Below are 288,358 nucleotides of genomic sequence, written 5' to 3'. Positions count from 1 at the left end.
CTGTTCTCCCCGCCCAACTTTGCCCTTTTCTGCTCTCTCCTCCTCTCTCTTCACCCCTGTCAGCCCCACAGCTTCTTCTGACTCATCTCCCTCCTTTAATGCTGCCTCCCATTTGGCATCAAACACGAAAATATCGGCTGGTTCACTGATCTCTGGAAATACAAAGGGTTGGAAAAAGGAGAATAAGAACTTTCTCTCTTTCCCTTTGTTTTCCCATTTGCCCGCCAGCCTGGTAAAATGCTGAAAGCCTTCCAGTGAAAACTGACATGATGACAAGATTTCCAAAGGCTGAGGTTTCTGAAGTTTTATTTATTTTGAATACTCACTCACTCACTCACTCACTCATTAAATAACACAACTCACACTCGCTCACACACTCAGTCACCAACTCATAAAGTTGGAGGTGGTTTCACCACCAGTAGAAACTGTTACGGTAAGAGCGATAAGGCACGTAAGAAATATATTAAGATATATAGGCAGACAGACAGAGAGAGAGAGAGAGAGAGAGAGAGAGAGAGAGAGAGAGAGAGAGAGAGAGAGAGAGAGAGAGAGAGAGAGAGAGAGAGAGAGAGAGAGAGAGAGAGAGCAAGCAACACCGTTATTGCTTAAGAGCTATTCATGGACTACAAGTTACAGTAAAAAATAAATAAATAAAGTGAAAACCTTAAACATTCAACTCAAAGAGTACAAAGATACACACTGGAGTGTAAAATATTATTTTCCAAGACGACCCACTTCACAACTTATCCCTCACTTTTGAAAGCGTGAACTAATTGTGGCTGAGTTGCCAATTTGGAGGCAGACAAATGCACTGGGATGAGGGAAACCAGCATGTTAGGGATCGTCTGTTTCCGGTCTTTAATTTGGAACAGCTACACCCCAGGGCTTTTTCCCATGACAGCCTTGGGCGGTGAATTGCCACATTTTGCAACTAAAGCGGTAAAAGATGGCTGGCCACATTTTAAAATCACACCCAGTGTTATTTTCGTACAACAATGAAGTGTAATAAAGCTCAGGGATCAATGTAGCTGTCTAATGCATAAAGATGTATAATTCTTCTTTATAGTTTTTCCACATGCATGTAGTTATTTTAGTTTATTGTGCTTTCAGCCTGAGTAGCCTGAAAAAAAGATGCAATTCTCAGCCACGGTACTCAGGTTGACTCCATGTTTTTCATTTAACATCTAACAACGGCCCTCGCTTGAGGAGACCTGTTTAGCTAATAGCTGTTGGACCTAGCTAATCTGACAACAAACCATTATAACCCTGTCTTAAACATATCATCTACATGCCAGCCAGTTCAGCAATGAGCTTCAAATGATATACTATAAATAACAATGCTACGCGCTATGTTAACCCAACCAGCTCAAGAAATGCATAAAATCCTGTCTCTTCTTTCCGATGATGTGCTAAGATGTGCTACAGTTTCTACCACCATGTGTTTTCAGTTTGTTGCATCTGTAGTTTTGTATTGCAAATACCAATGTGAACTGAGGAGACAGCCAGGTTATTGTGCATCCATCATTTGAAGCAACCAAGTTGGCTGCAAACTCCATCTCTTTATAGCTCTTAGGTGGTCCTGCTTTCTGATTTTTACGTTAATCACTGGACCCATGGTTAACATAACATATGTTTATGAGTGTTATTAAGCTGTTTTTCCGTGGTACAGTCACATAGGGCTCGCTATGGCCAAGGCATGTGCTGTATTTAAATTAAAAGTCACATCTGGTTAGAGGGTAAGTAGCCACTTACACTACAGAACTATATCACAGGTGACACATCAGGCCTTTTTCATAAAAAGATGCGTTGAGGCAAAAAGACATAATACTATAATGTGGACAATGAAAACTATCTCTGACTCTTAATGTCCATGCCAACAGAAGCAAGGCTTCTGTTTGAATGACAGAAAATTGCCCTGACTGGACTTCATTGGTCCAAGAACCAAGAGGAGCTGCCAACAAAGGTTGGCACAGCTGATGATCCTGACTTCTGTGCTGATCCTCTGTACTGAGAATGGCAGCTTGTCAGCTGCTGAGTTCACTGTTTCTCTTAGGCTCCTTAATGGACTGCTAGTGACAAGGCTGCATTTAATATAGTGAAGAATTCACAACATTACAATATAGTCAGTCAGGTGAAATACTCACAAGATTACAACAAAACTGGTCCATTTGAGAGGAATCCACACATCCAGATATATTGTGTAGCCACTCTGTCTCTATTGTTGCAAAGATGTGCAAATTAGGAAGCATCTGCCTCCCTTTTATTTGTTTCTCCCTGGAAGACAAAATAATAAAGTAGATGCCTCAAGCTATCTTGATGGTGCCCATTGGCGGCCAGTGTACCCAAGGAGTAGGCACAGTGGTGTGTCCAGAGGAATACATGTATGGGTGGCCATGATACATGGTATTTTCATCATTTGCTCTCAATGTGATCTGATGAATAATTTGGTCAATATTTGAATCCAAATGTTTTTGTATTAATTCAAAAGAAGGCGTGTTCACTGTAAAATATAGTATATCCAATGTACTGAAAGAGCATTTGCATTTCAAAATAAGATCCTTACCTATGAATCATTAAAAGGAAAAGTAAATATGGTTAAAGTTAAAATACAGTTAGGAAGATGGTCTATAATATAATGATCCATGTAAATGACTAAAAATAAAGAGCTCATACAACTAAGATATCCGTCTCCAAAAGTCATTTTTTAAGCAGAATTTACAATCTCATGGGCGCTGCCATTGAAACTTTAACCACTCAGAGAAATCCTCCAGATCGCTTGTGTGAATGCTCTGACATCATGTTGGCTCCTGATACAACAAGACTTGACGCATTGAGATCACAGGCCATTACATCAACTGTTTTTTCCACTGTTTTCGTGCACTAAACAGCACTGTTAGTCTAATTTGTACCTATTGCCTTCCAAGTCACTCTACACAATCTCATCTGTGGAAGTTGACTTCGACTTATTGGTTTTATTCCTTCTGAACTGAAGCGCTATGCTAGTGGAGTTTCTGAGTTTTGAGCCCATATGACGACACATATCCCTCTTCCAGCAGACTGCACGGCGCCTCCTAGTGGCAAAGGATCAGCCATAGAAAAACACTCAACTTTCTGATCGTCAAACAGGCCTGACATTTTTTATTCGGCCTGTCACTACACAAGCTACCAAACCATCTATTTAAATTGCATTTTCTATACCTTTAAATAGTGCTAGACCAAGTTATAGTTGGCGACATTAAAATTGAGTCTGGGCCGCTAAGAGAGTCGTTGCTCATTAGAATCGATTCCATCAACCCATTGATTCCATAGATAGAATCTATTTTAGTTTCGCTGACTTTGGATTAAATCGGTTCAATTATCATTAATTTTCTAAGTCTTGAATTTCTGATTCTGGATCTTCTGGATCTATACCACGGACCGAAGCAGCAGATGTGCTTGGTGGTTGGACCAAAGGGATGCTCAATCGCATGGCATTTTCACCATGACCTGAAACTTCCTTATAACACAACAAAAATGGTTGTAACTGTTTCTGAACACTTTTCTGATTTTGATGTGTGGTGCAGTGTGGCGTGGACCAGCTACCCTGAGTTAGTATGATTAACTCAGGGCACCCCCAAGCAGAGGTCAGATGCTGCCTTCAAATAGGGTCGTGTTTACTGTGTTCCCAAGAAGAGTCCATATGAACGCTCCAGTCTTGTGGTATTCATGACTTCGGAAGTGGACATTTTCTCAAAGCTCCAAGTTCATGAGTTGTGGCGTGTTGATGACCTTTTCAGAAATGGCAGAGGCCATGGAAGTTCATTTTTCAGTGAATGGTAAGTTAGGATACTGTAATTTTAGTCATATGGAGGTTTTCTTAGTAATTTTATATGTCTGAGGAAAATGTTGATATTCCCAATGGCCTCGTCTTTTTCTGCTGTCATCATGCCTTTGCATTTCCTGCATTACGTTACCTGTTCGCTAGCTAGCTAAACTGCTATCCTCAGTGGTTGTAGACACCAACAGTAATTCTAATATTAGCTAATGTAGCGTAATGTAATCTCCATGTTGCCTGGAAGCAGTATTCTCATGACTTAACCACTTGAATGCCAACATATCGTGTACACAACTTCCCATATATCATAACCATGAGCTTACAAGTTCCATTTGATGGCAGCAAGATGTGTGTTTTCAGCTGTTTTAATCCTTACTGTTTTTAAATGTCCTTTCATGAATAAATGGGGTGCCAAGCCTTCAACATCCATCTTTGTCTTTGTCACTGTGCTGGATAACCCTAGTTGTAGCACAGACTTGCCACATACTGATCAAGTACTACATTTCACTGATGGTGTTCATTTTATAGTTGAGAGCTAGAGTCGACATTTAATCACAACCTGATTTTGTTTTGCTGTAGTGGCAAGACTCAAGCTGAAAAGCTTTCTCTAGGAGCGCACCATGTGCAGCATTTGGATTCAGCCAGTGCTTTGATGGAACTGGGAATCTATTCACTGGCTCATTGTATGCATTAATGAGCTGGCGTGGACAACCTCATATGTATATTTACTGCAGTTTACACCCATGCCTCCATTGTTTGTTTCTTCCTGTAGCGTTCGCTTTGTCAGTAGCATGCCACTGGCTAAAGTTACTTTACCTATTGTCAAGGAAATGGATTAAATTTTACTCTGAACACACCTGGAATAAGCAAGAATTTCCACTTTTACAATGAACAGAGTGGAAAGGTTAGACCCACTATTGGCACATTTTGGATGGTCATTACATGGCTATGGCTATGCCCCCCCCCCCACACACACACACTGAAACCATCCATCCTATCCATGAATATCAGGTTGTGTATCAAACTTCACAGCTGCTGCAACACAAGTTGAAGTACTTAAAAACAACTATAAAAACTAATGAATAGGTGAAAGAGCACTCAAGGTAAATACATTTGGTACACTAATGAGCTTGCCTCAGCATTGATGCTTTGCTGCAACAGGGAAATATTTTAGCATGGAAACTGTTCAACTCTCACATAGGGGCATATTTTTTGTCATTTAATCTGAATGTTGACTTGTGTTGGACACTTTGAGTCCATTGCTCTCTTGAGAGCAGGAGACTCAAATGAACCATTTTCACTTCCTTTCGTGCATAACATGTATAATTTTCCAGGTTCTTTTAAAAAAGTTAAATATTTACAACATCTCAGATGTTGTTTTTACTAGCAGTTCCTGGAAGGTATTCAACAGAGTGAAATATTCCCTCAATTACAACCAACCAAGGCTACATTATTCCAAAGTTTATTCACAACATTACAGGTAGTAAAGCAGGTCATTTTCATCTAGAAGGGCATTCATTAATGTGAAATATTTATGAGGTCCTGTTGGCTTATTGTTCGCTAGATGTTTACAGATCATAACATTACTATGGTGTGAGACGGATTACTGACATGTCGGTTTTTCAATGTGTGTGTTGTTTCATGTTTCTGTGTACTTTGCCCCCCCCAATAAACCTGGGTTATAAAAATCATATTTCATCCCTGTATATTGTTGAGAGGCTGCCCTACACCAAAAAAAAAAAAAATCTGTGCCTGCCTCTGTTCTTTGTAATAATAGTGCACCACCTCATGCTTTATTAATGCTGACGTGCCTGGGCCTGCTCCCCTGGCCCAGAAGGTGATGAAGAAAATGGTTGAGAAGATAAGGGTGTGAACTACAGGGGAGCCACAGGAGCTTTTCCTAATCACTGCGTGGTGTTTGCATTTGACCTGTCCTTTTCTAATTTGACAGGAAATGCTATTCTAGTCTACTTGATCATCTTGTATCATAGGTGATGTTTGTTTTTGATATTTGTCTCTGTCGCACAGGTCTGCAGGTATAAAGCAATTATGCTTGCATCATGGAGGTTTTATTACCCCCTTGAGAAAAGAAGAGAAGAGAAGAGAAGAGAAGAGAAGAGAGGAGAAGAGAAGAGAGGAGAAGAGAAGAGAAGAGAAGAGAAGAGAAGAGAAGAGAAGAGAAGAGAAGAGAAGAGAAGAGAAGAGAAGAGAAGAGAAGAGAAGAGAAGAGAAGAGAAGAGAAGAGAAGAGAAGAGAAGAGAAGACTACATCAGTGAACCAGAGGAGGATTGGCTCCAGAAGCCGACGGAAATAACAGTGTTTTTCTTGAGCAGCCATCCATCTCCATGAAGAGCAGAACTGGAGGCTTATTATTGTAAACTGTCTAGTTAATGAGACAGAACACGCAGCTCCTCCCTTTGGTGTGCTGCCATTGCTATATTATGACGAGTGGTGCATCAACATTACATAGACATAGAAATACATATACATATATGTATATATATAGCGTTTTTTTCTGAAACCTTCAATGGTATTGTTAGAAGTGCTCAACTAATGAGGAGTGGAATATCAATACAGATGCAGGAAAAAAAATATCAATACAGATGCATTATTAGCAGCTGATGAGTGCGCGATGCACAAAACAGGCCTGTTTTTCCCCCCTGCATCTGTATTTATACACACACACACACACACACACACACACACACACACACACACACACACACACACACACACACACACATACACACACACACACACACACACACACATACACACACCCACACACACACAAGCTCTGTTCAGATTATGGTTGGAAAACTAGGTTTCCACTTTTTTAGGAACTCACTCTTCACTTTTAGTTCATTTTAGTAGTGCTGTAATATATCAGCACCTCAATTAAGAATTAGATGGTTCATTAGTCAGGTTGCTCTACCCACACAAGGTATTGAACTTGAGTGATAGCCCTAATAACATAAACAAAACATGTGAAAGCAGATCATATATGTCGGCATACGTTGGCAAGGAAGGTAAATGGAATTTTGTGGAATAGCAATTCTCTTGCTATTCAGTGTGCAAACAGGAGGTGTGTTAGTGTAACCAGGATGAGAGATCACATTACCCCAGTTTTAGCATCTTTACGCTGGCTTCCTGTAGCATTGAGGATTGATTTTAAATTTATTTTACTTGTGTTTAAAGCTCTACATGGTTTAGCACCCTCATACTTATCTGACTGCTTATCTGATGATGTTCCGAGCTGCTCTCTTAGATCCTCTGGGGCTGGCCTGCTTTATGTCCCTAGAATGAACTACAACAAGTATGGCGAAGCAGCATTTTGTTTTTATGCACTGGTGGCTTGGAATAGACTCCCCCAACAAATAGGAGAAGCAACGTCCATAGTTTTAAGAATCAACTCAAGACCCATTTTTATGCTCTTGCTTTTAATTAATTCCATTTTATATTTCTTTTACTCTTATTTTTTATCTTGTACTGTGGCTTTATTTCTTGCCTTGTTTTATGTTTTTGCCTAGGTCTGTGTTTTATTACTTTTAACTTATTTTATCTGTATTGTTGTTGAGTTTTATTGTTTCCCTTGTTTTTAATGTAAAGCACTTTGAGCTGCATTTTATGTATGAAAGGTACTATACAAATAAAGTTTATTATTATTATTATTATTGTTATTAGTTGAAATGTAGGCCTATAGAAGGTATTATTGAACATATGGATAGGAAAAAGATGGAAGTTGTTGTTCTCTGAGAAATTAGTCACATAAGAACATTGCAACAGTAATAAATACACCCAGCAGGAACATAGTCAAATCCTGAAAATATTGCCCAGAGTAAGTGTAAAATACAACAAGATGTAGAGCTGCCTGTACCTATACTACTATACTGCAGCAAAACAGTACTTTCAGATAGATTACGATAGAGTTAAGAATTTATGGTGACCAAGGAGAGAAAGTTCATTGATGAGCTTGCCTGTTGGACTTTCAGTCCTAGAGGACCTCAAGGGTGGGTAGGCTGAATCAAATGGTAATCTCCACAATCTAGATGATGCTTTGTCCTGTAAGGTGGCCAGTAGGAGACCCAGCAGAGGATGCACAATGGCTTTCACTTTTTTCAAAGGTCTTTGTGATTCCAGTTGTCAGGATGACAGATCAGTGATCATTAATGTCTTTGAGCCCAGACTATTTGGGGCCAGGCACTCTTGTGGAGCTTTGAAAGCAGGCTGGAGTAGTTCAGAGGTCTGGTTATTGATTAGAAATACCAGTGAAAAGAGGAGCTGAATGGCCAGCTTTAGGATGAATGGAGAGCCAAGTATAGCATTCATAGATTGATTCTGTAAAACCTCTGTATTTACTTTTCCAGGGATACTGGCACTTCACTGTTATAACACCTTCATCTGTTTTCACGAATATTTCAGTGTTGAGCGCATTCAGACATGTTACGATGGTTCTGTAAAAGTAAGTCCGAAAGGACAGTACATCACTGCATGCGATGGGAGATATCTTCATGATGGTTTCTCTGAATAGCATGTGTTTTATGTCACCGGCAGTAGGTGCTTGATACCTGCCTGGGTAGGCCAACCAATTGGCACTTATTTAGGTTAGATCTGGCCCACCTGACATGATTAGGTACTGAAAATATGATTGGTTGAGTAACTACAAGCAAGCCTACCCATGTTACAAAGAAAATCTTCAGGACGGGGGGGGGCATTGAGGACTAGGTGGAGTTACACTTGTATAAAACACAGCTTTATTATGGTGATCCACTGGTTAGCACTGTTGCCTCACGGCAAGAAGGTCCTGGGATCGAACCCCAGGCTGTTCCAGGTCATTTCTGTGTGGAGTTTGCATATTCTCCCCGTGTCTGCGTGGGTTTCCCCCGGGTGCTCCGGTTTCATCCCACCATCACAAAGACATCAAGCAATCAATCAAGGTGCATTTTATATAGCGCTTTTACATGCAAGTTGGGACTTGCGGTTGGGCAATGTAGGAGACGGCCACGCTGAGGAATAGCGCCTGCAATTTCCATAATTCTGTTTGCATCATTAGTATATGTACTTCATTTAATTGCATAAATTTGACAATAACTATACTTGGTTTCCAAATAAGTAGGCCAGCAATGTCTTAACCTCGACATGCAAAAGGAGACTGGGCCGATTTGACCTTTCGCAAAGTACTGCCCCAGAATGGTGCTTGTCCTTAGCAACGGCCCGTCAAGCTTTCAAACACACAACAAAATGATGAAACGTTGTGCCTATGGGATCTGCAAATCGGATACTAGATATCTGAAAAGTTTGGAGAGGGGTGTCATTTTCTTTCCCTTCCCGAAACCCAGAACGCAAGAAGCGCAATGTCGGCAATAGATTTGGCAGTATAGCAGACCCCATGGCCAGCTTAATCCATCCAAAATCAACAAAAATACCTGTCTGCTCCAAGCTAAGCTTGCTACTAGCTATTATTGATAGCTAATACAGCTAACGTATTATTACTGTTACTTTTACCCACACAATGCGCTGATTTCTTCCTTCATGTTTTGGTGTTTTCCGGCTACTTCCTGGATAGTTCTGAAATGCTTGACGGGCATAGCAACAGTAACTAAGGGGGGCGGGACTTTGCGAAAGGTCAATTCAAGCAGCTCCTAAGGCTAAGATGGCAGAACCGCTAACCATTGCTGACCTAGTGAAAGAGCTCGAGAAAAACCATATGAGCCTGGCTACGAAACTCAGACATACCTCTCTACATCTTTGGAGACCTCCTTTTCACCTATACGGACGTCTCTTGGCACCATCAGCGCCGCATTGGACTCACATAATCAAAAGATAACGACCATGGAAAATACACTCGCCAACCACAGTGATGAGCTAGCCGAGCTAACACCGAGACTGAATAACCTTGAAAAGGCTAATGCGGCATTAGCAGCCAAAGCAGAAGACCTTGAAAACCGATCCAGACGACACATTCTAAGAATCGTTGGTTTACCAGAGGGGATTGAATGAAGTTCGCCATGAGAATTCGTCTCACAGTTCATCCACAAAATCATTGAAGGTGAGATTTTCCCGAATCCACCGGAAGTGGACAGAACACAGAACATCCGCCCCAAGGCGAACATCCCCGGGCCATCATCGTAAGATTCAACTGCTTTCAGGACAAGTAGTGTGCGCTTCGTTGGGCCAGGATGCACAAAGAGGACATACAGTTCAACGGCAACAGAATCCTGCTCTTCCCTGACATGTATGAGTACAAACTTGGCGAAGGCCAAACTCCACAAAGCTGGAATCGCTTTCGCCATACACCACCCAGCTCGTCTCTGCATCACCATTGACGGTAACAAACGCCACTTGAATAACCCTGCCACAGCAGAAACATTCTGTGAACAAATAAAAGAAAAATTGGTGGTCAATGTCAATTAGTACAGATGCCTAAAATGTCCTATGGTCTATACTGGTCGAAAAGGTGGTCTTTGATGTTAAAAAGTTTAATGTTTACACTTCTGCTGTGTCTTTAAAGGACCTTATTTGAATAATGACTAAGAACTTAAGAACTTAGCACTTCACCCACAACTGACAAGTTCAGCCACCTGGTTTACGATATGTCAAAGACTGGTTCTGATTGCATATGTTCCTAGAAAATCAATGCCGAATTTTGTGTTTAATAGTTTAAACGTTAACTGTACCGAAATGAGGTGAAATGGTGTACAGTTAATACATGGTTAAACATATGCGGGAGTTCTCCCGCTGCTTGTTAGGGTAAGTCTGACACTGCGTTGTTCATTGGGAGTACGACTGTATAGGAGACCTGCAGCTCGCTTCTAAGGAAGGACGAGCATAGCATTTGGAAGTTTTAGGTTGTTCTCATGCTGCTAAATTTATTCTATTTTAGTTTTTTGTAGGGGGGGGGTTGGGGAGGTCACATGGTCACACTTTTTGATATAAATGTCACACGTGTTTACTGTCATGTACAGCTGGTTTTATATACTAAATATATATTGGGTAAATTATACCTTTCCAGTGATTATATTTAGTAGGATTTATGACTGAGCCTAATAATGATAGCATGCACAAAAAGCTGCATGTGAAAATTATTTCATGGAATGTGAGGTTTAAATGGTCATATCAAAAGGGCGAAAGTCATCCAGCACATTAAGCTTCATAGGGAAAGATATTGTTTTCCTCCAGGAAGCTCGCCTTAAATTAAGTGATCACACAGGCTGAGGTGGTCGTGGGTGGGACAGGTATTCCATTCATTATTTAACTCAAAATCCAGAGGAACAGCTATTTTGATTTATGAAAAGCTTCAGTTTACACCTGGGGTAAAATAGTGCCTGATCATAATGGGCAGACTCTTTCATATACCAGTTATATTAATGTGTGGACATACAATTTTATGATGCAAAATTTATGACTACGCTTCTATCCTCTATCCCAAATATAGCTACACATTATTTGATTCTTGGAGACCTAAATTGTGTTATGGACACCCAGATACATCGCTCGAGTTCCAAGGTTACTCTGTCAAAGATGGCCACGGCACCTAAGTCATTTATGGAGTGTGGAGGCTGTGATCCCTAGAGATTTTTACACCCAGACGCTAGAGCTTACTCATTCTTCTCCCACATAAATCAAACCTACTCAAGGATAGACTGTTTGTGTTTTTTTTTATAGACAAAGCATTACTACCATCTGTGCGCTCCTCTAAATATTCAAAAATAGTCATATCAGATCACTCCCCTTTATTACTTGACCTCAGATTCGATTCTCCATCAGCAGCAAATTCACACTGGAGACTGGATACATCATTACTGTCTGATGATGCATTCTGTAATAATAATAATAGATGAATAAATAATGGATTACATTTATATAGCGCTTTATTTTGACACCCAAAGCGCTTCACAGTGAAGGGGGAAACTCACCTAAAGATGCAGCCAAGAAGCGCATCTACATGAACCTGGTGTAGAACAGCAGAATCGGTTGAAATGAAAGCATTTTAATTGAGATGTGTGACTAAAAACACATCCAGTGTAGACAAGGAGTAAAAGTGACAAGAGATTGGATATGGGTATTACAGAGGTTCCTGTTGATGATTACTGTCGTTTGAATTCTGCCTCATCTCCTCTCACTCTCCAGCGTGGGTCTGAGCCCTAGTGATGGGCATGATCTTCTTATGTTCACCTGTGGTCAGTATGTTTACAGACCACTTTGGCTGTAGGAAGACAGGTGTCAGTGGAGCTACTTTGGCCTTCATAGGACTTCCCAGTACAGGCTTTGCAACATAAGATAAATTCATTAAAGGACTAAAATAGTTAACCACAACCTTAACCTTGTTAACCTTGTCTCAAAATGATACCCTATGTTTTTTCGACACTCTGTTTAATTGAAGTCTATAAAAAATAATCTAGACATATGACAACATTTCCCTGTTTTAACTATTTTTATTCAGTGTGTATTCAAGCTATACATCTGTATAACAGTGCAAATGAGTTATTTTACTGATGATTATATTTCCCATACTTTTAAAATGCTTATTCAGAATGAGTGTTCTTCTATTCAACATTTTTATATCTTTTTCTACAAACCCCTATTCCAATGAAGTTGGGACGTTGTGTAAAACGTAAATAAAAATAGAATACATTGATTTGCAAATCTTTTTCGACCTATATTGAGTTGAATACACTACAAAGACAAGATATTTAATGTTCAAACTGATAAACTTTATTGTTTTTTTGCAAATATTCACTCATTTTGAATTTGATGCCTGCAACACATTCCAAAAAAGCTGGGTCAGGGGCATGTTTACTACTGTGTTACATCACCTTTCCTTTTAACAACACTCAATAAGCATTTGGAAACTGAGGACACTAATTGTTGAAGCTTTGTAGGTGGAATTCTTTCCCATTCTTGCTTGATATACGAGTTCAGTTGCTCAACAGTCCGGGGTCTCCGTTGTTGTATTTTGTGCTTCATAATGCACCACACATTTTCAGTGGGAGACAGGTCTGGACTGCAGGCAGGCCAGTCTAGTACCCGCACTCTTTTACTACGAAGCCACACTGTTGTATCACGTGCAGAATGGGGCTTGGCATTGTCTTGCTGAAATAAGCAGGGACGTCCCTGAAAAAGACGTCGCTTGGATGGCAGCATATGTTGCTCCAAAACCTGTATGTACCTTTCAGCGTTAATGGTGCCTTCACAGATGTGCAAGTTACCCATGCCATGGGCACTAACACACCCCCATACCATCACAGATGCTGGCTTTTGGACTTTGCACTGATAACAGTCTGGATGGTCCTTTTCCTCTTTAGCCCGGAGGACACGACGTCCATGATTTCCAAAAACAATTTGAAATGTGGACTCGTCAGACCCCAGCACACTTTTCCACTTTGCTTCAGTCCATCTCAGATGAGCTCGGGCCCAGAGAAGCCGGCGGTGTTTCTGGGTGTTGTTGATATATGGCTTTCGCTTTGCATGGTAGAGTTTTAACTTGCACTTGTAGATGTAGCGTCAAGCTGTGTTAACTGACAATGGTTTTCCGAAGTGTTGCTGAGCCCACGTGGTAATATCCTTTACAGAGTGATGTTGGTTTTTAATGCAGTGCCGCCTGAGGGATCGAAGGTCACGGGCATTCAATGTTGGTTTTCGGCCTTGCCTTTTACATGCAGAGATTTCTCCGGATTCTCTGAATCTTTTGATGATATTATGGACTGTAGATGATGAAATCCCTAAATTTCTTGCAATTGTACGTTGAGAAATGTTGTTCTTAAACTGTTGGGACTATTTGCTCACGCAGTTGTTCACAAAGTGGTGACCCTCGCCCCAACCTTGCTTGTGAACGACTGAGCCTTCCGGGGATGCTCCTTTTATACCCAATCATGACATTCACCTGTTTCCAATTAACCTGTTCACCTGTGGAATGTTCCAAACAAGTGTTTTTTGAGCATACCTCAACTTTTCCAGTCTTTTGTTGCCCCTGTCTCAGCTTCTTTGGAACGTGTTGCAGGCATCAAATTCAAAATGAGTGAATATTTGCAAAAAACAATAAAATATATCAGTTTGAACATTAAATATCTTGTCTTTGTTGTGTATTCAATTGAATATAGGTGGAAAAGGATTCGCAAATCATTGTATTCTGTTTTTATTCACGTTTTACACAAAGTCCCAACTTCATTGGAATTGGGGTTTGTACTTGCATACACAAAAGAAACGAAATTTCGTTTCACCCAACCCACAGCAGTGCGACACAAAAGATAAAAACGCATCCAAAACTCCCGAAAACGACACCACCAAAAACACAGAAAAACAGAGAACAATGCAAAACAAAAACAACAACACACAAACGGTTAACAACACAGTCCACTCAGTGTAACAGTCCAAAAAAAAAATCACTGTCCAGAGAGCGAATGCCAGCCAGGATGACTGTCAGAACTGCTGGTCTGCATGGGCTAGCAGTTAGCTCAGCCCGCCCTGCTGTTTTAAGTCACACTACTCTAAATGTAATACATCAGAAACCCCAAAAGACTCAAACATGAATAAATAATTACGTAATATCGAAATACCAACTGTTAACAAACAAATGCAAACCAGAGCAGCCAATAACTCTTGGAGGTATATGTGACAGCATCAGGGAAGTAAACAATTGCGAAACATTGGGACCAGATGGGTTTAACAGTTTTTATTAAAAAATATATATATATTCAAAGCAATTAGCTCCATTACTACTAGATCTGTTTAATTATTCCCTTTCCACAGCGACTCTGGCAAAAACTTTAACTGAAGCCTCAATTTCTGTCATTCTTAATTTAAAGATAAGAACCCTGCAGAATGCAACTCCTATAGATCTATTTTACTTTTAAATGTTGATGTTAAAATGCTGGCAAAAGTCTTGGCAAGATCATTAGAAATATGTCTCCCCCCAATAATCTCTGAAGACCAAACGGGTTTCAATAGAGGAAGGCATCTATCCTCAAATATATGGCGTCTGCTTAATATAATTTCTGCTCCATCCACAACGACAAAACCTGAAGTAGTACTCATTGTGGATGCTGAAAAAGCCTTCGACAGGGTCAAATGGGGGTATTTATTTAAATTACTGGAAAAATGTGGGTTTGGTAAGAAATTCATTTCCTGGATCCGTCTTCTTTATTCATCGCCTCAAACCCGTGTTCACGCAAATAGTCAGCACCCAACATACTTCCCACTAACTCGTGGAATCTGTTAAGGCTGTCCACTTTTACCTTTGTTGTTTGCACTAGTCATTGAACCTTTAGCCATAATGCTGAAAACATCAACATGACCTGCAGGGCATACGCCAGGGAAATGTGAAGCAGCGGGTTTCTCTGTATGCAGATGACCTGTTACTGTATATAACGGACCCGGTCAGTTGTGCCGCTAAAATAATTCAAATTCTGGATAATTTTGGAGCACTTTCAGGCTACACAATCAATTTTTATAAAACAGCGTGTTTCATGAAACATTCTTTAGCTAAACAGCTCATACTGGGGCAGATACCCTTTCATCTTCCACCTAAAAGTTTTAGCTATCTGGGGATTAACATTACCCATTCATTTTGGGCGCTACATAAAAACTATGAAAAACTGTTAAAGAAAGTCATAGCAGACCTGCAAAAATGGTCCAAATTGACATTGTCAATGGCCGGTAGTGCACCCTGTCCACTCATTGCTATTTTTGGAGTGCCCTTTAACTACCTAGAATTTACTAAAAAGAAATTAAATGTCCTGTCCTTTGCCTCTCTTATCACCCATAGATGCATCCTATTACACTGGACATCACCTAAAACTCCAGCAGAATGCTCTTGGCAGACTGATCTAATGTCATTCCTAAATTGTAAAAAATAAAATTCTCTCTTAGAGGGTAGACTAAAGAATTTGTACATCACATGGCAACCAGCCCTTTCATATTTTGATCTACAGTTCCCATTGCTTAGAATTGCACTTTCCCATCACATTGTATCCTATTATACTTCTGTAGTGATGTCATGTATTTGAACTTTTGAAGATGCTGAATATGTTTAATTATGTAGATAAGACACTTTATTGTCATTGTGTGCATACAACGAAATTAACTTTGGTGACTCTCAGACCAGCAGCACTAGACAAGGTAAAGGATTAAAAAACAAGATAAAAAGCAAGGACAAACAACATTTAGTATAAATAAGTGAGGTAGTAAAAATAAGTGAGGTAGCAAAAATTATGATGAGACAATAAAAGATAGCAGTGGCTTTTAAAGTTCAAAATAGTGCATGGGATTATTACACATAGTTGTCTATATTGAAGCAGCTTTAGTACCAGTTAGTCCTCCGCAGCTATAGGCAGGTGTGTGTGTGGGGGGGGGGGGGGGGGCTACAGCTCTGGGGAAGAAGCTGTTCCTCAGTCTGTTAGTCTGGGTTTTGATGATGCGGTATCTTTTCCCCGATGGCAAAGGAACAAACAGACAGTGACCTAGGTGTGTTGTGTCTTTGTTGATGTTGCTGGCTTTCCTCTGTAGGCAGCCAGCATACACAGCATCCAGGTCCAGGAGCACACTCCCACAATTCTCTGTGCTGTATTTTCCACCTGCTGTGTAACTGGCATACCATATTGTGACACATTGACAGAGGAGGCTTTCTATTGTACTTCTGTAAAAGTTGACCAGCAGCTGAGAGGGGAGACCAGCTTGTTTACGTTTCCTGAGGAAGAAAAGCCTCTGTTGTGCTAGGTTGCTGAGTTTGGGTATCAGTTTATGGGGGATTATCGTATTGAAAGCGGAGCTGAAGTCAATAAAAAGCATCTTGACATATGTGTATGGAAGCTGTAGGTGGGACAGGGCTGTATGAAGTGTAATTGAGACTGCATCCTCTGTAGATCTGTTCCCCCGATAGGCAAATTGGTGGCTGTCCAGATCTGTGGGGATGATGTCATTGATGTGAGAGACTATAATCCTCTCAAAGCACTTCATAATAACTGGGGTCAGGGCAACTTGGTGATAGTCATTGAGGCAGTTGACTGCTGTCTTCTTGGGTACAGGTACAATGGTGGTGGATTTAAGGCAGGTGGGGACTACAGCCTGTTGTAAGGAGAGCCTGAAGATGTCGGTGAACACCCCTGTTAGTTGATAAGCACATGTCTTCAATGTACGGCCCGACACCCTGTTTGATCCTGCCGCTTTGGAGATACTGATTCTCCTCAGAGTGGATTTCACCTGATGGTGCTGTAAGCTCCTCTGCATGCTCCTCCTTGGGCAGGGTCATTTGGGCCCTTGCTGTTCTGTGTTTCGAAGCATGCAAAAAACTGGTTAAGTATGTCGGGGAGTGTGCTGTCACGGCTGATGTGTGGGGTGCTGCATTTGTAATCTGTTATATTTTTAATACCTCTCCACATGCTCTGGGGGAGGTTGTTGTGTGTGAAGTGCCCCTCAATGCGCTGCTTGTACCTGTGTTTAGCCTCTCTAATGCCCTTCTACAAGTCCCTCCGGACATTTTTGTAGGCCAGCACGTCACCTGTCCTGAAGGCAGCATGTCGAGCCCTGAGCAGAGACCGCACATTCCTGTCCAGCCATGGCATGTATGCTAACTATTGCTAACTATATACTATATATGCTGCGAAAAACTAATTCATCTTGTTAAAAGTAGACCGATGTGGGGGGGGGGGTTAAGTTTATTTAGATAGATAGATAGATAGATAGATAGATAGATAGATAGATAGATAGATAGATAGATAGATAGATAGATAGATAGATAGATAGATAGATAGATAGATAGATAGATAGATAGATATCCATAGTTTTCACGTGACGTCACATTCATATTCGAACGCCCACCTGGTGGGCAAAACACTTCCCAAACAGCAGCATTATTGATCCATCCAGAACTAAAATACATATAACTGTCTGTACTTTTGTAAGCTTTCATCCTGGCAGCAGTGTAAGGGGAGGGATTCTCCACAAGATATATGTAAACATCGCCAAATTGGAGCTCGGTCAGGGACTTCGCTGTTTTTAGAAACTGAAATACTGCGACGGGTGCTGTATATGGATCGCAAGTGCCCAAAAATTGTAGTTTGTTAATATATCTTTGTTTTTCTTCTTTCGTAAGGTGATTCAAATAGTCTTTGCTTGGAACAGCTGGAAAATTGACAGGTCTGTGCTGCTGCTCTACGCAGTTTCCACGGTTGTCCGCCATGCTGGAAATTTGTTTTGCCCACCAGGGCTCCACGACAGTCACGTGACTGAAAACTATGGCTAGATATATAGCAGTTTTTCCCCCCTGAAACCATCAGTGGTGTTGATAAAAGTGTTCAACAAATGAGGAGCAGAATATTAAGATGGATGTAGAAAAATAAATAAATAATGCATTACAGTACAAGCTTGTTTCATGCGTCACGCAGTCATCAGCTGCCAATGTGAACCCGGGTTAAAATAGAATTCGCTACATTTATTTTGGGGGTAGTGTAACGTACACAAATAAGCCGGACCCTTTAGTCGACTGGTTAACGTAGTCACAGAGTAATTCACCTTGTGCTTTAAAACAAGTGCACGTACCTTTGCGGTACAATAATATACCCTCAAGTAAAAACAAAACACAAAATACCTGTTGCTCAATATCACAAATGTAACAATAGTGGTGGGCCCACACACTTTATAACACAATAAAATAACCCCAAAAGCCGAAATAAACAAATTAACGTTGCAGGCCTAGTCGTTGCTTGGGTGTGTGGTGACCCCGTGTACTACTTACAATGGGCCCCTTCATTCAATAGAGCCGAATGAGACTGTACTTACGAATGTCCGCGGGTGGTCGTGTGGGACAAGTAGTGCTGCCTTGTGGCCAGGAGAGCTCTGTACGCGCCCACGTAGCACAGAGCGGGAACGATGATGCCAGGGAAACTCTGTTATTGGCCAGGAGAGCTCTCTACGCGCCTACGTAGCACAGAGCGGGAACGATGATGCCAGGGAAACTCTGTTAGTGGCCAGGAGAGCTCTGTATGCGCCTACGTAGCACAGAGCGGGAACAATGATGCCAGGGAAACTCTGTTAGTGGCCAGGAGAGCTCTGTATGCGCCCACGTAGCACAGAGCGGGAACAATGATGCCAGGGAAACTCTGTTCGTGGCCATGAGAGCTCTGTATGCGCCCACGTAGCACTGAGCGGAAACGATGATGCCAGGGAAACTCTGTTCGTGGCCGGGAGAGCTCTGTATGCGCCCACGTAGCACTGAGCGGGAACGATGATCAAAATTCAACGATGAACTGCTGTATATGAAACTTAATGTGCGGTGCGCATGACCTGGTTGATGTACTGCCGAATACTATGGCTCAGTCTCGCGAGCTACAGGCTCACCGAAACAAGGCAGAGTATAACCGATACAGATAAGCTAACTTGCCAGCATATTTGACTATCAAGACAACCGACCGGTAATGGATACTGTGGTCAGCTAACTTACAGCTAAGCTAACTTGCTAGCATATCTGACTAGCAAGGCACTCGTAAAGAATACTGTGGTCGTACAGAAAATAAAACACGTCTTTCAAACGTGCTATAAAACCGAGTCGACTCCTATATGTTGTCAGTAAAAGACAGTAATTCGAATGACAACTACAGTCATTAAAGTAAAGGTTAGATTAGCTTAACTACCCAAGCTAATAGGGAGCAATCAGCTAACAGTGGGAATTTACGTACACAACCTCAAACTGAATCTAATCTAACTCAACATACCTTGCAATTTACACGTTTGATCAATGCCGAATACAGGATAATGCTGAGGAGATTGAAAGCAGTGGAATGCCACTTGACTTGAAACCTTCACTCACGAAATCTCTAGAACTCTTGTTCTCATTCCCTAAAGTTCTCTCTACTCCCGCCCCCCATCCAATCACAATAAAGATTTGCCCTTATTGACATGTGACATTATTTGACATTAACCAATAAAACCCTCGGGGTCCTCCCTATAGTCCCCGGGTCCTATAGTCCCCGGGTCCTATGTTCCCCGCTTTGTATGAGACCGGGGAATATCGGACCTTTTTGTATACAGAGGGTCCTATATTCCCCACTTTTCCCCAAAAGGGTCCTATGTTCCCCGTTTTGTATGTGCAGGGAAACATGGGACCTTTCTTTATAAAAAGGGTCCTATGTTCCCCTAGGGCACCCGGGGAACATAGGACCCTTTTTATAAAGAAAGGTCCTATGTTCCCCGGTCAGCAGGTTTGATGCTGTTTGGCGCAAAAACTGCATTTTCAATAATGCATTATTTAGGGCAGATTATTAAGAAGACAATGAATCATACGATTTCTATTTTTATATCACAAAAACGAACTCACAAAGTCCAGGTTGGCTAAAGTATGTGGAAACTTTCGACACTAAACTAATTTCAATTTATTAGGCTATAGCCTATATTTGGGCGCATAACCCACCCCGGCAGTTCTCTGATATTTATGCGTGAAATGTGTCACTTATCGAGGAAAATGCGCCTCGCCGAGTAGGTGAGCTGGCTCGTCTGTGTCTGAATGTAATATAGTAAGCCTGTGCTCCTTGGGCAATTGTACCCGGGCATAGCTCAGTCGGTAGAGCTCTCGCCTATGGATCGCAAGGTCGTGAGTTCGATCCCGGGTGCCGCCAACTCAGCGTATGAGTAGCACATTGTGCGAGAAGTGCTGGGAGCTGAGTATAGATGTTGTGTTCCGTCCTCAGCAGTCCATCTCCCAGAGGTCTAGCGCATTGTACCAGGGATAGACTCCTGCGTAAGCTGGCTGATACCGACAATAGGCCAATTCCGACCCACTTCTTCTATGTTCCCTAGAAAGCCGTCGTTCCCATCATAACCACACCAGCTTATTGGGGAAAGCATCTGACAGATATTAGATAGAAAACATCTGCTCAGTAAGGCCCTTTAAGCATCATAATTGTAATGATAATAATAATAACATAATAATAATAATGATAATAGCCTAATAATAATGATGATGATGATGATGATGATGATAATAATAATAATAATAATAATAACAATATAGCCTTATATTAGAAATGCTAAAAATTGGATAATTGAAATATTTATAATTATAAAGTAGGCTAATATAGCATGGTAATAACAATAAAATCATAACAATATCTGCCTGGTCTCTTAAGATTCTAAGATGCTGTATGCTACAGAAATAACGGGACATAGGCCTAGGCTAATGAATACGCCTTTTTGACAAAATATGAATGAAAGGCTAATCAACAACGCTAAAGCTGAATCATAAAACACATATTGCTTGAAAAATAATTTATAAATAGCCAAAGGCACACATGATTTCGAGTTTGGAAATATTTAAAACTTGTCGTGGACGTGTGGTCATCTGCACGCAAGTTTCCTGGCGTTCTAAACCACATGATCAAAATTCACCAATGTCTAAACCGCCCGCTAACTTGCAACAGTTTGCAACAATCGGTTGTTATCGGTGATAACTCGTGGACTCACTGTCATGTGCTTACTAGCCTACAAGAAGACAAACAATGGCGATAGTTATGGATGGTGATCGAGGCGGCAAAGTGTTGGTACATGAGAACTTCAGATATCAGAAGCACCGCACCAATCAAGACACCATTAGATGGAGGTGCTGGAGGTGGAACTGTAGAGTGCCACTGATCACAAATAGATTTGAAGTGGAGGACGTGGATGCTAACATTATTGTGCACGATGTTGGGGAACACGTGCATCCCCCTGACGGAGAAATGGTGCACCGTCCGACAGGGGGTGATTGCAGAAGTTGCGAGGGAGCCAACAGTCCCAATCAGAAGGATCTATAATGCGCAAAGGGTCCTGCAGCGTCGGCAACGTCAAATCCAGGGTTTTAGCCCCTCTTTGTTGAGTAGCCTAATGGACTAGGACTACTCATTTTGCTTTTTTGAAGAAGAAAAAAACCTTAACGTTAGGCTAGTTAGGCCTTGGAGATTTTTGTTTTAGACCATGCCTTTTCTGGGGGGCTTCTGCCATAGACCAACCCTTTTTCAGCCAAGCTTTTACTAGAAGCATTTTGTTATTAATAGCCTATTATCAGTGTTACTATTGATAGTATTATGCCTGTAATTGTTACTTGTTATCAGGCCTCTTTTATAATTAGGCTATTATTATTATTATTATTATTATTATCATTATTATTATTATTAGGCTGTTATTATTATTATTATTTATTATTATTATTATTATTGATATTATTACTATTATTATTATTATTATTAAAGAAGAAAATCAAAGGATGTAAGGTAGCACTCATCAAATGAAAAAAAAAAGACACAATTCTCTATTTTACCATTTCATTGTTTGGCATCAGTCATTAACTTGGCCAGGTGGTCTTCTTCAGAAACGTTAATGACTGATGCCAAACAATAAAATGGTGAAACAGAGGACTGCCTCTGTTATTTTTTTACCATTTGGTGAGTGTTACCTTACATCCTTTGATGTTCGTCTTTGATTCATGTTTTTGGTTTCGCACCTCCACAAGCCTTTAGTTTTTTGAGAAGCACATATTATTATTATTAGGCAATTAGCCTATTGTGTAAGGTAGGCAGCCCCCGTTGATGGATACTTTGTGCTGGTCCTAAATTCCAAGTCCTGGTCTAAGTTCTCTGCCTAAAAAGTTCATCATTAAAGTCTTTTTGAAAGAAAGTCTGCCAAGTGATTTACTATGGAAAACGAACTGCAAAGTAACAAGAAAGTGGCTGAAGTGTCCAGTGCTGTGCAAATTGAACTTTGAGCGAAGGTGGAAATGGCTACTGGTTATACTGGTAGGCGGGCCTACTGCAAGACAAACTTGCGTTGATTGCCGACTGTCCATGCTGAGCCGGAGAGCCAACTAACTAGGCCTACTGCAGTAAATATTGGTAAGAAATAACAATAAAGCAAATTACAGCCTCCTCTAGGCCGAATTTGGATACGCACTCAAGGTGGCCTGCGATATACAACAGCCAACAATGGTAATACGGCCTAATTTCATCAGCGGAGGAATAGATTGTCGTAGCCTACATCTCAGCCATGACCCCAGTTTTTATTATTTTGGACCCGTTAAGGAAATAATTTGCAAAAAGGGTTCTAAGTTCCCCGGTTTGTTCCTCGATTGGCAACAGTGGGGAATATAGGACCCTTTATTTGGAAAAAGGTCCTATGTTCCCCTGGAAACAGCGGGGAATATAGGACCCTTTTTCCAAAAGAGGGTCCTATGTTCCCCGGTGTCTATTGCAACTGGGATTATAGGACCTTTTTAGGGGAAAACGGGGGATATGGGACCCTTTTTTTTTCGAAAGGGTCCCATATTCCCCGATCGGGGAACATAGGACCCGGGGAATATAGGACCCGGGGACTATAGGCACGGCCCCAAAACACTCATATGCCATACAGAATTGGTTGTACACTCGCTATGCCACTTGTATGCCCATGTACATTCCAATCAAACTTGCTTAGTTTCTTTTTTCTTTTTTCTTTTTTAAGGCAGACGGGATTCGAACCTCAGGCATTAGCAAATCCCTAATGACGCAGTAAAACTACATGCATTTAACAACTGTACTAAACCCAGCCTTTTCTCACCCGGGCAACACCCTCCCCCTTTTAGGCGTTTGATGCCCCCATCAAACAAAGTATTATACTCTTGGTATTATTTCATGCTGAGGGAACTGAGAGGGTGTTACACTACAACAATTAGGGCATAGTGCCATGGGGTGGCATCACACAGTGTGGCAGGGGCAACTTCTGGCGTCCCCACAACCTCCACTTCCGATGAACACTCTGCAATGTAGGCCACTCAGGGGTTGATGAGAGGGCTTTCCTAGTTCATCATAGATTAACCGCATGACAGGTCTCTTCTCCCTCCTTGAGCGTTCAGTTGATGGCTCTTCATTATTCACACGTGCTCCAGTGTCATTGACATTTTTTCTCCTCCTCGATCTGGGTCTGGGGCAGTTACTTGGCCAGATTCCGGGACAGGTTCTTTGTTTGCAGCAGTGTTCTGATTTCTTTTTGTAGGGCCTCTTGCACATTCATCAGCACAGCCTACATCGGTGCTAGCATCATATATCCCAGCAGGGAAGTCTGGACGTGTCAGAAGCTCCCTCCACTCCTGAGGTCTATGAAACAATAAAGGGTGAGGGAGGTCGAAGTCTGACTCCTCAGATGATGAATAGGTTGTGTCAGGTTCAGCATTCAGTGTCTCTGACTCAGGACTCTGTTCTGACTGTTTCACAGTCTGCTTGTCTTGTGACTTGGTGACATGTCTCTGTGGTGGTTCTGGTTGGTCAGTGTACACTGGCATTCTCACTAGGTATCCGATGGGCAACAGATGGTTCCAGTGCATGGTTTTGACAGCTCCAGTCCCACTCTCTGGCTTGACCTGATAGACTAACAGGTTGGGCATCTTTCCAACAACAATGTAGGGCACAGGCCTCCACTTATCCTCTAGCTTATGCTTGCCAGTGACACCATAATTTCTCAACAAGACATGGTCTCCTTCCTCTAAGGTCTTTTCCTTGACTAGTTTGTCATGGGCTCTCTTGTTCCAGTGATGGTTCTTACCAGCAGCTTCTGTGGCATGTTGGTAGGCTTTGTGCAGGACGGACCTCAGCTTTGTGACATACTGCTGATGCTTCACCTGCCTCTCGTCCTCAGGAGACATTCCAAAACACAGATCCACGGGTAGCCGGGCTTCTCTACCAAACATTAACAGGTATGGAGAGTAACCTGTAGCCTCGTTGCGCATGCAGTTATAGGCATGTACTAAGTGGCTGATCTTCTGGCTCCACTTCTGTTTCTGCTTGGGATCCAGTGTACCAAGCATTGATAGGAGGGTCGGGTTGAACCTCTCAGGCTGAGGGTCTCTCTGTGGGTGTGGTATGGTGAAGTTGTGGGCTTGCGGATCCCTAGCGTCCTCAGGAGGTCACGAATCAGTTGACTCTCAAAGTCTCACCCCTGATCAGAATGTATACACGCTGGTAATCCATAGTGCACAAAGTACTTTTCACACAGGATCTTTGCTACTGTCGAGCCTTTCTGCTCTTTTGCAGGGAAGGCCTGCACATATCGTGTGAAATGGTCAGTCACAACGAGCATGTTAGCGAGTCCCTGGGAGTCAGGCTCTAATGACAGGAAATCCATGCACACAAGTTCGAGGGGTCCCTTGCTGGTGATTTGGTGCAACAGGGCAGCTGTCTCTGGGGCAGCCTTGCGAACAATGCATTTGCCACAGTGTTTGACATACTGCTCAATCTCTGCGCCCATTTTGGACCAGTAGAAATGGTCTCTAATGAGCTCTGTCGTCTTCTATATTCCACAGTGTCAACACTTGTCATGGAGAGACTTGAGTACCATGGAGACATGTTCTTTGGGCAGGACGAGCTGGTGCACTTTGGTTCCATGAGGCTTCTGTATAAGTCTATGCAGTAGTTCATCTATAATCAGTAGTTTGGGTCCCTCTCTCTTCAGCAGCATGGCCTCCAACTCCTCCCCTTCGGCAAAAGCAGGTAAACGTTGGTACTTTCCAATGTTATGTAATTATGATGTGGTGTCCCAATAAAACAAATTTATTAAAAAAAACATGCATGTTGGGGTTAATACTCATGTCTGTGCCCCTGACCAAGGCAATGGAAAGAACTGGGGTTGATCCCCAAGTGCTGCAGCTGCCTACTGCTCCTATATAATAGCATGGGTTAAATGCAGAGAACAAATTCATTGTAAGAATACAATATCAAATAAAGTGGTTTTCTTTTCCTTTATTCCCACAATAACTATGAATGAGGATCAATGCACCCTCATAGGTTCACCCACGAACCACAGAAACAACACAGAAGAGCAGCCACAGAAGAACAGGTGCTCTTCTGGTGTCCTGTCTCTTAAAGAACCACCAAACCTTTCATGACATTTTGAACGAAATTATTTCAGCCAGCAGTAATTAAGTCTCAGTAAACTTAACGAGACCTTTGTTGCTTTTGCTGAGCGCCATGTCTTGCCAGGGGAGTCAACAGTCCCATTAGCCTCTTTGTTACTGAGACCATTAGTAAGGTTAGATATTATTGTGAGCTAGGTGTAAGACCAAGCATCGTCACAAAGTAGTGCGGCTGTGCTGGAAAGAAAGGATGGGTTTCGGGGCTTCCGGGTAGTGTAGTGGTCCATTCTGTTGCCTACCAACACGGTGATCACTGGTTCGAATCCCCGTGTTACCTCCGGCTTGGTCGGGCGTCCCTGCAGACACAACTGGCTGTGTCTGCGGTAGGGAAGCCGTATGTGGGTATGTGTCCTGGTCGCTGCACTAGCACCTCCTCTGGTCAGTCGGGGCGCCTGTTAGGGGAGGGAGGGGGAACTGGGGGAATAGCGTGAGCCTCTCACGTGCTAAGTCCCCCTGATAAAACTCCTCATTGTCAGGTGAAAAGAAGCGACTGGCGACTCCGCATGTATCGGAGGAGACATGTGGTAGTCTGCAGCCCTTCACTGGTCGGCAGAGGGGGTGGAGCAGCGACTCGGATGGCTCGGAAGAGTTGAGTAACTGGCCGGATACAATCGGGGAGAAAAGGGGGGGGGGAGAAATGATGGGTTTCTGAAAAAGCAAAACGCAAAAAAAAAAAAGAAAAAAAAGAAAAGAAAAAAAGATTGGTGTTGAAAAGCATGCGTAAGGGGGTTTGGGTCTCATACAGTGAAGCCTCTGGAGGTGTCATGGGTTCAGCTCATTTCTACATCTGTGACAGAAAGCAGCCACATGATAACGCTGATGATAACAACTAATCCTCTAATTCCTTGTAACACCCACGCTAGATTTCAGCTCAAGTACACACGATTTGTGAGACCGGGCTCGCACACGACGCTCTCTGTGTGTTGATGAATTTCATTATAGTGACACAACAGTCACATTTCCCCTCAAAATGAATCACGATGCATCACGTGTAGCTGTCAAAGCCAAGGAACAGCAATTTGACAAACGAGGTAAAACCCCGTGATAAAACTCGGCGCACGGCATGGCTTGTCAGGGACTGATTATTGATGAGAGGAGCATAATCATAAAATGCAAGATATGTAAAACCGATAAAAGTAATGAAAGCGTGCGTGTTGATAAAGTGTGAACTTTTATTATGACATCAGTCACACCGACAAGAATTCTGTGATGTGAACTTTACACAGTCCCTGCTGGGCAAAATCCCCAAAGTCACCTTAACCTTTTAACACAGATCAAAAAAAAAGAAAAGCACAAATACCAAGAAAAAGAGTAAAAAGCTTTGGTCTGAGTTCAAAGCACTGATTCCTCTGTGTGTGTGTGTGTGTGTGTGCATGTGCGTGTGTGCGTGTGCGTGTGTGCGTGTGTGTGTGTGTGTGTGTGTGTTTGAAAGAGGAGAGAAAAGACAAAAAAAGACAGGGGAGTGGGAAGGAGGGTGAGAGAGAGTCAATGAGGTGCAACCCTGACTTCAATGACTTCAAACACGTAGAGATTAACCTTACACTCTCCTCACAGCGGCGCATTATTTCTACGAAAAGCTAAACCCCATTAGTGAGTGCAAGCTCTCTTTTACAGGATTGGTTGGGGTGGGGGGTGGGGGGCTACAGCGATGTTGTCTGAATACAAACCTCTGCAAGGAAATCCATCCAAAAACTGAAATCTGCTAATCTTCTAATCTCATATGGCTAAAGCTGGTTTCTGTGCTTGTTTTAAGGCTTGCTCAGAACTCAAAATAGCAAATTGTCCAACAGTATAGCATCAACAAATGGTATAAAAACTGCTGATGTACTGAAAATAATGTGGTTTAGGGTGGTTTTTCACTTTTCAACACTGCAGCCTGACAACAGGTTTAGTACCTGAACATTTGACCTCCATCAGCCTCGGGGGGGGGGGGGGGGGTTATGGCAGGGCGGATGTTTGCATCGGATCCAGTGTGTATGAAACGGATGTATTAAAACACCTTCACTGGCTCCCAGACCAGATATGTGATACATGGGCCTTTTTAAAGACTCTCTTAGACCAGAGAAAGGGCTGATCATACAGTGGATATAAACAGCCTATACACCCCTGTTAAAATGGCAGGTTTTTGTGAAGTAGAAAAATTAAACCAAGATAAATCATGTCACAACTTTCTCCACTTTTTTTTTTTTGTGGAAATTACAACCTATAAAATTCAAGTGGAAAAACAATCAGAAACATTTTAGGGGGAAAAATACAAAACTAAAAATACAATACTTACAATAACCTGGTTGAATTAGTGTGTGTCATGAATGATTTGTCTGCTTGTTTGCAAAAAAACAAACATAAACAATAAATTAAGATAAATTACACAACTTGCAAAAGTCCATTGTGCACAAATACCTATCAGTTTACATTAGAAAACAATTCCAAAAAATATATTTCTAAAATTGAATTATATTGTTCATTGATAATGTGTTTGCATTGTATTCCAAGTAATTAACTTTCATTTATTGTCAGACAGACAGACAGAAGTGATGATCACTTGTTGTCAGGCGACAGGATAAAGACAGTAAAATGTCTTTATGCATGCTCAATAATACAGGTTGAGAAACCCAGAAAAGTAGAATTAGTTCATCTGGACACAACATTTAGAGGGAGAAACGGAAAATTGATTCACTTTCTGGGATAGTAGAATTAATTTTTCAAATTCATTGAAATGCTAAGAAATTGTAAAAAAACAATTGAATGCATTGCATCCTAACTTGAAAACGTGATCAATGTAAAATGTAACATTAAAAACTGATAAATATAAAAAAGTTGCAAGCTGAAAAAAAATCAAAATCTGAGACCTCAAACTCAATTTACTTTCTTCATCTGAACATATAAACTCACCCTATTTTGATGTTTACTCTCCCAATGACTTTCAGCCAAAAACATTTTAGATGCCTTTCCATTTTCATCTGAATACAACCTTGATTTCCTATTAATAATGCATTTAATGGTGCTTTTAAAAAGGACATGTAATGTTTAATACTTTTTAATTACTTGTTTAATATTTGGTAAAGAGTGTGAGATATAGTCTGCTGAAACCCCTCATGCCCTGGGCCAAATCTTCATATGCACCGCTTGCATTTGTTGCTTACTGTGTATTCCTTCTCACACCAAACACACACACACACACACACAATCAAACCGTTGCTTTGCAACCTCTTCCCTTATCAGTGATACTGTGGTCTCTCTCCTTTCACACTCCAAGGAAGGCCACCGTCATTTACCCCAGCTCTGCCCATCTGCACCTGTCACACAGCATCGTGTCTCTGCAGTCAAGCTAGCAGAAAATAGCCCTGGGTGGAGAGAACAATATGGGATCCGAAGGGGGGGGGGGGGGATAAGGCTGAGTGGTCTATGCGTAGACCACTGAAATCTCTTCCAATTGTCCTGCTTCGTACATGCTTTCAGAACAGAAGTTATTTTCATGTGGACCCACATCTTGGTTTGTTTTCTGTGTTAAATATCTTTTTGGCTGTTTAAACAGATGGTTAACTACATGGCATCCAAGTAGACGTGCATTTGTGGCCCAGAGAACAAGGAATTGGCTAAAAACAGTGCTGCAATAAATTGCAAACGGTAACCGTGCGGCATACAAATCATTGCCGTCTTTTCCCCTTGTAGCCTTTCAACTGAAGTACAGTGTAACATCTGCCATTTTAGTTTAATATCTGACAGCCTTTCTATAAAGGGACTGCATTCGAAAATGAGAGAAGTCAAGTCAAGGAGTCAATAGGGGGCTTGCTGTGGTTGGTTTGACCCAGTATTGCAGAATCACAGAGGTCATCAGACCTCTGTATTTCAGACTGGCCTGGTGGTTTGAGAAAGCACTTCAACCAGATAACTTTGGTTGGCAGCAGTCCATCTGCAAGCATCTGCTCTGTTTCAGTGCTCTTGGCAAGATGCAGGATTGTACAATGCAAAAGGAGACTGTTGTGGTGGTTCATATCATCATCATAGTCTTATCTTCTATTGCAGCTGGACAGCAAACAGACTAGTACATACCAGTTGCCGCATGGAACTGATTGAAATAAACAAATCACAGTCCCCCTATAGGATAACCAAGGTTTTTAATAAAGTTAAGCACTTTAGTATCGTCAATAGTCTGGTTATTGTGTCGTCATCCCCATGCAAAACACACACACACACACACACACACTTCCCAAATGACTGAGTCCATTTCATACAAGGATATCAAATTGATCTAAAAGCTGTCATCAATGAAACAGTAAACAATGCAATAAATAGGAAACAAATTTATTTATTAAATCACAACTGCCCAAAAGACATTTCTACCATTTGCTGATGTAGAAAAAAAGGAGCCCAAGCTATGTATTCTCCCACCTCAGACTGCAGCGCATATAATTTCTCTCCTTATGTGAGGCAGGGGGCACATTAATCTAACCAATAATACAAAAACATATCTAAAACATCACATTCATCACAACAGTTCAACATAACAAACATAGAAGGACAATAAAATTGCACTGGCCAACTTTGACATATCAAATAAAAATCTATTGATGAGCTGAACTATTCTAAAAGGGAAACAAGGTAAATTTCCTCATAGCATGTTTCCAAGTTATCAAAACCCCATCTATACTTAAGTGTAAAAGATCTTTAAATTGGCCATGATAACAAAAAACTCTTTTAATGTTTACACCGGCCAGGGAAAAATTTGACATCATATAAACATGGACAGATATGTCAGAGTCAACTGAGCATGGTGGCGGCAGTGTATTGTGTTTAACTTGTGTCTTTCAGCGAGGTAAAGTCTTTCTCAATGTTAATTTTCTGCTGTTAGATAACAAATATGTTTGCGGTCTAAATAAGAATAGACACCAGTTCATTAGTAAAAGACGCAAACAGCAACTGCATAAATATTATTCAATTTTCTTTTTCACAATAATTCAAGTGACAGCCTTGATCTCACTAGCTAAAAAAAAACAACTCAGAAATAAAAGGACAGTTTTATATTAATTAACAGGGTTTTACATAGGGCAGTCAAATCTGACAGCGCAATATAACTTTGCTGTGAGAAAAAATGGTTTGACTCGAACCAGTGAAATCTAGTAGTCCCACACATTATTATTTGGTTGTAAATACTCAGTAGGATTGCAGCTTCCCAACCCAATGAATGTGCTACAGAAGTAAATATTTACATTGCTAATTTTGACTACTGTAAAAAAAGGTTAATTACAGCCTTGGTTAATGGACTCATACAATATGCCTAAAATTATTATAATTGCAACTGGGACCAATTAGTCAGTTTATTTCATATAATTATTTATTTATGCGGTAAAATGGATGCACAATAGTTGCAGTTAGACACTGGCAAAACACACACGTGTGTGTCTGTATTCACTACAAATAAGGGAATAACTTCAAAGCTAGCAGTGTGAAGGAGCAGTACCTTTAAACAATGTTTGATAAATTGCTAATAAAACTATTATTACATCACATAAAACATAGTTTTCAGTGTCAAAAATCTCACTCTGGCATTTGTTCCCAGCACACTACTTTTCCTGGGCACACTTTTGACACTTTCCGTCACCTTTCAAAATGTTCTGTGAGATTTAGAGAGATTCTAGTTGTAACTATATGAAATACAGTATCACTACTGTAGGAGATTTATAATACAAGACAGTATAACAGCACAGTCTAGTGATAACAACACTGGCTGATGCTATTTTGAAATTCCCTTTGGGTTTTGGCAGATGTGACCCTGCAAATAATGTCCTTAAACAACACATAAGAATGCCATTGAGATATTACAGACACGATCAACACTGGTCAAAACAACAAAAAAAAAATCTCAAGTAAAACCTTGCTATCCTTAAATCTCACTTGCTCTCCACAGAAAAGCTACATTGCATACTGTAAAAGTTAAGGGATCAGTGTTTTGACTACCTTGAATACTACAAAAAAAATACAATTTTTTGCTCATAAATATATCTTTTCATCTGAAATTTAATATCTTGTGAAGTGACATTTTGTGCACTTTTATCCTTTCAAAGGTGCATCTTCCATTTATGCATTCATAGCAGCCTATTGCAATTCTCTTCTGTCCCTGTATTTCAAGTCCTTTTTTTTTTACTGCTGACCATTAACAAGTCACAAGTTACTCATCTTCTCTGCTGGGAATGGGGACATCAGTGTGCTTGAGTTATCACACAAAATCCCCATATCTTACCAGACAAATAGGCTTAACCAGCTTCAGCCAGTAGTAATCCTTGATCCACTATACGATTGTCTGGAACAACAACAAACCATGTGTGAAACAGCACAATATATACTGAGGATATCCTGTTTACTAGGTCCTGCACATGAGAACATCAGCAAAAGGTCCAAGGAGGTTCTTGTTAAAGATACACCTCACCCAGACCAGATAGGTGGTAAAGGGTTTGATGTTCTCTGAGAAAGTGTAGTTCTGCTGGGGAAGGATATAAGGCATATAGGTGTTCTCTCCCTGCTCCTGGATCCAAACCTCATACTTCACTTCTCTCACCTTCAGGTATTTCAGATTCCATGGGATCTGCCAAGAGACGGTAAGTTTTGCCTCATTGGTGGCTTGGACTGAAGTCTGGCACTGGGGTTCTCTGACCCGGCCCGGGTGAACTGCACTGGTAGGTTTGGACTTCTTCAAGCTGGGTCTGACCTTTATGCCCTCTTTAAGGACCTCCAGAAATGACGGGATATCCACTAATGTATCCTGGTAGATTCGGAAGAGCCATTCCGGGTTGCGGCAGCATAGATGTCTGGGGACCTCCTTGCTGGCCAGTATACGCTCTCGCTCATCCTTTTCCAAGTGGGCAATTCCCCCTTGGTCCCAGGGTCTGTCTGGGTGAGTGACAGTGTTCTCTTCCTTTGTGTTCCTCCAAGAAACATACTGAAGGTCCATGCCTGGCAAGGAGGCGAGGGTTTTATAAGGCGTGTACTGTTCTGGGTTCACAGTGTAGGGGAACAGCTCCACCACGGCAGCTCCCCGAGGAAGGAAGAGTGAGGTGACAAGCTGTGCTCCATGCATACTCACCAACATGGAGGCCCCGCTGATAACCTGAACAATACTTGGGAAAGATTGTTCCTCCAGGGACACTGTAATCACTCTCATCTGAAACTCCTGGGCCAGTGCCATGATCAGCTCAGGTTCATTCAGAATCAGTCTAGTTGTTGAACGGCTGAATACAACAATGTATTCATCCTTCTTCTCTTTCCCCTTTTCATCTTCGGCACTCCCTCCATCTTTCTCTGAATCTTCTACCCTTGTTATGTTCATCTTCTCCATGATGGCCTTAGTGAACTGCCGGATCTCATTCCCTGAGACCAGAATGTTGGCTTTGGGTCCCTGTGGCTGGACAAAGCCATACTGGTACCAGGTGGTCATTTTAGAAAGGCCAACATATGACTTGGTAAAGCACATTAGCTTGCCAAAGTTTCGAAGTTGTTCTTTGAGCAGCGGCTGTTTGCTGCTGAGGAGCCGGTAGAGGTCAAAGTGTGGGCCCTCACCCCAGCCCTCCATGAAGACTAAACGGGCCTCATCATCCAAGTCTGAATACTGCTTCATAGTATAAAACACAGGGAGCAGGTCATCATGGAACACATGCATCAGGTTGTCCGGGTTAAAGCGGTTTAAAATCAGCGTGACATCCGGTACAAACACTGGCTTGGGCATGAACTTAAGAGCAGCGGCAGGGAGCTCTAAAAAGTTAAAGTACTGTGTATTGTGGTCCTCCACTGAGGACAAGTCCAGTAGGGCTGGCTGGAAACGCCTGGGACCCAAGTTAGGCAACATAACAGAGGAATTGGAATGGAAGAACACGAATTCCTCTGCTTCGGAGCAGTAGCAGAGATAGTCAAAGCGGCAGATGCGGTCGGTGTGCATCTTGCCGGTGCAAACCATGCGGGTGCCATGCTCTTGGAGACTCAGCAGGGCTGCATGATAGTCAATGCGGGCCTGGGAAAGCTCTTGAGACTGCCTAGTCAAGTGGAGCTCCTCTTCCAGCAAGGCAGCATGCTCACTCAGCACAGAATACTTCCAAAGCAGAGCAGCAACCACAGAGACCAGAAGCCCATTGAGCAGTGCCCCCACGCTCATTCTGCAGCCTGTCACTGAACCTCGCATCACTACTGCTGAGGTTTCACCTCCGGACTCCAGATGACCTCCAACCTCAGGGATAGATGGCGAGACATCCGCTGTCATGCAACAACTGGAGAGAAGAGCAGAATGGAACAGAGGGTAGATAGAATGGGACAGAGGGGAAAAGGGGGCAAGAGGACAAGAAAAGAGAATGCAGGCAGAGGCAAAAGTAGAGATGAAGAAAAAAATAGCAGAGGAAAAAGACAGCACAGTGTGGATGAGGAAAAAGGAAAAGCAGAATAAATTAGTGCACACACAAACTTATCAGAGAGCCACTGAAAATACTGAGTGAAAAAAAGTCAATAATGAAGCCTTCAATGTTATGTTAGCCTTAAGCCACAGCCAAAAGAGCAGTCATGACAGAATGCCAAATACATATCTATATAATTTAAAAGCATTGACTGAAAAGACCTGGCACAATATAAACAATACAATTAATCCACATCAAGTAAAGCGCTAGTCTTTTAGGAAAAGCCCTTGCCATTTGGGTTGTTTACTTGGGTGAAAAATTAGACATTTTCTTAACTTTGTATCCTTTTTCCAACCTTCCTGGAAGATCTCATGACAAATTACAATGTGAGGAGGTAGAAAGAAAGGAAAGAGTACTGCCATCAACTCTACTCATCTGCATATTGAGAGGACAAGTGAGTCATGGAGAGACTCTAAATCAAGCCAATAGCTAGTGAACAGCTCATGCCTGCTGGCAATGCTAGGCTACTAGCATGCTAAATATTCATATGATGGCTAACTTAAATGGATGGAAACAAAGGTCTTCTCAAAAAGGGACTGAATGAAATATCACTCTCTATTTCTACTGGCCTATATGCCTTCTGGATGAACACGTTATTGGCTTTTCAAAGCAGTCTGACATACCAAAATAAATAACAAAATAATGGATTGGTACTAGCTATATCATTATGTATATAGCATGTTAGCATATGAACACACACAGACATAAAACCAAGAATAATAGAGGCTGTAATGTAAATTCTATGCATGACCCCCACTTTGCAAAATGTGACTTTAAAATGACTCTCCTTTTTCCTGAAGTTGGCCCCTGTAGCAAAGCTAAATTAAGGTCAGGCCAAACAAAGCTGGAATGCTTTTTCGCTACTTGGTCAGGTTAGGTAAAGCAAATGTACTCCTAACGCTAATATGCTTGTGAAATAACACAAACAGATAGACTTGGCTGGCAGGCTTGATAGTTTAGTTTCCAAATTAATTTTTGGGCACCACAGTTGAGATGCATGCGAGTTAGCTCTGCATATTGAGAGGACAAGTGAGTCATGGAGAGACTCTAAATCAAACCAATAGCTAGTGAACAGCCCATGCCTGCTGGCAATACTAGGCTACTAGCATGCTAAATATTCATATGATGGCTAACTTAAATGGATGGAAACAAAGGCCTTCTCAAAAAGGGACTGAATGAAATATCACTCTCCATTCCTACTGGCCTATATGCCTTCTGGATGAGCACGTTATGGCTTTTCAAAGCAGTCTGACATACTAAAATAAATAACTAAATAATGGATTGGTACTAGCGATATTATTATGTATATAGCATGTTAGCATATGAACACAGTAATAAAACCAAGAATAATAGAGGTTGTAATGTGAATTCTATGCATGATCCCCACTTTGCAAAATGTGATTTTAAAATGACTCTCCTTTTTCCTGAAGTTGGCCCCTGTAGCAAAGCTAAATTAAGGTTAGGCCAAACAAAACTGGAATGCTTTTTTGCTACTTGGGCAGGTTAGGTAGAGCAAATGTACACCTAACACTAATACGCTTGTGAAATTACACAAACAGATACCGACTTGGCTGGCAGGCTTGATAGTTTAGTTTCCAAATTAATTTTTGGGCACCACAGTCGAGATGCATGCGAGTTAGCTCTCCTCGCTCTTTTGAACCAATTCTTTTTCTATTTGTCTGTGTTTTTCCTGAGCTTGGATGAAGCTTAGCTTTTCTTTGAGATCAATATAAATCCTCTACTGGCATTCTTGCCTCACAGGACCTTTCAGTCAAACTTCTGCCCTCCAATGCCATCCTGTTGACTTATGTAATCATCATCGCTTCTGTTCGTAATAGAGAACAAATGAATAGAAAAATCTATATCTGGAATACAACACTGCAGTCTCAAAGCTTTGTTCATCATCTTTGCACCCTCCTTTTTCTCTTACCACTTCTATCACATCAATTTGCTTTCTCTTAATGTTTTGGTTCATTTCCTGTATGGTCTTTGTTCTATATGCAGTGCCCATTCTCTCTACTGTATTTCTGCTTTGATTCCTCCGATTTCTGCTTCTACTTTTTTGTTATGCTATTTTTTTACTCTAACTGGCCTTTTCTCACTATTTTCGTTGTTCAGTTTTCCCTCCTGTACCTCGCTCTGCTCTCCAGAGGCCTCAAAGAGACCCGAGGCTGTTTCTAACTTCCAAACAAGTACAATATGTCACTGGTAGCAGGGTCAATCTCTGCAATGAACAACAGCCAGAAAATAGAAAGTACAAAATACAGTATCACATTAAAATGCTGCAGTTGAAATAGTCCAGAGAGACAATGACACAAGAACTATGGCCTTTCTATCATGAGCTGCACATTAAGATATAATTTAATCATCTGAATATAGTTTAGATGCAACTCCTTTCTTTGATAGTTAAATTATCCTTCCAATATTTTAAAATAGATTTACTGGTAGAATGCTTTGGTGGTATACACAGACTGTGAGACACACAATGGAGAACTGTGCAACTGAACTAAAACACTAAAAATGTGTAAAAGCTGCTATGGGCTTCACAGTGGCCCAGTGGTTAGCACTGTTGCCTCACAGCAAGAAGGTCCTGGGTTCGAACCCCAGGCCATCCCAGGTCCTTTCTGTATGGAGTTTGCATGTTCTCCCCGTGTCTGCATGGGTTTCCTCCGGGTGCTCCGGTTTCCTCCCACCATCAAAAAGACATGCATGTTAGGGTTAATACTCCTGTCTGTGCCCCTGACCAAGGCAATGGAAAGAAGAACTGGAGTTGGTCCCCAGGTGCTGCAGCTACCCACTTCTATAAAATAGGATGGGTTAAATGCAGAGAACAAATTTCATTGTAAGAATACAATTTCAAATAAAGTGGCTTTCATGTCTTTTTGTGCTTATAAAGATGAAATGCTCTGATCTGCTAACTTGGTGCACTGGCATTTTGAGTCCAAGAATATAATAGCAATGGGAGTGAAGAGCGTTAAGACATTCATGCTGTACTTTGTAACCTGTACTTTGAAGTGCTGAGAGCAACATAGAGATTTAATTTAGTTACATGTAGATTAAATATGTCTTCAGTAATGAATGTGCAGTGAATTAGCTTATTGTATGCTGCACACAAAACAATATTACAGAAACAATGCCCCAGCCTATTACAGAACAAACAGTGAGACTGGGAGGATACTGAAGATAGAGACACTATCTTAACACCACCGGTTCCACTGGTGGAATTAAATCACAGTAAATTATTTTGTCAAAGCCATAGGATCCATCACTGAAATAAGGAAAAAGAAAACTTGATGTTAGTCTTTTACTAAAAGTATTCATAGCTCATCCAAATTTGATTCAAATTTAATGTCACAAGAATGAGAAAAATATAGTTACACAAACATTATCTGAAATCTAAATTTAAGCAACTTTTCAAGGTCCATTTAGGTATGGTGCATGTTTAATAGCTTCAGTTAGCTAAATACTTTTTGTATTATTAGCTCACTAAGGTTTTTTGACCCCCCCCTTTTTTTCCCCCAATTGTATCCAGCCAATTACACCACTCTTCTCAGCCATCCCGGTCGTTGCTCCACCCCTCTGCCGATCCAGGGAGGGCTGCAGACTACCACATGCTTCCTCCGATACATGTTGAGTCACCAGCTGCTTCTTTTCACCTGGCAGTGAGGAGTTTCGCCAGGGGGACGTAGCACGTGAGAGGATCATGCTATTCCCCCCAGTTCCCCCTCCCTCCTGAGCAGGCGCCCCGACTGACCAGAGCAGGTGCTAGTGCACCAACCAGGACACACACCCACATCCGGCTTCCCACCCGCAGACACGGCCAATTGCGTTTGTAGGGATGCCCAACCAAGCCGGAGGTAATGCGTGGATTCGAACTGGTGAGCCCCGTGTTGGTAGGCAACAGAATAAACCCCTACGCTACCTGGATGCCCCAAAGCTCACGGAGTTTTAAGATACCATGAGATGGCCTTCGTGTTTCTTTTCGGATATAGGCAGAGGGATAAAAGAGTGCTTTTGGTGTACAGCATAGAATCTGTTACTAAACTCCTTTAACTCACCTTCAAATTCTTTTTAAATTTTCATTTTGTTTGAATTCGTGTTTTGTTTTTTTTTTAATGATAAAAAAACGAATTTTGTGATGTAAGAGACTGGTACCTTGGTGAATCTAATATGGTATTATTGATATTTTTGGGCACTAAATATAGCTCATTGCTTTCTCCAGAGGCTGGAATCTTAAGTGACAGGCAGGCCCTTATATGTTTTCCTTTAATCAACTACATTTGACCAACTGCTGTAAATATGAGACAAAATAGGAATTCTCCTCACGACCGCTGGCAAGACAAAACAGGTGCTTCTAAGGCAGACGAATAAAAAGTTAGAGAGGAAGGAAAAAGACCGGAGCACACTGTTAAAGCCTTTATTGTGCCATCCGACAAACTGATAAATATACGTTCATAAACCTGTGTAAATGTGTATTTGAAAAGGTAAACCCCCCATCGTTTGTGTTCAGCCGGTGTGCCTAGGCTTCCATCGCACCCATTTATAAACTTTTGGGGAGGCGTCCAGGTGGCGTAGTGGTCTATTCCATTGTCTACCAACACGGGGATCGACAATTCAAATTCCCATGTTACCTCTGGCTTGGTCGGGCATCCCTACAGACACAAATGGCCTTTACTGCGGGTGGGAACCTGGATGTGGGTATGTGTCCTGGTTGCTACAGTAGCGCCTGCTCTGGTCGGTTGGGGTGCCTGTTCGGGGGGGAGGGGGAACTGGGGGGAATAGCATGATCCTCCCACACGCTATGTCCCCTTGGCGAAACTCCTCACTGTCAGGTGAAAAGAAGCGACTGGCGACTCCGCATGTATCGGAGGAGGCATGTGGTAGTCTGCAGCCTTCTCCAGATCGGCAGAGGGGGTGGAGCAGTAACCGGGAACTGCTCGGAAGAGTGGGGTAATTGGCCAAGTATAATTGGGGAGAAAAAGGGGGGAAACCCCCCCCCCCAAAACAAAAAAACTTGTGGGGATGGAGACACTTGTGTGATACATATACTTGGGTACAGAATTTGTTTAGTGTTAGTTGGTCCAAATAAAACAGTTTACATGTTTCCCCCCAAATTTAATAAAAAACTTAAGTTGTCTCTTTCAATTTTGTGTCTCAAAATTTTGCAACTTTTTTGTTCCCCTCCCAATAAAGTGATCTTTTTATTTTTTGCCATGACTACCAGTCGGTTTCAAATGTGTGGTTTTTTGTGTTTTTTTAGATATAAAGCACTTTGGGGCTGCGCGTCCTCCTGAATGTTCTGCAGAGCTTGTATCTGATTATACGTGGTCATGCATGTACCACAAGCATGCATGTACACACCCTGCCATTTTTTCTGGATAGCTGGGACTATATTTTGCTGGTAGTGATTTGATTTGTTTGTCATCAACCAACCGTCTTTAACTGAATGAAGCAAACCCTGCTAAGTATCACCTTTTCCCATATTGGGTTACAAGGCAAAAACCTCTACATCAAACAATATTTCTCCTGCAAAAATGCCACAGAACCCTGTGTTGCTCTCCATTTACACTTGCCAGTGGGTGTGCACTGATATGTGCCAAAGTATCACTACACCCTCACACCCACGGCTCCTCACATCTATAATTTAGCATTTTTTCGGCATAGTGTGGCAGGCGGGCAAATGTTCAAACTGAGAGGTTAAAGGTCTCTTTCAACCCAACCGCAGCTCAAGAAAGGCACAAACGTATGACAGTCCACATACCATTTATTGGTGAATCAGGAAAATAATGAAGCTGTCCATGTTATTCTCTACATGAAAAGTAATAGCGACAACTGTGTTGTAATCAGGACTGAGTTACCATGACCATCTCTACTTTTTTTCTTCATGTTAAAATCCTAAAGATGGTAATTTTTGTTTAATTTACTGACACCTACTGTGATGCACAGTTACTGCAGCAGTGTTTTAGCAGTAGTAATCCATTTGAGAAGAAGTTTGCAGCGTAGTTGTTTCAGCACCTTTGCCATGCCCTGGAATCTGAGTTTTAGCTATCAATTTTGTAGTATCTGTTGGTAATGGTTGTCAACAAGCTCGCTCTGCTGTATCTGCATGCCAGCAACAGAAGGTTCACCTCTTCAAACGCACCCCCACCTGCTTTCTTATGAATCATTTATCACGATAAGGTCCAACCAGACAGTAAGCAACAAAATGAGAAACTACCCAAGTGCTTGTGATTTCTCGAGTTAGCCATTGTCTTAAATTCTGCAGTGATAGAAACTTCAAAAAAAGACATTTGTTTGCATGAAAATCTTCAGGATTTTATCTTTGAGACCGCTTGATGTGCCACGGGCATTTACAAAAGGTTTAAGTAAAAGGTATCAATTCCCTTTGCATGTGTATCAGTGACAGGAGTCTGTAGGAAAACTGACATTCACAACCCATGGACTGTAAACCTTAGTGGCAAATTTATGGCTAGTCAATCAGGGTGAGTAGGAAAAATAATGTGACAGTATGTCAACCAGTTAAGCATATTCCATTTTGGCTCAAGCCTGGGCACAACTTCTTTAGTTTGAATCCAGCTTATGATCTTTGTTGTAAGTAAGAAAAAGTGAGGTCAAATAAAGTATGGAGTGAAGCATGCCAGCAAGACTACCATCAAGCTGACAGTGTATTTTATGCTCCAAATCGACAAGTACATGGACAACACTGGACGCCCAGTGCCGGCGGTGGTGATTAATCCCCCTCACTGAGCACAGGGTCCTACAGGGATGCATGCAAATGTCCAATGCTTCGCTCCTGTACCAAGAAACCACAAGCTTAGAAAATCTCAAAGCTGCTGCATGGAAACTCGCTAGACACCAAAATGTTGTACAATCTTATTTAAAACTATCACAGGTTAGCGGTAGGCTACAAACTACACTGGGTGGCAAGACACAGCAAGTAGGTCCTGGGTTCAAACCCCAGGGTTGTCCAACCTGGGGGTCATCCCAGGTCATCCTCTGTGTGGAGTTTGCATATTCTCCCCGTGTCTGTGGTGGGTTTTCTCTGGGTGCTCCGGTTTCCCCCACCATCAAAAATACATGCATGTTAGGGTTAAAACTCCTGTCTGTGCCCCTGACCGAGGCATGGCAAGACGAACTGGAGTTGGTCCCCAGGTGCTGCACGGCCACTGACCACTGCTCTGAGCTACACAGCTAGGATGGGTTAAAAGCAGAGAGGACTTTCCCCACGGGTATTAACATAATATATCAAAATGAAATAAAATAAAAAAATCATCAAGCTGTGACCTTGACATGCAAGCTACTATCAGCCTGCTTACTTTTAGATAAACAGCAAGATATTAAAAGCAAGAAAGTGTGAAACAGGCTTGGATTGATAGTTATCATGAGTGAGAATGTACAAAGGTATCTTGGCCACAAGCAAAAAGCAAAACAGAAACGAATACAAGTCGTCCTGAATGTATTGCACAGCTAACCTTTGATGGCACGGATGTATTTTGCAGCTAACATTTGACTAACCTTCAAGACAAGTGGCTTTGGAATCTCATTAGCAGTGTGAAGGACTAATCCAAGACATTGCCCGCAAATGAAAAGTCTGAAATTGGAAACACAGCAGTTATGAATATAATCAAATATGAGCCAAGCACAGTCTCTCAGGCTCTCTTGCCACTAGGGAGTATTTTCACATTCATATTCTCTTCCTCTATGTATACATGCTGTTAAGTTACCCATTCATTCTGTCTCCTGCACCCCCCCACCCATTCAGGCTCTTCCTTCATCTGTATTCAGCAAGGCATCCCTGAGCTCCCATCCGTATTGCTTTCCAGAATTCAACCACAACCAATATCTCTGCCACCACATCCAGTTCCACACCACTGGAGCACAGGATCTCTGACACATTGAATATTGGGACTAAGGAAATAAAATAAATAAATGGTGATTTGTCATATATTCCCTAAAAAGAATACCTCACACAAAAAGCCAATGTGCACTAAGGAAAAAAGGGAAACGTGTTTCAATAATGTCTGTGCGATGAACTGGCCAAGGCCTCTGTTAACCTAAGAATACAGCACATCCCCATTCCTCCTTCATAAATATTTAATTTCTTTGGCTTTTACAATAGCAGCCTTTGTCCCCTTAAGTAGAGATGAAAGTAGAAAAAGCCCAAAGTTGAAACAAGTTCAGCTTTAGACCAGTGTGCTTATGAGGGACCTTGTAAGGACCTTGCAGGACCTTGCTCAATGGGCTTCGCTCTTTTTTTACCGAGCTAACCCAGACAAAGTGAAGTCTTCCTTTCCTACATAAAAGGCACAAATACATTTCCTTTCAAAAGCATGAAGGTCTCGTGCGAGCAGTATCACAGATGGGGCATATCTCTATTTGGAAAGTGAAGTCTTCCTTTCCTACATAAAAGGCACAAATACATTTCCTTTCAAAAGCATGAAGGTCTCGTGCGAGCAGTATCACAGATGGGGCATATCTCTATTTGGAATGGACTCATTGAAACTGCTTCATGGATCCTATGCGTGTGCATGTGCAAAGCCATACTGAGTGGCACTAAACTGCAAACAGAAATCCAAATCTATCAACTGTAGCCCATGTTTATGGTTTGACTCTAAATATATTATCTAATTTTGTGATTTGAAAAAAATAAACAGCACTTTTTGCAGATGCCTTTAGCATCCATGTAGCACAGACGTCCTGTTTCATCATCCTTTACAAAACAACGCTGCACATTTGCATTTGTTCAAAATGGAGTCCTTCAACTGTGGCTTTGAAGTCAAAAATCCCTATAAATAAATAAATAAATAAATAAACCCACCTTTTCCCAAAAGATGTTGACAGGTCACTCAATATGTTTAAAGCGACACCAGACAACCAAGTTGCGTTTTTGTTTTTGTCCACAGCATAGAAATAATCTGCATGCATTAATTTATAAGCCATTATTCAAAAGACAATGGCAGAAGAAGAGCAGCCATGTTCACTGATGTGGTAAAATAACATTGTGATACTTATATTTGTTGTAAAGCAGTTCCACTATTTCCCAGGAAGTTTCGTCCCGGTGGCAGACAAAATGTATAGTGAAAACAAGGCCGCCAGGGAGCTGATCTGAATGACAATTTGTGTCATTCTCGCATGGTCATCAAATTATGCAACCGAAATGAATTTAATGATATATCCAAAGCAAAAAGAAGACCTGGTACCGTTTTAAAAACCAAAAACTGCTCTGTCACAAAACCACAGGCCACTGAAGCAAGACTCAGTTCTATAATAAAATGTGCAAAATATGTAGTTGCCTCATCCCTATTAAACTCCCTTAGTGTCACTGAAGTGTGACTGAAGTGCTGCCAATGGAAGAGTGTTTGATAACATCCCAAATAAGGGTAATATTTTTCTGGACTCCAGCCTTGGGAGACAGAGCTATGCATCGCTACAAAATATGGACAAAGGCCCAATTTGTGAAACATGATGTAGGGAGTGTTTTATCCATCAGTGGTTTAGAGCAATGGCATATCACAATTCAGTCTCCTTTCCCCATTTCTTTCTTTATGATCTTAAGAATGACCTCTACCCTCACAAAACCCTCTTACACAAAGAGGTCTCCTTCAGTGCGCCCCTCCTGACTGACACTATGGCTTCAGCTTTGCCGTATTACTGTTTTGCATATCCGTTTTTCCTCTGGAGATGATAAGCACCCCGATGATGTGGGGGAAGGCAGCACAGGGCAGCCTGGAGTTTCAAATGCATTTTAATGAGAATCCTGGAAAGCCAAAGCAGAAGGGAGGGGAGAAGGGGAATCAGTGGCAGTCACCTTTCATCTGTCTCTCTCTCTTTTACTCTCGCTCTCTCTTTTGCTCTCTCTCTCTCTCTCATTGGAGTTCGTCCTTGGCCGGATCTTCTAATGTTTTCATCTCTCTTTCCCTATGACCTCATCTTAATTTGGGATCACCTTGAAAATCCGTGGCACCACTCTTCAAAAGCACGACTGACTTGAATAATTACATATTTTGTTTCATAGCTGTTGCTTCTTTCTCACAGAATGTTCATTTCTCTCCTTTTTTTTTGTTTTGTTTTGTTAGGGACGTCCCAATCCGATCCACGGCATCGGTATCAGGCCAATACTAGCCCAGAATGCTGGATTGGATAACAGAGGGGGGGGTAGATCTGATAGCTATCTGATACAAACCATAGCTTAAACCATTGTCTAAATGCTTGTATTTTACCACTTCCTGTGCTAAGTGACACCCAGTTAAGCAGTGCAGTGTGTCAAATGATAGCAGTAGTAGCCATATGGCGGTTAATTAGTCTCAAAACCTGCACACATAAAAACCAGGTGCATATACGTGATATGAGCGCACAGAACAGTATCCATGTGCAGAAATGCATCCTTGTGAGGGAGCATTTCTGCTTTGCATGCATAAATGCGGCCCCGCAAGCACAGGGCTGTGACGAGCGCGAGCTCGACCCTCCCTTCACACTCATGACTGGCTCAACACTCGCTTGCTCGTCAAGTTGACTTTTGAGACTTTGGAGGCAGGGATGGAATAGACCGTGGCTGACGCCTCCGCTGCTTTTGACTGGTCACTTTGAATACTGACCATGACCTTTGATTGGCTGTTTGGTTGATTACTGACACAGTCGAGGACAGGCAGCTGAGAGAACAACCATTTTCATGGGGCCATCATGTCGGAGCAAGTAAGTCATACACTAAGTTAACATTTTCAGAGAGCTCTCATCATCAGCCGCTTCTCTGGGATCGAGTCGTGGTGGCAGCAAGCTAAGTAGATGTCCCTCCAGATGTCCCTCTCCCCAGCAACGCCCTCCAGCTCCTGCTGGGGGATCCCAAGGCATTCCTAGACCAGAATGGACATGCATTCCGTCCAGCGAGTTCTGGGTCTACCCCGGGGTCGCTGCCCAGTTGGTCCTCCTGGATCAGTCTGCAATGTCGGAAGTCAGCACGCCCCGGTCCCTGCCTTTGCCTGCCACCCAGCCAGAGATCCCATTGTTTGAAGGTATTAATTTCATTTACTGTATGCACTATAATACTCTGTCAAACAATATTAAAATGAGTGGCAGTCTTTCATTGACTAAAGGATGGCAGTCCACAACCAACTGGTGTTGTGGACTATGTACTGGGGAAGTATTTGTTCTCCATTTGAGTTGAAATATTTTTAGGTGGCTAAACGGCCATCATGAGCAAAGTGTTTCATATAATTATTATTTGTTCAAGAGTAAAACAAATATCAGATTGATATCAGTATTGGCAGATAGCCAAAGCTGTGGTATCGGTTTTGAAAATGAAAATGCATTCTCTCTCTCTCTATTAGCAAACTATACAAGGCAAATCTTATAGCATTCTTCCACTTTACATTCTTTCCACAAACTAAGAATAACAGGCAGACAGAGCGATGCAGACTCACATGCTTCACACCACTAAATGCATAGAATGTAGTGCAATCTTGTCTAGGTGTTGTTTTACACCTAAAATAGATTTGCTGCCACATATTAGCAAGCAAAAAAAAAAAAATCTACAACCCCTTCTACACATGTAGCCTAATTCGTATATCTTCTAGTAATTTTACATGTTGTGTCAAGTTTAACCACAAGCCGGCGTTAATATTCCAGAAAAGCTGTACTGCCAATTTGCCAGCTCAAGACCGGTTTACATTTCTGAAAATGCAACAGAATTCTGATAGTTTGCACAAAAGCCATAAAGATTGCTGAGTCAAGCATAAAGACGGTTATGTCAATCTTGTCTGTATATAAGATGCTATTACGAGAGCAAGTGAACCAGTCACAATAAATATTTCATCCTCCACGTGGACTGAAAATAGCTCCTTTATTTCTAGGTTGGTTCAATTTCCAGACATTATGCTCTAACTTTTGCTGGCTTACAAACAAATCTCCCGCCGACCTAGAAATAATTGAGCTATTTTCAGTCTGTGCAGAGGACAGTGACCCACCATCCCTTATGTTCTACACATCTGGACAGTACTGTACACTGCTCTGTGCACACACTCACTTTCTCCCAGGGGGCAGAAACAGAGGATGATGTTGACATTTTGCAAAGTATGTGAGGTAGAGAGTGTGTACGTGCAATTATGTGTGTTGGTATGTCCGTGTCAGACAGAACGGTGGAACTAAGTGAGAAGGACATCCTCCGAAGGTGATGAAGATCAGCATTTTAGCACTACCCAATGAGTACAGGTAAAAATCCACATAAGTACTGACAGAACAGTGAGTGGAGGACACACTAAAGTGTCTGAGCCTGCCTGAATTCCAAAGTTGCTGCTGCCATCAATTATAAGAGGACACCAAAACTGGGGCAAATACTCTCTGTCAAAATCTTATCTCCAGCTATGTGCCTGCCCTAGCACACTTTCTCTTTTGGTTCTCAGTGTAAAATATTAGGGTATGAAATGCAAAGTAGACATAAACCAAATGCTGACACAATAAAGCATTGATTGATATCAGTGATAGTCTCAGGAGGCTCCAAACTGACATGAGATTGATGTGGAGTGCTGTACAGACAATTATTGGAGAGACTGACCTTAAGCATCAGCTTTAAAATAAGGATACTGACAACTTGTGGAAATTTTACAGGCCAATTCAGTGAAATGCATTTTTTTTTTTACTTTTTTTTTTTACAACGCAAACATTGCTGTATCCATCTATCCATCCACTATCTCAACCACTTATCCTGCTCTCAGGGTCGCGGGGATGCTGGAGCCTATCCCAACAGTCATTGGGCAGCAGGCGGGGAGACACCCTGGACAGGCCGCCAGTCCATCACCCAGGGCTGACGCACATACATTCACACCTAGGGACATTGCTGTACACTCACTGGCCACTTTATTAGGTACACCTTGCTAGTACCGGGTTGGACCCCCTTTTGCCTTCAGAACTGCCTTAATCCTTCGTGGCATAGATTCAACAAGGTACTGGAAACATTCCTCAGAGAGTTTGGTCCATATTGACATGATAGCATCACGCAGTTGCTGCAGCTTTGTCGGCTGCACATCCATGATGCGAATCTCCCGGTCCACCACATCCCAAAGGTGCTCTATTGGATTGAGATCTGGTGACTGTGGAGGCCATTTGAGTACAGTGAACTCATTGTCATGTTCAAGAAACCAGTCTGAGATGATTCGAGCTTTATGACATGGCATGTTATCCTGCTGGAAGTAGCCATCAGAAGATGGGAACACTGTGGTCATAAAGGGATGGACATGGTCAGCAACAATACTCAGGTAGGCTGTGGCGTTGACACGATGCTCAATTGGTACTAAGGGGCCCAAAGTGTGCCAAGAAAATATCCCCCACACCATTACACCACCACCACCAGCCTGAACTGTTGATATAAGGCAGGATGGATCCATGCTTTCATGTTGTTGACGCCAAATTCTGACCCTACCATCCGAATGTCGCAGCAGAAATCGAGACTCATCAGACCAGGCAACGTTTTTCCAATCTTCTATTGTCCAATTTTGGTGAGCCTGTGCGAATTGTAGCCTCAGTTTCCTGTTCTTAGCTGACAGGAGTGGCACCCGGTGTGGTCTTCTGCTGCTGTAGCCCATCTGCCTCAAGGTTCAACGTGTTGTGCGTTCAGAGATGCTCTTCTGCATACCTCGGTTGTAATGAGTGGTTATTTGAGTTACTGTTGCCTTTCTATCAGCTCGAACCAGTCTGGCTATTCTCCTCTGACCTCTGGCATCAACAAGGCATTTTCGCCCACAGAACTGCCGCTCACTGGATATTTTCTCTTTTTCGGACCATTCTCTGTAAACCCTAGAGATGGTTGTGCGTGAAAATCCCAGTAGATCAGCAGTTTCTGAAATACTCAGACTAGCCCGTCTGGCACCAACAACCATGCCATGTTCAAAGTCACTTAAATCACCTTTCTTCCCCATTCTGATGCTCAGTTTGAACTGCAGCAGATCGTCTTGACCATGTCTACATGCCTAAATGCATTGAGTTGCTGCCATGTGATTGGCTGATTAGAAATTTGCGTTAACGAGCAGTTGGACAGGTGTGCCTAATAAAGTGGCCGGTGAGTGTATAACTTACCTAAATACTGGCGGCTTTAATGACATAGTTTCTGAATACACAGTATGGATTTTGTATTACGGTAACCGCAAGTACATTTCCCAAGTTGTGGATCATTGAACCTTTACAACAACCTTATCACAACTAAGTTTTCATAAATGTAAATGTGATTTTCTCAACACAAACCCTCTTCCAAGGAACAGTAAACATCATGTGTTTGTCACTCGTTGCTTTTGCAGAATAAAGCCACCAAGGGGCCTGAAAACGCACTAGATCTAGCGAGAAAGCTCATAGAAGGAATAACATGGTTCATGTGAGGGCACCACTGAGTGTCAAATTTTTATGTTATGCTTGAAAACGTCAGCCATTTTTTTTGGCAATATCTTTGCACGTTTTACATTAAGATCCCTGCTATCATTTTTGCTAACTTGCCACCCACCCAGAAGTGGACTTACCTGAATGAATGAGTTCCTTTCCATTAGTTCCTCCATGCCTTAATAGGCATAAAATCTCTGAACCATGTCTACTTTATTCTTTTTTTTCTGAAGTTTCATTTTGAAAATGTGAGACTTGTTTGAAGATGACTGAAACTGGTCTTTCTGAGGTCAGTTCAGTATGTTGCAAAGAACAGTTTTCAACCATTATAAGACAGGAGAAGAAATAAACATGAGCTGTTGCATGACAAGGGTTTTGTGTAGTAGTCTGGTATGGGGTCAAGATATAGATTTCGATTGCAGGAGGATTACATTAACCAAACACTTTCAGTTTTTTTTAGTATTTCTGATTTTATGAGCCTGTAGCATTTTGACAGTTTGCAATATCAAGTTGACTTAAGAGAATGTTTTAGATTTTGAGTCACAAACGGTGTTTAATTTTCTTAAACTTGTCTGCAAAATGGCTTACGGAAGTTTTTAATTGTAAAAAGATAATAGCTTGGTATATTATGGGTACTCCCGCCATTGAAAAAAAACGTTTGGAGAACACTATCCAATACATCACAGAAAGGTGAATCTGCTCATCTGGACACAACGTTTATTGAGAGAAACGTGGTGTCCAGATGAACTGATTCACCTTTCTGTGATTTCCTTACCTGGATTACCCGAGCATGCAAAGATGCTATCCGATAGACCTATTAATATCAGAGGGATATGATCTTCACATAATGATTATACATTAAATGAACTCCACGGACAAAAGCCCACTTCGCCTCTAATCATGGACCACAAATAACATAATTGCTTACACGGCTCACCAGCGAAAATAACCCGAAAAGTTTTTTTTTTGTTTTTTTTAACCACCGGTGTTATGACTTTATTCGAAATATCTCCCCGCTTGACACGACAATTAGAAACAAACGCCAATGTCCCTCGTCCCTGTGACTGCTGGTACCACACGGCGTCACACCGCAGCATCCCAATGTGCACCGTAACACCAGAGTGTGATGAATTGATACGACCTAGCCGGGTACCAGCTTGGCACACGCATTTTCCTCGGTATCCCAACACCTGCGAGGCAAAGCGCCGTGACAGAAAAGTTGAAAGAGTGTGAACAAAACGACGACGCATTTCTACGACAAGTGACCGGATACAACCGAACGTGATTCTTACCGGGTAGACTGATGAAAATGAAGCGCTCGTCTTTGACGGCAATTGAAAGGTTAGCTCAGCCGGGCAGCTTCGGTGCCTTTGAGATGTTGCAGGAGCGATCTCGGACCGCGATGAGCGGCAACTGCGACGGAACGGAGCCGTGCTGGAGACGACAATACCCACCGAAGGATGGTACAGCGGCCAAAAATAACAGCGCATTCATTCATTAGATTTCGGAAAGATGGACGGGGTTTCTGGTATTGTTTACGAGCTAGCCTAGCTGCCAAGAGGCAGATTCGGAGCAGCTGCTTTGATACCCGACTCCACTTGCTCTGGACAGTTAGTCTCCACCTACATGCACTTTGAAATCTCGCAAACAGATCTCGCGATGGTTACTGTAATTCAATTCCAACGATGTTATTTCGGCGTTGTGCAAATGTTGTAAATCATTTTCTTGGGGTACAGGTAATGTATAGATAACGCGATTCACTGAATGCACGATTTACATCTTTATCTCTATTGCCCATGGACATTAGAGTCATACTATGTTTGGCTGTTGTTTTACCGAGGTTTGGATTAATGAAAAACGAATAAAAGAATGATGATCTGTGATAATCTGTCTGTGATGCATTGTTGTGAGTGAGTTTACACATGAATGGCGGGGGTTGTGGTAGATATAGTTTAGTGTCTCGTTGAATCACTGATAATCCTGCCACGCGTCACGACCTCATTTTAGAAGACCTCACTTGGGGTCCTATCAGTAGTTTTACCGGATGGAATAAAATGTAGTTGTGGCTCAGATGTTATAAGATGGTTATATAAAGATAACTATTACTGAACACGGTTTCATAATTCAAACAAACCTGGTTCTGATCTCAAATTATTCACAACGAGTAGCAAAATATAACGCGTATCTAGAGCAGTGCAGAGGTATACAGTGACAGCTCAACCTTAAGAGAACACTGCCATCTTGAGTTTGGAATGACGACGAATTGTGTGTGACATGGTGAAACAAATCAGTGGTATCTAAAAAGGAAAAAAGAACACACGGGGCAAATGTAATTGTCAAAGTAAATCTGGTGTTTTCGATTAAGGCTATCATGTTTCCATCATGTCTCCAACAAATATTAAAATCATTAGCCAATGTTTTGACAAATAAATACCGGTGTGCAAACAATTGGGAAAATGCACGTTTAGAAAACTTGTGCCCAAAAGGGCGTGTATGCAGGAACACTAAAATCAAATATCGTCACAGCAAAAAACGTTAACTAAAAAAAAAAAAATCTCACACACCGCATAATTTAAAATGACATGAGAACATAATGAGTCAGATATGCGAAAGGTTGTCTAGCCGAAGTAAATGAAAGCCAATTCTCTTTTTCTTGGTCTTAAAAAAAGGCCCCGAACTGAGTCGCTCATTGTAGAACGCCAATTGAAGAAAAATGCCGATTATACGCGCCTTAAACTAACGGGTCTCCATATGTCATGAGTATATTTTCATAAAACAGTCGATTCTGCTCCTTGCCATTTTCAAGGGAATAATCTTGCCCAAAGAATCCACTCACTTCCCTCTTGTTACGACCCTCTCCGACCTCTCTGCCCGGTTTGTGACACTTCTGAAAATAAGTATTGATCATCACAGCTTTACGCCATACATTTTTCAAGTAGAGACAATTTGCAGGGGGGAAAAATGGCAGGAAACTACCCGCTGTCTGGTGTATTTTGTTGCTATTGACACTAGATGTCACTTCTTACCCTTTGTAAAAAAAAATCTGAATATTGTAGATCTAACGGACAGCAATAATCGAAAGCTAGTTACTGTATGAAACAGTCACATGTGAGCTTATTTGTGTGTTGTCTTGAAACAACGTTAGATATTTGGCCCCCGAGCATTGGATTATTCATCTTGCTATTCATTTCAAAACACTTTTTTTTTACATTTGTTTCTTTATTAGATAAAATGTATGGTAAAATGTATCCCGCAAAACTGTTGTATTTTTTGAAATCCTTGTGCAGTTAACGCCTTATTTGTTCGGCTGCTTTATCCGGTCCTGAGATCAAAGCCGTGTGTTTGACGTCAGAGCCGAATGCAGTTGATGATGCTCTCCGGTTGGGAGGAGGAGGATACAACGACTCCAATGAGGGCTGCTGCTGACGACGATGCAATGCCTTGTTTCATGGATGAACTGGAGGCTTAGGCACCCCGTGAGTGCCATAGTCACCGCAAAGGGAATTTACCGGTCCTGTCCGCGACGATACTCACTATAAACTTTACAGCGAGGGTTTCGGCAAGGACCCAAGCCAGCCGGCGATGACCAGACCTCTGGCTTGACGCTCAGCGGGGAGAGAAGGTGAGTCCGGCGAGCCGTATTAGTAGTAGTAACCTTAGCTTGCTAGCATGCTACAAGCTAACTACAATTAGCCAGTTGCTAGTTACAGCAGCACCTTTGTTCATTCACCAACGATGTTTATCGAGGTTTAAGATTGTATTTTTGGGGGTGGGTGGGGGGTTATGACATGCAGCTTTGGAGATGTGTGAGACGTTTGTTTCTTTGTTTTCGGAGAACAGAACTGGCTAACTCGTAACTCACGCGTGAGTTAGCTAGTTAGCCGGCGTTTATCCGGTAAAGCGTAACGAAAGCTAGCTTGCGTTCACGCTAACGATAGTTGTGCGTGCTGCCGCTGGGCCCGTAACGCCGCTGACTTCAGTACCAGCCGGCTGAACTCAGCTGCGATAAGCAAAGGCATTTGCTCAACACGTTGGTGCTGAGAGCCGCTTCGTGTTGTTGCCTCCGACACCTCGGAAAACTTTGTCCCGCTCATTGTGTTGTCAATAAACGGCCGTGCATGGTGATGCTAATGCTATGGCTTTATTGCTGGATACCTGTCACAACAAGCCAACGCGTGTTCTGAATGCTCCATGAGTGTTCAGCTTGCAGTGTCTCATACATTACGTTTATCTCGCTTGTCAAAGTGTTAAATGAATCAGGCGTTGTTATAAGACAATTGTATGAATTGTATGGCTTTATTACATGGAAATAATTACCTTTATAATATTCTAGAATATTGTAACGGGCTTTTTTTCATTTAAAGGGGATTTGTTTATATCTCAAGGCCAATTGAAAAGTTTAATTTGTCTCTCACGTTGTGCCTTTAATCTATAGTGCGTGCAACTATGTGTTTGTGTCAACTATCCCCTTTTAACGCTTTCATAATTTTCCAACGGAAATCAATCTACAGTTGTTGAAATTGCCTGTATCTTGTTTCCTCATTGTCCTTCAGGAAGTAGGGGCCATGGGTTTCTCCTACACCCTTCGATGAACGGAAGTAAGCTGGACCCCTATAAATCAAACAACCAGCCCCCCTCCTCAGAGGGGTTTCCACTCTCCCCGTCCCCCTCCTCAGCCATGGCAGGCTTCAAGCGAGGCTATGACGGCAAGATTGCAGGCCTGTATGACCTCGACAAGACGCTGGGCCGTGGTCACTTTGCCGTAGTCAAGCTGGCACGCCATGTCTTCACAGGGGAGAAAGTGGCAGTGAAGGTGATCGACAAGACCAAACTGGACACAGTTGCCACAGGTCACCTTTTTCAGGAAGTCCGCTGTATGAAGTTAGTCCAGCACCCTAATATTGTGCGCCTCTATGAGGTGATAGATACGCAGACTAAGCTCTACCTCATCCTGGAGCTGGGCGATGGAGGGGATATGTTTGACTACATCATGAAGCATGAAGAAGGCCTGAATGAAGAACTTGCCAAGAAATATTTTGCCCAAATTGTCCACGCCATCTCTTATTGCCACCGACTTCATGTGGTACATAGAGACCTGAAGCCAGAAAATGTGGTGTTTTTTGAAAAACAAGGACTAGTAAAGCTCACAGACTTCGGCTTCAGTAACAAGTTTCAACCAGGGAAAAAGTTGACGACCAGCTGTGGATCTCTGGCATACTCTGCCCCGGAGATACTTCTCGGGGATGAGTATGATGCTCCAGCAGTGGGTAAGCAAAACTGTAGTGAGTAGCATGTCAGTGATGAGTGTGGAACTATGCTTCTTAATGCCTGGACATGTATGCTGGTCTGGTACTTTGAGCCAAGCATAGTTGTAACTTAGTCTCATGTCGTCATGGATTATATTGAGTTGGATGGGATTCAGATGTGGTCCACTTAGCTTTCTTTTTTTTTAAGTTTGCTGATTTTCTGTAATGATTATTATTTCAATCATTAGTGCCTTCGTTTGACAGTACAGAGAAGATAGATGGAAAATATAGATTGGACAGAGAGGGGAAGACATGTTATAAAGTCTCGAGTCAATTATAAACCGTGGTTATATGTTTTTTCTGGTAGTTGTTGGAACAGTGAAAACCAAATTTTAACTGAAACCATAATTTCTCCTAATCATATTGACATTGTATTTTAGTCCAATGTACCAAAGTACTTTAAAGCTCTACCTTGGCCTAGTTACTTGACTTTTGGTCAGCTCACTGAGCCTCGACATATGCAAACATCTTGTGTGGGCCACCATGGGCCATTCGTTACAAGGTCAGATCCACTCACATCAATTTCTGTGGGTGTTTCATTGCACTAAATTAACTGGCTCATTGATTTTCTACAAAGGCTGACAAAGTGCAGACAGACAGACAGACAGATTGTTAGAGCTCTGACTGATATGATAGCTTTTCACATCAGGTTGGTCCAATGATGAGAGAACAAAGGGAACGGGTCCATTTATTTAAGTCACACCATGAAACATGCCCAGATATAGTTTGTTTTTCAACCAGTGAGATTCTCATGTTGCTACCCAGGAAGGAGTCTGATCTGTCTTGTGATCTTTGGTAACTTCAGAGAATGTTTTTATTGCCAATAGATGAGATATTATTGGCTTCCACTTTTGTGGTCATAGTTCTCACTACATGAGGGGTGCAGCAACAAACCACAATTAATTTATTTTAGTGCTTCACACACAGGGTAGGCAAATGTAGACATCATCCAAAAGCACACATTTGGTCATGTTCTGAATTTAGTGCAATGTAGTGTTTCTGAAATCAGAAGACAAATTGCCTGTTTTTTCAGAGCCAGTCCTGGATGAGCCTAGACTTCTGGTAGTTGTTTCGTGGGAAGTGTGGAACAAAACCTGGGCTGGTCTGTTGTCTGGTGGTATACTTAGTGGATTGAACTATATTTGACATTACTGTGCAGAGGTAATAGTATTGCCTGCAGTGGCAGTGCAGTTTTAGAATGATCAACAGTAGTGCCTAAGATCAGGGTCTCCACTACATGGAGCTAAACCGTGGATTTTGCTTGTCACACAATTTGGCCAATACAATCCTGTGGATATCCCTGTCTATAGTTTTATAGACTTTCCCACAAGTCCTTTTATGATAAAATAAGATAAGATATAATTTTATTAATCCCCTTGTGGAAATTCATCCTCTGCATTGAACCCAACCTAGCTGTGTAGCTAGGAGCAGTGGGCAGCCGCAGTGCAGTGCCCGGGGACCAACTCCAGTTCTTCTTTTCCTATTGCCTTGGTCAGGGACACAGACAGGAGTATTAGGCTACGGTGACACATGGGTGAATGCAGGCGAATGACCATTGCTTGCTGACCTGAAATTCACATCTTGTCATGCTGAATATGGGCAGTGCAGGATGTGACGCACACGGAAATCAGTTTGCTGGTTTGTAGTCCGTTTGAGTTGTGGCTGTCGGTTACACATGAGCGGCTGTTGGTTTTGCGATGGGAAAATATACTCTGAAGTCCAGAGGAAGATAAAGGTTTTCACTTAATTGTCTCACTTTTACATTTTATCATACAAATACAGAGGAAGAACATTAACTTATCATCATAATCTTCATATATCTTATAATTCCATTATAATTCTGTTATCCTCTTTCAATGTTGTGTTCTTTAAAATGTGTTTTATTCTGTACACACAACATCCATTGCCTCTCTATCCATCTTGGGAGAGAGATCCCTCCTCTTGCTCTCCCTGAGGTTTCTTTCTATTTTTTTCTCCCTGTTAAAGGTTTTAAATTTTTTTTAGGGAGTTGTTCCTTATTCGATGTGAGGGTCTAGGACAGGATATAAAGCCCACTGAGGCAAATTTGTCATTTGTTATATTGGGATATACAAATAAAACTGACTTGACTTGGTTGTCTACCACACTTGATAATTACAAAGAATGCCTGTGAGCTAATAAGATGGCTGACACTACTGGCTTAAAACAGTCCACTCAGCAGGTAAAAAAACTGAGAAATGTGAAATGTACCATATATTAGTGTCCCTTTCACTCATACGGCATTTCCAGTCTGTGTACAAGTTTCTTTTTCTTATTTTCTCCTGAGTTGTTCATAATAGCTTGTCATTCCTGCAGGGTAATGACTATGTAATTATGTATGTATGCAATCTATGTACATAGGGTTAGTGGTTGTGTCAGGAAGGGCGTCCGATGAAAAATTTTGCCAAATCGGTATGTTGATTGACAAGACCATACTAGATCGATTGAGGCCCAGGTTAACAATGGCCGCCATTGGTGCTGTGCCCCCGCAGGGTACCGATGGAAACTGTAAGAGCTGCCTTGGTGACCCCTGAGAAACGGGGAACAAGCCAAAAGAAGAAGAATGACTATGTAACATAACAATAGTTATAGAGTTTTTCTCTCTTACTTGATTAAAAAGTAGTCATATGTGTCTAGTGACTTGCAAAAGGCTTGACCCTCTGCCTGAAAATAACTGGGTTGCTTTGTTGCTGATCAATAATTTTCTCCTAGGCTATGTCACACTTAGTCTCAACCTCCCTTTTCTCCTTGCAAAACCTCCCTCAGCAATGATGCTACCACCAAAGTCTTTCAAAAAGCTAGGGGAAATCCTGATTGTCTTTTACCATTTTTGTTTAGAGGGTGAATTTGAGAGCAAGGTCATGACTCTTGGACTGATCTGCATTACACCCTGTGAGCTTCTCTCATCTGCCTTTTGTTGTCTCTCAATTGGGTAGTTGAATGGTCTCATTCCTGCAGAGTGCTTGTCCATGGATTTGCAGTGTAGCATCATCTGCAGTGACTGTGCTGAAGTGCTAGAATGTAATTTGTTACCCTGTGCTCTGAAGTTATTGATAGACATTGGCCATATGCAACTCACTATACTTGCTGTGCTGTGCAAAACTGTTGAGAAGGACTCACTGGCTGCTGTGGTTGTGCTTGGTGGCTGTTTTGTATTCTTCACTCAGAGCAGTAGATGGTCATTGTGTAGCCAAAACCTAGGCATCCAATATTTTATAGTGGGCAGCGAAGAGCTGTTTATTAGCCTCAGCTGTCTGCTGAGGTTAAAATTAAAGTACTTGGGAGTGTCTATTGTGTAGTTTTACAGCCTTTGTCCTGAGTTGTTTGGTTGGCCAAAGGGTCTGCTGTGGCTATGCTGAGTACTGTCGTGGTTGGATTTGATGCTGAGGTCAGAGCAACTGTTACGACATTAATCAGTCCTTGGTTTGCCTGGGCACAAGCCTAAGTCAGACTGGGTCTTTGGGCTGTCATAGTGCTAATCTGTAGGGATGCTATTTTTCTTTGTCTCCTACTTCCCTCACACTGTAAGTCAACATTCAAAAAATGTTCTTGGTCAAGATCTGTAAAAATTCTTCTTTGGAGTGTTAAAGTTCAGGGTGTAATGTTGCACTTGTTGTGGGGCAGCACTATCATTGCATACTTTAGCAGCCTACAGGATGCGGTATACCAAGGTGGTCATTTCAAAGTTTAGACGTTGCGGCAATGAGGCAACATCACTGCAGACCCATTACACCCTGGTCACAACCTGTTCCAACTCCTCCCCTCTGGTAGGCGCTACAGAGCAGTGTACCCCAAAACAACCAGCTATAAAAATAGTTTCTTTTCGTGGGCTGTCGATCAAACGAATGCTTAACATTGTCAAATAAATCCAACCATTTTGTATGCACTGTACTGTACATTGTACGTATACTGGTATGCTCTGTCATGTCCATCTACCTCAGGCATGTATGTGAGTAACATGCTAATATCTATTTCAGCATCTCTGATATAGCCACTGCACCACTACACTTTATCATCTCTTATTTCGCCTGTATAAGTCAATCCTTGTGTGTATATCTGAAGATTGTTGTGTTGTAGCATTGTTATTCTATGTTAAGTACACTGAGAGAGCCATGAAATCTGAGTCACATTCAATGTATGTGCAAACCTGCATGGCCTATAAGCAGTAAACATGATTCTGATTTTATTTTCTATTTTGATATCAAAGCCCTTTTCGATGAAATAAAATGACAAAGTGTTCCTGATACCTGTTAAGATTGTTCTGAAAACTTTGCTCTGAATTATCCATGGTAAATGGAGCATGTGCGGTTTTTGTTTGTATTGCACAAACCACAACACTGGAAAAATGTTAGGTTATGATTCAGAAAGCACTGGTTAAGCAACCGACATCATTTGACATGCGACGCTACACACTTCAACCAATGGAGAAGTTTAGTGTTATTATCCTGCTTGCTGTTGTTGTTGTTTGTTTTTTTTTTCGATCTCAGTGTGACTTATTTTATGTCAAATTTAAAGCTTACTTAAGGTTAGGCGTTTTTCTGAATGACTATATGAAGTGTATTTATTTGCAGAAACTTTGCTGTAATACTCTGCTCAAAAGAGAATAACTAAGACAATTGTTATTTGTTTAGCCAACCCTTTATATAGGGACAGAAAACATACTGTTTGCAGTTTGCAGCCCCTAAAATGAAATTTTAATTAAATTTAATTAAAGTTGTATAAGTCTGTGTCCCAACCCAGTCTTCAGCACCCCCTGTCCTGCAGATTTTCTCTGAAATCCTGCAGGGGAGGCCTGCTTGTTGTTACTCAACCAATCACTTCTTAAATATGTCACGTTTGGCATACCTGACACAATTCAGGGCTATCATATGATTGGTTGAGTAGTTACAAGCAGGTCGACCCATCAAGAGTAACAAAGAAAATCTGGGGGATAGGGGTTCCATAAGGACTGGATTAGGAAACAGTGGTGTGAGTCACAATTTTTCATGGAAACGTATGTATGCAACCAAAAGAGAGATTTGTGTAAGATGAACAAAGAACTCATGTACCCTGAAGTTGCTGGAAAGTCCTTGACTTGCCATCAACAAAAATGGCCATTGATGGCAGTGATGAGTGTCAAACTGTCTACGTGACTATGTCTGTGCTGTTGTGTGCCGTGCAGAGCTGTTTTGCATGCTTCGGCATCTGTAGTGCATGTGCGTCAGAACCTGGTCTCTAGAGGACAGCTATGGGAGCTGTTAATTGCAGCCGTGGTTACTGTTGTCTGCTGCTTGTGGATGGGAGAAACGGCTTATCTATCCTATTGTTTGGACTGGGCTAATAGATACGAGAAGGAGGCAGGCTGCAGCCATTTCAAAGTCTCATGTTGATACAAACTGCCTAGCCTTTAATTACAACCCATATATCTATTTCCCACCACAGGTCCAAAACATTATCGTGCGTTATCAATACCATTCCAATTTCCACCCTGGGCTAATTTTTGTGATTCTTCCTGCATGTCTTTACCATGACATCATTTATTAAATTTCTTTCCTTAAAAATAAATCAAGTAATTTTCAGCTCATGTTAAAGACATTATAATAACTCCCTGGTTGGCAGTTTACTTCCTTCCGTTGGAGGGTAAACTGCCAACCTGTCAAGCAACACTCCAAGGCACCTGTAGGAAACACCTGGGAAACAAAATGATTTTCACTCGTGTAAATTTATATAATCTAGACTATAAATTGGCAGCATTTCTGTTGCCATTTTACTCAGTGCACTCAGAATTTCCTCTTCACTCAGGTACAACTCAATTTGGGGCTGAAGTTTATCGCTCTGTTGCAAGTGAATGACACATGCATTAGCTAATTTACCACTAATATTTAATATTCATCTGTAAGGTCATGGCTATTTTATTGAAGCAAATAAACATCTAATTAAAGCCTAAGGGATTTCTAAAAAGTTACCTCCAAAAATATATCATAGGCTATGTTTCAGTGCTTGCCATACTAAGCAGCATATGACGACACAGCAGCCAGTATATGTAAATAGGAGCACTGAATAATAGGGCTGCAACTGACATATATTTTGATAAAATATATGGAGAAATACTTGATTTTTAACCATGAGTTAGCATAGACAGCCAGCTGCATTGTAAACTGAATCGAATGTCATGCATAACTGTAGTCCACCGGTTTCTACTGCAGCGGTCATACCAGTTTCCTGTTTGTTGTCGTGTGCTATTGACAGTGAAATGTTTTTTGCAATGCCTGCAAGATTTACCATGGATAAATGTCAACGACATGCACAGAATTGTTGACAAACGTTCACCTGCACCTACCAGCAAACGGGTGAAAAGTTTCAAGTTGTACATATCAAGTTATGTCCACAATTATGAGGATGAGGATTATGAAGATGAGCATCCTCATCCTCATAATGGTGGACATAAGCACAACTTGAAACTTTTCACCCGTTTGCTGGTAGGTGCAGGTGAAAGTTTGTCAACAATTCTGTGCATGTTGTTGACATTTATCGATGGTAAATCTTGCAGGCATTGCAAAAAATATGTCATTGTCAATAGCACACGCCAACAAACAGGAAACTGGTATGACCGCTGCAGTAGAAATCAGAAGTCAGTGGACTACAGTTATGTACAGAGCCGATGTTCACATACTTCTTCAGTGCAATGTAACATAATACAAAGAATCAGAACCGACAAAAAAAAAGAAAAAAAGAAAAAAAAAGTATTAAGATCCATGAGATAAAAACGCAAAAATAGACTTGTTTCCATTTATTTTTGCAGGTTTACACGTCAACTTCTAAAATGGTACTCATCCCACACCAGCTATTCTGACAAGCATATCTGTTGTCATTGTGCTGCGGCAATGACTCATTGTACAGATGTGTGTAATTGCAGGTCTATTGTCTTCAAAACTTTCGGCCCTTGTTGTCTCTGCTGACATGCCTACTACCCTTACTGTTCATATGCGTATTGACTCTTGAGAACGCGTAGCATTATTTTCTGAGGACCAGCACAACCAATGCTCCAAACAGACGCAGGCTACGCAAGGCAGCCATCATGTGCATGTGAACGCATAGTTAAAATCAAGTATTCCGGCCTTACAACTGATTATTTGTCTGACCAACAGCCAAAAAAACCCCCCAAAAACCTTAGTTATTCATTTTATTATTCCACGATTTGGAGAAATGCAAGCAGATCTTAGCATTTGTGAAGCTGTAACCAGCAAGTGGTTGCATTTTTACTTGATATGTGTCTAAAACGATTAATTGATTACCAAAAGTATAATCTATTAATGTTCTGTCATCTGACTAGTAATCAATTAATTGACTAATCCTTTCAGCACTACTGAATAATTGACCAACACCTGCCACCCAATGACTGCTGGGATAGGCTCCAGCATTCCCGCGACCCTGCATAAGGATAAGCGGTTTGGATAATGAATGAATTAATAATTGATCAACACCTATAACCATATGTCATAAACATAATGAATCATGGTCTTTGTAGTTGGCAAATAATTCTGCGCTTGATTGCATTTTTTTTAATATATATAGACAACAGTTTTGTGCATCAGCATGGCGAATTGCCGTACTCAAAATCGAAAACAAAATGAGCTTGGTTAGCTTTCATTTTTATGTGGGTTAGCTGTTTCAGTTATAATAATCATTTGGGAAGCCCTGCATGCTGAGTTGGCCTTAGCCTCAGAAAGCATTTTCATGGAAAACTGTCTTGCTCCTGTTGTCAGAGTGGATCTGTTGGAGATAGAGGATAATATCAAATTTATGTTATCTTATTTAGCGGCTGTGGATCAATGTTTGGCAAAGTATTCCTGTCTAGGATATGTCACATTAGTGCTATCTCATCTGCTGTTAAACTCATTGGTTTTCAGCTCTGTCTTGCATCCTTGTGAATGCACACTAGCAAACACAGCATCACGGAACCGACAGATCCTTAACACGATTTTAACATAATATTTTACACTGTCTCATTTAGCCGACGATTTCATCCAAAGTGACTTACAAAGACATTCACTAAGTTCACAGGAGACAAGAGGGTGTAAAAGGCACAGTTGTTTCTTGCTGAATGGGTGACAAAATGCTTATTGTATTTGGATATCAACGAAGAAAGGAATGTTTCTTTTTCCCTTTCTTCAAAGGGATTTTGGAAGTGCACACAAAACTTGCTGTTCCATCTCATATTGTGAATGCAACACATTCACTTGCTCACCCAACAGTGCCAACTGCCAGTATTTATCTTTCAGCTGCATTTGCTGTTTGCCTGGGGGATTCTATAATCACACACACACACACACACACACACACACACACACACACACACACACATCAGTTGGCAGTCATTTGGAGGTGTCAGAGTGGCCATTAGTGTGAATATCACGAGTTGCATAACCCAGCAGTCACATACTGGCTGATTGAACTGGCTAAGTGGAAACCATGTTCAGACAAACAGGTTCCTCAGGTGGTGCAGTCATGTCACATCTAAGTGAAACCATCATTTAACCTTGGAGACAGTAGAGGGTACACTGTAGTAATAACACCCTAGTGTAACAGCAATATTGATGTCTGGTACCTTTCCTTTTGAAGTAATAAATGTATCTTATGGACACAAACAGGGCAGTACTGCCGCTTAAAAAGGAGCCAAAATGGTTTTGAGAGGTTGTACCTTTCTGATTTTTGTTAATGTTTGTGTATGTCAAGTCAAGGTCTGTGTGTGTATAAATTTAAAGTGTTCAAATTGGGTGGCATGGTGGCCCAGTGATTAGCACTGTTGCCTCACAGCAGAAGGTCCTGGTTTCGAACCCCAGGCCATCCCAGGTCCTTCCTGTGCAGAGTTTGCATGGTCTCCCCATGTCTGCATGGGTTTCCTCCGGGTACTCTGGTCTCCTCCCACCATCAAAAAGACATGTATGTTAGGGTTAGTATTCCTGTCTGTGCTCCTGACCAAGGCAATGGAAAGAAGAACTGGAGTTGGTCCCTGGGTGCTGCAGCAGCTGCAGCTGCCGACTGCTCCTATACAGGATGGGTTAAATGCAGAGAACATATTCATTGTAACCAAACAACTGTACAATGAAAAAATAAAGTTGCTTTCTCAAAGTAGACAAAGAACCTTCAGCTGGCTAACAGTGCACAACACTACAGTACACAATAGTACAGTACACAAACCCTCCCTTCTGGAATGTATGCTGCACTGTTGCTTCCTACCTTCATAAAGGGTAAGTCTGCTGCACGTAGCCTGAATCTCTCACAAATTCTTGCGATGCCAAATTTTTACGATACCAGCAATGCAAAAGATTGCCAGCTGTCAGAGACAACAAAATGTGTACTTTTCCATACAGGGTAGCCATTTGTGTCACTGGCTTTAAGTTTAAATAGATGATAATTATCCAGGTCTTGAAGAATGTTTTGTATGAGACACTCACAAAAGAACTCAGTTAACTTCCCCAGTTTGGGCCTTAGTGTTATGTTCTTAATGACAGTGGCCCTTAACAAGAATATTCCCTACACTTGCGCTGATATTTCCCTTAATTTTTTTTTATTTGAGAATTGCATAAGAGAAATCAATATCAGATTCGTAAAAAAATCTTAAAAAAAATTGTTCTGCCATATACACTCAGTGACCAGAAAAATACAAACCCCTGTTAATTCTGTTCAGTTGGACTCTCTTTGACCCTGATAACAGTTTACTAAACAAGGGTCCTGTAGCGTCCAAGTGTCAAACTTGGCCAAGGTTGATAGGTGGATGCCCCCTTCTGTGGATACGGCATTATGTTCATCCCAGAGGTATTCAGTGGGATTGATATCAAGGAATTGCGAGAGCCAGGTCATTAAAGAATAACTAAAATGTAGATCATTTTAGTTTTTAGCTGACATCTACAGGTTAAAAACCATGTAAAGGTCAAAAACACACCAGGCTGGTCTTGGTACTCTGTGACGTTAGCTTAGCGGGATTAACACAGCTGCGGCTAATAAAATTAATAATAGCTCTGTTTTATTTAGTGCCAGCACACCTATCGCTATTGACATACAGACACATTAACAGTATTCAGTAGTACTGTCAATGCTGGTTCTCTGGCACACTTACATCCAACAGAACTATTATTGCTATTATCTGCAGCTGTGTTTATCCTGCTATGATAACATCAAAGAGTTACCAAGACCAGCTTGGCATGTTTTTAACCTTTACATGGTTTTTAACCTGTAGATATCAGCAAACTCATTTAAATGGTCTAGGCCTAAGGATTGATATCTAAGCTTTTATCTCAGTACATGTAATTTCATATCATGCTAATGGTATATATCACAGTATTGTAATTTTTCTGGAAACTCAGTGATGAAACGGTCTATGTAAAATAACCATATGGTAATGCCTATTTTAGACTGATAGTGAATTGAATACTTGAAAAATGAAATTTACTTCATCACATTTGGTTATTTTGTCTTTATTTGGAGCTTTCATGCAAACTATAAGATGGTCACAAACCAAAAAATTAAATTATTATTTCTCAGATGCATTTTTTTTTACTTTTCGCAGCCCCATGGCTTTGGACCACTGGAACCACATCTTTTGGCTCTTTTAATACTGCTTAGTGTGCTTCATGTTTAGGTGGTAGAAGACACTGTCCATATTACCACCAGCGATGACTGTCGAGCAACACAGTGTGCAGAGTATATTTTTTGCGAGGGGTCAGATTTTCTAAACCTGAACCATGTCATGCCAGTATTTTGGATGTTTGAATTAGGGGTGTAAGAAATTGAACATTTTTTTCTAATCTGATACACATTGGAATTCCTCAACAAGTACCCCCCCCTTCTCCTGCAGTCTGTATAAACCCATCATGACATCTGCCGCACTGCACTGGCGGTTGTCATGACAGACTTCCAACCTCAGCACTAAAATTACTTTCGGTTACTCAGCCAGATTCAGAGTCTCCAATAGCTTATAATGTTGAATATATTTCCCCCTAATTACAATACCCAATACACTATCTAATTCTAATTTTATTTTGTCATGCAAAAGTCATGTGACACTTTGTATAAACGTTTGCGCCTCTTCACATATGGCGGTACATGAAAGTAATTTCTTTCAAACATGTAACAGCAACAAGAAGAGGATAACTTCTACAGCCTGCCCCCCCCCCCCCCCGAGAGGAAAAATAAATTATGAACGATTTGTTAATCTGTATATAGTAATACTGAAAAGATAAAGAGCAACAGTTGAGCATTTCATTTTTGTTAAATATTGTTGTGGGCAAGTAGCCTCCAAGTGACCTAGAACCAACTCCCTCTACTACTCCTGTGATTTCAAGCATGCATGAAAGATAAACAAAAAATAAAAATAAAAAGAATGTTGGTAGGCAGCCTTATCATAAAACAAAACAAAAAAAATAATAGATGGCTAAGAAAAATCAGCCTAAATGAGTGGATTAATTGAACTAAATTGAAAGGATGAAACTAAATGAATAACAGCCAGGGAGTCGAGTCTGGTGAAAATTAAACAGGGATGTGATTTTTCCGGAATTCCAGATTTTCTGACCTGAAAATGTGACCCACATGAATCACGCAGAGCCGTTAAAAATATTATTTTTATTTTTTTTTTTTAACTACTATTACTTTTGGCTGCTCCCATCAGGGGTCAGTCACCGCAATGGATCATCCCTTTCCATCTCTTCTTGTCCTTCCCCTCTCGCTCTCTCTCTCTCTCTCTCTCTCTCTCTCTCTCTCTCTCTCTCTCTCTCTCTCTCTCTCTCTCTCTCTCTCTCTCTCTCTCTCTCTCTCTCTCTCTCTCTCTCTCTCTCTCTATATATATATATGAATATTTATATATGTGTATTATATGTGTGTGTGTGTGTGTGTGTGTGTGTGTGTGTGTGTTTGACTCTCAGAAGTCCTTTGCTTTCTCTGCTGATTTGTTAATTTAAGATGTAGATTTTTCTGCATGGCATACCTTGGCCGGCTTTTCAATTCTTATTCTACCAAAGCAACTCACCAAAGCCATGCAGTCTTGGGGCAGAAATTATGGAACTGAGATAAGTCTTTGGCCTGTATATATTTCCACTCTTCCTGCAACAATCTTATCTATACTTGAAAGTATGATGATGATTATGGTTATTTAGCATTATCATTTTCACTGCTATATTCTTGTTTTGGTCATACTTATTCACTCTAATTCTTTAGTCTCAAGAGAAACGTGGTAAACTGAATTTGTCCATGTTTCACTTATTTGGTTATTTGACCTGCTCTATGTGCTCCTCGAGCATGAGTGAAAAGTGCTGGGTAGACACTGAGTTGACAACTACCTAGGTAAGAACAATTCATGTCATTACCATTTTTTTGTATAAGTTCTTGTGGCCAATCCAACTTGACAATGTTGAAAGTCCAATTTCTAGGACAGCTTCCAAGGATATAGAGTAAATAGAGTTGTGCCTGGGAACAACATATTGCCGAAGTGTACTTTGGTAACAGCAGTGTTCTAGATTGTTAGCTCTGCATCAGCCAACATTGACTTTCAAAAGTAATTAAGCATTACAAACCTTAGCCGGGTCTGGATCCCATTTAACACTGAACGTGTCTGCTAGACAGGTGGTGCAAAGAATCTTGTTTGAGTGGAATTTGAAATGATGATGTTTGCTAATGATAAATTAAATATAATGTCAAAACCTGCAGTATTGATTGTAGTATTTTGTATTATCCTGCTGCAGCCCCTGGTGAAATCACAATGGGTTTTATTCATCAATTGTTTGTACATACAGATTTGTTCCAACACACCTATGGAATTTATTAGCCCTGAAGTTTGTCTCAGATATCCCCTTTAACCAATGTGAACCTAGTTCTAGTTCTGGGGTGGTGCAAGTTCGCAGTTGGTTCAACTTGCAAACCTTCTAAGAACTGGTTTGCTTTTCCATGGGCTAGAGCTGGCTTGACAGCCATGTCATTACGTCACTGTATACATCTCCACTTTCCCAGCAAGATGGGGCAAGAAATCAACTGTGTGGATTTAGATTTTTTTTACAATTTTCATATACAGTTTTTGTATGCTATTTTTGTCATTAAATTCACATCTGAGAATTTTTGAGGTGAGAAATCAACTGTGTAGATTTCAAATATTAGCAGTTTTACAAAAATTAATGGCGAGTCAAAAAAATTTGCTCCAACATTTTCAGAGTTGAGAAGCTGCCCAAAACTGGCGACCAGTTGGCTAGTAATGCTTGTAGACTCCGCTTTGAGCTGGCTGGAGCTCTCTCTAGAGCAGGGGTGGGCAATCTTATCCAGAAAGGGCCGGTGTGGATGCAGGTTTTTGTTCCAACCAAGCAGTTACACACCTGATCCCACTAATCAACCAGTAGAGTCTCTGCTGAGGAACTTGATTAGGAGACACAGGTGTGTAATTGCTTGGTTGGAACAAAAACCTTCACCCACACTGGCTCTTTCTGGATAAGATTGCCCACCCCTGCTCTAGAGACTGGTCTCATAGACGAGAGGCTTTTATTTCCCTGTTGACGAATGGTTTGTTTAAATATCATAACACAAATGTCCATCATAAAATTAACGGCAATTAAAGGCATTATCTGCCTTGTTCTCCCGTGGAGTGATTGGTCTGAAATTTACAAGTTTTTCTTGATAACTCTCAATATTTCTTAGGGCAAACTCTTCAGTGTTTTTTTTGTCATTGTTTTTTAAGCATAGGATTTCAGATTAGGTTATTAAATGCGGAAAAAATAATGTGGAGTTTCAAATTCACTCTGTCAAAGTTGATCAAATAAAGTATGTGCTGATAAAACCATTTAATTCCTCTCAAACTTTGATTTGAAGTGTCATTACTGAATAATAAGGGGTGCATGCATTGGTTCTGTATTAGTCACCAGAACTCATTGTTGCTGCCAAGTAATGCATCCCCTATTGGTCTTGTTGGTAACGATAATCCTGCCCCTAGTCCCTGACGTAAGCGATTCTTTCTTCTAGCCCAGCAAAGAGTTGGTGCCACTCTGGAACCAGTTTTTAAGACGTAATTAAGTCACTTTATTTTGTACAGTTTGGTTCCAATGAATTTTTTTATCTGCATTTAACCCATCCTATTATATAGAAGCAGTGGGCAGCTGCAGTGCCTGAGGACCAACTCCATTCTTTTTCCTATTGCCTTGGTTAGGGGCACAGGCAAGAGTATTAACCCTAACATGCATGTCTTTTTGATGGTGGGAGGAAACCGGAGCACCCGGAGGAAACCTATGCAGACATGGGGAGAACATGCAAACTCCACAGAAAGGACCTGGGATGGCCTGGGGTTCGAACCCAGGACCCTCTTTCTATGAAGCAACAGTGCTAATCACTGGGCCACCGTGCTGCCCAAGAGCCAGTTCTTTGGCTGTCAAATCACAAAGAACTGGTTTGAGATTAAGTACTGGCTCCGAACCGGCCGTCGAATTGCCTTGGTGGAAATGGGGTAAGACAGCAGTTTAATATCTAGGTAACCCCCGAATTTAGATACCAGTTGACTAAAACTGATGTCTTTGCAAGCCTGAGTGATTGCTCGTTGCAAGAGGTAGGCAAAAGGTGTTAAGAGGGGAGGAATTATAAATAGCCATCAGGCTTTGCTTCTGACTGTCACGCAATCTTGAGAGCAAAAAAAAATTCCATGGGTGTGTTAGAAAAAAATTGTACTAATGAACGACTGATGAGGACCAATGTTAGATTGTCATTATTATAGGAGACCTGATGATATTATAGAATGTACAGCTCTGATTTGCTCTCAAAGTCTTGAGAGGTGTGGTGAAAACATACCATCTCCATGTACACAAAGGCATCTTCTCAAAGCATCTCAGGCTTAGGTCTTTCACTTGCATATGTTTGTGAGGGCTGGACCTGATTTAGATTGGATGTCTACTAATGTGGTATCTTTGCAATTGGTTGACTGCTATTTGACACCTCCTGAGTCCTTGACTCTAACCTTTTCTGTCAGAGGCTAGGGATACCCAAGACAGCAGATTGTTGGCTGGTCAGACAGGTTCTGTTACTACCATTTGCTGCAAGCTGTCAGTCAATCTAACTACTGAATTACACAATACACAACCTAAACTACCACCCATATACATTCACAGCACGTTGCTCAGACCCATTCTAACACAATATTCACTGTCAAGTAGAGATAAGGTGCTTTGTGAAGAATCTATTTTGATTCACCCCATATCCGCTTATTCTGGATCATCTCGTCTAACTGATTAACTCATGCTTATGTAGAGCTATAATAAAGCTGTTTAAGGACCAGTTCCCTGGACACAGAATAATCCTAGTCCTGGATTAAACTGAATTTTGAATGGATATTTTCCATACAAAAGACCCCCCCCCCCACTTTGCACTGAATTTTAGCTACCCAAGTAATTTAATCATCAGCCATACCCTCAAATAACTCAATGACATCAAACATAATGGCGTTACTTAATGCATGAGTACTTTCAAACAAGTTTCGTAATCAATTATGTCATATCTTAAAAGGAATTGCATATCATGTTTCTTTGAAACCTGATTACATAGTGACAGTTTGCCTACACTTTTGGAGGTGTGTCCCCCAAACTACAAGTTGTCAGTCAGTCAGGCAAAGCAAAAGAGGGGGTGGAATAGCTGTTATTTTTTTCAAATTAGTTGGGTTGTACTGGGGGTCGTTTTAATATCTTGCCCTTAATCTCGAGGATGGACCAGCAGGGCTTGTCATAGCACTATATAGGCCACCCAGGCAACTAGCTCGGTTTCTCCCAGAATTCTCTTAGATGGCTTCACTCAGGGTTTGTACGGTCATGAAAAACCTGGAAAAGTCATGGAATTTTAAAATGCAATTTCCAGGCCCTGGAAAAGTTATGGAAAATAATATTTTTTCAGAAGTTTTGGAAAAGTCATGGAAATATATTTAAAGTTTCATCAATTAATCCAAACAAAATTGATGTGTCGTAATAAAATGTAAATTGCCACGGACCGTCGTGATATTTTGGTGGTGTGAAAAGTTTATTCAGTCTGGCTCAGTCTGTGTTACTAGGCATGCGGCGTGCAAGCGCCTGGGAGCTGCAGGCACGCCCACTAGCCTGCAGTTGCTTCTGCTAGTAAACGGACGATTTCGACAAAATGCCAGGGAAGTGCAGCGTCAATAATACATGGCTTTTTAAGGGCAAATACCAATTATGGCTGGCAAAAGACACTGACCCAAGGCGTGCTAAATGCAAACTGTGCTGTAAAACATTTGACATTTCGAATATGGGCGAGGCAGCGCTCGTTAGCCACTTGAAGGGGAAAAACACAAGACTGTAGCCGCAGCTGCTAGCAGCGCAATACCCATAGGTGAGTTTATGAATGCGGACGCTGTGAGGACATCCAGCAACACTACTACAGTTTCCACAGCAACAAAGCGGACAACTTTGGACGTTTTTGCAAAAAATGAAGTCCTCAAAGTGGAGATACTGTGGGCACTAAAAATCATGAATTCACACTACTCATTCAAGTCATCCGAGGACTAGACCCGTGTTTTCGCCGCCATGTTCCCGGACAGCCAGATTGCAGCGAAATTTACCTGTGGTGAGAACAAGTGTACCTATGTCTGTACTTTTGGGCTTGCTCCTGACTTTAAAAGACTCTTACTGTCAGAAGTGTCCCAACAAAAGGCATATGTAGTGCTGTTTGACGAAAGCCTAAACGACCATTTGCAGTCCAAACAAATGGATTTACATGTGAGGCTGTGGGATGGAGCAGAAGTAAAGACTAAAGACGACACATTGAGTTCCAGACTTTGCATATTCCGTCTCTAGTTTTAGGAGTGGAAGTTAATTTTGGAAGAGTTATTTAATTTATTTATGTTACGTCTTTTTTTATATTGACAACTCATGTACTGATTACTGAGTAATCAGTAGTTAGCACTGGCATTCCTACCCCAATGCACTATTTCTCTCTGTTTATCTCTGACAGAAAATGTGATGGCATTTTTATCTTTTGAGACATTGACAAAAATGTTAAACCGTTGGAATTAAAATATGAGAAAATGTATCTAAGTGTGCCTGTCTGGTGTTTTTTTTGTTTTAGAGAGGCACCATACATTTCAGATGTAAACCTAATTTTACTTAGTGTTACGATAATTAGTTTTCGGTGGTCCCATTGAGATAAAATAATTTCTTTTGGACATGGAAATTCAGTAAAAGGTTTTGGAGAAGTCATGGAAAATCATTGGTGAAAAAGTGTAAGAACCCTGTTCACTTATTATCACCTGATATGAAATCCATCCATCCATTATCCAAACTGCTTATCCTGCTCTCAGTTTGCGGGGATGCTGGAGCCTATCCCAGCAATCATTGGGCGGCAGCCGGGCAGACACGCTGGACAGGCCGCAAGGCCATCACAGGGCACACACACACACACACACACACACACACACACACACACACACACATACATTCACACCTAGGGACAATTTAGTACGGCTGATTCATCTGACCTACATGTCTTTGGACTGTGGGAGGAAACCGGAGCACCTGGAGTGGAGGAAACCCATGCAGAACGCAGACACGGAGAGAACATGCAAACTCCACACAGAGGACGACCCGGGATGACCCCCAAGTTCGGATTACCCCGGGGCTCAAACTCAGGACCTTCTTGTAGTGAGGCGACCGCGCTAACCACTGCACCACCATGCCGCCCACTGATATGAAATAATGATCTTGCATTTAAATTTACATTTTCCAATTATGTCTGCCAATTTTAGCTCAACATAGAAATTCAAATTCAATAATCCCTTTGCATCCCGCCAGCACCCTCCAAGTCTTTAAATGTAGAGAAATACAGGACATACTGTCATAGAAGTGAAGAATAATATTAAGGAGCTTGTGTGTTGAAACCAATGGGTGCTAAAATACAAAGCCTAACATCTAATATTTAATTAGGTTTAATTAAGTGTTTGATATAGATTGATTTGTTTCTCAATATTGGCGTGTCCAATAACATTGAATAGTAGTTTTCCCTCTCAAAAATAGTACACACGCCACCGCTGGATTATGTTGCGAGTGTTGCATCAAAATCTGTGACTGTTTGAAATTCTGACTTGCACTTGAACCCTCCTGTGTTCCAGAGCAAGTCTGTTTCGAATGAATTGCTGAGATTTACAGTATGAAAACAAACTATTGAAAAAATCAATGATAATCACTTTAATGAACAGTTTGCCTTATAGCACCACAAAAAAAAACTCAAGATCTGATTTTTTTTTTTTTTGGAAACCTGATATCCATCAATACCTATGTAACATTAACCATTTTTATAACCTAATTTCTAACTGTAATTATTTGAAGACCTGTACCTAAATTAAACAACCCGGAGCCTTATCTCTAAAGATAGCATATTTATATTTAAATAAATAAATAAAAACATACCGGCTGTTGTACTCAAACAGTTATTCCGAGGACACCAAATAATGTAATAAAAATGTTTTCCATTTTGGCACACCACAGTTGGACCCTTCTTGTTTCCTGCATTATCACTGGAAGACAGCGATAATGTTAAATTGCCAGGGGAACAGCGTCCTAGTGAGGATTGTGAATTGCAAATGGGAGGCACTATTTCTCCCTTTAGATTTGGATAACTATTTGAATGTTGCCCTCTTTAAAGTGTGACATGATCTTTAATGATAATAATAATAATAATAATGATAATAATCAGAAAAAAATACCTCAGTGAAAGTCACAGAGAAGCTGACCAAGTACAAAGACCTGGAGATTGAAATCAACAGGATGTGGGGAATGAAGACCGAAACAACACCAGTGGTCATCGGAGCTCTAGGACTCATGAAGAAGGGAATGGAAAAGTTCACTAACCGTATCCCAGGCAACATCAACATCTGTGCAGTCGAGAAGATCGCCCTACTCGGAACAGCCCACATATTATGAAGAGTACTGTCAATCAAGTGACATCTGCCGTATAGTGCCTCAGGTCCATAGTTTGGACCCAGCTCTACAGGATGTAAAACAGAAAACATGAAAGAAATAATAATAATAAATCAAACTTATATAGCGCTTGTCTAACACTCAAAGTCACTTTACAATAAATGGCAGTAAAACAAGATAACATAAACAACACAGACATACAGGGGTGGATGGGAAGGGGGCGGGGCTATGAGAGGGAGAAGCAGCAGCCACACACAACGCCAGCAGTACTCACTGACTTAAACAGATACAAAAGGGCAAGAAAAACAAAAAAACAACTGCACTATAGACGTTGATTTTCTGTAGGGGTGTACTCCTGTAGCCTATTCTTCTCCCGAGGTATCCACTAGGCAGTGGCACTATTTCACCCATAGCTGGGGGCTGGTTTGTGGGCATCAGACAATATCCACACACCGGTGGACCTGCGTATCGCACGTCTAGGGGCCAGACCTCCTCCGAGTCCCTTGTAATTCAGCCAAGGTCCAAGGTGTACCCAGTTACCTTGTGTCGCCACAAGGAGGCACTACAGAAAGCTTGTGTGCTCGGCTCTCCTGTTCGCATTTCTGCTAGCCAGCGGTGAAGGTTGAGAGTGAGACGTGACAGGCACACAACACTACACCAACACACTAGATGCTTCACAATAACCTGACTTCTTACAGAAGAATGTCAGACACACATCTTTGAAAATGAAACGTCAAATACCGCCGTTAGAAAGTACGGCATTAGAAGTAGGGTGTCTGGGTAGCGTAGCGGTCTGTTTTATTGCCTACCAAAACAGGGATTGCTGTTTCGAATCCCTGTGTTTTACCTCCGGCTTGGTTGGGTGTCCCTACAGACACAATTGGCCTTGTCTGCAGGTGGGAAGCCGGATTTGGGTATGTGTCCTGGTCGCTGCACTAGCGCCTCCTCTGGTCGGTCAGAGCGCCTGTTCGGGGGGGGACTGGGGGGGAATAGCGGGGTCCTCCCACAGGCTGCGTCCCCCTGGCAAAACCTCTCACTGTCAGGTGAAAAGAAGCAGCTGGCGACTCCACATGTATCGGAGGAGACGTGGTAGTATGTGGTCCTTCATAGATCGGCAGAGGGGGGTGGAGCAGTGACCGGGATGGCTTGGAAGAGTGGGATAATTGGCAAAGCACAGTTGGGGAGAAAAGGGGGAAACCCCCCAAAAAAGAAAGAAAGTACAAATGTAGATACAGTTCTGACATTTCAATCAGAATGAAATAATCATAGTGGGAAGATGGCGGCCTGAATTCATGTTTGCGGTGGCCTCACCCAGTACCGTCCATGCAGTATCTTTTTTCACGTCTGCGTCTAAGTTTGTGTCTTCGTTAGTGTCTTCGTTTGATGGCTGCGAGAGCTGGCGCTGGATCAGCCTGGGAGAGCTTGGTCTGCTGTGTCCTGTGAGCCCAGTGACCATGGCCCTACCTGGAGCTGTGCCTGAAGAGGTAATACCGAGGACGGTCTGATAGGACGTGGAAGCGGGGCTGGCTAAGCTAACTGCAAGCCCATGCAGACCAGCAGTTCCAAAAACACCGAGGGCGGTCTGGCGGCAGCCTCACCGAGCATTGACTGGTTTTAGTGTCGTCGTGTGGTGTGTTGAAGGTATCTGGCTTGGAGAGCTGGTGTTGGGTCGGCTGAGGGAGCCTGCTCTGCTGCGTCTGGTGGGCCCAAGGACCACAGCCCTGCCCGAAGCTGCGCCTGAAGAGGAAACACTGAGGGTGGTCTGACAGGATGTGGAAGCGGGGCAGGCTAAGCTAACTGCTAGCCCATGCAGACTGGCAGTTCGGACAGTCATCCTGGCTGGTGTTCATTCTGTTGGACAGTGATTTTATTGTTTAATTTGGATATATGTGTTTGTTTGGATATATTTGTTCTTGTAGTTCTTGTAGTTTTTGGATATGTGTTTTCATCTTTGTGTTGCACTGCTGTGAGCTGAGGAAAACGGTATTTCATTTCATTTCATGTACTTGCATACATGAAATGAAATGACAAAGTGTTCCTGATTCCCGATCATCATTTTGTCACTTTTATTGTATAACCACTTGAAAAATAAAGCAAGGCAAGTAATTGTTATAGAAATGTCAAATGCCAAACAAACTTAAGTTTATTATTAGTCAGTGTCTAGGAAGCCAGTCCCAAGTGTTAAAAAAACAAACGTTTTTTTAGCTCACTAATTATACAAGGATTTTTTTTTGCCTGTTTCAGAGGCATTGCATTCCTTCATATTTTCATCATATGAGACAGGAGAATTTAAACATAACCCCAGTAAATTTTTGAAAATGCATTTTTTTACTTGATAATTCCATGTGGCACCAAATGGTGTATTTCTTTTTAATACAGCTTCAAAAAGGTAATAGTTAAGTTAATAGTAGGTAATAGTTAAGCCTCTCTTCAACATATTGTTTTTGCTCTGTCTACAAATTGTAAATGTGACTACCCATGCCTGTCTGAATGCCAGAGAATTTAGACATCTTGATCTGCAGCCAGAGTTAGCTGAGAAGCTCAGCATGGTCAATGTTTGCATGAGTATCCAAAAGAGGTGTGTGGCATGTCGTTACCAAGCACTGTGCAAGTATGTATTTTCTTTTTTTCACTGTGAAATGTTCCCACTTTGGCCTGAAGTTTTTGTTTTTTCTGTGCTTGCCTTTGCTTCTCCTCTCCTCTTAGACTTGAAATATTACTCAGGGTGCGATGACAGATGTCTAGTCTGCCCGGACAAGACATCGAACATATCTGCTATTAATATACACAGAGCTGATCAGCTGGACTCTTACACTATTGCTGACTTCTCCCAAAGTTCACGTCCCAGATACCAGCAAGACACTGTCATTCCCAAACCACATCTGTATGTATTTGCACTAATTCTACAGGCTGTTGAGGTTTTTTGGGTGTTGCACTACCACCCACATTGTTTATTAGCTGAACATTTGTCTCACAAGGACGTGGCCTATTTCAGTGTTTTGCTGTTGCAAGTGTGATTGAGAGGCAAACCTTCCCCTCGTGTTGACTTGGTTCTAAGGTTAACTGCTCCTCTAATCCTACTCTTTTACCTGCCTGTGAAATTTAACTCTGTCCTCATCAACATTGTTCTTGCTGGCAGACAAGACAAGGGGGATAACGAAGGTGAGAGGAGATGAGAAAAGGGGATAATGTTGGTGTTGATGAGAAATAACCAGAACCATAGAGGAATACTTGGCTAGCTGAATTAACCATGCTCTAGGGATGGGAAGGCTATTGTTTGGATTTAATTCAGTCCAGTTATCATTGAATCCCAATTCTGACTCTCATAACTTGAGAAAGACGCCAACATTTCTCAAAAGAAAAATACATTATCTACGTACAGTGGTAACCACTTAGTGATTGCATCCATCTAGGCTGATATTAATCGCTATAAGTTGTTGATCACTTTAAGCGAAGTTATTAGTTTTTGTTGTTTTTGTTGTTCATTTTGCTTTGTTTTTTGTTTGTTTTTTTAGATGACCATCTAATTTGCATGTAAACTATATAAATAAATCTAATGAGACAGATAACTTCTATTTAATGAATTTAATTGGCTGAAAGACAGTAGCCTACTGTCAGCAAATGTATTGTAATAAACATTCTTATTCATATGCTTCAAACAGGAATTTAAAAGTAAAGTATATGCTACAGTAAAGTCTGAAAATTTGGCACATTGAAAAATAAATATGACCTCACACCATTTAAGTTAAGTTTACACACCAACTCAGAAAACGTCATGAATATTAGGAGCAGTTTTGATTTTCTGTGCTTTTTTTTTGCATCCGTCCAAGGAACCTCACAGCGCATTGCATATTTTTTCTGATGGCATAACAATGTATGTGCATGTCTCTACCACAGACATACTGGCAGCTGCTGGTCATGATCAATTGGATTGCAGCAATTGGTCTTCTTCTTTTTAATGTGTTGTTCAAACAACACAACAAACTGGGACACTGACATCCTGAAGTAGCCTACATTTTGAAACGATCAGAATAGTTTGTGGCTTCGGCTTTTTGGAGCAGAGGTGGTGCTTTCAGTATCACAGGAGAAAGTGAAAAAATAAACATTATTACATTACATTTCGTGTTTGACAGACTCATAATGATCACTGTTTCAAACAAACTGTTTCACAGTGACCGGATTATTTAAAGTGATAATCTTGAACTTTTTCATATATATCACAGAAAGTTGAAACAGTTCATCTGGAGACACTCTGCCAGATGAACTGATTCAACGTTCTGTTATTTCCTTATCTGAATTATTGAGCATGCATCAAGACACTTTGTCACATATATGAATGTCCATTTTATTACTATTTATCACTGACTGTGGCAAAACAGCGTTTTGAGCACTTTGATTGCTTTGTCCAAGCAAACGGCATTGCAAGAGATTAGCTTGTGCTGACATTTTTGAGTGTAGTAGGTCCAAAGACAATGCCTCCCAATGGCTCCAGCATCCCCCATGACCCTGAGAGCAGGATAAGCAGTTTGGATAATGGCTGGATGGATATGGCAAAACTAATGATTCAACTCATTCTCAATTAATAAAAGCCTTAGCCTCTGAAAGCACTTGCATTTTAAAGAACGGTGTAGGTATGCCAATTCTTACAAACAAAAAAAAACGTAAAAAAAATCTCAAAAGTTATGCAATACCATTATACGAACTGACTGATGTTTTACTTCAGTCATACTGTGGTTGGTCCACCAGAGAGGACAGGCAGAACTTCCTCTCTGATGGACCAACCAGAGAGAAGTTCTGCTTGGTCCAGCAAAGATAATAAATTAACACAAGATAGTAATGGACATTATTTAGTTAGTGAGCAGTGATTGGCCCACCCGAGAGAATAAGGCAGAACTTTTTCTCTGGTGGACTAATCAGAGAGAATCATCAAAGATAGTCAACAAGCGAAAGGTAGTCATCTAGCTGACAGTGGAAATCTTCGAGATTATCACTTTAAACAGCGTTATGTAGCAATGATTTTGTGTGGCAACTTTTGATCAGTATAAGCAGTTGATCACTATAACTGTGATCATGAAAAGTAGGTTCCTCTGTATAGTATTTGGTCACTTGAACATTGAATATCTCCCTGCATTATTACACCCAAATTACTACACCTTGATACTATCATTACTTTGAATTTTAGCTGACTTAACTACCGTAAAATAGCTAGACATTTGTAAATATTTTGTAAATAGGATATCAGTCGTGTTTTGCTTATCTAAATGGAGACTCAACAGTTTCAAAGAATGTAACCCCTTCACGACAAATGTTGTCACTGCTTAGTGACATTCTTCTTATTTAATTCAGCGCTTTGAGTGGCTGTTGCAGCTAGAAAAGTGCTATGAAAATGCAACTTGAACTTGAACTTGAACTCCCCAGAATCATCTGTCCCCACAATGCAACAATGAATGGAGTTTTTCTACCAGGAGCTCTCTTTGGCTAAACCAAAGGGGAGGGGTCATTCTGCTGTGTCAACTCCGATCTGAGAGAAATATAGAATACAGATAGTTCTACAAATCAGGCGACCCAAAGGAATACTCAATTTACCGGACCATAGCTCTTATTAGCCACACAAGCAAAATTTTACTTAACATCATTTTAAACAGACTGAAGAGCAAAATAGAGACTGAAATTGCAGAAGAACAAGCTGGTTTCAGAGCCGGAAGAGGAACAGCTGATATGATATGCGCATTACAAGTCATCATTGAGAAGATTAACGAATACAATGAAAAAAGAGGGGTACATAATTTTCATAGACTACAGTAAGGCTTTTGATAATGTAAGTCATGCAAAACTCTTTGACACAATGGAGAATATGGGCTTTCCACCTCACCTCATATCACTCATAGCACCGCTATACAAAGACCAAGAAGCTGTTATCCGTTGGAACAACAATCACACAAGCCCCTTCAAAATTCAAAAAGGTGTTCATCAAGGATGCATCCTCTCTCCTCATCTCTTCAGTATCTACACTGAACAGATCATGAGAGAAACAGAAGTTGAGAATTCAGGGATCAAAGTCGGAGGCAGGAAAATATCAAACCTGAGATACGCAGACGACACGGCTCTCTGTGGAAACAACCACCAAGAAATAACAAACCTCCTCGACAAAGTAAACCACAAAGGCCAGCTAAAGATTATGAAATTAAACACAAAAAAGACCAAAATAATGCACATTGGGAAAGGCACATACCAACCCATCAAAATAGAAGACGAAGAACTTGAAAGAGTTGAGCACTTCAAATACCTGGGCTCCTTAAAATCTCATGATGGCTACTGTTCCAAAGATATCCAAACATGTATTGCCATTGCAAAAACAAAAATGATCGAACTGAAAAATATCTGGAAAGACAAAGACCTATCCAACAAACTAAAAATAAAACAACTAAAGGCAATAATATGGCCTACTGTGACAGATGGGGCAGAAGGCTGGACATTGAGACAAAAAGATAAAGAGAGAATATAATCTGCTGAAACGTGGTTCTACCGAAGACTCTTAAACATCAACTGGTGAGAGAAAAGAACCAATCAAAGTATCCTGCAACAACTTGGTGTCAAACAACAACTATATGGTGCCATTGTTAAAAGAAAGATGAGCTTCTTTGGGCATTCTAGCCGTAACAAAAAGTGCTTTCTCACAAGAGACATCATACAAGGGAAGATGGAGGGTAAACGAAGACGTGGCCACCCCAGGATGAAGTATATGTACAATCTAAAGGAATGGACAGGGCACTCTATGGCTGAAACTTTCAGTGCCATAAGAGACAGGGACAGATGGGGCAACATCATCAGGCAGGCAGCATGAGCAGCTAACACCCACAAGGACGACGCTGGATGAGTGAGTGAGTGAGTGAGTGAGTGAGTGAGTGAGTGAGTGAGTGAGTAGTATATGATTCACCATCTTGGAGGTGCTACCTCTCTTGCATGAAATTCTTACTTCAGTAACTGCAGTTTGCCATCCATCCATCCGTCCATCCACTTTTGTGTGTTTTGTAGTGAAAGTAAGCCACAGTTAAGCACATTTACTCCAGTCAGCTGTATCTCAAACAAATGTTTTCTTGATACTTGGCATAACTAATGGCACATGCGACCAAAACTGTTAAGTGTGACTAAACATTTTCCATTGGTCACGCCAGTGCGCCTGAAATTTAGCAGGTGTGTGTGTTTGTGTGTGTGTGTGTGTGGGGGGGGGTTTCCTCCCACCTGCATTCTGTGGAGACATTCCTACTTTATCCTACTCTGCCTCTGATTGGCTCTCTGACCCTGATATTCTTACAAATATACAAATAAAATTGACTTGACCCTAATCATCTCACTCTTCATGCCTAAATCTAACCAACAAAGGCAACGAGTAATAGCCAATCAGAGGCAGAGTAGGGCAGGGTTTTTTTTTTCGGAATGCGGGTGGGAAGAAATAACGTGTGTATATGTGTGAGACTGTGACCTGTACTCCTCCTTGAGCGACAATACAACCTTAAAACATACCAGTAATTCAAACTGAAGAGAACGGTTGATTATTTTTTTCTCAAAAAATGTTTTGGGTGCACCTAAATTATGGAGACACTCTGCCATTGTATAAACATACAGTGAGATTCCGTCCATTATCCAAGCCGCTTATCCCAATCGGAGTTGCAGGATGCTGGAGCCTATCCCAGCAGTCATTGGGCGGCAGGTGGGGAGACACCCTGGACAGGCCGCCAGGCCATCACAGGACTGACACATGGTCCTTCCCATGTGCCAATGCCACATAATAAGGAAACAAACACTTAGGTATGCAAGGACATTTGTCCTCAGACTGCCGTACGTTATTACATAATGTACATCCAGCCCTTTTCCAGGCTGGTCTCAAATTCATTATCTGCATTTAACCCATCCTATGCTAGGAGGCATGGGCAGTCACAGTGCAGCGCCTGGGGACCAACTCCAGTTCTTCTTTCCATTGCCTTGGTCAGGGGCACAGGCAGAAGTATTAACCCAAACATGCATGTCTTTTTGATGGTGGGAGGAAACCAGAGCACCCGGAGGAAACACACGCAGACATGGGGAGAACATGCAAACTCCACACTGAAAAGACCTGGGATGGCCTGGGGTTCGAACCCAGGACCTTCTTGCTGTGAGGCAACAGTGCTAACCATTGGGCTACCGTGATGGTGCACCTAAATGAAAAAGTTAGGCACACCAGTGCAACCAATGTAAAAAGTTAGTCTGGAGCCATATAATTGTTTAAAACATTAAGGTAGTAGGTCCTGGCAGTTGAATAAAACTTCTCAGTGGACTTTTTTTTTTCAAGATTCAATGCATTTCTGTTGTTTCATGGATGTGACTGATAATTCACTTTTAGTATTTGATACATTTGAAACTCATGTTTGTTAATGAATACCTGGTCCCTGGAAATTTTTTTCAAGCCAGAACCATTTGTCAAGACCAAGCAACTTCACACTTTGATTACAATACACTAGGCAGGGGAGCAAGGAAGCAAGCAGGCAGACAGACCAACAGACAGGCTGTCGGGCAGGCCAGCAAGCAAGTAGACTGGAAGGCAGAGATGCGTGATAAAGGGTAATCATTCCTTTCGCTGCTCTGTGAGACGTGAGATGTGGTGCTACTGTGTGAAAATGAGTCCCATCACTTTTGATCTTTACATGCTGCCTGGTTGCTGGCTGCTCTGCAGTCTCACTGGCTGGTTTTCGTGTTCACTTACACAGGTTGACTTGCTGGTTGTTTAGTTGGCTGGTTGACTGCCCTGATTTTTTTCATTCAGGGCATGGTTCCTGAAATTGGCCCATAGATGAGCCCATGTTAATTAGTGACTCTGGAGTGATGGGGAAATAGCTCTCGTTATCGCAGAGCCAGTAATGCTTTCTTGGTTATATAATGTTATGAGGCTTTGCAGATGCAAGATATTTTGGTTTTGTTTAGAGACAGTTTGGTTGATCTATTACTCACCCAAACAGGAGTACTTCCTTCCTATCCTTTTTGGCAGATTGAAGGTTTAACAGTCTAAACAAAAGTTTTTAACAGGGTGTGTTATAGAAGTCTGTTTTGGACATGTTGCAGATCCCAATATTTGTGTGCGGCTTGGGAACTGAAACATTATTAGAAAGAGTGGTGCATGCTCCTCAGTGCCAATTTGCTTCAGACCACTCAAAAGACTCCCCTGTTACCGGTATTGTGGCTTTTGTCATTGCATGCTGCTTGGAGATTTACCAGAGCAAAACGGAGAAGTACAGAAGAGGAAAGGAAAACATGCCAAGAGACAAATCTCACAATCACTAATTAAAGCACCGCGTCAGTGCTGTTCGATGGAGAGGAGGAGCAGAGGAACTTAAGGGGAAGACAGGAAAGAGGGAAGAGATTTAGAGGAGAGTGGAGAATGGGCAGGATGAAAAGAGGACACGATAAGTGGAGCACGGTGCTGTGAGCACCAACACCAAGGAGGCATCTGCGTCGGAGGAAGTTGGGGAAGGAAAGGAGGAAGGCAGTAAATTGAAAGGATTGCCAGGACAAGGGGGCCAATGGGCAAGAGAAAGAAGTGTAGTACTGTGATCTCATTGCTGAGAAATGTAGAATTTTTGGGGGGGATGTCAAGTGGTGGTTGTCAATGCAGGGTCCGAGGGGATAAATAGAAAAAAGGCTATTTTTAGTAGTTCTTGAGTGAATGCCCTATTTGTGCAGGCATTTTTCACATGTTATTGTTTGCTTGTAAATTTATGTACATGAGTGCAAATGTATTCTTCTTGTTAGTTACTTCAGATGAAATATTACCAAAATGTATATTAATGTATAATGCCTTAAATGTATAATGTAATTATGTGTCGGTAGTCTTCACTGCCAATCTGTTAGGTGAGGGAGAGAGAGAGATTGTAGACAAACATGGACCTATGAAGTTGCCATCATGCATGCGTGTAGTGTGTGTAGTGTCAGTTTTGCCAGAGGACCCTGTCAGAAGCAAGTGTAATTCAGTAATTCAAGACAGGCAGCAAGTGTTGCTATGGAAACAAGCACCGCACAATCGGGTGGGCCAGGTGTGAGGCGCTGGTTGCGTGCCTGTGGTCCCTGGTGGTCAGTCACTATCTCTTTCTCTCTCGCTTGCTTGCCAGCTTGTGCACACACATACATAGGCACGTAAACATTTGCAGACCCATGTAAGCCTCCATATGCATCTGTGTAATAGTGTTTATGTATACCTAAAATCAGGTGAATATAAAACTGGGGAACAACAAAAGAGCTTGTGGTAAAAACCGAATTTACTAGGGGTGGGGGGAAAAATCGATTCTTAGATGCATCAAGATTCTCTCATAAAAGATTATGTCTCGATGCACAAAACTCAATAATCGGAAATTTAAAGCTCAGTTCTTGACTGCTGCTGCTGCTGAACCAACTGGATGGTGAAACGTAACGGACGTAAAGTGTGCGTCGTGTTTACGTTCTAAGCTAGGCTACTTCTTCAGTTTTGGTGAGGATGGCTGAGCACAAGCAACCGAAGTTGGACAGAATCTGACCGGCACCATATGCTGGCTTAAAAGCCAGCATATGGAAACATTTTGGTCTCTATGAAGTTGAAGGGAAAAGGGACCCGGACAAGAACCACACTGTATGCAAGTTGTGTTTAACTAAAATAAGATATTTTGGGAACACAACAAACATGGGAAACCATATTTCATGTTTTCACCCACAGTTAGAGGAAAAACAGTGAGTTGTAGTTGCTGCCAACCAGAGAACAATTGAACAAAGTTTCCAATGAACTCGGAAAGGGTTAAGCGAATCACAATATCGATCACAACTTTTATTGCCAACGATTTGCGCCCCTACTCAGTCATTGAGAACCAGGGCTTTCGCGCTATGCAGCACACTTTTGAGCCGAGATGCAACATCCCATCTTCGTTTTTTCACCGACACAGCGATACCCACACTCTACAACGAAACCAAAACCAAAGTCATGAGGGGCGTCCAGGTAGCACAGGGGATCACCAGTTCGAATCCTCATGTTACCACCGGCTTGGTCGGGCATCCCTACAGATATAACTGGCTGTGTCTGCGGGTGAGAGGCTGGATGTGGGTATGTGTCCTGGTCGCTGCACTAGCGCTTTCTTTGGTTTTTATATTGCAGTTTCTACCGACACACGAAGAGGTCAATTTGTCATAGTTTAGATCAATGAAGTACCTAATTTTGTGGATTAAAACACCTCATTTTGTGGATTAAAATTTGAATAACTTCCATTGCTTCCAATGCCTATGTGATGAAAGCAACCCAATACCGATGTATGACCTCACTACATTACATCACATCACAATTACAATGACCTCGAATAAAAGGAGCACTTTCGCTATAAATGGCCATCATGTAATTCACTTGCGTAATCTTCTTCCAGCATTTCTCTGAAAAATTCTTACCCTACTCAACCTATCCCCAGGCATTTTCTCCTCGGTTTTGAAAGAATCTTGAGGACCATCTTTTGACAAGAGTGGGGGGGGGGGCAAATGCTCCCCAATCCCCCCCGTGGCCACGCCACTGACCAACTCCTGTTCTTACACAAAAACTTACATATTCCAGTATTCACCAGCTAAGCACATTGGCTATGTTGCACTCCCATGCATTTCCATGATTTCATTGTGGCCTATTATTTTTATTTTCTCCATTATTTATTGTTTTACCACATATTCCACAGACAGTTAGTTTTGTATGAGAGCTGGTGCAGAATTCTGTTTTGTTTTTGTATGAAAGCTGTTTTGGATGTTAATATACAGCAGAATGTTTAGTTTTTTGTTTGTTTGTTTGTTTTTGTTTTTTGTCTTTTTTCTGAGGGATTCTGTGCTCATTGCCCATAACAGCATGATTTCGGTTGAAGTCCTTATTATTTATTCATGAAGAGGGCAGCTTTTTATGTTGTCAAGTGATTGCTGAAGTCTTGCTGAAACCCGTGTTAATTTACAACAAGGATGCTGCTACAGGCACACTTTTGTTTCTTTTCTTGTTGGTTCTTTGCAATGCTGGGAAACGTGACCTTTCAGATGATACATCTCTTCTATTTGTTACTGTATTAATAAAAGATAATGGAAGTAAATTCATCTCTTTATTTTGATTATGGATCATGACAAATATGCTGTTTTAAAAGTAGCAATTAATCACACAGTGAGAAAAAATAAATCATGTATAGAAATAAAAAATGTTGATGCATCACGATGCACCAATAATCGTTTTATAATCGCATCGTAGCCCTCTGAATAGGAATTGAATCAAATTGTGAGGTGCCTAGAGATTCCCATCCCTAGAATTTACTACTTGAGTAGTTGTTGTACTTGAATAGTTGTTGTAATGGTAAACATCAAGCTCAGACAAGGTAAGAGGAAGACAAATTGTCTCTTTGTGTGTGGGACATGTATACATGCACATGTGTGAGTTGAGGGGTTGTAATCTTTCAGGTAATGGGCGGCACGGTGGCCCAGTGGTTAACGCTGTTGCCTCACAGCAAGAAGATCCTAGGTTCGAACCTTGGGGTTGTCCAACCTTGGGGGTCATCCCAGGTCATCCTCTGTGTGGCGTTTGCATGTTCTCCCCGTGTCTGCGGTGGGTTTTCTCCGGGTGCTGCAGTTTCCCCCACCATCAAAAAAGGCATGTATGTTAGGGTTAATACTCCTGTCTGTGCCCTTGACCGAGGCATGGCAAGACGAACTGCAGTTGGTCCCCAGATGCTTCACGGGTGCTGCCCACTGCTTCTAGCTACACAGCTAGGATGGGTTAAATGCAGAGCGTAATTTCCCTACCGCGATCAATAGAGTACATCCATCCATCCATTATCCAAACCGCTTATCCTACTCTCAGGGTCGCAGGGATGCTGGAGCCTATCCCAGCAGTCATAGGGAGGCAGGTGGGGAGACACCCTGGACAAGGCCACCAGGCTGTCACAGGGCTCAATAGAGTATATCAAAATCAAAAAAAAAAAAGGTCCTTCAAAAGTCATAATCGCTGACCTACTTCTGACCCCAGTATAGTTTGCCCCAGACCTGAGGCAAATTTGTCATTTGTTATATTGGGCTATACAAATAAAACTGACTTGACTTAATTTGACATTGGCAACTGAGTGCCATGGAGTCCCAGAGTATGCAGGTTTTTCTCCCAACCAGTCACAAAACCAGCTGTTTTCACTGCATAGTGCACCTTCAGCCTAATCACCTGGTGTGATGACGGGTTGGAAGGAAAACCTGCACACTCTTAGTCCTCCATGGGACACAGTTGCCCAGTTCTTATCCGCAGCACTATGGTTTGTGCATTAGTTTCATAACTGTCCTTTCCATAGCAGAACTGGGGCTGAATTAAACATGTTTATAAGATCAAACATATTTAGTTGATTTAAATTTTTACACTGTATGCTGACCTTTTTTTTTTTTTTGTTCTGGAGAGGATGAAAAAAAGATAAAAAGATGGAAAAATCACAAACAGTTTCGCTCTGGGTAACACTGTGACACAAGTGCTTTAAATTAAACCCCGGTAAGGCTCTTTTTGAACTTGGAGCAAATATCAAACCGACAGGACCACAAATTTTTACAAGTTCATGTTTGCCAATTCCTACTACTACTGATTCCTTTATTTGAATCAGACCGGGTTCATTATTTTTGTCAGCTGGGAGGCATGGACAAAAGCACGAGTAATTGTGTGCAGTTCTCTTAATTAAAATACAACGGAGATATGAAATGGATCTCTGCTGTTTGCTTTATGTTTACCAGTTATGTCTGCCTTTGGTAACTTGGTAAAACATTTTATGTTCACAATACAGGCCTTAATGGCCAATTCCGATTTTTTTTTTTTTTTTTTTTTGCCCTGATCTGATCTTTGCACTTGGTTGTATCTGACATTAGTGTGAACAGATAGCGGCCCTAAAACACCCTGCATCTGTGTTCACAACAAATAACATAATCTGCCTGGGTGTATCAACAACACCAAAAAAACGTCATAATTGGGAGACCAGTAAGACATGAATGTTTTTTTGGTGTTGTTGATACACCCTGCATTATCAGTTATTGCTGATAGTCATTTACAAGTTTGAGTGATGTCACATGAATTCTTATCTGCCAGGTCAAACTCAGGTCACATTTACACAATCGGACATCTGTTGGATTCTATTACCACATATGAAAGTGGCCTAAATTTGATTAGAAAAAATCTTATTTTTGTGTCCAAACTGCTCTGAAAAAAATCAGATCAGTGTCACGCGGCCAACAAATTGGATTTGGGCCACATCTTGCTTGCAATGTGAACGTAGTGTCATTAGCAGGAAATAGTGGTGGTCAGCAAACGGTTTAAAACATTAAGAAAAATTTGGTCTTACCATATCATTTTTACAATGGTTGAGAAAGAAAATAGTTGTACACTGCACTAGAGCATGCGGTGACGCTATTATTCACTACTTCAAAACCTATCAAATATTCTGCTTGCCAGGTTTTCCACTATACTGCTAGTCAGTTTCTGGTGTACCTGGTTTACAGTATGCAATTAGCAAACACTAGCTTGTTTGATAATTGGGCGACACGGTGGCCCAGTGGTTAGCACCGTCACCTCACAACAAGAAGGTCCTGGGTTCGAACCCCGGGGTTGTCCAACCTTGGGGGTCATCCCAGGTCATCCTCTGTGTGGAGTTTGCATGTTCTCCCTGTGTCTGTGATGGGTTTTCTCTGGGTGCTCTGGTTTCTCCCACCATCAAAAGAAACATGCATGTTAGGGAAAGCAATGGGAAAAGAACTGGAGTTGGTCCTCAGGCGCAGCATCAAGGTAACAGCCCACTGCTCCTAGCTACACAGATCACAGCTAGGATGGGTTAATTTGCAGTAACTGAATTTCCCCAAGGGGATAATAAAGGAAACTTAATTAATAAAAGCACAGCTAGCTTAAACATAGTCCATATCTGTCATGTCATATCTGACATTTAGCTCCCTTAAGTGTTAATATTTATTGTTTGTGATATTTGTTTGTTTGTATTTATGTTACTGGGTTTTGTGTACAACAAGCTGCTCCAAACAGATTGCCCCTTGTGGGATTGATAAAGTTGTTTCTATTGTATTGTGTTGCCATTGTACAATACCTTGTTGTCCACCTGCCGCAAAAGTGAGTGTACTAAAACAAACAAATCAAATATCTCAAAAAGGAACATTTACGATATATTTGGGCATCTTTTCGTGAGTGTAAAGGGAGGTCTTTTTAAGAAAACATCAGACTACACCGTTTCAGCAATTCATGCAATGCACATTTCTACAGTGATTTCACGCCAATATTTTCTTTATAACTCAGGAGCGGTCCAGTAATGTGAAGTTGATTTACACTACCCTTTGCTCAGTCAATGAATTGGTTTTGAATCCTGCATATCTTATGCTATACTGTGTTCCTTTATCAAACAAGCATTAGCACTGAACCCAAATCTTAATCAAGCTGATAGGGCTGTGCAGTGAGATCTATTTTTTTTTTAAACCAACATACTGTTGCTAGATAGTTCAGGACAATTATAGAATTTGCAGTGTTTACAGTTTACACATGTTTCTCCTCTCAAAGGTCAGCCATCTAAAGACAGACATTTAGACACTTCTTGAGAGCAAAGCAAGCGTTAAACTGTTGGCACACAAAAACTTTTCAGCAACATTTAGAATTTACATTTTATTGAGCACTGAAGATGTTTCCCCAACAATTTAGAATGAACTTTAAACACCGCATTGGGTTTGGCTTTGTTTGCATTTTTCAAGTTGCAGTTCAAGAAAAAATGACTGGTGTCCAGGTAACATAGTGGTCTATTCCATTGCCTACCAACACGGGGATCTCCGATTCAAATCCCCGTGTTACCTCCAACTTGGTCGGGCGTCCCTACAGACACAATTGGCCGTGTCTGCGGGTGGGAAGCCGGATGTGGGTATGTGTCCTGGTCGCTGCATTAGCGCCTCCTCTGGTTGGTTGGGGTGCCTGTTCGGGGGGGAGGGGGAACGGGGGGGAATAGTGGGATCCTCCCACATGCTATATCCCCCAGCAAAACTCCTCACTGTCAGGTGAAAAGAAGCGGCTGGCGACTCCACATATGTCGGAGGAGGTATGTGGTAGTCTGCAGCCTGGAGCAGTGACTGGGATGGCTCGGAGAGCGGGATGATTGGCCAGGTACAATTGGGGAGAAAAAAGGGGGGGAGAGGAAAAATGACTACTCTGTGATGTTACCATCCCAATTTTTGAAAATAGTGTTGGCTGGTAATTACCTTTTTTTTTATAATTGGTAAAAACTCTCAAAATCCAGCAAAAGATCATCTGCCCAGCCATGATGTCTGGCAATAATTCCACCCAAAGGATGGGAAGTTTTATGAAAATAAAAAATTTCAATAGTCTCTTCTATCAAAAATGTAGATCTTCAGAAATAGGTATGTAGGCCTGTATTAGTAGGCACTTGGGTGATTTTCTTTAATCAAACTGCCATGTCGAGTACAGCTGTGGAAGAAAATTGCAAAACAGTCCATGCTTAATCAATATTTTCCAATTTTCCAAATTTTTGCAATGGAGTAGCTGCAAACTGTAAGCAGCGTTCCTTTACATTGCTTTTCTTTTATGTTTTTCTTTTTGGAAATAGGTAACACGTTACCTAATTAAAAAAACAAAAAAATGTCACTGACATTCATTTTTGACTATGCATGCGAGTCAACTGATGTCTTTATTTTGAATATTTTTTTAAATTGCAAAGACTGTTTCATAAAAATAAGTGTTATCTAAAATCAATTCACAGTGATGCTTTGTTCTTCTTGTATAGTACATGCAAGGCACATATAATATGAGCCAAATCTTTCCTGTTTATCCGACATTCTGGTATCTCCCAGAACATTTTGTTTGGCACCAAATTTTCCCATAAACTCTGTGTTAGGCTGTGCGTTGTTATTTAGTTTATTACTCCACTTGGCCACTTTTTTTCTCTATTACTTATGTTGCCCGTCTCAGTGGATCTCAGTGGAATGTTCTGGTATAAATCTCAGTGGTATAAATCTCAATGACAGTTTGTCATTACATTTTGCTGTGTACTATAAGCTAGCCAATTTAGGCCCTGTTCACACTTGGCATTAACATGCATCTTGGGCGAGCCGATCACAAGTCGACAGCTCTAAGTACATCAGTTCACACCTGGCATTAGAATGTGTCCCCACATGCATCTCAAGTGACCACTTGTGGTTGAATCTCACTTCCCTGCTCTATATGCAAATAAACCATACATCATTTCTGTTTATAAAAACGAAATGTGTTGTTTTTAACTGGCGGGAGGCAGCAATGCACTTCCCGTGCCTAGTTTGCCGGAAATTAAAAGACAAATTTAGCAAATGACCTTGGCACATGGGCAAAATCAAAACAACACAGACTGGGTCTGTCCTGACTGGCCCACATAGAAATCAGACTTCATGTTTTGTGTGTACTCAGTCCACAAGAATCCATCATGCCTGTTGTTGTAGCTTCTTGTTGTTTTGCACTTTAATATGATGCCATTAGCATGCGAATGAGTAGAGGACATCACTTGAGTAAGCAGTCCTTCAGTGTGGCCCAGAACACATTCATGTACACACTGCTAAAAGAATGTGGCCATATGCAGCCCGTACCACCTCTAAATGTGGTCTGAACAATCGGATCTCAATACATACTCGATGCATCTTGGGTGTATTCACACCTGTACTTAGAACTGTCCACTTGTGATCAGATCACTCAAGACACATTTTAATGCCAGATGTGAACAGGGCCTTAGAATAGGGGCCTTCTGTCTTTGTTTTTACATAGAAGAGGGCCCTCAGTTATCATGCTAATATGAAGGAACTTTGGACAGGAGATGCCTGGGAGAGAGCTGCACTTTCTACAAGGCTTTGGCTCTCATCCATATTCCACAGCAGCAACTCTGCTCTTTGCTGAGATAGAGCATACATCTCTTCTCCCTCAGGACCTGTATCTCCCTCTCTCTTCTCTCTCTCTCTCTCTCTCTCTCTCTCTCTCTCTCTCTCTCTCTCTCTCTCTCTCTCTCTCTCTCTCTCTCCCCTTCCTTTCTTTTTCTTTTTATCTGATCAGTGATGCTGTGCTGTCTGCATCAATGGGTCATGGCTGCTCCTCTGTGCCATGGTGCTTTCAACATCTGTTACTCTTCATGTCACTCTCAGGATTTGGGAGAAAGAAAGCACGCCCCAGTGCCACTATTAGCATTTTGAATCGCATAGAAAAAAATACTTCACCCCCCCCCCCTTTTAAAAGAAATAAAAATAAAGCAAAAAGTCTCCACTGTCAATTCTCTGCTTGCTTGTGAAGGTCTTTAGAGTGACTGTCGGGGAGTGCAAGGACTGTGTGATGCATTGTACTGAGTGGAGCCTGTGATCTCTGAGACACATGTGACTGTTTAGCCCAACCTTCCCACGAGGCTGGGGTTGCACTGGGTCAGGCGGCAGTGGACAGCTTCTCCAACATGTCTGTGAGGCATCACTCACTCAGTTTTGCAGCTTACAGAGCACTCTTCAGATTAAATGTGGAACCCCCCCCCTCGTTTACATTGGCCCAAGAGGAGCCTTTAAATACCTGGAAAATCGGTCAGTGAAAATGAAAATTGAGGGAAATGGCCTCTAATAGGCTTTAGAAAAATATAATCGAGCAGATTTCAGCCTCAATTTGTTATGCCATCCATTTCTGCTGTGCACTGTGGCACAGCATCTGTTTAGGGATTAATCTGTCACTGTAAGTTTGTTTTTAAAGTTATACTTATTTCTTTAATTTAGATGTAAAGGCGGGCTATACTATCATGTATTTAATATTGATGGAGAATGTCAGAACTTTAGGTTCCATATTTACTGACATAGTGCTGTTGCAGCCACACCTATCAGTTTGCTATGTAGGTAGAGAGAGGAGAGATGCTGAGAGTTGCTTTTTTCTTTACACCTTTTAGAAGAGTGTCATAAGGACGTGAGGAGCAAAGAAGAGAGGATCATGAAACTAGCATCTTTCATGTTTCATCTTTTTTAGCTTTTGAAAGTATCTTAATGCTTCCTGATATGGCAATGGTATGCTCATGATACCAGAGAGAATAAGGAGAGTGTGTGATTGAAACATACAGGAGACTAACGCTGAATACTGATATTTTGTGATACCAAAATGGGGAAGTTAAAAAAATTGTTGAATACTGACAGTCTTATGAATGGATGTCACTAACTGTTTTTTGTCACAATGTGTAACATTTATGTTGCCTTGAATGTAAACTAGTCTTACTTTATTGATCAGTTTGTTACAGTTGAAATTTGTTGTTTTGCTGCCTATATTTTCCAGTCTGGGAGCATCAAAATGTCAGGAACTGAACAGTTGAGGTGAAGTTTCTTGCCCAAGGGCACAATAGGGACACTGGTTGTATGGATCTTGATTAAGGCAACCCCTCATTTGTCAGGCCAGGCAAAACTAGGATTACCCAGCCAGTCCTTGGATAGAACTGTTGACCCACCTGTTACTGGCTCACATCTCTTACCTCTAGGTTCTCTTGCCCCCCCCCCACCTTTTACAAAAAGAAAGCCCTTTGCATTCTGCCAAAAAAATAGCTTTCTTTTGCCATCACGTTTCAAACTACATTAAAAGGTGACGCCGTCTGCGATCTTTTCAGTGTTGTTCAAATGGAAACGCCCACTCAGCCATTAGCAAAAAGCAGTGACGCAGATTAGTGACACTCCCCGCCCTCAACTCCCCACATACACACCACACACACACACAGTTCACTGACTGTACAGATGGAGAATGATGAAAGTGTTAAAGTCAGAAACCTACATCAGGTCACATGGGGAAAATTTTTTAGAAGGGCTTGGGAAAATAGCATTTTGATGCTAAAACATACGTACTTAGACCAAAATTTGAATTTTCGGATTTGACTACATAGGGAACATTATGGGGAAACGACAGAATGATAAAAAAAAAACTCAAAAACGCACAAAAAAATACCCCACCCCACCCCCCCAAGATCATGCCAATAGATATATTTACCAATATAAACACCACTTCAGTTGACAAAAATCAGAAAAATTTCAATCTTTTTGATCGTCTTTCCGTACCTTGTGTAGCATTCAAATATGATAAAAGATCAGACTCATAGTCCATGGGCCAGAGCCCAAAATTTCCTATTTCGGTACACTCAAGGTGGCAAAACTTACTTATAATTTTTGAAAGGATCCATGTCTGTAGATGATATTTTGGTATGATAACCATTCCTGAGTGGCAGCTGTATCACAGTTATCAGCTCATGAAGTTAACCACCCCCTAAAGTAAATTGCATTTTAGACGCTGGTGAATATCCTGGTTTAGCCTCATGGTCAGGACATTTTTCAATGTTCTATAATATTGTCTTTGGTATCATTTTAAAGGGGACCTTCTTAGCTTTCATTCAAGCCCTGTTGTGGATATTTCTCACAAATATAGAGGTCACTTGAGCTCTTCAACCCGTCAATAACACACATCTTTCTGCAATGTTCGCCTAAACTATATACTTTCTTTTAGCCCTGTGGCATCTAGGAATATCAGGGACACAAAACACAAAAACTGGAATACTCACAGGACTGTAAAGATTCAGGAAATGTATAATATACCCATACTATTTCATTGTGTGAGGTGATTGTGAACCTTAAATTAGAAGGGCATTATTACTAAGAAACTAACTAGACCAAAGCCAGTTAGTCCATGGGTCAGACCAGACATCGATATCACCCAAGGTGACACAACTTCACTGGTGCCATTTTATTTGGTACACTAACAGAAGTAAAATAATACATGATAACCTTTCCAAATGAGCAGCTATTTCATTTTTCTTTCGGGAAACCTGTTTCTGTGCCTCTCACGATTGTGTATTCGCCCAGATTTTTACAAATATAGCATTTCAACACCCCTGGTACTGATTAGCCTTGCTTAAACTCTGGGACAGTTCTTAGTTGGCCAACAACCAAGGATAACCAGTACTGTGTACTTCCATTCATTGTGCTAAGCTAGGCTAACGTGCAGCCAGATAGCTTTCTACTAAACACATATAGAGGAAACTGGTATCTATCTTCTTGTCTCACTCTGGAGAAGATTGTAAGCTAATTTCCCATAATGTTAGCATGTTCTTTTAATGTATATGTTAATATGATTAGTTAAAGTGGCTCCGAGGAACTTTCATCTTGTGTTGATTTTAGCGGCCTCATGTGGACAAAATACAGCTGTTGCATAGCAACTAGGTAATGTATCTATTTGTGGCTATGTAAGATAAATAATGGTAATATGACGCTGGTGAAGCAAAGTAAACTTTGTTTTAGTAGTGTTCATACACCTAAGTTACATGTATTTGTTTGTATGTGGCAGGTGAAAACTGACTGAATATGGCCACTGGTGAACAAGCAAGTTTTTACCCAATACCAAAGCGCCCACGGGTGGAGTGCATTATCCACTGTTCTGATGATACAGATAAGCTGGTTTCACTACAAAGTGTCGACTCATGGAGAACTCTGCTCAGGGCAGCTCAGATACGAAATCATGCACCAGTTTTGAAACTGGCAAAAGACATTCCTGAGGGACAGATTCCAGCAATCTACTACCACAGAAAGTGTCGCAGTATCTTCACTATGAAGCAAATTCTTGATGGCCTCCTTGCAAAAGAAAAGAAAAGTTGTGTCTCTGCTGAAGAGAAACAATCTAAGAGAGTAGCTCGACATGCTCCAAGTACATCTAGGACTTATGATGCAGAGTGCATATTTTGTCAGAAAAACAGCAAATATTCCAAGAGACAGAATACGAGAGAAGTACTGGTGCAGTGTCGAGAACTGCGAGCTGATGCAAAGATCAGGAGTGCAGCCACAAAGAAAAGGGACAGCAGAATCCTTGCCATTGTGAGTAGAGACCTTGTAGCAGCTGAAGGGCACTACCACAGGTCATGCTATAGACTTTACACCAAAGAAGAGGTTTCCAAAGGAGAGGTTGCCAGCAATGAAGATGATGATGCTGCAGCCCAGTATGAAGCTGCTGTGAATAAGGCATACAATGAGCTGTTCCTCTTCATCAGGATGGAGCTTTTTGGCAATCCTCAAGTGATGACAATGACTGATCTCTCTTCTAGACTGGTAGCTTCAATGAACTCCCAAGGCATTGCCCAAGTCAAGGAATCAACCAAGAAGCACATAAGGCGAAACCTGGAGAGTGAGTTTGCTGGAGCCTTGCAGATATTCCCTGATGAGAAAGGAAAATTCCTCCTCTATCCCGATAACTTGTCCATGAGGGAACTTGCCAAAGAAAATCAGTCTCTCAAAAGGGAGCTGCAGACCCTGAAAAGTGTCAGTGCACAAGATGTTATAGCCAAAGCAGCCATCAAATTGAGAGCAGACATTAAAAGTCAAGATGTTCCTCAAACCTGGCCGCCTGAAGTCAAACCAGAAGCAGAATGTCCTACCATTCCAGAGCCGCTCATTATCTTCCTGTACTCTCTACTCACAGGCTCAAATGATCCTGATCATGCATCCCAGAGAGTGCAGTGCCTTCTGCAGTCATTTGGCCATGACATAGTATATGCAGTGACATGTGGAAATACCAAGCCTTCCAAGCACATTGTTCTGCCATTCAGTGTCAAATCGTTGACAGGAAATGTAGAGTTGATAAACATCCTCAACCGACTTGGTCACAGTGTGTCCTATTCACAGATGGAAGAGATCAACACTGCCCTGTGTCTCCAGAAACTCTCATCATCAGGGAGTGGCATTGCCCTTCCAGCTTACATCCATCCTGGCATATTCACAACTTTAGCCTGGGACAATATCGACCGTCTTGAAGAAACTGTCAGTGGTGAGGGAACATCTCACAGAGTCAATGGGATTGCTGTGCAAGCAAAGCCAGTCAACCCACTTCCTGTCCAACCCATGCCCACTGTTCCCAAAACAAAGAAGAGAAGCATTGATGGACCCCCACCAATGTTACCAACTTACAATGCTGGACAACGGGTAGGGCCACCACAAAACAAAAAGTCAGATGCCGATACTGCAGCCAATACTAAGCTTGCCAGAGAGAAAAACCTTCTTTGGGTCCTAGCACGCATGTCACAACAAGAAGAACAGTCAGTCAGCAGCTGGACAGGCTTCAACATCCTGACTCGAGGAGAGATGACGGTCATCCCCGACAATATAGGCTATCTGCCTACCATCAATGCTCCCGCGACACAAATGTCTACTGTCAACGAGGTGCTTAACCAGTCACTGAGCATCATGCAGTGCTTAGGCCTGAGGAAGATTGTCTGTGTCTTTGACCAAGCCCTGTATGCGAAGGCTGTCGAGATCACATGGAAACACCATGACAAGTTCCATGATATCATCGTTAGGCTTGGGGTATTCCACACCATCTGCACACTGCTGGCAATAATAGGAAAGCGTTTCCAAGATGCTGGACTCAAAGACCTCTGCATTGAGTCTGGCATGATTGCAGAAGGCTCAATTGCTGGTGTTATGGATGGCCGCAAGTACAACAGGGCAGTGCGACTACACAAGCTCCTGTATGAGGCTCTCATGCGACTGACCTTGAATGGTTTCCTGTCCTGGTTGGAAGAAACTCACAGGAATGACATGGTTCACCTGAATGAGACACTGAAGACCATTGACAGCCTTGGGAAAGAAGTCTCACAACATGCTTTGAAGGAGGTCCTCGAGAACAGCTCTTGTACATGCATCATGGATCTATTTGAAGTCTACCGTGAGTTCCTTAGAGGTGGAAACGGCAGCCTCTCGAACTTCTGGATGTCCTATTTGGACATGGTTGAAATCTTGTTGGGGCTCATCCGAGCATCCAGAGAGGGAGACTGGATGCTACACTTGGCTAGCATTCGAGCAATGATCCCATGGTGCTTTGCTTATGACAGGATGAATTATGCACGCTACCTCCCCTACTACTACGCCCAGATGTCTGAGCTGCCCATCACACACCCAGATGTGTACACAGAATTCATGGAAGGAGGCTTCTCAGTCCAACTGGGCTCCACCAATCCCTTTGGCCGAATCCCTGTTGACCAAGCTATAGAAGAAACGGTGAACAAAGACACCCAAACAGCTGGAGGGACAAAGGGATTCAGCTTGAAGCCAGGAGCTGTGACCAAATATTATCTCACAGCTGAGTATAGAAGCATGTACCTCAGACAGCTGAGAGACCTGACAGGTCAAGGCAGGTGCAAATGGTCTCATCCAGATCTACAGAGTCCAAGGATCAAGAGAGATGAAGCAGATGTCCAGTCTCTCATGGACCTTATGGAGAATAACTGGCTCAATCCTATGTCCCCTGATGAGATTGATTTGGTTAGCCTCTCCACTGGCAACATGGCTCCACCTGATGTGACCATAGATCTCTTGAGAGCTCTTGAGAAAGGAGAAGAGGCCTACCAAGCATTCCAGCAAACAAGGTTAGATGCAGACCCACCACCTGTGAAATTCCACGACAAGATGACCAAGCAAAGTCTGAAAACATTCTCCAATGTCAGCACAAAACAAGCTCATGGAAAGAAAGCACAGGATGTGGTTCTGAAGGCAAATAGAAACCTTTTCAGTCACATGATCCTGGTGGCTGAAAGCAGGAAGGTGTATCTGAAGGATGTCCTTGCCTACCCATTGGGCCCACTACCATGGGCACTGGCAAATGCTGATGGGTCCTTACGAAAAACAAACAAGGCTGCACTTGCCAGAGAGCTTGAAAAGAATGTATCTCCTGCAGAAGACATCCCAATCCCATCTACTTCCATCATTGATGGGATGAGCCTGGTCCAAAAAATGAATGGCAACAACAAAACCTTTGCACAGGTGGCAGAGTCAGCCTTGACCCAGGTCCTCCATGAGGGAGCACAGAGTGGGAGGATTGATGTTGTTTTTGATGTCTATCACCAGACTTCGATCACAGATGCTGAACGACTGAACCGGGGTGGAGACATCACTCTCCAGTACAAGAATCTTGCAGGGGGACACCACGTCCAGCAGTGGAGAAAATTTCTGTGCAGTTCCTCCAACAAGACCAGTCTCATCAAGTTTCTGGTGGAAGAGTGGAAACTCCCACGATACAGAGCTATGCTGCATGGCAAGGTGTTGTACATGACCTGTGAGGAAACCTGCTACAAGTTGACAGAAGATGGGTGTGAGGAAGCAGCAGAACTGCACTCCACACATGAAGAAGCTGACACCCGTCTGCTCCTGCATGCATTGCATGCAGCAAATGCGGGCTCAAAGTCAGTTATCATCACAGCTGAGGACACTGATGTCATGGTGCTTTGTCTTGGCTTCCAGAAGGACATCACCTGTCCCATCTACCAGAAGTGTGGGACTCAGAACCGCACACGGTTTGTCGACATCACCAAACTGGCAAGTTCACTTGGAGACAGCATCTGTGACAGCCTAATTGGCTTACATGCCTTCACAGGCTGCGACACTGTCAGTGCATTCGCTGGTCGAGGGAAGCTGAATGCCCTGAAGATAGTGAGAAAGCACACTTCCTGCCAAGAGACTTTTAGTCAACTGGGACAGACATGGAATGTGAGTGATGAGCTGTTCCAGAAAATTGAGCAGTTCACCTGTCGGATGTATGTTGCTAATAGCAGCACTGCTGAGGTGAACAAACTGCGTTACCAGCTCTTCTGCACCAAAAGGGGAGAGGTTGAGTCCAGCCAGCTGCCACCATGTAGAGACTGTCTCTTTATGCATGTTCAACGAGCCAACTATCAGGCAGCAATATGGAAGTGCTGTCTGCAGGCTAACCCTGTGGTGCCAAGCCCTACTGAGTATGGATGGACAGACGGTGAAGGCAAGCTGGCCATTTACTGGATGCGCTCCCCACCTGCACCAGATGTGGTCTTGGAAATGCTAACATGCAAGTGTGTGCATTCATGCAAAATGCCAAGCTGCATGTGCCTGTCAAATGGACTTCCATGCACAGACATGTGCAGGTTACAGACCTGCAGTAACCAAAAACAGCAGGATGGTCCAGAACTGGACTTTGAACTTGGGGAGTCAGATGATGAGAGAAACGAGCAGTTTGATGAATGACAGTGTGATGATTCTGATGGTATTACTGTGGTAGTAGTCTATTGATGCACAGGATGTTGATTCTGGACTTGGTTACCCAGAGCTTGATAACAATAATGTAACCATATTCACATATACCCATTACCCTACCCATTATCATTACATATACCCACTAATGATATGGGATTACATGTATCATTGACTAAGTATATGTAAATGTCAATGTTGTTTAAAATATTAAAATAGTTCATTACCTCACTATGGTATTCCTTTTTATCATGTATTTTGATTGTGTATTTAAACAAATGTATAGAGACCAGTTTGTGACCTAACTGGCTTTGGTCTAGTTCTCATTTAAGGCTCACAATCACCTCACACAATGAAATAGTATGGGTATATTATACATTTTCTGAATCTTTACAGTCCTGTTAGTATTCCAGTTTTTGTGTTTTGTGTCCCTGATATTCCTAGATGCCACAGGGCTAAAAGAAAGTATATAGTTTAGGCGAACATTGCAGAAAGATGTGTGTTATTGACGGGTTGAAGAGCTCAAGTGACCTCTATATTTGTGAGAAATATCCACAACAGGGCTTGAATGAAAGCTAAGAAGGTCCCCTTTAAAATGATACCAAAGACAATATTATAGAACATTGAAAAATGTCCTGACCATGAGGCTAAACCAGGATATGCACCAGCGTCTAAAATGCAATTTAGTTTAGCGGGTGGTTAACTTCATGAGCTGATAACTGTGATACAGCTGCCACTCAGGAATGGTTATCATACCAAAATATCATCTACAGACATGGATCCTTTCAAAAATTATAAGTAAGTTTTGCCACCTTGAGTGTACCGAAATATCGTCTGGCCCATGGACTATCACGGCCTTGGCTGTTATGAATGCAGTGAGTCCCTCCCCTCCCCCAGCCTCTCACACACACACACACACACACACACACACACACACACTGGGGCTGCATGGTAATGGAAAAAACTCACATTGCATTCTTTTTTTTGCGATATATATTGCGATATGAAAAAGATACAGGAGTTTTCGCCAGGTGACTTGAATTGCTCTATTTGCAAAGAATTAATCATTGTAGAATAAGTGGGGTGATTTTTTTTTTTAAGTGCATCTGTATAGAAAATAAAAATAATAATAACACTAGAAGAATGCACTCAGTAGAGTGCAGATCCCTGCCAGACATATCTGCCCTTCTTTGGTGCTTGGAATTGGCGACAAACCACCCCTTTCTTCGCCTACCGGGAGAAGGGAAAATACGGAAGCACTGCCTGCGTATCTCCCTTCTCCAGTGCTTGGACGTAGGTGAAAAACCAGCTGAGCCGTTAGCACTCAGTTGCAGTATAAAACAGCTTTTTCAAAAGTTTTGACTCACCGCAACCATGAGAGGTCCTTGATCATGCAGGCATAACAGTGCACAAAAATTATTAGGCTGACATGTTCAGCAGTATTTGAGATTAAAAGTGGACAGATACACGCACAGCGCATAAACATGAAAATCTGTGGTTTTTCCTGCCATTATAAGGGTTTTGCGCAGCACCCAAGTCGATTGAACGGGAAATATGGGGGAAAAATGTTTTTAATATACAGCGCACAAGCTAAAAGAGCTACTTCATAAAAATGTCTTGTCTGTCAGTCAGTGGGTACACAGCCTCCTAGGCGGACTCTCACGCGAATCTGACCAACTATAATATAAACTTGCACTTTCCAAAAAAAAGGTTTGCATGCGACCATTTTGGTCTGACCCTAACCCTGTCTTTATTTTCATCATATAATAAAGCTGGGTAAACCGTTTATGCTTGCACATGTGCAACTCACATCTATGGTTGACTCAGATGGGGCAGCGACAGGAATATGCAGCACTTCCTGTTTTGACTGCAACCTAGAGGAAGTTGTTCCTTTATAATTTTCCCATTGTTTTGTATTATCAAAATTTTCAGTGTTTTTCTCCTGTTCCTCGCTCATTTTCAGGTTTTGGTCAATGACTAGCGGGGCCTACTTTGATTGACAACCTGTAATTGTCGAAAGGGGGAGGGGGGCACATTTGTATGTGTGGATCAAGAGCTATTTGTGTGTGGATCTCAAAATAGTGAAAAGAATGTCTCGAAATTATATCATTAGAAAAAGGGATAAATGTATGTACTGGTCGAGCCACAAATACAGATACCACACTTCACATGCAGAGTTGCAGATTTACAAATGACAGTCCATGAGAAATGCACACACAAAATATAAAGTATTTTTACAAATAGACATCTATTTGTACAAATCATAGCACATTTATTTAAATGCCAACTTTCGAGTCACACATAAGGAATTTTGTTTGTGGATAGTAAAACACATTTGTAAATCTCGGAATATTTGTGGACCATGGTATGTGCATTTACAAGTAATTTTGAGACATTTCTCTCTCCATACATGGCTACCTGACAGAACCATGCATTTGTGCACCCTTCCATGTGCCTCACAGTGTGTTTGTGTGTATATACCGGCTCCCTTATAAGAAGTTTTGTAAGTAGGGCAGTAGTAAGCCTGCCTATGACAGAGGGAGATCTTGGCTGGCTCTACAGCTGTCACCCTCAGTGCCCTCTGTCCATCTCAATATGACAAGGCCTGCTGTGTTAAACTATAGAGAGGGTGTGCCTGTGTGTGAAGGTTTAAGGATCTTGAGAATTTGTGTGTATCAGTTGTAGAAGTCAGATTTGAAGTTTGTGTGTGCTTTTTTTTTACTCGACAGCTCAATGCACGTGTCGCTGATAGACATTTGAAGTGTTGTGTACTTTTTGTTGTTGAAGTGTTGTGTATTTGAAGTGTTGTAGTGTGCGTGTGTGTGTGTGTGGAGGGGTTGCATGACTTCAGATTTCTTATTTTTTTTTATAAATTTATTTCTGATTTTTCCCTTTTTTCTCCCAATTTAGTGGCCAATTGATCCCTATTTTAATTCAAACACCCACCCTCGTATTGCATGCGTTCGCCAACTGCATCTCTCCGGCCGGCAGTCTCGAAGGAAAGCGCCTCCCCACTTTTGTGACAAGGCGAATCCAAGCCGAACCACTGTTTTTCCGACACACACAGAGACGCATTCACATGACGAACACAAGCCGACTCCGCCCCCTCCCGAAGACAGCGTTGCCAATGATTGCTGCTTCATCGAGTCCGGCCATAGTCGGATCTGACGAGACCGGGGCGCGAACCCCAGTCCCCAGTTGGCAACTGCATCGACACCAAGCCGATGCTTAGACCGCTACGCCACCGCGGACTGACTTCAGATTTCTTAAAGTCATCTGTTATCGCCCCGATAAAAGTCGAGTCGACCTTGACTAATCGCTGATGATGTCATGAATCAAACCACAGGAGAAGGGACTGCTTTGCAACAATGACAATCTGTATTAGCAAAGCTTAATGTATATGCTGACAACAGACAGCTCATACACATCATTTACATGGAACAGAAACCAGTAGAAACAACAACAGGTTGCAACTTAGCTGCGTCAATGTATGCAACAATATCCATCCATCCATTATCCGAACCGCTTATCCTGCTCTCAGGGTCGCGGGGATGCTGGAGCCTATCCCGGCAGTCATTGGGCGGCAGGTTGGGAGCCACCCTGGGCATACTACAACTCCCATTTAAGTGGGGAAAAAAAAAAGAAAAATTTAAATGTTGGGGGAAAACCCTTGAGGAAGAATACAAAACTCAGGTAAGATCTAGCCCAGGGGTCAGGAACCTTTTTGACTGGGAGAGCCATAAAAGCCAAATATTTCTAAATATATTTCATTGAGAGCCATATAGTATTTTTAACGTATAATAAATTGAATATGTGTTACTTGTAATGCGACTTCTGGTGCTGCATGGTTTTGCTGATGGCCTTGTAGTCTGGTTCATACGTGGTGAGGTTGAGCTTCATGCAGGCGTTGAGGCTTCCATCAGTTAAACGTGAGCGTAGGTTGGTCTTAATGTTCCTCATATGCGAGAATGACTGCTCACATGCATATGTAGAGCCAAACATGGTCAATACGGCAATACTCACACGCTGCATTGTGTGGTATGTCACAGGAAGCTCGTTCCAAGTTTTAAGAATCAGCTGGTCTTCAGGTTGAAGATTTTTCATTTCTGTCCACTTGTGTTCCCTCGCCAGCTCTGCTCGCTGTTGCGCAAGACTTTCCAACTCTCCATTAAGTGACTTGAACTTACTCATCCACATGTCTGATGCCTTCAGGTCAGCAACTTCCAGCTCAAAGTCTCCGATAGAGACCCCGAGGATGCATGTCCGGTCGATTTTGTCTACTGCACACTCATGTGGATGAGTGATGAACTTGAAAAGACCAGTGCGCGCACGAAATTCTCCAAAACGTGCTTTGAATGACTGCAGGAGATTGGACGTAAAGCCAGCTAGCTGCTGGAGATCCAGATGTTGAGTGGAGTCACTTGCTAAGCATGCATCTCTAAATTGTTGCAGTCTTTCAAAGTGCAGAAGACGACCTGTTTCAATGTCCCTGAGAAAGACTTCCAGCTTGCTTTCAAATGCAAACACTGCTTGTTGAAGGGATGAGATTGTATTTCCAATACCTTGCATTTTCACATTGAGCTGGTTCAGATGGCCAGTTATGTCCACGAGATAGTGAAACTGCAGGAGCCAGTCAGTGTTGTCTAGCTCAGGATGCTTGACGCCTTTCATTTCAAGAAAAGTCCGGATTTCCCTCAGGCAAGCCGCAAAACGGCTGAGCACCTTCTCCCTTGACAACCAACGCACGTTTCTGTGTAAAAGCAGACCGGGATAATGATTCCCAACTTCTTCTAACAGAGCTTTAAACTGGCGATCATTTAAAACTCGGGCAACAATAAAGTTGACCACTCGAATGACCAGAGACATCACCTCACCAAGCTCCTGGCCACACGTCTGAGCGCAAAGCGCCTCTTGGTGCAGGATGCAATGAAAACTTAGGATGGCTCTCTTTTCATGTTCACGGAGAAGCGCTACAAATCCTTTGTTCTTCCCCAACATACAGGGTGCACCATCAGTACAGACAGAAATAAGTTTATCCATCGGTAGTTTTTTTTCTTTAGCAAACTTCATGAAAGACGTGAATAAATCCTCTCCTCTTGTTGTCCCTTTCATTGGCAAAACAGCCAAGCTTTCCTCATGCAGTGTGTCACCTGCAGCATACCTGGCAATTATACTGCACTGAGGTAGATGGCTAACGTCTGTTGACTCATCTAACGCGAGAGAAAAGTATGTCCCGGCGTTTATGTCCTTAATTTGTGTTTCCTCGACTTGATTTGCCATCATGATGCTACGATCGTGCACAGTTCTTGCTGACAGGGGCATGTCTTTTATTCGTTTGATTATCTTGTCTTTATTTGGGAAGTCATCAAGCAGTTCATTGGCCACATCAAGCATGAATGTTTTGGCATACTCGCCATCTGTGAATGACTTTCCATTCCTTACTATTGCCAAAGCCCCCGCAAAGCTAGCGGAATTCCCGTCACCTTGCTTGGTCCACACACGTAGTTGCTGCTGACTCGTCTGCACTCTCCGCTGTAGCTCCTCGCATGCCCTTTTCCTGCTGTCCCCCGCTGGATATTTCGATGCAAATGAAGCATGGTGCGTATCGAAGTGCCGCTTTATATTTGACCGTTTCATCGATGCAATTTTATCATTGCATATTAGACATACCGCAGATCCTGCTCTCGCCACAAATGCAAATTCCTCTGTGCACGCAGCCTGGAATGCACGGTAATCATCGTCTTTTTTTCTTTTCGCCATCTTTTCCGTTACAAGGGTTGAAGCGGATAAACTAGTTGGCTATCTGATAAAATTGATTTCTTCACCTTTACAATGACCCGGACATGCTCGCGAGCCATTGGTTCCCGACCTGACCCACGGGTGACCCGTGAAATTCATCTTCAAAACTAATTTGTGTTTACTTTAAAATGACACAGTATTATTAAGAAATATCACAAGTATTTTAAAATCAGTTCCAAACTGATTTTTTTTTTAATTTTTTTTTCAACTCAAAATTGTCTGGGAGCCATATGCCGTCACCGGAAGAGCCATATATGGCTCGCGAGCCATAGGTTCCCGACCACTGATCTAGCCTGTAAGCCTACTCATAGTCATAGTCCTGCTCAGTCACAATTTTTGCTTTTCGATCCTGCCTGTCGTAGTGGTGTTTAACAGTATTTCACAGCATGTAAGGTGGGACATCATAGCCAGGTTCAAAAAATGCAGTAGGTCTATAAAGCCTTATCCATGTACTGCAGCTAAAAGTCTAATATCTTTGACAATGACATTCACCAGCAAATTGGTGATTTGCAGCCATCTTTTCTCTGTTACGACAGGGCATATGGTGAAGTCACCAATTGACTGCTGTCGAGAGGATTTGAATCGTTCCTCAGCAGCTAGAATTAAAGAATGCCTTTTCAGATGAGTGTGCGTGGTATTTGTACTTCTTTTTTTTTGTGGATTTTCTCCCCATTGTACCTGTCCAATTACCCCACTCTTCCGAGCTGTCCCGATCACTGCTCCACCTCCTGTGCTGATCTGGGGAGGGCTGTAGACTACCACATGCCTCTTCTGATACATGTGGAGTCGCCAGCCACTTCTTTTCACCTGACAGTGAGGAGTTTCACCAGGGGGATGTAGCATGTGGGAGGATCATGCTATTTCCCCCAGTGCCCCCTACCCCCTGAAGACGCCCCGACGGACCAGAGGAGGCGCTAGTGCAGCGACTACGACACATACCCACATCCGGCTTCCAACCTGCAGACACGGCCAAATGTGTCTGTAGGGACGCCCAACCAAGCCGGAGATGACACGGGGATTCGAACCTGCGATCCCCATGTTGGTAGGCAATGGATAGACTGCTACGCTACCCGGATGCCCGGCACTTGTACTTTTTTGTTTTTCAGAATGGACTTGCATATTTTGCAAGTGACAGTAGTACGGGTTTCATCTTTAGTGAAGTATTTCCACACACTTGATGTACCACTACTGCAGGGGTCGGCAACCTTTTGCCACTTTACAAAGTAAAAAAAAAAGTCACTGGCCCGAGTGCCAGTTCATTTTCATAATGAGCATTTATCTTATTTATTTACTGCTGCTGCTTGTCTCCCCGTCTAGATTCCTCATGCCAAAAAGAATTGTGCCCTACACGCACACACACACACACACACACACACACACATTTGTGCAAATGTATGAAAATTATTGGGGAACAAAAGAAAATTAGTTTAATCTTAACGACTTAATGCAACCTTTGTTTGCCGCAATATCTGGTGACCACTGCTTGACGGAGAACATCGTTTACATCCGAACTCGTCAAGAGCTACGCTGAATACCGACCGACGCATCTTTCAATGCATGAGTTTGCTGGTGCCTTACGTTTTCAGCCATGTCTGTAATGCGCCTCTACAGTTTTCGCAGAAACGGGCACCTCTTCAATCTTGTTGATGATTGTGTCTTTGTTTGGTAACCCATCAGATATGACCTGCGAACTGCTGAGGAAAGCCTCCTTTATATACTCTCCATCGGAGAACGGCCTCCCATGTTAAGCAATGAACTGTACAACTTCATAGCTGCCCTGTGTAGCTTGGTATTGGGCGGTACATCGGGTCGTAAACATGTTGCTTTGCTTCCCGTACTGGGCCGCTGTCCTCTTGATTGATTCAGCTTTATCAGCCTTATCTTTGATGTTTATCTTGTGCCTTGTTTCAAAATCACGTTTTACAATTGAAGTTCGACACACAACATTTTCACCACAGAGAGTGCACACAGCTTGGTCTGTTTTCTTGTGCTGTCTGTCATCTAACACCACTACCCCATATTGCTTGAGTCTTTATGAGCCTCAGCAACACTATTGCTGGCTTAATCAGGTACGCAAGCCACTTTGTAGGTATTTAAAGAAGATGTAGGAAGAAAAGTTTCTGTGGCAAATTTATGCCATAGCTGGGGTTTTCTGTCGTAGAGAAACGGAAACCAGTAGTAAATATAAGGGTCCAACAGCCTGTTTCTTAAAACTGCAAAGACCAATATTTAAAAACACCAGTGTTAAAAACACTGACAGAAAGACAAAAATTAAATATCTATTAAAAGTCTCTCGTTGAGGACTGAGCTATGCAAGCCTGCAGCGTTCAGCTCTCTCTCCCAGGCTCTGATGTGTGTCTTCATTGGGGTGCAGCAATGTTTAAACCAGTCTCAAGCCGGTTAAGCTGACTTGAGACCGGTATGACTGCACCCTACTTGCCACAGACTCGTAACCACATTAAGGGGCAGGTTAGATGCCCTGTGTTCCAAATGTCTACATACTAATTCTGTTTTGAGAATGTAGGGTAGAAAACTGACAAAATGAATTGTACTTCAAAATTCCAACATGCACACAAAATCTGCTCTGTTGTGCTGTTGTTGGACACTATTGGCCCATAACGCAAACAGACTCTGGGAAATTTTGTGGGGGGGAAAAAAACATGGTGGACAGTGGACCCAAGGCCAAACAGCAAGCCAGCCTTCAAGGGGGTATACATTTTTTGCTTCAAGGCTAAAAAGAACAAGCTGGAACATAATGAGACAGTGTCTTTATGAATGCTCAATAGTCCAGGTAAGAAAATCAAATAAAGTTGAATCAGTTCATCTGGACCCAATGTTTATTGAGAGAAAAATTTCGTCACTCATCTAAGTGACCTCTTCAGTTTCAACTGTGGATACCTGCAGTCAGTTGAGACGGAAAAGGTCCCTTAGATCAAGTCTTCTGCTTACGGTGTGGGAAGATGGTGGCGCGAATGGACATTTGCAGCGGCCTCACCCAGTACCAGTGTGGGAAGACGGCAGTGCGAATTCACATTTGCAGCAGCTTCATCCAGTACCGACCATGCAGTGTCTTTGTCTACGTCCGCGTCCAAGTTTGTGTCTTTGTTTGATGGTTGGGAGAGCTGGTGCTGGATCGGCTGGGAGAGCTTGGTCTGCTGCATCCTGTGGGCCCAAGGACCATGACCGCCCTGCCTGGCGCTGCACCCGAAGAGGAAACACCAAGGGCGGTCTGACAGGACGTGGAAGCGGGGCAGGCTAAGCTAACTGCTAGCCCATGCAGACCGATAGTCATCTTGGCATTCGCTCTTTTGGACAGTGTTTTTTTTTTTTTTTTTTGGATATGTTGGATATACTTGTTTTTGTAGTTTTTGTAGTTTGGATATATGTGTTCTTGTAGTTTGGATATGTGTTTTTGTCTATGTGTTGTGCTGCTGTGAGTTGGGGGAAATTATATTTCCTTTCATTTCATGTGCGCAGGTGCATGAAATGAAATGACAAATACATGTTCCTGATTCCTGATAGATGGGTGATGAAACGTTTCTCTCAATAAACATTGTGTCCAGATGAACTGATTCGGCTTTCTTTGATAATGGGATATTCTCCTTTTTCGCAGTTATGTTGGTGCACGTACTGGATGATTTCCTCTTGGCACAAAGTTGTTAGTACTTTCATTTCTGACCTTCTGTAAAAATAGTATGAGGATTAGTACCTAGTACACACTATGCAGTGTTACTGTATAGTAGAGTTGGGAGACAGTCATGGTCTCCGGTATTCTCTATCTTGGTCTGTCTTCATGATTATATGCATGTGTGAAGGATGTGTGTGTGTGGTTTTTTTAAAATATTATTTGTTCGCTTGAATATTTCGGCTCTGGACCGGCTAAACTGGGTCAGCCACTTCATGGAAACCGATCTTTATTATATAACTTATGTGTGTTTGTATGTGTTTCTGAATGACGGAGTGAGATAAAGAAACGATGTTCTTTGACTGTTATGATAACAACTAAGTGGAAACACTCATCTATACAAAATTTGGTGAGGAGAAATTTTGCCCTGGCAGTCCTGTTGATATACAAAATTTGGTGAAGAGAAATTTTGCCCTGGCAGTCCTGGTGATTATTCAGACTGTTAGACCTGAAAATTAAGCGACAGCAAGACCACCCACGGAGAAATTATATGACCAAAGCGTAGTCAAAACCTTTAAAAAAGTGTGGTCTTTAGTCATATTGAGCCTTAAAGCCATAAACTCAACTAAATGCATGTCTAAAGTGGGGTTGGGCTGATGGCCAAATACATTGGGATTGGGCGATTGTCTAAATCCAATTCTCCAATGATGGATATTTTTTTTTGGCCGATTTAAAGTTCTTTATTTTGATTATTTAAATTTCTGCATCCAAAGCATCAAGCGGGAGGCAAAGAAGCGCATATGCTACGAATACTCACACTTGATCATTGGGATATATAGCCTACTTTGTACAACACAAGCCCCTGCTTATCAATCAAGGTGTGGTCATCTCCACACGGGTGGAAGCTGTGAACAATGTCATGGTTCAGTGCGTTTGCCTTTTTTTTTCTCCCCCAGATTCATCTTAACCTCTGTCAAACCAGTGCAAGAGCATCTATTTTACAATGTCGATGTTAAGCGTCCGATCAGGATATTATGTAAATAATACTATATATCGTCAGCTGCTCAGTTGAAAATGTGCCATCAACACAAAGCTTGCTTCCCATTACAAACTTTACACGATCCTGTATCATTCTGTTCTCAACAAAGTTACACAGCAGGTATGCTTTGCAGCTATTACACTGCATGTCCTTGTTCTCAGTGTTGCTCTCATGAATAGCTTTGCCACAGTTATTGTGGTTATTGGAAGTCTATTCTTATTTATAAGCCTGTTCTCTCTGCTCATCATCAAGGCAGACAGAATGAGCGTCAGGCAAGGGGGGAGAGATGGAGGATCAGTGTGTCAACGACAGGTGGTCACGGTTAATCCTGGCTCAGTTAGGGGCCTTTGGTGGCGCCCAGCATGTGCATTCGATGCTAGCCACTGGGGTCCAAGCCCTTCTCCAATTTTGGCCCCTAAACTCTCATAGGTTTTATGGAGGCTTTGGTTCCAGGCACAAGTACAGTTGTGGTCACTTTATTTCATTTAAAAAGCTTTACTTTATTTGATGGTGTCCTACAACACACAGATAACTTACAGAATACGGAGAATTTACAGGACATGATGAAAAGATAAAATCAAAACACTTGAACATGGTTTGCATATAGGCTATTACAGACTATGGGAAAGCTTTCTAATACATAGCTAAATAGGGAATTATAAATAGGCACTTATAAGTGCATACACATTTGTTAACATTAGCAGCCATTTAAAATTATTAACTGTCTTAGTAATACTTCTTGGATAGTTGTATGTTGTGCATTCTCCCTTTTTTGTGTAAACTTGACTTCTTCCTTTTACCACTTACCGGACCAGATTGTTTAGACCAAAAGATTTACTCCAAACTTAACCATTTATGTGCCTGAACGTAACCCCAAGGTTTAGAAATAATGGTCATTAATACCATATATATCGAGCAGGAGTGAGGAGTGAAGCTGAGCATCAATTATTGCAGATGTCGCATGCAGTGTGCCAGCATTGAACCCTCATATCTATAGCAATATACAAATGAGATTAGCTGGCTAATGGCTATCATTATATTGTATTGATTATGTCAGTGAGGTAAAAGTACTTGCAAGGGACGCACACAAATTAAAATTCTGAAACACTGGGGAGACTGTGTTAAACAACTATATAGATGGGCCCTTGCATCTTCCTCAGCACTGTTTTAGACATCGCTAAAACTTTTGACTTTGGCTTGTAACTGAAGCCCAGCATGATGTTCTTACCAGGTGCTCTCCACTCAAAGTGGTGGTTTGAACCTTCTATATTGGACTCAATATTAACTGATGACTGTCTCATCACTTAGATTCTACTTTATATTTACGGTAGCAAATGGGTGTAGGCAAATTTGATTTAATGACAAACTAATCTTCAAACCATTAGAGCCTTACACATTTACTACTCTGAAGGTCCACAGGCTGTATAGTATACTATGCAAACATTAGGCCACCTCTGTAGAATGGCCAAGGCGGTCATTATGACCGTTTTGGATTTTCAAAGTTTAATAACTTTGTGGGGGGAAAAAAAGATACAGACCTGCTGCTCCCCGAATTCTCCTAAAACTACTTATATTTGCATTAAAATTAGTTTTAGACCAATTGCACAAAAAACGTACGATAAGCTCTACCTAAAACGACCATGAACAGTCATTTTGACTGCCCCTAATTTGCGCATGATCGTGCGTGTCATGCCACTATTTATAACGGGTTTTGGTGGCATCATTTCCTTCATGAACTTCATTGCCCTGTCCTAGAAAAAAAAAACTAGCATTCTCCAGCGTAGAGTAATAGTCTAAATTTGATTTTTGATTATTGCCAACATGTCTGGGTACAGATGGCGTTTCAGACGCACCATGACTACCACTGAGGAGTTGCAGTATTTACAGGCATTGGACAGCAGCCATTTTAAATTGTTTGAAAAATAGTATTAAATTTGTTAAAATGTACATTTTTGATGTCAGTTAGTTTCTTAACAGACATGCTAACATATTGTAACGTGCATGGATAAGTAGACACGTTGGTCCTTTACTAACGGGTCGGACCCTTTAGTCAACTGGTTAACGTTGTCGCTTGTGGAGCGAGAGACACGAGTACGCGTCCCGGCTGTGGCGGTTCCTGGACTGCCCCCTGAATTCGTTACAATATGTAATGCATGAATATCTCAATTGGGTATCTATCTTGACAGAATATAGAGTTTAAAAACCGTGGCAGTCAAAATGACCGCCCACGGTCCTTCAAGTAGTTTTTAACTTCTGGACGTTTGGGATTGTTTCAATATTTATTTTCAGTTCTTTTTTTTACATTTCAGGTTTTATAGGCCTTGTTACGTTTGTTAGATTAGCAGTATGTGTTTTCCGTTTTGTTTTTCAGGTAATATTTTCACTTTTTCAATTTTGCTATTCAAGTTCGATGCTCTCTGATGCTTAAATTGTTTAGAAATAGTGTTAGTTATTATAATGTTATTTTTTGTCGTCAGTTGTGTCCTAACAGATGTACTAACATATGCAATGCATTCATATCTCAATTGGGTATTTATCTTGACAGAATATAGAGTTTAAAAACCGGCGGTCATTTTGACCACCCATGGTCGTTTTAGGTAGAGGTAAAATCCCGGTCGTTCTAGTGTTAAGTAGTTGAACTAAACTCAGATGCTGCCTATTACACACACACAGTTACATACATAAACAATGACCGATGGAGAGATGGACTGCCAAATAGTCACTTTTACATTTGTTACGTCATTGTATGCCTACTGATAGAAGAAATGCACAATGCAGAGAAGAGGATCAAAGTCACCCACATAGGCAGTCCAAAACAAAAAATGAGAGCTTAAACAGTTTTCTATCTCGCATTCAGTGCGTAATGAATACTGTGCCTGTAAGGTTTCTGCAAATCTCTTCATGTCTTCACAACCAACACACACAACTTATACCCTGTCTTCATGCTGTTTTCTTTTTTTCCTCCATGTCTTATTTAGCCCAGGATACAGGTCTATAGCATGGAAAAAAGACTAGATTTAAAAATGAAAGACTGATCTTGACTAAAATAAAAGACTGATCTTGTAAAGATTTGTCCCCTCTGCTGTAACAGCTTTAAGTAAAATGCCCAATAAAGGGGGGGGGGGTCAGTTCTTAAATGCATCGAGATTCTCTCATAAAAGGTTGTGTCGATGCAGAAAACTCAATAATCGGAAATTTAAAGCTCAGTTCTTGTCTGAGCTGTACGCTCCTTACGGCTGCCGCTGAACCAACTGGATGGAGAAACGTAACGGATGTAAAACATGTGCATCGTGTTTACGTTGATTGATTGATTGATTGATTGATTGATTGATTGATTGATTGATTGATTGATTTACGTGCTAAGCTAGGCTACTTCTTCAGTTTTGGTGGGAATGGCGGAGCGCGAGCAACCGAAGTTGGACACAATCCGACCGGCACGCTCTGGTTTAAAAACCAGCGTATGGGAACATTTTGGCTTCTATGAAGTTGAAGGGAAAAGGGACCCGGACAAGAGCCACACTGTATGCAAGTTGTGTGTAACTAAAAGAACATATTTTGGGAACACAACAAACATGGGAAACAATATTTCATGTTTCCACTTGGAGTTGGAGCAAAAACAGCCGGCTGTAGTTGCTGCCAACCAGAGAACAATTGAACAAGTGATATCAAAGTTTCCACCGAACTCGGAAAGGGCGAAGCGAATCACAAAGTCGATCGCAACTTTTGTTGCCAACAATTTGCACCCCTACTCAGTCATTGAGAACCAGGGCTTTCGCGCTATGCGGCACACTTTGGAGCCGAGATACAACACCCCATCTTGACGGGGTTTTTTTTCACCGACACAGCGATACCCACACTCTGCAACGAATAGGATACCAATACCATACGACGCGTGGACATCCACTGCTACAGAATCTTGTCACCATAACTGCGCACTTTATTACTGATGACTGGCAGCTTGTGTCTCACGTGCAGGGGATATACAGTGCATCCGGAAAGTATTCACACCCCTTCACTTTCCCCATATTTTTTTATGTTACAGCCTTATTCCAAAATGGATTAAATTCCTTTTTGTTCTCATCAATCTACATACAATACCCCATAACGACAAAGTGAAAAAGATTTTGTAGAAATTTTTGCAAATTTATTAAAAATAAAAAACTGAAATATTGCATGTACATAAATATTCACACCCTTTGCTATGACACTCAAAATTGAGCTCAGGTTCATCCTGTTTCCATTGATCATCCTTGAGATGTTTCTACATCTTGATTGGAGTCCACTTGTAGTAAATTCAATTGATTGGACATGATTTGGAAAGGCACACACCTGTCTATATAAGGTCCCACTGTTGACAGTGCATGTCAGAGCAGAAACCAAGCCATGAAGTCAAAGAAATTGTCTGTGGACCTCCGAGACAGGATTGTATCGAGGCACAGATCTGGGGAAGGGTACAAAAACTTTCTACAGCTTTGAAGGTCCTGAAGAGCACAGTGGTCTCCATCATTCGTAAATGGAAGAAGTTTGGATCCGCCAGGACTCTTCCTAGAGCTGGCCGCCCAGCCAAACTGAGCAATCGGGGGAGAAGGGCCTTGGTCAGGGAGGGGACCAAGAACCCGATGGTCATTCTGACAGAGCTCCAGTGTTCCTCTGTGGAGATGGGAGAAGCTTCCAGAAGGACAACCATCTCTGCAGCACCCCACCAATCAGGCCTTTATGGTAGAGTGGCCACACGGAAGCCTCTGCTCAGTAAAAGGCACATGACAGCCCGCTTGTAGTTTGCCAGAAAGCTCCTAAAGGACTCTCAGTCCATGAGAAACAAGATTCTCTGGTCTGATGAAACCAAGATCAAACTCTTTGGCCTGAATGCCAAACATCACGTCTGGAGGAGACCAGGCACCTCTCATCACCTTGCTAATACCATCCCTACAGTGAAGCATGATGGTGGCAGCATCATGATGTGGGGATGTTCTTCAGCGGCAGGAACTGGGAGACTAGTCAGGATCGAGGGAAAGCTGAATGGAGCAAAGTACAGAGAGATCCTTGATGAAAACCTGCTCCAGAGCGTTCAGGACCTCAGACTGGGGCGAGGGTTTACCTTTCAACACGACAACGACCCTAAGCACATAGCCAAGACAACAAAGGAGTGGCTTTGGGACAAGTCTGTGAATGTCCTTGAGTGGCCCAGCCACAGCCCAGACTTGAACCCCATTGAACATCTTTGGAAAGACCTGAAAATAGCTGTGCAGCGACGCTCCCCATCTAACCTTACAGAGCTCGAGAGGATCTGCAGAGAAGAATGGGAGAAATACCCCAAATATAGGTGTGCCAAGTTTGTAGCTTCATACCCAAGAAGACATGAGGCGGTAATTGCTGCCAAGGGTGCCTCAACCAAGTACTGAGTAAAGCGTGTGAATACTTATGTACATGCAATATTTCAGTTTCTTATTTTTAATAAATTTACAAAAATTTCTACAAAACCTTTTTCGCTTTGTCATTATGGGGTATTGTATGTAGATTGATGAGAAAAAATTTGGAATAAGGCTGTAACATAACAAAATGTGGGGAAAGTGAAGGGGTTTGAATACTTTCCGGATGCACTGTAGGTACCGCACAGCAGAGCACACTTACACAGGAGCATGTAGACCAACTCCTGTTCTTACACAAAAACTTACACATTCCAGCATTCACCAGCTAAGCACATTTGCCATGTTGCACTTCCATGCATTTCCATGATTTCATTGTGGCCTATTATTTTTATTTTCGATTTTTGATTTTAATATGCAGCAAATTTTGTTTTTTTTTTTGGTTTTTTTTGTCTGAGGGATTCTGTGCTCATTGCCCATAACAGCAGGATTTCAGTTGAAGTCTTCATTATTTATTTGTGAAGAGGGCAGCTTTTTATGTTGTCAAGTGATTTCTGAAGTCTTGCTGAAACCCGTGTTAATTTACAACAAGAATGCTGCTACAGGCACACTTTAGTTTCTTTTCTTGTTGGTTCTTTGCCGTGCTGAGTAACATGACCTTTCAGATGACACATCTCTTCTATTTGTTACTGTATTAATAAAAGATCCATCCATCCATTATCCAAGCCGCTTATCCTGCTCCCAGGGTTGCAGACATGCTGGAGCCTATCCCAGCAGTCATTGGGCAGCAGGGAAGTAAATTCATCTGTTTATTTTAATTATGGATCATTACAAAGTAGCAAGTAGTCACACAGTGAGAAAAAAAAATCATGTATAGAAATCAAAAATGTTGATGCATCAAGATGCATCAATAATCGTTTTATAATTGCATCGTAGCCCTCTGAATCAGAATCGAATCGTGAGGTGCCTAGAGATTCCGAACCCTACGTTTGTATTGCATTTGAACATGTTTGATCTTGTCAGTTCAGTTTCTTATTGGCACGAATTCTGTTTGATAGGATAATACACCTGCTAAAACATGAAATAACCTTCCTTCCAATTTTTCTTCTACACACACACACACACACACACACACACACACACACACACACACACACACACACACACACACACACACACAGGGCCCCAGCATTTCACTTCATAGTGCAAGAGCCGGGGAATGCTTTGATCCTTTGTTTGTCAACATATTGCATAAGTCTAATTGCTACACTGAGTACTGAGCTGCTACAGTGATGATGCCTTGCTGAGTTGACCTTTACTACATACAAGCATGTTGACATTTCAACAGATGAGGAGACAAGAGTGAAAACTGAATGGGGGCTGCGTGGTACAGAGGTATATTCAAATAATTCAGATGTAAAGTAGTATTTTCATAATCTGTTAAAAAGGAAATACATTTATGGTTCCCCACTAAACATTGTACCAACCTATGTCAAACTTAGCCAATGTGGGGATCCGGGTAGCTTAGCAGTCCCGTTGCATACCAACACACGGATCGCCGGTTCGAATCCCCATGTTACCTCCGGCTTGGTCGGGCATTCCTACAGACACAAGGGCAGTGTCTGCAGGTGGGAAGCCGGATGTGGGTGTGTCCTGGTCACTGCACTAGTGCCTCCTCTGGTCAGTCAGGCACCTGTTCAGGGGGGAGGGGGAACTGGGGGGATCCTCCCACGTGCTGCATCCCTCTGGCAAAACTCCTCACTGTCAAGTGAAAAGAAGCGGCTGGTGACTCCACGTGTATCGGAGGAGGCATGTGGTAATCTGCAGCCCTCCCCAGATCGGCAGAGGGGGTGGAGCAGTGAGTAGGACAGCTTTGAAGAGTGGGGTAATTGGCCGGATACAATTAGAGAGAAAAAGGGGGAAAATCCGAAGAAGAAAAAAAAACTTAGCCAATGTGTCTTGATATACAGTTGGTGAGTAGTAACATATTTCTCATTTGGACTGAATCCTGATTTGCCGTATAGTGCTGTTATCGCCAAACCTTAGCATTGGTTCAGCATTGCTAATGAAAACACAACTTTCACCTGGTTCCCAGTTTACCGTCAGGTCCAAACAGTCGTCTGGGTGTAACCCCACTAAAAGTGGCTACCTGTTAACCAGCTTCTCAGCCTACATTTTTGCCTGTTTTGCTGACACTGCTCTCCTTAAATGAGTCAAGAAATGCAATCGGTATCGGTATGTATGCGGGGGAAATGGTATTTGTGATGCCTATTTCACAAGAGTGAGCCTGATTGCACATGACCTAATGGTTCTTGTACGAAAAAAGATAAACATTTCCACGGCACTCTTTCATATCGTAGTTGACGGACAAGATGAGAGAAGCACTTAGAGTTGGAGCAAGGCCCAGGATGTCTGTCTATAGTCAAGGCCCCGGAGCATTGATTCTGAGCAGTGGTGGCAAATCACACTGCACTGGCAGTGTGTGAACCCATGAGTACCACAAGATTTAAAAATGTGGTTATGAAATTAAATGGCAAACAGAGTTGTTACTGTCAGTTCATTGAAATTCATTTTAAAGAAGCTTCTAACCAAACATTTTCCAAAAACGGCAAACAAACAAAAAGAATCTGTTTGCATGTCTTTTTTTATGAAAATACAAGGGTTTAAACATGCAGTTATTCTTTTGCCTGTTATCGATGGAATTAACTGTTAACGATTACTGTGTGAACCTTAGCACATAAACTTTGATTGTTTCTGAAGTGTGTAAAGGTGAGCAACGTGGGCTGGTAGCATTAAACCAAAACTGGTATAACTGCTACAGTACTAGATCCTTAAGCATTTGTTTTAGTCAGCTGGGCTGGATTTATATGCAAGTTGGAAAGCGAGAGGATGCCTGAGGAGTGGAGAAGAAGCATACTGGTACCAATTTTCAAGCACAAGGGCGATGTGCAGGACTGTAACAACTACAGAGGTATAAAGTTGATCAGCCACAGCATGAAGATATGGGAAAGAGTAATTGAAGCTAGGTTAAGAGAAGAGGTGACGGTCAGCGAGCAGCAGTATGGTTTCATGCCACGAAAGAGCACCACAGAAGTGATATTTGCTTTGAGAATGTTGATAGAGAAGTATAGAGAAGGCCAGAAGGAGTTGCATTGTGTCTTTGTAGATTTAGAGAAAGCATACGACAGGGTGCCGAGAGAGGAGGTGTGGTATTGTATGAGGAAGTTGGGAGTTGCAGAGAAGTATGTAGGAGTGGTGCAGGATATGTATGAGGGAAGTGTGACAATGGTGAGGTGTGCGGTTGGAATGACAGATGGGTTCAAGGTGGAGGTCGGATTACATCAAGGATCGGCTCTGAGCCCTTTCTTGTTTGCAATGGTGATGGACAGGTTGACGGACAAGATCAGGCAGGAGTCTCCATGGACTATGATGTTTGCGGATGACATTGTGAACTGTAGCGAGAGTAGGTTGCAGGTAGAGGAGAGCCTGGAGAGGTGGAGTATGCACTGGAGAGAAGAGGAATGAAAGTCAGTAGGAGCAAGATGGAATACCTATGCGTGAATGAGAAGGAGGACAGTGGAATGGTGAGGATGCAAGGAGTAGAGGTGACGAAAGCATATGAGTTTAAATACTTGGGGTCAACCATATAAAGTAACAGGGAGTGAAGAAGAGAGTGCAGGCAGGGTGGAGTGGGTGGAGAAGTGTGTCAGGAGTGATTTGCGACAGAAGGGTTCCAGCAAGAGTTAAAGGGAAGGTTTACAAAATGGTTATGAGACCAGCTATATTTTAAAGTCTGGCGACAATGGCACTGACAAAAAGGCAAGAGGCAGAGCTGGAGGTGGCAGAGTTGAAAATGCTAAGATTTTCATTGGGAGTGACAAAGAAGGACAGGATTAGGAACGAGTATATTAGAGGGACAGCTCAGGTTGGATGGTTTGGAGACAAAGCAAGAGAGACAAGATTGAGATGATTTGGACATATGTGGAGGAGAGATGCTGGGTATATTGGGAGAAGGATGCTTAATATGGAGCTGCCAGGGAAGAGGAAAAGAGGAAGGACAAAGAGGAGGTTTATGGATGTGGTGAGAGAGGACATGCAGGTGGCTGGTGTGACAGGAAGATGCAGAGGACAGGGAGAGATGGAAACGGATGATCCGCTGTGGCAACCCCTAACAGGAACAGCCGAAAGTAGTTGTAATAGTAGTTTTCTGCAAAGAACTTTGTGACAAACCTAAACTTGGTCCATGGATGAGTTTTTTTATAGCCTATGTAATGAAAATGGGAGCATGCTATTTTCTGTCATCCCTGGGCTGAGTAAGTTCATTTTCAAAATCCTTACCCTGCTGTTCTGTCACACTGGTTTCTTCACTCTGGAACACTTTGCTGCATATTGCTGTCACCCTGCCAACCCATCAAGTGTTTAAGGGCATCAGCTTAATTAGAAAGTCACTTAAACTCATCATTGTAATTACGTAAGACCTGCCAATATTTAACATTTCTGATGTCTTTCTTCAGCTGCAGTGAATAAGCTTTGCTTTTCTACTGTGTTAAAGATTGAAAGTGTACATTTTTTCCTAATAATTTCCCAGTCTTTTTTGGTTTGATTTTATGTTGTTGTTTTTTTTTAACTGTTGATGCGACTGTTTCTCATTTTGTAGTTGCAGTAGCGTACTGTGGAGTTTCAGTTAGGGCCTTCCGTAACGAACTGCAACCCCCCCCCACACACACACACACATTTCTCAATATGGGTGCTGATACAGCCAACACAGTCACATACAAAACATACTATCATGCACTATATGCACTACAGCAGTGCAGCATAGCATAGCAGCTATTGCAGCATCACCATCAGATCTTCATTTCTGTCACTCAGCAACCAGATTGCACACGCACGCCTCATTGCACAAAAACAACTTGAAGAGTACACTCAGTAGAGCGCAGATCTCTGCTAGGCGTATCTCCCCTTCTCCGGTGCTCGGACTTGGCGACAAACCAGCCCTTTTTTCACCTGCTGGGAGAGGGAGCCCTTACCTGTTTAAACGTCGCAGTTCTCATGATATAAAATTAATGTAGTCAGATGACTTTCATTCATTCTAAAGCAATAAAGCAATGGTAAGAAAACAACTCGTGTTTTATTGTAGCTACTGAGATGATTTCCAGCCGTGACTGTGATTAATTCTACTCTTAAAATTGTATTGTTATAGCAGTTTTAACATTGGAGTCTATGGCACCTCCGCATCTAATCCCTCTCATGATGTTTGTTAAATAAACATGATGGCGAGGTGAATAAAGCGAATTATTTTTGGTTCATCCAGTGTTCCTTCAATTCTCCTGTGCTGAGATCAGCAGTGAATGATTTGCTGACTTGCGAAATATGATCGATGTCTCATTTACTTTCAACACTCATATCCGAATACAAAATGATCACTGTCTCTACCTGATCTAAATCAACAGTGCGCATGCTTGCAGCGACAGAGTGCAGTTTTGGTTGTGCGAGATGGGGAGTGAATGAAGAGAGGGAGCGGCAATAGCGAGAACAAATGTTTTCCAAAGGTTTTTAATCTGCAACCATGAGAGGTTCTTGATCATACAGTTATAACTATGCACAAAGAATCTTAGGCTGATGGGTCCAGTAGTATGCCGGATTAGCCAGAAACAGACAGAAAAACAAGTTTCCACAGCTGATGTAGTATTCACCACCAGTCACACATGCAATTTCAACAAATTCAATAAAGTACAGCCACAATATTATCAGTGCCACCGTCTTCAATTCAATAAGAAAAGTGTGCATAACCAACCTGGAGTTGAAGTTCCACCTCACTTGAGAGACACTTGGCTGCCTTCTCTCACAAAATTCCTCCAATAATTTAATCTGTTTGGGAGAACGTTTAAAGAAATGCAGACAATCCTACCCGATTCGCAAAAAATACAAAGTAGATTGGATACAAGATTGTCAGTAGCTGTGAATGTGGTGGCCATTTTGCTTAGTTCCCTCACAACTCGCCAAAGGCTCAGACTCAAAAGTTGAAGACGCCATTGGAACCAGCACCGACACATCGCAGGGCCCTGGGGCGTTCTGTCGCTATACATCAAAATTTGATTGGCTGATGATACGGTCAGTCAAAGTTGTAATCAGTTTGCAGCTTCGGGCTTCAACGAAAGGCTAGCAATAGCATTAGTGCTGGTCCAAGGAACTGTGATGCGTTTAGATGACATAGGAAATCCCTGCTCAGCCCCACAGGAAAACAAGTAATTGAATTCAGACACATTTCAGGCACACTTCAGTTTATGAAAAACAAATTATGATTTTGACAGGGTCAGCAGAGAAGGCCCTGACAGCCCACCACTGTGTAGTTATATGATGTTGTATGTATGCATAAGTTGTTTACCTGTATTTTGTGTGTGCTTCATAGATATGGTTTTGTGTGTGTACTGCTACATAAGTATGCTGGAGTTTGTGTATGACAGCAAGAAAGAGAGAGAAGCGTTTCCAAGGTTGTACGCGCTTATACGCAATGACAGGATTGTGTTTACTTTTCTCGCTTTATGCTGGAGGCTGTTTCTCACTCTGCTCCTGCTAGCTCTGTCGCCACAATTCCCACTGCTGGAGACAATTCTATCAGTTTGTATGTGTACTTGTGTGTCGGGGTGAGCATGGTTTGGTGTCTTCATGGTCCAGTGCGTCAGAATGCTGACAGTTTGGCCTCTCATAGTACAGAGTAAGTGCAAATGCGCACGCACATGAAAAGCAGGTGTACAAATGAACTGACACCAACCTTGATTACACTGCAGACACAAACAAATAGGGACAAATGCTGGCTTTTATGCATGCTCACTTAGTCCACAAGTGCATATTCATTTAGTCATGCAGTCACGCAAACACACGCCCACTCTCTCAACTCCCTCTGCACAGAGATTTTGTGCGGGCTCCACCTGCAAGAAGACAGAGCTGACAAAACTAGATTGGGGAAAGTGCCCTGAGACACAGAACATGGGTTTTTACCCAGGTTGTTGTTTTTTTAAATGTGGGGTTTAGGACATCCTTAATGACACACTCCCTTGTGCCTTATCTTCTTCACCGTCTCTCTCAACCCCAATTTTCAATTGTTGTTTGTGTTTTTCTTGCACTAGACCATCATGCACAAAACACCCTACTTCATAAGTTTGATACTCTTTATTTTTTATTTTTTTTTGCCTGATATCAGACAGAATTTTCCACTTTTTAAACTCAATTTCCATCGTCAGTCTGACATTGCCTCCACTTTAACCGATTTCCATGGGAGAGGGGGATTCGATTTTCCCCAACCAATCACTAGAGACCAACGTATCTGCCTTGCTGGCAGAGTGAAGTAAAACCAAGCTACAATGTCGGGCAATATTGAGAAGACATGCCATCTGCAAAATAGATTTGTTAATCAAGGGGGTCATATTAGAATAAATAATAATATTTAGAAGCCCAAACACTAAAGAGAGGCCATTAAAGAGGCCATGTCATGCTCATTCCAGCTCTATATTTTTATTCTGGGGTTCCACTAACTTTGCATGATTCACAATTAAAAGAAAGTCCTTTTTTTATCATATACTGGTCCTTTATGCAGCTCCTCAGTTCATTCTCTGTCTGAAACAGGCCATTTTAACTTGTTTTAGCTGTATTAAGGCCCCCCTCCCTAAAAGCCTACTGCTTTCTTTTGATTGGCCAACTTCCAGAAGCCTGCCAAGGGGTAGCTCTCAGTCCTTCTGAGCACCGCCTCATCCTCTTGCCAGTGTTGAGGGCAGCCCAAACTAGCCGCCAGGCAGGGATTATAAAAATGTGTTACATAGTGACGTAGATAAGTAATGGAATACAATGCTGGCCTAGAAACAAGGTGTTTCAGGTAGTGTTTTGTGTCAGAGAGATTATAACCCCCTTTGGCATCGACTTTGGGCTTTGTAACTCTGCAGACGTTTTACATGCACCTCCAAGCTGTTTAACACACTAAAGAAAAAGGGAAAAAACCCAAAAAGCATAGTATGGCCTCTTTAAGTGAATGTTTCCGAGATGTCAGTGTAATTCTCCCATATTGACAACCATTTGACGACAGTGGTAGTCCTGCCCGTGGCACTGATTGGCTAATCGTTAGTCCCCCCCCCCCACGGCACTCATTGGATAAACGTTTTTTCAACTGAGAAACCGCTGTTTCATGTCATGATGCCAGACCACCAGAATCAGTCAGCTCAGTTGTGTGGGAGGATTCAAAGAACTTGATCCAGGCAAATTATGTTTTATCATCATGTGGTTTTATCAACTCATGGTTGTCTTCCTTGGTGAACAACATTTGAATCAGTTTCTCTCTCTCTCTCTCTCTCTCTCTCTCGCTCTCTCTCTCTCTCTCTCTCTCTCTCTCTCTCTCTCTCTCTCTCTCTCTCTCTCTCTCTCTCTCTCTCTCCCCCCTACCTTCTCTTGCTCAGATATATGGAGTCTAGGTGTAATCCTGTTCATGTTGGTGTGTGGCCAGCCACCCTTCCAGGAAGCCAACGACAGTGAGACCCTCACCATGATCATGGACTGTAAATACACCGTACCAACCCATGTGTCCAATGCCTGTAAAGAGTGAGTGTCTCATTGCAAACACATTGTTGTTACTTTTTCTTTAATTGTATTACTATTTTTTAAAGGTCCTAATTTGTGTCCAACCAGTTAGCTACCTTTGCACACCATATAGTCCATGGGCCAGACGATATTTCGGTACACTCAAGGTGGCAAAACTTACTTATAATTTTTGAAAGGATCCATGTCTGTAGATGATATTTTGGTATGATAACCATTCCTGAGTGGCAGCTGTATCACAGTTATCAGCTCATGAAGTTAACCACCCGCTAAACTAAATTGCATTTTAGACGCTGGTGCATATCCTGGTTTAGCCTCATGGTCAGGACATTTTTCAATGTTCTATAATATTGTCTTTGGTATCATTTTAAAGGGGACCTTCTTAGCTTTCATTCAAGCCCTGTTGTGGATATTTCTCACAAATATAGAGGTCACTTGAGCTCTTCAACCCGTCAATAACACACATCTTTCTGCAATTTTCGCCTAAACTATATACTTTCTTTTAGCCCTGTGGCATCTAGGAATATCAGGGACACAAAACACAAAAACTGGAATACTCACAGGACTGTAAAGATTCAGAAAATGTATAATATACCCATACTATTTCATTGTGTGAGGTGATTGTGAGCCTTAAATGAGAACTAGACCAAAGCCAGTTAGGTCACAAACTGGTCTCTATACATTTGTTTAAATACACAATCAAAATACATGATAAAAAGGAATACCATAGTGAGGTAATGAACTATTTTAATATTTTAAACAACATTGACTTTTACATATACTTAGTCAATGATACATGTAATCCCATATCATTAGTGGATATATGTAATGATAATGGGTAGGGTAATGGGTATATGTGAATATGGTTACATTATTGTTATCAAGCTCTGGGTAACCAAGTCCAGAATAACATCCTGTGCATCAATAGACTACTACCACAGTAATACCATCAGAATCATCACACTGTCATTCATCAAACTGCTCGTTTCTCTCATCATCTGACTCCCCAAGTTCAAAGTCCAGTTCTGGACCATCCTGCTGTTTTTGGTTACTGCAGGCCTGTAACCTGCACATGTCTGTGCATGGAAGTCCATTTGACAGGCACATGCAGCTTGGCATTTTGCATGAATGCACACACTTGCATGTTAGCATTTCCAAGACCACATCTGGTGCAGGTGGGGAGCGCATCCAGTAAATGGCCAGCTTGCCTTCATCGTCTGTCCATCCATACTCAGTAGGGCTTGGCACCACAGGGTTAGCCTGCAGACAGCACTTCCATATTGCTGCCTGATAGTTGGCTCGTTGAACATGCATAAAGAGACAGTCTCTACATGGTGGCAGCTGGCTGGACTCAACCTCTCCCCTTTTGGTGCAGAAGAGCTGGTAACGCAGTTTGTTCACCTCAGCAGTGCTGCTATTAGCAACATACATCCGACAGGTGAACTGCTCAATTTTCTGGAACAGCTCATCACTCACATTCCATGTCTGTCCCAGTTGACTAAAAGTCTCTTGGCAGGAAGTGTGCTTTCTCACTATCTTCAGGGCATTCAGCTTCCCTCGACCAGCGAATGCACTGACAGTGTCGCAGCCTGTGAAGGCATGTAAGCCAATTAGGCTGTCACAGATGCTGTCTCCAAGTGAACTTGCCAGTTTGGTGATGTCGACAAACCGTGTGCGGTTCTGAGTCCCACACTTCTGGTAGATGGGACAGGTGATGTCCTTCTGGAAGCCAAGACAAAGCACCATGACATCAGTGTCCTCAGCTGTGATGATAACTGACTTTGAGCCCGCATTTGCTGCATGCAATGCATGCAGGAGCAGACGGGTGTCAGCTTCTTCATGTGTGGAGTGCAGTTCTGCTGCTTCCTCACACCCATCTTCTGTCAACTTGTAGCAGGTTTCCTCACAGGTCATGTACAACACCTTGCCATGCAGCATAGCTCTGTATCGTGGGAGTTTCCACTCTTCCACCAGAAACTTGATGAGACTGGTCTTGTTGGAGGAACTGCACAGAAATTTTCTCCACTGCTGGACGTGGTGTCCCCCTGCAAGATTCTTGTACTGGAGAGTGATATCTCCACCCCGGTTCAGTCGTTCAGCATCTGTGATCGAAGTCTGGTGATAGACATCAAAAACAACATCAATCCTCCCACTCTGTGCTCCCTCATGGAGGACCTGGGTCAAGGCTGACTCTGCCACCTGTGCAAAGGTTTTGTTGTTGCCATTCATTTTTTGGACCAGGCTCATCCCATCAATGATGGAAGTAGATGGGATTGGGATGTCTTCTGCAGGAGATACATTCTTTTCAAGCTCTCTGGCAAGTGCAGCCTTGTTTGTTTTTCGTAAGGACCCATCAGCATTTGCCAGTGCCCATGGTAGTGGGCCCAATGGGTAGGCAAGGACATCCTTCAGATACACCTTCCTGCTTTCAGCCACCAGGATCATGTGACTGAAAAGGTTTCTATTTGCCTTCAGAACCACATCCTGTGCTTTCTTTCCATGAGCTTGTTTTGTGCTGACATTGGAGAATGTTTTCAGACTTTGCTTGGTCATCTTGTCGTGGAATTTCACAGGTGGTGGGTCTGCATCTAACCTTGTTTGCTGGAATGCTTGGTAGGCCTCTTCTCCTTTCTCAAGAGCTCTCAAGAGATCTATGGTCACATCAGGTGGAGCCATGTTGCCAGTGGAGAGGCTAACCAAATCAATCTCATCAGGGGACATAGGATTGAGCCAGTTATTCTCCATAAGGTCCATGAGAGACTGGACATCTGCTTCATCTCTCTTGATCCTTGGACGCTGTAGATCTGGATGAGACCATTTGCACCTGCCTTGACCTGTCAGGTCTCTCAGCTGTCTGAGGTACATGCTTCTATACTCAGCTGTGAGATAATATTTGGTCACAGCTCCTGGCTTCAAGCTGAATCCCTTTGTCCCTCCAGCTGTTTGGGTGTCTTTGTTCACCGTTTCTTCTATAGCTTGGTCAACAGGGATTCGGCCAAAGGTATTGGTGGAGCCCAGTTGGACTGAGAAGCCTCCTTCCATGAACTCTGTGTACACATCTGGGTGTGTGATGGGCAGCTCAGACATCTGGGCGTAGTAGTAGGGGAGGTAGCGTGCATAATTCATCCTGTCATAAGCAAAGCACCATGGGATCATTGCTCGAATGCTAGCCAAGTGTAGCATCCAGTCTCCCTCTTTGGATGCTCGGATGAGCCCCAACAAGATTTCAGCCATGTCCAAATAGGACATCCAGAAGTTCGAGAGGCTGCCGTTTCCACCTCTAAGGAACTCACGGTAAACTTCAAATAGATCCATGATGCGTGTACAAGAGCTGTTCTCGAGGACCTCCTTCAAAGCATGTTGTGAGACTTCTTTCCCAAGGCTGTCAATGGTCTTCAGTGTCTCATTCAGGTGAACCATGTCATTCCTGTGAGTTTCTTCCAACCAGGACAGGAAACCATTCAAGGTCAGTCGCATGAGAGCCTCATACAGGAGCTTGTGTAGTCGCACTGCCCTGTTGTACTTGCGGCCATCCATAACACCAGCAATTGAGCCTTCTGCAATCATGCCAGACTCAATGCAGAGGTCTTTGAGTCCAGCATCTTGGAAACGCTTACCTATTATTGCCAACAGTGTGCAGATGGTGTGGAATACCCCAAGCCTAACGATGATATCATGGAACTTGTCATGGTGTTTCCATGTGATCTCGACAGCCTTCGCATACAGGGCTTGGTCAAAGACACAGACAATCTTCCTCAGGCCTAAGCACTGCATGATGCTCAGTGACTGGTTAAGCACCTCGTTGACAGTAGACATTTGTGTCGCTGGAGCATTGATGGTAGGCAGATAGCCTATATTGTCGGGGATGACCGTCATCTCTCCTCGAGTCAGGATGTTGAAGCCTGTCCAGCTGCTGACTGACTGTTCTTCTTGTTGTGACATGCGTGCTAGGACCCAAAGAAGGTTTTTCTCTCTGGCAAGCTTAGTATTGGCTGCAGTATCGGCATCTGACTTTTTGCTTTGTGGTGGCCCTACCCGTTGTCCAGCATTGTAAGTTGGTAACATTGGTGGGGGTCCATCAATGCTTCTCCTCTTTGTTTTGGGAACAGTGGGCATGGGTTGGACAGGAAGTGGGTTGACTGGCTTTGCTTGCACAGCAATCCCATTGACTCTGTGAGATGTTCCCTCACCACTGACAGTTTCTTCAAGATGGTCGATATTGTCCCAGGCTAAAGTTGTGAATATGCCAGGATGGATGTTAGCTGGAAGGGCAATGCCACTCCCTGATGATGAGAGTTTCTGGAGACACAGGGCAGTGTTGATCTCTTCCATCTGTGAATAGGACACACTGTGACCAAGTCGGTTGAGTATGTTTATCAACTCTACATTTCCTGTCAACGATTTGACACTGAATGGCAGAACAATGTGCTTGGAAGGCTTGGTATTTCCACATGTCACTGCATATACTATGTCATGGCCAAATGACTGCAGAAGGCACTGCACTCTCTGGGATGCATGATCAGGATCATTTGAGCCTGTGAGTAGAGAGTACAGGAAGATAATGAGCGACTCTGGAATGGTAGGACATTCTGCTTCTGGTTTGACTTCAGGCGGCCAGGTTTGAGGAACATCTTGACTTTTAATGTCTGCTCTCAATTTGATGGCTGCTTTGGCTATAACATCTTGTGCACTGACACTTTTCAGGGTCTGCAGCTCCCTTTTGAGAGACTGATTTTCTTTGGCAAGTTCCCTCATGGACAAGTTATCGGGATAGAGGAGGAATTTTCCTTTCTCATCAGGGAATATCTGCAAGGCTCCAGCAAACTCACTCTCCAGGTTTCGCCTTGTGTGCTTCTTGGTTGATTCCTTGACTTGGGCAATGCCTTGGGAGTTCATTGAAGCTACCAGTCTAGAAGAGAGATCAGTCATTGTCATCACTTGAGGATTGCCAAAAAGCTCCATCCTGATGAAGAGGAACAGCTCATTGTATGCCTTATTCACAGCAGCTTCATACTGGGCTGCAGCATCATCATCTTCATTGCTGGCAACCTCTCCTTTGGAAACCTCTTCTTTGGTGTAAAGTCTATAGCATGACCTGTGGTAGTGCCCTTCAGCTGCTACAAGGTCTCTACTCACAATGGCAAGGATTCTGCTGTCCCTTTTCTTTGTGGCTGCACTCCTGATCTTTGCATCAGCTCGCAGTTCTCGACACTGCACCAGTACTTCTCTCGTATTCTGTCTCTTGGAATATTTGCTGTTTTTCTGACAAAATATGCACTCTGCATCATAAGTCCTAGATGTACTTGGAGCATGTCGAGCTACTCTCTTAGATTGTTTCTCTTCAGCAGAGACACAACTTTTCTTATCTTTTGCAAGGAGGCCATCAAGAATTTGCTTCATAGTGAAGATACTGCGACACTTTCTGTGGTAGTAGATTGCTGGAATCTGTCCCTCAGGAATGTCTTTTGCCAGTTTCAAAACTGGTGCATGATTTCGTATCTGAGCTGCCCTGAGCAGAGTTCTCCATGAGTCGACACTTTGTAGTGAAACCAGCTTATCTGTATCATCAGAACAGTGGATAATGCACTCCACCCGTGGGCGCTTTGGTATTGGGTAAAAACTTGCTTGTTCACCAGTGGCCATATTCAGTCAGTTTTCACCTGCCACATACAAACAAATACATGTAACTTAGGTGTATGAACACTACTAAAACAAAGTTTACTTTGCTTCACCAGCGTCATATTACCATTATTTATCTTACATAGCCACAAATAGATACATTACCTAGTTGCTATGCAACAGCTGTATTTTGTCCACATGAGGCCGCTAAAATCAACACAAGATGAAAGTTCCTCGGAGCCACTTTAACTAATCATATTAACATATACATTAAAAGAACATGCTAACATTATGGGAAATTAGCTTACAATCTTCTCCAGAGTGAGACAAGAAGATAGATACCAGTTTCCTCTATATGTGTTTAGTAGAAAGCTATCTGGCTGCACGTTAGCCTAGCTTAGCACAATCAATGGAAGTACACAGCACTGGTTATCCTTGGTTGTTGGCCAACTAAGAACTGTCCCAGAGTTTAAGCTAGGCTAATCAGTACCAGGGGTGTTGAAATGCTATATTTGTAAAAATCTGGGCGAATACACAATCGTGAGAGGCACAGAAACAGGTTTCCTGAAAGAAAAATGAAATAGCTGCTCATTTGGAAAGGTTATCATGTATTATTTTACTTCTGTTAGTGTACCAAATAAAATGGCACCAGTGAAGTTGTGTCACCTTGGGTGATATCGATATCTGGTCTGACCCATGGACTAACTGGCTTTGGTCTAGTTAGTTTCTTAGTAATAATGCCCTTCTAATTTAAGGTTCACAATCACCTCACACAATGAAATAGTATGGGTATATTATACATTTCCTGAATCTTTACAGTCCTGTGAGTATTCCAGTTTTTGTGTTTTGTGTCCCTGATATTCCTAGATGCCACAGGGCTAAAAGAAAGTATATAGTTTAGGCGAACATTGCAGAAAGATGTGTGTTATTGACGGGTTGAAGAGCTCAAGTGACCTCTATATTTGTGAGAAATATCCACAACAGGGCTTGAATGAAAGCTAAGAAGGTCCCCTTTAAAATGATACCAAAGACAATATTATAGAACATTGAAAAATGTCCTGACCATGAGGCTAAACCAGGATATTCACCAGCGTCTAAAATGCAATTTACTTTAGGGGGTGGTTAACTTCATGAGCTGATAACTGTGATACAGCTGCCACTCAGGAATGGTTATCATACCAAAATATCATCTACAGACATGGATCCTTTCAAAAATTATAAGTAAGTTTTGCCACCTTGAGTGTACCGAAATAGGAAATTTTGGGCTCTGGCCCATGGACTAATAGACCTAGGTCAAATATGCTGCACAGTAGCGATGGCTTTGCTGGGTCCGTTTTGTGTTTCTTTTCTTTTGTTTTATTTTCCTTTTTCCTCTCTTGTCCTCTCTTTTTCTCTCACTCACATGCTTGACACTCCCTCACTAATATGGTTGCATGTATGCTATCTGCATCTCTCCCATTTCCCCCACCCACCCACCACCACCATCTGAGTGCAAGCGCATTTGGCCACTGCTCTGAACCTGTGCATTGGAAACCAGCCAGCCCCGCTAAGCTTACATGGGCTGGAGCAATACACCACACTGTAACTGACAGACACCTGAGCTGAGATTAGTTCGGCAAGATTAGATTGTACTGTGCTGGCTCTACTGCTTCCCCAGCTGTAGAACTACTATTATATATAAGATAATACGATGCAAATGCTCTATGCAAGATATGCTTGCTGTTTCTAAAGAAGTGAAAATAATTTTAAGTGTAACAGAGAACTCTTTTGCTTTAACATATCATAAATTCATTCTGGTCACACAGTGTGATGGCTATGGAAGAGTAACACAATTGCCATTGACATCCGTTCCTAGAAGCCTTGTTTTAAATATGTATTTTGTCTGACACCGGGCACAAAACTTCCCGGGAAAAGTAGGGTTTTTTTTGTTTTTGTTTTTGTTTTTTTGTTTGTTTCTTTTTAACACATAAGTGTAGCAATTTTACTTTACCTCGTCTGTGAACATAGCTCCTCTTCTGCAATAGTCTTGAGCTATGGCGTGTAAATAAATGCACGTCTTGTTGCTATGTAATGAAGGAAAAAAGCCCTTCTGTTGTCTTAGTGACAGTTGACGTAAAAGATATTGCTGGAATCCAAAAAGTTACCCAGTGCTGCCTTAAATATTTTCATAATAAAAAGCTAGGAAGATTTTGCAATTGCAAACATGTTTGCCATTGAAAACAATTGTACAAAACTCTGTCCAGCCATGGCTCTTGATTGCCTTGTTCTGCACCCTCTACATAGGAAGGAATTCACACAGACAAGCGGGGTTGAATTCAACTGCAGACAATCTCACAAATAGCCTACAACTGTTCCACAATGAAATGAGCTTGTCTGTTTGAGCTTTTTAGCTCACTGACTCCATGTTGTTCAGCCAGTGGTTGGTGTGGTGACTGATGTAAGTCATACGGTTTTGTTCAATGTGGTTGTCATGCATCTAACAAATTTCAGCAAGGATTAAAAAGCATTCTATCATTCTTTCACTTTTGCATGCTTATCACATCTGCAGCTCTGATAATCGTGTTTCATGATGTACTCCTAAATTCAGAATGACTCTGGAATCACTTTTATCATTTAAACATACACATCCAAGTTTGATTCACAGACATAATGCAATTAATTTTGGCATGCCCAAAAAAGCTTTTTTTTTTTAAAGCAAAATGCCTTTTAGAACTTCAACTTGCAAAATTTGTTTTTATGAACGATTATACTAATGTGATTACTGCTGCCTATGTTTTTGGCTGGACTGGCCAGCAGGCCAGCCCTACAAATGTGAATGACTGACTGAGTGATCATGTTAGAGGGACTGACTGAGGGATCAGTTTGACTCGTTTGGGCCACTGGATCAGGTGACCAACGACGTCACTGAAGTTACGCAACTGCTCGGCCGAGTGACAACAAGCATGAGGGAGAGCGCACAGTTGAAGCACCCGAATAACAATCTGGCCCCTTTCTATGCAAATGAGCCTCATTGCAAAACACCAGTGCTAATAGCCACACGCAGTTAGAGTGAAGATTATTAGCATCCTCAGAGAGTTGGGGGTAACTGATGCCCAGACTTTCCAGTGATCCTGGCAAGAGTGATTGTAGCCAAGGGAAGGCATCATAATGCCAGGCATGCTTGTGAGCTGATATTTAGCCGGAGAATATTACTTTTTGATTTCACTAAGACCAAAATCATTCGCAGAGACAGGTTGCCAGGTCAAACAATTCTTTATGTACTTGCTGACGTCAAGGATGACATTGAACCTGCCTACTGTGTTCTTGGCGCAAAGCCACCATTTATACTTTGCCACACAGATGATTGCAATCACACGCAAAACAAGGGCAAATTGCACTCAGCTGCAAAACCTTATAGATAGATAGATTATTTTATGAGCCACACGACCAAGGCCGGTGGAATTTGTTTTTGGTACACTTTACACTCTGCAGCACGATACATACATGGACAACAACAGACACTCCACATATCACGAACAATACAGTTACACGATAACAGAAATAAACATTTCAGGCATAGCAGGTGAATGGTGGTTGAATTTGCACTTTAATATGATTAGCACAATATCTTTTGTGAATCAGACCTTGAGACGGGGCAGATAGCGGTTGCAAGTGATGCACAATTCATGGAGCTGTCAGTGGCCGCAATCCATTCTTTGTGAATTCGTCTGTCAATACAGAGTGAGTCTTAGTAAAACAAGAGACATCCACAGATAGAAAGAGAGTAAGGGGGAGTTAACAGATAATCAGGGTAGTTATAATTACAATCAAATTAAATTCTCTTTCAAATCAAACATCCCAAGATATGAGTGGAAAGTATTGTTCTTGCAACTGTATTTATAAACTTTTTTTTTACTCAAGCGTAGCTTAACCATGTCATGTGATATGCTACTTCACTACACTTTAACAACAAATATTACTAGAACCACTACAGAAGATTGCAGATGAACATTTAATATCCACGAATTCACATTATAGACACTACCACTGACTATCCCTGTAACAAATTGGCTACAATTACCAACATTGACCATACACGGTCCAGCTATATACTAGGTTTTGACCTAGTCTTGTTAAAACTTTGTCACCAGTTAGCCCTCCTACATCTAATGGATTAGGATGAATGACTGACGCTAATCTGCACCACTGTCTGACTGTGAAGGATTAAAGAATTCTGGATTGTGACTTCATTAGATTAAGTTGAAACCACATAAAGGCTGTGTTAATGCTGGCCCCAGTCAAACATTTACTGTCCTATATGGGCCAGGAGAGACAAAAGACGGAGGGGGCGGGATTCATGGATTACGTGTGTGCGTGTATGTGTATCACCCTCTCTCTCTCTCTCTCTCTCTCTCTCTCTCTCTCTCTCTCTCTCTCTCTCTCTCTCTCTCTCTCTCTCTCTCTCTCTCTCTCTCTCTCTCTCTCTATATATATATATATATTTTTTTTTTTTTTAACTTTGTTAAAAGAAACACTCAACAGTAGGGAAAGTACTCAACAAATAAGGAGCAAAATAATCCAGTGAGTCAAGTAAATTCTTGTACTAAATTAAAGGCTTGTATTGTCTCGTTAAGAATTTACTTGGCTCACTGGATTTTATTTTATTTTTTTCCTTCAGATAGTAACTATTAAAAAAAATCAAAGAAGCAAGCAGCCTTATTTTGATATTTGAACTGACACGAAAGGTTCTTGGAGTGGGTTCCATGTGCACCAGCAACAGTAGTGGAGCCACTGAACTCAATGTATTTTGAATACTTATTATTTATTTCCGGTGTTCATTATTTTTAGAATCAGGAAATAAACACTTATCTCCTCTCAGTGGGAGATCTCGCTAGATTGATGTGCTACGCGGGGGCAGCTGTGAGCTGTGTGATGGGTTTGAATCCATTAGAGAAAATGTATGTTTCATGGCGAGTCGCTGTGTCATATTTTTTGCCACGTCACTATTTGGTGAATTACGCACCAATATCACAGTTTCAGCTCTCAGCATCTGCTTCCCCTGATACCCTGGAGCTTGGTCACACAATTCCTCAGTGCTGCCAGTTAGAGAAAGATTGCTGAGTTCAACCCTGGCTAAAGTGACAATTTACAAATGCAAAGAGTACAGAAGTGTCACTGCTACATCAGGTGTTTGGGAACAAGGTGAGAGAAATGCAAAGTGGGATGACTGAACAAAAAAATTAAGAATTGATAAAAGCTGTTTAGAAGTGTCATATTTTGCACTTTGCTACTGTGTGTTTTAAGAAAGGCTTAGGTTATGATGTTGGATGTCTGGTGGTATTCTTAGGAGAATGGGGAATTTAAGATTAGCATAACACTGACCAGCACTACGCAAAGATCCTTAGTCACAAGTAAAACTGACCAGCAAGCCTTACATAAAAAGATGCTAAGCATACTGGAAAAAATCATTTTAAGTATTAAGAATTAAAAAAAAAATCCCACGGGGAACCATCAGGTCCTGGGGATTTTCCTGATTGCAAAGAAGAGATAGCTGCAGCAATTTCCTCTTGTGATATAGGCTCCTCTAATCTTGATTTGTTGCCGGGAGAAAGTGTAGGGATGTTTAAACAATTTAAGAAATTTTCAACCAAAGTGTCATCATTTGGGAATTCAGAGGTGTAAAGTTGGGAATAGTAATTCCCGAATGTCTTATTTATCTTTGAGTGATCCGAGGTGATGTTGCCATCAGCCATTTGAATTTTTGTAATGAGCTGTTTTGCTTTAAGTCCTCTCAGCTGTTTGGCTAATAGATTACCAGATTTGTCACCATGGATATAAAATAAACTCTTGCTCTTCAAAAGTTGACATTCAATTGGATGTGTCGAAAGAAGGTCAAACTTAGTTTGGAGTTCCACTCGCTTTTTATAAAGTTCTGGGTTTTTAACTTGAGTATATTGCTGATCTATTTCTTTAATTTGATTGGCTAGTTCTAATCGTTCTTTATGGGCTCTGTTTTTCATATTCACAGTAAAAGAAATTATTTGCCCCCTTAGGTAAGCCTTCAGAGCACCCCAAACAATCAGGTTGGAGGTTTCAGGTAAGGTATTTGTATGAAAAATTAAGATTATCTGCTCCTCCATAAATTTCATGAAATCTAGGGTCGAACTGACTCGCCAGTGTCTTTTTATTTCAGGAAGACCAGGAAGAGTCATAGATAGTACAACAGGGACGTGGTCTGATATGACTATGCTTTGATACTCACAGGAGCAGGCCAATGGGATCCGTTGGTTATCAATAAGAAATGATCAATTCTAGAGAAGGTATGGTGAACATGTGAGAAGGTGTACCCTCTCTTGTTTGGATGGAGAAATTGCCACACACCAGAGACACTGTAGATGAATAAAAAGGATTGAATAAATGAAGCAGACTTACTCATTATACCATGGTTGGTGGACAACCAGTCCAGCACAAGATTCAACCAACAGCTGAAATCCCAAACCAAGTATGAGAGAGTATGAACTCAGATCCAGTAAAGAAGAAAAATAATGTTCAAAAAACTCTACATCGTCTGTGTTGGGGGCATACACATTGGCCAACACTACCATTGTATTGTATAATTTCCCTGAGACAATGATATAATGACCATTTGTGTCTTACACTACATTGTGATGCACAAATGGACTATTTTGTTTAATAAGAATTGAGACCCCCCCCCAGCTTTGGCCTGGAAAGTGGAGTGAAAGTGCTGCCCTGCCCACTGTGACATGAGGTGAGAGTTATCAGAGCCACGAATGTGTGTTTCCTGTAAAGAGGCAATTGCTGTTTTAAATTGTTTAATGTGTATAAACACTTTCCTTCTTTCCTTCTTGAGCTGGAATGTCAAGGGTGATTTAAACTCTTGACGTTCCACCTCAAGAAATTTAGAACACTATCCATTTTCCTTAGCTGAGAGCATAGGTTGGAAAGCACAAATGATATTAACACTCCAGGTATCTGTCTTAGAATGAGGATGTAAAGCAGATAATAGGACAGCGATAAACTGTACATGACCGGGGCTATAGGCTCCTAAAACAACATCGGCATTGAAAGATCCACCCCACCCTCCCATCCCACAACAACAAAAACACAGAGAACCCTAAACCCCATTGCCAGCCTCTCCCCAAACAAGAGGCTGCACCCACCCTCAACCACTCTCCCATCGAAATCTCAAGCTGGTCTCTCCCCAGTTGAGAGACTGAATCCCACCTCCAAAAATACTTGCACCGCAAATTGAACAGATTATAAACCATAAGGAGAGAGCAAACACCTTCTTCCTAATCTTACTAGAAAAAAAAGACTTCCTACTGAAGAAAAAAAATCACTCTAAAAAATAACCCGTCTCTCCCTGCTCTAGCCTGCTAGAATTGAAAAGGTATGAGATAATGTTCTAATCCCTCCAACCGGAATAGGAAAAGGGAAACAAATATGTATAATATAATAATATTGTGATAATTTTAATAAAAATGTTTTACTTCAAAAACAAAACTAAAAAAAATAACTGGATCTAAACAGGAATTATATGCAAAGATGACAACAAAGTAGGATGAATTTGAAATTAATATGGTGTGACATAATTAAAAACATACATTTATGATACAAGAATGAACTGAAAGGCTACATAAATGAAAGTATGATAAGTAAATAACCAACGAAAAAGAGAAGTGAACTGTCTGACCTAGATGAAATTAGAAGAGGGGACAAGGCATGTATAAGTGGTACTGACTCACCAACCGCCGAACATCAGGGTGTGCAGCAGTGAAATAGTACAAATCAAACGCTCCCCTCCAAAAACGCCTTGGCATCTTTTGGGTTTGTAAAAGACTTCTGGACGCTGTTAAGCTTTAAAGAGAGCACTGCAGGAAAGTTCATCTGGAAACGAATGCCTTCCTTGATACTAGCCCTCATAATGGAGATTCCCTTTACGTCTGGCTACAGACAGTATCATGGCGACGTCTCTGGAGGGATGGATCTTGATGATAACAGGGCGGGGGGCGACCATCCGCGGGGGCCCCGGGTCCTCTGTGCGTGATCAATTGTGATGCTTGTGACTGGCAACTCCAGCACTTTGGGGATAAACTCTTCAGAGAATTTAAGGGGCTCACTTCCCTCAACTGACTCCTTGAAGTTTGAAACACTAAGTTTTAAGTGAGTGCTCAAAAGCCTCAACTAGTCCAGATGCCCCCAGGTCCAAAAAAAAATTGATCCAAAGTCTGGACCCACAAGACAGGGTGCCAGGCAAATATATATACTATATACATACACACACACACACACACACACACACACACACACACACACACACACACACACACACACACACACACATATATATGTATGTATGTATGTGCGCCAAAATATAGTGATGTCATATGCTACATTGTTAAAGGGCTGCCTCACAATCCCTTTTGTTTCCCCGCTGTACTTTCTGCCTTTGTTTTCACTGCCTTCCATAGTCCACACAATGTATTCTTTACATACACAATATGTGCAATGTTCAATATACTGCAATTATATTACCATAAATACTTAAATGTCCAGTCTGTTATTTTTTTCACCTTTTTATTCAAATGAATTGGGCTGGGATTACTCAAATATCACTTGTTGAGAACTTGCCGAGTTGTCCTGACATTGTGCATCCGGTGTAGGTAGGGGAGGCTGGGTTTGGACAGGCAGGGAGTGAAAAAGTCTGATATTTTTCATTTGCACATTTTGTTTTCTTGCCAGCTGGCTAACGTTGCTAACTATGTAGTTAGCTACATCCAGGGTTCAAATTACACAGTGGCTTCCGGGGGAAGCCCTATTTTCCAGTGCAGTACTACACATATCACATACACATGCATACATGGATGTATGCGGCTTAATTGCAGGGCTACTGCGAAAAATATTCTACTGTTACTACATACAGTTAATACTGTCAGTAACATTTCACTTCATACAGAGAAAATATAGCCTTGCATGTAACACAAAGAGACAGAAAAACAATTCATCACTTGAGCAACAACAAAACACAACACGCAAATGCCTGCTGCATGGTAAAACATCCTGGAGGCAGTGTCGCTATGATAATACATCATAGTACAGTACCCATCACACTTGTTTAACACCTTGCAAAAATATAATTGAAACACCACAGGCCTAAATGAAATTACAATCAATACCACACCCACATACCACACATTGCCTGTCCTACATCATGCAAGTCAATCTGATAACAAGCACGAAACCATCCAGATCCACAGTGCACCCGCCAAGGGTGTTGTCGACAAAATCGAAGGAAAGGCAGACAGACAGACTCCTTCCATTTTTAGTTAGATCATTGTGTTGCAGTTAGGGAACACAATCACATAACAGTCATAACAAAAACACTAACAGTAAATAGGAATAGGACCATCCCTCACAAATGCACATCTCAAGTGAGTATTTCCCTGATTCTTACCTTAAATCAGAAGCGACCACAGGGGCCTGGGGTCTTGTTCTGACATTTAATTCTGACTACTCATCCATAGACCGTTCAAAAATACCGGGGAAAAAATCACTGTTTAATAAGCACAACATTGGCATATTTTTACTATTATACATTTAGAGGAACCTTTATGTACAGAAAAATAAAAATCTATAACCTGTGACACAATAATGGACATGTTTCAGAGCTCACTTAAATGGAATGTTAAATATTTAATGTATGTTGTATCATTTGTTTGCAGAAGGGCTCTGAAAAATCCCCAAGAAATTGTCATTATTTTTGGTATATTATAGATTAAATGATTAATTGAAAAAATAATAAATGGATTAATTGATAATGAAAACAATTTTTAGTTGCAACCTTACAACAATTACAAAAATTTCTCACAGGAGGCTTTCAGGGGAGCTCATGTCCATTTCAGGGGAGTTGAGCTCCCCTTAGCGCCTCTGTAATTGAACCCGGGCTACATCTGACTTCTAAATACAAACTCATCGAGCTAAATTAAACACCATTCATAAAGTTAACACCGATAAACGTAAAATTAAACTATCGTCAGAGTTCAATACATGTATGACACATGAAAACTTGACCTTCTTTTTTTTTTGCTTGTGGGTACTGGTGGCCACTGGCAACTGTCAGAAGAAAATCGTCACAAAATTCAAGAGTTAGTAGCACTGACAATTACTTTAGTTGCCATCTGGAGCCCTGCAAAAGTTGAGAACAGCTTCACCATAAATCTTCGTACTTGTTGTAGGGATAGGTAAGAGAAATGAGTCTGCAACCCACAGAGCTCTAACGGTAACATAATTTGGTAGCATTTCATTGATATAAACAAAAGCAAGTCAATTGAAGGATTCAAAAATGATCAGAACACCTTAAAATCTACACTGAAACTGACCAATGCAAGGACTTTAAATTGGAATAATTTGGTCAGTTAAAGGTGCGCGATTGAGTTGCCTTGCAGCAACATTCTGTGTAAATTGTTGTAAGGCGGCAATTAAAAATTATTATCATTATCAATTAATATATTGATTATTTTTTCAATTAATCATTTCCTCTATAATATACCAAAAATAATGACAATTTATTTGGGATTTTCAGAGCCCCTCTGCAAACAAATGATACAACATACATTGAATATTTAACATTCCACTCAAGTGTCCATAAAACAGTAGGACCTTTTGGAATGGAAAGCCCTTCCACCACTTGGATTTGCAGGGAAGCTCTCATAGACTTAATGGCTCTACCTGCAGGCCTTTGTCATGTTGCTTTGCTCTCTTGGCACTAGGCTTGTGCAATTGGACAAATATATTGGCAATTATTATTTTTTTTGCGTGATTTTTGTCCTTTTATTTTGCTAACTTAATGGTCTGCCTCCTCAAGAATTCAAATCAATAAATAATTAACCTGTAAAGTGCAATTCAAAGCATGTGCGAATACTAACTAGCAGTTTGAGTTGGGCTATATGCACGTTCTTGTTGCACTGATATCCGATGAGTCTTCCACAAAACAGGGCAGTGACTAAATGACAATTAAGCTATCTTTTTTAGTTGCTGTCTGAATGATGTGTGATGAAAAGCAACATCAATTCATACATCATATTTGAGAACTAGGCCAAAAACTGTATGTGCAGTTGTGCATCCTGGTCATTTTATAGCATAGTTATATTATCCCCTCCTGTTTGTTCATTGGGAGGCTGCAAGCAGAGGTGTCCCTTTTTTTTTTAAAATCATGTCGGACAGCTGTTCAGCCTGTCTTTACAGCTTATTGCTTAGCAAAGATCTCAAGGTGATTTATTTCGTTTAATTGAAGAAGAGTAGCTGTAATATTTCAGTAAAATTATCCCATTAATGCTCATGCAAATTGGTAGTGTTAGAACCTTTTGCCGGCACTATTCGTTTGCAAAGATGGCCAATTACTTAATTTAGGTCCTTCGGCTTGCGGGTTGTGTCTGGTTTAAAACCAAAATAATCACAAATAGGGAATTTTATTTTATTTTTCGCAGCAAGCGCTTCTATGATTGCATTCACTGAAAATGGCTGACACGTGCGGTGGGGGGGGGTATATCGGCAATTGCTGATTGTTCGTCTGAAAATGGCTGGTAGGATAATTTGGACATAGCGCCCAACCCTACTGATCAGTCGTAGCTTTGCTGAGGCAGTGATGGCTAGCTCTGCAAGGATATATTGCCTCTGGTCTGGAGGTTGAATTGACAAACCTTAAATAACATAGAAACAACATCTACCACAATTTGTTCCTCCTAATTTGTAAATATTATGGTGATGGCTGTTGGGACACCTGGGTTGGCATCAGTGAGAGCAGAGCAGTGCCCCGCTAAATCGAGCTGACTGCTGGTTCATGGGTGGGTAGCTACAAGTTAGCTGAGTTGCACTGTCGTGTTAATTGGCTCATTGGGCAGTGCTTGACCTTTTCCTGTATCATAGCCTGGCCTTTGGCTGTGAAGGAAAGGAGAGAGCAAAGAGTCACAGGCAGAGCAACTGACATACACTGCCCAGTGACTCTACCCCAGGAATGTGGATAGGGGGCACAAAGACATAGGAAGGGCAAAGAGAGGAGATGCAGAGCTAGATAATAGCATCAGGAGAAAAAGTGTGGAATAGAGGCAGAGAATTCATGTTTTTGTTTACCTCGGAGTGCATGTTTTTGAATTGTATTCCATTCCCTTTTGAATTCTGACCTGCACCTTAGGGAAACATTCATGCAGGCCTACTAACCTGTAGGCCTGCATGTCTTTGATGACATTTGTTCAATGGTTTTGGTTCCAAACCGACTCAACATTTGACAATCACTTGAAAATCAGTTACTTTCATTCCCTGGCCCAGTGTATTGAAGCCAGTGTGGTTTTGATCTTCGTTGCTGTCTCAGAAGCCCCATACCACGCCTCCACCCCCTCAGTGGGCCCTGCAGTCCTCCCTCCAGATAAGAATTTCCTCTTGGGACAGCAACCTATTCTCCAACTGCTCTGTTTGCCAAGTCAGTGGATTAACACAATCTTGTCATTACAATATTTTCTCTCTCTCTTGCTGTCCATCACTCCAACTATTTCTCTTCCTTTCCCTTGTGTCTGTGTTTGCATACATGCATCTGTTTTTTTCTCCCTCTTTGTCATTCTGCTGTCTTATTCCCCATCCACTTAACCAAAATGCGTTTACATGCCTCAATTAATTATTCACCTGCTTATTATTGCATTCCCCCCCCATTCCTCCTCCTTAGCTTTGATTTTTAGTTTTAAGGATCATACTGTCCCCTTTCCTTTACATTTGTGTCCCGCTTACTGTGTGACGTACAGATGGTGATTATGCAGTCCATATTTTTGAGCCAAAGGAACATTGTGTTCCTCTGGTTTCCTGTCATTACTGTACAACTGCATGAAGCATGTCCTCACCCACCTTCTCTCCCTCTCCATCTTTCTCACTCACTAACTCCCTCTCTCTCTCACGCACCACACTCACAGGGTGTCCTTTGATATCTCTTTTTATGTTCCATGCACACATCATTTATAATCAGATGCATTTGGCACTAGAATTTGGTAAATGCATTGCTTGTTCTCTGCTTTGTCCCTGCCATGTCTTCATACAGGATGTGCAGTATACTTCAGTTGGCGAAAGGCCAATCAGAAGCCAGCCGTTTAAGTGCCGCAGACTTTTCATTGGTGGAACTTTCGAGCACTAAAAATATTTTTTTTTCTTTTGATCTCAATTTTCCTCTCCCACAGATCCTTTCACACATTCACACCACACACACACACACACACACACACACACACACACACACACACACACAAACAAGCAGAGCATAGGTGTCTGAGAGTGGGTACCAGCTGTAGTAGTGCAAGCATGTGTTTTCTGTCATGGGAGAAGATGTAAGAGCAGCAGCATGCCATGTCTAACTATAAATACTGTATATACACCACAGCCTCTTCCTGTCTTTGTCCCCCGGAGAAAACCAAGCAAAGAAGGTGAGAAAAGAAGGGATGTTGCAGGGATTTAGCAAACAGAGGGCCATTTATATAGAGGGGCTGTGATTGTATGAGATGGACACACTAAAGACCTTAATAGATAACAGAAGGCCTGTTCTATGGAAGTGGTATCCTTTACATGTTTGGAGATTATGTATATCGCTGTGCTTCTCCTGAAATAATGCACCCCAATATACATGGTATATGGTGTATGTGTGATAGATGTGGTGATACATATATATATATATATATATATGCGTGTCTGTTGGGCTGTATTAGCACAAGTGTATCGTAATATTAGATGTGTGTTACAAGTTGTGAAATAGGTTGGCAGTGTGGAGCTAGACAAGTTGGTTCTGCTGCCCCTGTCTCCTTACTGCCCCTGCTGGGACTGCGGCTGCTGGTACATAGGGAACCTTTCTGGCTTCGACTAATCCTCAACATGACTGACTGACAAGCTAAACCTGCTCCACTCACTATACCACTGTATAGGGGCTCAAGAGGACCTCATGTCATATCTCATCTCATCTCATCTCATCTCATCTCTCTCTCTCTCTCTCTCTCTCTCTCTCTCTCTCTCTCTCTCTCTCTCTCTCTCTAGCTATCTATCTACCCCCCCACACACACACACTCTCTGAGTGGATGGGGGCATGACTGAGCGAGTGGAGCATGTGAGCATTTGTTGTGATCTCTATGGAGTGAGTGACTTTCAAACTTTTTTATATCTTTATCTTTAGTTGTAAATATTGTAAATGGTGTATTATAGGGGTTGCTTGTTTGTTGTGTATATATGGAGTTTTTAGGGAGTTTGTGTGTGTTTGTAGTCAGCCAGCATTTGCTGGTTGGCGTGCTAAACACTGGTATGGATCTGAGCAAACTGACAAGGAAGCAAAGCATTAAGATCATGCTGGCTTTCTCTTGTTCAGTGGAGGACTACACTCTGGCCGTGGGGCAGGTTGTGGGTTACAACAGCATTAAGTCCACTGCTCGGATGAGCAATACGGAGGTCATCTTTGTAAGCAGCGTTGAAAAAGTGAACGCGGTGATGGAAAATGGGATTTTGGTGACCCATACATTTGTATCTTTTCTGCCCCCCCTTGCCACACTGGCGAAAAAAATGACTTTGTCCAATGTTCTCCCGTGTTGACATGGAATGCAGAGGTGTAAAAACCAGGTCCAGAAAATAAATGTCCAAGCCGTGTATTTGCTCCAACCATGTTACTAAACCAGCTGATTTCAATAAGTAGTTTTCCCTAACTAGTTGAGGAGTGGCATTTACTTGAATCTGCTGGTGTAGTGCATGAGTGGAGCAAATACATGGTTTGGACTTTTACTTTCTGGACCTGGTTTTTACACCTCTACATGGAAGTTATCTCGACATTTATAAATAGTCTCTCAAGTCTGTTCAGGCTGTAAGACTCCTCAGTTTAAACATGTGGTGTCACACAAAAGGCAGCTACACATGATCCTAAGCAACATGAGTGAAGAGCTGAACTTAACCTTCAAACTGAGAGTAGATGACTTTGATTGTATAATTGTTGTTACATCCGGTACGTCAGGACAGAATGGTTCTAACAAGGCACTTGCTGGAAGAGGGGAAACTGATCAACAGAACCAGAATGAGATGGGGACAATGAGACAAGACAGCCAGGAAAGTGGAGGAGAAAGGCAAAGTACAGCAAGACAGTTAGGTGGGTGAGGAAGGACAGGAGGCGACAGGTGAAGTACGACAAGACAGTCAGGTGAGTGAGGGAGGACAAAAGGAGCAGGGTGAGGAAGGCGGTAATAACTCTCTTACCAAAGAAAAAGAATCTACAAGAGATCAAAAACTGGTGTCCTGTGTCTCTTCTCTGTACGGATTATAAAGTCCTATCTATCCAAAGTGCTGGTGAAAAGACTGAGAAAGATGATGGACTCAGTAATTCACTGAGATCAGGCATACTATGTCCCTGGTAGGTCCATTCTAGACATTGTGTTCTTAATTCGAGATATCTTGGAAATCGCTAATTCTTTGGGCTTTGAAACTGGTCTCATTTCTCTAGACCAGGAAAAAGCTTTTGACCAGGTTGAGCACCTTTACCCCTGGAAGACTTTGGAGAATTTTGGTCTCAGCCCATGTCTTATAGTTACGACCAAGGTTTGTACCAGGACATTAAGAGTGTACTGAAAATTAATGGAGGGCTAAGGGCCCCTTTCAAAGTACGTAGGGGAGTGAGATAGGGCTGTTCACTATCAGGGATGTTGTATTCATTGTCTATTGAACCCATGTTATGTAAAGTAAGGGTGTAGCATTGAAGGTCTGTTTTTAATGGATTGGAAATGGATGGAAAATGTCTTCTGTTAACAAGACATATACTTTAACAGTTTATGCCGATTATCATTGTTTTTTCAAAAACCCGGAAGAGATTAAAAAAAACTACGGAATTGTTAAATATTTTGGAACCATATCAACTGCAAAGGTCATTTGGAAAAAGAGTGGAGCACTGGCAGTGGGGAGTTGGAGGGGGTCTACCCAGTCTACCAGTGGGGTTGACATAGAAGAAGGATGGTTTCAAATATCTTGGCATGTACTCATGCAATGAGACCATAATCCAGGAGAACTGAGAGGGCATGGTAGAGAGAGTAGAAGGAAGGTTAAATAAATAGAAATGGCTGAATCCACAAATGTCTTTAGAGGCAGGGTACCTAGTCATTAACAGCATGATAACTTCTGCTCTGTGGCATAGGTTGGCCTGCATGGAGCCACCTAAAGGCCTAATACAAAAAATACAAGCCATTTTACTGGATTATTTCTGGGACAAATTACATTAGATGCCCTGGAGTGTGTTATTCTTACCAAAAGAGGAGGGGGGCAAGGTCTAGTGCACATAGAAAACAGAATAGCTACATTCAGATTAGAGTTTGTACAGATATATCGTACAGGTCTAAAAGATGTTATTTGGAGAGATTTGAGAAGCTGCATCTTGAGAAGGACAGCTGATCTGGGTTTAGACACTGCATTGTTTTTAATGGATTTTAGTTTTTTTAAACTATGTGAATTACCTCCTTTTTATCAAGCACTTTTTTAAGACACGGAATTTATTGAACTGGAATTGACTTGAGCCTACAAGCGCTTTGCACTGACTATTGGAAGAGCCTCTCATTCATGGAGCCAGAATGGATATTCAAGACAACACAACACCACGTCTCACCATTCTATGCGCATGCTATGTGCCATTGGAGTGGTCACTCTGAGGAGAATAGTGGATGAAGCTGGTCCTAGACTGACCAGCACCCAGGCTGTAGCTTCTCCTCTTGGGCAGAGATCTATTCGACAGACCAGGAACATTTTAAGTATGTGGATTGAGAGACTGATGGAGGGGATCTTGATGCTGCAGGAGTACAGTGGTGAAGTGGACACTCCTGATGAAAATGAGCCTTTTCCAGAGCTGTTTTTTTTTTCTAAATCTGGATGGATCCTCAGGACCCTTATTAAATGTGATTGACTAAATATATGGACTTGTACACAGTTAAAGGGAAAACTGTATATAATTGTTGTGTGAAAGCACTGAACAAATGTAAACTGGGTGGAAGAGTAATTACAAGTCCAACTGGGGAGAAAAGGGGGCTGCTCTCTCTCTCTCTCTCTCTCTCTCTCTCTCTCTCTCTCTCTCTCTCTCTCTCTCTCTCTCTCTCTCTCTCTCTCTCTCTCTCTCTTTCTCTTTCTCTTGAGTGCTCACTCTTGGGAACTGGAAAAAGCAGGAAAACTAATGTATTTGAACTGAGAAAAGCTGAAACGTATTTGGCATATTACTGGGTCTTCAGGCTCCTCTAAAGAGGTATATGTGGGTTGGCTAAATGGATCAGTCGGCTACTGGGCTTGGCTGGTCTTAATATTTCTGGGCTATTGGCAGCCCAGTAGCAGTTAGACCAGTTACTTAAAATTATACACCATATGACCCAAAATATATGGAGTTGCATCACACTTGGCGGCGCACTAAAATGCTAGAAATCTTATGATAAGCAGACCTAGCTTTAGTAAAGCTTGTGGACCCATTTTGGATTTAAACTTGTAGTTTGAAGAATGTTGTGATAGAGGATGTCTCACACATGTAGATATAGTTTTGACAGACCATGTTTAGCCAGCCAGACAAGACTATCAGATCTTGCAAAGATCTTCTCCAAGGGTGAATTTTATTTTTCCATAATGGATGGATGGATGGATGGATGGATATTGGATCCTCATCAGGAGAGTTTTGGGGTATCACTACATACTGAGCAACGGATTTGGTGAACATTGATGTTACCACCGTACGGAGGCAGGGAATACATGTGTGTGTGTGGGGGGGGGTGGGGGGTCGGCCCTGTGATGGCCTGGTGGCCTGTCCAGGGTGTCTCCCTGCCTGCCACCCAATGACTGCTGGGATAGGCTCCAGCATCCCCTCGACCCTGAGAGCAGGATAAGCAGTTTGGATAATGGATGGATATTACAGTTTCATTGTCTCACACTGTATTTATTCTGTCCCTTTTTTGGTGTTATCATTTCTAAGAAACAAATTTGGGTCCTCCTCATCTGACTTGTGCAACAAAAAAAAAGAAAAAAGAAGAAGTTTAAAGACAGCCTAGTTTATGATAGTTGATTTTTTTTTAAGTATTAATTTCAGCCTTGATCGCCAGATTTGAATTCAGTCCTAATCCTATTACAGTTTCAGTGGCATCATTCATGGTGGAATTTAAGATGCTAAGCAGTGTATAGCTGTGATACCAAATCCTCACCCGTGTCTGAAGCACCTGTATTTTCCCTCTGTCAATCTATATTGGTTTATTCATTGTGCCTCCATATAAGTTTGGTAAAATGTTACCTTAAAGGCAGCAATATGCAGACCAACTTTTTGGCCTACAGTACTCAAGGATATGACCCTGTCAAGGGTGTAGGATGAAAAGAATGCATATGTTTGCCCCCTGGGCAACCAGTTTCCCAAATCTGGTTGACCAAGATGATCCCAGATGTTGTAGTTCACAGTACAAAAGGGTTACTGGTAAATACACACAAAACAACTCAGTGCTGATTCGAAAATTCATTTCTAAAGCATGCATTTGTTTGTTTCTACAGTTTGTTTTAGTTCTCATCATGTTACTGAGCATACCTGGAGTGCACATAGTCTTTTAAGTAAAGATTTACCAGGTGGGCATCTGGGTAGCGTAGTGGTCAATTCCGTTGCCTACCAACACGGGGATCGCCGGTTCGAATCCCCGTGTTACCTCCGGCTTGGTTGGGCATCCCTACAGACACAATTGGCTGTGTCTGTGAGTGGGAAGCCGTAGGTGGGTATGTGTCCTGGTCGCTGTACTAGCGCCTCCTTTGGTTGATCGGAGTGCCTGTTCACGGGGAGGGGGAACTGGGGGGAATAGCGTGATCATCCCATGCGTTACGTCCCCCTGGTGAAACTCCTCACTGTCAGGTGAAAAGAAGCAGCTAGTGACTCCACATGTATTGGAGGAAGCAATGTGGTAGTCTGCAGCCCTCCCCAGATCGGCAGAGGGGGTGGAGCAGTGACTGGGATGGCTCAGAAGAGTGGAGTAATTGGGGGGGTACAATTGGGGAGAAAAGGGGGGGGCAAAAAATCACCAGCATTTTCACCGCCAGTTTCACAGACATTCCCAAGAGTGCATATCATGTCAAGTTGAAGTCTGCATTAAGTAGATCCCAAACAGTGATGCAAGTAATGAGTAGTAGGTGATCGGAATTACAAATCTGGACATTGTCATGAATCACTACAACAAATCAGTGTGTGTGGGGGGGGGGTGCAGGAGGTGCGCGTCTGTGTTAGAGTTAACGGGAAGAAAGGTATTTAGACCATTCTTATGAGTACTGGAGTATACTGTAGATTGATCAGTTTGACACTGCTGTGAATGATAGATAACCACCTGCAGAGCATAAATCTGTCATTAACTCATTCTTGACCACATGTGTATTTCTTGATCCATTTGCGCTCTCCTTTAAAAGTGACTGCTACAAATGTGGCTGCTTAACACACCTTGACAAACAGAGGAGTCCATGTTATGCTTTATGAAGCTATCTGCCATATTCAGGCTGACTGATGATGACCTTTGAGATGTCTTGGTTTCAGCCATTTCATGCTGTAGCTTGTTCCTTGCAAACTTAGCACACTGAAAATTGTGCCTCTTGAAAAAGCTTTTTTTTTTTGTTCTCTCCTGACATTTGCTTGCCTTAAAGTTGCCAATAACTTCAGATGGACAGGAATAACAGATCAAATCATAATCACATTCCATGTTATGAGTCTGACATGTCCTGACACATACAATCTTAATTATTTGAGATCCATACTAGGCCTGAACAATAGCCTACACATATAGCCTTTGCTGTGTGAACAGGATCAATTTTTCTCCCTCTATTTGATGTTTTACAGAAAAAAAAGTTGATGTTTTATTGAATTTAATGTTGAATAGAAGCATGCAGACTTTTTTGACATTAGTGGAGGCACTAGGGAATTCAGCAGAGGCACTGCAACTTTGGCAATAAACAGTTGTGAGAAAACCTGCTAGTGTATCACTGCTTTAAAGCCATACAGCTATTTCTATCATATCTCTATAGTAATTTCAGTCTCCCTGTCTCTCTCTGATTAGCACGCCTCCAAAGCAGGAACATGACCACTACTGCTTGCAAAACTGTTTGTTACTCAATACCTAACTGTAAGTCCTACTGTTTGTTAAAGGATATTCTGCCTGTGAAGTATGTCTCTTGAACAAACAATCCTGCTGCTTTGTGTAGGAGAGTAGATTGAGGTGAACTAATGACACCACAGAAACACAATGGCTAACAAATTTCCAACTTGTTTGTCTTTCTCTCCAATTTGTTCCTTCTCTGCTCCTCTCTTTTCCTCCTCCTTCCTTTATCTTCTCTCTTTTTTCCTCTCACTTCATCTCTGCCTTCCTGCTGTTACATCTCACTCTCACTTTTCCTCATCCATCATCGCATTCCTGTTCCCCTCTGCCCCACATCCCTGCTCCCTTCCTACACTCCCTCTCCTTCAATTTCTGTTCCTCCGCTCGCTCCTCCATTCCTATACCCAGCTTGATCGATCGTATGCTCCAGAGGGACCCCAAGCGCCGGGCATCCCTGGAGGAGATTGAGAGCCATACATGGCTCCAGGGGGTGGACCCTTCCCCAGCCACCAAGTACAACACGCCATTGGTGTCCCACAAGAACTTGTCCGAAGAAGAGCACAACAGCATCATCCAGCGCATGGTGCTGGGAGACATTGCTGACCGAGAGGCCATAGTGGAGTAAGTACCTACTGCTGAGTCCCACAGTCACTTTGCGGCTTCAGAATATTTTGCTACCTTTGTGCACAAACACACATACGCACCATCCCTTTTTTCGGTGCCAGGTAACATTAAAAAGCAAAGAGGCCATTGTAAAGTTGAGTTAGACATCAATGAACACATTACCACATACTAATGTATACTGGTATTTAAGAGCAACGGTGCATACTAACTGTCATGTAGTGCTATAGGGACTCTCTTGTTCACTAACTAAATATGTATGGTAAATACAATCCTTCGGGGAATGCAAACAGTACACATACTCGCATCAACATTGCTGATTTAGACTCTGTAGCTTGTTACTAATACTGAGATTCCCTGCCTCACACACACACATACAGTCAGGAGTGTGCAGGGTGCTGGATGGATTAATAGTTTTGAGTTCAGTAGCTATGTTAATTAAAGCCCCCCACCCAACTACACACGCGCGCGCGCGCACACACACACACACACAGGTCTGAAAACAGTTGTGTTTCGCCCAGCATATGTGGAGTTGACAGTTGTATTGGAAGCAGGCATGTGTTCATGACAAATCCTTTTAGGATCTTTGCATTCATAAAAAACAAGTAAAACTCAGTCAACCTGTCCCTCTATCTATCCCCCTTCAATGAGGACCTACTCTGAGCCATATTACACACAGCACACACATGAAGCTAAGAATAAGCCTGCAACGTGCTGACAGCCATTTAATGTACAAAAAGCCTCTGGGAACCCGAAGGGATTAGGAGCTCCCGGTGTGCTACTACACCATGAAGAAACAAAACAATTGTGTAACACAAGAATGTAGAAGAAAAAGTGAGAAAAACAGTTGATTTCAAAGTGCTCGCTTGTTCCGTCAACCTTTGTTGCGCGGTTCCCCTTCATCCCATGACTTCTCCTACTGAGCTATAGCAAACCTTCAGTTGTGCTTAAAGATGGAAAAGAGGGCAAACACGTATCTCTGAGCGCGGAAGCCTCTCTCCATTCACACATTTTTCTTCTCTGTTGAGCCGCCTCATTTTCGCTGCGCTTCCAAATCTCACATGTCTGTAGACACTGTGATAATGGCTTGTGTTTGTGTGTATGCCTGACTGCCTGTAGGCCTGTATGTGTGTGACTGTGCATGTGCGCCTCGTGCGTAAACGCTGTCATCATGTGTGCGTAATCCCGTGAGGCGATAGCAGAGAGCTAAACAGTACGTTTGTAGAGAACAGCCGTTAAGAGCCAGGCTCGCTTACTTAACATCAATCATTGATGAGGAGTGTAAGACGAGTTATTTGTTCCATACTCTGCGTGATATGATACTGCTATAGTTGTACTTAACTCTGCTGTCCGTACGCCACCACCTGAACCCCTTCTTCATCTTTTGTCTTTTTTTTTTAAAGCTGTTATTGTTCAGCTGATGGTGTGACAGTATCTGCTGGATAAATAATAGAGTCAAATAGTATCTGAACATGTGATAGTTTTGAATATTCTGTAAGATCGTCTTCAAAGTTCAGAGACTCCCATTTTGTTGACCTAGTGCCAATCAAATATGGCCTTTTTTTCTTCTTTTTTTTTAACCCATATTGATTCATATGACAGTGGACACAGCCTCTCACTGTCAATTGTGATTACAATTAGGGATGAGTGATAAAGGCAAAAAACAATGTCTCTCTATTTTCTTGCATTTTGTCCATAATTTCCCACTTTTCTGGTTGATGACTCAGTAGATGTTGTTATCCCTAGCCATGTGGATAGCCTGGAGGCGTTTGGACACGTGTGTGTGTGTGTGTGTGCGTGTGTGTGTGTGTGCGTGCGTGTCTGCGTGCATGCGTGCATGCATGCTCACACATGGGTGTCTGTCCACAGCTAATATTGCAAACTACTGGACCTATCGGACTAAAAATGTTTATGCACAGTTGTGACTGTATGATCAAGAACCTGTCTGGCTGCAGTGATTAGAAACCTTAGAAAAATGTTTGTTCTCATTATTGCTGCTCCTTCTCTTTATAACGCTAGCTCACTTGACCAACGCTGCTCTCTATCACTGCCTGATCTAAGTCAACATGCACAACTCACATCTACGGTTGACTTGGTTAGCGCAGCGACATGATCATTATGAAAAGAATTTTTATAATCCAAAAAATGCAAAGGTTTTAAAGGAAAAACTTCCAAGTTGCAGTCAAAACAGGAAATGTTGCATATTCTTGTCACTGCCCGATCTGTGTCAACCGTTGAGTGTGTGAGTCGTGCAAGCGTGACAGTTAACATTTTAGTCAGCTTTATCATATTGTGAAAATATAGACAGGGTTAGGGTTAGACCAAAATGTTCACATAGCAAATTTCTTCTGGGCCTGTCAGCCTAATAATTTTTGTACAAAGTTACAACTGTTTGATCAAGGACCTCTCATGGTTGCAGTGATCCAGAACCTTTGAACAACCCATTTTATACTGAAATTGAGTGCTAACCTTTCAGCTGGTTTTTCGCCCAAGTCTGAGCCACAGAGAAGGGGAGATACGTAGGCAGTGCCTCCATATTTTCCCTTCTCACGGTCGGCGAAAAAAGGGATGGTTTGTCGCCAAGTCCAAGCACCGGAGAAGGGGAGATATGCCTGACGGGCATCTGCACTCTCCTAGTTAGAAAAATTTTTCATGCCTGTAGTTTAGGTTTTTGACAGGGGCTAATGACCAGTGAAGCCTTTCATTTCCTATACACTCTTGGCAGTGATTACCTGAATTTTCACTTTGAGCATGTCACAGAACTTAAGTGTTGGCAGAACACTTTCACAGGGCTTTCCTCAGATCAGTTACACCCCTGAGTTGCGAAAGACACATGCTTGAATAACACCACTAAAATCTTTTTAAGGGGGGGCATCCGGGTGGCGTGGCAGTGTTCCATTGCCTACCAACACAGGGATCGCTGGTTCAAATCTCTGTGTTACCTCCGGCTTGGTCTGGCGTCCCTACAGACACAATTGGCCGTGTCTGCGGGTGGGAAGCCGGATTGTGGGTATGTGTCCACTAGCACCTCCTCTGGTCGGTCGGGCGCCTGTTCAGGGGGGAGGAGGAACTGGGGGGAATAGCGTGATCCTCCCACATGCTACATCCCCTTGGCAAAACTCCTCACTGTGAAGAGAGTGGCTGGCAACTCCATATGTATCAGAGGAGGCATGTGGTAGTCTGCAGCCTTCCCCGGATCGGCAGAAGGGGTGGAGCAGCGACTGGGATGGCTCAGAAGAGTGGGGTGGGCAGGTCAGATACAATTGGGGAGAAAAGTCAGGAAAAAAAATATTGGTGAATATCAGGGGTTGCAACCTTGTTATTTGAAATTAGTCACTGAATGCATCCCCATTTTAATCAGCAATTCACGTGCTGATTAACACTTGTTAATATGAGCGCTGCCCACTGTCATTAACATCTTGCTCCAGGACCAGACTCAGCTCAGCAGGAGAGAGCAGAACATATGCCGAGGATTTAGTCCTGACTACCTCTCAATCAGATAATTTAGCTCCCTGTGCACAAGAATGATAGTGACCTTGAGATGATAATGGGACATTCATCCAGCCATCTGCAAACAAGTGAATGAAACTAAACAAAACATTTTTTGAAATGATTTTAAGTTCTCAAAATTGATCTCTTCTCATTGGCAGTGTAGAATGACTTCTTATAGATAGTGTAGAAACATCTACCTGGTGCACAAGCGTACACTTGAAGGCTCAAACTTGTAAAACACAAACAGTACCAATACACTAACACACTTGGTTCACACACACACACACACACACACACACACACACACACACACACACACACACACACACACACACACACACACACAGAAACATGGTCTTGCCATGTATACAGCTGTTGGCAGCAGTCCTAGTGATTTGATTAGTTTACTCATGAATATTTAGAGCCACAGAGTTAATCCCACCAGCTGCTAAGGGAGTGTGGGAAATGTGGTTCTCTCCCTGCAGGTCATATCAGGGTTATACAGTTCAACATGTCACACTTGAAGCTATTACATTTGAATGGGATACCCTGGGATGATACAGACCAATGAAGAATGTTTGGTCAGAGAGATTTTAGTTTTTATTGCAAAAAACAAAACAAAAAAACAAAAAAACACCATCATAGGATAGAAGCCTAGATCTACTATAAAAGTTTGTCACGTTGATAACCTTGGTTCATAAATTGACATGCCAATCCTTGGTTTACAGGAGAGAATTGGTTGACATATTAATTACATTGAGATTACTACTATAAATATATTCCTAACAAAGTAGACGTGAATGTTTATTAAAACATTGGCATTTAGTGATGAGAAATAATATGTTGCTTGGATACAGTGGATATGTGTAATTACCATTCACTTAGGACACATCATCTTCCTGGATTGAAGGCTTACAACGGTGCCGATCCACAGTGTTGTACTCAGTGAAATATTTTGGTAATTAAACATTCACAATATTATCTCACCAGGGTAAGTTGGGGAGTAGCACTTCCAAACCATCATCATCAAGATCATGTTTGATCCTGTCTTTGTGTCACATTATTTCTCTTGAATGTAGATGTGTTGCATCGCCAGTCCATATGTTGTGGCTCAGTAATGAACCACTGACACCTTACAGCCCTGTGTCCAGCATCACAGCCTGCGGGAGAGGCCGTTCCGTTGTCATGATTGGATTACATAGTAGTGTTTTGTCTAATGTCAGTTGGTATGAAATGAATCCACCCACACTCCTGACAGATTGCTCTGCCACATGAGTATGACTTCCAGTTTTCCTTTAATTCCACTGCTGTTGTGACATGTCCTCTGTCATTGCGCTGTGATATTCGCTCGGCTACATTTTTTTTGTCGTTTTTTGTTTCTGAAATTGTTCCTCTTTGGCTCGGCGTATTAAACTATGGATCAGGGCCTAAACTGCATAACCATTTGCTGCTGTCATGTCCTACACCTTGACACAGAAAAAAATCTATTCCAACTAGCTTGGGTCCCAATGTGACAGCTAGGTTTTCTTTTTTGGATCTACTTTTGCAAAGGAAATCTTAAACCCCCTTGTTTCTTTGCTGTAAGAATCTGCTCTTTTCCTCTATATCTGCTTTGCAATATTTTTGGAGCGGCATGGTGGCCCAGTGGTTAGCACTGTTGCCTCACAGCAAGAAGGTCCTGGGTTCAAACCTCAGGCCATCCCGGGTCCTTTCTGTGTGGAGTTTGCATGTTCTCCCCGTGTCTGCGTGGGTTTCCTCCAGGTGCTCCAGTTTCCTCCTACTGTCAAAAAGACATGCATGTTAGGGTTAATTCTCCTGTCTGTGCCCCTGAGCGAGGCAATGGAAAGCAGAACTGGAGTTGGTCCGCGAGCGCTGCAGCTGCCCACTGCTCCGATACAATAGGATGGGTTAAATGCAGAGGAAGAAATCATTGTAAGAGTACAATTTGTTTTAAGAATAAAATGACAAAGTAAAGTGGCGTTATTTCTTCTTATGGCCATGGTACAATGCAGAATATTCTTCTTCTTTAATGTTAGAGAAATAATTGGTTTCCTTTAGTTTCATGGCATCATTGTTATGTGTGGCAGGTTATGTGAACTTTGGACACCACCTAAATATATCTAGATTGCAACTGTAAAACATTTATCTTGTCATTCAGGATTAGGGCCATAATTATTGTGACAGCCAAATGTTTTCTACCCTGACACTCTGGAAACAAAAAAAAAATCTACAACAACCACATCACAGACAGCTCATTTTAAATCTAATTTTGTGTCATTAAGGTAAATTATAATTAGCATATTCAATACATGTTTCCCTTGACAAATTCCACCCCCTCCACATTGCAAGTGTGTGTCAGTTTTTGATATATTCCTATGTAACCCCTTGTTGACAGCTATGGCTACTATTTCAATTTTCCTTAAACAGGATCCTGAGTTCTCAGCGGTTGGTGTTGAGTTGGCTGAATGTAAATGATAAACCTTAGAATAATAGAACGTTCAGGACAAAAATAATAAAGAAATAACATTTATTCTCTGGTAGGCTATTGTTGTTCTTATATCTTACCTTCTCTCGATATGTATCAGAACAGTATTTACTTATCAAACAACCAAATCCCTCTAATGTCAACACATCAATCTACTACTACTACTTTCGGCTGCTCCCGTTAGGGGTCGCCACAGCGGATCATCCGTTTCCATTTCTTCCTGTCATCTGCATCTTCCTTTGTCACACCAGCCACCTGCATGTCTTCCCTCACCACATCCATAAACCTCCTCTTTGGCCTTCCTCTTCTCCTCTTCCCTGGCAGCTCCATATTCAGCATCCTTCTCCCAATATACTCAGCATCTCTCCTCCACACATGTCCAAGCCATCTCAATCTTGCCTCTCTTGCTTTGTCTCCAAACCGTCCAACCCGAGCGGTCCCTCTAATATAATCGTTCCTAATCCTGTCCTTCTTCGTTACTCCCAGTGAAAATCTTAGCATCTTCAACTCTGCCACTTCCAGCTCCACCTCCTGTCTTTTCGTCAGTGCCACTGTCTCCAAACCATATAACATAGCTGGTCTCACAACCATCTTGTAAACTTTCCCTTCAACTCTTGCTGGTACCCTTCTGTCGCAAATCACTCCTGACACACTTCTCCACCCACTCCACCCTGCCTGCACTCTCTTTTTCACCTCTCTACTGCACTCCCCGTTACTTTGGACGGTTGACCCCAAGTATTTAAACTCAAATGCCTTTGTCACTTCCACTCCTTGCATCCTCACCATTCCACTGTCCTCTCTCTCATTCACACATAGGTATTCCGTCTTGCTCCTACTGACTTTCATTCCTCTTCTCTCCAGTGCATACCTCCACCTCTCCAGGCTCTCCTCAACCTGTACCCCACTCTCGCTACAGATCACAATGTCATCCGCGAACATTATCGTCCATGGAGACTCCTGCCTGATCTTGTCCGTCAACCTGTCCATCACCATTGCAAACAAGAAAGGGCTCAGAGCCGATCCTTGATGTAATCCGATCTCCACCTTGAACCCATCTGTCATTCCAACCGCACACCTCACCATTGTCACACTTCCCTCATACGTATCCTGCACCACTCCTACATACTTGTCTGCAACTCCTGACTTCCTCATACAATACCACACCTCCTCTCTCGGCATTCTGTCATAAGCTTTCTCTAAATCTACAAAGACACAATGCAACTCTTTCTGGCCTTCTCTATACTTCTCAATCAACATTCTCAAAGCAAACATCGCATCTGTGGTGCTCTTTCGTGGCATGAAACCATACTGCTGCTCGCTGATCATCACCTCTCCTCTTAACCTAGCCTCTATTACTCTTTCCCAAATCTTCATGCTGTGGCTGATCAACTTTGTACCTCTGTAGTTGTTACAGTTCTGCACATCGCCCTTGTTCTTGAAAATCGGTACCAGTATGCTTCTTCTCCACTCCTCAGGCATCCTCTCACTTTCCAGGATTGTGTTAAACAGTGTAGTTAAAAACTCCGCTGCCATCTCTCCTAAACATCTCCATGCCTCCACAGGTATGTCATCAGGACCAACTGCCTTTCCACTCTTCATCCTCCATAGCTGCCCTCACTTCCTCCTTGTTAATCCACTGAACTTCCTGATTCACTATCCCTACATCATCCAACCTTCTCTCTCTCTCATTTTCTTCATTCATCAGCCCCTCAAAGTATTCCTTCCACCTTCTTAGCACACTCTCCTCGCTTGTCAGCACATTTCCATCTCTATCCTTGATCGCCCTAACTTGCTGCACATCCTTTGCAGCTTGGTCTCTCTGTCCAGCCAATCGGTACAAGTCCTTTTCTCCTTCCTTAGTGTCTAACCTGTCATACAACTCACCATACGCCTTTTCCTTTGCCTTTGCCACCACTCTCTTTGCTTTACGCTGCATCTCCTTGTACTCCTGTCTACTTTCTTACTCTCTTACTATCCCACTTCTTCTTTGCCAACCTTTTCCTCTGTATAATTTGCTGTACTTCCTCATTCCACCACCAAGTCTCCTTGTCTTCCTTCCTCTGTCCTGATGACACACCAAGTACCTTCCTAGCTGTCTCCCTCACTATTTCTGCAGTGGTTGTCCAGCCATCTGGCAACTCTTCACTACCACCCAGTGCCTGTCTTAACTCCTGCCTGAACTCCAGACAACAGTCTTCCTTCTTCAACTTCCACCATTTGATCTTCGGCTGTGTCTTCACTCGCTTCCTCTTCTTGGTCTCCAAAGTCGTCCTACAGACCACCATCCTATGCTGCCTAGCTACGTTCTCCCCTGTCACCACCTTACAGTCTCCAATCCCTTTTAGATGGCGCCTTCTACATAAGATATAGTCCACCTGTGTGCACTTTCCTCCACTCTTGTACATCACCCTGTGTTCCTCCCTCTTCTTGAAATATGTATTCACCACAGCCATTTCCATCCTTTTCGCAAAATCGACCACCATCTGTCCTTCCACATTCTCTCCTTGACTCCATACCTTCCCATCACCTCCTCATCACCTCTGTTCCCTTCACCAACATGTCCATTGAAGTCTGCTCCAATCACCACTCTCTCCTCCTTGGGTACCCTCTCCACCATGTCATCCAGCTCACTCCAGAATTCTTCTTTTTCATCCATCTCACACCCAACTTGCAGGGCATATGCGCTGATAACATTCAGCAATAAACCTTCAATTTCCAGCTTCACACTCATCACTCTGTCTGACACTCTCTTCACCTCCAGCATGCTCTTGACATACTCTTCCTTCAGAATTACCCCTACCCCATTTCTCCTCCCATTCACACCATGGTAAAAGAGTTTGAACCCACCTCCGATACTCCTGGCCTTACTCCCCTTCCACCTGGTCTCTTGCACACACAGTATGCCTACCTTTCTTCTTTCCATCATGTCAGCCAGCTCTCTCCCTTTATCAGTCATAGTGCCAACATTCAAAGTTCCAACTCTCACCTCCACATGTCTACCCTTCCTCCTCTCTAGCTGCCTCTGGACATGCTTTCCCCCTCTCCTTCGCCCAACAGTAGCATAGTTTCCACCGACACCCTGCTGGTTAACAGTACCGGTGGCAGTCGTTGGTAACCCGGGCCTCGACCGATCCGGTATGTAAGTCTTATTTATGATCCGCATATTTGATTTGGCAAAGATTTTACGCCGGATGCCCTTCCTGACGCAGCCCTCCCCATTTGTCCGGGCTTGGGACCGGCACTAAGGATGCACTGGCTTGTGCATCCTCTGTGGCTGGGTTCAATGTCATCACATCAATGTACTATCAAAAAGGAATAACCCTCTGGAATTGCAAACCAAATACTAGAATACAGAATCGAAAAGCTATGAAATATATGAAGTGAACACCTTACTAAATAACCTTGACCCAATAATGAATGTGTAATATTAGACAAAGTGCTGAATAAGTCTCCAAATAAACAGTTCAACTCAGAGCAATAGTGAACTGTATTACCAAGCACTTGGATGTCTAAACAATGGGGCCCATATGTTGGTGCACAATAAACAATGGAACAAACTCCCAATAGGAACACGTTGATAGTGTTTGAATAGTCTCCTCTTACTCACGCGACCATACAAATGATTCACGAGTGGTCTGCAGGGCGGGTAGGTGATGCAACAGGATAGCATTGATGAATGCCACAAGGTCCGTGCTGATCACGAAGGTCCAGCATGCGCTGAATGAATCCTTCCTCCCAGGCAGCGCTAACTAGCTTCAGTGAAATCCTCTTGTCTCCGGTTTCCCTGCACAAACTATGACCGGTGTTTATAGATGACTGTCCCCATGACAGTTCTGGCAAAACGTCCACGCTTGATAGTTAGACTATACACTTTAACAAAACTAGCTAAGTAAGAAAAATAACAAAACGGTAGCAAACTAGCTAACGTTAAGCAAACTGGCTGTAGGCTAGCCAACTTCCACTGCAAACGGGAAGAATGAGATGAGAAACGTCAAGATGCACAGGACTTGAAGCTGTTACAAGACAACACTTGTGCAAATCCTTAGAAGTATTTCAGTCCACAAAATATTACTCGCTTCGACACTAAACTCAATTTCTACCGACAAAATGATAACTCAACTCCTCTGCCATCTTCTGGAACACTCTCTCCCTCTTTCTCTTTTTTTTAACTCCCAAAAGTGGTCTCTGATTGGCTTAGAGTACATCACTCTATTAAACTGAAATTACACTGGCTTAGCTAAGCAGGATATCGAAACTCACAAAAGAATCAAAGAATTGAATTATGGCAAATGCACTACACCACTTGCTTTACCCATATTGAGACATGCATAACTGTGCAGACTAGAAAATATATTTCACATATCCATATTCCCATATTTGGCAGGCTACACCTATACACCAATCAGCCAAAACATTAAAACCACCTGCCTAATATTGTGTAGGTCCCTCTCGTGCCGCCAAAACAGCTATGACCTGTCAAGGCATGGTCTCCACAAGACCTCTGAAGGTATCCTCTGGTATCTGGCACCAAAACATTAGCAGCAGATCCTTTAAGTCCTGTAAGCTGCGAGGTGAAGGCCTCCATAGATCTGAGTTGTTTTTCCAGCACATCCCACAGATGCTCGATCGGATTGAGGTCTGGGGAATTTGGAAGCTAAAGTAACACCTAGAACTCTGACATGTTCCTCAAACAAGTCCTTAATAATTTTTGCGGTATAGACGGGTGCATTATCCTACTGAAAGAGGCCACTGCCGTCAGGGAATACCATTGCCATGAAGGGGTGTACTTGGTCTGCAGCAATGTTTAGGTAGGTGGTATATGTCAAAGTAACATCCACATGAATGTCAGGACCCAAGTTTTCCCAGCAGTACATTGCCCAGAGCATCACACTGCCTCCACCGGCTTGCCTTCTTCCCGTAGTGCATCCTGGTGCCATCTCTTCCCCAGGTAAACAACACATGCACCCTGCTGTCCACATGATGTAAAAGAAAATATAATTCATAAGACCAGGCCACCTTCTTCCATTGCTCCATGGTCCAGTTCTGACACTCACTTGCCCATTGTAGGCATGTTTGGCGGTGGACAGGGGTTGTCATGGGCATTCTGACCACTCTGCAGCTATGCAGCCACATATGCAGCAAGCTGCAATTTACAGTGTGATCTGACACTTGTCTATCATAGTCAGCATTCACTATTTCATCAATTTGAGCTACAGTAGCTCTTTTGTGGGATTGAACCAGATGGGCTAGCCTTTGCTCCCCATGCGCATCAATGAGCCTTTGGCGCCCATAACCCTGTCGCCAGTTCACCGGTAGTCCTTTCTTGGACCACTTTTGGTAGGCACTGACCACTACATACCAGGAACACCCTACAAGACCCGGCTGTGATGGAGATGCTCTAACCCATTTGTCTAGCCATCACAATTTGGCCCTAGTCAAAGTCTCTCAGATCCTTACGCTTGCCTGTTTTTCCTGCTTCCAACACATCACCTTCAAGAACTGACTGTTCATTTGCCCCCTAATATATCCCGCCCCTTGGCAAGTGCCATTGTAACGAGATAATCAATGTTTTTCACTTATCAGGGGTTTTAATGTTTTGGCTGACCGGTGTATATTCCTTTAGCCATATTCCTTTACTTCTACCTATATTCCTGTTATAAATGGTGTGTGTATGTGTTTCTGTGTGTGTGTCTTTGTTTTTCAGAGCCCTGGAGACCAACAAGTACAACCACATCACAGCCACCTACTACCTACTAGCAGAGAGAATTCTGAGGGAGAAACAGGAGAAGGAGGTCCAGACCCGCTCCTCCAGCCCAAGCAACATCAAGGCACACTTCAGGTAGCATATGCACATGCAATTTAGCATGCAGATAGACAAATACACACTAAGACACATACAGTCTGAAATGTACAGATGCAGGGAAATACTCTCTCCCTTGCACCAACCTTTCTATTACGCCCGTCTTTTGGTTTTTATTCCTTTTTTTAATTAGCTGAACAAAGCAGTGAGTTCTCATATAAGTTCTAAAGGTGACACCTTGCCATTGGAACGTATACAGGAAAATGTGGATAAGCACTAGTGCTGCATGATTTGATGAAAAAGTCATATTGCGATTATTGTGGACAGTATGGCGATTGCAGTATAATAAACAAATTTATAAAAATAATACAAATATGTCGTGTTCCCACAACATGTAGTAACTTTCATTTTGCATGTTTTACACAGTACCTCTTTCTGCTCAATAACACTGAGCTTGAATCCAAAATATCGTCATATAACAGAGGTCACTTTTTTTTCTTTTTTTTTGCCACCAGTTCATCAGCATTAACCTGCTCATTGTCATCGGTATCCATTTTTTTCCTACTTTCTGGTCTGCACACAGCACACCAGGTAGTCATATGACCATAGACTGCACACACTTCACTGCCTAAACAGAGCCTGATTGGTCATCTCTTAATTATGGGCGTATATATAAAGACTGCACACAAACAGACATTCACACACGCATGTTTTATTATCTAATTAAATTGCAGCCTTTTGCGGTTTATATAATTGCACAGGCTGACATCGCGATTGCGATTAGATTAATTCTGCAGCACTAATTAGTACCACATCCAACATTGCTGTACGCGTTTTACTTCTGCTGCCTGCAGAAATTCTTCCTTTTACGAATTTTAGTGTGTGTGTAGAGGGGAGCACATCACTTCTCATCATCACACCATTTCAGTGGTAGTATGCAGTCTCAGTAGAGGGTTAATTGGCCTCCTTATACTTGCCTGCCTGACCTGCATTGGTAGACCCAGAAAAGCCAGAGCCACTGATATCATAAGTCCTTTTTGGATCTGAAAAGTCTTCACCTACATCTCTGCTTCCTCTTGTGATTTTTGCCAAAATACTGGAATGCACACACTGGGCTCAGATGAGAGAGCAGCAGCGAGCAGGGGAGACAATTTGAACAATGAATTCTCCAGGTCTTGCCACTTCGCTTCCTTGCCAACATTGCCCCATCATAAAAAGAAGAGGGAGGGGGCAGATGAAGGCGGTGCACAGTTATAAAAGGAAGCCAAGGAGAGTGGAGGAACAAATAAGGAAGAGAGGAGCAGAGGATTCAGTGAGGACGGCCCTGTGATTATGAAACCCCACTGTTGCCCCCTTCAACACGCCCCCTTTCATGGTAGAGAGACAGATAGGAGGAAATTAAGAAAGAGGAGGGCTCTGGAACACCTCTCTCTCTCTCTCTCTTTCTCTCTCTCTCTCTCTTACACACATATTCTAGCAGTATTAAAAACTGAAACGAGACATCCCTGGTGCGAGTGTTGTGGTGGTAAAACCCAAGTATTAGCTGTACATTCCTTACTTTACGCTCTCTGAGACATAATGGTGTTTCTAAAAGCTGTACTCTCTCTCTCTTTCTGCTGGGGATATGTGAGAATTGTAGAAGAACAAGACAGCAAAGGGAATCAAGGTGTATAGATGGGTGGGGGGGGAACAAAGAACATAAAAGCAGAATATGCACCACACTTTCACTAAAAAGCAAACACTTGAGGCGTGTCCGGGGGGCGTAGTGGTCTATTCCGTTGCCTACCAACACAGGGATTGCCGAATCCCTGTGTTACCTCCAGCTTGGTCGGGCATCCCTACAGGCACAATTGGCCATGCTTGCAGGTGGGAAGCCAGATGTGGGGATGTGTCCTGGTCGCTGCACTAGTGCCTCCTCTGGTCGGTCGGGGTGCGTGTTCAGTGGGGAGGGGGAACTGGGGGGAATAGCGTGATCCTCCCATGCGCTACATCCCCCTGGTGAAACGCCTCACTGTCAGGTGAAAAGAAGCGGCTGGTGACTCCACATGTATCTGCGGAGGCATGTGGTAGTCTGCAGCCCTCCTCAGATCAGCAGAGGGGGTGGAGCAGCGACCGGGACGGCTCGGAAGAGTGGGGTAATTGGACCGGTACTATTGGGGAGAAAAAGGGGGGGGGGATCCAAAAACCAATTTTTTTTATTAGTTAAAGGAGGTGTCCTGTGAGGAGAGGCGATGGGAAAGATGATTGTACCATTCAAAGGTGCCCCCTCTCCTTCTGAAGTTTGACAACCATCAACCATTCATCAAGTGTGTCCACAACATGGACCCACCAGTCATCAGTGCTTGCAGCTGTATGTCATTCTGCACTGTGTGCAGCAGTTCATTAACTTAAGATATTGCTGCTGCAGAATGCTAAAGCCCTTTTCTACCATCCCTCCGTCAAAACCTGTTGGATGCAAGCCCTGCCTCTGAAGCATCGGAGACTGAATAAGAGAAACATAAGCATCAGCTGGCTGGGCCCCGTGTTTAGTGTCTGTCTGTTGTCTACATTGTTATGCCAATCTAACATGCACTGCTGTGTGTGCATGTGTGTCATGAGCTGCATGACACAGGCCACATGCTGGTGGCATAATGTTAACATTACTGGCAAAATGTCAGATTTTAAAAACACATTTAATCTGAATCAGGCATCAAGACCTGCAGTGTAAATGTTGCCTTTGAAACTAGTGCATCCGTAAGCCTTCTCCAGGGAGGAGCCACTACGGCTGGAAGAGGGGAGGCCAGGGTCAAAGACTATGAATGTCCAAAACCCTCCTTGGTCCAGATGTTTCAAGCTGAACTTCAAGCTGCTGTCACTGACATCCTGTGAAGCGGCCTGTGTTACTAACCCTGTTTCCTTAAATTAGCTTTCTGTGCCGTTGTCTCCTAACGTAATAGCACTGTTAAAGGCAAGTCTATTGCTGAAAAAGACGTCTATTTGAAAGGAATTCTGTCTGAAGAGCTTTTTGCAAGTTTGTTAGATAGGTTACTTCATTTATCCCAAATGAGAAATGTCAGTTGTCGCACCCTTGTGTAGACCTCTGGTATGAAAGGAGAGAAGGATTGTAGCACCCCCCCACCCCACCCCCATACTTTTCTCAAGACTTCCTACGGTATAATCACACACACACACACACACACAGTACAAGTGTTTGCCTTCAGGTTCACGCAGGAGGAGAACCTGATGATCTTGTACTGATCAGACGGCAGCGTCCTGCCTCCACAGGTGAATGTCAGGCCAGCTTCTCTGCTGAGCTGTGTTACTCCCAGCTGGTTAACATGGGGGCTGCATGTTTGTGTATGAGCAGGGGGCCTATGGTGCTGTGTTTGCGGCAGTGATATAACATGGCTAAGCTGGTGAAAGCCAGGATGAGATAAGTTGGATGGCACAAAAGACCTAGAGGCAGATACCACAGAGCTTTTTACGAGTGTTTGAGTGCATTTGTGCATGTGTGTATATGAGTGTGTGTTGAGCTTAATAGCCTGCCACATGGAACTGCTACGTGAGCTGTGTGAGTGTGACGTCGAGGGATCAGCTCATTTTTACTATTTGTTTTTCAGCTCTTCCCTGTCAGCAGTAATCTTGTGTTGTATTTGTATAATTGTATTATTTCAGTCTCCGGTCAGCTGTTCACCTCCAACTTATTGTACAAAAAGACAGGATGACACTATCTCTGAACAGAGGCTGAATTATAATGGTATTCAGCTTCTACTCTGACTGACATTCACAACCTTATTTTTCTTGTGCAACTGAGTTAATCGGCTTTTCAGGTCTAGGCAGGCTGCGTTTAATGGATGCATTATTCTGTGTCATTGTGAGTCAGTTTTCATCATTAACATAAAAACCGCAATTCATTCAGGTCTTCTGAGAAAACTGAAAAAAAAATCAAATTACGCTTAAATAGGGCATAAAAATCCTGAATTGCATCTCATCCATTGGTTGATTATGGAGAAAGGGTTTTTAACAACAAGATAAGATTAAGTGTGTCAAAGAGTTAGTTTTCACTGACAAGCTTGATTTATTGTCGATTTATATCCCCCCCTATTTGCACCTGTATTTCATTATTTAGATAATTCACTGCTTAACAGTTTATTTCTGGCATCTCATAAATTCATTTTAAAGCTTCCCTCCCCCTCCTTTTCTCCATCTCCTTGTGAATTAATCCTAAAGTCATCTATATTTAAAATGTGGCACAACACTTGCAGTTTTAAGTGCTTCATGCAAACTCTTGCCTCTGTTTGAAAGCACTGCCTAAGTATCATACTTTCTACACTTTCATGCACAAGGCAAGTTAAAAACAGATTAATGATGAGATATGCTTCTTTTTCATTTTTTAAGTGCTCAAAATGTAAAAGCTAGGTCAAGTAAAACAGTCTGAAGTGCCAGTGGTGGCAGCAGCTCTATAACAGCAGGTGAGGTGAAATGCTCCTAGATCCCCCTTTCCCCTCTCTGCACTGTGTAATATGCCTCTCTTCTCCCCTCTCCTCCTCTGCCCTCTGCAGGCAGTCATGGCCCACAAGAGTGGACATGCACCAGGACATCGAGGACAGCTTGGCGGCCTCCTCCATCTCTCATGCTGGTGGCCCCCAGTCTCCAGCGCGCAGTGCTGAGAACCTGCTGAACGGCCACCGCTCCAAGGGCCTGATGGATCTGGGGAGACGGGATGACAGCACAGTGACAGACGCACCGGGACTGCCGGTACAGGTGTTGTCACGCATACCAGAGGGTTTTCATTTGAATTTCAGAGTTGTTTTGTTTAGTCATTATGTTTTCAAAAGCATTTTTGTGGCAGCCCCCCCCCCCTTCCCAAGTTCAAATTCAGTTACAGGAAATCCAGAAAAATAGCATGACATCATAACATAGCCACTATCTTTATAAATACTTAAAATCAACCTACCACTGTTTGAGCCACTGATTCCCTGTATTACTTTAGAGACTTGTCTTAATTAATTGTCATACATTTGGCTGATCCTGTTTTATCATACCAGGGAGAGACTGCTGCTGCCTTGGCCCCTGCTGCAGGTTCCAGCTCGGGGCCCCACAGGGCCTCTACACCCTCCACTTCAGCTGCCAAGCAGAGAACCTGCCTATTCAGGTACCCCATGTTTATTCGGTCTGACACAATATGCTCTTGATTCATATTTCATTCAAGTTCAGTGTGTTTCAGTTGTGTGAGACCCCACTACTACTTCTGCTAAGGTAACTTGTGTCTTTTGTGAATATGAATAGTTTATGTAAGAGTCACTTGGTGAAAAAAAGAGCATGATCCCTACTGCAGATCAGTGAAGGTAAAAACCAACAAAACCAAAATCTCAGTAATCTAACTGAACTCTTACTGGTTCCAAGGGTGGAGGAGGATGAGGAGGAGGAGGAAGAGCAAGACCCATCTCCCCTGCCAACCCAGGTGATAATGCGGCGTAAACCCCCCTCCATCACCAACCGCCTCACCTCCAGGAAGAGTGCCCCAGTGCTCAACCAGATCTTTGAGGAGGAGGGTGAGTCCGACGACGACTTCGACATGGACGAAGGCTTGCCACCAAAACTCAGCCGTCTCAAGATGAACATGGCTGGTAGTGCTGCGGCGGGCGCCAGCTTGACATCAGGGGCTGCCTCCTCGTCCTCGCCAGGGCCAACGCAGAAGCGCTACCACCGCCGCAAGAGCCAGGGCCGGGGCTCATCCTGCTCCAGCTCAGAGACCAGTGACGATGACTCTGAGAGTCATCGACGGCGCCTAGACAAGGACTCTGGCTTCGGCTACAGCTGGAACCGACGGGACAGCAGTGAGGGGCCACCGGGGAGCTCAGGAGGTAACGGGGGAGGCAGCAGTTCTGGGCAGGGTAAACCCCCTGGGGAAGGGGGCAGTTCTTCCGGCCCGGACCGGGGGAGTCCTCCTGGGGGTGGTGGGAATGGGGGAGGAGCTGATAGCGATGGGAATGGGGGTGGGGGAGGAGGAGGGGGCAGCAAAGGACAGGGCAGCCCTTCCAGCTGTTGTAACAGCAGCAGCACAAACAACCCCTCTGTGAACACTCTGTCCCGGGCGTCACGCACACCGGGCCGCGGTACCGAGCTGGTAGAGAGCCTGAAGCTGATGAGCCTGTGCCTCAGCTCTCAACTCCAGCAGCACCGTGCAGGGCGGGGCGGGCGCGGAGGAGGTGGAACGGGGAGGTTCATCATAGACCCTGGGAGTGTTCCAGGTGGGGTTGGGGGCGGGAAGCCCACGGAGAAATCCACCTGGAAGATATGCATTGGCTCCAGGGGGAGCCTGGATACCATCACCCTGCCCACCACTGCACTGCCCCGCACACACACCGTATCCCACCACCACCACACACACATGCACCGCAAGTTGCCGCCGGCAGGCTCCCCGGGCCTGCGGGGGTCACCGAATGGCAGGGACAGTAACGACAACCTGAGTGGTCTGAAGAACGGTGTGCTCCAACTACCTCTGTGTGAGAAGACCATCTCTGTCAACATCCAGCGGGGCAGCGGGACCAGAGATGGCCTGCTCTGTACCTCGGCACCAGCCAGCTGCTGTCAGGTCATCTGAAGCCAATGTCACTCCTTCTCGTTCTCCAGCTCAGTCAATTCCTTTCTCATAGACAGCTGGCTGACCCTGCCACTTCTCAACACAGAACCCTTCTTTTTCTCCTCTGTCCTTTCACCCTGGTTTGTAGCAAAGTCCCAACAGACCCTCTCTTCTTACCCCATTGTCCAGATCGTACTGGTGTGCTCACAGAGACCTGCCCCAGTCCAACTCCAAACCAAAAATGTCAGCCTTCCAGCACCTTTCACCCCCCCCCCACCCCGTCTCAGAACACCTCATTAAAAAAGCATGTCCCCTGCCTGCATTTAACCTAACCATTATGTTTTTGTTTTTTTGTTTTTTTTATTCAGTGTGTTTTGGGCTAGCAGATCTGACCTCACAGCACCTCACCACCAATGTCACACCTGCCTTCTGCTGTTGTCTTAACCACTCTTAGCACTGCGCTGCTTTACTTATTGCTACTTTGGTTCATTAGTTCAGTAGCCTAACTTTCTTCTGATCATCTGTGAGGTGCAACTAAGAATTCCTTGGGCTCTCAGCTTTAATTTGAGCATTTCATTTTTCCTTGTTTTGTTTTTATAGACGAGAGGCACTTAGATTAGGCTGGAATCCAGAGGTTATTTTTTTTCAAGGTTGATCAACAAGTTACCAAACGTGTGGATAGTTTGATTTTATTGGGAATTTAAACTTGTAAAATGGGATTAAAAATAGATTTTATTATTTTTTTTTTTTAAACAGGCCGCAGTATTGCTATATGTTATCCTGCAGGGCACGCACTTGACAGAACTATTTAAGTCCTCCTGTGATGGAGTTTCTCCCGCTTACATTTAAAAGTACATGTTAGCTGAGAAGAAGGGAGGAATTAAGCCCATGTTGAAGCAGAAAGCGCAGTTGTGTCCATCCAGACGCCAGCTCCACTTTATACACTCCACCCCCCCCCCGCACTCTTTCCACCCAGCATCTTCTCCTCCTTTCAGGATTTGTCCCCTTTCAATACCCGCTCAGTGGTGTCCCCCACGTAGAGTCAGGCCTGAAATGAAGGCCTCGATGTGAATTATTCACATAGGTTGATCTATCAAGTCATGCAGAGATATCACGGTTGTTTTTAAGGAAGAGACGAGGAAGGGGTTTAGTTATCATTGAGTGACCTCATTTTTAAAAGCTGATATTAAATTTAGTTTTGACACTGCATTTTACTCCATATTGCACTCAGACAATCTGTTTTATGCTTGTTTTTTTTTTTTTAATTTCATGACATTAAAAGTTAATTTTTGACTTTTTATTTTTGTCACCATGAATTCAGCTCCTCGTGTATCGAGTTGCAGGCGCCAACTATGAAAGCAAACATACGAAAAGCCTTCGAATTTCAACAAGGGCTGCTTTATAATAAATACAGTGCACTCTTTGTTTCATAAACGTGACAGTAAGAGAAGAAACAGTGATCATCATCCATTCATGCGGATTCAGCTCTCTTAAATGCACTCCTCCATCACAGCGTACATTTGTCTGTTCAGGCTAGGGGACCTGATGCTGTAGCAACCACGTCACCTAAACTGTTTTGGACACTTTATTCAAGTCACACTGGGCAATTATTGACAATGGAAATATTGTGGGTGATCGTATATTATAAATTGAGTATTGAGGGTTTTTTGTTTGCTATTTTTTTTATTAAATGGTATGTACAGAGTAATTGACACGGACACTGGTCCTCATTTTACTGTTCAGATGACAGGGCTCAGAAGGAGCATTGGCCTTTCCTGCTTAACCCTGTGTGGTTACTGACGGTGAGAACTCTAAACTAAGAAGTCAGCTTGACTCTAAAAGAAATAAATAAATACGTGTCAGGTCCTGTGGAAATAAGAATGTCAATACAAAGATCCACAGAAAAGAGCATCCTCAATGTATCCCGGTTAGAAAGCAACTGATGCGTTTTGATTTGAAGTCGTTTCAGCTCCATTTGCACCCACATATAAGCTTATTTATTTTTTTAAATGTGTTGACTTTGTTACTGTTCTGACGAGACTTCAGGAAGGCTTGGTTTTAAAGGCTGTTTCATTAGTATGTGTATATATGTTTGGGGGGTCGGGGAGGGGGAAAAAAGCTTTATTTTTAAACTTGGGACTTTTGACTGATCAACTTGTTTTAAAATGCTGTATCGATGCGGGCCCTGAAGTCAGGGGAGAAGTCAGCGCCATTTAAGGCTCTCGTTGGTCAGTGCACGTACGTAAGAGCGCTCTCACGCGGACCATGTGTTGGCGTGTGTTTTAAGACGCACGTAGATACGCATCACTACCCGGTTCGTACCGGAAACCCGATTTGTTCTAACCTCAATTTAACCCCAACCCTAACCACGCTTACCTTGCGCCTGCGCGAGCCAATAACAATAACAACACGGCACATGCGTAGAACCGATAGGGTTTCCGGTACGGATCGGGCAGTTACGATACGCCCCGTTGACCTCAGAGGCTTGGAGATTTTTGTTGTCGTCCTTGTCGTCATGGCTTAGTAAGAAGACCTCCACAGGAGAATAGGCTTATTGCTTATTAGCTTTAAAAGGACCAGGCCTACATACTATAAACAAGAGAAGTTAAGGAAGGGTGAGAGAGAAAATGGGGCGAGGGGAATGGGTATATTTACCAAAAGGGCATTGGCAATAAGCTATACAGTATGTTGCAGCTATCTGTACATAAAACATTTTCGTTTGTTCAGTTTTCTATTTCAAACCTGTATAGCCTTATAACGGCCACACCGGACTGAAAAGAAAATGAGGATGAAAGTTATAATTAAGTTCTTTGGTTTGTCTTTCTGAGTTTTCTTTTTTCAAAAGTAAAGCGAGTGTATATAAAGTTGTAAATATGGTGCTCTTTCTCATAATCTAGAACAGCCGAGTGAACCTTTTGGTGCATAGCTGTACAGTAATATAGCCTTATTATAATTAGTCATATGGGTGTCTCTGAGAAAAATGAAAACGTACGAGAAAAATGACACGATTCTACTCATAATGTCAGGTCTCTTGACTGTTGTCTTAATCAGCTGTATCCAGGTGAATGACATGTGCATGTGTTTCAATGTTTGACATTATTGCTCCAATGACTCTGAGAAGAGACTTGCCCACAGAAATAATGTTACTGGACCAAAACCATGTACTGGCTAAAGCAGAAGAAAAAAAATGAGGAGTTTGAAATGACAGAATTATTCAATGTATTATTCTGTAGTTGATACCTGTTGTCAGACGTTACATATAGCTATGGTAATATCCAAAATAAAATGTTGTGTAAAACTGTCTCATAATTTTGCCATCTGTATGTTTTTTTTTTTCAAATTTCACAAGGATTTATTTGGGATATGCTAACGCTAACTTTTTTTCCCATGCACATACACATGAATATATATATGCATATCCCATAAATGCATTATACCAAAACCATATACATAGAGATTAATACACAGATTGCACATATATCTTGCCAAACATATTACTCATAACACACAGATATAGAAAAGAGAAAAAGGAGAACAGACAACAACAAAAAAAAGGGAGGGGGGGGTTCTCTGACAGCTCAATCTAACTCTAATCTTCCTTATTGCGTGGGATTTGTAAACTCTTGTAATACTCGAAAAAGGGGGTCCAAATCTTCATAAACTATCTTCATAAAGGTATATCTGATTTTCTCAAATTTCAAAAACTGCATAATGTCTTTAATCCATCTGGAAAAAATAGGTGACACTTGTTGCTTCCATGAGAGAACAATGAGACATCTAGCGAGCAAGGAGGTAAATGTTATACTTACATGTGCTTTACCTTTAAGGGTACGAGTTTCTGGAACAAATCCAAATAGGGCACATATGGGGTTAGGAGGAATGTTTTTTTGAAACATCTTGCTATAGGTGTTAAAAATACTGGTCCAAAATGTGTTAAAGTTAGGGCATGACCAGAACATGTGTGTGATCTGCTGGTTGACTTTTACAGCGAGGACAGGAAGGGTCTGCATTAGGAAAAATTTTGGCCAGTCTAGCATTGGTCAAATGCGCTCTCAAAACAACCTTTAGTTGTATTAAGCTGTGTCTTGCACATGTTGAGGAGGATATATTAGGCCAAGTGCAGCCTCCCAGTCATCATCCGTCATTTCCCTTCCAAGGTCCTCTTCCCAAAGTCTCCTAACAACCTACAGTAAATTGAGGGGAAATATTACTTATTCTGTCATAAAAATTGATATTAAGCCTTTGGGGTATGGGGATAAAGAAATAATGTGAGTGATTGTATTGTTTGTTGGCAAATTTGGAAAAGAAGTAATGTTTTTCTGGGCAAAGTGTCAGATTTGGAGATATCTGAAAAAGTGAGATTTTGGCAGACCGTACATTTGGGAAAGTTGTGTAAATGAACCGAATGCTCCATCAATGTATAAATTAGAAAGTGACTTGATTCTGCATTCGGGTGGCGTAGTGGTCTTTTCCATTGCCTACCAACATGGGAACTACTTCCCCTCAGGGATAAATAAAGTATTCTGATTCGGAATCGCCTGTTCGAATCCCCATATTACCTCCGGGTTGGTCGGGTGTCCCTACAGACACAATTGGTCATGTCTGTGGGTGGGAAGCTGGATGTGGGTATGTGTCCTGGTCGCTGCACTAGCGCCTCCTCTGGTTGGTCGGGGCACCTATTCGAGGGGGGAGGGGCAACTGGGGGGAATGGCGTGGTCCTCCGATGTGCTACATCCCCCTGGCAAAACTCCAAACTGTCAGGTGAAAAGAAGCAGCGGGCGACTCCATATGTATCAGAGGAAGCATGTGGTAGTCTGCAGCCCTCCCCGGATCGGCAGAGGGGTGGAGCAGCGACCGGAACGAGGAGGAGTGGGGTGATAGACCGGATACAATTGGGGAGAAAAATAAAAAAATAAAAAGGTGACTTGATTCCTTTTGAGAAGCAAACCCAAAGGTAGAATCAGAGAGACAATGCCAGGAAGTTGTAATTATTTTGGATAAGGGAAAGTACTGATGTCGTATGCAACTTAAAATGTCTCCTAAATTGTGACCAAACTCTTAACTGAATGGCACACTACTGGGTTGGAACAAAACTAGCTTTGAGGAGGGGGTGAGGAGGCACAAATTAAGGAGCGTTAATGAAATGGGCTGGAAGCATGTTCCATTTGTACCCAGGCCTCACAGCTGTCTGTCACACATTCCCCCATCCAGGATAATATTTTCTTGATGTTACAAGCCCAATAATAATGAATGAAATTAGGTAGTGCAAGGCCAGCAAGCTTTTCAGGTCTCTGCAGGGCACTTCTTTTAATTCCGTGCTTTACCGTTCCAGATAAATGAAGTTATACACTACTGAATTTAAGACAGACTTTTTTTATCAGAATGGGGATATTTTGGAATTTCGGTAACATCATTTTAATAAGATTAACTCATCCAGTTATGGACAGTGAGAGCTTCATCCATCCAACCATAATTTGTTTACATTTTTTCAAATAAAATACCAAAATTATTTATGATTCTTTCACAGATTACTTTTTTTCACAATGGAAGAACTTCCATCAATTTGAATTTGGTCTTAAATTGATGAGTTGAAATAAGTGATGGAACTTGGTGAACTGTACTGCTTTTCCTTTAATTAGAGATGCATCCTTAAATTAAGAACGAATTTGGCATTCAAAGTTTGAAGTGATGGATTGGCTATGAATAAATGTCAACTTGGTGTGTGTTACATATAAATGAATGGAGGCTCAACCTTCCAGGCAGGAGACTTTAAATATCTAAAGCTAAGATCCAGGCCACAGAAGGCGATGAAAGGTGGTCAGTGGTGATGAATGAGCAGTCTGACACCGGAGAGGCCGTAGCTACGCCACGCTCAACACACTGAACGCCTTTCAACCTGCTCTGCTCGAGTAACCCAGAGGCCTCTGGACTGCACTTTTCTCTAACCAATCACTAGAGGCCAATGTATCCGCCTGAATCTAATGTCTCTTTAAGTTTGACTCTGATGTGTAGTCATGCCAACATACTGATTTTTACTGGGTTTTAAGAGTGGTGTGGAGCAAAGTAAAAACAAACTACAATGTTGGGCGATATTGAGAAGAAATCCCTGCTTGACAAGGCGTTAGTCCCGCCCGTGGCGCTGATTGGCTAATCATAGTCCCCCTTCAGCGCTCATTGGAAAATTGCTTTTTCAACCGAGAAACCACTGTTTTATGTCATGATGCCAGACCTGAAGAATCCAACAGTATCTGTCTGCGGACTGCAAGAGAGGGGCGTAACGTACAAGAAATGCCCCCCCCCCAGTACCAGAACCCCCTCCTGAGGTTAAGGTTAGGAGGTTAAGGTTAGGGCAAGTGATGGGAGGCCCGTTACGCCCCTACACGTTTCGCCCCTGTCTTGCAGTCTACAGACAGATACTTACTGACAAATCAATCAACTCGAAGGAGTTGGCAGATTCAAAGGTCTGGACTCAGGCGGCAAGAACAACATGGAATATGCTTTTGAGAAATTTTTCCCAGAAGCATTTGGACAGGCTTAGGAGGACCAGATCCCCCGTTTCAGAGAAATTAAATTGAATATGTTTAAGACTGAGGTAAGTAGAGAACAGCAGTCAAGACATACATTTCATTTCCTTGTATACAGATTTATTTGAGCCAACAGTTCCAGATCAGATTGCTTACTCATAACTTTACACCCTGCAGCAGTTTCAGTATACTTGGTAATGCAAATACCAGCAGTCTCTGGTGTATTCATGTATGGTGTACAAAACAAAGTTGCTAAAAGGCATTGCATTTCAAGGCACAAAGGGGTGTTAGGAGTGCATGGTCTTTAAAAAGTTATTAAATAACATACTGGAAGCACAAACACTGATAAAAGTCTGACAGTAAATATCTGACAGCCACCTTGTGACATAAATATGTTGCTATTTAATTTTTCTCAACTCTTTAATGTGCTTTAGCATGCATCATAAAGCACATGCCTTTCAGTATCAGTGCTGGTCATCAGTTTACTGACCACTGCATGGGTAATAGACCATGCATCAATAGTTGGCTTAGCTTGATTGAGCAAACTCTTGAATACTGTTTGTGGAGTGAAAGAATTGCTCTAAAATTTCTGAGACACAAAAAAAGCAATGTTTGAAGTCCTCCATTTTGAAGATGGTCTCAGGTACTATATGATGGATGCTGTCAGTTGCCACAGTAACACTTGTGGTAGAGCGTTGGGTGGGTGCAGTGCTGGAGAGGCGTTTACGCTGTAAACCCATCATCCCTTGTACTTCATTTGCAATTGCGCTAATTGCTGGGTATATCACAAATGCTTAAGCATTTGAGACAAAGTGAGTATAACACCATGCAATAATAATATAATACAAATGTGATTATCCACCCTACCCGAAAGTGGCTTTAGTAATAGATAGAATTTATAATGTGGAAAAACTAACGGTCTCAGATGTATGATGTATTTGGCTTACCTAGAGCCACAGAGTTTACATATCCCAATTATATCTGAATACTTATTCTAGCCTCATAGCTGTCCTTTCCAACACCTTCACCAATAGCCAACTAACATAATATTTAGAGTACAGTACTCTCAGACAAAGTCTGACTGCAGTTTACAGACCCATCAGAATACATTTGGTACACAGCCATTTGCTTAAAACAGTAGTCAGCTGAGAACAACAGTATTCTATTGCAAGCAAACATAACGGCAACAATTACACTTATTTCCAGCATTAACTCACTAACTAAAGCAATGCAATGAAGACATTGCAGGTACATTTAACACGGCACATCCTGTGATGAAAAATTCAGGTAAGTAAGACAAAGCCACTTCTCTGCAAAGTGATGTAAACAGTTGATTTGTTGAAACCATGCGAATTGTTTCTCAGTGGTCAGTATCTGTACAGCTGTCCCTTCCGCTCCTCCTCACTGGACAGTCTCAGTGAGCTCCGTGGCTTCCAGCATTTTCTGAAACACAAGAAACAAAAACACAAGGCGATAATAAGTCAAGGTCACTTCACCGTTTTGCTGTGGGAAGGTGCACTCAGAGGGTCGGCTTTTACCGACCATACATTTCAGAGAAAACTGGAAAAGAACAGCATGCTGCCATCTCTCTGGCTTCATTTGAATCAATTGCTCAGGTAATGAATGCTAAGAGGAACCCGGTAACTGAGGAGGGAGACATATTGTCACTCTGCTCTATAACCCCTAATGGGACAGAGATGGTGAAAGCTCTCAGCTTCACAAAGTATGTGTGTATGTGTGTGTGTGGGGATCTTTTATGAAAGAGGGACTTCAACTCAATATGACCAAAAAGTAAAAACAAACAAACCAAAAACAAAAAGCCATCACGATGACAGATATTTGAGCTGACAAGAAGAAAGGCAATGGAAAAAGCCATTAGATGACATGATTAATAATGGTGGAGGTTTTTCCATTTCTCAAAGCTTCCCACCCGCAAGGACACTGTAGAGACTAATAAGTTAAGAGCAAAAAGTTGCAAACAGTGCAGAGCCCAGCCTGCCACATGTATTAGGAGAGAGCGATAAGAGAGAGAGAGAGAGAGAGAGAGAGAAAGAGAGGGGGAGAGACAGAGTGAGAGAGAGAGAGTGAGAGAGAGAGAGAGAGAGAGAGAGAGAGAGAGAGAGAGAGAGAGAGAGAGAGAGAGAGAGAGAGAGAGAGAGAGAGAGCGCAGCATCCCTGTTACTGCCTGCAGGGTCCTGGAGAATCCCAGCCAGATTGAGTTAGCTATAGGAGAGGAAGCATGGGGTCTGTTTGCCTGGCTGGGATGTGGGACACAGACCTGAGCTAACATGACAGCGCGGTAGGTACTGCACATAATCTCAATGTGGGTGCAAGGGTCAGTGAGCGGGCACGTTGGCACTGACATGCGCTGGATTTTACACTGCCAGCCGAACCCCGACCGGACCCAACACGATCTGTTTTTAACACGAGTCTGTTTTACGCAGCTATAAAAAGTTAAATTAAAGGGGCATCTGGGTGGCACGGCGGTCTATTCCGTTGCCTACCAACACGGGGATCACCAGTTCGAATCCCTGTGTTACCTCCAGCTTGGTTGGGCATCCCTACACACACAATTGGCCGAGTCTGCAGGTGGGAAGCCGGATGTGGGGATGTGTCCTGGTCGCTGCACTAGCGCCTCCTCTGGTTGGTTGGGGCACCTGTTCAGGGGGGAGGGGAAACTGGGGGGAATAGGGTGATCCTCCCACACGCTACGTCCCCCTGGCGAAACTTCTCACTGTCAGGTGGAAAGAAGCAGCTGGTGACTCCACATGTATCGGAGGAGGCATGTGGTAGTCTGCAGCCCTCCCCGGATCGGCAGAGAGGTTGAAGCAGCGACAAGGACGGCTCGGAAGAGTGGGGTAATTGGACAGGTACAATTGGGGAGAAAAAGGGGGGAACCCCCCCCAAAAAGTTAAATTAAACAAATTAAAAAATTTGATTCGAGGTGGATATGAGAATGCAGCTTGGTGTCAGCTTCCTATCACCATCACTGATGCTAACCATGTCAGTCAGCCGTGATGTTGCTCAGTCTGAGCCTGATTGCCTCTTGATAAATTAAAGTCTTGAGAGCCTCTGCATCAAAGAGACCCCCGCTTCCCATCGACGGTTATCTCTGAAGAGTTATATTTTAATCAAATAACTCTTCCGTGCTTCGGGCGAGGGGCATCACCAGGAAATTAAACTCTTGAGTTCCGATGACTTGTACGTTATTAGTGTTTCTGCTCCAAGAGCCAATTCACAGCGGGTTTCTGCTGAGGAGGGCATTTATATTTAATGCTGAGTCTCCAGAGGCGGGGAAACATGGTCTCCCTCTGAAACATACAGACAGCTTCATTCCTTTGATAATGTCGAGCTGGAAGCTTCCGTCTTTCCTCTGGCGGAGGGACAAATGATGGGGCGTATTAAAAGTGTCTAGAGGAGTTAACAAATAGGAGTCTACTGCCTGCATATTTATTTGTTTGTTTATTTATTTTTGACTCAGCCAGATGAGTCGAGTTTGCATACGTGAAGGAGAGGAGAAGGAAAACGAGAGAAGAGTGAGGCGGCACTGAGAGCAACAGCACTTGCCAGACCTTTGAATCCACTCGCGCCACCGAGTTGACTGATTCTTCTGGTCTGGCATCCTGACAGGAAACGGCGGTTTCTCGGTTGAAAAAGCGATTATCCAATGAGCGCTGCGGGGGACTAACGATTAGCCAATCAGCGCCATGAGTGGGAATGACGCCTTGTCAAGACAGCACGTCTCCTCAACATCACCTGACGCCATAGTTTGTTTCTACTTCACTGTGCTCCACCCTTAAAACCCTGGCGAAACCAGTATGTTGCCATGGCTACGCATCAGCATCTTAAAAAGACATCAGATTTAGGCGGCTATGTTGGAATCGAATCCCCCTCCCCCATGGAAACCGGTTCGAGCAGAGGCGATATCAGACTGAAGATGGAAATGGAGCGTAACGACTTGACAATTCTGACTGATATCAGGCAACAACAGCACGAGAGGCGGACATCTTTTTTTGCCCGACAGGTCCCGCTGACCGGCGCCTCATTCACATTTATTTGCTAATCTGAACAATTTTGAGTCTGAAGTCAAATTTGTCTGAAACTGAGATATTCCGACAGACTGCTGTGCCAGGGCAGTACAGCAGCGGTGGCCTTGTTGTAGGCTGTAGGTGGTGCAGTGTGGGACATCGCTGGCCCAGTCATCCCTCTCTCCATCACAGCCTCATATCCTGAGCTCGTGCCTCCGGTGCAGCACAGAGGCCTGCTGAACATGTGCAACTAATTGTGCTGATATGTCAATATTGATCAGAGCAGAGCGAAGCCAGCACCATGCACACAGGACTTTATATAGCCTGTTTCTCTCTCTCTCTCTCTCTCTCTCTCTCTCTCTCTCTCTCTCTCTCTCTCTCTCTCTCTCTCTCTCTCTCTCTCTCTCTCTCTCTCTCTCTCTCTCTCTCTCTCTCTCTCTCTCTCTCTCTCTCTCTCTCTCTCTCTCTCTCTCTCTCACACACACACACACACACACACACACAAGGTCTACGGACTCATTTATGCCCCAAGGGTTTGTAGATAACACATTGTGATTATGGTACACTGTGCTGGGATTATTAAGTCTAAAGGCTAGACAATAAATTCTCTGTCAGGCCAATGACCATGTTCTCTCTCTCCCTCTCCCTCTCTCTCTCTCTCTCTCTTTCTCTGTTCCTGTCACAATCTGTGCTGTGGTCATGAATTTTGTGTCATCGGACAGTGTTTTTGTTTTTGTTTTTTTTACGTGTGAGTGAATTATGCCTGCATGTTGTGTATGTGTGTGTTTGTGTGTGTGGGCGTGTGTGTGTGTAGGGGAACAGTTTGTTTTTGTTTGTGCAAGTATGTGAGCACATGTTTCACACATATGTGTTTGATGTACTGAGTCACAGTGCAGGACAGCGATGATTTGTCACAATCTACTCTGTAATCCTCAAGTGTGTGTGTGTGTGTGTGTGTGTGTGTGTGTGTGTGTACGCTCTAGTCATCTAGTCACGTCCCTCTCTCGTTGGTGCTGTGAGGAAGCAGGGCAGCAGTCTTCGTCTTTGTCAGAGAAACGTAAGATCCTGCTGACTCTACACCACTCTGATAAAGGGACTGCCATGGGCTCACCCTATTTTAACCAACTCTTACACACACACACACACACACACACACACACACACACACACACACACACACACACACACACACACACACACGTACTTGAATTGTGCCACAATCTGATTGAAACGGTACAAAATTAGCATTATTGTGCTGCATATCTAATAATTTTGACTGGCGCACCTACCCATGCACCTTTAGAGCATTAACCCAAACCACAGTAATGGCAGGTCTGGCCGCTGGTTATCTGGAGCTGTCTGCTGCTACAGCCAGCTGACAGGCTACTGGACTCGGGGCTAAACTGTGGATCGCTCTCAGAGTGTCAGTTGGTCCTGATTGTGATTGATTTGGCCAGATGCAGAGGACGGTGACTTGGAGTTGGAACTGAGCAGCCAAGAAAGTCACTTGACCACCTGATAAGCCCTCTCCACCGGGACACTGACATGTCCTTGCCAGCCCCCCTAAGCCATGCTATATTTCATTACCTGTCTGCCTGCCTGCCTGCCTGCCTGTATTCCTGCCTTCTGTCTTTCTGTCTGTCTTGCTTCTGCAGTTGTTTCTGTCTCTATCGCTCTATCTGCCCTGCTTCTCCGTCTGTGTTTGTATTAACGGTGGTCTCGTCTTTCTCTCTCTCTCTCTTTTTTTTTGACCAAGTGAAAAGTCAATTACTTAATTTCAAACTAAATCATCTTACTTAAATACTGGGAAAACTCTGTTTTTTCATTTAGTGTATCATGTCAATCTAATTAAATCTCATCTGACGCTGTAATGTAATAAAAATATTATTTTAGGATCATTAAGCACTACACAGTAGTCTGAGCTGCAGGGACATGCATGCTTTGTGCACACTGAATTGCCAATACTGACGTATGGCTGATTCATAGACTTTTTCATTCCAGCTGCTTCCATAACCATCCACCCGCTCTATCTGCCAGTCTGTTTCCTGGTCTGTCTACTGGTCTTACTGGCTGCCTGCCTTACCTATATGTCCCGCTGTATTTGAGCAACGATCTGCCTAACTGGTAGCTTACAGTAAGTTTAACGGTCTTTTCCCCGTTCCCTCTTAAGTGTCAATACAGGGCTACCTGCATGTCTGAGGACCCAGGCTGACTGTCTGTCACCGTGGCTAGACGCCACCAAGCCGATGGAGAAAATGCAAATTTGAGGCATCCAGGTAGCGTAGCGGTCTATTCCGTTGCCTACCAACATGGGGATCGCTGGTTCGAATCCCCATGTTACCTCTGGCTTCGTCAGGCATCCCTACAAACACAATTGGACATGTCTGTGGGTGGGACGCCGGATGTGGTCGCTGCACTAGCGCCGCCTCTGGTCGGTTGGGGTGCCTGTTCAGGGGGAAGGGAGAACTGGGGGGAATAGTGTGATCCTCCCATGTGCTACATCCCCCTGGTGAAACTCCTCACTGTCAGGTGAAAAGAAACGGCTGGCAACTCCACATGTATCGGAGGAGGCATGTGGTAGCATGTAAAAAAAATCCAAAAAAAAGAAAGAAAAGAAAATGCAAATTTGGAGCAAGTATTTCATTGTGTGGTATTCCAGAAAATATAAGTGTTAGCATCACCAATGCAATTAATAGACTTAAATCTTGGTTATCATAATGACAAAACAAGCTGGAAGTGGAAAATATTATTAAATTATAAGAAAAATACTCTTGAAATATATCCTGGCAAGTTAGCGTACATTCCCAGCATACATTCCTAATGCAAATATTATGGTTAGGGTATCAGACAATTAGTACTAAATCAAAGAATACATTAAAGCACTATACAAAATTTGGTCAAAAATGAAAGAAAACATTCAAAACCATGGAAACATCCATGCAAATACCTGGTCTGAACATCTTTATGAAGTCAGGTACTTGATCAAGTCATAAACAAAACAACATCAAAACTCACACTCACAGCGCTTACTTACCGTCCATGGAGCTGAGTCTGTATGGAACCAAGAAACCACATGAAAAAGATCAACCCAAACTTCAGCTCACATTCACTGAGACACAACAGGAAAGTCATGACATAAACCCCTCACCCCAGCCCATGTCAGACCGGCTATGCAAAAGACGCATCGACATTTGCTCGTGTCTGTAATGTCTGCAGATGACTTTATGGTCCACACAGATGTTCTCCATGACCCGCCACCCCGGACGGTCGTGATGCTCTACAATGCGAAACATTATAAAAGCTCTGTGGCCATGCTAAATCCATCTCTCATTAACGGTGTCGGGAGTTCCCAAACCATTCCTCTTGGGAAAGGGGCAGCAAAACAAGTGTATAAAAAAAAGTCAGAGGTATTCAAGGGATGAATTCTGTTTGCCTTATAGGGCCTCGCCTTAGCAGCGGAGAACACGAGGGGAATGATAAGCGAATGCCACGCAGCTCATCACAGGAGCACTCAGCCCTGTCAGCCTCCATCAAACAAATGGCTCCAGAGCCAGACGAGCTAATGCTTTACAGTAGAGCCATATCAATACTATTAACAAAGGACACATCATCTGTCCTCAGCAAAGTGCTCTGAGACATGCATCAGCAGCCTGTTGTGAATACAGAGTGGAAAGCTATTAGGCTATTACATGTTATTATGGACACTCTATTTTGTCCACTTTGTTTGGTAAGGATGAGCTCAGTCAGAGACACACATGCAGGGTTTACAAACTAGGAAGTTGAAGTAGTCTGGATGAGATCGCACAGAGCAAGTGTGTGTGTGTCTGTGTTTCCTTTTTACATTTTGTAGGTGAGTTTGTAGATCTTGTCAGGTGAGATTACCTTGCATTTAGCTCCACAAAATGTTTCACTGACACACACACACACACAAATCTCAGATTTGTCCACACTGTAAGCCAAACAGATTGTCAGAGGTAGAAGCATTGTGAGCAGCTTGCCTTTTAAGGACATTAAGTGACTGCAAGCCAAAACTGATGAGACAGAAACATGCACACACGTGTACACTTACACACATTTCCACACAAAAATGTTCCCACACAATTCCATACAAAATCTCCACTGCCTGTACACAAACAAACACGCATGCACAAAAATGCGAACACATGAATAAATTTGTATGTATATTCTGTACATGCACATACACACACATGCACACACACATGTACACTAGTGTATACACACACACACACACACACACACACACACACACACACAATTGATGAACATTCCAAGGTTCACATCAAACCTTATCACCAGTGCATCTTATGCCTATGCTGGGTGGGGTCCCTGAGATGAGAGGATATCAGTTTCCATGAGAGACTCACTCCTTGTTACTGTCGTTAGTTGTGTCTCTCGTTAGACCAACGCTGTTAGTTCTGATGAAGACAGGGAATAAGTCCATGTACTGTGCCTCCGAGGGCCCACTGTCTATTGTCTGCCAGTTCCCAACCAATTTCTGTGACGCTCACAGTAATGCCTTTTCAAAAGAAACCTACATCTGTGTATCCTATTACCATTAATTAACTTTACTGATATAAACTACAGTAAATGTGTGTCGGTATGGGAACACACGTGTTTACACATACACCACATACTATACATCAGTCCATTTTTGTGCTGGTGTATGGATGATTGTGTCAATGCTGAATGACAGGAAGCAATGAAAAACAACTGTTCCAAGCCTCCAGTCAGTCTCCTATGGATTCAGCTTAGTTTTCCATACTTAATGCACCGAACGTCAGTTCTAATTTGATGTTTTCATTCATTCAGATTTGATGCCAGTAAAGATACTATTCTATCAAATTACTGCAATAGTGATAATATGAAAATGAAAGCTGAAAGCCACTTCAATTGACATTGTATTCTTACAATGAGTGTGTTCTCTGCATTTAACCCATCCTATTTTATAGGAGCAGTGGGACGCTGCAGTGCCCAGGGACCAACTCCAGTTCTTCTTTCCATTGCCTTGCTCAGGGGCACAGACAGGAGTATTAACCCTAACATGCATGTCTTTTTGATGGTGGGAGGAAACCGGAGCACCCGGAGGAAACCCACGCAGACATGGGGAGAACATGTAAACTCCACACAGAAAGGACCTGGGACAGCCTGGGGTTCAAACCCAGGACCTTCTTGCTGTGAGGCAACAGCACTAACCACTGCGCAACCGTATAAACACAAAAATAAGTTAAACAACTTCAACCAAACAACCTTCAACCAAACGACTTATTTCTTGATAACAGGCAACAGACCAGAAGTCTGTCTATCTGTCCATCCGTCCATCTTTTATGATGGATTGTCCTCTCTGTCCTACTGCGAGCTCCCCCCTGGGCTACACCTGCATGTAGTCATTTCACTGGCCACCATGCTCTCCAGTATCAACTTTAAGATTATTTTAGAGCGTTAAATGGCCAGGCCCCCAGCTTCTACTTAATTACTATTATTCACAGATAGGAAGTCCCACTCGCACCTCCATCTGGCACCATGACCTCCCACTTCAGAGATAGAAACTTGGCTTCTGTAACTGACAGATATGTAATGTATGTATATAGGCTTACTTTTAAAATCATGACTGCTGACCAAACGCAAATTTGCTGATTTTACGATTACACTACGCATGTAAATGATGTCAACATTATGAATTTTATATGCAGTACACTTTATACACACTCAGCCACCCAAAAAAATTTGAAGATTTGTGATGTTTTGAAGATATTTTCTGCAAATAGGATCAAAGAAAAAAGTGTCCCATCGGAGAATTTTTTATGATTATGCCATATAAAAATTAGGAAAAAAATGATCGTACCCCATTACTGAGCTTGTCTGCTGCTGTAAGGACTTCAGGAGGCTGGGTGTGTCATGCCTGGTACTGAACTACCACAGGCAGATTTTTTTCCTTTGATTATTCTGCTTTTTGAGTAGTAAAGACAGGCAGCTTCTAAGAAAATTAATGAAAACACATTGCTGACATGTTGAGAACCATGACATTATGAGTACACAGTGTGCAGCACACGGTCGGAAGAGCCTGTCAGCTTTTACCTTTTTCTTGAGGGCTTCCAAGGATTCAAACTCCAGGCGAGCCAGTTTGATCTGGATGGGTTTGGGGATGTCTGGGATCACAAAGGTCAGGATGAACTTGAGGGCCAGGAGCCCATGCTGCAACACAATGGAGACAAAACAAACAGCAGGGGTAAATAAACAATGTTAGGAATAGCATTTATGGGCATCCGGGTAGCATGGCGTTCTATTCTGTTGCCTACCAACACGGGGAACACCAGTTCGAATCCCCGTGTTACCTCCGGCTTGGTTGGGCATCCCTACAGACACAATTGGCCATGTCTGCGGGCGGGAAGCCGGAAGTGGGTATGTGTCCTGGTCACTGCACTAGCGCCTCCACTGGTTGGTCAGGGCGCCTGTTCGGGGGGGAGGGGGAACTGGGGGGATGTGGGGATGTGTCCTGGTTGCTGCAATAGCGCCTCCTCTGGTTGGTTGGGGCACCTGTCCAGGGGGGAGGGGAAACTGGGGGGAATAGGGTGATCCTCCCACACGCTACGTCCCCCTGGCGAAACTTCTCACTGTCAGGTGAAAAGAAGCAGCTGGTGACTCCACATGGGCCAGGAGCCCATGCTGAAACACAATGGAGACAAAACAAACCAGCAGGGGTAAATAAACAATGTTAGGAATAGCATTTATGGGCATCCGGGTAGCATGGCGTTCTATTCTGTTGCCTACCAACATGGGGAACACCAGTTTGAATCCCCGTGTTACCTCCGGCTTGGTCGGGCGTCCCTACAGACACAATTGGCCATGTCTGCGGGCGGGAAGCCGGAAGTGGGTATGTGTCCTGGTCACTGCACTAGCGCCTCCACTGGTTGGTCAGGGCGCCTGTTCGGGGGGGAGGGGGAACTGGGGGGAATAGCGTGATCCTCCCATGCGCTGCGTCCTCCTGATGAAACTCCTCACTGTCAGGTGAAAAGAAGCGGCTGGCGACTCCACATGTACTGGAGGAGGCATGTGGTAGTCTGCAGCCCTCTGCGGATCGGCAGAGGGGGTGGAGCAGCGACTGGGATGGCTTGGAAGAGTGGGGTAATTCGCCAAGTACAATTGGGGAGAAAAAGGGGGGAAAAAATCCAATAATAATAATAATAAACAGCATTTATAAAGCCATGGCTCAGGGGGCCAGGAGATGGTTCACGGCCTTGTCTATGATGAGCCCCCACATAATAGAAATTATTTTTAATGATACTGGATTCAGGAAAGAAGGTCCTTGTTGGAAGAGGTTTAGGAAATACTACACAACAAAGATACTTGGACAAAACAAACAACATAACTCAATTAGATTTTTATTGTCCTTCATTGGATATTGTGCTGAAAAAGTCCAGACAGAAAAAGGAAGATGACTCAGTGGAACTAAGAGTAATGTCTTTGAAAGTCATCTAGGTAGTTTGTATTAAAGTAGCAGAAGTAAACTAAACTAATCACCAGCCACAACGAGATATAATAGGATGCATTTACATGCAGACGATTGTCCTTTTAATAATCTCTTCAAAATATACTCGAGAATTTAGTTCATATAAAATATAATCCAGTTTATTGTTTACCAGCTTCCCCTGGATGAGCTAGGAAACTGCATGTGATGCCTTGTAGGCCCTTCTTTATATTCTTCATTTTCTACTCCTTTACCATACATATAGAAACACAATGTCCTGAATGTGACCATGGAAAACACATTCATGCACACCAGAAACCAACGATCGCAGACAAACTTTGGATATGTAATCTTCAGTGTCCAAGTTTTAATATCTGCATATAGCTTAGGTGTTCAGAGGGAGAGAGTCCTGTGCCAGCCTTTCTGCTGGGCTGCCAACTCCTCTGATTTAACCTCCTTTTCTCATCACAGTAATGGATTCATGTATGCTGGCTGTGACAAATGGTGTTGACTCAGACTAGATCAGAGGATATAAATTGTTTCAGAGAAATGTGTGCCAGTTAGACGGATGGTATGGACCAGAATGATGACGATGACGACGACGACGACGACGACGATGATGATGATGGCAAGCTCCAAGGCAGTCGATAAGAAGTGCTGACTGGTAATGGAAAGTCGTGCTCTGGTCTTGTCTGATCTGGTTTGACATAGTGTGTTTGATCACCTCCTCTCTTCTCTTCAACATATTTGGTTTAGGAGATGAACATTAGAATTTTGAACCATGGCTGGGAAGAGAAATTTTCTACTCTTTTCTATTCTAATCTAATCTATCAATAGGAGTGTATACAAGGATATGCACTTTGCGCAAGGGCAACATTTCTGGCTTGGGAACTACAGACTGGGAGAAAGTCTGTCCTTGCAGTTCTACTAGAGAACAAATTAAACAAGCTAAGAAAGTAGCTTGTCACATTGATTGAAATGGAACAATAAACACTCTGGCTCTTAGCTGATTGCTAATGCTATTCAAGGCTAATTTATATTTCTCTGGGTTCAACAGCACAAGGTTGTCTTGAGACGGAGAGAACACCCTGTTAAACTCAAAAGGAGACGGCAGCTTGTTTATAGTTGGAAAAAGGAAGGCCAAATGCTGCCTCTCAGATGAAAACACTGCGTCTGCCCTATAAAATCCCCCTCCTTTTAACAAAATTGTAATATACAGCCTGAAAGGTGCACAATGTCACTGCCATTGTCATTGCTATACTGAGTATGTTGGGTGGGCGTGGACGTTCCTGTCAATGACTTACATAAGACCCCAAAAAGTCAACTGTCTCATTACAAGGGTCTAAGTCCTCCTCTAGAAAGACAGTTGATAAAGGAGAAATTTCTACTGGTAGCCTAAAGTGAGGCTCTAATAAGTGTCTGGAATGTTAGCTTGAACCAGGGTGGTGTGTAAAATGGCAGTCTAGGAACCTTATTAGTGTCACAGCTTTAAGGGCACACACTTGAGATGTAGGATCGGACCGGTCTTTAGAAACAAGCACCCAGTGAAACCACAGTGACAAGATTGGCCTTATTCAAATGGCCATGGTACCACTACTATCCCCACTACTCAGTATGCAGCCCTTAATGCTGCTGCACCGATTCGTCCTTAATCAGATAATTAGCATTCCAATCCACCCACAATCCAACTGATGAGGATTTAGTCATTTTACCATTTCATTTGTGATTGGGCATGAGCTAAATTCTTAATTCAATCTCACACTCCATGAGACATATAAAGTTTGAGCCCCATTATTAGTTTCAGTCTTTAATGTATCTCGTCTCTTACTGGCTTCTTGTCCCCATGGAAATCATCAGTGGTCTCGTGCCAATGAACCTCCTTTTAAAAGCCTTTAAAGAGACAAGTCAAAAAGAAAGAGCAACTGTGAGGATAAGTGAGCTTCTGTAAATATAGAATTGCCATCCTTGTGTTAGAGAAATAGCTACAGGCGCCAACTAAACCGCTACAGGGTCTTGAGAGTCTTTATCAGATTCAAGGGCCATTGACAAAATAAAAGAGACAGCACGATAGTGAAATTGTCGACATTCATAGTAAGTGTGTCAAGATGCATGTGCTCGTTTGATAGAATCAGCAAATTTCTTATTCTATTAGCCAAGTTCAATATATTACAGTAAACTGGGACTGATTGGTTAGTTCTGTGACCGGTAACTATTCGCCACCATTACCTGGAGGTCTAGTCAGAGTATGACGCTGAATTACAGTGACGCAATCCTAAATCACAAAAATTTTAGGAAACGTTGCTCTTGGGAATCAAATAATAAGTGCCATTACCAAATCAAGATTATAGGATATGCCCAGATAAAAATCACATGCAATCAGCGATAAAGTATAAGACTTGTGACTTGAATCAGTTTTGTCAGAAATCTAAGTTGGGGGTTTTTTCCAGTGCTGTTGAAAAGACATCTTTGGGATGGACTGATTTGAATTCAAGTTGCAGACGCTGACCAATACTGAGAAAAGCAAATTCTACTTTAAATCTTAAGTGTTCAGCAGGAAACAGCAAAAGCACATTGAGGTCCACATGCTTCTTTTCTGCAAAATCAAACACCCACACATTATGACCATCATATTATGGTGAGGATAACAAAACTCAACCAGTGCCCTGAATGCTAACCTTGTATGCATCTACAAGGTGAAGGTGTCATGCAATGCGATGCTAGGCATGGCATGGCTGGGCAAGGCAAGGCTGGACAAAGTTACCAGATTTGTTACTTTTTCTCTTGGCATTGACTGAAAGCCAATCAGATTATGTGAAAACCAGAATAATGGGAGTGCTCTCTGCTTTGCTACTGAAAATAACTTTGGAGAAAGTGACCAAAAAAAACAACAACAAAAAAAACAAACAATAAACACATACACATACACACAAACTTGCACACACAGATACATAGCTTGAAAAGTTAAGTTCTTTGAAAAGTTCACAGCAGAAAAAGGCCAGAGCAGCACTTTTCTGTGTTGAAATGTAATTTCTCAATGCCTTAGGTTTATATGTGATAAAGTACACATCAGATCCATCCATTGATATTGAAGCTGAGATAACATATGAAAATCAAAATGCTTAATTTAGCCATATGAATAATGAAAGCAGCCTTCTCCAAAGTTTGTCGTTGCTGCAGTGCAGTCTTATTTTTCCAAAATTTGAAATCTGCACTGATTCAGCCATACGTTAGACTACAAATTACTAAACACTGTCAAATATATTAATTTGTGACTGGCAACTAGACTGTACCTTTCAAATGAAAATATACAGTATATTTTCTTTGAGATGTGAAACTGCTGTAATGTCATTGGTGGTTCTCGTAATCTATAACTTTTCACAAGTTGATATAGCAGAGGTAACCTTGGAGCAAGATCTCATGTTGGCTCACATTGTGAGTTAGAGCTGTTATGGTATTATAAGTAGGGCTGCAACTAATGGTTATTTTTCATCATCAATTTAATGGTCTACAGAGGATGCCATTGCCACTGCCCTTCACTTTTCTCTGACCCACCTTGAACTTAACAACACATACATCCGGATGCTGTTCATAGTTCATAGTTCTGCCTTCAACACTATCATCCCCGCCAAACTAACCACCAAACTCCTCTCCCTTGGCCTCAACCCCTCCCTCTGTAACTGGACCCTGGACTTCCTGACCAACAGACCGCAGTCTGTTAGGTTAGGTGACCACAGCTCCTCCACCCCGACCCTCAGCACAGGTGTCCCTCAAAGCTGTGTTCTGAGCCCCCCCCCCTTTTCTCCCTCTTTACCCACGACTGCCTACCCTCCAAATGTAATAGTTAAGTTTGCGGATGACACCACAGTCATTGGCCGTATCACCAACAATGACAAGACAGCCTACAGGGATGAGATTCAGCACCTCACATCATGCTGCACTACCAACAATCTTGTTCTCAATGTGCATTAGACAAAGGAGCTGATTGTGGACTTCAGGAGGTCTAGAAGCTGCAGCTACTCCCCCATACACATCAATGGGGTGCAAGTGGAGCGTGTCTCCAGCTTCAAATTCCTTGGAGTCCACATCAGCGAGGAACTTTCCTGGGGGTCATTAAACACCCACGCCCTTGTGAAAAAGGCCCAACAACGTCTGTATTTCCTGATGAGCCTGAGGAGCACCCATCTATCCCCCAAAATTCTCACTAACTTCTACCACTGCACCATAGAGAGCATCCTGACCAGCTGCATCTCAGTGTTGTGCAGCAACTGCACATCAGTAGACCAGAAAGCTCTGCAGCAGGTCATCAAGGCAGCCCAGCATATCACCGGTGCCCAGCTCCCAGCCATAAAAGACATTTATCACAAACACTGCCTTCGAAGGGGTCTCAGCATAAGAAAAGATCCCATCCACCCCAACCATGGACTGTTCTACCCCCTGCGCTCTGGGAGGCACTACAGGAGCCTCAGAGCCCACACTACCAGCCTCAAAAACAGCTTCTTTCCCCAGGCTGTTGCCCACTTGAACCTGGCTACCCACTGAATGTCTGTGGATATTTTTAAATATTTTGTACTCGTGCTCTTTTTTTTTAGCTTTTGGTCTTCATCTGTGTATATCTTATACTGTGTTTGCTGTGTTTGTCTATGTCTGTCCTGTACTGCTTGGTGAAGCCACAGTCCTTATTTCATTTTTAACATATGCCTGCACATTGCGTTTAATGACAATAAATTGAATTGAATTGAATTGATCTGTTTAATATTTTTTGATAAACTGATTAATCTAGTCTTTTAAAAGTCAAAAATACTAATGAATGCCCATCTCCAATATCCAGAGTCCAATGTGATGTCTTAAAACTGTTTACTTAGTCTGACCAACAGCCAAAAGAAACCAAACTCGAGTATTAATTTCATAATGATAGAAATCAGAGGAGGGCAAGCAAATCTTAGCATTTATGAAACTGCAACTAACAAATGTTTAATATTTTCACTTGATGAGTGACTATTGTAGCTGATTAATCCTATTGTGATCAATTGATTTTCTGTTGATCGACTAATCGACTGTTCAACTCATCGCTTCAGCACTAATTACAAAGTGGATTTCATTCATCCAAACATTTCATTGGCGTAGATAACACACATTCCTTGTCCAGCAAATGCCTCACAACCAAATTGCTTTCCCTAAGGCTAAGGCCAGTTACAAACGCAAGCTGGAGAACAAGCTCCAGGGCAAAGGCCAGCAGAGGTGTGCGGTAGGGACTGCAGCAAATTAGCACCTATAAGGCCAAACACTCAGTATGTAATGATGACCCCAAGCTCTCTGATGAACTTAATGAATTTTACTGTCATTTTGATAAAACCTCAACCCACCAACAGAGTCTGCCTAAAGTAGAAGCCACCCCCCCCCCCCCCCGAGTCCACCTTTTGTGATTGGGGAGCATGAGGTCATGTGTCTGCTGTGCAATCACAACAGCAGGGAAGCTGCAGGCCCTGATCTTGTGTCCTCAGCCACTTTAAAAAGGTGTGCTGCTGAAATTGCTTCTGTTCTGATTTGTATTTTTAATTGGTCTATCAACCAGTGTAAAGTACCAACATGCTTTAAATCTGCAGTAATAATTCCTGTGCCAAAGAAGCCCATTGTTTGCTGTGTAAATGACTAAAGGCCCGTTGCCTTAACATCTGTTGTACTGAAAGTGTTTGAGCGTACAGTATGTAAATATCTGTCCAGTTCTGTGCAAGATTCCAATCAGTTTGTGTAAAGGGCCAATAGGTCAGTGGATGATGCTGTATCTCTCTGTCCCCACTCTATCTTGCAGCATCTAGAGGTGCCTGCCACCTATGCTTGGATACTATTATTTAACTATAGCTCAACTTTTATTACAATAATACCCACAAGAATATGTAACAAACTTTTGCAGCTAGGTTTCCATCAGTCTCTATGTCTCTTGGTCTTGGACTTCTTACTTGGCAGAACACGGGTCATCAAATTCAACAACAGATTTTCAAACTCATAACCATTAGCACAGGTGCCCGTCAGGGATGTGTCCTCTCACCTCTGCTCTACTCATTATACACCAATGACTGTATTTCGCACTCTGACACTAAAAATGACCAAGTTTGCTGATGATACAACACTGACGGGACTGATTTCTTGTAGACAGCTTATAGAAAGGTCTCCTCTCTTGTCAACTGGTGTAGCAATAACAATCTGGAATTGAATATCAACGAAACTAAAGAACGTGTGGTTGACTTCCACTAAAATCACAGAGCGCTACTGCCACCGGCCATTAACAACCAGGTGGTAGAGACAGTGGAACATTTCAAATTCCTTGGGACTACAATCTCTTCCTCCCTGAAAATGAAAGACAACTTCACCACCATCCAGAAGAAAGCTCACCAAAGACTATTCTTTCTAAGGCAGCTTAGGAAATTCGGGGTGTCATGTGTTGCAACATTACCATTCTACAGAGCTGTAATAGAAAGTGTGCTCACTTTCTCAATAATTGTATGGTATGGCAATTCTACAGCCCACAAGAAAAAAAACTGCTGGACAGATTTGTGCACACAGCTTCAAAAATAATTGGCTGCAAACTCCCTTCCATTTCTGAATTATACCATATTCACACTCAGCAGAAAGGTTTTAAAATTTTAAAGTACTCCTCACAGCCGGCCAACCCCTTATTCAATCATCTCCCTTCAGGTAAAAGACTCCGTGGTATCAGGACCAGAATATCTTGCTACCACAATAGCACTTACCCTACAGCAATCCACATCCTAAATGCTTCACTGATTGTACAAGTATAGTCTCCTGAAGCACAAGCACTATTATTTGTCACTTTAAGGACATGGGACAAACGGTTTCACTAATTGAATTGTAATTGTAACAGTATGTTTTTGTGGACACTCCTTGTATGTATTGTGTGGTTATATGTTTACTGTTGTTATCTTTGAGTACACCGAAACAAAATCCATATTAACTGTAAAGTTGATATGGCAATATTATTATATATTATATTATAATATTAATAATAATAGTATATAATATTATTATTATTATATATTATTATATTATTATAAATCTTAAATCTTGAGCTTGATAACATGAATACAGATGTCTCCCAGATTACCCAATACACCCCCTCAGGGACACAGGAGGGATTTTTGAAGTGAGGGGACCAAAGTGTGAGCAAAAGGTCTCAACGTTTAAGCTCATACAACCATGCCTGGGTAGTCTAACCTTGGGGGTCATCCCAGGTTGTCCTCTGTGTGGAGTTTGCATGTTCTCCCCATGTCCACGTGGGTTTCCTCCGGGTGCTCCAGTTTCCTTCCACAGTCTAAAGACATGTAGGTCAGGTGAATCGGCCATACTAAATTGTCCCTAGGTGGGAATGTGTCAGCCCTGTGATGGACTGGCGGCCTGCCCAGGGTGTCTCCCCACCTGCCGCCCAATGACTGCTGGAATAGGCTCCAGCATCCCGCGACCCAAATTCGGATAAGCAGCTTGGATAATGGATGGATGGATGGATGGATGGATGGAAATCTCTTTCAGTTTTACTCTGGGACAAGGTGTATCCCGTGCCACTAGTCCTCAGAACATAACTGAATTTATAATGATTAAAACTGCTGTAAAATATAATTTCTTTACACACAATCTGAATTCAAAATGTTTGCGATGAACCTCCCATTTTTTATTTGTGAATCATCCTCTAGCCTCCCGAAACATGACTTATTTATGAGAGGTAGCCTGAAACCAATCAGATACAAGTCATCTATTCGCATAGAGTCCAGGTTCATTATGCTCTTTCACGCGCAACCGAGGCGTTAGGATGCGAATGGGTCTCTCATCACATTTTGGAGTTGTGAGTGAAAAAAACGTATATAAAAAAAAATGTTTTAAAAAAGACAAAACAAAGAAAACCCCCACTGCTGCTGCTTTAGCCCGGGGGAGACAACAAGCAGACCTGTGACTGACTGAGGGTCCGGCCGGCTGCAGGCTGGCCGGTTGCCTGGCTACTGCTCAGCGAGGCGTGAAAGCCCTGTATAGTAATTACCCAGGTATTATAGCATCGCCGCTGGAAAACACAGAGGCACCCCCCCCCCAACACCCCCAGCCACAACCTGCACTCACCGCCACCAGCAGAATAAGTGGAGATTGAATGTGTAAGAAAGGGAAAAAAAAAAAAAAAGAAAGTCAATTCCATCATTTACTCCCCTACACCGGGGCAAGAAAAGGACGGGAGTCAGGCTTCAATTTCCTGTAATCCCGGCATGCGAGAGCTTTGATGCTGTCTTTTGTGCTGGTGAAAGGTGGATGTGAGTGAATGACTAGGCGAATGATCGAGTGAGCAAGCAAGCGAATGCCCTTTTGAGATGGGTGTTAAAAAGGGGGGGATTCATTCGTGTTCATAGCCTGGGAGAGCTGTGGACGAAAAGCATGTTTGCCATCCTGCCCAGCATGTGATTGTGCCGTGAGAAATAAAGGTTCTGCTTCTGCTGGGGGCAGTCACAATGAAAGGTGCATGCTGGGATGGTCCTGTACACAGGTCCAGGTAAAAAAAAAAAAAAAAAAGGTGCTCTTAAAATGGCAGTACACTGGATCCGAGCCTGCTCTAATCTCAGAGAGCGAGAGACAGCGAGAGAGAGAGAGATTTTTGAAAGACAGGCTGAGCTCTGTAGCTAAAATTTTTGTGAATCTGAATTATGCACATACGTATAGTATAATCTGTGTTTTCCCTGAAATTGAATTCTGTTATTCGTATCTGAAACTCAATTCTATTGCATTTGACTGTTTGAAATCCAGCTTCTTTATAGCCTCTGAATAGCTGCACAGAGCAGCATTTTTAGATTTCACTCCTCAGAAGGATTCGGTTGATAAAAACCTTGGTAAATTGTTAAAGCAATCGAACTGCCCTGCAGCCATACGGTATAGAGAGCAGTGCCGTTAACTTTGTGGTTCATTGTGTTTTTCACCAGCCAGTTGGTTATGGGAGCATGTCTCAGGAAGACGCCAACAAAATGCCCCAGCAACCATCACACCTATTAAATGCAATATGACAGTGTTTGTATTCATTTATTATTAGCTACTACTCAGCCAGCACTTTCAGATAATCCCACTTTCATATTTAAGAGTAATTTATTAAATTAATAGCATTTTGTTTTTATTTGTTGAAGGACTCAGCGACTCTTTAAAAAGGCACAATACAGTAAAGTGTATTTTCATAACGTATTCATTATTTAATCACATATTATTCAAGTTGTTCTATCTATCTATCTTTCTATCTATCAAGTTACTGTATTTTGGCTTTGCAAAGCAGGCTTAAGGTATGGGATATTATGGAACAGATATGAAGTCTGGTTTAATGGAACAACCCTTCAAAGTGAAAGACAGTGAAACTCATCTAAACTGGGTGTGAAGGCTCTATTATGGCAAATCTATATTATAGCAAAAACAAAATCTAGATTTACATCTAAATAATATTTATATAACTTGAAACGTAGGTTCTCTCTCTCTCCCTCTTATTCTCTCTCTCTCTCTCTCTCTCTCTCTCTCTCTCTCTCTCTTTCTCTCTCTCTCTCTCTCTTTATTCTCTGAGCTGGCTCTTTTTCACTCCATCTATCTTGCCTCGGGATCTCTCCAAACATTATCATGGTCCCACATCTTGTAGTATGGGACATATGCACAAACACAGCCACACACACATACACACATTTGACATATTGCCAGTGTACCAGTGTGTGCATGCTGCACACACTGGTACACTGGTCAGGGGGACTGCTGACAGAATGTATTTCTGCATTCGCACCTTGTCCTTTAACCTTTGCATTAGTCAAAGAGAGGACATCACCCCCAGGGCTGACATGTAACCTGTCACGAGAAAACACCATGTTGGATTGCATTCATGTTAGTGTACAATGAGATGGGGTCGGGGTGCATTTAGCCCCAGACCAAGGTATACAGACATTCTTACAGAAAAACATTAGTGAAAAGTGATTGCCCTCCTTACAAGTCAAATCTGTACATAAATAAAACAAAATTGGGCCCCTGAATGGAATATGGTGATAACAGTTTGAAGCAAGCTTAGAAGGAAATTACGAGAGCACGTTTGAGTAATGACCTTGTTTTGCAACATTTTGTCACAAATTGAAAAGACAAACATCTTAATTCTTTCCTTGAAGTCAAATATATTCTCTTCTATAACCTTGAATTGCTTTTTGTGAAAATGAAAATGAATCTCTTCAACACCTTTCAGAATCTGCCATAACTACATAAAAAAGCCCGACTATTTTTTTTTTACTCTTTTGTTACAAATTTTCCAAGCATGTAAAAAAAATTGTTTCAGGAATAAAATTAATGGAAAAGCCACCTTGAGGCACCACATGCTGTATTTCCATGTGTCCACACTGTGCTGCCTTTAAAGTTAAGTTAGTAATTTAAATAAATTAGGTAAATAAATAAGTTAGTTAAATAACCAGTCGGCTTGGTGGACATTATGGGCAGACTATTTTGATGCCTATGGCGCAGGGGTTTGTGGGAATGTGTTGCCACATATATAAATAAGTGCTTGTCTGCCTCTGTGTTGCTCCTCTCCATATCTTCCGCTAGCTTAACCTTTCCTCAGTTGAGCACAGACAGGCAAGACGGACAGTGATGAATACATGTTGTTGCTGAATACATTTACGATACGCTTCTGCCTTGGAGACCATTTGTCTTTTTACAAAACAAAAGCAAAAAACCAAGAGGAAACAAGACTTCAGTAAAATACAAGAAAAGTCAAGCCTCGTGTGTTTATTGGAGGACTTTTGGATGTTAACTGGCTGTCTAGCTTTGCACAAGAGTATGCGCTGCAAGGGCAGTACAGTAAAAAGACAAGAGCATGGTGGGCTCAAGCATTAGAAAACAATGCTCAGCAAACATGAGTCTATGCTCAGGTAGAAATTATATCAAGGAAGACATCAATATGCAGCAAAATGAAGCTAGTGGAGAACAACAAGCAGAGGTTGTAGATCAAGCAACCAAGAGGCAGGAGCCTCCTCGAGCACTGATGCTAAGTCACGGCCATCTACAGCATCCACCAGACTCCCTCAGCAGTCATCATCAACACCTCTTCAGCCAAAAAAGCCTATGCTAAAGCAAAAGCTGCCCAAACTCAACTAGTGTACACTGAAAGAGAAGCTGACATGATGAAGCAGAGAGCAGACCTGGAAGCAAGCATGCTAAAGCAAAAGGCTAAGTATGATGCTAGTCTCCATCTACTCCAGTATCAAAGAGCTGCTGCTGCAGCTGAAGCTGAAGCTACAGCCAATAGGGAGGCCAAGGTGGAAAGCAGGAAGCTCAGTTGAGAACCCTACATTGAAGACAAGCCCTTCAGTACAATTCAACGCACTAGTGAGTACATCCAACAACAGTCTGAGTTATTCTTTCTGGAACTGCCTTCGAAACATGGAGTAGTGGAGTCACATGAGAGAAAAATTAATAAACTGGAAATACCTGATGCTAAAACAGCAACTCATCATGGTATCCAAACAAACACATAGCCAGTTTACCAGGACATGAAAAAAGAGCCAACAATGAATATGTGTCAGAGCAATAATTACTCTCATAGCACCCCCAAAGCTCACAGCCAATCCTGAAAAATAATACTTACCTGAACCTGACAGTGCACAAGACTTTGCAAGATATCTCATTCGGAGAGAAATGGTGAGTGCTGGTCTTCTGAAATTTGATGACAAAACTGAAAATTATTGGTCATGGAAAGCCTCCTTTTTAAATCCTACAAAGGACTTGAATCTCTCAGCCAGGGGAGAACTGGGCCTGATGACAAAGTGGCTTGGAGCCCAGTCGTCAGAACAGGCAAAGCAAATTCAAGCAGTACACATCTTTAATCCTGCAGCAGGTGCCAGCATGGTTTGACAACTTCTTGAAGAGTGTTATGGGACACCAGAGGTCATCGAAGACACACTGCTCAAAAAGATTGAATACTTTCCAAGGCTGACCAGCAGGGATAATGTTAGGCTGAGAGAACAAGTGTGACATTCTCCTTGAACTGGACTGTGCTAAGGAAGACAGTGCTCAACCAGGGCTCTCGTACTTGGATATGGCTCATGGGGTAAAACAAATGGTGGAAACACTCCCCTACAACCTCCAAGAAAAATGGACAAGCCTTGGAAGTAAGTACAAGGAGGATTACGGAGTGGCTTTTCCTCCTATCTCTGTCTTCTCCAAGTTTGTTCGACAACAGACAAAGATAAAACATTATTCGAGCCTCACTATCTCCACCTCCAGCAGTCATGCCTCTTCTAGGACTAAAAAGCCTGTGAAGTACAGTAATAGAGCCACTGTGACTGTACACAAAACAGACATCCCAGCAGAGCCGTCAGGTGCCCAAAGCAGTACTGCACTGAAGAAACTGGAGGAACCAGATCGTCAGTACACATAAGAAGCCCCACCCACTGAAAAAATGCAAGCTCTTCTGCTATAGATGTTGTGGGACTATTCAACACATGGCAAAAGACTGTAAGACAACTGTCAAGTGGTTTGAGTGCAAAAGCGGCAAGCACATTGCAGCACTGCATCCAGGTCCTCCTCCTGCAACCACAGAGTGCTGTGGCTGTGAAAGATGATAGTGGGGAGCAAAGTGAAAGCTCATCTTCTTCAGTCACCTCCAAATGTACAGAGGTTTGTGGCAATGCAGACAGTTCACGACCATGTACCAAGATCTGCTTGGTGAAGGCATATCCTGCAGGGAAAAAAAGGAGAAGACCATTAAGATGTATACAGTGTTAGACGAACAAAGTAATAAGTCCCTTGCCAAGACAGAGTTCTTCAACCTCTTTGACGTTAAAGCCAGCTCCGACCCCTACACCTTGAAAACCTGTTCCGGGAAATTGGAGTCTTCAGGTAGGAGCACTGCTAACTTCATCACTGAGTCTATGGATGGGAAACTACAGCTCCCTTTACCTCCCTTAATAGAGTGTGATATGGTGCCGGATGATAGGACAGAAATTCCCTCCCCAGAGATTGCACACCCCAACCTACAGCCAGTCGCTAACAAGATTCAACCTGTAGACTGAAATGCTCCTATCCTCCTGCTCTTAGGGAGAGACATCCTTAGGGTGCACAAGGTATGCGAGCAAATCAATGGCCCCCACAACACACCTTATGCACAGAGGCTAGACCTAGGCTGGGGCATTGTGGGAGAAGTGTGCTTGGGAACAGTTCACAAACCATCAGAGGTCAATGTCTACAAAACAAATGTAATGCACAATGGTCATGCAGCCTTTCTCAGACCAAATCCTAACAGTATCCATGTGAAGGAAGACCATGGGGGCATGACACAGCATCATTGTCCCACCTTTCCTGCATGTGAGGAGAATACAACTCTCATCATCAGTGCAGAAAACCTAGGGTGTTCGGTGTTTGACAGGTCGAAAGATGACAAAAAAACAGCACTATCCATAGACAACAAAGCTTTCCTGGCCATCATGGATGCAGAGGTTTGCCAAGATAAAGGAAACAGCTGGGTGGCACCTCTACCCTTCCACTCTCCTAGAAGACACCTTCCAAGCAACAGGGAGCAAGCCTTGAAACGTCTCCACTCACTACAGAGAACTCTGGAGAAAAAGTCAAAAATGAAAGATCACTATATCAGGTTCATGCAGAATATGCTAGACAATGATCAAGCTGAGCCTGCTCCACCTTTAGAGAAAAGTAAAGAACACTGGTACCTGCCAACATTCGGCATGTACCACCCGCAAAAGACAGACCAGATACGGGTTGTGTTCGATTCAAGCGCTGAATGTAATGGAACATCTCTCAATGATGTGCTCCTCAGTGGACCAGATTTGAACACTACCTTGTTGGGAGTTCTTTTGCAGTTCCGAAAAAAACCCATAGCCCTTACAGCAGATGTACAGCAAATGTTTATTGCTTTGTTGTCCAAGAAGACCACAGAGATTATCTCCAGTATATCTGGTATGCGGATAATGACATCAGTAAGGACGTGGTTGAGTACAGAACGAAGGTCCATGTATTTGGAAACAGCCCTTCACCTGGTGTAGCTATCTACTGCATGAGACGAGCAGCTCAAAAAGATGAGCAAGAACATGGTTTTGATGCAAGACCATTTGTTCAGAGGCAGTTTTACGTTGATGATGGTCTCATCTCAGTCACCACACCTGAAGAGGCGATAGATCTCCTCACACAAACCAGGGAGATGTTTACTGCACAAAGTGGCATCAAACAGTAGCCAGGTAATGGAAGCCTTCTTAGTAGAGGACCATGACAAGGATCTTAAGAAACTGGACCTTGGAGTAGATTATCTCAACCTTCAGAGGAGCTTGGGGCTCTCCTGGAACTTAGAAACAGACAGTTTTACTTACCTGGTGTCCCGCGAAGAGAAGCCATTCACACGACGAGGTGTGTTGTCGACAGTCAACAGATTGTACGACCACTTGGGCTTCGTAGCTCCCATAACAATGCAAGGGAAAGCACAAGTCTGAAAACTGTCATCTGAAGAGTGAGACTTTAAAGGCTCTTGAAGACCTGCACATATTAAGGTGCTACAGTCCAGTCTTGTTGTCTTCAACACAGAGAAAAGAACTGTGCACTTTTCAGATGCTTCCACAGTAGCTGTGGCCTACTTGAGAGCTGGCAACACTGAGGGACAATATCATGTTAGATTTGTCATGGGAAAGTCAAAATTGGCCCCTCACCCTGCCCACACCATTCCATGTCTGGAGCTCTGTGTAGCTGTGTTGGCTGTTGATATGTACGAGCTGATTAGAGATGAGAGTGACATTCAGGTGGACACTGTGAATTTCTTCACTGATATTAAGATCGTACTTGGTTACATACACAACTCGACAAGAAGGTCTTATATGTACATTTCCAACCGAGTAACTCGGATTAGAAGATACACACACCCTGACCAGTGGCACTATGTGCCGACAGATCTGAACCCTGCTGACCACGCAACAATGTCTACGCTAGCATCCCAGCTCCAACACAGCAACTGGTTCTCAGGTCCAGCCTTCCTGTATTGTGACAAAGCAGCAGAGACACCTGAATCCAATCTCTTTACCCTCACTGAGCCTGAAGCTGATGACGAGCTTCATCCTGAGGTTACTACTCTGGCAACCAAGGCATCAGAGTCCCAGTTGGGCTCACAACACTTTGAGTGATGCTCAAGCTGGAGAACACTCTATCGAAACATAGCCAGACTCATTCATGCTGCAGCATCCTTCAAAGGAAAGACAGACAATGCAGAAAGGAAGGAATGAAAATGTTTCAAAGAAACGCCCAGTATAACTGAGCTGTCACAAGCCAAAGCTGTGACATTTGCTCTGTCCAGCACAAAGCCTTCAAGGAGGAATTTAAATCTCTTGAAAGACAGACAGCCAGACATGCCCCAAGCAGAACACACTCAAAAAGCTTAATCCAGTCATAGATAAAGATGGTCTGCTTCGTGTCAGAGGTTGTCTTTCTTCTGCTGACCTATCAGAAGAAGAAAAACACCCACTGATCATTCCACACAACCATCACATTGCCACACTACTTGTGAAACACTTTCATGAACAAGTAGTTAACCAAGGGCATCACATTACAGAAGAAGCTATCCAAGCAGCTGGATACTGGATAATTGGGAGTAAGCATCTGGTGTCTTCTGTCATCCAGAAGTGTGTTACCTGCCACAAAATGCGAGGGAGGTTGGAGGATCAGAAGATGGCAGATTTGCCTGCTGACAGACTCACTCCTGTACCTCTGTTCACCACTGTTGGCCTTGATGTCTTTGGACCATGGTCTATCATGACACGTTGCATAAGAGGAGGAGGTGCAGAGAGCAAACACTGGGCTGTGCTTTTTACATGCATGTCTACCAGAGCAGTGCATATTGAATTGATTGAAACCATGCCAACAGACAGCTTTATCAATGCTCTAAGAAGGTTTTTCTTGATCTGTGGTCAAGCAAAATTTCTGCGGTCCAACAGAGGGACCAACATTGTTGGAGTTTGTAAGCAGTTGGAAATAAACACAGATTACACAACAGTCAGGAAGTACCTCCAGGAAAAAGGATGCTCCTGGGTGTTTAATCCCTCTCATGCGTCCCACATGGGTAGATCCTGGGAGAGGCTCATCGGCATTGCCAGGTGCATTCTGGATGCAATGCTGCTCCAGACAGGACCAACTCATCTCACAAATGAAGTCCTGACCTCTTCCATGGCGGAGGTGATAGCAATCTTGACTGCAAGACCCCTTGTGTCCATATCTACTGACCCAGATATGCTTGCAGTACTCACCCCAGCAATGCTTCTTACTTAAAAGATAAGTGCTGTTTTAGCCCCCTCTGGAAACTTTGGCACAGGTCAGTTGTACGGAAAGCAGTGGAAGTGCCTTGCTGACACTTTTTGGAAGAAATGGAAAGGACAGGATCTGTCGACTCTACAGAGCCACAGGAAGTGAACAAAAGACAAGCCGAATGTCAAAGAAGATGTTTTCTTACTGAAAGACAGCCAGGCTCACAGAAATGAATGGCCAATGGGACTGGTCATTAAGGCTTTGCCAAGCAGTGACAAGAGGGTCTGCAAGGTAAAGGTGCGGGTTGTGAAGGACGGGACAGCCAAGGTGTTTCTAAGGCTGGTCTCAGAGATTGTAGTCCTTTTTTCGGAGACTTAGTGAAAAGACTCCAAGAATTTAGTTGCCAGTCAATATTCCCCTTCAACTTTGGTCGTATCTGTAGTGATATAATGTTATTATATCAAGCGGGGAGTGTGCTGCCTTTAAGTTAGTAATTTAAATAAATTAGGTTAATAAGTTAGTTAAAAAACCAGTCGGTTTGGCGGACATCATGAGCGGACTATTTTAATGCCTATGGTGCAGGGGCTTGGGGGAATGTGTTGCTATGTATATAATTAAGTGCTCTGTCCGCCTCTGTGTTGCTCCTCTCCATATCTTCCACTAGCTTAGCCTTTCTTCAGTAAAGCACAGACAGGCAAGATGGACAGTGATGAATACATGTTGTTGCTGAATGTATTTACCACATGCTTCTGCCTTGTCTTTTCTCAAAACAAATGCAAAAAAACAAAAGCGGAAACAAGACTTCAGTAAAATACAAGACAAGTCAAGCCTTGTGTGTTTATTGGAGGACTTTTGGGTGTTAACTGGCTGTCTAGCTTTGCACAAGAGCACGTGCTGCGAGGGCAGTACACACAGGTCAGTCTATTCCAATACAAATGTGGATGCTCAATAGGGCCTCGCTTTTTTGGGCAACCCTTTTGTCTTAATCATAAAATTAAACAAAGGGTTAAGGACAAACCATGTGCTCAGAGCCCATTATTAAAGCACTAGTGCAGTATGTCTTGTGCTAATAATGGAGGTTGAAGAGAAAAGTGGAACTGATTAAGTTTGTCTTTCGGGATCAAAAAAAAACTCTAGGACTCTCATCAGACAGACCTAGATGAGAATATAAGATTAAATCAACAAGCAGTTAAAAGAAAAAATCGCTAGCTGCAGCAATTCACTTTGCATGTGCAGTGGAGTTGATGTTTCGTTTGGCTGGCTCTGCTGTGGCAGCTTTCAGCGTGTGCAAATCACACATTCAATCAAACACACAGAGGATCAATATGACCCAGTTTCTCTCTCCTTTTTAGCTGTGGCTCAACGGTACAGTAAAATATAATACACTTTTACAGTTTGAGATGTTAACCAGATGATAAGAGCTGCCCCCTCAGGAGGTTTAAGGCAGCAGACAAATACAAATGTATTCTCTATGATGTGTTCTAATGAAACCGCTCTACCCGCATCATTGTAAACCCTGTTCTATTCAGCCAGCCCAGCTATTCCTCAGTTTGTGGTTATTTTGAGCATTTCCTCTGGACGCAAGAGGTGGGATGTTTGGTGTGGATGTTTACATGGAAGAAAGACAGAGTATGTGTGTGTGTGTGGTGGGGGGGTCCAGATTGTCTGTGTTTGTTGTCTGAATAGAGCACAAAGAAAGGAGGAATAGACTGAGGCTAACAGTAACAGAGATGAACTGGAGGAGAAAACAATCGAGAGGAAATACTGAATTAAACACGCACGCACACATACACAAACACACGCACGCACGCACACGCTCTGAAAAATGTGAGTATATACAAACAGATGCACATTTGCATGAATACACATAGGGTTGTTCATGCACACACAGTAGTCTTTTCCACTCCCACACACACACACAAACATATACACACAAACACACATTGGTTTGTATGTACTTCTAAGGACCCTCATTGACATTCATTATATTCATTGCCAAAGCCCCTAACTCAAACCTTAACCATCGGAGCTACATATATAACCTTTACCCTTACCCTAACCTGATTTTAATTCTAACCAAAACCCTAAACTCAAGTCCTAACCCTAAAAAAGACCCTTGAAGAAGCGATGACTGGCCAAAATGTCAACACTTTGAAAAAATATATACTCACTTTGATGGTTAAAGACTAAAATTGGTAAATTGGTCCTCACAAATATCGCTCAACGAGAACCAGCAAACACACACACACACATACACACACACACACACACACAGACACACAAAACCTTTACAGGGAGCTTACTGTGACTCTCTGGCTCCATCTACTGTCTGAAGAGACCGATCAAATCCTATCGACTAGCAGCATCGTCAGAGGTGAGACAGCACACAATGTGTTCAATTCACATTGAATTACATCTAGACAAGACAAAGCCCTTCTCATAAATGTAACAATAAAAAATAGCTAGTCATAACTAGATTTTCATGTTCAAACTATCCTGAAATAATTTCATACCAACACTCGATGATGAAAAAACAAATTGCAGTGTCTTTGTAGAATTGAATACATACTGAATCAGCATATTTTCAGTCTGGTTTTTGTTTTGGCATTCTGTTACAAGATAAAGGCTGATGATCGAGTTTTTGATATCACAAAAAAAGAAAAAATGTTAAATTCCACCAGACATGGGGGGGGGGGGGTTGTATTGTCTGAAGCTACGTAGATACAGAGAGGCAGTGCTATGTCAACAACCACCATCCAGAGGCATGCATGGTTCCTGCATGTCCTCATTCACAGCACAGTGGACCTTTTTGTGTGTGTCCCCACATGCATGATTTTTTTCAAGTGCGCACCTGTTTGTGTGCTGTAGTGTGCTATCATACCTCAATGGCCACCGTGTAGAATATCAGCTGTGTTTCCGATTCAGGGAAATAAGCCTTGGCTTGTGGAGATATGCTGATCAGTGCACAGTTGGTCACCACCGCTATCACACTCATGGTCTCAAAAGCAAGCTGTGAGACAGGGGGGGGGGGGGGGACAACAGGATAAGCCTAACAGGTTCAACAAAGACTTCTAATAGACAGCTGATGATGTTGTTAATAGCAGCAGAATAGAAATAAAGACAGTAAGACAGACCCTATTTGAGATTGCTTTGTGCCTACCAGTCATTGTACTGTAAATAATAGCTTGATCTTAATCAACCTCCAAAAAAAAACCTATACATGTATATATAAAATCCAGTGAGTCAACTAAATTCTTTGTGAGACAGTACAAGCCAGTTTCAGATTGCTTATGGCATGAAACAGGCTTGTACTGTCTCATAAAGAATTTACTTGACTCAGTGGATTATTTTGCTCCTTATTTGCTGAGCACTTTCCCTACCGTTGAGTGATATATATATATATATATATATATATATATATATATTTTTTTTTTTTTTCTCATGTGGCGGTTTATGGATGTGGTGAGGGAGGACATGCAGGTGGCTGGTGTGACAGAGGCAGATGCAGAGGACAGGAAGAGATGGAAAAGGACCCCTTACCTACCCCATTGGTTGTTATAGTTTAAATGTTTCCTCATCTGATCGGTTGCTGTCCAACCGAAATTAGGGGCGTGACGCTGGGCAACGTAAACTGTATGATTTTTTGTTGAACCACATTAGCAGCTGATGAGTGCATGATGCACGAAACAGGCCTGTACTGCAATGTATTAAACTTTTTTTTCCTGTATCCGTGTTGACAGTTTCGGAAAAAAACGATATATATATATATAGAGAGAGAGAGAGAGAGAGAGAGAGAGAGAGAGAGAGAGAAGAGAGAGAGAGAGAGAGAGAGAGAGAGAGAGAGAGAGAGAGAGAGAGAGAGAGAGAGAGAGAGAGAGAGAGAGAGAGAGAGAGAGAGAGAGAGAGTATTTTTTCCAGAACATCAATGGTGTTGGTAAGAGTGCTCAACAAATCAGGGGGCGGAATATTAAGATAGATGTAGGAAAAAACTTCAATTCATAGCAGAACATCCTGTTTCGTGTGCCACGTACTAATCATCTGCCAAGGTGGTTACACAACAAAGATTAAACACAGCCAATAAATACCATGCTGCCCCACGCCGTGCCCCTATTTCCGTTGTCCCCTCTACATGTGATGAACTTTATTAGATGTTATATTTTTATATTTTAACTGTCTCCTCTTCAAACTGTGCTCCAGCCCCACTCTATTAGATGATATACATAAAGTACCACATATATATATATATATATATATATAAATATATACACATACACGATAGCACACACAAACACACAACAACAGCATATTTTCTCCTTATTGAGGTACTACATTCCAATGGAAAGTCTACACCAGGGGTGGCTAACCAGGTGCCATGGAGAGCCATGTGTATGCAGGTTTTCATTCCAGCCGGACTCCACACCAGGCGATTTCACTGATTAGCAACCCTTCAACCAAAGAGGAAGAATGTATCAGTGAAATCACCTGGTGTAGAGTCGGGCTGGAATTAAAACCTGCATACACATGGCTCTCCATGGCACATGGTTAGCCACCACTGGTCTACACGGAGAGCACTGTTTGAGAGTAGGCATTACTGAGAGCAAATGAGAGAGGTTATGCACATCACCTATTCATTGGAATTTATTTTACAGCTCCTGGTTCAGTCTGACTGGAAAGTAACAGCTGTTGATGCTTTCAGTCAACAATGCGACTGAAAAGATTAAGACGAAACAATTCTTCGTAAGAAAATTAAACACTAAAATTGAACATACTACTGCGTTATCTGTCTGTGTATGGACTGTACAGATTATCTTGATCTTTTTTGTTTAACTTGGTGTTTGTATCAATGACATGAGCATTTTGCGCCTTAGCCACCCAAATCAACCCACTGGGAATAATAAAATTGACCTTGAGCTATAATTGGAATTTTATTTTTATTTTTTTGTATTTTACCCCCTTTTTCTCCCCATTGTACTTGGCCAATTACTCCGCTCTTCCGAGCCATCCCAGTCACTGCTCCACCCCCTCTGCCGATCTGGGGAGGGCTGCACAGACTATTTACATTACATTACATTACATTACATTACATTACAGTCATTTAGCCGATGCTTTTATCCAAAGCGACTTACAATAAGTGCATTTAACGTAGGAAATCAGGAGAACTACTAGTCATCAGAGGTCATAAGTTCATCTTCTCTCTAAACAAGCATCTAAGAGCAAAACCAGTGTTAAAGTAAAAGCGCAAGAAAGAGTTTTTTATTTAAATGAGTGAATACAATAAGTGCTAAGAGCAAGCAACAGGGTAGTAGTTCTTGAAGAGGTGAGTTTTCAACCTGCGCTGAAAGATGGGCAGTGACTCCACTGTCCTGACATCAGTGGGGAGTTCATTCCACCACTGTGGGGCCAGGACAGAAAAGAGCCGTGACCGGGTCGATCTGCAGCAAGGGCCTCTGAGCAGCAAGGGCCTCTGAGCGACGGGGCAACCAGGCGTCCCGAGGCAGCAGAGTGAAGTGGTCGGGTGGGGGTGTAGGGCTTGACCATGACCTGGAGATAGGAAGGAGCTGTTCTTTCACTACCCTGTAGGCTATCACCAGAGTCTTAAACTGGATGTGAGCAGCTACTGGGAGCCAGTGTAGGGACATGAGAAGGGGAGTTGTGTGGGAGAACTTAGGGCGGTTTAACACCAGACGAGCTGCAGCTTTCTGAACAAGCTCCAGAGGTCTGATGGCCGACGCCGGGGCGCCAGCAAGGAGGGAGTTGCTGTAGTCCAGCCAGGAGATGACCAGAGCCTGGATGAGCACCTGTGCCATCTCGTCGGTGAGGAATGGGCGAATCCTCCTGATGTTATAGAGGAGAAATCTGCAGGAGCGAGCAACCGGTGCAACGTTTGCAGCAAACGACAGTTGGTCGTCCAGGATCACACCCAGATTCCTCGCAGTCCAAGTTGGCATCAACACGGCGTTGTCAATGGTGATGGCCAGGTCTCGGTGAGGGCAACCTTTCCCCAGGAGGAACATCAGCTCTGTCTTGTCCAGACTGAGCTTCAGGTGGTGTGTCGCCATCCACTCCGAGATGCCAGTCAAGCATGCACCAATGTGTGTCTCTACTACCACATGCCTCCTCCGATACATGTGGAGTTGCCAGCCGCTTCTTTTCACCTGACAGTGAAGAGTTTCGCCAGGGGGACATAGCGCGTGGGAGGATCACCCTATTCCCCCCAGTTCCCCCTCCCCCTTGAACACGTGCCCCGACCAACCAGAGGAGGCACCAGTGCAGCAACCAGGACACATACCCACATTCGGCTTCCCACCCACAGACACAGCCAATTGTGTCTGTAGGGACACCTGACCAAGCCGGAGCTAACACGGGGATTTGAACCAGTGATCCCCATGTTGGTAGGCAACGGAATAGACCGCCATGCTACCCAGATGCTCTATAATTGGAATTTAGATGTTATCAGCCACCTGGTGAGCTTTCCTTATAAAGCGATAATTTAGGGTTTTTTTGTTTGTGTAGATTCTGCTGTAGCTCTCGCTTCACCTCACCTGCCAGACCCCAATGTTGGCTGCAGGGTCAGAGAAGGGTCGTTTGAACACGCGGCACATCTTGAAGGCATCTGAGTACACCTCGGTGATGTTGTTTAGCACCACCAGGATGGCAGCTAGTGGATAAACGCAGGAGAACAGGCTGACGTAACCAAACAGCAAGAACAACTCCAGGTAGTCATCAAATGTACCCTGAAGAGATGGCGAGAAACACAGACATGTCAATGGGAGGGCATGCTCACACAGCCACACACAGACACACACACACACACGCACGCACGGAAAAATAAAATAGGTACTCGCATACATTTGGCAAATGTGGGCGTGCAATAACACAACTTATAAAATCGTCTGTTCCCTACCAGGTATGCGGCCATTTCAGCCTCCAGCCTTGCTTGGTCCACTAAAGGCAGCTCCTTGTCATCCAGGGTCTTCCTCTTCTGCGATTTGCGCATCATCTTCTTGTTGCGTCTCCTCTGTAGCCAGTAGGGCAAAAAGGCCTCCATGATCTGGTTCAGTATCTGACTTGTAATCAGCAGGGTGGCCAGACTCTGGGCAGAAAGGAAGAACAGAGAGCTGAAAACCAAAAAAAAAAAAAAGGCAGCTAGAACAGAGTGAGGTGAGCAGAGAGAGAAAGAACTAAGGAAGTAATGCAGGGGAAAAGGAGGGATGGATTCACAGGCCTACCTGTCTGAGCAGCACCATGTCTTGCATCACAAAGGCTATGTAGAACAGCGAGGCGAAACAGTTAAAGAAGTTGAACTGGGGAAAGATGAGACCAGAGGAGGATGAATGTAGTGTTGACATGACAACAGCCGCATCAGGATCACGGCAGGATGAAAAATTGGAGTGTGTGGTAAATTATTAAGGTCAAGGGCCATTTATACTCACCACCAACACTTTAAGGACTAAGTGATTTTGATAAGAAGACTCAAGCCTGTGATTTTCTAAACAGAGGAAAGGAAAAATAAAACATTTTGCTAAATTTTAACAACACAAATAAACTGTTAATACTCTCAGCCCAGCGTTTTCCCACATCACATCAACTCCCTCATCCAACCCAAATACATTCAGGCTGAAGGCCAGCCAGTCCTAGGTAAACCAACATCTTTCATGCTTATTAAACCTTGAAGGAGGACCCCCATTTGTTTCATCTGACTGCCTAAAGGAAAATTTTAAATATCACACAAATGACGTTGGTGTATTTTTGTGAAGTTGCAAGTGAGCAGTGTGCTGTGTTATTGTCTTTGTACCTAATTGTGGTTGTGTAGAATCAAAGAGGTTTTTTTCTATCAACCCAATGCAAAAACCACCATGCAGTTCGCTTCACTACCTATCTAAAATTCAGAGAAAACTGCTTTTCCTTTTTTCCTCCCTTTTTTAAACATTTCCCCCCCACCACCTTTTTCTCCCCAAGTGTACTTGGCCAATTACCCTATTTTTTGAGTCGTCCCGGTTGCTGCTCCACCCCCTCTACCAATCCGGGGAGAGCTGCAGACTACCACATGCCTCCTCCAATACATGTGGCATTGCCAGCTGCTTCTTTTCACCTGACAGTGAGGAGTTTCGCCAGGGGGACATAGCGTGTGGGAGGATCACCCTATTCCCCCCAGTTCCCCCTCCCCCCGGAACAGGCGCCCCGACCGACTAGAGGAGGTGCTAGTACAACAACCAGGACACATACCCACATCCGGCTTCCCACCCGCAGACACGGCCAATTGTGTCTGTATGGACGCTCGACCAAGCTGGAGATAACACAGGGATTAGAACCGGCGATCCCCGTGTCAGTAGGCAACGGAATAGACCGCCATGCCACCCGGACGCCCCTTTTCCTCTCATCTTAAAAAAAAAAATGTTCCAATCCATTTTTCACCACACAACACGTATGCATGATAATCGAAGTTCTCAAAATTTCTCTGTAAGTTACACACACTGCTGAAAAATATTGGCAGTACGTCAAAGATCAGCTGACATAAGTAGTCCTGCATGGTCGTCTTTAAAATGAAGGGAGTCTGATTGGTCAGCTGAACATGCACAGATATCGCAGTTGCACATTGTAACATTGTGGTTATAATGCAAATAACATGAGTCACACACACAGGCATGTATTAAACATAAACCCACACACCCCTTCACCGTATGCCTGACCACTCACCCCACTCAGTGAGAAACTCAGCAGCATATCTGTAAATCAGGTTCATGACCTCTATCACCACAGCATAGATAATACTGGGGATGAACAGCAATATTCCTGTCCAGAAGGTGGGGTCCTCACTGTAGATAGTCAGCGCCCATCCCTCCATCTCAAAGTAGATCATCATGACATAGAATGACAGGTAGAGACAAAGTAGGACAAAGGGCACAGAGACGAGGTAAATGCGAAGTAGTCGCTTGGCGTTGGGATAGAGAGGTTCCTTGCGGCCTGTCACGGGGTTGAACCCCAGGACCCCATGGAAACCGGGCCGAGGCTCTTCAAAGGCCTTCTTCCTGCTCAGTGTGCCCCAGCTGTAGGCTAATGTGGCGCTATACCGCTTCCATACCTGTTGGGTTCAAAGGTCCGTCAGTCAACCAATGAATCAATGATCTATCAATAAACATTGTCCAAGACTGTAATACATAGAATATGTAATTAAAGATCTCAATAAATCACTTATTCAATGTATGTATTGTGGAGTTTTCAAGCATGACATCTACACAGGCCTATTTGAGCGGCTGAATTTCTTGAAAAAAGAGATAAAAGAGCCTAATTTGCCTCTAAGACTGAAAAAAGTTTAAGAGAATTCCTTTAAGAGTATTGAAAACACAGTTTCCCTACCTCAAGAATAACTGTGCACCACAACAAGTTGAAGAAAGCAAAGACAATATATTTATCGTAGTTCTCCCAGTCAAACAGATAGTAAGGCAGACCGATGAGAGCCATGGGAATCAGGGCAAAGGTGAAGTACTCCAGGAAACCAAAGTACAGCGCCAGGCCCTCACCATAATAATGCCTGATGTCATCTGGGCAAAGAGGACGGATTGGAAGACAATGAGTAAGACAAAGAGGGATACTGCCCTCCATTCAGAGCCATCAAAATGATGCAGAAGGAATCTTTCCATCCTATTAGCCTTTTACTGAATCATAACCCAACCAAAGGCACAAAATGACAAAGATGAAGGATAGTGATGGGCATATGAAGGACATAGAAGAGGGGGTATGTTGGCATATGAGAGGACTAAAAATGACAGGTACTGTATATCTAGCATATTCTCTGACAATGTCAAAATTAGGTTGTTTTTTTGTTTTTTGTTTTTTACAAGGATTATATACATATAACGTACACAAAGCTGTATTTCCAAGACAGATATGACTGGCACTCTCTCCAACTTACTGAGCGGCTGGAAGGACAGTTTCACCTTCTGGTACCAAGAGAAAGAAAGTCTCTTCAGTTCCTCCCTCTCATGGAGAGGAAACACCTGAATTAGAATCCCCTTCGACTGCAGTCTGCGAACTGAGGACGGAACAAGAGAAGACATTACGTTCTGTTTTTCGTGATATTATCTTTGTCAGAATTTGGCACTGTAAACCAACCAAAACTGGCATGTTTCCAATGAGAAATTAAGGGAAGTTGTGAAGGGGACCGTGAAGGGGACTTAAGCGAGGGGATGTCAGCGATGTTGAGAAAGGCATTGGAATAAAAAAAAAAAGACATTTCATTTTAGGAGAGGAACAATAAAAGCACTGCTGCATGTTTTTACTGCTTTCATTAGTTAGTCTCTGCTCTTTTTTTCCCTAAACCAAACAAATATCCCACTCTCTTCTCAAAAACAAGAACATACAGACAATAGCTGGGACCCACAGATAGTATACAATGCATTGTCTATGGTGATAATTCTTTTTGTCTTGCATTGATTGCCTAAATATGAGTCGTTTAAAACACTATCATTTCATCTGTCATTTCTTGAGTGCATCATTTGCTGAAAATTATTACATTGTGATTTCATACATTTTGTCAAACACAGACGCTGAACAGAGGACCTCTATCTGCTCGGCAAGTTCATTGCTTTCTTATCTTGCCATGGGAATAATTCACCTCATTTGCATATTTATTGTTTCCATATTGCAGCCACTGAGAATGAGAGGAAGTGGGCGAGCGAGAGAGTGAAAGAATGAGTAAAAAACTGAGTGAAAGAGAGCGAGAGAGGAAGCGAGGAAAACATGATATGTTCTCTCTGCTCCTGGGGAGAGGAAAAACTAAACTGCTTTTCTCTAATCATTATAAATTATTATAAAAAAGACGCAAATTATGAAAAACACAAGAAATCAAATGAATTATCCAAATTCCAGGTTATCAGTGATAAGAAAACTCCCACCCTGGAAACTCAACTATACACAGAGAAAAAAAACAGAAAAGAGTATCACACTAGCTGACGAAAATGGTGGAATCGTGTAAAATACAGTCTGTGTACATAAGAAGTAATAATAGATCATCCCAAAATGAAAGAGGATGCACACTTTGATTTTTATTCTTGCGATAAATGCAGTGATCAGTTTGGTTTGGATTTTGGTTTTAGATCGATTCACTATGACCTCGTATTAGCCATATAACAATCATCAATCCATCCATTATCCAAGCCGCTTATCCCACTTGGGGTCGCGGGGATGCTGGAGCCTATCCCAGCAGTCATTGGGTGGCAGTTGGGGAGACACCCTGGACTGGCCATTGGTCCATCACAGGGCTGACATATTCACACCTAGGGACAATTTAGTACGGCCAATTCACCTGATCTACATGTCTTTGGACTGTGGGAGGAAACCGGAGCACCCAGAGGAAACCCATGCAGACATGGGGAGAACATGCAAACTCCACACAGAGGACAACTTGGGACGACCCCCAAAGTTGGACAACCCCAGGGTTCAAACCCAGGACCTTCCTCCTGCGAGGCAACCACTGCGCCACCGTGCCGCCCCATAAAGCAATCATTTCAAATCATTATTGTTACTTATGTCAAGACTGTTACCACTAGCTTTGGCAACAGAGGGATGTAAAAAAAATCATTGCAATACTAATTTACAGAATAGAAAGAAAGAAAGAAAGAAAGAAAGAAAGAAAGAAAGAAAGAAAGAAAGAAAGAAAGAAAGAAAGAAAGAAAGAAAGAAAGAAAGAAAGAAAGAAAGAAAGAAAGAAAGAAAGAAAGAAAGAAAGAAAGAAAGAACGAAAGAAAGAACGAAAGAACGAAAGAACGAAAGAAAGAAAAACACATTTCAGGCTGTTGTACATACTGACTCAAAGTTAGTCAGCAATAGAAAGACTCACTGATGGATTTTCCTGGGTAGAGTTTGGCATGGCTGTATCCTGGTACGTGTGTATCGTCCTTGGCTCTCAGTGTGTCAAGCTCATGTTTTATGACAAACTGACACTCAGCCATGCTAAGGAACCCATCCCCATCTCCTGGAGAGAGAGGGGGGGGGGGGGTAAACTCATTTAGGCTCAACCAATTTATATCACATCAAAAACAAAATTGCATCATCTACTGGAACAGACAAACAAAAATTGCTCAGCAAAATGCAAAACTATTTGGCCCTAAACAGACAGTACACTGAGAAAGAGTATCTGACCACAGTAACCGATGAAGACTGAGCACTACTTTGACAATGTACAGCCTGGCCATTGAAAAAGGCGCAATGTAGGGAAGAAAAACCTGCACTCTCAAAAATGTATTTAGATTTTCAAGGAGCATGATAAATGAACATGCTGCAGACTAAGCCATCATCAGCGTTTGAAAAATGTATATGCAATAAGCCCAGCACTACAGAAGTTTGCCTATGTGATGTCATCCACGTACACAAGAAAATAGACTACACCATTCACAAATACAAGAAATAAGTGTGCATACATTTACAAAAAATCAAGTCAGCGATAGTTCCTCATTTAAACCCTTGAGGTACACCATTTGTAAAGCTTCTCTCTGCAGTAGTGGCACGCTGTCTTGAAATCAAAGGGTGCAAACATCATGACACAAGGTGGAAACTTCCGGCCACAGGAGATCGTTCATTATTTTAGATGTTGCTTTTGTGTTTCGTAATTCTGATCTTCAATTCCCTTTATTCTCACCCAAACGGAATACTTTTTTTTCACATTATGAAGATGTGGAAAAGAGTCACCCTTGATCATCATTCACAGTTAATACAATTCTTACATGGGAAACTGCCTGGAGGGAGACAGTTACTTTCAAAATGTAATACATTGCATATTACTAGTTACTTTCATTTGAAAGTACACGTTACTTTAAAATATTACTGTCTGTGTAGAGTAATGCATTAGTGATTACACTACTTTTGCATTGCTTTCACCAAACTAACCGCAGAAGTACTACTAGGCAATATACAATGGAAGAGGGCAATGTCGTTTCACAGCGGGTAATCAAAGCACAGAAGCTCAAGTCTATTGCGGTTTATTAAAAACCCAGTGGTGGGCGATATTGCATAGCCCGATGACACTGTAGACCTGAAACAGCTTATATTAACCATTTATATTAACAATAGTGTGACCATATAGAACAATTAAATAGCCTAGACCTTTTTAAATAAATGAATGGCCTTGGACACAGGGACGGGCAGGCAGGCAAGGATCAAAGTCTGATAAATTATGTTCTTGTCCTTTTTACTTGATAAACAAAGTAATGCGGATTCACACTTTTCGAAAATTTAGTCTACTACATCGAATTTCACAGGAAATCCTTTGGGGATGTTTTTTTCTGGTGACGCTCTGGTGGAAGTGACCTAAATACACCATGCATGTGAATTTTTCTTAAAGTGGTGGGTAACTGAGCTCAAATCTGTGTTTTGGGATACCCATACCCCAGGAAAACATATCAGTAACCACCCAGCCAATTCTGTATGATTAAAAATGTTGCAAAGTATATAAAACAAAGCTTCCAAAACGTGTAAAAATCTGCAGCGTCCACTGGTTTCAGACTCTGGGGGCGTGGCACCGAAAGGACGTCACCAAGGAAGCCGGCCAAAAAATTAAGAAAGGAAAACGGGAAAAATACCCAAAAATGGTCTAACTCCGCAAATCAGTTCTATACATGGTTCAACACATTTTAAAATGTAAACAGCAATACATCTCCCACATTTATAAAGTATTTTGAAGCAAATCTGTCAATTTGGTTACCCTGCTCTTTAACAATACACAAATATTATTATGGTATTAAGCTGACCTTTCCAGTTTTTGTTTTCCAGCAATTATATTTCTGAATGTAAATTTTGTCGTGCTAATAAAGCACACTTAAATTGGACTGAGAGAGAGAGAGTTCAGTAACCAATATCAAACCCACAACCACAAAAACCCCTTGAACAGCTAGATATCTCATTTAAATAATGTGGATGTATTGTGGTGTGTGAAGCAATAATGCAAGTAAGGTTTTAAAACCGACTTGCACTACAGCTACAGTGTCAGTAACAGAGATAAGAAGCAGGCCACCCCTGAGTTTTATTTCTTTATCAGAGTATCTATCTTATATCTATCCATCCTGCTAAAATGCAGATAAGAAAATTATAATGCTAACTAAAGTGACATGGATGTAACGGCAAATGTAATCCACAGGGAAGGATACAAGACCTGGGTACGTTTGCCTGTATATACCATCAAAATAATGACTGCGGGTATTTTCCATTGTCACTTGCTCATATCTCAAACTCCCAAAACAAACACCGAAAGAAACCACCGCATCAGCGTGCTAATCTGTGCAACAGTCAGCACTCGATTTGTCTGCATTTGTGCTAATAAACTAGCGTGGTGCTACGCAAGCTCAGCAATTTTGGGGTGACACTACACGAGCAAAGCACAGGTGCTCACAGGGAAAACAAACAGCCAGCATGCAATCACCTTTAAAGTCTTTGAAGTTGTGCTTGTTGGTGTAGGTGAAGACCCTCATGGAGCCATCATTGAACTCCTTGAAGAGGCCCAGATCCTCGGCCCCGGACAGCAGCCTCTGCCAGGAGGCCCCCACCAGGTACAGGTTGGGGTTGTCCTTCCCAGAGACCACAGCCGCAGGGCTCAGCTGCTCCACCAGCAGCTCCGCACCTGAGAAAAGCAGATAGGGGATCAGATCACCTACAAACATCAGGGAGTTCAAAGGGGGAAAAATAAACATCTACAGAGGGCGAGGAGTGGAGTGGAGGGCATGACTTTGCAGAAAACTGCTCAACAGCTGTCTACCAGAGAATAATAATTCACTTCACTCGTATAGCACTTTAAGATAACTGTTGTGCTTTACAAAACATTTATTACAAATAAAACTCATTTGTTTAAGTTAAATCTATTTATTAAATCTATTTTAGTATTATTAATCTATATATTATCAAATCTAATTGAATCTATTTTTTGGGGGAGGCGGTTGCTGTAAGTCTATTCAATTGCAAAACGATAGCTTTGCCAGGTGCTGATGATTTCTGATTTCATGATTTCTGACTTTAAAAACCTGGGCTCCAGCCCAGCCCAGAGTTTTTATTTTGGTAAACAAAACAGTACAGGGTGCTCCACCTTATAGACTTAGACTGCTTTTATTTTGACATTGCCTTATATGCATGTGTCATACATACAAGAGAATTAAATTATATTTCACAAGGACCTCAGTGCCACATAAAAAAAAATAACACACAATAAATATTAAAAACAAAAAGTGCATTAAAAACAAGAATTACTCCACAGACCTAAACATCACAAGCACACCTGACACAGACAGTGAGTAAGATGGTCAAAAAGTCATTTTATGGAAGGTCTAAGTGTTCAGGCTGTTGAGGAACCTCACAGCCTGAGGAATGAAACTGTTGCATAGTCTCATGGAGGCAGCACGGATGCTCCAGTACCTCCTGCCAGAGGGTAGGAGGGTGAAGTGGATGTGGGAAGGGTGAAGTGGATGTGGGAAGGGTGGGTGGGGTCCTTCACAATGCTAAGAGACTTCCAGGTGCACCGTGCATCAAAGATGGCCTGGATAGATGAGAGAGCTGCTGTATTATAGATATTCAGTGTCCTACAAAATGTTAGGTTACTTAACGTAATCCCCGGTTCTTTGATAACAGAGTGACGTGTTTCACTAGCGGCGTGACCAATGGGTCTTCATGTATTTGCCTAAAAATGCATTTCAATTTTCCAATAGCATTTCCAGCTTTGCGACACTACTCCAAAGAATCCAAAAAGTTTTGTCATCAAACCAAGAAATCACATAATAAATGCCACTCCAAAAGTAGAAAAAATATAATCACCACTTTTGAGAAGGAGCGAAACCTTCGCGACTACGAAAGCATTAAAAACCAACACTGAGCTGGCCATGCTACTGTTGGACAGGTGAGCAGCATGGTCATCTCTGCAGGACCTCATGTTAGGTAGCTTGCAAAATTGTGAGACGTCATTAGCGTTACTTTTGTCATCTGTGGACCAGCCTTGCTCAAGGAGACATGATACTGGGAAACTGGGCTTATGACAGACACATGTAAGAGAAGACCGAATTTCTTGACACTGATACAATTTCTACTGGTCGTCAATAATGGTCAATAGAGTAAATAGAGAGAACAAAAATGGGCTTAACCTTTAAAGACAACAGAAGAATGAGATAAAATAACATAAAATATTCAAATGATAATGAAATAAGGAAAGAAATAAGAACACAGACACAAAACGTTTCTATTTTACAAAAATGATTTATCTATTAAAATATCTTTTTTCCAGGGTTGTTTACCTGAGCTCCTCAGGGAGGACATTTTAGGACTCTAATAGTAAAAGTCTGATCTACTCCAGTAATTAACATGAACCTTATGACAGTAACAAGAGCCTGTTCTGTGGTGCTAAGGCTGCATTCAGACTCATGCAATATTTGATATGTATTCCTTTTTCAGATCTGGCTGAGCATTAGAATTTATCAGTATATATCACATTCACTTGTTTGACTTTTATCTAGATGTGAGGTTGTGTGGTTGCCCCATAACACCTAAACAATCACCCTTACTCTACCACTATCCCTTATCTCCTTCCATTCCCTATTTTTTACAAACTTTACCCCTTATCTTTACTTTTACCCTTAAGTGAGTGAACTGTTATGTGTACCGATAGCTTCAATACCTCCATTTTGTTGTGTGTCTTTTATTCGGTGTAGTAGCCATGTGATAGCTTCCTCCTTGGTGTCCGAGGCCAGCTCCAGCACCACCAGAGGAGTGAACCTGAACCCATCAACATCTACTAATGGTTGATACATCTTCTCCTCACCCACAGCACCTGTACAAGGAACCAAGTAGGAATATCAAGGTCAAGAAGTAGCCTTTTTCTCATTCCCAGTGCCCTTCTTTTACCTGGTAGGTGTTCTTTAGAGATACTAGGTGAGAGTGAGAAATGGATGACTTTGGAACTGGCATAATATTTGTGAGCTCGAGCATTTTGTGAACATCGAACGTCAACTGCGTTAAATTCAAATTTTATTGCAGCCGATGTGAGTAGAGGGTTTATGCTGAGGTCAATCATGCAAAATAGCCAGGTGACAATATATACTGTATGTTGTTTCAAGCCTAAAGCATAAAGTATTCATAAAGATCAGAAATAAAACTGCAAAATGTGTCTTGTAGTTGTCATAATAAGCACAAAATAAAATAAATTAAATAGATATTTGCTCAGATAAGTAATTTAGCAAGTTTTAGGGCTCCCTGTAATTCAAAGTAAATATTTGCACATTGCATGCAAAAGTCAAGTCAAGTCAATTATACTCCACCCAAGCATGCAAACTTGTCCTATGATAAAATGTGGCCTGTTTCTAAGGTGGAAATAAGTCTAAAGCCAACCTCTTAGTGATCGGATGCCATTATTGGACGTCTCTAAGTGATACGGTTAGTAAAGCTGCGGCCTCAGGTTACTGACATGGGGGGGGGTATACAGGCGGGGGGGGCGGGGGTAAGAGCATGTTCCACGGCTACACGTATGTAAGATTCGCCTTAATCAAATATTTGCCAGAACTCTAACGTTAAAAATAGGTCACGTTAAAACAAACCCAAACAATGACAACTTATGACGACACTTTACAATCCGTAAATCGACCATCAATCAACTGTCGACATTTACATTTACACCCCGTACTCACCCCTGTCCCTCTGTCGAAGGCAGGAGAGGGTCAGAAAAGGAGGGCAACAAAACTGTCAACCGGATCAATACACGTAATTGACAGCCGATAGGCCACTGGAATCCTCTTTTATTCCACGTCACTAATCAGCGCAGCACACTTCAGTTTTCGCACCGCCACCAGTGGGTATTCAAGGGACAACGTGACTTCTGCTATAGTTTCATTAGGCCGCGTAGACTATGATAACAACATAATGTTCAGAAACATGGGTGAAATGAGGATATTAACAGCTACTGATTTATTTGGTTCAAATCAGAGCGAACAAAACAGCCGCAAATTGCGGTGCGTATACAAACTGCTTTCTATTGAAGTCATGCACCGATAATTACCAGAGCTCTCCTGTCTCTGGGTGCTTCAGAGGAGCGGCGCTTGGGAATTTGACGGAACAGCTTCTTCCGCGATTGTGTTACACGTCCGACGCAATTGTCGCTTTTGGTGCACTTGTTTTTTCTCTCTTCAAGCCCGCAAATAACAGAGGCGACGCGTTGTCGCGTCAGCGAGCGGAATAAGTGAAACAGTCAAGCACCGCCTGGTGGATTTGTGGTAAAAACTAAATCAGGCGTGCTCCAGTACGTCATTCCGTTACGAGTTTTAACACATCACATGACCCTGGAGAATGGCTGAACAGGCGTCTCCAGGCGGAGCAGGGTAAGTGTGTAGTCTTACTCTGTTTTTTTTTTATCGAATTACTGATATTTTCGTGACATATGTGCAGCAAAGTAAAGTAAACAACAGCAGCGATGATAGGTAATTTATATGATTCGGTGTTACTGTGGTTAAATAGTCTACTGGGCTCAAAGAAATACTTGCTTGTTGTCATATTGTCCGCAGTTCATGTCAAGGTTGACACACAGGTAGCAGTGCTATGCAGTACGCGCTATGAGACACTTTGCCCCATTTAACATGTTTCTGTTATGCTATTGTGAGAACGTCGTAGATAGTTACACGATTACAAATATGTTTGTCAATTTTATTTCATCTGTTTAGTCCCATGATATGGGTAAGTTAAATGTGATGGATTCTATGTTTTTACATATTACTTGCTGCATATTAATGGAAATACGATGTAGAAACAACCAGTTCGTCTGCTCAACAACCCTCCTTTTTTAAACTGATTGCACTGACAACTAGTTGTGATCGTCGACTTGCTGTAAGTCCTCATTAAAAGTAGAACGAGTAGGATTTGTCGGCGGCGGTTTGTAAACACAACGTTCAAAGTTGGCCCCTCCTCCCCGGCTCAACGTCGCCAGAAGGACACGCCCCATGACCGCAATTGCCGGGACACATGCCAGGCCAGCTCCAGGTCGCTCTTCATCCCCATCCTCTCCTCCAGGGCTCGCCAGCGGGTGAAAGCCAACCCCAGATTCAGGTTGGAACGAGCTCTGTCCACGTGGTGTTTCGGCTCGCTATATTTGCGTCTTTTCGGCGCTGTGTCCACCATTGTTGTAGCGTCCTCTTGGGTTCGTGCTGACGATCTCGAGCTGGCACCTGGTCCCTACGTATTTATAGAGTCCCACTGCCCAAAAGGTTTAACGCCCAGAAACGTCCCGTACACAGCAAAATAAGGAAATGCAGACAGAGGGGCAGGGCCACATACGTCTTGTGGGGTCATAAATCATGATTGAGAGGGATTATTGGATGAGTCTATACATTGATTTTTAGGAAAATTCATACTCGTTCTACCTTTAACCCAACATTACATCAACAGTCAGCGATCTCCTTTTCCACCACTTGACTTTGTTTTTAATGATGTGTTTTGGCTTCAGAGTGGGTCAGCGCATACTGACGTTTTCTGGTGTTCATAGGCTATTCGGCAATATGTTGGGCTACGTGGACAACACATTAAGGTAAACCAGGCTTCTGATCATCCCACAGACACCTAGACACAACTCGGCACTAAGCAGTGTTTCGTGATAGACTGACAGATTTTATTTCTATACCAGCACATGGTTATTTTCATTCAACTTCTGTCCATTTTCAGTTAGATTTGCATGTAATGCTTGAACCAAATCAAAATTAAAAAGCAAAGAAAATCCTTGTGCATGTTCTTTTACAAGGTCTACCGACCTGTCATTAATTCTCTTAAAGCAGGGGTGGCCCAACATTTTTGGTTGTGGACCACATAAAAAAAAGGCGTAATAGACAAAACAATTATTTTCTTAGACCGAACTACACCTACATGAAACTGCTCACAAGGTGTGTAAATTATCTTGAGTAAGAGACATTGTTGTCCAGTTTTTCAAAAGTATTTTTTGGCGCTTTGAGCAACACATTTGAGAAAAGGCAGGCATCTCTATGGCCAATATCTCCAAAACTCGTGAACTGACACCAAAATGATCTAGATGCATAAATAGCACTTCCAAGTAAGAGGAAAAACATGTATTTTTATTTTGGGGTGAACTATCCCTTTAAGCGCTGCCGTTTTTAACCAGTTACACCGCAAGAAAGCTGTTTTTAGATCAGAAAATTAATTTTTAACATAGCTATGACACCACTGAACAGTTTAACTGTTGACATGACAATAGTTTTATTGATGTGCTCACATATTACAGTTGTAATTTCCGTATCTTAAATTCAATTTAGATTAATAGAGTAAAATGCTTGTTCAAAAAGCAGTGCAAAAAAAAAAAGAGCAGGAGAAAAGATCAAGGGACAAGGCAGTCTCCAACATTCCTCCACAACTCTGTGAATACAGTTCATGGCCCATCATCTCAATGATTATGATGCAGTGTGTAAACCTGTAGATAGGCTGTTTGTTAGATATTGTTTTATTACATTTTATTGATTACATTTATGTAATTTGGGTTGTCAGCACATCAAATACTGTCATACATTTACTCTCACTCCATGCCAATGAACAACGTGAAGGACTTATATTTCATTTCGTAGTGTCCTCTAACATTACAATCTTTCATCGTCACAAGATTCCTTGCAAATCAAACAAACACTCTACTACTACTACGACTACTACTACTATCAGTTGCTCCCGTTAGGGGGCACCACAGCAGATCATCCGTTTCCATCTCTTCCTGTCCTCTGCATCTTCCTCTGTCACACCAGCCACCTGCATGTCCTCCCTTACCACATCCATAAACCTCCTCTTTGGCCTTCATCTTTTCCTCTTGCCTGGCAGCTCCATATTCAGCATCCTTCTCCCAATATACCCAGCATCTCTCTTCCACACATGTCCAAGCCATCTCAATCTTGTCTCTCTTGCTTTGTCTCCAAACTGCCCAACCTGAGCTGTCCCTCTAATACAGTGGTTCCCAACCTGGGGTCTGCGCACCCCTTGGGGGGGGGGGGGCCTGAGAGCCCAGGGGGTGCGCAAGGCTTTGTCTTCTCCGGGGGGGGGGGGCACCAAAGATCACAGGGGGTGCGCGAGGCTTTTCTGCTCTGAGGTTGTCAAAGTGCACATGTTAAATAAAAGCATAATAACTCACTTACTGGATAATTTATTTTATACAAAAGTCTGTATATAAAAATATTTTAAAAGATACATTTTTGGTCCCCTCCCCCTTCTAAAATGTAGTTGGGGCTACACCTAGTAACCACACCTCTGTGACCTGTCAATCTGCGCTATCAAACTGAGCAGGCAGTGTTGTCAGGTAGCTACTCAGCTAGCAGCTAATGTTAGCTCATCTTGGTTTGTTCCTGCAGTCAGCAGCAGCACCTTATGAATGAAACAACTTGGCTGAGAAACATAAAAGTGCAGATGACTCAGTGTCAAGTAAGGTAAGGCTTTATTTCAAGAGCTACCTTAACTTTGGTTTTATGGAAGGACAAGAAAAGTCTCGGCCAGAATGTGTCATGTGTAATGAGAAACTAGCTAATGACAGCATGAAGCCAATCAAAATGAAACGACACCAAGAGACAAAACATCAAGAGACTATTGGTGAAAGTCGGGAATATTTTGAGAGGAAAAGCCGTTGGTGCTATCAAGAAGATCCACCAACATCAGAAAAGCATTTGAACGAGCAGGCAGTGATTTGCACAGAGCCACGGACGCATCATTTGAGTGTTCGCTATTAATTGCCAAGGCTACAAAGCCACAAACTGTTGGAGAGCAGCTTATCAAACCCGCCTGTTTGAAAATTGTAGAGAGGCTGTGTGGCCCACACGCGGTTGATAAAGTGAAAACCGTCCAATGTCTGACAACACCGTCAAAGACAGAATTGATAAAATGGCTGGAGACTGTCAGAACCAGCTGCACGAGAAGCTTAGGGATGTTCCCTTTGCCAGTTGGATGAAACGACAACAGTGTCACATGAGTTCGTGCTCATTGTTTATGTTCAGTATGTTGATGGTGATGACTTGAAACAAGACATTCTTATGCCTGCCAGTCTAACCACAACAACAACAGGCCAGGATATTTTTATGGCTGTGGACTCCTACCTCTCATCCAACAATCTGCCCTACCAGAACCTTGCTGCATGCTGCACGGGTGGAGCTGCAGCTATGATGAGCTTGCTGACCTTCAAGCCAGCTCGGTGTCAAAGAAATATTTCCAGGAGAATGGATACAAAAAGTTTTGGATAGTCAAAGGACAGGCTGTTGCACCCAAACTGGCCAAACACACAGTTAAAAGGGTTATTCTCCCATTCATTTAACACTACATATCTGTCTGAGACAGCCTTCAGTGCCCTTGTAACAATAAAAACAAAAGCCCGCAACAGACTTGATGTACACCAGGACTTTAGGCTGGCTGTCACAAGCATCGCACCTGACATCCCATCCCTGGTCAAAGGTATGCAAGCCCAAGGTGGCCATTAGTTTCTGAATGAACAGAATGGCACAGACTCAGTAAAAAAAAGTAAGCAAGAAGTTATTGTTATTGTGTGTGCCAAAATAACACACACTGCCTGTCAAAAAAACAAACAGTGTTATGAGTTTATGAATGAACAGTATGGTACAGACTCAGTAAAAAATGTAAGGAAGAAATTATTGTTGTTGTGACTGTGTGAGCCAAATAACACATACTGCCTGTCAAAAAAAAAAATAGTGTTAGTGTTTATGAATGAACAGGATTTTACTCAGTAAAAATGTTACTGTTAGAGCCAAAATGAACATAGGCCTACTGTCTGTCAAAAAACAGTGTTCACAAATTTACATGATGTGCATGTGGATGTCAGATTACAACAGCACCAATGTGCTGTTTCAATGAGCCTGAGTCAGATGAAAACTAGTTGTCATCTAACCTGATTTAGAATGTAATTGAAGAGTAGTAAACTTGGTACTAGGAAGGTACAATTGCATATTATTGTAAAGGATGTAGCGAATTCGGGGGGCAGACCGGGAACCGCCGCAGCTGGGATGCGAACCCGGATCTCCCGCACCACAGGCGACTACGTTAACCAGTTGACTAAAGGGTCCGACCCGTTAGCCAAGGGCTAGCTAGTCTGTTTATCCGTGCACGTTAGATTACCCCCCTCCTTTGGGAAGTGCATCCCCGCGCTTCAGCATATCAGCTCCCTCACGCCTCTGGGCGCACGTGGCCTCACGGTCTCACCAGCCCACTTCTGACACCAATGTAGCGAATTCGGGGGGGGGCAGCCAGGAACCGCTGCAGCCCGGACGCGAACCCATGTCTCCCACACCACGGGCGACTACGCTAACCAGTCGACTACAGTGTCCGACCCTTTTCATCTAACCTGAGTTAGATTTTCATCTGAATTTAATCTAATCTGAGTTAGATTTTCATTTGACTCATTGAAACATCAACATAAACATGTGTTGTTTCAATGAGCCTGAGTCAGACTAACCACAACAGGCCTACTCTGATGGGTTGTAAGATGACAACAGTATTCAATAGTATTAATAATTTGATGTTTCAATGAGCCTGAGTCAGATGACAACAGGCCTACTCAGTTGGATTGTTAAAAGAAAAAAATGTTCAGCTTATACAAGACGAGACATTTAAACACAGATGTTCTGAGGATGGAAACGAGATATTCATTGAAGACAAAGGTGGAAAAAACTATAATTGATGTTAATTTTTACAAATAAATATTTGGAATGAATCAATTTTCTCTTGGTGTCTGTGTGCGGGCCGGGGGCTCAGCTTTTCTTAGAAACAAGTGGGGGGGGGGGCTCCAAGAAAAAAAGGTTGGGAACCACTGCTCTAATATAATTCCTAATCCTGGCCAGCTTGGTCACCCCCAACGAAAATCTTAACATCTTCAACTCTTCAACTCTGTCGCCCCCAGCACTGCCTGCTGTCTTTTCATCAGTGCCACTGCCTCCAAACCATACAACACAGCTGGTTTCACTACCATTTCACCATTTCACAGTGGGTCAGTAGTTAGCATTTTTGCCTCACAGCAAGAAGGTCCTGGGTTTGAACCCCAGGCCATCTCGGGTCCTTTCTATATGGAGTTTGCATATTGTCTCCGTGTCTGCATGGGTTTCCTCCGGGTGCTCTGGTTTCCCCCTACCATTAAAAAGACATGCATGTTAGGGTTAATACTCCCGTCTGTGCCCCTGACCAAGTCAGTGGAAAGAAGAACTGGAATTGGTCCCCGGGCACTGCAGCTGCCCACTGCCCAAATGGGTTAAATGCAGAGAACAAATTTCATTGTAACCTGTACAATGACAAAAAATAAAGTGCCTTTCTTTATTTTTCCTCTTGTAATTCTTCCCTTTCACTCCTGCTGGTACCTCTGTGTTGCAAATCACTCCTGGCACTCTACTCCACCCACTCCATCCTGCCTGGACTCTCTTCTTTGACCTTTGAACAGTTGACCCCAAGTATTTCAACTCATCCACCTTCATCACCTCTACTCCTTGCATCCTCACCATTCTGCTGTCCTCCCTCTCATTCATGCATATGTATTCCGTCTTGCTCCTATGGACTTTTATTCCTCTTCTCTCCAGTGCATACCTCCGCTTCTCCAGGCTCTCTTCAACCTGCTCCCGACTCTCACTACAAATCACAATGTCATCTGCGAACATCATAGTCCATGGAGACTCCTGCCTGAGCTCGTCTGTCAACCTGTCCATCACCATTGCAAACAAGAAAGGGATCAGAGCTGATCCTTGATGTAATCCCACCTCCACCTTGCACCCATCCGTCAGTCCTACTGCACACCTCACCACTGTCACACTGCCCTCATACATATCCTGCACCACTCCTACATACTTCTTTGCCACTCCTGACTTCCTCATACACCACACCACTTTTCTCAGCACCGTCATATGCTTTCTCTAAGTCCACAAAGACACAATGTAACTCCTTCTGACCTTCTCTATACTTCTCCATCAACATTCTCAAAGTAAACATCACTTCTGTAGTGCTCTTTCATGGCATGAAACCATACTGCTGCTCGCTAATCGTCACCTCCTCTTAACCTAGCTTCCACTACTCTTTCCCATATCTTCATGCTGTGGCTGATCAACTTTATACCTCTGTAGTTGCTACAGCTCTGCACAACACCCTTATTCTTGAAAATTGGTATGAGTATGCTTCTTCTCCACTCCACAAGCATCCTCTCACTTTCCAAGATTGTGTTAAACAATCTAGTTAAAAACTCCACTGCCCAACACGGGGATCTCTGGTTTGTATCCCCATGTTACCTCCGGCTTGGTCGGGTGTCCCTGCAGACACAATTGGCCATGTCTGCGGCGGTGGGAAGCCGGATGCAGGTATGTGTCCTGGTCGCTGCACTAGCACCTCCTCTGGTCAGTTGGGGGTGCCTGTTCTGGAGGGAGGGGGAACTGGAGGGAGAATAGCATGATCCTCCCACGTGCTATGTCCCCCTGGCGAAACTCCTTCACTCCATCCGTCCATCCATTCCAAACCACTCAGGGTCACGAGGATGCTGGAGCCTATCCCAGCAGTCATTGGGCGGCAGGCAGGGAGACACCATCAGGTGAAAAGAAGCGCTGGCGACTGCACATGTATCAGTGGAGACATGTGGTGGTCTGTAGCCCTCCCCGGATTAGTAGAGGGCATGGAGCAGCGACCGGGATGGCTCAGAAGAGTGGGGTAATTGGCTGGGTACAATTGGGGAGAAAAATTGGAAAAAATCCAAAACAAAAAAACTCCACTGCCATTTCTGCTAAACATCTCCATGCCTCCACAGATAAAGGTGCATCTCAAAAAATTAGAATATTGTGGAAAAGTTCATTATTTTCCGTAATTTAATTCAAAAAGTGAAACTTTCATATATTCTAGATTCATTGCACATAAAGTGAAATATGTCAAGCCTTTTTTGTTTTAATCTTGATGATTACGGCTTACAGCTCATGAAAATCCAAAAATCCAGTATCTCAAAGTATTAGAATATTACATAAGACCAATCAAAAAAAGGATTTATAATGCAGAAATGTTGACCTGAAAAGTATGTTCATTTATGCACTCAATATTTGGTTGGGGCTCCTTTTGCACAAATTACTGAGTCAATGCGGCATGGCATGGAGACAATCAGCCTGTGGCACTGCTGAGGTGTTATTGAAGCCCAGGTTGCTTTGATAGCAGCCTTCAGCTCGTCTGCATTGTTGGGTCTGGTGTCTCTCATCTTCCTCTTGACAATACCCCATAGATTCTGTATGGGGTTCATGTCAGGCGAGTTGGCTGGCCAATCAAGCACAGTAATACCATGGTAATTAAACCAGTTACTAGTAGTTTTGGCACTGTGGGCAGGTGCCAAGTCCTGCTGGAAAATGAAATCAGCATCTCCATAAAGCTTGTCAGCAGACAGAAGCATGAAGTGCTCTAAAATCTCCTGGTAGATGGCTGCATTGACTCTGGGCTTGATGAAACACAGTAGAACAACACCAGCAGAAGACATGGCACCCCAAATCATCACTGACTGTGTCTGTGAATGTTCTCATTCATCCAGGTCATGGTTATCCAAAGGAGTTGAATCAAGTGCAACTGGACTTGGTATATATCCGTGAAGACGTTTCGCCTCTCATCCAAGAGGCTTCCTCAGTCCGTGCCTTTCTGACTAGACCAAGCTAGTCTAACTGGCTGGTGATGAGACTTAAGAATTTATCCTCTTTGGAGTTGTTGTCAGAGCTATAGATGTCCATGGCTCTTTGTGTTCCGATGTTTACGATGGGCGTGGCCAAACATCGGTACACAAAAGAGCCACTCATATCTATGGCTCTGTTAGCGATGGGCATTGGTAAACATCGGAACACAAAGAGATATATACCAAGTCCAGTTGCACTTGATTCAACTCCTTTGGATCACTGACTGTGGAAACTTCACACTGGACTTCAAGCAACTTGGATTCTGTGCCTCTCCACTCTTCCTCCAGACTCTGGAACCTTGATTTCCAAATGAAATGCAACATTTACTTTCATCTGAAAAGAGGACTTTGGACCACTGACCAACGGTCCAGTTCTTTTTCTCCTTAGCCCAGGTAAGACACTTCTGACGTTGTCTGTGGTTCAGGAGTGGCTTGACACTTGTAGCCCAGTTCCTGGGCACGTCTGTGCATGGTGGCTCTTGATGCACTGACTCCAGCCTCAGTCCACTCCTTGTGAAGCTCCCCCAAGTTCTTGAATCAGCCTTGCCTGACAATCCTCTCAAGGCTGCGGTCATCCCTGTTGCTTGTGCACCTTTTCCTACCACACTTTCTATGGATATGTTTTGATACAGCACTCTGCAAATAGCCAGCCCTTTCAGCAATGACCTTCTGTGGCTTATGGGGTATTGTCAAGAGGAAGATGAGAGACACCAGACCCAACAATGCAGACGAGCTTAAGGCCACTATCAAAGCAACCTGAGCCTCCATAACACCTTGGCAGTGCCACAGGTTGATTGCCTCCATGCCCCGCCGCATTGATGCAGTTATTCGTGTGAAAGGAGCCTCAACCAAATATTGAGTGCATAAATGAACATATTTTTCAGAAGGTCGGCATTTCTGTATTATAAATCCTTTTTTATTGGTCTTATTTAATCTAATATTTTGAGATACTGGATTTTTGATTTTCATGAGCTGTAAGCCGTAATCATCAAGATTAAAACAAAAAAAAGGCTTGACATATTTCACTTTATGTGTAATGAATCTAGAATATATGAAAGTTTCACTTTTTGAATTAAATTACGGAAAATAATGAACTTTTCCACAATATTCTAATTTTTTGAGATGCACTTGTATGTCATCTGGACTAACCACTTTTTCACTCTTCATCCTCTTCATAGCTGCCCTCACTTCCTCCATGCTAATCCACTGCACTTCCTGATTCACTATCCCCACATCATCCAACCTTCCCCCTCACTCTCTCACAAATCAAACAAACATTTCTATGAAAAAGTATTCATTTTCTCACCATGTCTGAAAATTTCAGCACTCCTTTGCTATTTTCTGTCTCTTCCATTCCGCCATGTTTAATCAACTAAGGTAAATTTATATTTTTTTTAAATGATGTAAATGTTTTCATCGATGAGTAATCAATGCAATGGTAGCCTATCCATCCATCCATTATCTAAGCCGCTTATCCCAATCGGGGTCACGGGGATGCTGGACATTGGGCGGCAGGTGGGGAGACACCCTGAACAGTCCATCACAGGGCCCTAATAATGATAATAATAATAATAATAATAATAACAACAAGCATTTTATTTAAAAGCACCTTGAATGACACTAAAGGTCACCTTATATCAAATTGCAGCGACATCTAGTGTTGAAACTATTAAGTGCAATGTACATACAGTGCAGTTTATGTTAGAGACTGTTCTAATTGGCTATATTCCATTTTCTTTTAAAAATTCACGTCGGGCCATTTAAAAACCGGCAACGAGCCAGAGTTGGCCCATGGACCGTAGGTTGGCCATGCCTAAGCATGACCTAGACTGGCTAGGACCTACCTTGACCATAAATGAAAACGCAAACCGTTGTGCAAACAACAAAATATAATTGCAAAATATAATTGCAAATAGGCAAAATGCTTTTCTCTACCCAAATTTAGATCGCCCTTCAAATGTATGAATAAAATTTCCTTAAAAAAAATTAAATGCAGAGAAACAATAGATAAAATGTAGAAAACATTATTTACACATGTCCCTTATGTATTACAAGCTACATTATGGTAAACCATAAATGTCTTTTTACCTACCACGCTGGTATCTGAAGAAAATAATTCTGGCTAAATTTGTTCAAAAAAATCCATAATGAAAATGTGAGCCGCTTTAAACATGATTTGTACGAATACTGTACAAATTGATAGTAGCTGATTGTGCAAATTGATATATTTGTTAGTATTGGTATTTGTGACTAATAATGACATTTGCGGTTTGCTGTTCTCATTTGTGATGCGTAAATTAATAAATATATCTGAATAGCAATGTATAGCCATATTATTTAATGAGATACAATTTGAGCTGAGGTTTAAGCGAAGATTTATTACTGTACCAAATGTGCTCTTTGAACATCTCTTCAATAGATGCTCTGTGTTTTCTCAGACATTTCTAAAAAAAATAAGAAAATATCGATACACTTGAGTATCACGATTTATCGTTCACAATATTCCATCATTTTCAAAAAAACTACCGATTCGTAAGATTACATACATAGACGTGTTTCAGTGACACTTCCTCAGTGTTGTTTACATTTTGACCACTCGGTGGCAGCTGCAGCAGGCGTCGCCAGTGCCACGTTAGCTATGGCTCTGATTATTCTGATTTTTATGTATAGTGAGGTGTTTTCTTAAAGACATTTTACTAAATTTTTGACAAAATGTTGCAATATAACAGTGTTTGTAGTATCATAATATATCACAATATATTGAACTGTGACACTTAACATGATACAAATCAAGTTCCTGCCAATACACAGCCCTATCCATCCTGCCCAGTAGTCTGCTTCAGCTGGTATACAGTGTCTGCCCAACCCAACAGTCATTTAACAGCTCCATAACTTTTTGTCTTTACATTGAGGGTTTTTTTTTCTTTCGGTAGCAGTTCAGAGCAATATCAGACAGGGCCAACACAATAGATTTCCCAAGCTGATAAACTAGCATAATAAAAGTGCTTATTGCATTTCTGGTGGATGCATCCATTCACTACTTGGTTGAAGCCGTGTCCCCTGCCTGTCCTTGTCTACAATGAGCACAAATTGCCCAGCAAACCCAGGAGAAACATATTTTATAATATATAAAATACCCCACATTTCACACCAGTTATGCCTGATCAAAGACTGTGTTAGGGTTGATCGTGTGCAGAAATGTATTTTTCTTAGAAAAAAGAGCTCAGTGATTCATTGGCTGAATGAATAACATATAGGGTTAGTAAAGTTTAATCACTACCTCTTATCTTAATGGAGATGCTGTTTGTTGTAAATAAGAAAATGTTTTATATCGGCCTTGTTGACGAAACACAAATTGAACAACAAAAATATTGCATGAAATTGTGTACCTGGAATTCAGCCATGGTGTCACAGCCAAACTAACCTTCTAGCTTCCTCTTGCAACTGCTCCCATATTATGAATTAAACACCTGTGTACAAAAATAGATTATATGACAAATTAGTAATTCACTTGGGTAAGGTGTAGCCTAGTACGTATGCATGCTTAACTGCTTAAAGTTACGGCAGCCATTTCGAAGCAGAGGCCTACACCGCCCTTATCCGTTTATTTCTCAAGTGTGTTTAGGCATAGTCCAATATCACTGGCACAGTTTGTGTTCTGTTTTTACTGAGACATGTGCTCAGAAAGTTGAAAATGGATATAGATGTAGTCTTTCTTTTCTGTGTAGGTGGTGGTGGATCCCCAACTGGCTCCCATCATGGTGTCCCACCTCTCAGAATCAGCTGAGGACAGCAGAAGACAAGATGCTGGGATGTAAGTACCAGTTTACTATCTCATGCTATACTTTCTAGCTTTCTGATTATATTCTACTGACTCAATTCAGACAGTGTACAGTGTTTCAAGTGCTGAGGTCTTGAATTGTTCATCCTTAGTAGAATGCTAAAATTAATTGTTGTCATAGAAAAAGCAGATGTCGCCTGTCTCTCTCTTCATTTGTCCCCTCTGTTGCCAGGTCTGGAAAGCAATTTCTCCAAAGAGTATATCCCCATCTCCAACGACAACCACCTGTGGACCCTGAGCTTTAAAAGAAGTGATACAGAACACAAAACACCGCTGGTGCTGCTCCATGGGTTTGGAGGAGGCGTGGGTCTCTGGGCGCACAACCTTAATGTCCTCTCCAAGCATCGGCCCATCTACGCCTTTGACCTGCTGGGCTTCGGCCAGAGCAGCAGACCCACGTTCTCTGCGGACGCCCAAGAGGCTGAGGATTTATTCGTGGAGTCGATAGAGCTGTGGAGGGCTAAAGTTGGCTTGGAGGCCATGATCCTGCTGGGACACAACCTGGGAGGATACCTGGCATCTTCCTACTCTCTTAGATACCCTGATAGGTAGGGGGGTGTAATGTTAAGATATTTCATACCCACAGGCTTGTGTTTGAGTGTTTTTGTTCAATAGTGATCTTTTCTCCCTTTGTATGCTGAAATCAATGAGATGAGGATGCACTGAGTTTACTAAATATTCGACCAGTGGGGTTTCGATCAAGTCCTGGCAGGCGTGAACGAACTGCAGCAAAACAGTGGGCGGTACAGTATAAGTGAAGGGAGCCCAAACCAGCAGCAATCAGCATTTTCTCTTTAAGACAAATATGGTGAACTGGGCTTTTATTGTGGTAATGGGATTTGGATGTGAATTTGAGGTGGCTTTCGCTAGCCTTTACTGTTATTCTACTGTCACTCTTTTTTTCTCTATTTTTTTTCTTCTCTCTTTTTCTCCCCAATTGTATCCGTCCAATTACCCCACTCTTCCAAGCCAAGCCATCCTCCTCTGCTGATCCGAGGAGGGCTGCAGACTACCACATGCCTCCTCCGATACATGTGGAGTCGTCAGCCGCTTCTTTTCACCTGACAGTGAGGAGTTTCTCCAGGGGGACGTAGCACATGGGAGGATCACACTATTCCCCCCAGTTCCCCCCCCCCCGAACAGGCACCCCAACCGACCAGAGGAGGCGCTAGTGCAGCTCCCAGGACACATACCCACATCCGGCTTCCCACCCGCAGACACGGCAAATTCTTTTCTGCAGGGACGCCCGACCAAGCCGGAGGTAACACGGGGATTCAAACAGACGATCCCCGTGTTGATAGGCAACGAAATAGACTGCCACGCCACCCGGATGCCACTACTGTCTCTCTTGAAAGATGGATTTACTATATGAAGAATAGAAAGAGCCAATGTTAGAATGCAATCACCCAAAGGTAAATGGTTTAAATTGCTTTGCTTGAAACAATCACACCACAATAAACTGAAAATGTGAAGGTCATGTCACAGATAGATAACTGACATTTAAAACAGAAAAGAATGTTTTCTTTTTTGTCCCTTTTGCCATTTGAGAGTTGTATTCAAATGAGGCCTTGTGTAAACCCTGTGAAGGAAGATCTTAGAGGGAAATGTACTATGGCACCTCAGATACCAAAAAGCCAAATATCATGAGGGTGCAAATATGCGGCTTATCTGACAAACTCAATGCTAGAGTCTGCTTCTCCTTCACACTCCATTATGCTTACAATACATTTGTTTGTAATGCATAACAGATCGAGATTTTTCATTCTCTTTCTGAACTTAGCTATTTCTATTGGCCCAAAAACTAACTCCTGTCAACTGTAAATTGAGCAGATTGTTATAGTTTCTTCCGAAGTTGTGTTTCTGTGGATTACGTTTATATAGGGCTTTTATCTAGACACCCAAAGCGCTTCACATTGAAGGGGGGAAACTCACCTCGACAACCACCTGGCAGCCAAGGCAGCCATTTGGCACCACTATAGTTGGTGGACACCAACGATGTGACACTCTGAAGGAAATGAGAGGAAAGTAAATGAAAAAATATCAGAATACATTACCCTTTCATTCTGATGTGGAATCTTAAGTGTATTATTATTATTATTTTATTTTTTGGAATTTCCCCCCTTTTTCTCCCCAATTGTACTTGGCCAATTACCCCACTATTCCGAGCCGTCCTGGTCGCTGCTGCACCCCCTCTGCTGATCTGGGGAGGGCTGCAGACTACCACATGTCTCCTGCGATACATGTGGAGTCACCAGCTGCTTCTTTTCACCTGACAGTGAGGAGTTTTGCCAGGGGGACATAGCATGTTGGAGGATCACCCTATTCCCCACAGTTCCCCCTCCCCCCTGAACAGGCGCCCTGACCAACCAGAGGATGCGCTAGTGCGGTGACCAGGACACATACCCACATCGGGCTTCCCATCCGCAGACACGGCCAATTGTGTCTGTAGGGATGCTCGACCAAGATGGAGGTAACATGGGGATTTGAACTGGTGATCCCCATACTGGTAGGCAACGGAATAGATCGCTATGCTACCCAGACGCCCCCAAATGTATTATCTAAACAACAAAAAATAAAGGTAGAAAGCAAAGTGCTTCACTAAAATCAGGTCTTTGTTCTCGATATGGAAAGTCTTAAGAAGAAATGGCAAGGATGCATCCCAGCCAAACAATAAACAAATTCTGACATCAGTACTTCAGCCATGCCTGGTTATGTTAGTGGATTGAGAGATTCGTAACAGAAGTCCGTCTGTCTATTATCGATACCGGCTTAATCCAGTTCAGGGTCACAGTGGGGTGGGGCCTATCCCAGCATGCATTGGGCAGAAGGCAGGGAGACATCGTGGTCAGTTTGCCAGTCCATCACAGAGCCCACACACATGGTCACTCACACCTATGGACACCTAATATGAATGTCTTTGGACTATGGGAGGAAACTGCAATACCTGAAAGAAACCCACATAAACACAAGGAGAACATGCAAACTCCACACACATGGACTGGAACTGAACCCAGGACCGTCTTGCTGATACAGAGCAGTGCTAAGAGCTGTGCTCAACCAAAGCAGGTGAAGAAATGTGGAGGTGGGTGGCCAAGTTCCAGATGGGCTGTTAGATATAATGGAGTTTGACAAGGAAGAAGACTCTCCCATAGATCTTGTAGCACCTAGCAGCATCTTTGCACCCTTGTGATGTTTGGCTCCTTCTGCAACTGTCGAAAGGCAAATGAAAAATGCAAACACTAAACGGCAAATTGGACTAAAGCTAAAAAAATTAAATAAAAATACTAAACTTTTCTCCTTTTTTAAGTTTGAATAACCTATGATTTGACTTTCACATGTTCAGTTTTTGGAGGCATGTTTGTTCCAAGCAAAGCAATTAGTAATGAAGCACTTACCCTTTAACTATTGCTTTTTTTTATTAATCTTGGGCCTTTCAATTCTCCATATTACCATATTGTCTGGTAACAAAATAAGACTTATTTATAGTGCGAATTGTTTCCCTTTTGAAATCTTATTTATGATCCGCATATTTGACTTGGCAAAGATTTTATGCCGGATGCCCTCCCTGATGCAACCCTCCCCATTTATCTGCGCTTGGGACCGGCACTAAGAATGCACTGGTTTGTGCATCCTCAGTGGCTGGGTTAAAGCAATGGGGATGGACAGGTTGACAGACAAGATCAGGCAGGAGTCTCCATGGACGATGATGTTGACGGATGACATTGTGATCTGTAGCAAGAGTAGGGTGCAGGTTGAGGAGAGCCTGGAGAGGTGGAGGTATGCACTGGAGAGAAGATGAATGAAAGTCAGTAGGAGCAAGATGGAATACCTATGCGTGAATGAGAGGGAGGACAGTGGAATGGTGAGGATGCAAGGAGTGGGCGTGACGCAGGCATATGAGATTAAATACTTGGGGTCAATTGTCCGAAGTAACAGGGAGTGCAGGAGACAGGTGAAGAAGAGAGTGCAGGCAAGGTGGAGAAGAGTGTCAGGAGTGATTTGCAACAGAAGGGTACCAGCAAGAGTTAAAGGGAAGGTTTACAAGATGGTTGTGAGACCAGCTATGTTATATGGTTTGGAGACAGTGGCACTGATGAAAAGACAGGAGGCGGAGCTGGAGGTGGCAGAGTTGAAGATGCGAAGATTTTCACTGGGAGTGACGAAGAAGGACAGGATTAGGAATGATTATATTAGAGGGACTGCTCAAGTTGGACGGTTTAGAGACAAAGGAAGAGAGGCAAGATTGCGATGGCTTGGACATGTGTTGAGGAGAGATGCTGGGTATATTGGGAGAAGGATGCTGAATATGGAGCTGCCAGGGAAGAGGAAAAGAGGAAGGCCAAAGAGGAGGTTTATGGATGTGGTGAGGGAAGACATGCAGGTGGCTGGTGTGACAGAGGAAGATGCAGAAGACAGGAAGAAATGGAAACAGATGATCTGATGTGGCGACCCCTAGCGGGAGCAGCCAAAAGTAGTAGTAGTAGTAGTAGTAGTAGTAGTAGTAGTAGTAGTAATAGTAGTTTCCCTTTTGAATTCTTGATTGAAAGGCTCAAAAAGTACAAATACAGCAGTTCCATTAGTAAATAATGGAAAACAGACTTAGATATCATCTCACAGTACCATTCTCAATGGGGGAAAAAATACATGCAAGAGTGTTGACTAACTACCAGTCACATTCAAAACATTCTGAACGAGGGGGAAAAAAAGCTTTCAATCACTGTAATGATTTAGAAGTTGTGTATTAATTCACAAGAAAATTACAAACATAATTTGAATACACCTTTCAAGGCCTCACTTTAGTGGTCTTTTGAGTAATGTTATGCCCCAAATCATTACTAAGATGAGCATCTATAAAGAATATAGTTGTATCAGTGTGCCTATAGGTGCAGTCAGCCTTGGATAACAGCAGTGTCCTCCACACTTCTCTCCTCCTCCCGCTGGGTTGCATCTCCTGAATCATCACCTTTTACTGCATCCCTAAAGTCATGAGTTTCCAGCAGGCAACCGGCCCTCCCCGAGGCACGCTTGATAAAATGTCCTCAATACCATATCTCTCCTCCATCAGTAATGCAAACACATCCTGTCTTCCTGTCCTTGTATTGTTATCTCAGTCTTCCACATGGCCTTCAAGTTATACCACAAGATGCTCTTAACCAGGGAAATATGTCTCAGTGTTAAACTGAACTGCCCGTGTGCTTAATTTCACAATTTTTTTACCAGAGGAACAGGTGTAGGAACAATGGTTACATATGACTTGCTACTGATTGGGAGGGTGGTTAAATACTGAAATACTTGGTTTAATCAGCCATACATTTTATTTTTTTCAAAATTTATTTCTGATTTCTCCCAACTTAGTGGCCAATCGATCCCTCTACTTTAATTCAAACACCCACCCTCGTACATGCGTTCGCCAACTGCATCTCTCCAGCCGGCAGTCTTGAAGGAGACTCGCCACTTTCGTGACAAGGCGAATCCAGGCCGAACCACTGCTTTTTCCGACACACCCAGAGACGCATTCACGTGACGAACACGAGCCGACTTCAGACCCCCTCCCGAAGACAGCATTGCCAATTATTGCTGCTTCATCGAGTCCGGCCATAGTCGGATCTGACGAGACCGGGGCGCGAACTCCTGGTTCCCAGTGGGCAACTGCATCGACACAAAGCCGATGCTTAGACCGCTACACCACTGCGGACCCATCAGCCATACATTTTCAAATGTGAATTGTTATATGGCCATCACTGAATGATGCCACTAAACACCTTCATGCCAGCAAATCTGAACCGTTTTGGGAGAATCAGACAGTAGTTGGAAAAACAAAAAATGATTGCTTAAATGAACTCCAGTTAAATATGTTCTCACTTTTAAAGCATTGTTATACAAGAGAAAATAAAGAATGATACTAAAGGTTAAAAAGTAGAACATTTAAGTCAGAATGAAATTGAAACACTATTATCTATCATCACTTATTACTTTAATCGTCCTGCATTTTGTACTGTCTCCACTGACAAACAAAGGTGAGTATAGGATGTAGAATTCAGTTGGATTTTTTTTAATGGCTCTCCCTAGTTCACCTTCTCGCAGCCAGTGTTTTTTCTGATACTCATGACATTATCAGATGTTCATTTGCATACAACCAATCAAATAAAATCATGAAAGTTGAAACCCCGCCCACTCTTACCACAAACACTTTCTTGTACTTGTCACTCAAAGGCCAGCTCATGGATATTAATGAGGACTAGACCACTCCCTTGCCACGCTTCAGACATTTGAGAATAATTATGAATAAAAGCATTAAAAAAATATATATTACTCATAAATAAAATATTGTTGCTGAAACCTTTTGTGTGCTGTATTAAAGATTTTTTTGGTCGGGGGGTCCTCCTTTTTCTCCCCAATTGTATCCAGCCAATTACCCCACTCTTCTGAGCTGTGCCAGTCGCTGTGCCACCCCCTCTACTGATCCGGGGAGGGCTGCAGACTACCACATGCCTCCTCCGTTTCATGTGGAGTTGCCAGCCACTTCTTTTCACCTGACAGTGAGGAGTTTCAGGGGGACGTAGCGCATGGGAGGATCACTCTATTCCCCCAGTTCCCCCCCCCCGAAAAGATGCGCCGACCAACCAGAGGAGGCGCTAGTACAGCAACCAGGACACATACCCACATCGAGCTTCCCACCTGCAGACACAGCTAATTGTGACTGTAGGGATGCCTAACCACGCCAGAGGTAATACGGGGATTCGAACTGGCGATCCCCATGTTGGTAGGCAATGGAATAGACCACTACGCATCCTGGATGCTCCTTGTATTAAAGATTTTTAATATAAAAAGTTAAATATGATTACTACCTTTGGTCTGACTTTAACAATTTCAAAGATCTATCTGAATAATATACATTTGCTATTACATTGCCGGCTCTTTATTTTCCCCACCTTGGCCTGTCCCATAGAGTGAAGCACATAGTTCTGGTGGAACCGTGGGGTTTTCCTGAGCGACCAGACATGGCGGACCAGGACCGGCCAATTCCAGTGTGGATCAAAGCCCTTGGAGCCATGCTCAGCCCTTTCAATCCCCTGGCCGGATTGCGACTAGTTGGACCACTAGGTAAGGCCTCAAGGTTTGTTTTCATAAAAGTAAAACTGACTTAAGCTCATTAACAGTCTTGTAAAACTAGAGAGACCACTGTTAGTTTACTGTATGTTTGCACCCAGAATATATTGGTAAAGGCGTTAAGAGTCTACTATAGGTCAAATGTAAACTGATTCGATTTAGTATACTACATTTTACATTTACATTTTCTCATTTAGCAGACATGTTTATCCAAAGCGACTTACAAGAGAGTCAGCTATTCGCAGCTATATCTGAGTGTCAACTTCCAGCCATCTTAAAGTACTAAATGGCAATCATACTGTAGCCAAGAGTGCACGTCATGTCAAGTGCAATTAGTGTAAGTGTGCAGCAGGAAGACCGTCAATGGTGGCGTGCGTAACAGATGACTTCACATTAACTGGACAATGCCCCAAACCCATTTCATAGTCATGCTCAGAGACTATCTATGGATAAAGGAGGGTGTGGAAAAGGAACAACGGGGAATAACAAGTTAGCATATAGTACAACTCAGACTGAGCTATTTACACATTTTTTAGTATTTCACAAAACAATAAAAATAAGGGACAATACTACTACTACTGCTGCTACTACTACTACTACTACTACTACTACTAATAATAATAATAAAATAAAGAGATCTAATCAGAAGTCAATATATGTATGTTTTTTTAAATAGTCCAGGCCTGTTTGGTTTTTGGGCGGCACGGTGGCACAGTGGGTAGCGCGGTCGCTTAACAGCAAGAAGGTCCTGGGTTCGAGCCCCAAGATAGTCCAACCTTGGGTGTCATCCCGGGTTGTCCTCTGTGTGGAGTTTGCATATTCTCTCTCTGTCTGCGTGGGTTTCCTCTGGGTACTCCAGTTTCCTCCCACAGTCCAAAGACATGTAGGTCAGTCAGGTGAATTGGCCGTACTAAATTGTCCCTAGGTGTGTGTGTTGGCCCTGTGATGGACTGGCGGCCTGTCCAGGGTGTCTCCCTGCCTGCCACCCAATAACTGCTGGGATAGGCTCCAGCATCCATGCGACCCTGAGAGCAGAATGGATGGATGGATGGAAAGGGAAAGGATTTATGCCTTTTTTTATGTAGTAGCCCAGTTTGTCTCATTTGATCTACACTGCTGTCAGAAAAGCTATTATTTGTTGGACTGCTAAGTAAGGTTGGTCATACGATGAGTAATGATGACCCAGTGACTGCGAAGAAGTGAGACATTTCTCAATTTGCTAGTCTAGATATTGAACAAAAATTATTTCCATCTTGACTCCTCAGTGTCTGTCTGTCCTTAAGTCCTCTAAATGTTTCATTATAAAGTAAAATTATTCAAAAAAAAAATCTCCCAACTCTGAAGCGTACCTCATTTACGATGTCACTTAATGTACTTTAACTTCACCCCCCCCCCCCCCTTGTCATTTTTGCAGGTCCAACTCTGGTTCAGACCCTGAGACCAGACTTTAAGAAGAAGTTCTCTAACTTGTTCAGTGACAACACTGTCTCAGAGTACATCTACCACCTCAATGTGCAAACACCCAGGTGGGGGGGGGGGGGTCACTGTCGGTTTGCCTTCTCTCTCAAGGGTTCCGCTTTCTATCTGTCTATCTATACATCCTGGCCTGGTTGCTGTTGCTCGGTATCTCTCTACTAAAGTATCTGTCTCTGTTTCCTAAAGTTGGACAAATAGGAATCGAATTTAATAGAATGTCTGCGATAGCAATGTTCTTGTTGTTTTAGTTGATATCAGAGTAGGCAGGGGGAAAGGTACCTGCACTAAGTGATTGACACAGAGCATTATTATCCAGTCTTTTTCTGTCGTCGTCTGCATTTCATACACCAGACCTGAGATATTTTATGGTGTTTTGCTCGGTCACAGCGGGGAAACGGCGTTTAAGAACATGACTATTCCCTATGGCTGGGCCAAGAGACCGATGCTGCAGAGGATCGGCCAGATTCGACCGGAGATCCCCATTACTGTTGTGTACGGCTCCCGCTCCAGCATAGATGGAAACTCGGGCAAAATCATCAAGGAAAAGAGGCCAAACTCTCACGTGGAGATCACTGTAAGTTCATTGCCCGCTGGGTATGATAGGGCAGAGTTCTTGGAGAGATATTTTGTGCAGGTTTTATATTCACTGTGTCGTGCCTCCCGTTTTGTTTTTTTGTTTTTTGAAGGTTCTGCTTTAACACCTTTCTTTAATAAATGGTAAACATCTGTAAGCTGAATCCCCTCTGCTTTTTGCTGTAAGAAAGAGAAAAGTTGAGAGCAACATGTGGCCAAATTTGAGTATACACATGTATAAAATGTGTCCCCTTTTCTAGGAACAAAGGATGTGTTGTTCACCCCCACCCTCTTTTTCTCCCCAACTGTATCCAGCCAATTACCCCACTCTTCCGAGTTGTCCCGGTTGCTGCCCCACCCCCTCTGCTGATCCAGAGAGGGCTGCAGACTACCACATGCCTCTTCCAATACATGTGGAGTCGCCAGCCGCTTCTTTTCACCTGACAGTGAGGAGTTTCACCAGGGGGACATAGCGCGTGGGAGGATCATGCTATTCCCCCCAGCCCCCCCCTCCGAACAGGCGCTCTGACCGACCAGAGGAGGCGCTAGTGCAGCAACCAGGACACATACCCACATCCGGCTTCTCACCGCAGACACGGGCAATTGTGTCTGTAGGGATGCCCGACCAAGCCTTAGGTAACACGGGGATTCGAACTGGCGATCCCCGTGTTGTTGGCAATGGAATAGACCATTGTGCTACCCAGACACCCAAGGATGTGTTGTTCCTGTCTCTGTTTTTTATATATTTTGCTTATTTTTTTTCTTGCGTCTACCTGTATTTAGTTTCAACTTCCGGCTTAGTCACATGCCCAATAGTTAAAGGTGTCTCATAAGCTATACTTGGGAAGTGTTTGGGTGTCGTTGGGGGCATGAAGTGATGTTCATCACACATCAAGTGTGTTCTTGTGTGTTTATTTTACAGATAAAAAGTGTCATTAATTGTTTAATATATTTTTCAAAAAGTGCCTCCATAGCCTCATAAGGTCATGAAATAATGTTTGCATTCTCACATATATCTTTTTTTTTTACAACCCTCCTTCCCTCTTTCCATGTCTTCCTCCCTGCAGACTATCCGTGGAGCGGGCCATTATGTTTATGCCGACCAGCCCGACGACTTCAACCACAGAGTTTTACAGGTGTGTGACCAGCTGGACTGATGCAGAGGGAGAACTTTTGGTGAATTTATTCCCATGTACAGTGATCAGAAAGGCTACGGAACCACCCAAAACAAGTGTTGCCTCCTCAGCAGTTTGCATGGATCCCAACATGCTCATTTGTCCCAGGGTACCAGGGCACGTATTTGCAAACATACCTTGCAAAAAAAAAAGCAATGGTCTGATTATTTTTATTCAAAGTACATGTCACAGTGATGTCCGTATTAGTCAGGCCATCTGGCTGCCAACTGTGCACTTCTAGTGTTAAAATCTTGCTGCTGTACAGGCCCTGACGTGAAGTCGGAGATCAGGTAAGTTTGAACCTCTTACTCACTGAGAAGTTGCAGAGCAGAGCAGCTCAGACATTAACCCACCTGGCTCTTCCCTCAGTCGGTGTGTATTTGAATAAAACTACAACACTTCCGTCTGCAATGCGCACACACTCATGCAAACTAAAGCTCAGGTTGTTTTTGTTATTTGTTTTTCACTAGACTTTGCTGTTTTTTGGCTTTCCACTTAGAATTAATTGACAAGTAAGTCATTCTGTACTTTTTTCTTATCCTTTCCATGCAGTGTTAGGAAGAGAACTCCTTGCTACATAAAACGTAAAACCATAAGACAACTTCATACACCACTCTCACAGTATACTGTTGACATACATACTATAATAATATTATTATTATGGCTATTATTATTATTATACTATCCTGTCTAAAAAAAACACCAAAAAAACATAGTATGTATGCTTTCCCTAGTGTGCAAAAAAGCATAATATGGAAATACTGGCTAAAACAGATTGTTGTAGATCCCATTCTAATGAAAGATGTTCCCATATTTTATACTGCATTGGATATTCTTTAAAAGTGTGCAATTTCAAATTTATCCAACACAGCAGAGGAAAAGACCGACTTTGAAAAGCAAAATAGATTTGACCATGTTGGGACAATTCCTTTAGATATTTTAGGTATGAAGTGCCTTTTTCTGTAAATTTCTGACAGATTAAATAATATCAAGTCCCTCGAGAAATTATTTAACTAAAATGAATCTACATTCATCCCCCATGAAATATTATATGGCACCCATATCTTATTCCAACCTCAGCATGAGATAATCAGCATCAGCTCGGGTATTGATTTTTGTTCATTGTTCCAGTATGCTAAGGTGTCCTTTGTTTTAATAATAACTGGTCTTCACGTGACCTTGACGTGCAGACCATGAGGTAGTATTATGACCATGCATTAGCAGTCAGACACGCTGTGGAGCTGGCTGTACAATAATAACCACCTACATTTTGCTCCATAGTCGTGATTATCTGCACAGTTTCTTTTTCACATAGGAGTATTATTTATGTTTGCTGCATTTTTGAATGTCCATTTAAAGTCTTATTTTGTCATTTCAGTAGCCCTTAGTAAGTCCGATTTTTCAGCGGCGATGCTTTCTCATATACAAATTAAGACACAGGTCTGGAGTTACATTTTTCAGGGGGTTAGGGTTGGTAATTGAAATTGTTGGGGAATTAATTTCAAGAACCGAAATCCTAATGACGTTAAATTTGGTACTAAGCCATCCTTAGTACTAAATTGAGTCAAAAGTGTACTAAATCATTTTTCCTTCACCTCGTTGCCTCAATTCTTTTCACATTAAAGACACGTCCCATCCTGCACTCATCAGTTTATAACCTCAGACAAAGCCAATGAAATGGAACATTTTCTGAACTACGCCTTGTCCATTTTTGTGACACCAGCCTAAATTGTTTATACTATTTTACTATTAATATTACTATCAAACTGTGCAATGTTTGTGCCTTTAATGTTTTGGGAAAAAACGAGCATCTAACAGTATCAGTATTGAATTCTGACAAAACTGCTATTTTCAACTGTCTCTCGAAATAGGCCTACTGTCAGTGATTATAGATGGTCAATCTAAGCCTTCATTTTATACATGGTTTGAATGAATTTTATGCCACTCTACCTCTTCTGATGGCGTTGTGTACGTTTTCTGTTTTGCCAGTCTTTACTTCATTTGGCTCTTCTTGACAGATAAAATAAATAGCCATGTCTGTCACAGACAAAGCCATCAAGGCTCAACAGTAGAGACTACAAACTAATAGCTACATGTTATAGGAGTAATGGAAACTGGAAATATGGAGAAATCGGTGACAAATGTTTTTTAGAGAACAGTTTTTACATAAGTGTTTAAATTTTGTGCTGATTCATAACAGGAAATCCTGTTTTCACGGTGGTGTGCGGTGTTCTTCTGAGATAACTCAGCAGGTTTCTTAGCATTATTCCTGTATGTTGGAAACCCAAAGATATGCGTGTCCAATCTCTTCAATGGTGTATACCTATTAAAACCCCGACCTTTATTGTGAAATCATTTGACTTTTGTATCATATTACTTCAAATTATCTGATTGCGAAAAAAAACCCGCTCCCTTCACAAATGCTACGTCTCTCTGTTCTACTGTATTTCCAGTTGCACAGAGAATGTAAATAAAATGCTGTACAACACAGGCTATCTTTCCTGTTTTCTTTCTCATATAACTGAAGTAAATCTAGATTATGTTGGTATTGTGTTTTGACAGCAATGCAACCCTACATCACTCTTCCTTGCCCGTTTTGCTTTTCATTTTAATGGAGTAAAGGTGACATGTTTGTCAATATTTTCTCTCCAGCCCTCATTATTTTACAGCTATCAGCTATCTGGCAGTAAGAGCAATGGTTCCTATTTATCAGTGTTTAGTGGGGGGGGAGCCTCTGTCATATCCCACTGCAGCCACTAGAGGGCACTCATATGTAGATTAGACGATGTCAAGGTTGGCAAAATTTCTCTCTCCCTGTCTCACCCTCAACCCCCCTAAACCTCCCCTTTGTCACCCACACGCAGTCTTACATCAACGTCCAACTCTGCTGCTTGGCACCTATTTATTTGTTGCACGGCAAGCAGGCTGTGTAAGAATGAACGTGATGTGAAACGCCCAACTGGTGGCATAGAACTACACATAGTATATGAAATGAAGGCTGCTGCTCTCATTGCAGTGAGGGTGGATCAGAACAGTTAGCTAGGCCATTGACCAAGGCTGCTGCACTATTAGAGGAAGGAATAAAATGAGAGGATTTGTTTTGATTTTTTTTGCCCCCCATTTCCATTTGTAAAGTTCCCATGAAATCAAAATAGATGTTTAAAGTGTAACTTCTCCCCCAGGTCCGAGGCCAACTCCACCCACTGCATAACTTTTAAAAACGCTAAAAAGGGGCTGGGGGGAGGGGGAGGCAGGAGCATGGGCAGGAGTGGCTGGGGAGATCCGCGAGAAGGGCCCGGCGCGACTCGTCGGCTCGCGGCCGCACCCAGTCCCCTCCACCGGCCTGTCTCCCTGCACAGCGTCGGACACCGATCCCAGTTGTCCGGTGGTGTTTCTACAGCCGTCAAAAGCACAAATCCCAACCATTGTGCCAAACTTGAAAATGATGACATAATATAACTGTAAATTGAGAGAAATTCAAAAGGTTGACAGAAAATATAATAAAGGCGCAAGATTAACAGCAAACTCCTGCGAGTGATGCTTCTCGATCAGCATGAGCACTTTCAGACTCACAGTGAAGGGGCGGGGCTGGAGAAGATGGGTCGCCCACCTCTGATTAGAGGGCGTTAACATTCGTTTTAAATTTCATTACGTAGATAAACCCCAACCAGTTAACACTTCGTCGGCATTGGCCTTGCGAGGATCAGGTCTGATTTAAAACAGCAGATGCCGATTTTTATAGTTTTGGTAAGAAATGTCAATATTAATACCAGCATTGATGCGTTTCATCACCGTACAGTCATATCATTCAGTTTACAGCTCAAAAATCACGTTTAAGTGTTTAGTACCTCTACGTTTGTTTTTTTTGTTTTTTTTTAATCACATTTGTCTTGCACTGATAGTCATCTATACGCTGCATAGCACGATGACAAAGAAAGGTCGTTCTGTAGGTATTCTTAACGGTATTTTAGATTTTGTCACTGAAACGCTGACGACTCACCCTGCACTCGGGGCGTGGAATTTTGCGTCCAATGAAACGCTTTCTCGAATTTGTATGTCCCTCCCCCATGGAGTGTGCCACTTACCGACCAGCACACAGGACCTACAAGCTAGCTAGCAGTTACGGGTCGTCGCTGTGTGTGTTTGGCTGTGCTAACAACCGCAATCTTTCCCCGGAAACCCCCTGTGGGTCGCATCGGTTGGGGAGCCCTGCGAGAAGGGCCCGGTGTCACGGCACGCGTCCACTGTCTCCGCCGCATACGTCATACCCAGTCCTCTCCGCCGGTCCATCGTCCGGTACGGCGTCGGACACCGTCTCGCGGGGGCCCCTTCCGTCTGCAGCCTTTTCAGCGCTATTAGCTACTGTAAACGCCAATCAATACCTGTGACAAGTCCCGCCCCAACTTTTTGTTTCTACAGGGAACACGTGATTATGCGGAATCAAATAGCACTGTGCTAGCCGTTTTATGGGAACTTTTAAGAACAGAGGAAGCTGTCATATTGTTAACAGATATTGATCCCACAGACATCCTATCTTGTTTTTATTCTCCTGTTCTGTGATCGATACGAGGAAATATGCAAGCTTATGTGAAAGAATTTCTAAGTCATAATGAGCCGGTGGGTGTAGTTTCGTCTCAATCAGCTCTTTGGCGAATGATTGAGGTGGGTTTAATGAACTTTCCCCTCAAAGGCACAGAAGCCTATGATTAATCAGTGGAACAAACAACGAACCCAGGACACATTTTATTGAATAGGATGTTCGTACAGAGCATTATCATGGGAGATGATCAAATGTTTTGCTTTTTAAAATTTGGTCTGGGTCTTCAAACTTGTGGATTCTATCAAGGTGCATATGTTGAGGCATCAGCTGTGCTCCTATGACATCCATAGGTTACAGAACTGATGATGATGATGTTATGTGAGGCGACAGTTTGGTCTAAAACTTTAAACCAGAGCAAAAATCAGGAGATTAGAAGAATGTGGTAGAATGGGTCTACTGCCACAGGACATATACACTCACCGGCCACTTTATTAGACACACCTGTCCAACTGCTCGTTAACGCAAATTTCTAATCAGCCAATCACATGGCAGCAACTCAATGCATTTAGGCATGTAGACATGGTCAAGACGATCTGCTGCAGTTCAAACCGAGCATCAGAATGGGGAAGAAAGGTGATTTAAGTGACTTTGAACATGGTTGTTGGTGCCAGACGGGCTGGTCTGAGTATTTCAGAAACTGCTGATCTACTGGGATTTTCACGCACAACCATCTCTAGGGTTTACAGAGAATGATCCGAAAAAGATAAAATATCCAGTGAGCGGCAGTTCTGTGGGCGAAAATGCCTTGTTGATGCCAGAGGTCAGAGGAGAATGGCCAGACTGGTTCGAGCTGACAGAAAGGCAACAGTAACTCAAATAACCACTCATTACAACCGAGGTATGCAGAAGAGCATCTCTGAACGCACAACACGTCGAACCTTGAGGCAGATGGGCTACAGCAGCAGAAGACGCCACCGGGAGCCACTCCTGTCAGCTAAGAACAGGAAACTGAGGCTACAATTCGCACAGGCTCACCAAAATTGGACAATAGAAGATTGGAAAAACGTTGCCTGGTCTGATGAGTCGATTTCTGCTGCGACATTCGGATGGTAGGGTCAGAATTTGACGTCAACAACATGAAAGCATGGATCCATCCTGCCTTGTATCAACGGTTCAGGCTGGTGGTGGTGGTGTAATGGTGTGGGGGATATTTTCTTGGCACACTTTGGGCCCCTGAGTACCAATTGAGCATCGTGTCAACGCCACAGCCTACCTGAGTATTGTTGCTGACCATGTCCATCCCTTTATGACCACAGTGTTCCCATCTTCTGGGACTAGCAAGGTGTACCTAATAAAGTGGCCAGTGAGTGTATGAGTAGTTAACAGTTGAGAGTGAGGCATCCTTAAAGAAAAATCCAGAGCAAGGCAGGGCCACCAATCCAAACAAGGTCTTAGGGTACAAGATGTGGTACCCCAGCAGTGGGCACAGGTCCTAGTATTTTGGTTCTGGTCCACTGACTGAGAGAACAAGTGCAGTTATTTATAGTATTGTCCGTTTTGCTGTGTCATGCCCGAGGACTCACCGAGGAAGAGACATCCAATGACTCCTGTAACGTACAGATCTTTGCCACGGTCTGCCCCACTTTGCTGTGGATCATAATGTACTGTGAACCATGCTGGTCCAGTGCCAGTATGAGCCCTGTAAGGAGATCAGAATGACCGATCATGCACTGTGTACACTTTTAGATGCCGATGGATGATTTGCATGTTTGCTTGCAGTAAACACCGTGTATAAGCACTTCATCTGTCCTCAAGTAAGCACACATCGCGTCTCAGTCTTCGTAACTTCAAAGTAATAGTGATGGGGATTCCTTGCAGAGAAACAATGTGATAGACAGTATTTGGGTATCTATAGATGATTTACCGACCAAGGAGGGCAGTGTATTTCAGAAATTCTGCATGTTATATATAATATTTAACTTTCTCGTTTATCTTCTTTATGTCATGATGTCCAGATATATCGTACCTCCCTCCGAGTCAAACCTGTCTTATGAAGAATGACTGTGTTCTTAGTCTATGGCACCATCTCAACACAGCATATAACCTCCTTTGAATGTGATGTGCTATGGATGTTGACTCGGTTTGTAACCGATACAAGTATGCAAAGAAGACAGGAGGAAGAAAAACAAGGAGATGGCGGAGGAGGTGGAGGAGAAAGACCTTTACTCTGGAACACATGCCAGGCCAGACCAGGCTCGCCTCACTGGGGTTGCTAGGAAACCAGCAAGGCGCCTGATCTAATTTATTAAATTCGGCTTCTCGCCTCCTGTATATCTCTCTCTTTCTCTTCCTGTGTCTGTCATTCTCGCTCTATTTCGGCCTCCATCCTGCTTTCCCTATCTTTCGTTATCTTTTTCACCCTCCAAGGCGCTTATCTCCCTCCCTTCCTCTCCTCTCTCTGTCCTTCCTCACTTTGCCCTGGTGTGTGTGTGTGTGTGTGTGTGTGTGTGTGTGTTTCTCTGTCTCTCCCCTCTTTCTCCCTCCCTCTCTCTCTCATTCTCTCCATCTTAGAACTCAGACAGTGCATCCTCTCAGGCTGTGCGGCAGTGCCACCCCCATATCTCTCACACCAAGCCGTGAGTACCGCCCTCAGGCGGGCAAAACCTTCTGTGACTTACCAAACACAGAGAAGACAAGATGCGTACACACACACACACACACACACACACACACACACACACACACACACACACACACACACACACACACACACATTACCATTTAGACTGTGACTTTGCCTTGCTAACGTAGGAGGCTAGATTCCTACTCGTAGTAGTAAAGCACCGGCTCTCCACTATAATCTACTCTGCTGCTCTCATTGCCTGAATTATTGAACGCCGCAATCACTATCTTAAATCCAATCACAGATTATTGAAGTTCAAGATGAATGAAGCTCAGAGGAAGTAGTTCAGGGATGGCTTTCTTTATAGGCCAATTCAGATACATATAAGCACTGCTATGGGAAAGTTGCCTTCTGTGTTTGCAGAAAAAAGGAGTTTTTGTTGAAATGCCCTGAAATAAGGTCTATGGTTGACCCAAGTTTAAGAAAGTTTTGAGGCATAAAATGCCACGGATCATATTTGGCTACTCTGGGAATGGTGTTTCTATGTGACAGTTTGCCATTTATTAGTAACTAGTTTTGTCTTCCTAATTTGTGGGTTACATCTACACTGGCGGACAATCCATGAATCGCAATCTTTATGGTATTCAGTGGCATTCACTGCAAAAGCTCCATTAAATGTAATTATTCAAATTTTCTTATGCAACTTTGCCTATTTCAATTTCGCCCACACAAAGTAGTGGCAAACCAGGAAGTGTGCGTTTTCACATTAACGGATTGTCCGAAAGTGATGTCACTGGACGACACTTTTACACACAATTTGGGTGACATCTCAGAGAGATAGGAGACTGCTCAGTATTTTGGCTGCTAAAGTAGTGTCACCCCTACAACGCAGGGATACTACTCAAAATCCTGACTGCTTCCCTTAAATGGTTGGTGGGACTGGAATATTACAGAAATCCCAGTTATGACGGGACCAGCTCCTTAATGTCTAGTGTCTGATGCCTTTGGGGAAAACCGAGTGAATAGACATACTGTAAGCAGCAAAATGCATCTGAATGTGGTTTCAGATATTGGAATTAGTTGAGGTATGCTTGCCTTATCTTGTCAGATACTTGAACATCTTTAAAAGTACTGTAAACACATCACTTGCAAGAATGGATTTATCAAGCACTTCAAGTACACTCAATATGTGTGATAGGCAGAACCATCGTGTGAATTCCTAAATGTGTGGTATTTAATATTCCCTTTTGTTTATTCTGCTGTTCAAAATGGCGGTCACGCTGCAGCTCTCATCACAGGGTCAGGACAGGTCAGGAGCAATGAAATGCTGTTTGATGAGGGAACACTGTAGAGCAGAACAGTCATTTGACTGATTTCACACACACACACACACACACACACACACACACACACACACACACACACACACAACCAACCTCTCTCTCTCCCTCCCTCTCTCTCTCTCCAAGGATGGAGATGCGTTTTAGCACCAGTAGAAAACACAATGAAAATGGACCATCTCTGTGATAAATACATTGGTGTGCGTGTGCACACACACACACACGCATCACTGCTATTAGACCCTTTCACGAGGGGATTGCAACATATATTATGATCTTCATAATGTACCAGACTTATCTCCAATCTGGCGGAAGGGATAACGCTGAAGTCACCACTGCCAGGAAGACTTGCCTCTTGGAGAAAGTGGTTCTTCTCAGCGTTATGGGTGTAGTCAATCATGACCTCAGCAAAAATGAAGTCAGACGCACTGCCCTGCATGTGATAGGCTGAGTCATCATTTTGTCAGCCACAGTGACACAGCAAAAACGGGGGGTGGGAGGTTACCCTGGGGTGCCATTATCTCCTCAAGTTACTCCTGGATGAGACATGATGCTGGTCACATCAAAGGCCTCAGTATAAAAGGCCATTAAAGACCTTGTTAATCCAGACACTTTTAACAACACCACCCCGCCCTGCCTGGGATCCGCCTGGGTCATCATCACCTTTCCCCCCACCACCCCATTTAAGGCACTGCTAAAGAGGATATAAGGGGATGAAATACAGAAATAATTCCTGCGCTTTGGAATAGCTACTTAGGAGAGGTCCCCGGTTGAGCAAAAAATATGAATTAGCAGATGAGGTTGTGTGGGTCTCTGCTAGGGTATTTGATTGTGTATATGTTCGTGCATTTTGTGTGTGTGTGTGTGTGTGTATGCGCGCGCGCACACGCACACCGTTCTGCCTGTTCCTCGGTGTTATACTGTGTCAGTCTATGTGTGTTAGTACGTTACAGTAGAGGTTATCAAGGTGATACACATTTAAAAACACTGTAAAAGTGTTTCGGAAGATGCCTTAAAGTAGTGGTGACTTTGACACTAACAGCTGAAAGGAGCTGACTCTAATATTGCTGATGTTTTGTAGACCACACAGTCTCCTAGAGATACCTCTCATAGGCTCCCTTCTTAAACTTGGAAAATTGGGTGCCCGAGTAGCGTGGTGGTCTATTCCATTGTCTACCAACACTGGGATCGCCGGTTCAAATCCGTGTTACCTCCGGCTTGGTTGGGCGTCCCTACAGACACAATTGGCCATGTCTGTGGGGGGGAAGCTAGATGTGGGTATGTGTCCTGATCGCTGCACTAGCACCTCATCTGGTCGGTTGGGGTGCCTATTCAGGGGGGAGGGGGAACTGGGGGGAATAGCGTGATCCTCCCATGTGCTACATTCCCCTGGCTGGCGACTCCACATGTATCGGAGGAGGCATGTGGTAGTCTGCAGCCCTCCCCAGATTAGCAGAGTGGGTGGAGCAGTGACTGGGACGGTTGGAAGAGTGGGGTAATTGGACAGGTACAATTGGGGAGAAAAATCCACAAAAAAAAAAAAAAAAGTTGGAAAATTGTTTAACACTCAACTTTAATGTGTCTTTGACATTCAGACTTCACTGAATTAGTGACAGTGATCTCGAACAGTCAACGACAAATTGTGTCAGTCCACATACAGTAACGCCATCATAACTGTAAGCATATATAGATAGACCCACACAGTGGCAGAGGGGAACCGGGGGAGGGATGATGAGCTAAACATTTTTCTTCAGCAGGTCTGATGAGGGGAACCCTAGCTTGACAGGTCAGCCTAATGGGACCCATGCACCTTCCTCTGCTCACCCATTCAATGCTGTTAACCTCTTTTTCCTACAAACCTGTCTCTCACAGCCACCCAGCTGCCGAAAAAAAAAGTTGAAGAGGATTTGCAGTAAAAGAAAAAAAAAAGGAGAGCGAGGAAAAAAGGCAGTGAGTGGGCTCTGATAGAGTTAGGATATTTAGAGTATGTGCCTTTCAGTCAGCAGAGGCTCTGCAGCTCTTATTCAGCCTAGGCTGGAATCAGAAATGAGTACATGCACAACAGAAAACGGTCTTGAATTGTCCCAGTTCTCAATAAAATAAGGTGTCCCAGTCTCCTCAATGACTGTGGGCCAGAGAGAAAGACCTCCTAATCTAATGCAGGACTTTGAGAGGCTGCCTCACCTTTGACCTCCTTCATCAGTTGACTTCTCTAAAGAGGTTACTCTCATCTGGAGATGCCGAGAAGAACCGTGCAATTCATGTTCTTCGATTTACATCAGACACCTTACAGCGATCACAGCCATCCAGGCCGATATGATCCCTATAAGCAGTCGGTAACGTTAAGGTTAGCGGAGGGTTTTTTTTTGTTTGTTTTGTTTTGTTGACCATGTAGTCAACACGTACAGTTACTGAATAAATGAAATTCATAGGGCCTATTTTACTGGGTTTAATTGACTGAAAGACAGTAGACTGATATCCGTCGGCTCTGGTAGCCTATTGTAATAAAATATCAGCCGCTTCAAACGCATGATAGAAAATAAATACGACCTCACGCTTTGTGCTTTGTACATTAAGTTTGCACGCCAACTCCAAAAGAGTCATCCTTCAGAAATGTCCGGAACAGTTTTGATTTTTTTTGGGGGGGGGGGGGGGGGGCTTTTCATCAGAGGAATCTCAGCACACACTATTCCAATGGCATAACAAGGTGTGTGTGTGTGTGTGTGTGTGTGTGTGTGTGTGTGTGTGTGTACCACCAGTCTCTGTACAGGTTCAATTGGAGGGGGGTAGTCGGTGTCGTCTTCATGCATGGTTCAAACACTGACATCCTGGCGTAAATCTTGAAGTGATCAAAATTGTTCCACAGCTTCAGATTTATGGAGCGGAGGTGGCGCCGCTTGGTATCCTGAGAGTAAGCAAAAAAAGCCATCAAACATTGTAACTCACATGCCCTTGGTTAAAATAGTTTTGTTTTTCATTAATTTTCCATAGACCCAAAATGATGACTCTAAGCGGACCGTTTGATCATAATAACAGGATTATTTAAACAGTATAGGAATGTATCCACCTGGTGACTTTTGATCATTATAATGCCCCTTTTCCCACTACATGGTACCGGCTCAACTCGAGTCGACTCACTTCTGTGTCGTTTTCATTATCGTAACAGCACCCCCTCAGTGTAGCTGGATTTTCGGCTCTCCATTTTTATTTTTTTTCAATTTCAAAACGTACTTTTGGGTGATATCCCATGCGCGCATTGATAACGCAGGATGCAAAATGACACATGACGCGTTTCTCTGACCAATCAGAGGTCTGCATTGATTTTGGTACCCGCTCCAGTATTTTGGAACCTCGACAAAGGTGGTACCAAAAAGGTGGTAAGTTACCAAAATGCCGGTACTTTCCAATAATGGAAAACGAAAAAAGGGCGAGTCGAGTCGGTACCATGTAGGGGGAAAGGGGCATAAGCTGCTGATACTCATGATCACTGCAAATGAGTTTCAACTGTATATCCACTGTCATCAAAACCATCAATATGAAATGCAACTGAAAGCCATGCAGGTGAATGGTCTGCATTAAGGACCACCTCAAACTGTAAGTGTGTCTCTGGTGAGGTAGCCAACACCAACATATGGTGCAGTGCAGTGTTGGGGCTGACCCAGAGAACTGTAAGCCTGCCGTCTCTACTCTCCTTCAGCCTCTACACCTCAGACATCCGATATAATTATGGGCCATGTCTTCTCAGTCGTGGGAGGAGAAAAGAGACGAATGAAGGTACCAAGTTGAGATCCACCATCTCTATATATGTGAGTCACTGCTGGTCAAAGTATTTCAAGTTTAATCTATGAGTTTGTATGGTCTCCTATCTTAACATATTTCTGTATTGTATGATATTGTGATGTTGACCAGTACACCTGCTGTTTTTGCACACCATTTACACCTATTGTTATTTCATATAGCCTTTCCAATTAATATGCCTTGAGCGTTATCAGGCTGTTACTGTCTTGTTTTGTCTCCTTTTGTTTTTGCATGGCCTCATAAGACGGACAAGACTCAAGTTGTTCCCAATGATCTCACTTTCAGACACGCCTGGTCACTCTCTCTCTCTCTCTCTCTCTCTCTCTCTCTCTCTCTCTCTCTCTCTCTCTCTCTCTCTCTCTCTCTCTCTCTCTCTCTCTCTCTCTCTCTCTCTCTCTCTCTCTCTCTCAGTTTACCTAAAGAACTGTTGCACACTCGCACTATGCTAAATTCCCAAATCAAGCAATGGGGCACAGCATGCTATGTGCAACAAGTTCTGGTTAAACTGCAAAATCTACAACTTTGACCAGCAGGTGAAGATGCAGGCTAGGAATGACCAGCTTGCAACTTTTGCTTCTTACCTGTTGACAGTCATCGTAACATAACACATGAAAGCAAATTGGTCAATTTTTTTCCACTTTATTAATCCCCGTGGGAAAACTGTTTCTCTGCATTTAACCCATCCTAGCAGTGGGCAGCCGCCGTGCAGCACCTGGGGACCAACTCTAGTTCGTCTTGCCATGCCTCGGTCAGGGGCACAGACAGCAGTATAAACCCTAACATGCACGTCTTTTTGATGGTGGGGGAAACCGGGGCACCCTGAGAAAATTCAGGGAGAACATTGTTATGGGGTCTAGGTGATAGGTAATCGACTAGCCAGGCTGTCATACACCGGAAGCGGTTAGGATGCTATCGACCCCGCACACAGGCACTTCTATCTGTTCTAACATGGTTACTGAACTTGACACCACGCGTCTGTCTTCATTCATTATACTGAAACATGGTCACTTTTGTTATTTGTATAACTAAGAAAAGTAATGTCATAGGCGAAATACGTTCCATATGTGAACAAACGCCGTTGTTCGCTAAATTTGTTCAAGTGGCTAAGTTGTTAGCCAGCCAATGCTAACATGTCTGCAGACGAGGCCTCAAATTCCATGACTATGGCGACAAACATTACCCCTCCAAAACCCATGAATCTTACAAGGAACTGGCATACTAATTGGGATAATTTTAGAGATGAATACGAGGACTATGCGCAGGCGACTGGACTACTGGAGAAACCCAACGAAGTCCAGGTGGCGAGATTGAGAAGTTTAATGGGCAGTGAATGCAGGTATATCTATCGGCACAATCTCACTCTCACGGTGCAACAAAAAGGTGACGCAAAGACCATACTCAATGCTTTGCAGAGTTACTTCAAACCTGCCAGGAACATCATTTACAAATGGTTCGTCTTTGGAAGTTGTAGACAGGAAGAGGGTGAGTCTGTAGACAATTTCATAACTCATTTGAGGGAAAGAGCTGCTACATGTGAATATGGGGCATTGAAAGATGAGCTGATTCGTGACAAAATTGTGCTGGAAATTGCAAATAAGGAAATGCAGCGGCTACTAAGGGAGAAGGAATTAACTTTACCATTTGCCATTGAAATGTGCCGCGCTGCTGAAGTCGCGGACATGAGAATGAGAGCAATGGAAATGGAAAACCCGTGAGCTGACGTCATTAACGCGCTTGCCAGGCAGTCATTTAGACAAAACCGATCGAAGCAGAATTATTCACCACGATCACCTATACAACAGTACAACTTGCAGGTACTGTGGGAATGCACACGCAACAGGCAAAGAGCACTGCCCAGCCTATGGCAAACAATGCAAATCCCGTGGAACCAATAATCACTTTGCTAAAGTGTGTCTGAAGGACAAAAGAAGGGTGAGTGAGTGTAGACTTGACTGTGTTGAGAATGCCAATTCAGAGCAAAACAGTGAGGATGGCATCTACATGCATGAAACCACAGGGGCTGTGCAGTCAAAAGGTAAGAAATGGTTTGTGTCTCTGCGAATACACAGCAAACTGCAACAATGCCAGCTGGATTCGGGGGCTACGTGTAATGTGATGAGCTGGCACCTGACACACAGCTCTTGCCCAGTAATACTAGACTAAAGCTATACTCAGGAGAGCTAATGAGCTCTTTGGGCATTTTTGAGACTGAATGTGCTGTTAGAGGACAAAAGCACAAGCTAGAGTTTGAAACAGTGAACACCAGTCAATATCCCCTCCTCTCAGGTTCCACATGTGAATGCCTGGGACTGATTCACTTCCCAATCCCGAATGACCTGCACGCCATGGAGCATGTCCAGTGTGCACCCTTGTCCAAACAACAAGTGCTTAGCAGGTATGACGACGTATTCAATGGGCCTGTCGAACCAGTACCTGGGGAGGTGCTCTTCGAGCTGGATAAGAGCAACACTCCAGTCCAGTGCACTCCTCACATTGTGCCCATTGCAATGGAAGCGGCTGTGAAAGCACAGCTAGACTAGTGTGAGGCGAACGGCCACATGACATCTGTGACTGATCCAACTGACTGGATCAGCAATATGGTCATTGTAAAAAAGCCAGAAGAAACTGAGGGTCTGCATTGACCCAAAGCATCTGAACCAGGCACTGAAAAGCTCTCACTGTATCATGCCAACACTGGAGGACGTCCTCTACAAGCTTCCCAAGGACAGGATCTTTACCCTGGTGGATGCTTGAGATGTGTTCTTGCATGCAAGCTGGATGAGGAAAGCAGTCTCATGACCACCTTCCGGACCCCCTGGGGTCAAAAATGCTGGCTAAAGCTCCCGTTTGGCATCTCCGTGGCACCTTAAGTCTACCAGCGCAAGCAGCACGAGTTACTGGCTGGGCTCAAGGGCATTGAACCCATCGCTGAAGAGATCCTGGTCATAGGCTGTGCTGACTCTGATGAAGAAACAGAACATGACCATGATGTAAAGCTCCTGGCACTGATTTAGCGCTGCCGAGTGACCAAGCTGTGCCTTGGCCTGAAGACACTGCAGTTCAAGGTGAGAGACATTCACTTCCACATTCATATTCTCTCAGCCATAGGCCTGAAACCGAACCCTGAAAAAGTGAAGGCAATCCTCAACATGACAAACCCGACTGATGCAAAAAGAGTGCAGCAGCTCATCGGCTTTGCAAACTATCTCCCAAATGTTCATGCCACGCTTGTCCGAAGTCTGCGAACCTCTGCGATGGCTGCTAGACAAAGAGACACCATGGCACTCGCTACCGAAGCATGAGGCAGCGGTGCAGGAGTTTAAATCTCTAGCCTTGTCTATGCAACTGTTGCATTACTATGATGTAACAAAGCCTGTCACAATCCAGAGCAATTCCAGCCAAAGTGGACTTGGTTGCTGCCTTATGCAAAAGGGCCAACCAGTCGCATTTTCCTCAAGAACTCTCACTCTCACTGAGCAAAACTATGCACAAATCGAGAAAGAGTGCCTCAGCATCGCCTTTGCCTGCTAGTGCTTCCATCAGTACTTGTGTGGTCATGAGATGATCACTGCGGAAACTGACCACAAGCCACTCACTGGCATATTTGGCAAGCCTCTCCTCACTGCGCCAAAAAGGCCTCAGAGCATGCTCTTGACTCTGCAAAAATACAGCCTGAAGGTTGTTTACAAGCCGGGACCTCAGATGTTTATCAGCAATACACTGAGCAGGACAACGGTGCAATGCACATGCAGAAATATGGCATATCATCAGCATGTCATCTGCTCGCTTCTGCAGGAACAACAAGATGTTCAACAGATCAATCAGGCAGACTATTTAAACATCACAGATCACCGCCTGGCCCAGGTCAGACAACACACAGACAAGGACGAACATCTGCAGTCACTGAAGTCCAGGTTGGCCGGACCTGAAAGAGGAAACACCGTTCCTAGTGAGAGAATACTGGCCTTTTTGAGATAAGATCAGTGTGCAAAACGGCATCCTGTTCAGAGGTCAAGAGGTCATTATCCCCAAAACACTATGACCAGAGATGCTCACCCGCATACAGTCCAGTCACATTGGCGGCGATGCATGATACCACCAGGCCAGGGAGACATTATACTGGCCAAACATGCAGGCGGAGATAAAAGACTTTGTTAGCAACTGCACTACCTGCAATGAGTATGCTCAAGAACAGCAAAAGGAAATCATGCTGTCGCACGTGCTACCCACAAGGCCTTGGCAGATTGTCAGCATGGACTTAGTCCTTTTGTCTGTGGCTGAATATCTTCTCATCGTTGATCACTACTCTGTCTTCTAGGAGATTGAACTTCTCCCAGACTTGTCTGCAGACTGTCATAAAGCGCTGCAAGGCACGGTTCACAAGGCATGGCCAGCCCGACAAGGTCATCACGAATAATGGGCCACACTTTAACTTCCAGTTCAAACGTTTCGCTACAGAATGGCAGCTTGACCATATGACCTCCTCTCCAAGGCACCCAAAGGCAAACAGCAAGGTGGAGTCTGCTGTCAAGATTGCTAAAAATCTGTTATGCAGGGCCACATGTGATGGCAATGACCCCTGGCAGGCCATTTTACACTGGCGGAACACATCAACCAGACACATGGACAGCAGCCCAGCACAGCGCCTCCTGTCAAGGCATCTGAAGACTCACATCCCTGTAGCCAACAAGCTACTTGAGCCCTGCACCATGGTCGGGGTCACAGACAAACTGCGTCACAGGAAACGGCTTGCCAAGTGCTTCTACGACCGGACTGCTGCTGAGGCAATCAGGATGAAACTGCTGCCGGGTGACCACACAGGACGTTGGAGGCAGGGCATATGCCTACAAAAAGTTGTGCGATGCTCTTACCTGGTGGACGTCGGTGGCTCTCTCTACCACTGCAACATGGTGGATCTGCGCATAGCAGAGCAGACATCAAACCAGGACAACACACCATGCACTCACCTGGATGAGCCAGATCATAGTCCAGACCTGAGGGCAAGGTGCACAGAACTGAGGCATGAGCAAACTGGGGGTGAGGCTCCTTCCCCACCAAGCTCACCAGCTCATGGACCTAACGCTACCCCTGCCAGAGCTCACACTTACTCTAACCCTACCCCTGCCAGAGTCCACACTTACTCTCGGGTGGGATGGCTGTGCAAGCCACCAGACAGGCTCAATTTGTAAGCAAGGACTGTTCTATATGTTGAAATGTTGTTCTCTATTATGGGACCCGGACTTAATTTAAAAAAAAGAGAGAGAGAGAGAGAGAGAAGAAGAAAGAAAAGAAAGACTAGATGGCAATTTAAGGAACTGTTATTTGGTTATGTTTGCATTCAGGTAAGAATTGTTATGTTAGAATTTAATGTGATGCTGTTGCGTCTGCACTTTCTATTGAAAAGGATGATGTTACGAGGTCTAGGTGATAGGTAATCGACAAGCCAGTCTGTCATACGCCGGAAGCAGTTAGGAAGCTATCGACCCCGCACACAGGCACTTGTATCTGTTCTAACATGGTTACTGAACTTGACACCACGCGTCTGTCTTCATTCATTATACTGAAACAAACATGCAAACTCCACACAGAGGACGACCTGGGATGACCCCCAAGGTTGGACAACTCCGGGGTTCGAACCCAGGACCTTCTTGCTGTGAGGCAACAGCGCTAACCATTGGGCCATCATGCTGCCCCGTTTGACTGAGAAGTAAACTTAGTACTCTGCTGTAACTCTACTGAAATTTTCTTGATTCACTGTAGATGAGAGTATGTTCCCCCATTTATCATTCAGCTTGTGAGATTCACAATCTAATGAAAATATTTTATTTCTAAAAACATTAGTCCCATCATTGTGAGGGGTGAGAACACAAATTGATTGCATCTTTTATAATGATGTTTAACATGTTGGATAGAAACAAGGAGAACTACTCAGGAACAAGCACCATTCTGTATTCATCTTTACTCGCCCGTTTTGATACTCAAATCAGAGGAAATGGGGCTTCTGGGTAGCGTAGCGGTCTATTCCGTTGCCTACCAAAACAGGGCCCGCCAGTTCAAATCCCTGTGTTACCTCTGGCTTGGTTGAGCATCCCTACAGACACAATTGACTGTGTCTGTGAGTGGGAAGCCAGATGTGGGTATGTGTCCTGGTCGCTGCACTAGTGCCTCCTCTGGTCGGTCAGGGCGCCTGTTCAGGGGGGAGGGGGAACTGGGAGGAATAGCGTGATCCTCCCATGCGCTACGTTCCCCTGGTGAAACTCCTCACTGTCAGGTGAAAAGAAGTGGTTGGCAATTCCACATGTATCAGAGGAGACGTGGTAGTCTGCATCCCTCCTCAGCTTGGCAGAGAGGGTGGAGCAGCGACCGGCACGGCTCAGAAGAGTGGCGTAATTGGATGGGTACAATTGGGGAGAAAAAATGAGATGACATGATACATTCAGTAGGTTTTCAATTTCATGTGTCAAAGCTGTAATACGTATTATTGTATTGATGTATTTTGCTGTATATATACATATATTAGATATACCTTGTAATTGTCGCCAACATCTTTATGACGCCCGTACTCTACCTTCTTTTGTCTCTTCAATCTTCACCAGTGCAGAGGATGTCAAGAGAGCATCACAGCTCAACCAAACAAGTCCTAGTTTGTGTCATTTTAATTCCTTGCCACTGCTTGTGTACTGTCAAGTTCACAGAGAACTGTCAACCAGATTAATGAATTAGTTCACCAACTCACCTCCCCAGACACACCCGGATATACATGCGCGCACGCACACACACACACACACAAATGCATACACAAATTGCACTCTTGCTCTTAATTCTGCTTTGTTGCAGACCAATTTCAGCTCTGTTTAAATAGATTTATATTCACCACCAGGAGTTTCTCATGGCTTCATCGACCCACTCTATCAAAAGAAGCTGCAGGATAGTTGGTGAGCTACAGTGTCACGTTGTGTCACATTTCATCCATTTCATGCTTGTGGGTTCAAGAATGTGGCCACTATGAGATAGTAAATAGTCACACTGTGTTGCTTCTTATATGCAAAGTGTGTTAATGGCTTTTTAATAAAGCACAAAGTGTTGCATTTTGCTTTAAAATGTTATTATGTTAACCTATTACAATGTTGCCTTTATCTGCTTAATTGTTCTCCATTTTGTGCTGCAAGTGTTATGTGTTTTCACTGAATATTGTGATCATGAATATAATGATTTTAGATTATCCTATAACCAGAGGAGATTTACACTAGTCTACATTCAAAAAACAAATTAAATTGGAGGTTGGCATAGGTATGATTTATGCCAGCTATAAGCTGGTATATCAGGTAGCTTATGTGATGGGCTGGGACTGTCTACTTCCAAGTGAGTGGCAGAAGCTGACTGCTATCAGAGATCTGCTCCTCCCCTTCACTGAGCACACCCAGATACTCCAGAGCGACACAATGTCTTTATCCCTGGTGTTACCCGCCCTCCTGGACCTGAGTGCTCACCTGTCTGAGTTCCCCCAGGCCCAGGGTTCTCGCTACAGGGACCTAGCTTCCCTGGCACAGAGGATGAAGGCAAATATGGACCAATACTTCAGCTGTTGCCTTGATCCCAGTGACTCGAAGTTCTCACCCCCCACTACTGTTGCATGCTTCCTCGACCCAACAGTCTCACCAGAAACACTCATTGAAAATGACGAACAACTTCAGGAGCTTCTGAGAAAAGCAGATTACGTGTGTGTGTGTTTGTGTGTGTGTGTCTGTGTGTGTGTGTGTGAATTAATTGTAACACGCTTTGAGTGGCTGTTGCAGCTAGACAAGCGCTATAGAAAATGCCACTGATTGATTGATTGACAAGACCTAAAGCAAGATATTTTGTGGGAGAGGTTGTTTTTTTGTTTTTGTTTTTTGTAAATAGCCTAAATGATTTTGTCAGATAGATAGCTGATGTCAGATTTAGGAAACACTGCAAATTTTTCATGAGGCAGGATAACTAAACACATGTTGAAAAGGTTTTAATGCAGCAAGAGGGTAAAAAGTTAGACTTCCCAAATGTCTGGATTTGTGAATTGTGTCCCAGCTCAAACCACATAACTTTTCTTTTGACTTCATTTTGTATAACAGATCCAACAGTGTCTCAAAACTACAAATCCCTTTTGCAATCCAAAGAGTCTAACAAAGGGACAACAAGTGAACAGAAGCTGGATTAATGTTTCACCTCCTGAGCCATATGAGGATAGGAGGAACCTACCCCCATCGGAGTCTTTCTCACATTGCACTGAGCCCCTGCTTTATAAAGCTTTGCTAAGAGAAAACCTTTCAAAGGACTGAGGAAACTTCTGCCTGTCTGTCCACCCATCTGTCTTTTGTAATACATTGTCTTCACAGTCATGAAATGTTTTAGCATCTAAGGTTAATGATCACAACACACCACAGACTTGACCACCACCAGAGAATATATTACAAGACTATTTGAGGGTTTACTTAGTCAGCTGCTCCAGAAAGACTAAAAGAAACATCTCCTTGCAATTACTTCCATGATACATCTTCATTCGCAATTCTATTAATGCTAGACTAGCTATGTTTGAGCCTTGCAGCGACTCACTAGCTGATTAACTCAACCACTTCTTTGCCCGTTTCGAAGTGAATGAGGTGTATGAGGCGAAGACTGAAACTGCACTGACACCAACCACAAACTGCCTGGCACTTCATGTGAGCACAGATGATGTCAGGAGAGTGCGCCGCAGTGTCAATCCCAGGAAGGCCGCCGGCCCAGACGGCATTCCAGGGAGTGCACTCAGATACTGTGCGGATCAGCTGGCGGAGGTTTTCAGCAACATCTTTAACCTCTCCTTGTCATTATGTACTGTCCCCAAATGCTTTAAGTCTGCCATTATTGTGCCTGTCCCTAAGAAAACATCTATCAGCAGCCTTAATGACTACAGACCTATGGCACTCACCTCCACTGTAATTAAGTGTTTTGAGAGGCTGGTCCTAAAACACATTAAATCTGCTCTCCCAACCACTCGGGACCAACACCGATTTGCCTACAGAGCCAACAGGTCAACAGAGGGCGCCATTAACACAGCTCTCCATACTGCACTGACACAACTGGAGCACACGGGAACATACTATGTGAGGATGTTGTTTGTAGACTTAGCTCTGCATTCAACACAATATTCCCCAGCAGAATGGTGATCAAGCTGCTCGAGCTAGGTGTCAGCCAGTCCATATGCAGATGGATAAAAGACTTTTTGACAAATTGTCCACAGACTGTCAGGCTGGGGACACACCACTCATCGACCCTGACACTAAGCACTGGAGCTCCACAGGGCTGCGTGCTGAGTCCCCTTCTCTATTCACTTTACACACATGACTGCACACCAACCCACAGTACAAATACCATAGTAAAATTTGCAGATGACATTACTGTGGTTGGACATATACAGAATGGCAATGAGTCTGCCTACAGGGATGAGGTCCACAAACTGTCAGTATGGTGCTCCAGTAACAACTTGGCACTCAACACCTCCAAAACAAAGGAAATCATCATCAACTTTAGGAAACAGAAAGAGGAACCTGCTCCCTTATACATCAGCGGAGACGTAGTAGAGAGGGTGACCAGCTTCAAATTCCTTGGCACAAACATCTCCCAGGACCTCACATGGAGTATCATTACAACTTCCCTAGTGAAGAAGGCACAGCAGTGGCTTTACTTTCTAAGGACATTGAGGAGAGCTAATTTGTCCCAGCCGCTGCAGTGTCCTTCTATCACTGCTCCATAGAAAGCATACTCACCTATGGCATCTTAGTGTGGTATGCCAGTTGCACTGTGGCAGATAAGAAAGCTCTGCAGAGAGTGACTAAGTCAGCACAGAAAACCATTGGCACACAGCTACCTTCACTTGAGGACATATACCGATCCCGCTGCCTACGTCGGCCCGCAAACATAATCAGACTCATTTCACCCTGACAACCACCTTTTCACTGTGCTGCCCTCTGGGAGGCACTATAGGTCTTTCAAGACCCATACTTCCAGACTTCTGAACAGTTTCTACCCAAGTGCCAATAAATAACGGAACTCTGTTAACCAGCTCAAAGGTTGCAATAATATCCTGAAACTGTGCAATAACACCTGTACATTTGGCATGTGCAAAAATTATGCTGACTCGGGTTAGTGTGATACACACACTATTTATCTAGTGTAATAGATATTACACTTATTTTTACACTTACGCATACATTATATGTTGATTGTGCTGCAAACGAGTGTCTATTTGTATTTGTATTTTGACTATTTGTATATATTGTAATATTTTATCTTTTTATTTTGTACCACTGGGGAGTTGCATTTAATTTCGTTGTACAGCTGTGCAATGAAAAATAAAAGCATTCATTCATTCAGTTAGCTTAGCCTGCCACGATCCACGGCCTCGCCTAGCATTGTTTAAGCAGAATATCAGTGCAATTTATATTGTTATTAAACCTGTCAGAATGAAGATATGGGAAAGAGTAATACAAGCTAGGTTAAGAAGAGAGGTAATGATTAGCGAGCAACAGTACGGTTTCATGCCACGAAAGAGCACCACAGATGCAATGTTTGCTTTGAGAATGTTGATTGAGAAGTATAGACAAGGCCAGAAGGAGTTACATTGTGTCTTTGTAGATTTAGAGAAAGCTTATGACAGGGTGCCGAGAGAAGAGGTGTGGTATTGTATGAGGAAGTCAGGAGTTGCAGAGAAGTATGTAGGAGTGGTGCAGAAAATGTATGAGGGAAGTGTGACAACGGTGAGGTGTGCAGTTGGAATGACAGATGGGTTCAAGGTGGAGGTGGGATTACATCAAGGATCAGTCCTGAGCCCTTTCTTGTTTGCAATGGTGATGGACAGGTTGACGCACGAGATCAGGCAGGAGTCTCTGTGGATGATGATGTTTGCGGATGACATTGTGATCTGTAGCGAGAATAGGGTGCAGGTTGAGGAGAGCCTGGAGAGGTGGAGGTATGCACTGGAGAGAAGAGGAATGAAAGTCAGTAGGAGCAAGACGGAATACCTATGCGTGAATGAGAGGGAGGACAGCGGAATGGTGAGGATGCAAGGAGTAGAGGTGACAAAGGTGTATGAGTTTGAATACTTGGGGTCAATTGTCCAAAGTAACAGGGAATGCAGAAGAGAGATGAAGAAGAGAGTGCAGGCAGGGGGGAGTGGGTGGAGAAGAGTGTCAGGAGTAATTTGCGACAGAAGGGTACCAGCAAGAGTTAAAGGGAAGGTTTACAAGATGGTAGTGAGACCAGCTATGTTATATGGTTTGGAGATGGTGGCACTGACGAAAAGACAGGAGGCAGAGCTGGAGGTGGCAGAGTTGAAGACGCTAAGATTTTCATTGGGAGTGACGAAGAAGGACAGGATTAGGAATGATTATATTAGAGGGACTGCTCAAGTTGGACGGTTTGGAGACAAAGCAAGAGAGGCAAGATTGAGATGGTTTGGACATGTGTGGAGGAGAGATGCTGGGTGTATTGGGAGAAGGATGCTGAATATGGAGCTGGCAGGGAAGAGGAAAAGAGGAAGGCCAAAGAGGATGTTTATGGATGTGGTGAGGGAAGACATGCAGGTGGCTGGTGTGACAGAGGAAGATGCAGAAGACAGGAAGAAATGGAAACGGATGATCCGCCATGGCGACCCCTAACATGAGCAGCCAAAATAAGTAGTAGATTAAACCATCTGTCAGTTTCTGACATTTTTCTCCCTACCTTACCATCCACCTTTGCCACATACTGGCCTCCAGCCTAACTTGATTAACAGGATGGTTCATATCAATTTACAGTCACACAATTAAGCCTAGCAAAATGGTGCTGGCTGCTACCTAGCTCGCTTGGTAGCATCATATCCTTGTCCCTTGTCTGAGGATATGATGGTTTGCCTTGATTTGAAACAAAAAACAAAAACAAAAAAAAAGACGGTAATGAATGACCATAGTCACTGAGTTGTAGTTAATTAAGTTTACAGCAGTTTACTAAAATATCAATGTTGATAGCGGAGACATTGTTTAGTGGGAATATCAGAAGAACTGCGTGGTATACTCACTTGCGCCACGGTGAGGAAATGTCTCAATATGTGACACAAAAACTGCCTATTACAAACATTAAAAGTATCTTCCTCCACTCCAATTTAATAAAATTTGGTAAGAAATGGTTAATAGTTAGAACAATTCTTTAACACTTTTTTAGAGCATTACATTTTTAGGACCCTCACAGCGGATTTTATTATATATATATATATATATATATATATATATATATATATATATATTTGTTTTATGAAGACAACTTGGAGACCCTTTGATATTGTACTACCACAACAATATGGTAAGAACATTCCTGCAATCTATAAGGTGGGCATAGTCCTTGCATGACATTAATACACAAAACACCCCCCCTTTTTTACCCGACCAATTACCCTAATTACCTCACTCTTCCAAGCTGCCCGATCTCTGCGCTTCACCCCCTCTGCCGATCTGGGGAGGGCTAGAGACTATCACGTCTGCTCCGATATACTATGTGGAGTCACCAGCTGCTGCTTTTCACCTGGCAGTGACGAGTTTCGCCAGGGGAACTTAGTGCATGGAAGGATCACGCTATTCCCCCCAGTCCCCCCACCCCGAACAGGCGCCTCGACCGACCAGAGGAGGCGCTAATGCAGCACCCAGGACACATACCAACAGCTGGAGGTAACGCAGGAATTCGAACCGGACATCCCTATGTTGGTAGGTAACGGAATAGACCGCTACGCTACCTGGACGCCCCTTCAAAACACACATTTGTAGTAAGCATGCCTTCATTAAATCGATGTCCATTAAGAATTACGCCCTCAGACCTTAAACAGAGGTCTCATTAACATCCTCAAGGCACAAGGTCTTTCTTAACTGTCAATGAAAAATGAGGGTGATACAACTCTTGATGTCAGGCATGTTGGTAGAAAAACAGTACAACCCAGCCAACACTTAACAGCAGCCATACAATTCAAAATAATCTAAAATGACAAATGTCACAACACATAGGAAAAATTAATACTGTTGATGTGAGGTGTGAATGACACCAACAATATGGACGAAACTAACAGTCCGTTATACACAGATGTTATCCGTAATTCCACCAATAATATGATTTACCAATTGCCCTTTAGTGGACAAACAGGATATTTTCCAGTGCATAGAAAAGAGGTTTCCAATGTCCATTAAGTGGAACTGCCAGAAAGACTAGAGGGATTTAATTATGCTTAATGGCTCCCAACTACCCATGACAATATCCTTTAAATACCGGAATACAATATATGAAAACCATGAGCCCAAATATGACAAACAACAAAAACAGATTCCAGTTTGATACTAGATTAGCTATCATGCTGTCAGCTCAGCAAGTGGCAGAACAGGAGCTACACAAAAAGTTTCATCACTGGGACTGTCTGATGATAAACGTCAGATATAGTGACGAAATTAAATTCAAAACATAATTTATAACTTCTATGGCCAAAAATAAAACCGGGCAAAACATAAGACAAGGAAAATAAAATGTTTCAAAACATGTTCAAAAAAATAAAATGGTGGAAACATTAATCTTTAACAACTTGGGGAAGCTGTGGTTTCCCTAAAGCTGCAAAGCTTTTTTTCTAGTTGACTGTGTCTTTATGCATGCTCAATAATCCAGATAAGGAAATCCCAGCAAGTTGAATCAGTTCATCTGGACACAACGTTTATTGAGAGAAACGTTTCATCACTCATCTAAGTGACCTCTTCAGTCTCAACTGACTGCAGGTATCCCCACCCTTATAAACAATACAGCGGCATTACAACTGAAAACAACATAGGCAATTATGGGCGTGACCATGAACTATAATTATAATGGCCATGTGTATCACAGAGGATTGGGAAATGGTTGCAATCACAGCATTGTAAGATGGTGACAGATGCACTCTTAGCACACACACACACACACACACACACACACACACACCCACACACACACACCCGTGGTTCAGGGAAAGGGGACATTTGATTGTTGATGTTTACCGTAAACCAACACATACTGATTCGTACTTGAGCTTTGACTCTCATCATACACTGAAGCACAAACTAGGAGTCATCAGGACGCAGTACCACCGAGCTGACAACGTCTCCACCGACACAGCGGCCGGAAAGTGGAGGAATCCCACATTAAACAGGCCCTGGTTAAGTGTGGTTATTCTAACTGGGTGTTTGTCAAAGCCAGGGAGACGCCCAAACAGTGCACCACCCAATCGAAGAGAGGAAAGACAACAGCTGTCTAAGCGTAAACCCGCGGTGATTCCATATGAGGCGGGAGTGTCGGAGAAGTTGAGACGCATATTTTCCAAACACTGTGTCTCAGTTGTTTTCAAACCCCAAAACATGCTACACCAGAAAATGGTCCACCCCAAGGATCGGGTCACCCGGCACAAACAGAGCAATATAGTGTACGCTGTTAATTGCCAGGAGGATTGCCGTGACTTGTACATTGTGGAAACCAAACAGACGCTGGTCAAGAGGATGCCACAGGAGAGCTAACGTGTCAGGCCAGGACTCTGCAGTCTACACTTATCTACAGGCCTAGTGGCCACTCTTTCAAGGATGAAAATGTGCACATCCTTGACAGGGAGGAACGCTGGTTTGAACGGGGAGTCAAAGAGGCCATCCATGTGAAGAGGGAACGACCATCCCTAAACCAGGGGGGGGGGGGGGGGCTAAGAGTACATCTGTCACCATCTTACAATGCTGTGACCGCAACTCTTCCCCATTCCTCTGTGAACAGTACACATGGTCATTGTAATTCTAGTTAATGGTCATGGCAATTTGCATATAAAACCGATCGTTGTTTTCGGTCGTTATGCCACTGTATCGTTTATAAGGGTGGGGACACCTGCAGTCAGTTTAGACTGAAGAGGCCACTTAGATGAATGGTGAAACCTTTCTCTCAATAAACATTATGTCCAGATGAACGGATTCAACTTTCTGTGACTTGACTGCGTTTGTGTGTGTGTAAGAGCGAGCAAGAGAATATTCATCTTTGAATTGCTAACGAATATCTGTATCAATTCATTCATTCATTTGCAGTGACCCCATTCTGAATCCAGACTTCTGCTAGACAAATACACTAGACTAATTAAGCTTGCTTCCCTGACTGACCTCATACATGCTAGTAGCCACGTAAATTAGTTTAAGGTCCACTGTCTGTCAGCAGCAGCTTAATTGCTTCTGAACTGAAGTGGCTAATATTCACCTGTGAATGGCTAAAGAATACCAAGAATATCAGTTCCTTCATTTGCAATGAAGGACTCCGTTACACATACATCCCGACTTCTGCTCTGTCTTCGATTTCTTCATTTTTCTTTTGGCAGCGCCAGAGCAATACTTGCATTTTGGAGGCGCCATCATGTTGTACTGTTGTTTTTTTTTTTTAATCATCATATGGTACTTTAGCAGGATAATGATTCATTGGACACAGTTGCTGCAGCTCCTGCGCCAATCAAATCCATCGACTGACATAATCTCTCCATTAAAGAGGGAGCCCCTTGTACTGGGTCAGAGCCCTTGATTGGCTTCGTCTCCCAGCAACTTTCTTTATTAGAAAAAAGGAGTCTTGGCCTATGCAATTGCATATTCAGTGTATATGTAAAAGCCCTGAAAAGGGAGTAATTTGTATTACAGATACACGGAGACAAACTTTCCTCTGGTTATGTCTGTAATGACCCAAATCTCAATACAGCAACAACATACAATCAAAACATGCTGCAGCAAGTCACAAAATAAACTGCGATAAACCAGCTCATTAATATTGTACTGGTAACACTAACTCATACACTCATACATCATAAGCTACAACAATAACAGTCCACTGAATTAATAACACAGACATTTCGGCAAACATACATACAGAATAGTCTACAAACTACAGTGCCCGCTGTATGGTTTTCCCTCCACACTACTCTATAGACGACAAAGCGGTTAGCATTACATGAGGTTATCATGGTTAGCTTATTCACCGTTGTTAGCATTATATGAAGTTAGCACAGTTAGCTTATTCGTCATTTTCGTTACTCCACAATACACGGACATACCATAATACTGATCCAGAGCACATATACACATTTAAAATACACATATACACATTTAAAATAAATCACCTGTGTAGCCTAACTCATCTGAATGATGCAAATAATCTTAAACTCCTTCAATTGCAGTCGAAATTAGATGACCTTTACACAGAAAAGGCAAAAGGTGCATTCATTCGCTCAAGAGCAAGATGGGTTGAGGATGGTGAAAAGAATTCATTGTATTTTTTTAATTTGGAAAAAAATAGACAGGCTAAAAAAGCTATAAACAAACTCTATGTGAATAATTATTTGTGTGACGATCAGGATACGATTGACATATTTACATTTTACAAGACCCTTTATAGTTCTAAGTACTCTAATCAAGAGGCTGATTTTTTTCTTGGGTTTACTAAAAGACTGGATTCCTAAAATAGATGAGGATTTTAAAGGTCTAACAGAAGCTGAAATGTCTATAACAGTGTTGGACACCGCCATTTCACAGTTGCCCACTTGAAAGTCTCCGGGCCCAGATGGCCTCACAACAGAATTTTACCAACACTTTTGGTCTGAAATTAGAGAACTGATTTATTATGCTTTCAGCAAGTGTATAGATAATTCTATTTTGTCACTAACTATGAAACAAGGTATAATCACGCTTATACCCAAACCAAACAAAGACAGGTTATCTTTGGACAATTGGAGGCCTATTACACTTCTTTGTTGAGATTACAAGCTTTTAGCGCATTTACGCCAATAGACTTAAACAACGTCTAAGTAAGCTAATTGATGAAACACAGTCCGCATTTATCAAAGGTAGACATATTCAAAATAATACTAGATTAGTTTTAGATTTGCTTGACTACAATTCATTGATCCCACATGATAGTTTAATTTATTCTTAGATTTTTTTTAAAGCTTTTGATACTGTGGAACACCCCTTCTTGTTTAAAGCCTTGGTTTTGGTACTAACTTTTGCAGTGGTATTCAAATGCCCTTCAATGATATAAACAGTAGTGTACCTCTAAGCCATGGTTTTTCAATGAGGTTCCCTGTTAAATGGGGAATTAGACAGGGGTGTCCGATTAGTCCCTTAATATTTATTTTAGCTGTAGAATTGACCCTTTGTTGGCCTTCTGGTTGGTCTGCTATACCCGCCAACCAGAGGGCTCCTACCCATGGTTACCCTTGCTAATGTAGTTGGGGTTTGACAAACTAATCGAGTGGGTAAACTCTGATACGTTGCGATGATAAGTGAATTTGAGAGCGAAAACAGGAGGAATTGAGATTGAACGGGAAAATTGTTAAAAGGTGTGCGTGGGGTACCTGTAACAGTGATTCACAATATCCAGAAAGCAATCCTGGAGTTATTTTTATTCCTTTCATCAAACCCAAAACAAATACTGAGAGATGTCGCCACTGGATTCGGCTGTGTGGACAACCACACTGGCAGTTCAACCCCGCCACTGTCAGCAAAAATACCTATATATGTTCAAAGGTAAGAGAAAACGATATTGTTTTCAGTATATTGACCATATTCTAAATGTTCCAGTAGTGTTTGCTACCTATACTGAATAACATTAAAAGCATGCTGGTAACGTTGCCATTTCTGTCGCTAAGATAAATAACATCAACAACTAAATGCTAGCCTACCAAGCCAGATAGAAATCAGTAACACATGTTGTTTGTTCCTTTCAAAATAAGCATTTTGCTGATGGCGCCCCAAGCGAACAATAACATTTGTGGAAGGCTTGTACAGGATAGTGGAGTGCAGACCTCTTTTTGCCCACGACAAAGGTCTAATGTGTGCATCACTCCAGCAATGTGGGAACAGTAACCAGCAGATCTGAATGAGCAGAGCCAAGATTAAAAATGTTTTAATGTTAACACTGAATAATGAAAACTTGTAGTAGGCTTATATTATAACAATATTACTACTAATAATAATTTATTATTAGTATTACAATTATTAGCATTATATTTAGTATTTGTATTTCTATGTTATCATTATCATTATTTTATTAGGCCTAGGTCTTTTTTATTTATTGTATTTGTATGATTATCTTAACAGTGTTGTTGATGTATGCTGTACATATTGTAGTGGTTATGGGGCTACATAATTCCCCTTATTGAGCTAGTAGGAACGTTAGTTTACAGCTGCTGTTCGGGTTTACAGTGACACACTTCCGCTGCGCAGGTTTTTTGTTGTTGTTGTAATGGTGGAAGGAATAAATGGTGCACGTTGTGTAGCCGAAAGAGAAAGTTGTCACGACTCCTGCTTGAGCTCCTCTACACTGGTGACCCCGACGTTTGTCTCTTGGTAGTTATCAGAGACAATCTTTCGAACGAACATGGTTGACGAAATCAACGCGGTTTCTCTAAAATTGCCAGAGTTCTGGGAGTCATCAGCAACGACATGGTTCGCCCAGGCGGAAGCGCAGTTCGCTACACGCAAAATAACGGATGATGCTGCTGTTATGTATGCACACATCGACAGTGCTGCATTTGATTTGGTGCTGTTCTATTGTGCTGGGATCGATTGGTGATGCCTGCGGGATCTGGGTTGTTTGATCGGGTCTGCCTTTAATGCTGTAGCAGTCTAAATAAAGAATGCCACGGAGAGGTTGTGTCGAGCGACAGCGCTGTGTCCTGACGTGATTTAAAAATACAATATTGGCGACGAGGATGGCTGATATCTCTCTCCCACCACCTGCCCCCTTCCTGGCATTACCTGGCGAGCCTCCGGTACCATGGACTCGCTGGCTACATAGTTTTGAAAATTACATCATCGCCTCAGGGCTCGACGACGTGAGCCAGGCTAGGAAGACGGCTCTGTTGTTACACTGCTTGGGAGCAGAGGGTCATCGTGTGCTCGGGACTCTGGGAAACGTCACAAACTTTGCCGAAGCTGTGGGACTTATGAGCACCCATTTCGCTGCTCCACAGAGTGCCCTCCTTCGGCGATTTATATTCCGTCAGCGACACCAACTGCCTGGTGAGTCTGTGTGGCAGTACGTAGCTAATTTGCGAGGGCTAGCTAGCTCATGCAAGTTTGGCGCGCTTCAGGACGAGATGGTTCGCGACCAGCTAATCGAACACACCAACAACGCAAAGGTGCCTGAGACTCTCCTGCTGGAAAAAGACGATCTGCTGCTGTCCAGAGCAATTACCATCGCACTACAGGTTGAGGGAGCAGCTGAGTGTGCTGCTATGCTAAATACACAGCAAGTGGCCACCTCCAGTCAAGCTGCCAACGACTCCTCCCTCTACTCACGGCTGCCCCTCGGGACGCAACCCAACCAGAGTGAGGCGGGCGCCGACTCCACTGGGGACGTCTTGCAACTGCAACGACGGCGTTCTCGGCCCCGCCCTCAACAGTCCTGTGGTAACTGTGGGTCTCGGTCTCATGTTTCAAGGGCTCAGAACTGCCCTGCCCGTGGCCAGACATGCCGTAGCTGCGGTAAGCACAATCACTTCGCCAACGTCTGTCGATCTTCCCCGGCTGGGTCAGAGGGCCACACCCCCCAGTCTTCAACCGCCGTCATTCACAAGGTGAGCTCTGGGCCAGTGTCATTCAAATCATGCACAGTCAACATTAATGATGTGTGCATCCCCCTGCTGTTGGACACCGGTGCAAGTGTGTCTCTCCTGAATGTTGATACCTACTGTCAATTTTTCGGTTCACTGCCACTGTCCGCACCCTCAGCTGTCCTCTGTGGGTATGGTGACTCCAAAATCGATCTGGTTGGCTCTCTCCAAGTGACTGTCCGCTATGGAACCAAGCTGGTGCCCAATGCAGTTTTTCATGTGGCACGCCGTGGGGCCAACCTGATGGGCCTGGACCTGTTCTCCGCTCTGGGGTTCTCCCTCTTAGACACAAGGGGGGCAGCAATCCTGACTGTCACCACACCTTGGCAGCAGAAGTGGCCATCGCTGTTTATGGGGCTGGGCTGCCTCTCCGCCTTCACCCATCAACCTCTCCTCAACCCTGCTGTGAAATCTGTTATCCAACCACTGCGCCGCATCCCGTTGGCTCTCCGTGATGGGGTCTCCGCCGAGCTGCAACAACTGCTGGAAGCTGGCATCATTGAACCGGTGGACGCGTCACCTTGGGTCTCAAACCTCGTGGTGGCTAAGAAGAAGTCGGGGGGCCTGCGTGTCTGCGTCGATCTACGTGCAGTAAATAAGGCAGTGGTCCCTGATAAGTATCCACTGCCCACCTCAGAAGAACTCACTGCTCAGTTCTATGGCTCTGAGGTGTTCTCCAAGCTCGACCTCAGACAGGGGTAATTACAGGTGCCCCTCCACCCCAGCAGCCGAAACCTCACAGCCTTTGTGACAGATGCAGGAGTGTTTCGCTACACCAGGATGCCTTTCGGTCTCAGCTCCGCCCCTAGCTGCCTCCAGAAAATCATGGTCTCCGTGCTGGCTGGCATACTGGGCGTGGCCATTTATCTGGACGATATAGTGGTACACGGGCCCACCAGTGAAATCCACGACAAGCGCCTTAACATGGTCTTCGCAGCCCTGTCCAAGCACAAGCTAACTCTCAATGCTGAGAAATGTGTCCTCTCTGTGCCAGCCATCGACTTCGTGGGGTTCCGGCTGTCAGCGAGCGGTGTAACTCCACTACAATCCAACGTGGACGCCATTCAGGCCATCCCTGAGCCCAGCTCGGCCGCCCAGGTCGCCTCCTTCCTGGGTATGACAAGTTACTACCTGAGGTTTCTTCCCCAGTACTCTGCGACCACAGCCCCCCTGCGCCAGCTGCTGCGTAAGGACGAGCCATGGGTGTGGTCAAAGGCATGCAGTGACGCTGTGCGTGATCTCAAGACTCAACTGATTTCACCACCAGTGTTGGCTCACTTCGACATCTCCAGCTCCACCTTTGTGACCTGTGACGCATCAGCCACAGCGATAGGGGCTGTGCTGTCTCAAACCCAGAACGGTGTGGAGAAGCCCATTGCCTTTGCCTCCCGTGCCCTCAACCTGACCGAGCAGCGGTACTCCGTGGGTGAGCGTGAGGCGTTAGCCTGTATCTGGGCTTGTGAAAGGTGGCACCTCTACCTCTATGGCCGCTCCTTCACCCTCAGGACAGATCACCAGGCCCTGACAGCGCTGCTGTCCACATCTGGGACAGGCCACAAACCCCTGAGGCTGCGCCGCTGGTCTGACCGCCTCCGCCAGTACAACTTCAGCCTGCAGTTCACCCCAGGCAGAGACAATGTTGTCGCCGACCTGCTCTCTTGCTCTGTCTCCACCCCAGCTCCACAGACGGACACTGACTGTGTGGAAAAGGACATTGTCCAAATGCTACACACACCCCTCCAGGCCACTGTCTCTCTGCAGGAGCTGAGGGCAGCCTCCGAACAGGATCCTGTCCTCTCCCAGCTCCGCACCTACATCCAGAACGGCTGGCCTCACAAGGTCCCAGAGGAGCTGGCTGCGTTCGCCCGAGTCAGACAGGAGCTCTCCTGCTGGAACGACACCTGCGTGGCACGTGGGTTTTGCACAGTGGTCCCAGCTGCTCTCCGTGCACGTGTTTTGAATACGGCGCATGAAGGCCACCTGGGCATTGTGAAACTGAAACAGCGCTGCCGAGACCTGGTGTGGTGGCCGGGGATAGACAGAGATATTGAGGCTCTGGTGAAGGACTGTTCTGCCTGCCTTGTGAGTGGCAAGACTGGCCACCAGGCTCCCCCACCCCTGCAACCTCTCGCCTGGCCCTCTCAGCCCTGGGAACACCTGCAGTTGGACATTTGTGGTGAGATCCATTGAGTTCCCCACCACCAACGCTTCATGGTGGTCGCCTACGATCTACACTCAAAATGGCCTGAACTCACCACTTCCGGCACTGTGACCTCACATCATCATCGACTTCCTGGACTCTCTTTTCTCTCGCTGGGGCCTCCCAAAGGCCATCACCACTGACAACGGCCCTCAGCTGGTCTCTGCTGAGTTCACTGCTTTTCTCGAAAGCAAGGGCATCCGTCATATACGCACTGCGTACTACCACCCCCAGGCCAATGGCGGCGTTGAACGTTTTCACCAGTCACTGAGGAACGGCCTCAGAGCACACATGGCCCAAGGGTGCTCTTTCACGCAGGCCATCCGTCACACTCTGCTGCACTATCGGGCCACACAGCACTCGACCACAGGTGTCTCCCCAGCCTCTCTCATGCTAGGCCGGGAACTGTGCATGCCCCTTGACAGGCTCCGCCCCTCCACACCTCAGGCACCTCCCTCTGGGGTCAGAGCCTCAGTCATTCGTCAGCAGACGCGGATGAAGCAACGGTTTGACCAGTCAAAATGAACCAAGGTGCCAGACATCAATGTGTCAGACTGGGTCAGGGTCCGCAGGCCCCACAGGGACAACAAAATGGCTTCATACTGGTCCTCTCCTCTCCAAGTCACCCGTCAGCTGGGCCCAGCCACTTACCTCCTCAGCGATGGCACTCGGTGGCACTCCAGTCGTCTACGGAAGGTGTCAGCTCCGCCACACACAGCTGGTGACACAACCATAGCCATTCCCTCAGCATGGCGAGACGCCCCGGGGCTTCATGCAGCTCCTACACGGGCCCCAGACATTTCTGGGCCTCAGCTTCCCCTGCCTTCTCCCTCCCCACCTCGGCCTGCCCAGCCTCAGGCCGCCCCGCGACCTGTTCGCACACGTTTACACCCTGGCCACCTAGAGGACTTTGTGTCAACCTTTCACGTTTGAAATCCTGCCGGGGGGGGGGGGGGAATGTTATGTATGCACACATCGACAGTGCTGCATTTGATTTGGTGCTGTTCTATTGTGCTGGGATCGATTGGTGATGCCTGCGGGCTCTGGGTTGTTTGATCGGGTCTGCCTTTGATGCTGTAGCAGTCTAAATAAAGAATGCCATGGAGAGGTTGTGTCGAGTGACAGCGCTGTGTCCTGACGTGATTTAAAAATACAATAGCTGCTAAATACTACTACGTGGTATCGGCGCTCGGATGTTCGACAGCAACTAGAGTGGTGAGTCTCCTTACAAATCATCCGGCGGCAGACAAATACAAGGGGCTCAAAGATCACCTCTTGAAGATTTTTGAACTTTCCGACGCCGAGAGGGCCCACCGTCTCTTTTCTCTGCAAGGCTTGGGTGACAGCAAGCCATCCGAGCTCATGGACAAAATGCTGAATCTGCTGGGACCGGCGCACACACCTGATTTCCTCTTTGTACAACTATTTCTGCGACAACTGCCTGCTCAGGTGCGGACCGCTTTGGCTAACACCAGCATTACCGATTGCCGCAAGCTAGCTGAAGAAGCTGACAAGTTCTTCCTGGCCAGCCAACAGGAGCACTGCGCGTCCGCGCTAACCCCTGCCCACCCCCACATGCCACCACCTGGTGACTCCATGGTGGTTGGCGACAGGAGCCCGGCCTGTGCTTTTACCATGCAAAGTTCGGGGCCAAGGCGAAAAAGTGCAGTCCTATGTCCCCACGGAGCTGCGGTCGGCGGAGTATGTTTACATCCGTCACGACGCACACCGCGGTCCCCTGCAGCCACCCTACGACGGCCCAATTCGGGTACGGGACACTGGAGATAAGCACTTTGTGCTGGAGGTTGGCAGCAGGCTGGAGCGGGTTTCTGTGGACCGCCTCAAGCCTGCTCACCTGGACTTAGACCGCCCTGTTGGTCTTGCCCTGCCCCCACGGCGGGGGCGCCCCCCGGCTCTGCCCCCCTCCCCCGGCGAGCCGCCGCCTGCTTCCCCAGCCCCTCCCTTTCCCCGGTCCAGCTGTGGGGACTCTGCTGCTTTGCCTGTGGTTAACCAGCCCCCAGCTCCTGTTCAGCGGAGCCGTTGGGGCAGAGAGATCCGCCCGCCTCGCCACACTGACTTTTCGTATTAAGGCGAATTCTGGGGGGACGTGTGTAGTGGTTATGGGGCTACATAATTCCCCTTATTGAGCTAGTAGGAACGTTAGTTTACAGCTGCTGTTTCCTCGGTTCGTGTTTACAGTGACACACTTCCGCTGCGCGGGGTTGTTGTTGTAATGGTGGAAGGAATAAATGGTGCACGTTGTGTAGCCGAAAGAGAAAGTTGTCACGACTCCTGCTTGAGCTCCTCTACAATATAATATAAAAGTGTCTGCTAAGCACACTAACCATAACCATGACCTATATTACATTACAGTCATTTTAGCAGATGATTTTACCCAAAGCGACATAATAAGTTCATTTAACGTAGGCAGGCCTAGTCAAGAGAACTCCTAGTAGTATGTCTCCTCAATAACCAAGCATCCAAGAGCCTAACCAGCGCTGAAGTTCCAGTGCAAGAACTACAAATACAATACAATATTTGCTAAGAGGAAAGATCAGGGTAGTACATATTCTTTGCTATAAAAACAGGATATAATATTGTTTGCTACTTACCCAGCAGTACACGAACAGTGCTGCCTCGTGACAGTCCCATTGGCCATCACTTCCACAGACAGCAAATGAGGCTTCTCTTTTTTTCATTGAGCGGTAGCATTTTGCATTTATGGATGTAGCTGTGAATGTCACATCGTGAACATAACGCTCCACGGCATATTGAAGTCCCTGTTGTCTGGCTTTAGAAGCTATTTGAGATCCCTGGCTCCAGAAATGTTGACTGATAGAGTCTAGACTAGCTAATGTCAAGTCTGTGGAGGCTAGACAGCTAACGTTAGCAGCCATGCTAACGTTGGCAGCCATTGGTAAAAATACTGTAAGGTGCATGGATAAGTAGACACGTTGGTCCTTGGCTAACGAGTCGGACCCTTTAGTCGACTGTTTAACGTTGTCGCTTACGGAATGGGAAACACAGGTTCGCGCCCAGACTGTGGCGACGGTTCTCAGACTGCCGCCGGAATTCACTACAATACCCAATTTTAATCCGTTTTTAGATTTCATGTGCTGGCTATTCCATCCACTGTACACACATTTGTTCACTGTACGCTTTTTACGTTTTTTAAGAATCAAAATTATGCGTTTTAATGTTAACTATGTGTACAAGTTTTCAATGCTTTTCTATGGGAATGGACCCCTCAGACCTTCGTTTGTCTAACCGGGCAACAGTAACATAGGAAAGCGGGACTTGACAAAGGCTCAATTGATTGGGATACACTTTAAAAAACCCTCGACATCCAAGGTATTGAAATACTGGGGAAAGAATTAATAATTAGTCAATTTGCGGGCGACACAGCACTTTTTCTAGAAAAAAAACCCCAAAAACAAAACAAAACAAAGCTATGGTTTCAAGAGCAATTGATAAAATAAGTATTTTCTCTAAAGCATCTGGTCTGACCTTAAACCTTCGAAAATTTGAACTTTTGGCTGTTCATAGATGTGAGCTAAGTAGCATAGCCAATATCCCAGTTAAAGATGAGATAAAATACCTTGGTTTAGTAATAACCCAAAACTTGCAGAACAGAGAAGTATTGAATGTTATTCCGAGGGTGAGGGTCATTCAAAAATATTTAAATCATTGGCTCACACGAGACTTATCTATATTGGGTCAAATCCTTCTGTCCAAAACAGAAGGTTTATCAAGGCTTATCTACCCATGCCACTCTTTGTACACTTCTTCAAAAGCAATTAAATAGGCCACTCTGATGGCCGAGCGAAATAAACCGCCGTTCTTGCGATCTGCTCGCCATGTGGCTGGGAGGTTTGTATCCCAGACTAGCCGTAACCGGTCACGGCCAGAGCGTCCACGGGGTAAACATTCATTAGGTCACCCTTACCCGAGGGATAGTGGATGTAGCTCTGTGTAGTGTTCAGGGACTCGTCGTTCTCCAACGACCCTACTGGCCCATCCGGGTGCCTGCAACCGAAAGCATTCTCCCTACGTTTCCTTCGCGGCCTGACGGTAATGCAATCCATGCGAGGCTTCAGCGTGTAAAATAGCGAGAGCAGCCGCTGACACCAGTTTTAGTGAACTTGGTGTTACGACTTATCTCCTTCCTGTGGAAACGTGAGCCAGGGGAGTTATTCGACAAGTCATATGCCATTGGGTTAATCGGGTGGGATAAGGGGAAAGCCTAGAAATAAATGTAATTCTTTAAAAAAATAATTAAATCATCTAACTCCATAATATTTAACTTCATATGGAAGAACAAAACTCATTATTTGCGCAAATCACAATTAGTGAAGGATTATGTTAATGGTGGTTTAAGAGTCATTGATCTGGAATCTGTTATTGCGGCTTTTAGAGTCAAACGGTTAAAAGAATGCATTTCTCAACCTCATTCTATGTGGTACCATATTCCTAACAAATTATTTAACAAGGTTGGGGGGATTGACTTCTTGCTCAAATATGATTTTGATATCTCTAAAATTTCTGTAAAGCTGTCCAACTTCCACAAACAAGCACTACTTTTTGGGAAAATGTTATTTACCCATTTCTTTTTCACCACACAATTAACTTTTGTGGAACAACAACATTAATAGAAAATCCATGTTTAAGGCTGATTGGTATGACAATGGTTTATTATTTGTTTATGATTTACTGAATTGTAATGGTCACTTATCTTTTGAAGAATTTACCAGAAAGTATAAAATTACTATTATAAGTAAAGGTTACAAGAAAATCTGCGAAGCAATTCCCATTCCCTTACTTCGATTGATACAAAGCAATATGCAGTTTTATTTGATTTCACCTTCTTTGCCTTCTCTAAGAGTTGGCGATGTAAATTTGATGGATAAAAAATGTAATAACCAAACAGTTAGTCTGGTTTTAAAACAGAAACATTTTGGGGACTTCAACTCATGCTGTGTACGTGATAATGTAGAGGTCCCCCTTAGAAGGAAGTCATTTTCTTTTTATCTGTCATGTCCTGTTGTTCCTAAAGTCAAAGGAACCCATTTTAAAATAGTGTCAGCGATATACCCTGTTAATGATTTTCTACATAAGAGATTTAAATTTGAAGTGGATCTTCGCATCTTCTGTTCTTCTGAGGCTGAAACCATTGACCATTTTTTAAATTTTTCTTATGCTAATTTGTTTTGGTCTGAGATCCATAATTGGTTGTCTTTAAAATTAGTAAACTTACCTTCATTTACATACTTTGATATAATCTACTTCATAGATAATCCAGATGCAAACATCTCAGATACTATTAATCTTGTAAGTGGAAAAGCAGCCCTCCCTGTTTTACCATGTTTTTATGTACATTTGCAAATTACATCAAATCTTCGAAATATTTGTAAAAAACGAATAGAAAAGCAAAAAAAAAATTGCTTCTGTATCTACGTCCTTGACTTTTTAATTTCTCTGAACCTGCTTCTTTGTGCTCTCCATCTGTTTACCTAATTGTTTCTGTTTTATTTATTTATTTATTTTTGTGCATGTTTGAATTTGATGTGACATTGTTGCTACCATTCCATCCATTGTGTGAACTTTATTTTTTTTTTACATTTATTCTCTATCTTGTTTTGTATATTTCCTTATATTCCAAAAAAAAAAATCCCTGTAGCGGCGTTGTGCCCCGGATGTTCTACCCCGGAAGTTGTTGTGTTCCGAGCTAGATAAAAACACAGATATGTATACAGATAAAAAGAGTATGTTAGCCCCCCCCCCCCCAAAAAAAGTCTGGCCATCCTTGGAGCTTTGCAACACGCACTATGATTGGCTGAGAGCCTGTCACGTGCTTGACGGGCGCCATGTTGCCTACCAACATCTGGCTCTGTCATCATGACGTTTCAAAGATTTTTCCTGCGTTTTCGGCCCATTTCTCACCGATTTGTAGCAGTTGAAAGAGAAATGGTGTGTTGTACGGCTTGGGGCTGTTCCGTTCGGCCGGGACAAGGCCGTATGGTGCACCGATTTCCACGGGATGCAGAAAGGAGGGCAGTTTGGACCATGAAGATTCGCAGACTGGGCTGGTCCCCCACAGCTTATTCCTACTTGTGCTCGGTGAGTTAATTTCAGTGTTTACGATTTTTCGATTAACTAACTTCCCTAGAGCAAACCGAGACTCTGCCATATATAACCATTGACAGAAATCAGGCAAATGTAAACAGTGTCAGATTGTCTCCCTCTGGGGGGGGGGGGTGAGGGGGTCTGAAAAAATAGGCCTACTCTCTGTGCGCTTTAGAAAAAGTTGATAGGGCTAATTCAGGGCTTTAGATAATTTTCTAGGGGAGAGTAAAGTACCCCCAACCTCATCTCCATGGGCGTATCTGTATGCCCTACATCCAAAAGCCTGGACGTATTTCACCCCCACACAGGAATCCATTCAGGGCATATATGTTACCAAAAACAGAATGAGTTGCTCAGTTATCTGGTTTTGCGCCTGTTTGTCAGTGTCTCTCCCTCTCTCTGTGAGTATGTGTATCTGGGTGTGTTACTGCAAGAGCTTGGTTTTTGAAAATATTTTTATATTAAATAAATTATTTCTGCCAGAGGCCTAAAAGTGTGTGTGTGTGTGTGAAGGGGGGGGGGTGGAATTCTCCCTACCATACATTTTTGAGGGGGAATCTGGGCTGTTGTGGACGACCTTGCATTTGCGACAGCAGTCCAGCAATCACGAAGCCAACTTGCAACATTAAATGTAATACACCTTTTATTTTTAGAAATAACACACTCCAGGTGTCAAACTTTCTGGGCACCACAGCTATTGTTTCCTCTTCTATATCTGTGCATCACACCTATTATTTACTCAAATGTACACTTACTGCTGGCTAACTGCTAATTGCGGACGACTCACACCCTATCCATAAGAAATTTCAAAACTCATGAACTTTGCCTTAAATTTAGAGACCTTTTATTGTGATAAAGAAATACGCGACCTTAGGAAGACCACAAAACAAGCCCAAAGCCAAACTTTCGGAGTATCGACCTCAATACAGTACCAACAGTAGTCGGGCGAAAGCAAAGTGTAAACAAATACACGTGGGCGAATGTAACGTATTGCCATTGTTGCTCTCCTGCTGACGTATACCAACCAACCGAAATGCAGATGCTTGTTTTTACCATCTTTACGATTTGCATAACCGACAGCGCAACGACTCTGAGGCATTTCGTTTCGTTTTAAATCAATTTATTCGCGACGATCTCTTCGAAATGAACATAGTGTAACAATAGTAACATTTACAAACACAAGACTCGTGGCCCCTTTTTGCCTCACAATCTGTGCACGTACATTTGGCGCATGTACAGTGCATCCGGAAAGTATTCACTCCCCTTCACTTTCCCCACATTTTGTTATGTTACAGCCTTATTCCAAAATGAATTAAATTCCTTTTTTTCTCATCAATCTACATACAATACCTCATAATAACAAAGAAAAAAAGGTTTTGTAGAAATTTTTGCAAATTTATTAAAGATAAAAAACTGAAATATTGCATGTACATAAGTATTCACACACTTTACTCAGTACTTGGTTGAGGCACCCTTGGCAGCGATTACAGCGTCAAGTCTTCTTGGGTATGAAGCTACAAGCTTTGCACACCTATATTTGGGGTATTTCTCCCATTCTTCTCTGCAGATCCTCTCGAGCTCTGTAAGGTTAGATGGGGAGCGTCGCTGCACAGCTATTTTCAGGTCTTTCCAGAGATGTTCAATGGGGTTCAAGTCTGGGCTCTGGCTGGGCCACTCAACGACATTCACAGACTTGTCCCGAAGCCACTCCTTCGTTGTCTTGGCTGTGTGCTTAGGGTCGTTGTCGGGTTGAAAGGTAAATCTTCGCCCCAGTCTGAGATCCTGAGTGCTCTGGAGCAGGTTTACATCAAGGATCTCTCTGTACTTTGCTCTATTCATCTTTCCCTCGATCCTGACTAGTCTCCCAGTTCCTGCCGCTGAAGAACATCCCCACATCATGATAATGCCACCACCATGCTTCACTGTAGGGATGGTATTAGCAAGGTGATGAGAGGTGCCTGGTCTCCTCCAGACGTGATGTTTGGCATTCAGGCCAAAGAGTTCGATCTTGGTTTCATCAGACCAGAGAATCTTGTTTCTCATGGACTGAGAGTCCTTTAGGAGCTTTCTGACAAACTCCAAGCGGGCTGTCATGTGCCTTTTACTGAGCAGAGGCTTCCATCTGGTCACTCTACCATAAAGGCCTGATTGGTGGGGTGCTGCAGAGATGGTTGTCCTTCTGGAAGCTTCTCCCATCTCCACAGAGGAACGCTGGAGCTCTGTCAGAGTGACCATTGGGTTCTTGGTCACCTCCCTAACCAAGGCCCTTCTCCCCCGATTGCTCAGTTTGGCTGGGCAGCCAGCTCTAGGAAGAGTCCTGGTGGATCCAAACTTCTTCCATTTACGAATGATGGAGACCACTGTGCTCTTCGGGACCTTCAAAGCCATAGAATTTTTTTTGTACCCTTCCCCAGATCTGTGCCTCAATACAATCCTGTCTTGGAGGTCCACAGACAATTCCTTTGACTTAATGGCTTGGTTTCTGCTCTGACAGGCACTGTCAACAGTGGGACCTTATATAGACAGGTGTGTGCCTTTCCAAATCATGTCCGATCAATTGAATTTACTACAGGTGGACTCCAATCAAGATGTAGAAACATCTCAAGGATGATCAGTGGAAACAGGATGAACCTGAGCTCAATTTTGAGTATCATAGCAAAGGGTGTGAATACTTATGTACATGCAATATTTCAGTTTTTTATTTTTAATAAATTTGCAAAAATTTCTACAAAACCTTTTTCACTTTGTCATTTTGGGGTATTGTGTGTAGATTGATGAAAAAAAAGGAATTTAATCCATTTTGGAATAAGGCTGTAACATAACCAAATGTAGGGAAAGTGAAGGGGTGTGAATACTTTCCGGATTCACTGCACCTAAACAAGGGAACACATCTATATGGAAACATGGGAATTACTGTTCTCAAACTGCTGCCGCGGACAGCAAACATTTTAAACATAAGATACAATATAACATGAAAATGCTGGTGATGAACATTATTCAATCTGTCACATATAGGGCGGATCGCCTGTAATTATCATTATTGCCTTGCAAGACTAATGGGGAAATGAATAAGGGGACAAAATTATTGCCTCTAATTACATCCGATGCCAACTTTAGCCATTTGGCGCAAGAAATTTAGATTTAATACGGATTTCTGTATTTGTTAAGGTGAGCGTGAACCAATTTTAAAGGCACAATAAAAAAACAACACAGGATTAACTAGTTTAGCATTTCCGTGACCTGCTCTGTGCGTACTACTAGCAGGGAGACAGCGGTTGTGGTTGAAATCAGTGAGTGAAGTGGTTGCTTTTTGATGCACATCCACACTTAGTTTCTTAACAAATATATTTTGAATTAGATTAAGTTGATAACACATCTAAGCAATTCACCCTACATTATCTCTAATGTTTCAGGTTCACACATTTAAAGGATGAAACAACTGGTATACAGGAACCTCAAATCCTCTTCATTTTCACCATAGGAAAAAAAATAAATAATGGAACCGGAAGTGATCTCGAAGCCCTGAGATGACGACAACACATTGGTGGTCCATTACTGTCACGCTGCGACTTTTTTTTTTTTTACTCACAGTGCGATCTGGGTATTTGTGTTGCGCTCTGGTAATGAATCGGTTTTGATTAGAGTCTAAATTATAGGTTTGCAATCAAATTTGTTCTTAAAGCTATGCCTATACCGTGACAATATAACATTATTGTCTAATGACTCTGCTGCACCAATATACACTACCGTTCAAAAGTTTGGGATCACATTGAAATGTCCATATTTTTGAAGGAAAAGCACTGTACTTTTCAATGAAGATAACTTTAAACTAGTCATAACTTTAAAGAAATACACTCTATACATTGCTAATGTGGTAAATGACTATTCTAGCTGCAAATGTCTGGTTTTTGGTGCAATATCTACATAGGTGTATAGAGGCCCATTTCAAGCAACTATCACTCCAGTGTTCTAATGGTACAATGTGTTTGCTCATTGGCTCAGAAGGCTAATTGATGATTAGAAAACCCTTGTGCAATCATGTTCACACATCTGAAAACAGTTTAGCTCGTTACAGAAGCTACAAAACTGACCTTCCTTTGAGCAGATTGAGTTTCTGGAGCATCACATTTGTGGGGTCAATTAAACGCTCAAAATGGCCAGAAAAAGAGAACTTTCATCTGAAACTCGACAGTCTATTCTTGTTCTTAGAAATGAAGGCTATTCCATGCGAGAAATTGCTAAGAAATTGAAGATTTCCTACACCGGTGTGTACTACTCCCTTCAGAGGACAGCACAAACAGGCTCTAACCAGAGTAGAAAAAGAAGTGGGAGGCCGCGTTGCACAACTGAGCAAGAAGATAAGTACATTAGAGTCTCTAGTTTGAGAAACAGACGCCTCACAGGTCCCCAACTGGCATCTTCATTAAATAGTACCCGCAAAACACCAGTGTCAACATCTACAGTGTAGAGGCGGCTGCGGGATTCTGGGCTTCAGGGCAGAGTGGCAAAGAAAAAGCCATATCTGAGACTGACCAATAAAAGAAAAAGATTAAGATGGGCAAAAGAACACAGACATTGGACAGAGGAAGACTGGAAAAAAGTGTTGTGGACGGATGAATCCAAGTTTGAGGTGTTTGGATCACAAAGAAGAACGTTTGTGAGACACAGAACAAATGAAAAGATGCTGGAAGAATGCCTGACGCCATCTGTTAAGCATGGTGGAGGTAATGTGATGGTCTGGGGTTGCTTTGGTGCTGGTAAGGTGGGAGATTTGTACAGGGTAAAAGGGATTCTGAATAAGGAAGGCTATCACTCCATTTTGCAACGCCATGCCATACCCAGTGGACAGCGCTTGATTGGAGCCAATTTCATCCTACAACAGGACAATGACCCTAAACACACCTCCAAATTGTGCAAGAACTATTTAGAGCAGAAGCAGG

At 42.9% G+C, this 288,358-nt stretch overlaps 4 protein-coding genes across 5 annotated transcripts; 2 read left to right on the top strand and 2 right to left on the bottom strand.

The window, feature by feature from the left end:
- Nucleotides 1-32,076: 32,076 nt before the first annotated feature.
- On the bottom strand, nt 32,077-33,885 carry pomgnt2 (protein O-linked mannose N-acetylglucosaminyltransferase 2 (beta 1,4-)). The gene has a single exon (XM_056287072.1). The coding sequence runs from the start codon at nt 33,883-33,885 to the stop codon at nt 32,077-32,079; it is 1,809 nt and encodes a 602-aa protein (XP_056143047.1).
- Nucleotides 33,886-51,976: 18,091 nt separating this feature from the next.
- snrka (SNF related kinase a) lies at nt 51,977-171,254 on the top strand. The gene is made up of 8 exons (XM_056286129.1): nt 51,977-52,130; nt 53,062-53,775; nt 123,111-123,252; nt 149,403-149,615; nt 161,297-161,431; nt 165,934-166,135; nt 166,420-166,526; nt 166,778-171,254. Exons 2-8 carry the CDS (start codon nt 53,097-53,099, stop codon nt 167,976-167,978), a joined length of 2,679 nt encoding a protein of 892 aa, XP_056142104.1. The 5' UTR covers nt 51,977-52,130; nt 53,062-53,096; the 3' UTR covers nt 167,979-171,254.
- Nucleotides 171,255-174,590: 3,336 nt separating this feature from the next.
- ano10a (anoctamin 10a) lies at nt 174,591-220,424 on the bottom strand. Of its 2 annotated transcripts, none has more exons than XM_056286190.1 (14): nt 220,302-220,424; nt 218,928-219,080; nt 216,696-216,893; nt 214,122-214,256; nt 212,196-212,315; nt 211,640-211,824; nt 210,980-211,364; nt 209,716-209,771; nt 209,512-209,586; nt 209,187-209,375; nt 208,825-209,016; nt 205,164-205,292; nt 184,606-184,722; nt 174,591-175,924 (listed from the first exon to the last, which is right to left on the bottom strand). In XM_056286190.1, the coding sequence occupies exons 2-14, from the start codon at nt 219,058-219,060 to the stop codon at nt 175,883-175,885; spliced, it is 1,956 nt and encodes a 651-aa protein (XP_056142165.1). In that variant the 5' UTR covers nt 219,061-219,080; nt 220,302-220,424; the 3' UTR covers nt 174,591-175,882. The 2 variants fall into 2 exon arrangements, with proteins under 2 accessions (XP_056142165.1, XP_056142164.1); XM_056286189.1 differs by having other exon boundaries at nt 219,934-220,383.
- Nucleotides 220,425-221,743: 1,319 nt separating this feature from the next.
- On the top strand, nt 221,744-245,594 carry abhd5a (abhydrolase domain containing 5a). Its single transcript, XM_056285996.1, has 7 exons — nt 221,744-221,819; nt 232,673-232,758; nt 232,958-233,333; nt 239,735-239,889; nt 241,310-241,421; nt 241,759-241,945; nt 243,012-245,594. The coding sequence occupies exons 1-7, from the start codon at nt 221,791-221,793 to the stop codon at nt 243,099-243,101; spliced, it is 1,035 nt and encodes a 344-aa protein (XP_056141971.1). The 5' UTR covers nt 221,744-221,790; the 3' UTR covers nt 243,102-245,594.
- The last annotated feature ends 42,764 nt before the right edge of the window (nt 245,595-288,358 follow it).

The sequence above is a fragment of the Lampris incognitus genome, chromosome 9 (genome assembly GCF_029633865.1).
Source record: "Lampris incognitus isolate fLamInc1 chromosome 9, fLamInc1.hap2, whole genome shotgun sequence".
Taxonomy (NCBI): domain Eukaryota; kingdom Metazoa; phylum Chordata; class Actinopteri; order Lampriformes; family Lampridae; genus Lampris; species Lampris incognitus.
This window is presented reverse-complemented; position numbering and strand designations above follow the sequence as displayed.

Coding starts and splice junctions, on each gene's coding strand:
- pomgnt2 (XM_056287072.1), bottom strand. CDS start 33,885: ATGCGAGGTTCAGTGACAGGCTGCAGAATGAGCGTGGGGGCACTGCTC.
- snrka (XM_056286129.1), top strand. CDS start 53,097: ATGAACGGAAGTAAGCTGGACCCCTATAAATCAAACAACCAGCCCCCC. Junction 149,616..161,296: donor GACCGAGAGGCCATAGTGGA/GTAAGTACCTAC, acceptor TTTGTTTTTCAG/AGCCCTGGAGACCAACAAGT. Junction 166,527..166,777: donor CAGAGAACCTGCCTATTCAG/GTACCCCATGTT, acceptor ACTGGTTCCAAG/GGTGGAGGAGGATGAGGAGG.
- ano10a (XM_056286190.1), bottom strand. CDS start 219,060: ATGTATCAACCATTAGTAGATGTTGATGGGTTCAGGTTCACTCCTCTG. Junction 211,365..211,639: donor GGTGCACAGTTATTCTTGAG/GTAGGGAAACTG, acceptor TGAACCCAACAG/GTATGGAAGCGGTATAGCGC. Junction 175,925..184,605: donor TGGAAGCCCTCAAGAAAAAG/GTAAAAGCTGAC, acceptor CTTGTGTTTCAG/AAAATGCTGGAAGCCACGGA.
- abhd5a (XM_056285996.1), top strand. CDS start 221,791: ATGTTGGGCTACGTGGACAACACATTAAG. Junction 241,422..241,758: donor CTCAATGTGCAAACACCCAG/GTGGGGGGGGGG, acceptor GCTCGGTCACAG/CGGGGAAACGGCGTTTAAGA. Junction 241,946..243,011: donor ACTCTCACGTGGAGATCACT/GTAAGTTCATTG, acceptor TCCTCCCTGCAG/ACTATCCGTGGAGCGGGCCA.